This window comes from Antechinus flavipes, chromosome 4 (assembly GCF_016432865.1).
Source record: "Antechinus flavipes isolate AdamAnt ecotype Samford, QLD, Australia chromosome 4, AdamAnt_v2, whole genome shotgun sequence".
Taxonomy (NCBI): domain Eukaryota; kingdom Metazoa; phylum Chordata; class Mammalia; order Dasyuromorphia; family Dasyuridae; genus Antechinus; species Antechinus flavipes.
Window position 1 is genome coordinate 296350660 of NC_067401.1, and position 251413 is coordinate 296602072.

The 251413-nt window shown below is 34.1% G+C and overlaps 6 protein-coding genes across 12 annotated transcripts; 3 read left to right on the forward strand and 3 right to left on the reverse strand.

Annotated features, from left to right (window-relative positions):
* Window positions 1–13758: 13758 nt before the first annotated feature.
* On the reverse strand, window positions 13759–20008 carry LOC127562122 (transcription initiation factor TFIID subunit 7). 3 transcript variants are annotated; one of them, XM_051997585.1, is made up of 4 exons: window positions 19931–20008; window positions 17102–17157; window positions 16039–16135; window positions 13759–15697 (listed from the first exon to the last, which is right to left on the reverse strand). In XM_051997585.1, the coding sequence occupies exon 4, from the start codon at window positions 15654–15656 to the stop codon at window positions 14574–14576; it is 1083 nt and encodes a 360-aa protein (XP_051853545.1). In that variant the 5' UTR covers window positions 15657–15697; window positions 16039–16135; window positions 17102–17157; window positions 19931–20008; the 3' UTR covers window positions 13759–14573. The 3 variants fall into 3 exon arrangements, with proteins under 3 accessions (XP_051853545.1, XP_051853543.1, XP_051853544.1); XM_051997583.1 differs by lacking the exon at window positions 19931–20008 and adding an exon at window positions 18976–19091; XM_051997584.1 differs by lacking the exon at window positions 19931–20008 and adding an exon at window positions 18627–18912.
* On the forward strand, window positions 19255–39970 carry RWDD1 (RWD domain containing 1). 3 transcript variants are annotated; one of them, XM_051997590.1, is made up of 8 exons: window positions 19467–19652; window positions 20521–20580; window positions 29985–30050; window positions 32845–32975; window positions 36524–36667; window positions 37222–37354; window positions 38623–38685; window positions 39637–39970. In XM_051997590.1, the coding sequence occupies exons 1-8, from the start codon at window positions 19580–19582 to the stop codon at window positions 39747–39749; spliced, it is 783 nt and encodes a 260-aa protein (XP_051853550.1). In that variant the 5' UTR covers window positions 19467–19579; the 3' UTR covers window positions 39750–39970. The 3 variants fall into 3 exon arrangements, with proteins under 3 accessions (XP_051853552.1, XP_051853550.1, XP_051853551.1); XM_051997592.1 differs by lacking the exons at window positions 19467–19652; window positions 20521–20580 and adding an exon at window positions 19255–19459; XM_051997591.1 differs by lacking the exon at window positions 20521–20580 and having other exon boundaries at window positions 19469–19652.
* A 22781-nt stretch (window positions 39971–62751) lies between these two features.
* On the forward strand, window positions 62752–83752 carry RSPH4A (radial spoke head component 4A). Its single transcript, XM_051997599.1, has 6 exons — window positions 62752–63618; window positions 68823–69054; window positions 74553–75269; window positions 77284–77443; window positions 79205–79322; window positions 80234–83752. Exons 1-6 carry the CDS (start codon window positions 62918–62920, stop codon window positions 80496–80498), a joined length of 2193 nt encoding a protein of 730 aa, XP_051853559.1. The 5' UTR covers window positions 62752–62917; the 3' UTR covers window positions 80499–83752.
* Window positions 83753–85454: 1702 nt separating this feature from the next.
* Window positions 85455–115395, reverse strand: ZUP1 (zinc finger containing ubiquitin peptidase 1). Of its 2 annotated transcripts, XM_051997597.1 has the most exons (10): window positions 114813–115395; window positions 111634–112189; window positions 107894–108001; window positions 99121–99236; window positions 97831–97999; window positions 97014–97202; window positions 95033–95198; window positions 92106–92257; window positions 91530–91750; window positions 85455–85703 (listed from the first exon to the last, which is right to left on the reverse strand). In XM_051997597.1, the coding sequence occupies exons 2-10, from the start codon at window positions 112172–112174 to the stop codon at window positions 85656–85658; spliced, it is 1710 nt and encodes a 569-aa protein (XP_051853557.1). In that variant the 5' UTR covers window positions 112175–112189; window positions 114813–115395; the 3' UTR covers window positions 85455–85655. The 2 variants fall into 2 exon arrangements, with proteins under 2 accessions (XP_051853557.1, XP_051853558.1); XM_051997598.1 differs by lacking the exon at window positions 114813–115395 and having other exon boundaries at window positions 111634–113296.
* A 6007-nt stretch (window positions 115396–121402) lies between these two features.
* On the forward strand, window positions 121403–183183 carry KPNA5 (karyopherin subunit alpha 5). Of its 2 annotated transcripts, XM_051997601.1 has the most exons (14): window positions 121403–121627; window positions 126179–126312; window positions 136419–136520; window positions 136617–136716; window positions 139142–139236; window positions 140544–140675; window positions 154186–154274; window positions 156716–156815; window positions 158070–158233; window positions 168935–169013; window positions 170073–170198; window positions 172261–172388; window positions 177686–177864; window positions 179554–183183. In XM_051997601.1, exons 1-14 carry the CDS (start codon window positions 121624–121626, stop codon window positions 179739–179741), a joined length of 1620 nt encoding a protein of 539 aa, XP_051853561.1. In that variant the 5' UTR covers window positions 121403–121623; the 3' UTR covers window positions 179742–183183. The 2 variants fall into 2 exon arrangements, with proteins under 2 accessions (XP_051853561.1, XP_051853562.1); XM_051997602.1 differs by lacking the exons at window positions 121403–121627; window positions 126179–126312 and adding an exon at window positions 127775–127886.
* Window positions 183184–216958: 33775 nt separating this feature from the next.
* Window positions 216959–248595, reverse strand: GPRC6A (G protein-coupled receptor class C group 6 member A). The gene is made up of 5 exons (XM_051993343.1): window positions 248402–248595; window positions 244498–244801; window positions 237642–238469; window positions 220712–220835; window positions 216959–218261 (listed from the first exon to the last, which is right to left on the reverse strand). Exons 1-5 carry the CDS (start codon window positions 248593–248595, stop codon window positions 217135–217137), a joined length of 2577 nt encoding a protein of 858 aa, XP_051849303.1. The 3' UTR covers window positions 216959–217134.
* Window positions 248596–251413: the final 2818 nt, after the last annotated feature.

Below are 251413 nucleotides of genomic sequence, written 5' to 3' on the forward strand. Positions count from 1 at the left end.
AGACAAAGGTACAATAGCACTGTTTTGGAGCCAGAGCACTGGGTTCAAATCCTAAGTATGCACCCATAGCTATGACTTTAGATATTTCACTTAACTTCTATGGCTTTCGGTTTTCTCTTCTATAAAAGGAAGAATTGGAATAGGTGTTTTCTGAGCACCCATCCACTTGTAAATCTGTAATTCTAATTTAACAAAACAGCAAGGTTGACTATTAAATCATAGCTGATTTTCTTCAGAATATTTTATTTTAATGTAACAATCTAGATACAGAGAGAAAGAATTATCATATCTTTTGAATATTTATCTATTGGTGAATGATTCTTCTTTAAATACATTTATTTGGTTTTCTTATATTTTGGATATCAGACTTTTGTCAGAGAATCTGATTTTTCCCAGCTAACTAGATTCCTTCTCATTTTGTTTTAATTTTGTACATAAACTTTTCAATTTCATGTAATCAAAACTGTCCATTTTATCTTCTTTGATCCTATCATTTTGTCATGAATTTTTTCCCAGTCACTTTCATACTCAAATAGAGTTTGAGATTAAATTGAGAACAGAAAGAAAGAAGGAATAAGAATAGTAACCCTTTGCCTTTCTTTTCCCCTTATACCCGATATAGGATCCACCCCATTACCAAAATATACTTAATCTCTCCTATTCCTCCAAAAGTAAACATAAAAGAGGGGAAAAAAGAGGATGTTTGAAATAGATGTCATATATTCTTTCTGAGGGAAACCTGAGTTGCTCTCTCTTCTTGCACATTATTTCAAGTACTGAATAGAAATATATAAAATAACTGTATTTACTTCTGAGAAATAACTTTTAAGGCTGCATTACCTAAACTAAAATTTCACATCAGAAGTATACACAAAATGAAAAATGGAAAAGAAAAAAACTGGCAATTGAGACTTTAGTAAATAGTGACATAAGACTCTTTTTGAAAAAATTCTGCTTGGAAAACAGAAAACTATTTAAAATTGCCCATCAAGAGCATCAGAATGACATTATTTGAAATCTTGTACAATAGAACATGTCCCAGCATATGAAATAAACAAAATAAGAAGCAAAAAACAAAAATAACCCCAGAGCAAAACAAAAGCTAACTCAGCCCTATAATAATGCTTTATTGATTGTGTAATCACTTAAATCAAAAGTACTGAGCTCACCAGTTGTGTTTATTATATTTTATCTTTAGCTTCATGTCTATCCTATCCCTTTTGTTTAAAAATAGCTGACACTCAGAAGAATCTATCAGAAAACTAAAACTCTTTAATTTCCATGATCTCAGTAGTAAACAAAATTCATTAGAAATAGCTGAAAAGATTGAAAAGAAGAAAATTTTGATTAATTTCCTTCTTTTATAGATGATTTTACCCTCAGAGATAGTTTTAAACTTTAGTTACATTGCTCATAATGCAGACCAAATGATTAAAAGCAATAGAAAACAGAAACATTTCAAATAGAATAACAGAATCATTCTTAGAATATTCTACCATGATAAATGCTCCATTAAAAATTGCCTGTGTTATTAAGAACTTAATACTACAAATAAAAAAGTCGGCTTGCCTTGTAAGAATGCTGCTTAATAATACCCTAGACTCTCCTTTCGCTCAAGAAGTTTCCTTGCTTTCACCCAGAGGGAGATTACCAGTCAAGCTACAAAGAGCATTGACTCCTTTGCAGGTGTAGCAAATTAAAGAACTGGGGCAAACTTTGATTCTCAAGCTGGCAGCTGGACATTATGAGTAAATATATTTTTGTCTCTTCTCTAGTTCTTTGAAACTCTTAATATCTAGGGCTTTTCATTATTTTACAGTGAATCCAGAACACGAGATAAGAAGGATTGACCAAGAATGTTATTCTAATAATGCAGTGTAATAAAAAACAAAAACAAACAAAAACAAAAATTCCAAGGGCATGTAGGTGGCATGGAAGATAGAGTACTGAGCTTAATACCAGCTATATCTTCTTGAGTTCAAATCCAGCTTCAAATATTCACTAGTTATATGACCCAAGATAAATCAGTTAAACCTGTCTACCTCAGTTTCCTCATCTGTAAAATGACTTGAAGAAGGAAATGCCAAATCACTCCAGTTATCCCTGCCAAGAAAATCCCAAATGGGGTCACAAAGAATTGGATATGAATGAAAAACAATTTAACCAACACAATAAAAAGCAAAATATATACTGGACTAAAACTAAACTAAAATCCAATTAAACTAAAACCCACACTTTTCACTACTCTGCACTGCCAATGTCAGAATATCTAATGTACCTTCTCAGAAGTCAAATGACATTGAACTACTAAATAGAATGCCACAGGAAAAGAATATCTGAACATTATGATGTTTTTTTAGTTTTACAAATGATCTCTCTTACCACTTAGATTGAACATAATCATATTCTTTTTAGATCATGTCTACTTTTTCAAGGCATTTTTAGTCATGGAAACATAATGAGAAAAACCTTACTGACAATTAGTTAAAATAACAAAGTCCATATCAAATATATATAAAGTAGATCAAAGTTTTTTTGATAATTCCAGGCAAACAGCAAAGCTTTTTTAAAAGAGTTATAAATTAGATGATTGTTACAGCTCTTTTGAAATTAAATGCCTTTTTAAATGGATTGACTTGATCATTCAGTACAATATTACCTTTTGGAGAAGGTGCAGTAGGAAACCAGACTAGCTTGGATGTTTTTGTTAGCTTTTAAATTTTAAGCTCCTTTTTTTAAAAAAAATTATTTTTGTTCTGAATTTAGAGAAGTCAATTAAAGATTACAATATTGTATAAAGAATAGGGGGGTAGGAATTATATATGAAACTGAATGGCTTTTATTCAGTTACTTGGCTGAATATTCAGCTTTCTTTCTTTTTTTAGCTCTCTTTTCCTTTTAAATGTAATATCTGTGCTGTCCTTTTTTTCCATTCCTCAGGGAGAGTTTAGCCTCAGGTCCTGCTCGAGGGAATTGAGTTCAGCCCTTACCATCCCGGGTTCTAATGAATGGAATAGCTCAGAGTTCTTGAGCTCAAGTTTTAGGGTTTTGCTCAAGAGAGTCCTTCAAGACTCCTTAAGAGCTCAAGTAATAAAATGCTCATAAACTATGGAAAAGAACTTATTTATTAAAAGAAAATCAAATCTACAAAATACTATAGGCAGTCTTTAGCAAAATAGGGCATAATTGAGGTTTGGAAGGGGTTAATTTTTCTTAAACAGTGGGAGAAGAAAAAGAGAATTAGGCCCCTTTAAGTAAGGTGATTTGTAGTGAAATAATTTTCTACTAAAATCTGGATCTGTTTCTTACTACTGTTATGCCCAAGGAAAGAAGAAAATTATTCCAGAAGCAAGCAGTAGAGCATAAAAACGAAGGAACAATATGTTTCCTTCCTAAGTTTTATTTTTCATCAAAAATTGACAATCAATTATTGTTGACCTTCTAGTTGCTGTGTTGGCTTTCAATAGACAAAAATTTTCTTCTGAGTTTGCTTTCAATTATCTTTGTCAGTTCAATAAATATCTTTTTTATGGGTTTTCTGGGTGCTCTGATTTTCATTTTCCCAATTATTGGATATATTTCTAGTGGCTTCAATTTAGAGGTTGGTCATATGTCCATTAAGGTGTAAATAATGTGTATATATGTGTGAAAGGGAATAATCAAAACAAAGTTCTTCCATTTCAATCTGCAAGACCTTTATAATAGGCTCAATATTGTGGGAACATGTCCAATGCATGACCCTCCTCGTTATGAGAAAATATCTGTATTTCCATAGTTGAACAACATGACCCTGGTAGATCTTTTCTTCTCTGAAGGTTTGGCCCACTTTCAAGTGAACAAAACACTCTAAATAACCAGGATATGTTTGTCAAGTCATCAAGCACTTAACTTTAGAAAAAAATAGAACTCTTTTGAAACTATATAAAAATCAGGGCCCTCCCTTTTACCTCTCTGGAGTCTTACTAGTGGAATGGACACATTACCTGGAACTTTCCCAATGGGGAGTCCAAAGACTGAACCAGGACTTCTCACCTGTGTGATCCCAATATAGGTGTTTTGATTGGTGATTTATCTTCCTTCTTTCCTTCTTTCCTTCCTTCCTTCTCTTCCTCCTTCCTTCATTCCTTCCTTCTTTCCCTTTCTCCTTCCTTCCTTCCTATCTTCTTTCCTTCCTTCCTTCTCCTCCTCCTTCCTTCATTCCTTCCTTCTTTCCCTTTCTCCTTCCTTCCTTCCTATCTTCTTTCCTTCCTTCCTTCCTTCCTTGTTTCCTTCCTTCCTCCCTCCTTCCCTTCTTTCCTTCCTTCCTTCTTTTATTAAAAATAAAACTTGTTTCTTAATTAGCATGAGTGTCTTTATTCACTGCGATCAAAATAGAAACTATATTCCTTACTGCAACATATTGCTCTTCAGTAATACAATTTGAAAAGCTTTATGTATAAAGTTTTGTGCAATCATCCAGAAGGTTCTAGTAAGTTCTGTGACTTAGACAGCATTTTGCTATTCTGGATGGGACTTGCTCTGTTTGTACAGAGTCAATTTGTTTTGATGGATCAATACCAGACCTTGGATAGCCTCAGTATAGATTCCTCAAAGAGATCCTTTTTTCATTTCCTTGTGATAATTATCTTCCGACATGATGGAGATAAAAGACAAAGTAATTCTCCTCCTTCAAAAAGAGTCATGGTTAAGACATTAAAAAACAAACAAACAAACAAACAAAACAAAACACCTTTCTTTAAGGTTGTAAATGAGGTATTGGTGATCCAGTGGAAATAACACTAAACTTGGAGTCACAAGTAACATTGTTTAGTCATGCCTGCTTCTTCATGACCCCATTTGGTGATATTTTTGGCAGACACTAGAATGGTTTACCATTCCCATAACCAATCATTTTACAGATGAGGAAACTGAGACAAACAGGGTAAAGTGACTTATCTAGTGTCATGGCCAGATTAGAACTCAAAGAGTTTCTTTTACTTCAAGTTGTACCACCTAACTACCAGAAATCACAGGACCTGAGTTTGAATCCTGGGTCTGACATTTACTATGTGCTTGTGATCTTGGATAAGCCACTTAAATCTTTGGGAGTCAGTCATTATCTGTAAAATGTGAGCTGGACTAGAAAGTTAAAAGTTTCTCCTAACTCTATAATCCTAGAATATCTGTTCTCCTAAATTAATACTCACTGAACAATTTGGGATTGTGTTAATTGAAGGTAAGGATGGAGATTTATGGAAGAAAGAATTATACTAATTTAAAGGATGAAAACCACACCCAGTCTTAAAACTTAATTGCTATATAAACATTTCTGAAAGATAGATAGAGATCTGGCTTCAACCAGGAAAACCCATGTTCAAGTCTCTCCTGTCCCTTCTGTGGCCTACTAATTGTAGAATCTTGGTCAAATTGCTTAGATTTTCCATGTTCTAGGAAAGTTATTAATTTTAGACAAAGTTGCCAACCTGTACTGATAGATGGTATTTCCTCCTCTTCAAGTTCCTTATACCAATAAAATTACAAGTCTAGTCCTATCTCTCTATTTTTTCTAAAGAGGCAGCTAGGTGGTGCAAGTGAATACAGCTCAGGATCTGGAAGTTAGGAGAATTTATATCCAGCTTCAGACACTTACAAGTTGTGACTCTGGGCAAGCCATTTGACCCTGTTTTCCTCAGTTTCTTCTTTTGTAAGGAAATGGAGTTCCAATATCTTTGTAAAGAAAACCCCAAATAGAGTCACAAAGAATGAGATACGACTGAAGACCCACAGATAATTTTATATTTATAAAATATCTGATTATGCAGCATTGTTTTAAACATAAATTCTGTAATAACATCTCCTTTAATAACCTTAGCTAATTGGCTAGATTTTAATTGCTCTCAGAACCATCATTGTTTTCCTGGTTTTTTGTTTGGTGAATGTTTTCTCTACTCATCTTTCAGCAGTACACATACTGGCTCATTTATTTTAAAATAATTTCTTCTTAGAATAAACTCCAAGTAAACTTTCAAGCTTATAGATATGGATAATATATTTTTTAAAAATTTGTCAGAAGTTTGAAAGGTCCCAGTATGTGTGTTCCTACTCAGTTGGTAACTGTTTCAGGAGACTCCTAAAATGTTTCAAATTGTAGATAGTAGACCCTGTAAATGAGGTAATTCTCTACTATATCCTCCCTGAAAGGGCTGGTAAAGATAGTGAGAATTATATTTTCATTTTCACATTGGTATTATGAACTTATAAGATATCAGAAAATAAATCTAATATCAAAGAGGTGTGTGTATGCATGCTTGAACACATATAGAGTAGTGGTGGTTTTTTTTTTTCTTTATGCTCTGAGGTCAGCCCCTTCATTCCCCCCCCCCTTTTTTTGTTTGAGATGTATAGACTAGATTCCTCATAAATTATCCTCTAAAAGAGAAATGTACTCTTTTGTAGATTGTCATATAAGGATAATAAATCAAATTGCTTTCATGTTTGTTTTAAATTAGACTTGACTAGCTGTTTTAATTTAAATGTTTAAATTTAATGATTTAAATAAACTTTTCTCTACTGATCTGAAGTAGGAAAAAAAATACATTTGAGAAAGTTAGTATGAAATGAAAATGTTCAATTTTACAATGATTTTTTTCAAGTTAACATTTTATAAAATCTCTGTGAGTATGATGGAGTTCGTTAGTAATTTGAGATTAGCAGTAACAATGCTGGAAAATGTGTTTTATGAAGCAGAAAACGAAAACATCTTGCAAGAACTTGTCAGTGAAGTTACCTGTCAGTGAGGCAAAACAATACTTATTGTCAAAAGATCAGTTGTTGGCTCTCTCTCTTCCTCTGAATCACTTTTCACTTAGTATAAAGACTGAAATAAATCTTATTTCTGAAAGTTTGTACTCACCATCTCCAACTAGTAGATAAGCAAATTTTAAGTTATGTGGCCATTTAATTTATTGCCAGTGGAGTTTGGTGGCATAGGGAAAAAACTTGAAACTTTCCTCCAATGATGTGATGGCATATTTTCAATCTAAAGTGAGAAGAAAAAAAAGAATATTTTTGCTCCCTAAAGTAAGCCTAAAAATGCATTTGCAATAAGTGTATTTATGTTGGCTCAGAATGTGCTATATTTAAAAGAATATCTAATTTTATCATTTTCATTTTTTGTATTTAATGTCTGCTTCTTCATTTTTTCTGCTATTTTGGGAAATGATTATGTCAAATAGAATCTAAATGATAATATTGGCTATTATGAAAATTCTGTTCTGCCAACCAAAAAAAGTAATATGTTTATTTTTCTTTTGAAGATAGAGGAGACAAAGTATTTTAAGTGAGAAAAGTTACTTTTAAAAAATTCATTTTTCGTTAAAAATTTTTCCTATTAATTTTTGAATCTTAATAAAAAACTGTCTTCTATATGACTATGACCAAAAGAATCATACAATCTCCCAATACTGTACTTCCTTCTTCCCTCAATAATCCATGATGATGAATTATAATTATTTTCTGATCTGCAGTGATAGAGGAATATTCCCTACAGATGAAATCACAGATTTAAACTTAATTTCCTTCTAAAATATATAATATCTGTGAGTTGAAATTTTAATCATTCTAGGATCCTGTTTTTCAATATAATGCTTAAAATACTGTGCTTTTAAACTCAGTCTGATATCAGTTTCTTGGTCTATTTACATAGTTTCTATTTATCCTGAAAATTATCGATAATATCTATGGAAACAATCTGAAATCCTGTCTTTTTTACATGGTAGTGTTTTGCTAGTGACGATAACAAAATATTTCCTTGGTAGAATGAATATGGTTTAGACAAAAATCTATAATAATTCTCTTGCTTAGTCCAGAATAGAATATGAGTCACTATTATGAATAATGTTCTCTCTCTGTTCCCATTACTGTAGATCTTTTTTTTTTCCTTCCCTCCACCCCAGTAATATTTCAAGTACCTTGTAGCCTGAAAGACTTGGTGCCATTTTCATACACTTATATAGAAATGGTGGTAGAATTTAAGTCTAATCTGACTTTGAGGTCTGAATTGTTCAGAAAACTGCCTCAAATTTTGGCAAACAAATAATAAACAATCCACCCACTCCCAACTGCTGTACTTAGAAATCTGCTGACTGGCTCCCTGAGACAAATCTGCCCTGAAGTTCTGACTCTTAGTCTCTTCCTGGAATTTTTGCATCAAGAGTGACCCACTGCTCATTCTACTACCAGCTCACTCTCCAGACTATTCCATAAGCATACTTGTTGCCTGGCACCCTGGAGATGATAAATTCTGCTTGAATCTGGTAAATCAATTCCTCTCTACATTGCCCTCTTCTCTCCAGTCCCTTACCTAATCCCCTAATAGAATTTGCTCTGACAAGTATCAATCTTGGATTTACTCCCACTATTTACTGCTTTTGTTCCAAGTCACCTGGTGCTGAAGTACACTGGAGAAAATCATGAAATCAAACTAACTGGATCCACTATGAAGATGATAATCATAGTTTACATTTATATAGTTCTATCTGCCAAGCACTTTATAATTCTTATCACATTTGATCTTCATCCCTGACAACATCCCTAGGAGATAGGTGATATCACTGTTTTACAGATAAAAATACTGAGGCAGGCAGAGATTAAGTGACTTGCTTACCAGCTAGGGAATTCATTCTTCAATGGTTAACATATTCTGTTCCTCTGCCTTTCAACAATTCACTCCAGATCTTCTCACCCCTTCTCGGCTCTCTAGAATGGCTGCTTGAGAGGTAATAAACTTGCTTGGGATATTGGGAAGCTCCCGGCAGGGGTCTTCAAACTACGGCCTGGCCGCGGGCCAGATGCAGCAGCTGCAGACATTTATCCCCCTCACCCAGGGCTATGAAGTTTATTTAAAGGCCCACAAAACAATTTTGTTTTTACTATAGTCCGGCCCTCCAACAGTCTGAGGGACAGTAAACTGGCCCCCATTTAAAAAGTTTGAGGACCCCTGCTAGCCTTTCACACCTCTTCCCTTGTTTGCACTTTCAGATACATGGTTCTCTTCATACTGCACTCCTTACCCTCCAACCCCTAGCCTCACCCCAACCTCATTAGTAATGGTAGAATCAGAATACTCTTTGCCCTATTTTGCTACTGGTAGATTCTCCTTCTACCATCAGCCAATAATTTCTTCAATTGAGGATCATTCAGTCTATCACTCAAGATAGATTCTGGTAATTCTTATCTAGTGATGGCACTTTTCTTAATGTCCTTCCTTCCTGCTTCAAGGCATTTCAAGATACATATGCCTTAAATTCTCATTTCGTTTCCCTTAAACTTCTGCCATCATCCACAAGTGTTCCACTTTGTTCATTCTGAAATTCCTTTATCTGTTGCCATTCTAATTCTTTCTCTTGTCTTGAAATCCCTAACACTGCTTTTCATACTTACCATGACCACCAATGTCTCCACTTCTCTGGCCACCGTCCCTTAACTGGCTATGTTCTCCTATTACATCTTGAACTCTTGAACAAATTTAGTTCTACATTGTTTTCATCTCTCTAGTGCTTTGTTTCCTAATCTTATAACAAATGTTGCTCTGCCTCGATTTTAATTACTCCCACTGATTTTGTTCCTACTCACTTGCTACCAAAGGAATCTGGAGATAATCATAAAGCTGGGTTGATTGGGTCCATTTTAAATGTTATAAGCTAACATTTATATAGAACTTACTATGTCAGGTATTGTACTAAGCACTTGACAATTCATTTGATTCTCACAACCATCCTGGGAAGTGATATCTTTAACAGATGAGGAAACAATTAACTTGTTCATACTCACATAGCTAAGCAAGCATCAGAGGACACATTTGAACTCAGATCTTCCCGATTCCAGGCTTGGGACTCTCTCGTGCCACCTAGTTGTCTCAAATATGTAATTTCAACTGGGCCCTTAATGCATCAAAATGATTGTCATATACCCCTAATTTATGCACCCTTCCACTCATGTTTATCCAAATTCCTCCTCAAACCTTCCAAATCCCACAGCCTTCTCTGTACCCTCTAAACTGAGAATTTACTTCATTATTTCACTAAAAAAAAATTAAGGCTATTTGCTGAGAGCTTCCTCTTTTCCCATCCTCATCTCACATCACTAAGAAACCTGCCACATGAAGAGGTGGCTTTTTTCTTCACCAAAGTAAATCTCTTCTATATGCACAAGCAATCCCATTCTAATTCCATCTTTTCTAGTAAATTGTCCTCTCCACCATTCCCATTCTTTTAAAAGTTTTTATATATTGTCTTTATATGCCTCCCATATGACAGATGTATTTTTAATAGGAGGGGAAAAGCACAACTGTAAGGTAATGTTGTATCTCTTAGGTCAAGTCTCACTTGAGCTTTATAATTTTGTTATATCTATTTGATTTTTTGGTGTTTTGTTCTTTCCATTACTTTTGCTGTGGTAACTGTCTATTGTTTTCTTGGCTCTGCTTCACAACACACTACTGCATACAGATCTATGCTTCTCTGAATTCATCATATCATTTCTTACAAAGTGGTATTTCATTACATCCATATGTGTTTAGCTCTCCTGCAGCTGATAGGCATCTACTTTGTTTCTAATTCTTAGCTATCATGAAATTTTGAAGTATATGGGGACTTTTTTCTTAATTTTAATGCCTTTCTTGAGGCATAAGCTCAGCAATGAAGTCTGATTCATTTTTAGTCATCTTACTTAGCATAATTCCAAATTGCTTTCCAAAATGGTGTTGGTTTCCAAAATAGTACATCAACTTTGAATTTTTATTAGGGGACCTCATAATGGACAAGAGAGATGCAAAAAAGAACTATGTTTAAGAGCTCTAATGAAAGTAACTTAAGTGGAGGATACCTTTCTGAAAGCCTAAAGGTGTGGGAAAAGAGAAACCATCAGGAAAACTTTGTAAACTTAAATCTTAGGCATATTCTTTGCATCTTTAAGTTCAGATTTAGCTATTTCCATTCTAATTTCAATGTATCATTCTTTAATCTGATGCTGAAAACACTATACAACTTTCTGATCTACATGATACTAAGTAAGTTTTCTAAGTATTGTCATTTCCTTTAAAATATGAGGACATTCTCATCTTTGCTACTTAATAAGGTGCTAATAGTATCTTTCCTATTTAACGTTATTAATGCTGTTATGCTTTATTGATCATCAAATGAACAGATTAAGAGTGAAAATAGGGCTCCATCTATTGGGAGACCCTTTAAATAATACAGATCAAACAAACAAAAAAAAAAAAATGATGCAAGATGAAATCCATAGTTTCATCATATGGGCACATTGTCACATTGTGAAAAAGGTAGGGAGGGAACTCTGGTGATCCAATGAGAATATGGAGCTTTCAAAGCTATTAAGAATGTCAGAGGCATTTAGGCGGCACAGTGGATAGAGCACCAGCTCTGAAGTCAGTAGAAACTGAGTTCAAATCTAGTCTCAAACACCTAACACTTTCTAGCTGTGTGACCCTGTGCAAATCACTTAACTCCAATTACCTCAGGGGAAAAAATGCCAGCAAAAACTATGAGAATGACAAGGTATTAAAATTATACATACACATTTACAAAGTATGTATGGAGAGGACTGGCGAGACTTACATGAACTGAAGCATCAGTGAAATGAGCAGAACAAGGAGATCATTATATACCTCAACAACGATACTGTTTGAGGATGTATTCTGATGGAAGTATATCTCTTTGATAAAGAGAGCTAATTCAGTTTCAATTGATCAAGGATGGACAGAAGCAGCTACACTCAAAGAAAGAACACTGGGAAATGAATATAAACTGCTTGCATTTTTGTTTTTCTTCTCAGGTTATTTATACCTTCTGAATCCAATTCTCCTTGTGCAACAAGAGGACTGTTCGGTTCTGCACACATATTGTATCTAGGATATACTGTAACCTATTTAACATGTAATGGACTACTTGCCATCTGGGGGAGGGGGTGAAAGGAGGGAGGGGAAAAATCGGAACAGAAGTGAGTACAAGGGATAATGCTGTAAAAAATTACCCTGGCATGGGTTCTGTCAATAAAGTTTAAAAAAAAATGTATGTATATATGTACATTTAAAATGCTAGGGACTTCTAGATTTGCCTGTTTACCAATAGCATTGTTATTCTTTAACGTTAAATGATAGTCACCTATAAGTGACACTAAGTTGGGGTAGAAATGAAGATTCCATTAACAATGGTGGGAAATAATTAGTTGTATTAGAATTAATCTACAAATTACATAAACAATACTACAGGGGAAGCTAGTTGGTATAGTGGATAGAACACAAACCTTGAAGTCAGGAGAACCCGAGTTCAAATCTGACCTTAATACTTCCTAGCTGTGTGACCCTGGGCAAGTCACTTAACCTCAATTGCCTCAAGAAAAAAACAAAAAAAACAATACAAAACCCACCCTGCTTGGGGAGGGATTGGGGTGGAGACATATGATTTAATACTGACCAAGTTAATTTAAATTATGAACCAAAAAAATCTGAAATTTTAGGAAATTTTTTGGAACTTAAATGATAAGAGAGATGGGCTTGGAGTCAATTACATCTGAATTCCAATCCCATCTCTAGCATCCTGTTTTTAAAAATCAACAGGCATCTCAAATGAGTGTTGTCTTGTGAATTAGATTTGTAAGGCAAAATTACAAGAATCAAAAATCATCAGCCTCCCTCTCTTCCAATCATCCAAGTCCATTGATAAGACAAGTCAGGCTAGGCAACAACCCAGCAGGCAGTGGGTGATCTTGGTGTCTTCAATGTCTTAGTACTCTCTAAGCACTTGCTTCAGTTACCTTCATGGCTATAGGAATTGTTCTCATTCTCCCACTCTTGCCAGAAGAAATCTTCACATGCTTGGAGTAGGCATCCCCCCAACTCATCAAGTTGTTAGTTTTCGGCTGAACCTGGTTTAGCCCATCTGCCAAAACAGTTTACCAGGATGTGTCCTATTGTGCATGCTACAACTTTTTGGAGTTGAGATTTGAATGACACCTCTAGAAAGGGCTTGCCAAGCCCTCACATCAAAGGGGCTAGTTCTCTCTGAAAACCTATGACTATAACAAAGTCAAATGTATTCTCCCAACTTCAGTTTTCTCATTTGTAAAATCTGGATAACAGATTCAAATAAGGTATTTTGCACCACACGCCACCTACTATAAATTTCATTTCATCTATTATGATACATGATTTTATACTCATGAAGAACTTCTTCCAGCAAGGCAAATTGTCTATCTTCTCAACAACTCACAAGACTATGACATTAACTGGGACAGAAGGGTTTGAGTAACTCGGTACTCATAGTGTATTAGAATTGGAACTTGTACCAAGATCTGACTTCAAGGTTGACTATCTACTTTACTAGGGGCTGGTAAATAAGTCAAAAAAATAGGCTAAATCTGGCCTGATATCTATTTCTGTATGGTGTGTGAGTTAAAAATTGTTTTATACTTCATCAAAAAACTTGTATATAAGTTTTTGGTACAAAACCAGACTGAGCCAGTTTGCTGACTCCTGTGGTATATACTGCCTCATATCAAAAGTATATACATATTGGCATAACTGTATTATGAAAATTAATCTTTCTAGATGATGATAGTTGACTTGTTCTTCCAGATATTAAAACATGCAACTAGAAATTTGTATGCAATCTGCTAGATTATACAAAAGAAGTTTGCAAGAGAACAAAACAGATTCCAGGAGCTAAATAATAAAAAAATTCAAGACATGACAAATTAGAATAGGGAGTCAAATCATTCTTTAATATAGTTGGAAAAAATCAGATCATAACATGAAGAATGAACTTGGAACCCTATTATAATAAATTCCAAGTGGTCAAAGAGTTAAACAAAAACATACATAACACTAGAAAACCGAATAGCAGTTTTATCAATCACAAAGGGGAGGAAAAAAAATGTGGCCTTAAAAGTTGCCAAATAAGGCCTATCACTCTTTTGTAAAAATCAAAGATTCTAACATATCATAAAAATAACCTCATTATCCACTGAATATCAACATTAATGAAGTAAAAAAAAAAAAGGGAGATAAATGTTCAGTAGGTTGTTACAGACATGAATGACTGCCATTTTTATTTGCTATGGCAATTATCTAACACTATATATATAAGACTTGCATCTCCATAGGAGGAGTTATCTAAAACAGTTAAGAAACTAAAATATATCCCAAAGTAAGCTTTACAGCGTCTATCCTCAAAGATAACTTGGTTCTTACCACAAAGCAATAATAAATTTTCATACTGAGAAGCAAAGCCCTGGAATAAGTGTAGGAATTATACAAGTTAAACTAATTTAAGTCATTAATCCCAATACTCTTCTACAACTACTCTTCCCTTACTTAACACCTTTTCTTACTAGTGTAGAAGTTTGTAGCAAAAAACAGTTATAGAGAAAGAAATGGGATGAATTCAAACTAGGCAAAAGAAAAATGGTGAAATCAAATATCCGTATTAACAATCTATATTGGACTCAATCCAAAGGATGTAATGTAAGACAATTACCAATATGAGGACAACAGTGAATTTGCAAGCAGGGGACTCTTATTTCTCCAGGAGTGATTCTAGCTGTTCCTGCAAGGAACTGAGCTGTTGCTTCTCTCGTTCTTCCTGCTGTTTGAGTTCAACCAAAACAGCCTGAAGACGAGTCTTGAGTGCCAGATTTTCTACTTTGATGATGAGGTCTTCTTGTCGTTTTGCTCTCACTTGGGTCTCTTGAAGTTTACCTTTCATTATGTCAATCTGCTTCTGAATTCCCACGACCATCTGATTTGTTTCCTCATTTTCTTGGCGCTGCTCATCAGATTCATCAAGCTTGTCTTGTAGTTGCCTCTCTAGGTCTTCTTCAGTGTCAATGATGTTTATATCTTCATCATCATGAGGATCTCTCTCATCTTCTTCTTCACTACTGCTGCTAATATCATTAAATATCTCCCTGAGCTCATCATGTTCTGAGGAGCTATGGCCCTGCTTATGGCCACTCATTCCTGGAGAGGAAATATCTAGACCTGCTAAGGAAACCTGGTTGTCTGCTTCCTTTGTTTCATCTTCTGCAATTACCTCCCATCGGGCACTGACAGCTTCTGCATCTGTACTGAGAAGCCTCTTTACTTCTTTTTCCACATCTGGTGATTCAATGTACTTCTTCTTGGCTGTTTTACGGAACCTTCTCTTTCTGACATTCTTAAGCGGCAGAGTGATACCATGATTCCAGATGAATTTCCTCTCCCTGTCCTTATCTTTTTTCTTACTTGCTTTCGGATCAGTAGTGGCAACTGGTTCTTCTGGAGGAGGGTAAAGATCCCCATCCACACTGCACACTAGCATCTGGCAGATATCTGCTGTCTTGTAAAAGGTTTTTTTATCTATGGTTTTCAAGGATTCAGTAATGCAGGGCAGGTCAACCACCTTAGCTGCTAATGGAGCACGGTCTACTCGGACAATTCCATGACGTCCATCTGCATGTAATTCAATGGTTAATTTATCTTTCAGGTTGACACTTCCAGACTGTATTGCCCTTCTCACAGTAGAAGCATGTTCTGGAGGTAGACGTAATATGAATTGGCTTTCCAACTCATGGGGAGCATCTTCTTTGTTCTTGCTCATCTTTTGTTTTGTAATTGTCATTTCCTGTCACCCTGCTTCACAATGATTTTCTCATTCGAGATCTAAAAATAAAAGAAAAAAAAAATCATGTAAAACACAGCATATGTGAAAAAAAAAAAACACCAAAATACCATAGGTTGAACACATTAGCAAACCAATCCCTTAAAAAATACTTTTGCTATTAAAGTTCTGCCAGAATAATCCTAATTCACTATATCCTAGTAGAACTTCTAAAGTATTTTCTTCAGGTTTATTATACATTTTAATTTTTAGTAGGCAGAAGCAATGAAATTGAAATGCAAATAACTATGATCGCTTTTGGTAAAAGATGAAGTGATAATGAAGTTTTTTAATTTTTCTTAGAGTAAATGAATACAAGTTCCCTAACAGAGCAAAACTATACCTCTTTAAAGACTCCTATTTAGTTTCTGATTGTACATTAGGCTTTGGATTTAGGGCCAATCCACTCCTCTGGCATAGTTAGAAGATGACAAAAGAGACTGCAGAAGAAAAGCAAAAAACAATCAACAAAAAACAAACCTCAGTCACAAATCTTTTCTACTTAACACAATGAAGACTTAAACCTATGACAGAAATCTTTACCACTTATCACAATGACGACTAATACCTTTCTCAGCCCAATCTCTTCCCTTTCTCTAGCTCAGGTTTTATGGGAAGAGAGAGGGACTTGTACAGAATGAGACAGATTATGAAGGGTATATACCCTCACAAAGGAGATGAAAGATCCAATGAAGTCCTGAAACATGTGAAGGGAACATGGTAATAAATTATTAGACAACATATTTTAGTATATATATTCTATTTTTGCATAATGAAATGTAAAAAACTTGAAAAGGAAAACAATAGTATGGGAAAATTTCTGTAATAAATATTTAACAAATGCTAGTGATCTAAAATATACAAATAAAACATTTATACCAACACATAATAAACTTCAAATATATATATAACCTCATCAATGTGGATATCCTTTGTACTAATGTAGACTGTAAACCCTTTTTCATTTAGGGAATGGTCTTTGATAACTGATATAGTCAAAAACATAGGAGTAGCTTTCTGAAAATTAGGTTGGTCCCTGGACAATGTAGGACTGAAGTAGATGCCTGTCCAGCTTGATAACATTTTGCCAGAGCCTGTGTTACACTGACATAGCTTTGGCAATGAAGCATCACAATAAGACTTCACGTAAATATAATCTTATGAAAAATACAAATTTCTAAAGCAAGCACTGATTTAAAAACTGATTTGCCAACATACAGATTACATTTCATAGGTAAAGCTGCAATAGTAAATAAGGACATTTCAGCAAATCAAAATGCAACATTTACCTCACTCACAATTCAAGGAAAGCAAATTACCAATATATACTAGCTAGATAGCCTGATTTAACGGGATGTCTTGTAATCTGGATAGACCTAGATTCAAAGCATAAGTTCTAGACTTACCAGTTGGGTGGTGATTACGAGCAAGTCACAACCTGGCTAAGCTTCAATATCCTCACCTATAAAGAAATAACATGTTAGGCCCTTTGTATACTTAAAATGTTATGCAAATATCAGTTATGATTAGTATACTAAACCTGTAAAAAATAATAACCATGATAAAAACTTAGGGTAAGAGTGTGGAAAAATAGTTATCTATGTTCACCGCTGACCATAAACTTTTTTTTCCTGAAGAGCAATCAAATTTGTACATAATTGTGCATGTAAATATAAATTGAAGACTGTATTATCAAGGAAATATGACATGTAAAAATAATACTTACAAGATGCTCAGACCTGTGCTACTTATAGAACAGAACACTAGAAACAAACTGATTTTCCAACAGAATATGGATAAGCAACCTAATGAGAATACAGCATAGCTATCAGAAACAATGTGGGTAGATTAAGTTAATATATATAAAAATTTATATTAAAAAACAGAGAACCATTTCATTTTTGTCTTTCAAATTTCAGGATCCAGCAGTGTCTGACATATAGGAGATGCTGAATAATGAAAGATAAACTAGTATATAATTATTTCGATTGTATAAACATATATACACATGGTACAAATGATGTTTATCTCTTAGGCACATTACATTAAAAGTATGAGTCCTGGGTCTTGGGGCCAAGTGAAAAAAAAAAAAGACAACAAATGTTTTCTCTAGTGTTCTGTTTTCAACTCAGGCAAATTTTTTTTTTAACAGCAATAGACTGGGAAACCTTTACCTTCTGCAGCATCCACACCCTACCCTCCACATACCTGTGCAAGGGCACAGAACCCATCCTAACAGTGGATCTCAATCACCAACTGTAGTTGCAGCAAACGGGTCAGTTTTTAGTCATAAAAAAATTGTAACGTGTAATAGCCAAGTTGGGTCTTTTGTGCTCTTAACCACTACACAATACTATCCCCAACCTTCACTGGCTTCTTATTCCATGTCACTTAAAAATACTATCTGGTTGCCATCTTGTCTTTCTGGCTAATTTGATATTATTCCCCTCCAAATTACAATTAGATCAAAATGACTTACAGATTCAGCATTTTCTCTCTAGATTCTAAGTCTTTTCAAAGTCAGAAAAAAAATTCGATAAAATGCATCAAACTGTTTATGGTTTGGAAACGCCTTGTTTCTTTTTCTACTTCCAGTCTATAATACAGCCTCGAAAATAGGTTTGTTGATAGGCTCTTTTGAGTGTCATGCATCAAGTCTCACTAGTTTCTTCAAGGCTCAGCTTTAATATTTTATCTCCTTATCGTATCTCTTTTTATGGAGACAACATCTACTTAAAAAAAAAAAAAAAAAAAAAAAGACCGGGATTGAAATATCAGCTTTGCCAAATAGGCAGAGTTCCCTATGATAAATAAGACAATCTTTCCAATGCGGTTTCCTCAGAAAACAAGGGACAGTCTTTAACAAATCCTCAACAGGACCTTAACAAATCCTCAACACTTCTGGCGAAGGGAAAAAATACTTAACTCTACCTGTTTGAGATAGCTTCTCCCCCGCCCCCGGAGGGATCCAGCTAAGGTCGGCAGAGATTACAAGCGGGCGCATCCGCCAACCACAAGGCAGCTGCCTCAGCTATGCTCAGGATGGCGGCAAGATCGAGGCGCACCTCCAACAGCCCAAGCAGCGCGAGAGTTCTGCTGCGGTCACGTGGCATAGAGGTGCCCCTCGGGAAAGATCGAGGCTCACATCCCAACTCCGCCACAAACACTTCACAAGTCTAGTTCCACAGTTCCCTCCCTGGTCCCTGTTTCCACATCCGTAAAATAAGGGCCCTTTTTAAAAGATTAGGAAAATCTCTTCTAATTCCCTAAAATAACTAACCTCAACTGAGCAGAAGACGTATGCATCCAAGCAGACGTATGCATCCCAAACACTGCTCCTCACTCCTCGATCTGAGTGTCTGGGAATCGGAAGTTGGGAGGGAATGCGACTTGATGCTGGCCCCTCCCACTCACAGCCCCTTCCGCTGGCAACCTGGGCGCCCCGCCTCCCTAGCTCGATGTCAGCACGTGACGTGACGCCCTATCTTAAAGCATCTACCAACGATCAGCATTCTTAGCGGCCCTACGAACGCGAGACTTTCCTCACAGGCGGTGGGTAGCCACAAGGGAACGCCCGATCTCGCGATCCAAAGTGACTTCGCCCAGCAGAGGGGCGAGGCTAGTTTTCACAACCTGGCCAGACTCGAGCAGCCGATTGGAGAGCCATAGAGCCAGAAGGAAGTGAGGGGGTGGCGATCCCCTCTCCCCCCACCCTTTTCCCTCTCCCACTCCCTCATCAGGCTCCGGCCTGGCTGCGAACCCCGGTGAGTCCTAAGCCAGGGCATTCTGCGCCTGCGCCTGCGCCCGCCAACCCGGCGGGCCCCGGGTTCCAGGTTCGAGCTCTCCATGTCTGAGCGTTCCATGGGCCAGCGGCTCGGGCCACGATGACGGATTACAGCGAGGAGCAGCGAAACGAGCTAGAGGCTCTGGAGTCCATCTATCCGGACTCCTTCACAGGTGACTACGATCGGTGGGGGAGGGGGAGGACTGCAGCTTGTTGGTGCCCGGGGTTGGTCCCGGCGCAGCTCCCCGGCCAGCCTGGCACTGCCGAAGCGCCCCTCTCCCGTGCGCGCTGCAGGGCCCCGGGGTCCCAGCACGGGGACGCAGAATCTCGGCGCTGCCGCTGGGCGGAGAGCCTGCGCCAGAGTCCTCCCTCCCTCCCACCGGCCGGCCCTCCTCTTCCTCCGCAGTGGGGTCGTAGCGTCTCTTAAGTACGGACTGAAAATCGGTCTTACCTGGGCCTCGCTCCTTCTGCGGGCATGTCCTGGGCCGGGCTTCGTCGCTGGGCCTCCCTGCGTGTCTCCCTGGGCGGGCCGGGACCCTGCGCGGAGGCGTGGGAAGTGCGGGGCCTGTAACTAAGTTACTGGCAATTTAGTTTCCATGCTATAATGAGCAGGGCGTGCAAATTTTTTTAAAATAACATTTGGCAGTTCTGCTTTTTGTAGACAGTAGGAGTTAACCTAAGATTAGATGGAACAGGAGTTCTTTACTTGGGGCTTTTGAACTTTCTTACACTCACAATACATATGTGTTTATAATGTGTCTACATAGACGCTCATATTTGTATATATAAATACGAATATGTGCGTTTATGTAGAAATATCGGAGGAGGTATAAACATGTATTTGTGCATGTATGTGTTTACACATGCATATGTGTATAAAAATCACCCACAAACTCCAGATTAAGAACTCCTGTTCTTAAATATATATGTATTTTGTTGTTGTTGTTATTTAGATATTTTTCAGTCGTGTCTGACTATGTGACTCCTTTTGGGATTTTGTTGGCAGACATACTGGAGTGATTTTTCCATTTCCTTCTCCAGCTCATTTTACAGATGGGGAAGCTGAGGCAAACAGATTAAATCACTTGACCAGGCTCACAAGCTAAGTATCTGAATCGAACTTTCACTGGGGTCTCTGATTCCATCACTAGCACTCTATCCACTGTGTCACGTAGCTGCTCATACATACTCATACAGTGCTAATATACATATATAAAGTATGTATTACATATGTTATTCATCTGTAGATACATACAAGGTATCCCAGTTTTAAGCTTTAAACTACACTATTTGACTTTTGATACACTATATCCTATAACAAATTTGTAATCCTGTTTTTTATTTTGTTTTACATTTAGAACATTAATCCAAGAAGGGGTCCATATACTTAACTGTCAAAGATGTTCATGAAACACACAAAATAATTTATATTGATTTGTCAATCAATTATTTATGAAATAATTACTATATGTACCAAATGCTATTAATCACTCCAGGTTAAAAAAAAAAATCAGGAAAAAGGAGTACCTGAGAGGTTAGAATCAGATGGTGGCAGACATTAAGAAAAAAAATTTTACATTACAGAAAAACAGACACCAAAGTTGCACTTTCTATTAGTGAATGGAATTCAGAAATAAGTATCAGTAATTCTTTTCTCCAAAGAGATTTAGATGAGTTTTTAAAGGACTGTATTCTGAATATTTTGGAGCTCTGATCTGGAGGGAAGAGATTGTTCTGTGGTGTTTCAGTAACCACAGAGATGTGCATTCCTTAAGGCCTCCTGTGGTGATCATCTTCTTTTAAAATAAGTAGAATAGTTCTCTCTTTTTGTCCTGAAGAGTCAAGCTTTTCAGTCACAGTATATGCATTTATAAAATCAGATATATCTTCTCCTTCATTTTTTACCTTAATTAATGCCTCTTCTAATCTTGTCATATTCTGCTTCACAGGAGAAGCCGACTGTGTTTCTGCCTCTCTCCCTCCCCCTTCTTCCTTCACCCATGAAGGGTTAATTAAGGAGGGATGGTCATGAGATGTGGAATGACCTAATTCCTCCTGCTGTCAAGTATCACACTCAGAATTGTACTTAACTCCATTCTTATCTGATTCTTGCTCCTTTTCACCTAGTATAGTTGGCACCTCTCCCTCCTGCACTTTCTTTTTCTTCATTTTAACACTTAAATAATTTCTTATAGCCAATTGTATTAAATTGTATGTACAAAGTATATTTTTAGAAATTGAGTTTGGATGAGAATTGTAGAATTCACCTAGCTGTTCTCCCACTAACTTCCACTCATTTGGATCCAAGTTTTTTTCTGTAGAGAATCAAGAAGATGTGTGCTGTACAGTTTTTAAAAGCTCAACGACATGCTCCCAGGTTATAATTAAACCTTGATTTTTTATAAGTCTAGCAATGGTCTCTGAACATTTTCCTTGAATGCTCTCTAAACATTTTCCTTGAACAGAAAGAGAAGGCTGTTTTCTAAACATCTGTCCCATTTTAGCTGAAATTCTACTTTAACTCTTTTAACAAAATTTCCTTGTTGCACTCACCCTAATTTCTGGGTCAGGAAGATTTTTCCACTGGATCAGGATCAGAGGCTTTTCCACTGGAATCAGGATTTTGTCAATCCCACGTTCAGGGCGCCAAAATGTGATGTTCTTGTTCTTCTTTAAAATAGTAATATAGATGGTTCTCTCTGGGGGAGAGAGCACGTTTCTCAAGGAGAGGTTTTCTTAGAGGCAGCCTTAGTATCAGTTCAGATCAATAATTACCCCAAATGCAGCCAGCTGGTAAAAATACAAACGTTTATTTTCTCCTTCCAGAATAGCCTGGTTAGTTGAGGCCTATCTCTCTGCTTGGTTCCAAGAGCTCTTGCAGTTTTGTCCTTTGCTTCTGCCTCTGCTTTATTCAGCCTTCACTCCAGCTCCACTCTTCATGTAATTCTGGTGAAATCTGTCCAAGAGCCTTCTGTCTGTTTATTTTATACGAGAGAGAGGAATTGTGGGATGCGAGATAGAGGGATTATGGGTTTTCTCCCATAGTGCTCTCTGGCCCCAAGAACTTCAAGGGAGGTGTGAATTCACAAAGTTAACTTTGTGAACTCCCCTACTTGTGAACTCCAATGAGTAAAGGTGTGAACACAAGCATTGTATCAATTAGTTCTACTTAGTAACTAGTTTCAGGTTCTGGCCCAAAACATCTTCTTGTAAGATCAGATCAGTAATCTATGAACTCTATTGAGTTAGCAGTTTATAAAGATTCCAACAGCCTCCATGGTAACTTGTGATCTTCACTAGTCTCTAGTTAAATGGGAATGAAGAGTGATCCATTTTGCCCACCTCCCTATTTGACAAATAAGGAAACTTGAAGTTTAGAGGTTAAATGACTGGCACAAGGTTGAACTATGTATCAGATTTAGAGTTGGACCTTAAAGACCATCTATCTAATCCATCCCCTCCCTCAACTCCTTTTTTTCCCTAATACCTACCTCTCAGGATTATTGTGAAGAGCAGATCAGATAATTTTAATTAATGACCTGCCATTTACTAGCTGATTGACCTGTGACAAATCGATTGATTTCAGTTTTGTCAATTAGGAAGTGAAGGGGTTGTATTTATATGGCCTTCATGATCTTTTTCAGCTCCTAATCTATGATGCTATGAGATTGTGTAAATCTTTTAATCTCTGGGAGGTGATGTCTTTATTGTCTGGTTGAGAAGGTAGAGGGGAAGGGCCACGGACAAAAATGGTAGGTGGGATATACATTTAGTCACTTTAGCCTTCCTGAGCCTGTGCCTTACCTGAGTTCACACGGGAGAACTTGGGTGAAAGACTGGTGCAATTGACTATGGATCTGAAGAGTTCTAATACTACCTCTGCTGTTTACATCTGTGTGCCTGTGTGATTAATTATTTGCTCTCTGATTCTCAATTTCCTGGTTTTTAAAGTGAGTGGTTTGGACTAGCTGATCTAGAAGAGTCCCTTCTAGCTATAAATCCTATAATCCAGGTCTCCCTGCTCCCAGCCTTGTGCTTTTCCAAAACACTAATCTTTCTTAAGTAGAGAGCCTTCTTAAATTTGTACTTTGTAAAATAGCCCTTAATAACTGGGACTGAAAGTCTTGGAATCTTTAATAGAGAATGTCCTCTAGGACTTTCAGTTCTGAAGCCATGTAGCTTGAGCTGTGAAAATATTCAGAGATAGTAAAATTGGAAAGTGGATTTACCTTCTCGGCATATATCCTATGTTTGAACCACATTCCATTGTTTCTAGCTTATATTATCACTATGTTTGAATTTCCTTTTTTGAGGGGTGAAACAAAATCACAAACATGGACAGCTGTTGATTATGTTCTAAAACAAAGTGAGATGATATTGAGCACTTTGTAACTAAGTTATTAAGACGAGTTCCATATGTGAATCAGCATAAAGAAAACAGGATTTGCCATTCTTCTTTCTCTGAGAAAACAGTTTGTAACTAATTTGATAGTACCTTACAAATAGCTATAGGGACTGTATTTTAAGCACTTTGTGATCTGTTAGTAGGCACTGGTAGATTTGGAAAGATTCTGTTTTGTAAAAATCAGTTCAAATTAACCAGTTGTCATTGAATTTATAAAGGATAATTCACAAAACTGACATTTGCAAGTGTTGGGCAAAATCACCTTAGTCCATCTGTTTTTAGACACTATTAGCATTCATAAATTAATCATAATCCATGGTAATCATTAGTGTGTTGTATCAAAATTCCCTTTTAATGTCGTGACCCAGTTTCTCCAATTGTCCTATTTAATTATTCTGCCTCAGATTATAACCTTTCCCTCTTAATGTTTGATGAGATAAAGGTCTACCTCAGTTGCTCTGCCCCAAAACCCCAGACTATAATCATTCCCTCTTAAATGGTTGTTGAGAGGATATCTCAATATCTTTAGGTTATAGACATTCCTTCTTAATGTTTGACAGGATAAAGGTTTATCCATTTTAGATGTCATTAAAATATCAGTAACCTCCCTCCATTGTGTCATGCTAGGGGCCTCCCCCACCATTAGGTTATCCCCACCTAGGCCCCATTATGTCACTGTTCTTGTTATTCTATAAAAAAGCTTGCTGTCTCAATACTCAGGGCTGGATTCTTTGAGATGATAGTTTCGTCCAGCCCTGGGACCAAGATCCATCTGGTCCCAGTATCTCTCTCCATTTAATAAACTATTGAATTGGCATTACTTTAGTAGCTGTGGGGAATAAGTCAAATTGATTCCTTTTTAAAAAATAATTTATTTAAAGTTTTGGATTCCAGTTTCTAACCCTCTCCCCTCTCTGAGATGGTAAGCAATCAGATAGGGTTAGACATGTGCAATTATGTAAAATATTTCCATATTAGTCATTTTGTATAACAAGACTCATTTAAAAAATGAAAGAAAGTGAAAAATAGCATGTTTCAGTCTGTAGTCAATCAATACATCAGTTCTTTCTCTGGAGGTGGATAGTATAATTTCATCATTAGTCTTTTGGGACTATTTTAGACCATTGTATTGCTGAGAGTAACTAAGTCATTCACAATTCTTTTTTAAACAACATTGCTGGTACTGCCTACCATATTCTCCTGGTTCTGTTCACTTCATATGCATCAGCTCATGTAAGACTTTCCAGTTTTTCTGTAATGCTTATCATTTCTTATATCAAGAATATTCCATTATAATCATATATCACATTTTGTTTAGCCATTCCCAAAAAAGCTGCTATAAATATTTTCATACAAATAGGTCCTTCTCCCCTTTTTTACATGTCTCTGGGATATGGACTTAGCAATGGTATTGCTGGATTAAAGAATAGGGGCTTTTTTATAGCCCTTTGAGCATAGTTGCAAATAGAATAGTTGGATCAGTTCACAACTCCAGCAACAATGCATTAATTTCTGTTTTCCAACATCCAACATTTTCCTTTTTTGTCATATTAGCCCCTCTGATAGATGTGAGGTGGTACCTCAGATTTTCATTTCTCTAATCAGTAGTGACTAAAGTATTTTTTCATATCTTTGATTTCTTTATCTGAAAAAAGTCTGTTTACATCCTTTGACATTTTCTCCCTTGGGGAATAACTTGTATTTTTATAAATTTGACTCAGTTCTCTTTTCATTTGAAAAACAAGGCCTTTATCAAAGATACTTATTGCAAAATTTCCCCCCCCCCAATATTCTCCTTTCCTTTTAATTGCATTGGTTTTGTTTGTGCAAAAACTTTAATTTTGTGTAATCAAAATGATCTATTTTATATTTTGTAATGTTCTCTTTATCTTTGGTTCTAAGTTCTTCCCTTACCCATAAATCTGACAGATAAATTATTCCATGGTTTCTGACTGGCTTATGGTGTCACCCTTTATGTGTAAATCATTACCCATTTTGAATTTTTCTGGTTTACATTGTTCATTGTTGGATTTTGTTGTATATATACATATATACATTTTTTTTATGTATATCACATTTTTTTTTTTTGCTTTTTTATGCTTCTCCTTGGCCCCACAGGTGTTTACTTTTATTAGTCCCCACCTCCCTCTTCTACTTTCCCCAAACCCTTTTTACTTTATAAGGTAAGCGATTTCTATACCCAACTGAGTGTATATATTATATTCCCTCTTTGAAAGGAAATTTGATTAGAGTAAAGTATAAGCTTTTCCTGCCCTCTATCTTCTACTCCATTATAATAGCTCTTTCGTACCTCTTTTATATGGAATAATTTACTCCATTCAATCTCTCCCTCCCTTTTTCAGTGCAATTTTCTTTCTCACCCTTTTATTTTGTTTTTTGGGGTATCCCATTAAAATCAATTTGGTCCACACCTTCTGTCTACATATACTCCTTCTGATTGTTCTTATAGTCGTTGAGAATTAACAAATACTACTTTTCCATATATAAATATAAAGTTTAATTTATTGAATTTCTTGTTTTCTCTTTCCTGTGTCTTTTACCTTTTGTTTCTCTTCAGTCTTGTATGTGGAGGTCAATTTTTATTATTATTATTATTCAGCTCCATTCTTTTCATTAAAAATGCTTAAAAAGTCCTCTGCTTTGTTAAATGCCTTTCTCTCTTCTCCCCCTACCCCTCCCAAAATATTCAGTTTTGCTGGGTGGGTAACTGTTGGTTATAATCCTAACTCCTTTCCCTTCCAGAATATCACATTCCAAGCTCTCTGGTTCTTTAATGTGGAAGCTGTCAGATTCTGTGTAATTCTGTCTGTAGTTCCGCAATATTTGGACAGTTTCATTTCTGCTTCTTGCAATATTCTCCTTGATCTCTGAATTCTGGAATTTGGCTGTTTCTGAGACTTTTTATTTTGGGATCTTTTTTGGATGGTGATTAGTGGATTCTTTCAATTTCTATTTTACCCTTTGGTTCTAATATATCAGGGAAGTTTTCTTTGATAATTTCTTGAAAAATATTGTCCAGGATTTTTTTTGTTCAATTGTAGCTTTCAGGTAGTTGAATAATTCTTATATTATCTCTCCTGTATCTCTTTTCTAGGTCACTTGTTTTTCCGATAGGAAATTTTACGTTTTCTTCTAGATTTTTTTTTTTTCACTTTTTGGATTTGATTTTATCATATCTTGATCATAGTGTCATTATTTCTACTTGTTCAATTCTGATTTTTAAGGAATTATTTTTTCCAGTAAGCTTTTGTACTTCATTTTCTAGTTCTCTAATCCCATTTTTAGGGAGGTTTTTTTGGTTTGGGCTTTTTTTTTTTTTTTTTTTTTTTTAACTTAGTAAATTTTTTTTATATCTTTTCCCACACTCTTGGCCCTTCTCATGATTTTTTTCATTCTCATTTATTTTGCCAATTTTTCTTCTACTTCTCTAATTTGCTTTTTTTTTTAAAAAAAAAATTTAAGCTCTTTTAGGAATTTTGGGGGGAGGGTCTATGGCCAAATTACATTTTTCTTTGAGGTTTAACATGTAGTCATTTTGATATCTTCTGTTTATATCTTGATCCTCCCTATCAGATGTTATTTAGTTAGTTAATTCTTAGCCTCATTTTTAACTAGCCTTAATCACTGAATGGGTGTCAAGTCAAACTAAGACTTGTTAATGATCCTAGTCTAAAAAGTCCAATCTGATTGCATCCAGGGCCATCTCCAGTCAACCTGATTTCTATTTTGCCACCTTATTCAAATGGCTCTGGAAAGTAAGTGAGGCTGGTAACTTCGTACAGCCCTTCCTCACTTAAATTCACTTCATTTGCAAATTATGTCATCACTTCTCTGATATCATGGTCCTATTGTCTCTTGGGATAGCTTGACAGGAGCTATCTTAGAAGTCTTAGGTTACACTTCCAAAAAAAAAAATTTTTTTTAATACATGTTTAAAGGCTACAGCTACAGAAGGACAACAAGTTCCAGCAAGAGGTGTTCTATAGAGACATGTAGTGGACACAGATAAATTCAAAGCAAAATAAGTATGATGGGAAGGCAGAAAGATTACTTTTTTTTTTCCAAAATAAACTTTATTTTTTTTTATTATAGCTTTTTATTTACAAGTTATATGCATGGATAATTTTACAGCTTTGACAATTGCCAAAACTTTTGTTCCAATTTTTCCCCTCCTTCCCCCCATCCCCTCCCCCAGATGGCAGGTTGACCAATACATGTTAAATATGTTAAAGTATAAATTAAATACAAGTATACATGTCCAAGCAGTTATTTTGCTGTACAAAAAGAATCGGATTTTGAAATAGTGTACTATTAGCCTGTGAAGGAAATAAAAAATGCAGGCAAACAAAAATAGAGGGATTGGGAATTCTATGTAATGGTTCAGTCATCTCCCAGAGTTCTTTCCCTGGGTGTAGCTGGTTCAATTTATTACTGCCCTATTGGAACTGATTTGGCTCATCTCATTGCTGGAGATCATCATTGATCATCATCAATTGATCATCATATAGTTGATCATCATATAATATTGTTGTTCATGTGTATAATGATCTCCTGGTCCTGCTCATTTCACTCCACGTCAGTTCATGTAAGTCTCTCCAGGCCTTTCTGAAATCATCCTGCTGGTCATTTCTTACAGAGCAATAATATTCATATACCACAATTTATTCAGCCATTCTCCAACTGATGGGTATCCACTCAGTTTCCAGTTTCTGGCCACTACAAAGAGAGCCGCCACAAACATTCTTGCACATACGGGTCCCTTTCCCTTTAAGATTTCTTTGGGATATAAGCCCAGTAGAAACACTGCTGGATTTTGATATGGGTATGCACAGTTTGATAACTTTTTGAGCATAGTTCCAAATTGTTCTCCAGAATGGCTGGAGGTGTTCAGAATTCCACCAACAATGTATTTGTGTCCCTGTTTTCCCACATCCCCTCCAACATTCCACATTATCTTTCTTTGTCATTCTAGCCAATCTGACAGGTGTGTAGTAGTATCTCAGAGTTGTCTTAATTTGCATTTCTCTGATTAATAATGACTTGGAGCAAGAAAGATTACTTTCAACTGGGGAGAAATGAAATGGAAATCAGAGGAAAGCTTCATGGGAGAAAGTGGTATTTGAGCTGGTTTGAGATGGTTTAAAAAAAAAAAAAAGATTGTTTTTAAAGGTCACCATCAGGATAGAGGTTACTATAGATGGAGAAAATGACCTGTGCAAAAGTATGGAGGTGAGAGTGATAAGTGAGATTAAGGACTGATGCCAGCTACTCAATGTTTTGAACTTGAAGTCTTCTTGAGAAACAAAAACATTGAATACAAACTCCCTGGTCCTTTGTGGTGTTCTCAGGTACTGTGTAGCATCAATGTTGTTCCCCTCTTGATAGAAGGGGTTTGTTCAGCTTTTAGGTCATTAGCTCTAACTTTTGATCCCTTGAGAAACTCCCATAGTTTAGGATCTTTGACAACATCAGATAGAAATTCGAACATACACTGAGATTTGGTTTTCTCTTTTTGTGGATGTTTCATTCTTAAATTTAAAATTATTATTTTCATTTATTTACATTTTCATAATATATAATTATTTTACTCCAAATTTCCTGGGAGTTGCCGCCTCTTAGGTAGGCTGTGTACCAGCCACGTCAATCTTTGGCCACACTTGGAATAGTATACAATTATGTTGCAGTTGGTCGTAGAGTTTGCTACAGAGACATTTCCTACTAAAAACTCAAATGTTTTCCGTGGTAATGTTGGTAATAGGAATGGTAGGGGATACTATGGAAAAGGGTTTTGAGATTCATCTCAGTCTTTAGTAAATGTATCTTCCTCAGAAGGATTAACCCACCAGATGTAATATTTAATGTTTATGTTAATAGATCTCTAGGTTCTAAATCAAAACAGAAATTTCTTATTCATGAACAAGTGGTTTCTGATTAATAAGAATATATTTTGATCCATGTCAGTGATTTGTAGAGAAATGCAGGATTATAAACAATCACAAAAACTACATTATTGTAGGATATTCAAAAGAGGAAAATGTTCATCTTCTTTAATATGACTTTTGTTTATATTTTCTTACAGTATTATCAGAAAATCCAACCAGTTTCACTATTACTGTGACATCTGAAGCGGGAGAAAATGATGAAAGTAAGTATATAGTTCTTTTGATTTCCCCAAAATTCTTACTCAGGAATTTGAGGTGTTTTAAGGTGGGGTAATGATTGAAGGTTAAGTAATCACTTTTTACAGTAAGAATACTCATAGCAAATTATTAGACATTTATCATATCTTATCAGAGAATTAGAGAAGATAATCAGCAAGAGATATATTTTCCACATAAAACAGCCATTCATTGGATATGATTTAATAATTTAATAACAAGACTGGGAATTTTGGCACTACATGAAAGAAATGAGTATTGTTTCTGAATTTCTTGGTGTTGGGGTTGCTGTGCTAAGCAGTCTTCAGAAGGCTAAGGGTGTTATAACAATAGCATTTTTTCCCCTTGAAGTATTGTTTTGGTTTAAACACCGATATAATCAGGTAACATATATGTAGTGGATAGAGATGTAACCTTAAGGCCAGAAACATCCAGGTCCCAGTCCTGTCTTCCTGGGTAAATGAATTAATCTTTCAGTTGCTGAGGCAACATCCTATCATTTGGAGAGGAGGTGCTAATAATCTTTATTAGTAGAGGGACTTTCTTAGGGACTTTGTTCTATTATTGAAATCACAGATCTAGTTCCATTTAATAACAAAAAAAAAAAAAAAATGAAAGGATAGACTATAGCATTGAAAAAGAAAAGTTTGGGAAGAGATTTCCAAAAAATATGTCTTCAGCACTATTAAAGAAAGGAGGTACCTGGCCCACACCTGAGCCCCTTGTGAGGTTGGACATCTTGCCTGTCCTGTCCTACACTTTTCATGTTTGCCAAATTTTCTAGTCTTGATTGATTTGGCTTTCCACTTGAGAAGAGAGCTTTTTAAGTTATTAAATTGGCTTTCTGGTCTTAGTTACGTTCATGAATTTTCCCAATCTTATTATCCATGTTAATTGAGTTCCATATCAGTAGAGCTGAGCCTTGGAGAATAGGAAGATAAATGAAATCCTGAGGTAAACTAATTATTGGTAAATTAAATATTGAGGCCTTTTCTGATAATCAACCCCATTGTTCACAATAGTGGCTTTTAGTCTTTAAAGATGGAGACCCAAGGAAAAGAGGGAGATGTGGTAAGGAAGAAGGTGGAAATGGTGGCAAAATTTAGTTTTTTCATTTTACATGGAAAACAAAAGGGTCTCTTCCAGTTTTAAATTCTGATTCTATATTTAGAGTTGTCTAACTGTAAGAAAAATTTGAAATCAGGTTAGGAAAAACCTGGAAACTTGCTATCACTTCTTTTTTCTACCAAAAGTACATTGTTGCTGTTTGATCCTTTTTTATACATATCCTTCACAATTCAGACAGATCCTAAGATAATAGATTTAGAGGTACAAAGGAACTTTAAGGTTATCTAATTGAGGGCAGCTTCTTTTTTTCCTTTTTTAACATTTATTTTTGTAAGATTTTGAGTTCTAATTTTTTTTCTCCCTTGACTTCCTCCTTCCTGAGACAGCAAGCAATCTGATATAGGTTACATAAAATTTCCATATTTGTCATGTTCTGAAGGAAAAATCAAAATAAAAGGGAAAAATTACGAGAAAGAAAAAGCAAACCTCTCTCCCCCCCAAAAAAAAAAAAAAAAGTGAAACTAGTATGTTTCTATTTGCATTCAGTTCTTTTTTCTGGATGCCCGTAGCATTTTCCATCCCAACTTTGTTGGAATTGTCTTGGATCATTATGTTGCTGAGAATAACTAATTAAGTATGTCATGGTTGATTATCATGTAATCTTGCTATTAACTGTGTACATGTTCTCCTGGTTCTGCTACTTCACTCAGCATCAGTTCATTTAAGTCCAAACTTTTTGGAAATCAATCTGCTCATCATTTCTTATAGAACAATAATGTTCCATTGCATTGCAAACAAAGCAGATAATTTAAGTTACTTAATTTTTGTCCAGTTTTACTTTTTTTTGTTAATAAATATATTTGAATCTTTTATGTAATTTTAATGTGAAATGCTTATAGAACAAAAATTATAGATTTAACTATTAAAAAGATACATACAACTAGTATAAAATATTTTTAAATTTTCTTTTAGATCCACAATAATAACTTAAAATATTAATTTATGCAGCTTCTTGTTTGGTTACGGGGACTAACAAGAAAAAAGGCTTTTTAAGTTTTAGAACAATTTCTGAATTTATCAGGAGTTTCTGTAAATAATGAAAACAGCTTTCCAACATGTAGAAAAGGTACTGTTGTTAGTGATTCACTGATAGACTTTCTTTAAAAAAAAGCCTTATCAAGAATATACACTGGGGCCTGAAATATATAGTCACTATGAAGGAATGGTTATTGATTGCATAAAACAATCAGTTTTTTAAAATCACTTGTTTAAAATAATAATAATAATAATCTTATAGGTATTGGAAAGAAAATGAACCAGGAGTAATGCTTACTCTAGTCCCCCCCTTTTTTTTAAGTGCCAGGTTTGGATTTGGGTTTGGGTTTTCTTTTTTCTCTTAAAGGAAAAAATTCTAGTAAGTTTTTTCTATCTAGTTTCTTAGATATATGATAAACCCTAAGCCAAAAATAAATCTTTTATTTTTAAGGAGTGATTTATTGGTATGCTTCCAGTTTTGTTATTGTTACTTGCTGTTCCATAAACAAACATTATAATGTTACAGTAAAAGACAGCTTCTTCACCCAAAAAATAGCCTTGTTTTATTCAACATGAAAAGCTATTGTGGGTTGAACTGATGATTCAACAAATATGTTAGAAATAATGTGCTTTAAATTTTTAAGATAATTAACATGATGCTTTCCTTTTGTTTCTTAGCTGTCCAGACAACCCTTAAGTTTACTTATGGAGAAAAATATCCAGATGAAATGCCTCGTTATGAAATATTCTCCCAGGAAAATCTAGAAGATAATGATGTTTCAGATATATTAAAATTATTAGAATTACAAGTAAGGAAAAAGAGACATTTTTTTTGTTATTTTCTTGCCATCATTTCATTGGTTTGAAATGTTTAGCATTTCATTTGTATATGGATAAGCATTGGCCAAATCTCAAAGCTTTCTAACAACCCTAATTAAAACTTTGTGCACAGAGCTAGAAGCTAGAAAGAACATGTTTTAGTTCCAGTCCTGCCAATACCTCTCTCTCTCTCTTTCTCTCTCTCTCTCTCTCTCTCTCTCTTTCTCTCTCTCTGTCTCTATCTCTGTCTCTCTTCAGTTTGCAAATGACTCATATTTTAAGAAGCAAACCTACCTACTTCTGGATCTCCCAGTGCTGTGAAATCAATTGTGAAAGAACATGGAATCTTTTGAAATTCTTTAGATTAAAAAGTAGAAGAAAAGAGTGCAAAAAGCCAAGATTAATTTAGAAAGACTACTTAGGGCATTCTCCCTGTATCAAACTACTTGTCTCCCTCATATCCCCACCAATGTACACTTTGTTACATTTCTGAAATTTCACCAATTTCATTTAGATTGATAAACTGACTCTTAAAAATAATTCATGATGGTGTATTGGTCTACCTGCCATCTAGGGAAGGGGGTGGGGGGAAGGAGGGGAAAAGTTGGAACAGAAGGTTTTGCAAGGGTCAATGCTGAAAAATTATCCATGCATATATATCTGGTAAATAAAATGCTATAATAAAAATATATATGTATACATGATGGGAGAGCTAGGTGGCGCAATAGATAGAGTACTAGCTTTAAAGTCAGTAGGATCTGAGTTCAAATTTGGCCTCAGATACTTAACACTTCTTAGCTATGTGACCCTGGACAAGCCACTTAACCCCAATTGCTTCAGGGGAAAAAAAGATATATGATGTGGATTATGGTTCTCTTCATTCATTCTGCATTGTCATTTAATTTGGTCAGTTGCTCCAAAGGAATGGGAGTTTGGATAGGGTGAAAAAGAGGAGAAATGTAAATTTGGAATGTAGAGCATTTAGAGGAAGATAGGCCACAAATAGAGTTGAGGTTTCTGTAGTAAGAAAACATGAAAATATTAATAACCCAGAGAGAAATTTTCAGAAAGGAGTTGGAAAAAATGAGTTTAATCTATTTCAAAACCTCTCAGGGCCTGAGAAAATAGGGGTGGGAACATTCACTTTTTTTTTTCTTGGTAGTATGTTGCCTCTTGTCTAGGAAACTGCAATTCAGGGTAGTCCCAGTAAATTACGGATTAGCTACATTATAATTGTAAAAAAAAAAATTTGTGTCTTAGTCTGGAAATCTGACCACTTTTGTAGCATTGTTTCTATGAGAAAATTCATTCCAAGTTCTAAAACTAATTTAACATTTAATTTAATTTTGGAATGCAATTCATTTAAAAGTTGAAAGATTGCTTGGTTTTTTTTTGTGTGTGTCCAATTAGTGTATAAAGAAAGCCAAGGAAGAATTGAAACGAGAAACTTGACAAAGTCTCTTTTTTTCTTTTTGCAGAGGCAATTAGGATTAAGTGATTTGTCCAGGGTCACACAGTTAGGGAAGTGTTAAGTGTCTGATATCAAATTTGAACTCAGGTCCTACCTTCAGGTGCTCTATGTACTATGCCACCTAGCTGTCCCAATTGGTTTTCTTTTAAAAGTATTTTCTATAAATAAGTAATTCATAAAATCTTAATTAAAGTTTCAAGAAAAGAACAGCTATCTTCAATTGCAGCTTCTGCTTTCTTTCTTTCTTCCCATTCTCTAAATAACTCTCTACATTCTGTATTCTTACCTTGTTTTTGAACTAAAACTGTTCTCTCCAAAGTTGCCAATGATTTTTTAATTGTCACATTTAATAACCCTTTTTTCAGTCTTTATTCTTTTTTATCTTTCTACACCTTTTGGCACTGTCAGTCACCATCTTCTTCTTGATATCCTCTTCTCCAGAGTTTTGTTGGTTTTCTTCTGACCTTTCTCACTCTCCTTTGCTAAATCGTCATCCAAGTCACACCTACTAATCATTAGTTATCTATGCAGATGATTCTCAGATTACTTATTTAGCCTTGTGTGGAGTGGAGAGATGAGGAACTTACAGTAATGTGTGAATTCTTTTTATTTTCCTTATTCCTGTGTTTCCTTATGACCTGCATAAGTACAATATATGCAGGCTATATTTTTAGTTACAGGCATATTTACTTAACCTAAGTTGGTGACATTTATCAGTGTTTGACATTTATCACTATTTAATCTATTAGCTTGACCACTGTCAGCTCAATTATCTAAGCCCTAAACCAGAAACCTTCCATTCCAATCTCTCCAGATAACAACAACCAATTAGATGCCTCTCCCCCGTGCTCTCTTACTTGTGATATAATCTCTTGTAACAAAATCTATTAAAGCTGTATATATTCCCTCATTCTTTGGCCCTCCTGCTGTGAGTACTTTCACTTCCCTTATCTCATAGCTAGACTGCCTGCCTCTCATGAGAAGCTATAAAACAATCTTTGTGCTTTCTACTTTGAGTGATCTCTGAGTAGTCATTTTGGGTAGGGGGTCTCTCATGTTCCATACAGCCTTAATCTCTCTTTAATCTCCAATCTCACATTTCCAGTTGTCTGTCAGACATCTTGAACTAAATGTCTGCTAGATGTCTTCATCTTAACTTTTCTAAACTTGAATTCATTATCTTTACCCTCAATCCCTCCTTTTTCCCTAATTTTCCTATTACCGAAGGGCACCATTCTCCTCCCAGTCTTGTCAGCTTACAATTTAGATGCTGTCCTTAAATTTTCAATCTCTCATTTCTCACATCCCCAATATTAGTTGATAAGTCTTGTCAAATCTGCCTTTATAACATATCTCCTCTGATACTGTTAACACATTGGTGATATTATCACCTTGCACCGTAATGCAAGCCCTCACTACTTCATACTTGGACTTTTGCAATAGCTATCTGATTGGTTTCTCCACAAGTCTGTCCTCACTCCTGTCCATCTTTCACTCTGCTACCAAATTTATCTTCTTAAAGCATCACTCTTTCTTTTCAATAAACTTCAATAGGCTCACTATTGCCTCCAGAGTTGAGTATAAAATAGTGTTTTGCTTTTAAAGCCACTTATAACCTGGTTCTTTCTATCTTTCTAATCTTAGCTCTTATACTTTTCCCACATACTCTGTGATTCCATGAACCCTATTCTCCATACTGCTTTTTACACATAGTATTCCATCTCCTGACTTTGTATTTTCACTTGTTCATCCTTGTGTCTATATTATTCATCTTCTTCATAGCTCCATTCTGATTTCCTTTAATAAATGTTCATTGACTGATTGACACACTGATTATTGACCCTGGAGGAAGTACTTCAGCCTTGCCTTTAAATATTTTTGGCACTTTCTTAAAACTAGTTTTAGAGAAGTGCCAACTGATGAGACTTTTCACATGTGGAAGTTATTGTAGGTTCAGTCCCTGTCACTGTTGTATGTTTTTATGTAAACAGTTCATAATAATAACAGAATACTTGGATAAGTTTTCTTGAATACTTTTGAAAATGTTGCCTTTCCTTGGCCTTGTAGGCAGAAGAAAACCTTGGCATGGTAATGATCTTCACTTTAGTATCAGCTGTTCAAGAAAAACTAAATGAAATTGTAGATCAAATCAAAACTAGAAGAGAAGAAGAAAAGAAGCAGAAAGAAAAAGAAGCAGAAGAAGCAGAAAGGGTATGGAAAATACTTGGGGTTTATTTTATTTCCTAAATTGATATTTTTATTGCTTGGTGAATTATAATAAAAATGATGCCCCTTTTCTTTTGGTCATTGGAATAGCAGGGAGTTATAACTAGGATGGGATTAAAATTCAAGTATTGTGCCACAAAGTCTGAATGCTTACAAATACAAATGTTTAAATATGTTCAATATAAATAAAATGTTCCATAAAAATAAAATCTTTATAGAAGCTCCATAAACTGTTGGGTGAAGATTGAAAATAATTTTAGGATCTATAACAACATTTGTTTCTTAGCATTAGCTATTCATATAATAAGGGTTAAGTATTTTAAAAGATGAGAGTCATTTTTGGTTAGTGATTAGTTGATAGACAAGCAGAATTTTAAACATATTACTGGAATTGATTGAAATATGTTCATTTAGCCTCCCTGCCTAATTACTAGTTGATAACTTCAGTATCCAGAAATTTGGGGAAGTAAGGTTAATCTTTGCTTTAGAACTGTAGACTCACTTCTCTGGCCCTTCTATATCTGTTTTTGTTTTCTAAGCAATGTTTCCATGGCACTCCTGTAACAATTGAGAATTTCTTAAGTTGGAAGGCCAAGTTTGATGCAGAGCTCTTAGAAATTAAAAGGAAAAGAATGAAGGAAGAAGAACAAGCTGGAAAAAATAAATTAAGTGGTATGATTGTTTTCTTTCTCTTGGGACATCATGTTCATGTCCCAACAAGAAAAACATTTGGGGAAAAAGTTATTTTTAAGGGGGAAAAATACTTTGTATTATTACAAAAATGATAGTACCTTTTAAGTTATATAATAAAGTTATATTCTTGCTAATTTTATGATATTTTTGTGGGAAAGGAAGTTGGGAGATTGCAGGCAATATTTTACAGATGGGAAAATGTTTATTATAGTTGATATTTATAAGCCAGAATCAAAAACTGCATTATCCTTTTCTGTAAAGCTTATCACATTCCTTTTTTGTCATACCTTGTTATAATCTAAAGAACTCTAACTTAGAAAGAACCTGGATATAAATTCTGGGCTTGCCCCTTAATACCCATGGGATTTTGAATAATTCATTTCTGTGGCCCTCAGTTTTCACATAAGCAAAATGACAGAATTAGATCAGATTATCCCAGAGAAGGCTGCATTTCTTAAGATGACCTGGCTTTACTTATGAATTTGGATGCTCATCTTAGATCATAGATTTAGGACTGTCAGGGATCTTTAACACTCATTTTACAGATGAGGAATAGAGACCTAAGTAAATTAAGTGACTTGTCTAATAGAGTTGTACAAATAATAAATTGCAAAGCTGAAATTTGAACCCAGGTCCTGTGACTCCAAATCCTGAACACTTTAAATTGTATGCTACTGCTTTGTAAATCTAGGCATGTCAGTTCAATTCCCTGAACCTCAGTTTCTACTTCTGTAAAATGGGAATGGGTGTGTGTGTGATAGCACTCACCTCATAGGAGTGTTGTATATGTCAAATAAAATAATGACTATAAAGTGATAGGTAAATATACAAGAACTGCTACACAAATATCAGCTACAATGCTGTCATGTTAATGTGAGTAAACCTCGTGTATTCTTTAGCCATACTGGGTAAATTCCAAAATTCATTAAGATTGATTGGTAAAGTGGAAGGAATACTTGATTTGGAGTCAAAGGTGTTAGGTTCATATCCCAGCTCTGCCACTTACCTGCCTATATGACTTCAGCTCATCAGACCTGTTTCCTCATTTGTAAAAAATAAAATGAGGAACTATTTGCATCTGAAGTTTCTTCCAGCTCAGTGTATTTCTCCTTGTTTCATTATCATTCTAGAGGGAGTCTGGGCTTTTGAGTTTTGAGTTTTGTTTTTTTGATTTGGGAGGTTTGGGACCTTAGGAGCAAAATGAAGAAAACTATTCTCTCTAATGAAATTATACTAATTTCTCTCAGGAAAACAGCTATTTGAAACAGACCACAATCTTGACACATCTGATATCCAGTTTCTGGAAGAAGGTAAGTCAATTATGACTTTAGAATTGTAATATGTAAAACTTGGTAGCTTGTGTTTTCTTTTCCAATATATTTGAAAGTAAAGAATTTCATCCCCAGTATAAAAAGACATCAAGAATTTAGAAAAAGCATTCTTTACTGTTGAAAATATGTCAGCTTTATATACTTGAATAACAATTATATTGAAGTTTGTTATTAATTTTAAAAATTATTCTGTATGTGAACAAATTATGAGCAAGAATACTGTCAGTTTCTAAGTTAAGAAAAAACAAAGGTATTAAAAAATCCAGCAACAGTATCACTCTAGCCTTTTGCAAATTGTACCCAACACTATTTTTTTTCTCAATTGTTCTACATAAATCCATGTAATTTCCAAGTGCTCTGGTGGCCTTGGGAAAAATCCCCAAGTTATCCCCAACACTGACCTTTTTTTCTCTATCCAGAACTGTTCCCCCTTTTTACTACTCCTTGCGTTAATTTCCCTTTCTGAGTTAAATTGAGTCAAACAAGATGAAATGATTTGCACAGCATCTGAGACTGGATTTTAACTCGGGTCTTCCTAACTCCAGGCCTGCATCACCTAACTGGACTTAGGTACTGAAAAATGACAATTGCTTAAGGAGCTACAACTTTTGTTTGTTCCCTGGATAGACTAGTTAACTCAACTTTATTCTTTGAGTCTCAGGCTGCACCCTGAGCTGTAGCTAGCCAGCTCTCTAAAGCATCAAGTCAGAGGTGACTGACCAACAACAGTGACAGTGCTGTACCTATTTCTAATGCAAAAATTCATTCTTGCTATCATCTGAATCAAAAGTTATGGGTTTTGAATAATATTTAATCATTTACATTTCTAAGAAGAAATCTAGAGGTTCTTTTTATGAATTGCAAATGTCTGTGCCTTTTGTTCTTGAGGAAATTTAAAAAAAAAAAAATGGCCTTTTCTTTTCTTTATAGCTGGTAACAGTGTGGAAGTAGATGAATCTTTGTTCCAAGAAATGGATGACTTGGAGCTGGACGATGAAGAGGATGATCCTGATTTTAATCCAGTTGATTTAGAGAGTGACTAAAGATTAGACTGACAAATGAACTGATGGTGTCAGAAGTGTGCGAGTCCCCATCCTTATATCTCCGCTTGCAGAGAAGCTGGAATGCCACAGCATCTGTGGCTTTGCTGAGCGTGTGTTGGTTTCCTTTTCTTTTTTCTAAGAAAAAAATTTTAATTTTTCAGGAGAATATTCTTCTGATGACTTTCATCATTGTGCTTAATAAATTGACTTGAAAATTTCAACTGTAAAGTATCCTGTGCATTTTGATGGCATCAAACTAAGCAAAAAGGAAAGCCTGCCTGGGCTCAGTGTGACTTTGTGGATATCCTCAATATGAGGATTCCATACAGCATTCCTGAGGGGCGTCTCAGAGTTGTGTTTGATGTGTCTATATCCTATAGAATAGAGAGTACAAAAGTAGGGCATATGTAGTCAGGATCAGAATTTGAATTATGGCTTTTCTGCTTCATACTGCTAGCTGCTCTAGGCCTCGGTTTCCTTTTCTGAAGGGTGTGAATTAGGTGACCTTTAAGGTTCCTTTATTAGTAATATTCTAAGGGTCTGATAGTCAGAAAATGAGATGACTTTTATTCCTATACATTAGTTAACAATTTGTTCTACAAATATATCTCAAGCTGAATGGCTTTTTCACTGATTTGTTTTTAACATTGGTAATATCTACAGTTCAGTGAATAGAGCACTGGATTTGGAGTCAGGAAGACCTGAGTTCAAATTCATCTTCAGACACTCACTAGCTGTCTGAAATAACAACCACTGGGTTATCTGTGCCAAGAAAACATTTTGGACAGTGATCCATGAGGTCACAGAGAACTAGTTGGCAACATTGCAAATGGAATTCTTATTCTTTTGGGGGGAACCTTTAGACCTATTCTCACAACATTTTTAAAAGCATAAAATAAAATACATTGGATTACAGTAAAGCCAATCATTGAAATAATTATTAAAAAAAATCCACTGTACCAATTTGACTTGACGATGCAAGTCAGAGTTTTTTAAACAACTTCATGGATCTCATGTTAACAACTTTGTTATAAAGAGATTCAAGTTCTTTCCTCCACAGTCTCATTGCAACAGAAACCAAAAGATGATTTAACTCCTGTTCAGTGTTCTTTCTGTATTAAGGCCAGTACCTGACTGTTCTCTATTACTAATCTAACTGGGCCTTGAAAAGTAGGAATACAGCTACAGGGCTGGTATATACATTTAGTTCTGTTCTGGGCTAGACTTGACCATGTTGTTCCTAGTAGGGGAAAGGGAATAAGCATTTATATACCACCTGCTATGTGCCAAACACTGTCCTAAATAGTTTTTACAAGTATTGTCTCAATTCTCAAAACAACCCTAGAAGGCTGTTATGATCTCCATTTTACTGGTGAGAAAATAGGAAAGTGCTCAGGTTCACACAGTGTCTGAAACTGGATTTGAAATCAGAACTGACTCTAGACCCAGTGCTCTGTCCATTGCACCACATGGTGCCTCTTCCCTGACCAAAAAAAAAAAAATCCCAACTTTTGGACTTCCTAGGATCTACTACCTGAGGATAGAAACTTGGGGAAAAGTGGAGGAAGGTATTTCCTAAAGGTGCTTACTAATTGAAATTAGCTTCCTTGGTTTGCCTTATTTTGGATTGGTTTTATTAATTCCAGCTAGAGAAATCAGACTATATACCTTTTTTAGACTATCCTAATGTGAGACAGTTGTCAGTCTGCTCCCAAGACCCCACAATTAAAGGTAGATCTCTTGGTTAAAAACTAAAATTGACCCAACTGAAGCTAATGCATTTCTTGGGAATCGTTTGTTCTTTATGTCTTTCAAGAAATAAACTGATTACCCTGTTATTTACCAATATAAAGAAATGACAAGTTAACCATTACTTTGCAAAGTAAATACTTCTTTCAGTGCATAGTTCAGAAGGCTAAACTGAGTTGTCATTACAAGTTGGTAAACAGTGTGAAAGTAGTGAAGCTGTTTCAGGAAATGATCAACATAGCATAGCCCTTTGGAAGCTGATTACATAATTTGTATATGATTAAAGCTTGTGGGTAGCTAAATGGCATAGTGGATAGTGGGCCTTGCCAGGCTTGGAGTCAGGAAGACCAGGCTCAGACACTAGTTACATGACACTGGGCAAGCCACTTAACCCTGTTTGCCTCTATTCTTGTATCCTTATCAAGGAAACCCCAAATGGGATCACAGTCATTAGACACAAAACTTGGGGTATCACAAAGCATAGTAGAACTTACTGATTTTGAACATGATTCCATTACATAATTATTTTGTGGTGTTGGTCAAATTTGTTAACATCTCTAGGCCCTGTTGGCTTCATTTGTAAAAATAAAAAGGCAAAAGAATCTTTACTTGAGTTCCCTTCTGTCTAAATCCTGTAAACCGACAATTTCATCAAACCAATGATTTCATTAGACCATTGTAAATCAACTACTAACTCATGTCTTAATTGCCTGGGAGCACTGAGAAGTTAAGGACTTGCCTTGAATTACATTGTATCAGGCAGAACTTGAATTCAGCTCTCCCAAATTATGACACTGGCTTTCTACCATATCATGCTGCTTTTATTTATTTTTAAAAAATCAAAGTGATCTTCAACTAGTCGGTCAATAAGCATTTTTCAAACATTACGTATTAGATACTGTCCTAACTGCTGGCTTAAGCACCAAGGACTTAATGTGTATAATAGTTTTCTTGGAATAGTCTAAAATAGCATTTGCTCACTAGCTTCAAAGTTAACTGTGAGTGACTTGACTTGCTGTTTATACAAACCTAGTTTTAAACAATTTTTTGAAGGAGGGAAATAAATATCTTTAAGAGGATTTGTTTTTTAAAGGTCATAAAATTGATAGGAAGTGTAGATCCCAGTGACATTTTCAGACGGTTTGGGAAAGTAAAGGCAGAATTATGTCTTGGAAAGGTTCTAATTTTGGAGAGAAAATGGCTTAAGATGTAATTACCAGGTTTTTATTAAAGTTGGAATTTTATAGTTTTCTTCTGTGGAAAATAAAATGTTAAAACATCATTGTGGTCACAGCTATGGCTTATGACCAAAGAGAATTGTTTAGACCTGAATGCTCACAGTCACATCACTAGCATATGTCAGTCAGCAAGCACTTATTATGTGACTAATATGTATTAGGCATCTAAATGGTTCAGGATAGAGCACTAGGCTTAGAGTCAGAAAGACCTGAATTCAAATTATATATTATCTGTGTGACTTGTTCAAATCAATTAACCTCTGTTTACCTTAACCCACTGGAGAAGTAAATAGCTAGCCATTCCATTATCTTTGCCAAGAACACTCCATGGCATGATAATTGCCATGTAGTTGTACACAGCTGAAGAACAAACACATCAGTCACTGTGCAGAGAACTGGGGATACAAAGAAAGGCAGTAAGAGCCTTTTCTTGAGCTTACATCAGATTTGGACCTCAATCTTTCTACTTCTGAGTGACCCTTATGCAATATCCCATTCTTCCACTTACGGGGCTTTGTCACTTCAGAATGTGGACAGAAGCAGGACAGATACCTATTCTGCTCAATATACTTCTGCCACAAATATATTAATGATCTGGGTGAAAGAAATTTGAGTATTTGACCTTTCAAATGACACAAGGTAAATATTTCTAGAACACAGACCATTATGATAAAAACCCTTAAATCTGGCCAGTGGCCACATTTTTTTTTAAATTATTATTAAAGCTCTTTATTTACAAAACATGCATGGGTAATTTTTCCAACATTGACCCTTGCAAAACCTTTTGTTTCAAATTTTCTCCTTCTTCCCCTTATGCCTCCTACCTGGCAGGTAGCCCAAATACATATTAAATATGTTAAAATACATGTTAAATCTAATATATGTATACATATTTATACAGTTATCTTTCTTCACAAGAAAAATGAGAAAGAAAACAAAATACAAATAAACAACAACAGTGAGAATGCTATGTTGTGTTCCACACTCTGTTCCCATGATTCTCTCTCTGGGAGTAGATGGCCCTCTTCATCACTGAACAAGTGTAACTGGTTTGAGTCATTTCATTGTTGAAGAGTGTCACCTCCATCAGAATTGATCATTATATAGTCTTGTTGCTGTGTATAATCTCTTGGTTCTGATCATTTCACTTTGCATGTGAAGTTCATGTAAGTCTCTCCAGGCCTCTTTGAAATCATCCTGCTGGTCGTTTCTTACAGAACAATAATATTCTATAACATTCATATACTATAATTTATTCAGCCATTCTCCAATTGATGGGCATCCACTCAGTTTCCAGTTTCTTACCACTACAAAAAGGGTCCCTTTCCCTCCTTTTAAGATCTCTGGGATATAAGCCCAGTAGAAATACTGCTGGGTCAAAGAGTATGCAGTTTGATAACTTTTTGAGCATAGTTCCAAATTGCTCTCCAGAATGGTTGGATTTGTTCACAGTTCCACCAACAATGGATCAGTATCCCAGTTTTCCTATATCCCCTTCAACATTCATCATTATCTTTTCCTGTCATTTTAGCCAATCTGAGAGGTGTATAGTGGTATCTATCTCAGAATTGTCTTAATTTGCATTTCTCTGATCAATAGTGATTTGGAGCACCTTTTCATGTGACTACAAATAGTTTTAATTTCTTCATCTGAAAATTGTTCATATCTTTTGATCAATTATCCAATTGGAGAATGGCTTGAACTGTTATAAATTTGAGTCAATTCACTATATTAGAAATGAGGCTTTTATCCAAACCTTTGGATATAAAAATGTTTTCCCATTTTATTGCTTCCCTTCTAATCTTGTCTGCATTAGTTTTGTTTGTACAAAAACATTAATATAATTGAAATTATCTATTTTGTGATCAATCTCTAGTTCTTTGGTCACAAATTCCTTCTTCCTCCACAGATCTGAAAGGTAAACTATCCTATGTTCTTATAATTAGTTTATAATATCATTATGTGTAGATCATGAATCCATTTCGACCTTATCTTGGAATAAAGTGTTATGTGTGGGTCAATGCCTAATTTTTGCCATACTAGTTTCCAACTTTCCCAGCAATTCTTGTCAGATAGTGAATTCTTATCCCAAAAGCTGAGGTCTTTGGGTTTTTCAAACACTTGATTGCTATTGTCATTGACTCTTTTGTTCTGTGAGCCTAACCTATTCCACTGATCAACTTCTATTAGCCAGTACTAAATGGTTTTGATGACCACTGCTTTATAATATAGTTTCAGATCTGGTACAGCTAGGCCACTTCATTTGCTTTGCTCTTCATTAATTCCTTTGAAATTTTTGACGTTTTGTTCTTCCAGATGAATTTTGTTATTTTTTCTAGGTCAGCAAAATAGTTTCTTGGGAGTTTGATTGGTATAGCACTAAATAAATAGATTGGTTTAGGGAGTATTGTCATCTTTATTATATTCACTCGATCTATCCAAGAGCACTTGACATTTTAACGGTTGCTTAGATCTAACTTTATTTGTATGGAAAGTATTTTATAGTTTTGCTCATGTAGTTCCTGACTTTCCCTTGGCAGATAGATTCCCAAATATTTTATCCTTTCAACAGTTATTTTGAATGGAATTTCTTTTTGTCTCTTGCTATTGGATTTTGTTAGTGATGTATAAGAATGCTGATGATTTATGTGAATTTATTTTATATCCTGCAACTTTGCTAAAATTGTGGATTATTTCTAATAGTTTTTTAGTTGATTTTCTAGAGTTCTCTAACTATTATATCATATCATCTGCAAAGAGTGATAATTTGGTTTCCTCATTACTTACTCTAATTCCTTTAATCTCTTTTTCTTCTCTTATTGAGTGGCCACATTTTTAATGTGAAATTCCAATATAAGTGTATTACAGTTTTTTGAGGTGTGGTCTAATAAGAGTTGCCATTAAAAATGACAGAAATTAGTTTTATCTTAACTGTTTTCAGACTTCCTGATCCATTTCTAATGTCTTAATACCCCCAAGAAAATGAAAAAAAATAGCCTAAAGAGGAAAGGTTATTCTAATAAGGGAAAAAATAATATCATTTTACCTTTATGGTACTCAAGAGCAGCTATAATCTTTTAAAAGATTAAAAACTGGACAGTAATATCCTTGTGAGATGTGAAAGAATTAGAGGAGAGAGTAAATAGTCTGGACCCATAAGATTAAAAACTGGACAGTAATACCGTTGTGAGTGTGAAAGAATTAGAGGAGAGAGTAAATAGTTTGGACCCATAAATATCAGCATAAAGCATTTTCTTAATAATTATAATAATATTTATGTATCTCTTACTGTGTGTCTAGCACTTTGCAAAGTACTTCTTTTCAAATAGCTCATTGATCATCACAACCCTGAGAGATAGGTGACTTGCCCAGAGTTGTTGGTCATTGTGTGAGGTAGGATTTGAATTTAGGTCTGACTCTAGATCCACTGTTATGTCCACAAGACAACCTAATTGCCTTCAGAGTTTGAACCTTTTCATTAAAAATGATAATCACTTGTAATAATGAAAGTAAATTTTAATGTATTAAGCTTAAATTATATAGATTTTGGAACCAATGAGAAGCAAGTATTGTTTTTAAAAAGTCAAGTAGGAGCCAAAAAAATTCGGTGCTATTTTATTTCTTTTTTTTCTTTTTTTCTTTTTCTTTTTTTTTTTTTTTTTTTGGTGAGAGGAGAGAGATTTTCTTTAAGTGTTTAAAAAATTCACCATGATAATGTACCCATGTCAAAAGACAGAGTGAGCCCCAAAGAAAATTTTGCTGTCTTTTTCCTCTGCTTTTACTAACATCATGAAAATGCTGGAAATTTCATCAAAGAATATGACAACAATGAGAAGATATATCAGAACCTTCAGGATTCAGTTAAATTGAATATTTATTTAATGTCTTTAAGTCCTTTCTAACTGCCTAAAAAAACAATAAACACAACTTAGTTTCAAAATAAAAAAAGTTATAAAATTTAAAGATGAAATAAGGAAAATTATCAAGCTATTTTGCCTAATTACAAAGTTGATAAATGAGTGACTATTTACCAAAAAAATGAAATACCAAGATTAATAAAAGATAATTTAGTCCAATTTTATTTTTTAAAAAATCTAACAAGCTATAATGAACTCAAGTATAATGTGGGAGTGGAGATGGGAAGAAATTGTGGGAAATAATAGGACAAGATGTGTTCAAGTGAATTCTTTGTCACACGTTCAAAATTACATTACAGAAATACAAAAAGGAAGGGTTGCTAAATGGCACAATGGATAGAACATTGGAGTCAGGAGGAACTGAATTCAAATTCAGCTTCAGACACACAATAGTTATATGATCCTGGGCAAGTCACTTAACTCCAATTGCCTTGGGGGATGGGGGAAGGAACTAGGTATACTGATCTCTGATAAAAATAGTTTTGATACCTAAACTGAAGAAAGAAAACTATTTATCACTATACCTAGCATAGAGGCTATTACAATATAAAAAAGACACTATGACCAAGATAATTTATACCAAAATGAATCAATACAACTACAAATATGTAACATGTTAAAAATAATACAAATCTTATGCTATCAGTAAATAATGAAAAGGTTTGGATAAAAACCATCTATTTCTATTATTTTTTAAAAAAAAAACATTTCTTTTTAGTATAGAAAAAATGTGTACATTTCCTTATAAGTATTATTTATCTAAAATGTAGCACTAACATTATATATAATAAAAACTGGAAACCTTTCTTACAAGAATGCCCATTTTCACTGCTATTTCTTGACATGGTTTTGAAAACAAGCAATAACATTAAAATAGAGAAATTGGAGAAATTAGCATAAAGAGTAAAACGTTATTTTTTGCACATGATGGTTTACTTAGAGAATTTAGAAAGGCAACTAAACATTAAGTAGAACAATAATTTCAGTAATGTTTCAGTATACAAAATCCCACATAAATCATCAGGAATTCTGTATTTTGCCAATACTCAATAGAAAGATATTCAAGGTAATCGTAGAATATCCAAAATATCTGTAGTTCTATCTACAAAAACAGAAAACATAGAATATAACTATAAACACTTTATAAAAATATACTTAAATAACAGGAAAAAATATTCATTGCTTCTGCATAGGGTGTGCCAGTATAATTAATCACTTTTTGAATACTATACTAATCAAGCTACCAAAGGATTATTTCATTAGAACTAGAAGAAATAATAGAATTCTTCTGGAGGAACAAAACGTTCAGAACATCAAGGGGAAAAAGTGAAAAAAAAAAAAAATTAAGGGGCCCATTAGTAATATCTTTTAAATTACAAATCATCAAATCTATGTGGTATTCATTTAAAAAAACAATAGAAGAAAAGAACATGAAGTTGAATTTAGAGTTGTTTTAATTTACATTTCTCTAATTACTAGTGCTTTGGGCCACTGTTTTCATATGGTTGATTTCTTTGAGAATTTCCTGTTCATAGCTTTTTCCAATTTGTCTCTTGGTGAATGGCTTTTGTTCTTAGAGATTTGAATGTTCTTCTATTTTGTATGAGACCTTGAATGAGTAGAACTGTTGCCAGTGGAACAGATTAGATACACAACATATAGAAGCAAATGAACATTGTAGCAAAGTGTTTGCTAAACAGAGAACCCAACTAGTGAAACAAAAACTCTTTTTTGGAGGGGAGAGATGTTGGGGAACTGCTGAGAAAACTGGAATGCAGTATGGTAGACATTAGGCTTAGATATACCTCTCATGCCCTATACCAACATAAGCTCCAATTGGATACATTATTTGGATATAAAAGATCATATTATGAATAAATTAGAGGAATAAGAATAACTGTTTTAGAAATAAGAAAAGTTCATGATAAAACAAAGGACAGAGAGCATCACAAAAAAAAAAGTGGACAATTCTGATTTCATAAAACTGAAGATTTTGTACAGACAAAAATCATTGAAGAAAAAATTGCAAGAAAAGATTTTAGTAGCTTAACAAATTGTGGTATATGATTGTAATGGAATAGTATTGTGGCATAGGAAATGATAAACAATATGCTCTCAGAAGTACCTGAAAAACACTACATGAACTGATGCTGAGTGAAGTGAGCAGAATCAGAAGAACATTGTATACAGTAACAGCAATATTATAAAGTGGTCAGTTGTGAATGACTTAACTATTCTCAGCAATACAGTGATTCAAGACGATTCTAAAACACTCATAATAAAAATGCTATCCATTCCAAAGAAAGAATTATAAAGTTGAATGCAGATCAGAGCATGCTACTTTTCACCTTTTATGTACATGTATGTGTGTGTTGGGGGAGAGGGGTTCTGTGTTTTTTTTTTTTTTCACAACATGACTAATATGATTGCACATGTATATATTAAATGGTTTGGGCATGAGGAAAGGAAGGGAAGTAAAGAATTTGGAATTCTTTTTAATAATGTTAAAATGTTTTTACATGTAATTGGAAAAAAATTATTAAAATGAACTTGAGGGAGGAGAGAAGCATTTTTTTCATTCCTATAATAGAATGTGATACTTAAGCTTTACAAAATGCTTTACAAAAATTGTCATTTGGTCTTAACAATAACTTTATGAGATACATGGATGAATTATTACTCTTATTTTATAGAAGAGGAAACTGCAACTGAAAGAGATTTAGTAACTTGCCTGAGGTTGATTTGCAACCTATAATTGGTAGGACAAATTTTAGAATAAAAATCCAGTGTTTTTCTTTTTCCTAAAATCTTTTCTTTTTAATTATGAAATTAATGAACGCAAAAAAGAGGAAACATTTCTGTCTACAAATCAAAACAGAAAAACTGTATTACATATGAAACTGCATTATGTATTATATGCACCATGCTTTTGAACAAGACTAATAAATTTGGTGTGATTCTTTCAAAATTATCCTGCTCAACTGTTTCCTTTTGAACTTTTTTGTTATCTTTTGTACATTTTCTCCTCTTATTCCTCCTTTTACTTTTTTTCCTCTCCATCTTCCTCTTTCCCTTTTCTCATCTTCCTTTTTCTGCTCCTTTTCCCCTACTCCTATCCTTTCTCCTTTCCTTCCTTTTCTCTCCTTCCCTTTCCCCTCTTTTCTTTTTTTCTCTAACCCACCTCTTTGTCCTCTTCTTTCCTCCTCTTTCTCCCTTCTCCCTCCTTTTCAATTCCATTATTAAACTCAAAAAAAAAAAAAAAAGTTGAGGAAAAAAAGTGACACAGCAAGTGTCTTAAGGCAGGAATAAAAATAATCTCCTTAATTCTGTACTTTTTATAATTTAAGCTCAGCACAGTAAAATTCACTTTCTCTACTATTACAAGTGATTACCATTTTTTGTTTTTAATGAAGAAGTTCAAACTGTGAAAGAAATTAGGTGGTTCAATGGAGAAACACTAGGCCTGGAGTCAGAAAAACCTGTATTCAAATTCTACCTCAGGAAATTATTAACAAATCACTTAATTTCTGCCTGTTTTCCAGAGTTTCCATTGAGTTTCCTCAGTGGTAAAAGGGGGATAATAATAGCACCCTACCATCCAGGGTTGTGATAATCAAGCGAGATATTAAAAAAAAAAGTACTTTGTAAAGTGGTAGGCACAAGTGTTTTATAAAATATTACTAAGAATTATTAATATTATTAAGAAATTTCATGTGACATTTTACTGATGGGCCCAAATTATTCACTCTTTGCTTTAACTCCTTCACAAATAACAAGGATGTTACTGTCCAGTTTTTAACACTTTTTAGAGATGATAGTTGCTCTTGAGTATCACAAAGATATAACAAATTACCCTGGCATGGATTCTGTCAATAAAAAGTTATTATAAAATTAAAAAAAAAAAAGAAAAAAATTAAAAAAAAGAAAAAAAAACAATACTCTTGTATTAGAATTTCTCATTAAAAATGTCGCCATTGATTAGGGTTCAGGTGTTTTCACCATAATGGTTTCTGTTCTATAAATATCTGGTGTTACTTGAAAAGTCAAAGGCATTTCTTTACTCCAGATAATCAGTATACTTGTGGTTGTCAACCAGGCAAGGTAGGTATCTTGTTCTGTTTACATTCTGAAGTGACAAAACCCACTTGAGAGGCAATTGTTTATCCTTTGCTTTTGAAGAGAAGACTAACATGGCGGGGAAGGGAAGGATATGCCTTGATTTGCTCAGGAATTGAAGTGAGACAGACTTGCACAGTCATTAACCTCATTCTCTCCTCTGGATTCATTGAAGTCCCGTGGCAATACAAAAGTCTGACAGATTTGAGACCTATCTATTACCTTGAACTTGATTTAGTCCATCTATCAAGACTATTATGGTATGGACTACTCTGCATGCTACAGCTTCTTAGAGCCATAGCTGAGAGCCACTATGGGATGTTAAAGTGTCAGTCTTAAAGATAGAAAGATTAAGGTTTAAGTCCTTTGTGAGCTCAAGAACATGCTATTTTTTGGGGGGGGTCTTTTCTTGTATCCCCAACATTTTGCATATAGTAAGCACTTAATAAGTGCTTCTCGATTGATACTTAGTGGCTATAGGACTGTAAGCAAACCCCTAACTTCTCAGGTTTCAGGTCTAAGTAATTCTTTATGTCTATAAAAGCTATGATGTGATTCACTATGGTGTGTTAATATTTTATTCTCCATGAAAGAAATTTCAACTTTAATGAAAGCCTGGCAACTAAGTTTTAAATTGCTTTCTCCCCAAGATACAATTCTATCTTCGCTTTTCCTAAACTATTTTAAAGTGTCTATCATTGAGATCTATCATCCTATCAATTTTAGAGTTTCTCCCACCTTAAATTCTTTTAAAAGCATCTAGTTACCCCTCAAAAATTGTTTAAAACAAGGTTCCGGTAAATAATGAGTCTTTAGTCTTTCTGTAGTAAATTAAACTCCCACAGCTTATTTTGAAACTAGTGAGCAAATGCTAGAAAACTATAACTCTCAAGTCCTCTTTGCTTAAGCGAGCACTTAGAACAGTCCCAGGGATATATTGGTGTTTAATAATTGCTTTTTGACTGAGTAGTTGAAGATTACTAAGTAATTTTTAATCTTGATGAAATAAAGGCAGTAGGAGCTAGGGAGTGCTATAAAACAGAGTAATAGGCCTAGAATCAGACAAACTCAGAATTCCTAAATTCCAATCTGATTTCAGACACTAGCTGTGTGAACCTGGGCAAGTCACTCAGCCTTTATTTGCCTAGCTTCCTCATTTGTAAAATGAGTGGAGAATGAGTGGCAAATCATTCCAGTACCTTTGTTAACAAAACCTCAGGCTCACAAAGAGTCAGACATGACTGGAAACAACTGAACAACAATAAAAGCAACATGACAGAGGAGAGTCAGTGTTATAATTTGGGAGAACTGAGTTCATGTTCTGCTTCACATACTGGGATCAAAGGCAAGCCTTTTACTTCCCAGTGCTCCTCCAGACAACCAACCTACAATGGTCTAAGGAAATCCTTGGTTCGATAACGTCCTTTAAAACTTTCAAACATGATTTTAGCAGATTCTATACTTTTGCCAAGATAGCAAGAGGGAAGCAGTACCCCCTAGAGGCTGTAACTGATACTATAAGCAAAACTAAATTAGTTTCAAGAGTCCAGGAAAAAACTTAGTGGAATAAAATGGAAACCAAAAGGTGGTAAGAGTTAAATATAGGAACTGTGGGCACTTCTTTCCCCAAGTCATCTTCTCATGAATTCATTTCCTTGTTGTTAATTTATGACTATTTGCTGTTAGTCCTCTCTCTGATATACTGCTAGGTCTCAATCAGTGCAAATTGAATTCATACTGCATATTTCCACTGGTTTGAAACCAATTACCATGTTTTACATAATTATAATTTGGAGTAGTTGGAACTGTGGTATGAGAACTCCGATGCATATGAACTCAGGTAAATGTGGCTGCTTCACAGAATTTACTATCCTCATCAATCAATTGAGGATTACAATTCTCATCCTATCAATTGATAGGTCCCCCATCAATTGGGACCTAGTCATAATAGAGGGCAATTAGGTAGTATAGTGGGGGGCTGGTCAGGAAAACCAGAGTTCAAATTCTACTTGATATACTCACTAGCTATGTGATCCAGTTTAAGTTACTTTACCTCTGTCTGCCTTATTTTCCTCAATTGTAAAATGGGAATATCAAATGAGACATTTGTGAAATGCTTAAGTATAGTGTATGGCACATCATAAACTTAAATAAATGCTTGTTTGCTTCCCCCAGCCTATAATAATTTGTTAGGGTTGTATAATCTAAATATATAAAAGTCTAAAAAAGCTATGAAAATTGAGACATAGATTTCTCACTCATTCAATTTACACTATTTAATTCTGTAAGATGAAAATTTGTTTTTAGATAGACTGAATTTAAATCCCTGCTCTGAAGTATATATTTTCTGTGTGATATTTGACAAATTTCTTTTGGTTCCTGAGCCAATTTCCTTACTAGTAAAATAAGCACCATCCTTAAAGATCCACAGAGATCCCTTATTTTACATGCAAAGAAACTGAGACTCGGATAAGTTTAAAGCACATAAATTTAGGCAGAACATGGACAATAGAAATGAAGTACTGCCCTCATAATTCAGAGTACTTTCCCATAACTACTGGAATAGTGGAATACTAGACACACATATAGAATAGAGTAGTAGAGAGGAATACATTTAAGACCTATACAAATTAATATGAATATAAATATACAATATATAAACATTAATATACAAATATTAATGTGATCAAAAGATGAATACTTCTTTCTTCCATTTATCCTCTACAACTTAGCATTTTTTCTCCCTAAAATCTCTTCCTCATCTACATTATATTTACTTTTGCAAATATAATATTTGATTTATTGTATTTTTACACTGACTAGATTTTACCTTATATCCCTTTCACCTATCCTCCCAGAAAACTACCTTTCATAAAAAAAACTTTCTTGGGATTTTCTAAGTAAAGTCCATCATGGTATTACCAATATTAAAATGACCTTTTTGGTCAAAATTTTATTTTAAGATCTTGAGTTAATATTCAGGAATTATTCACTTCCCAACTTGATCATCATAATCCCTACCTTCCCCTTGATAAAAACCTGAACTCTAATTGAATGTATTGGAGCCTGTCCATACCAGTTTCATGTAAGCTAATTGTTAAATCAGAATTTACACTTCAGAAATCAGCAAATGCTATAAATCAGGATTTAATTTATTTTTTCATTGATTGTCCAGACTTAAGATGGTGAAAAATGTTAATAATGAAGATTAAACTTAAAAGTATGTCATATATACTTTTGGAGAGCTGGTTTTTAAACATTTACTGCATGACCTTCCTCAGGTCCTTCAACTCTGATAGGTAAATTTTTGCCTTATAATTCCTGGGGGAAAGTAAATAGAAATATAATCCAGTGCAATTGTATTATTCAATTGTATTTTCAAAATTCAAATTCAAAATTCAAAAAAAATTCAAAATTGAGTTTTATTATATTCTCTTGAAGAAATAGTAGAAAGAATCCCTACTCCACATAAAGAGGATTAGAAAAATAAGAGGTGAAGTGTAAGGCATTATTTATTATTAAGTACAGTTAGTGATCATTATGTCCTCTACTTAGGTTGTTAGGCAGAATTTCTGAGAAGATGATGGTAATTTGAAGCTAGATTCTTAGATAAGGTCTTGGCAGCTACTAGCTATTAGTTTCTATCTGTATTGGTATGGACTCTAAACCATAACTCACAAAGCCCCTACTACTGTCCTTTCCATTAACAATATTATAGTACAAAACAATTAACCTGAGAAATGTATTTACTTAGATTTAACTGACTGCCTAACAACCCTACACAGTAGAGACCCAACATTCAAGTTAGAAAATCTGAGTCTAAAAATAGGATACATATAACTTATACTCAACTCTTGGGAGGTGGGAATGGGGTTTTTTAAATAAATTTTACTATTAAACATGATAGGCAAAGAAAAGTAGCTATTAAAAAAACTTTTCTTCATAAAATTAATGTATATTCTCTCAACAATATACATGGTGTCCATGGGAAAAGTGGACACATACTTGGGAATACAGTGGTTATTAAGAATACCTATAGACAACAGATGTGCTCAAGGTAACTTACTCCTCCAGGACGATAGGACCTTGCTGTCCAGATTTTGCCTACAATTCCAATTCTTTTTCCCCACTTACTCTGGCATCTTTTCCCACAGAAAAACTTTGGAGCAATTGGGAAGAATTCAGTTTGCAAAACATGCTACACTAGATACTAAATTTGTATTTTGGCAACAGGAAAATAGTTGAGTAGTAGGGAAAAGTCTTTCATCCAAGGAACCAAAGGGCAAAGAAAAGTTATTACTGTGATAATAGCAATTTCTTTCACTGCGGTTGACTAAAGACTTAAGACTTAAACAAAGAGAACCTCATTTAGGGCATCCAGGATGGTCTAATAATATTACTGACAAAGTTTGTTATTTTCAAAGGAGAGAGAGAGAGAGATCAAAGTGAGAACTCCTCTTGAAAGGACTATATGACTATGGGAATTGAGAGTTACTGGAAGCCTTATAGAATATCATGAATTAGTGTGAGGAACCTTGGATTTGGGGTTCAGATGAGTCCTGCATTCAAATCCTTCTTCAGATATATGCCAATTATGTGTACATAGGTAAATGCCAACCTTTTTAAAGTCTCATTTTCATTTATATTATGAATTAATGTGTGTGGAATGCATTAAAATAATGTCAGCTATGTTGTATCATTTTCCTCTTGTAGTTATGTTTATGTTCTCTTGAGCTGTTTATGTCCCAGGTGAACTTGTGGGCTAGGCTACTTCCCAGCTAAAGTCTTGGACTCAAAGAACAGCAAAGAATTGGCAACTTGAAATCATAAGACCAATGATATTTTCTTCATCTGATGCAGATACATGGAAATGAGATTGCTTACCCAAGTTTGACTGCCTCCATATGCAGAGTTTGGAGTTGGGAAGCAGGTTAACATCTTTATCAAACTAAATTGTCAGATTAGAAATCTAGAACTTTCTCATAAAGCCAAGGCAGGGCTGGGTCTTGTTACCACAGTCTGAAGGTTAGTCACACACTGAGAACAGAAAGGCAGCAATTTCTACAAATGACTTTATTTAGAGTATCCTCTTCTTTGAACACTAAAGCTTGCCATGGGCAGCAAATGGCATATATATAAAAAGTCTAACCTTCTGGCTAGTATTCCTTAAACTGGCTTCCATATACTTTTAACTGGAGAAAATTGTGCAAATGATGTAGATGAGAAGGCTAAGTGCTTTTGGGGAGTCTAATTACTTTGATAGCTTTCTCAGTATGTCTATATTTGTATTCTCCTTTGTGTTTTAATGGGGGAAAGCTCAAGCACTAGATTGGGCTTTAAGTTCTTTGTGGTATTCTTAGCAGAACATCTCAAATTACTGGCAAATGGCAGCAGTGTCAAAATTTAGACCCAGCTATTTCCTTATCAAGACCCTCAGATTCTTCTTCTATCAGAAATCTTGGGATTGTTAATAGGTCCTGAACAAGATCAGGATAAATGGAAGTCAGCCAAAAAAGGGAAGAAAAACTAATAAGGGTAATTATTTGTATATTTTGATGGAAAACCAAGATTATTTGCTACAACTTCAGTAAACTTGTGATTTTCCCCTTTGTTTTGTAAAACTTTATTCTCTTGTATGAATATGTTGGAATGTTTGTTATTTGCTTCTTTGGTCATTCCTCTTTTTTGGTGAAGAGATATTAAAGATTGTAATGTCCTGGCTAGCTCTCTAGAGGGCCTCAGGATCAGTCGGAATCAGGATTAGTCAAAGTCCTTGGTCTTTAGAAGGAGAAGTGAAGGAGGCAGGCAAGCTACCACAGGACTGGTCAAAGATAGATCCTGGACTTTGGAGTCTGGAGCCTGAAGTCTTCCCTGCTGAATGAGCTGTGGGAGAGAGACTCTGACTCTCTCCCTCAGCCCTCCAATCCTTCCCTACAATTACCTCACCATAATACACTCAGCAGTTGCCAATCATGAGGAGAGCCATCATATCACAATATCATCTAAGTATATATTTATAGAACCATTATTTTACATTGAGTAGGTACTTAGCCTTAAGTACTCTGCTGTCTTGGATTCAAGTATACCTTTTCAGAGTTTCAGCCCTCTACTTAAGATGAAATAGACAAGATGGTAAAATTGTGAGTTTTAAAAATTCATACAAACACCAACAATTCAGAATCCATGCCAGATTTTACCATCAATTGAGCTCTCCTAAAGTACTGAAGATTCAAGGTGATAGCTGATCAGAAAAAAAAAAATCATAGAACTTTCTGTTCTCCAGAATTTAGTTCCATTGTGATATTCATCATAAAATATTAAGTTCATCACCTGCTGAATCCAGATTGTATCTACAAAAAAAAAAAAAAAAAGAAAAAGAAAGAAAAAAAGAAACTTCTCCCTTGGGTATTACAAGCAAACTTAACAGATATAAAAGTGCAAGAAGAAATGGGAAAAGGCAAAAGAGCAGCAGCAATCAAACTAATAATTAAAAAGCATATTGAAATTAGATTAATGTTAACACTTGTGCAGCTTGTCTCCATGGCATCAAATGCCATCTATCCCATGGAAAATATAACAACAAAAGTGATGAATTTATATCATCCTTTATTTCTGACTATCTGGGTATGCCTGGAGTCTGGGGGAAGAGAGAAAACCAGTGGAAAATGGGTTTTCATGAGCAATGCTTCCAAATAAAATCCCTCCCCCCAAAAGGGGAATGCTACAATAACAACTATACTTTCCTGAAAGGAATATAATTAAAGGGATTTGGACCCAGGCTGCAAAATAACTGTTGTTACTGCTATCTACATTTTCAACCAGAATACCTGGAAGATTTGACTAGCCAAAGTACAGTTCTGAAACCTCTTTATTGACATTGAGTAGTTCTCCACTAGCACGGAATCTACTTTAGCCAAAACACTAAACAATTCGTAAGATCTTTTTTGCTATTACTTCTCAACAAACTGCCATTCACAAAAAAGGTTTTAGTCTTTTCCCCTTTATTGCAGTTCTTTAGATCATCCTTTCTTATAACTCCCCTAATATCTTGCTATTGTTTCAGCTCTAGGACTCTTACCAAAACTTTTCTTTATAAGTGATTTTCAAAGTGGGAGTTTCACAAGAAGGTATATTTCAGTTTCCCCCCTAACCTATTATGTTTCCTAGGTAGATGGTCCAAAACCTTCTCAGAGGAAAAGGTGGTTTATTTTTCTTTTTGGAAAAGGCCCTGGCAAGCCCCAGGATGTTTTCTCTGCCTCAACTAATCTGTCAGATGTAATAAAAATCCCTAGGCTCTACCCACATCTTACCTTTCTGAAATCTTATTCACTTGGCCATGACAATAAGTAGTGAACTTTATAATTAGACCAGGAAAGCAAATGAAATAGAGTAAAAAAGATTTAAGAAGACTCTTTTTAAAGTGAGTTCTTGAAAAGATTGAATTCAAGATCACAGTCTCAAGGATATAGAGCTATAAAGGACGATAAAAATCTACCTTTTCATTTTATAAATGAGAATATGAGGCCCCAAAGGATTTTGATTTATTCAGAGTAACATATACTAAATACTAGAGCCAGAATTCACATTTAGGCCCTTTAGCTCCAAATTTAATATTCTTTATGCTGTAGTATGTCTCCAATGTTCTGATCTCTAATAGGAAGTGAAGTCCAGAGGAATAGCCACCAGAGCATAAAAACAAAAGCAAAAACTAAGGAAAAATTAATTTTAAAAAGATTACTAAAAAAAGGATCCTAGGAAGAAAAATATTTATTAAGTACCTATTCTATACCAAGAACTGTGCTAAGTACTTTTGCAAAATAAATGTTATATTCATTCAGTTAACTCATTACAACCACCTTGGCAAGTATGTACTATTATTATTTAGCACATAGTAGGTGCTTAATGTTTATTATCTTAATTTTATTTTTGAGTAACTGTGCAAAAGTTAAGTGACTTGCCTGGGATCACACAGCTAGTGTTTAAGATTGAATTTTAATTCAATCTTGAATTTGGCTCCAGGTCCAGAGTTCTTATTCATTGTTCTACCTAGATGACTACCCAGAAGACAATTTTGACCAGAAAATGAAAGGGGCTAAATTTGGGTCCATATAGGAGCAAATTTGTTACTATTTCACCAGGCAAAATAAAGTTAAAGGAAATATAGATCAGAACTTAGCATTGTGGTAGACTAATAAAAATAGATGGCAAAATGGAGAAAGTGTTAAACTTGGAGTTAAGAAATGAAACTAATTCCTTCCTGTGACCCTGTATAAGTCATAGATATTTCTTAAAATTCTATACATCAGGCACTCTGCTAGACAGTAGGGACATAAATATGAAGAATGAAACCATTTTTTCTCTCAATGTCACTTGTATACTGACTAGAGAATGAATTTTCTGGCCAAACCAATGCATTAAAAATTAAAAATACAAAATGATCCACTGATTCTGAAACCATAGTGGCAAAAAAGGCAAAGGAATAAAAATCATACCATTTTAAAATTATGCATAAATATTAAATTAGCTGGTGTTGCTTTGATGAGATACCATAACTAATGACTCTGAAACTGAAAAAAAAAACCTCAAAAAGGTACTGGAAATCCCAGCAGAAAGGAGCATTGGATCAACTTTGCTACAATCAATGAACAGGTTCTAAAATACCATTACATATTCCAAGACTACCTTATATCTCAACATTGTCCTTCCCCAGGATATAACTCCCACTTTATGAGTTGTTTATTTTACTGTGTTACTGGCTTCATTCATTACAATGTTTACAATTCTCTCTGATAAAAATTCTTTATACTTTATTCTTCTTGCTATTTTTCAGTTATTTCTGGCTTGTTCTACTCTTCATGACCCCATTTGGTGTTTTTTTGGTAAAGATACTGGAGTGGTTTGCTATTTGCTTCTTTAGCTTATTTTACAGATAAGGACCTTGAGGCAAACAGCGTAAGGTAACTTGTCCAAGGTCACATTACTGGTAAGTATCTGAAGCCAGATTTAAATTTTATCTATTCTTTCAATATCTGTTCTCATATTCAATAATTATTTCTCAAAAATATACAATGTTATGGGTAAAGAAAATCTAGGAGGAAACTAAAATTTTATTTTTAAGTTATCATTGTTGCATTGATGTATCTATGCCTTTATCATCCATGCTTTTTTTTTTTTTTGAAGAGATGATTTCTGACCTCTTCTGTCCTATATTGGACCCTGTAAAAGGCTTTTGGCAAAAGAGCCATTGGATAAGTAGGAGCTTTGTCCATTGCTTCACATGTCAGGGAATCCAATGATCCTTGTAAATTTGTGAAGTCTTACAAGAGTCTTGTCATGTCTCAGAGGATCCAATGATTCCTGAGGATTTTCAAGTCCAACAACAGTCTTATCATGTCTCAAAGAATCCAATGATTCCTGATATTTGACAAATAAAATGAAATAATTGACTGGCTGGATAAGAAGGAACTTTCTTCTCAGACTACTGAGAAGGAAGAATTTCAGCATCAGCAGAAAGAATTGGACATTTACATATCTGTTATTATTATTAAACTATATCAGAATGCAGGGGGCATGAATGTAGGTATGCCTGATGGGCTCATGAGAGTGGAGCAGCCCCATCTGGAGATGCTTTTTCTGGACCCACCATTGAAGAGGTCAACTAAATACATCAGCAGTAATAGCATTTCATAGAGCTTTCCAAAAACTGAAGGATTTAAATTTATAGCTAAGGCAGTAGCAGTTTAAAAGTAACATTTAAGCTATTGTTTTAAAATGTGGGCATTCTGAATACTTGAATGAGTACAGAAAAAGAAAGAAGTGAATATTGCTTCTTATCAGTACTATAAACAATAAGAAATTTAATTCTAGTCCTGGAGAATAAAATTAATTTAAAATTGATACCATAAAAAAGAAAGTTTGTAATGGAGGAAACAACATGCAAACAACTATGTATATACAAGATAAATACAGAATAAATTATAATTAGTAGAAAGAAAGTTTTGAAATTAAGGAGGATCAGAAAAGGCATTTGTAAAAGATGATATTTTATCTGGGACTTGAAGGAAGCCAAGAAGATCAGAAAATGGAGATGAGATAAGAGAATCCCAGACATGGGGGAAAACCAGCAAAAATATCTGAATGAGGAGATGGAATTAGTATAGGATGAACAAAAAGTTAATCATTGTGATTGTACAATCACAGGAGGTGATAGAAAGTGAAATAAGCTGTAAGAAGACTAGAAAGATAAGAAGAGGGCAGATTATGAAGAACTTTTGAACACCAGGAGATTTTATATCTGATCCTGAAAGTAGTAGAATACCACTAGAATTTATTGAAAGAACTGGGGGATACCATGATCAGATCTGCCATCTAGAAGGGATCAATTTGACAGCTGAATGGAGAATGGACTTGAGTGAAGAGAAATTTGAGGGAGGGAGACCAGTCAGAAACCTAGTGCAATAGTATAAGGATGAGGTAATGAAAGCCTATATTAGGGTAGAGACAGTGCAAGAGACAAGAAAGTGGTAATATATTAGAGACGTTTCAAATGTAAAAATTACAGGACTTGGCAAGAGATTGGATGGGGGTGGGAGGATATGAGTGAGAATTTGAAGGTGACCCCTTGGTTGTTAGTCTGGGTGATGGTGAGGAGAAGGATGACTTCAATTGTAATAGGAAAATTAGAAAGAGGAGAATGCTTGGGGGGAAAGATGAGTTTCATGTAGGATATGTTGAGTTTGAGATATCTAATAAACATTTGGAGATGTGAAAGAGGTTAGGATTGGATAAGTAGACTTGAGAGATGATAATCACATCATGGGAGTTTTTGAGACAACCAAGAAAAATGGTATGGACTAAAGAGAAGAAAAAATCCAGTACAAAGCCTTGGAAAACTTCTAGTTAATGAAGTGACTTGGATAAAGACCCAGTAAAGGAAACTGAAGAGGAACAGTCAGGAAAGTAGGAAAAGAACCAGGAAAGAGCAGTTTCATGAAAAACTAGAGGAACTAGAGTATCAAGGTATATGAGGCTGCTGGTATCAATAATGATGAAGACTAAGAAAAAGCTATTAGATTTAGCAAATACATCATCAGCAACACTGGAGAAAATAATTTCAGATGAATGATGTAGTGGAAGTCAGATTGCTAAGAATTAAGAAAGAGGAAAGAAAGCAGGAGCACCAATTTCAAATGGCCTTCTCAAGTTGTTGGAGTTCTCTACTAGAAGGGAGGAAATATAAAGGATGATAGGTAGTGTAGATGGGTGGATCGAGAGTTTTTTTGAAAATCGGGTCAACAAGTTTGTAAGCAGTAAGGAGAAGGAAATCTGATGAGGCTGAAAAGGGGTCGCTTGAACTTTTCATCTTCCTCTCTCTGCTTTTTCTCTTCCCCAATACAATGCTTTCTTCACATAATAGCTTAATAAGTGAATATTAAATAAATGAGGAATGGCAAAGCATGAAATAGCTTACTGAGATCTCAATTGTCAAATTAGGAAACTGCCCTCTAACCCTCACCCAGAAACCCAGAGATTTTGAGAGTTAAACTCTGGATAGATTAGGCTGCAATTAAATAGCTATAATTTATTTATCCTGTTGTTAATTTTTCCACACCCTTCCCCGCATCCCTTTTCCATCTACAACCAAGCAGCTGTGGTCTACACTGGCAGTAAAGAACTCTGAAGTCTGCTCAGTTTAGCCTAAGCAGGATGGTGATAGTACAGCGGAAGCTAGTTAACTCTCTACTTTCGTGTCTTTACAAGTGCAGGTATGTCCTCTACTAACTTAATCCATCTCTCCACGTAGTCGATATGGATGCATCAATAATGCCCCCCGAAGGACAAAGCCCAGTCATTTTCTGGGCGGGACCTATTCATTATTTAAGATATAGAATTAGTGGACTTAGTGAGATGGGCAGGACCAAGATCAAATCAACACTCCAGTTCCCCAAGTCCTTCCCCGCCCCGATCCGTTTTCCAGGCTGAGCCAAATTGCGTGGTGTTTACCCTTCTCCTAGGGGGTTGCTATGGAAACGGATTCGCAAGCCTCCAGAGTCCCTGGAGCCCGTCTACCGGCGCCTCTGGTATCCTGCCCCACGAGTACCACTCCATTCAAAGCCAGTACCCAATCTGTCATCTCTTGCAAAAAACCATGGAAGCCTCTGCCTTCCCCAAACTCGAGGAATCCCATGAAGAAAATAAACAGAAAAAAAAAGAGAAGGGATCCAGGGAAGGCGGAGAGCCTGAAGAACTTGCTCCATCTCGATCCCCGGACTCCGAACGCGAGGTAACTGACTCCCTTAAGGAAGAAAAAGGGCCGGCATCCGAGCCCCCGCCCAGGGATGATATCCGGCCTCAGAGCCCTGGGTCGGGAGAGAGAGACTCCGGAGCTACCCCAGCTGAACCAAACGCTGCACTTAGCCCTCCCCCTTCAAAACCAGGTACCGAAGGTCCTTCTCAGGTAAGGCTGGATCCACAGGGCCGTGCTCCACCTACCACGCCCGAAGAGAACTTTGATGAAATTTCCGAGGCTGGGGAACTTCAACCTAGACATTTAGAACAAGTTTCTTATGAAAGAGAAACAACAGCTCATTTAACTGGATCAGAGGAATCCTCCTATCTTTCCCAACAACCCCAGTATCTGCTGCAGGACCTGAATCAGGACATCAATCCACCAGAAAAACTAGCTTCAGACATTTTTCATCATGATGAATCCAACAGTAAATTTGATATCAATAAGCCAGAACTTGGACTGAATCAAAAAGGTGCATCTGCACCTAATACACTAGAGATTGCTGTCCAGAATGCTAAGGCATATCTACTGAAGAAAAGTAACAACTCAGGCCTAAATCTGTGAGTCTTAGATAAATAGAAACAAAATTAATTGAGGAAACAATATAACTAAGTAGTTGGGTGTGCCATGTATGGGGTATGTGTCTCCAGAAAAGACAAGGTAGTAAAGGGACTTGAAGATAAAGGACTATGGAAGTCCAGGATATTTTGAATGGTGATCTAGCTAGTAGCTTATTACATAATAATAACATTTCTTTCCAAAAATTAATCATTCTCAATTATTCCTATCAATCAACAAACAATTTGTTGAATGCCTGGTTGGTTTTTTATGTAGTGAGTTAAATTTGGTACTTAGATATCAAAGACAGTAGCAGTAAAATAGCTTATTTTGTTTATATTAAAAGAATTTTCTGTATTTTCATAACATTAAAAATTGTGTGAAATAGTTGAAATATCACTTCTACTAAATTATTGAAAAGTAACTCTCTGACTTAAACAAATTCTAGCTTTAAATAATCAATAGTTTTCCTTTTCCATAGATTTTGATAAGAAATTAAAAAAAAAAAACACAACTAGTTCTCCTAATCTAGTCTTCTAACACAACTTAGTCCTCCTAAAAAACTCCTGTCTATTCCAGGCAATAAGAAAAAGTCAGAATTGGAGACTGATCAATGATGTAGAAAGGGCATCATTCACATTAAAAGTGAATTTAAAAATATCCTCAAAATAAGTATCTTGATATAAATAAAAATCATGTCAATTTTTACATGCAAAATTAACCCCCCCAAAATGTGAATGCTACTTAATGCTAACAATGTGTATATAATATGGATATGTTTATGAAACATGAAAATCAATAGAATATAAACTCCTTGAGATTAGAATCAATTTCATTTTATCTTTGATTTCCAGTGCTTAATACAATGTCTAGCACTTAATAGGTACTCAAGTAATTATAGATTAACAAAAACTCACCTTACTATTGGTGTCCCTCTGTGTATGAGAATAATGTACTCTTTATTCTTGATACCTATTAATATCAATATTCCCAAGCATAAAACAATAGCAACCAGTATAAATAGGAAAATACTTCATTAATAAGCAATGTAGTCATTAAGACTTTGTGTAGAAATATACTAAGAGAGTAGATTTGTAAAAAATTTTTAAAAATCTCTGCCTTAGAAAATCTGATAGTTTATTTGAGAAGACTTCATATGCAAAATACACATGCAATATACATGTACATGCATATGTCTTATGAAATATATATATTTGGTCTCTCAATATGTATGCACATGTATATACATATATATGCATGTGTGTGTGTCAATCAGTCAGTAAATATTTATTAAGCACTTATTATATGACAGGCATTTTCTTAGCATTGAAGATTCAAAGAAAGGGCTAAGGCAGTCATTGCCGTTGAGGAAATCTACTGACCAAGACAAACTATAAAACTATACAGAGGATAAATTGGAAATAATTAGCAGAAGAAAGGCCATTAGTATTGAGGGATAGGGAAAGGCTTCCAGTAAAAGATGAGATTTTAGACTGAAAGGAAACTAGGGACATCAGGACGCAGAGAAGAGGGAGAGCCTTCCAGACGTGGGGAACAGTGAAAATGCCTGAAAATGAGAGATGGAGTATTTTGTTTGAGGGACATCCAGAAGACCAGTGTTACTAAATGGAAGTATAAAGTGAAAAAAAAGGGGAGGGGAAGGACCTATGTTATGAAGGGCTTTGAATGATAAAGAGAAGATATAGAATATGTAAATATTTGTAAATGCAAAGCATATTTTTAAAATATATAATTTCAGGAAGAAGCAATCAATAACAACTCAAGGCAACAACTCCAGGAAAACTCTCATGTAAGAATTGACTGAGCCTAAAAACAAGCTAGGGGTTTTGAGAGGCTAAGATGAAAAGCAAGAGGATGCCAGCAATGGGAGGGCCCAATGTACAAAAACATTAAGGAAAGAAATGAAGTATTACATACAAGGAACTGATAGGAGAGTAGTATGGTTATATAGAATGTGTGAGGGAGTAATAGGTAATAACAATGGAAAGGTAGATGGGAACCAGACTGTGCAAGGCTTTAAGTACAATTCATATTTTAAAGCAATTTTTGAGTCATTTTTGAGTAGAAGAGTAATAGGGTCAGAGCTATGTATTAAGAATATCACTTTAGTTACAATGTGGAAGATGGATCAGAGAAGAGGGACACTATAAATACGGAGACCATATAAGAGGCTACTGCTATAATCAAAGAATAGTTAATAAGAACCTGAACTATGGTACTGGCTGTGATTGGAAAAAAGGGGAGAAATAGCAAAGATATTATGGAGGTAGAAGAGATGAGATCAGACAAATGAATGAGCATAGAACATGAGAGGTATAAAAACATAAATAAGACTCAGGTTATAAATCTAAAAAAAATAAGAAAGTTTGGAGGAAATGTGGATTTTAGGAGAAAGATTAATTCAAATTGGAATGGTTTGAGATGATCATGGAATAATCAGATAAAGATGTCTAGCAGACAAGTTAATAATATGGGACTGGAGCTCTGGAGAGAAAGGAAGACCAGATATGTATATTTGGGAGTCATGTGATTATTAAATCTATGGGGATTAATGAGGTTACCAAGAAACAAAATTTAGAAAGAAAAGAGGCTCTAGGACAGAATCTTACCAATCACCTTTGGTTAAGGAACTGACCATGGATAAGCACCCAAGAAAGAAAATAAAGAAAATAAAGGAGTGGTTAAATAAGTAGGTGCTCTGTTCAGAAGGAAGAAGATGAAATTATATGAGAGATTTGAAGAAAGAAGAAAAAAAATTAGAACAGTTTCTGTGGAGAAATGCAATAGCCATTCAGAAAGGGATTAAAAGACTGATGTACAGCCATGAAGGCCAATTTGAGATTAAGTTACATAAAATTTTAGTGGACTTAGTATGGTTATATGACTTCTTTAGTGATCAATAGCAGCCAGGTAATAGGGAAGAGTAGAGGTAACCCAAGGTTGAAAGTTGTCAAGATGTGAACAATAGGACAAGTGAGCAAAAGATTCAAGATATTGGAAAATGTATACTCATCTGGTCCTTTATTGGTAGGACCAAGATATGTAAATCAGGGAAACACTCTGGAAAGAAATGAATCTTAAGTCCTGTCTTTGAAGGTAATATTATATAGGTGTTATTTGCATATAGCAATTGAAGATTTAAAGGTGCAGAACATCATCAAGTTAAATAGTAGTGACAGAGAATAGACTCTTTTGGCTAGAGCAAAAGTGCTTGGATTGTGTAGATAATAACAATGATTTGGTGTCAAACAGAAAACAGATAGTTCTGAACCTTATTGAATGACACCTTTTTCAGATAATCCCAAGTCTAAAGTTAAATTTTCATATCTGCAGGAAGAGGTAGTCAATTTTGTAAGTCAACTTTGAAGTAATCAGTCCTTGGGGAACTGATTTTTACTAATCAAACTCTCAAGAAATTGATTAATAGATGAAAATTATAATTACTGAGATATTAGGATATTTGTTTTAGCTAATAAATTGTCTTTAAAAGTATTCTTGAAAAAACAAATTCATATATTTGCTTGATGAACAGGGTATTAGAGTTGGATTATCTTACTTGGCTATTGTTCCTAAATTATAATAGCTCTAGGGGTTCCTTTCATTTTAGGAAGCCCTATTGAGGCAACTGAAATACTCATGTAGCCAAGTCAATCAATAAATATTTGTCAAGTGCCTGATATGGGCCAGGTTTTGTGTTAAATGCTGGGAATATAAAAGATGCAAAAGACAGTTCCTTACTCTAAGGAGCTTACAATGTAAGATGAGGGAAGAGGGGAAGAAAGACAATATACAAACAAATATATACAAGCTATATGTAAAATAAATAGGAAATAATTAACAGAGGGAAAGTACTAGAGTTCAGTAGATTGGATGAGGCTTCCAATAAAAGATGGTACTTTATTTGCAACTTTAGAAGAAGCCAGAGAAGTCATAGAAAGAATGGATGAGTGAGAATGTTCCAGGCATGGATGAGAGAGAAAATGTCTGAAGTTGAGAGAGGGTCTTGTTAGTGGAATCGAAAGGAGATCACTATCACTGGATTAGAGTATGTGGTAGGGAGTAAAGTATAAGAAGTTTGGAAAAGTAGGAGGGTGCTAAGTTATAAAGTGTTTTGAATGTCAAACAGTATTTTTAACGTTGATCCTAGAAGCAATACGGAGCCCATTGAAGTTTATTGAGTAGGGAAGTGATGTGGTCAGACCTACACTTTAGGAACATCACTTTGGTTGCTGAATAGAAGATAGATTGGAGTAGAGAGAGACTTGGGGTAGGGAGACAACAATAAACTATTGCAATAATCCAGATGTGATATGATAAGGACTTGAACTTGAGTGCTGGCAATATGAGGAGAGCAGAGGGCATGTGAGAAATGCTGTAAAGGTGAAATCAATAAACTCTGGCAACAGATTGAATTTGTGTAGGTGAGCAAAGATGACTTCTAAATTATAAGCCTGAGCAACTCAAAGGATGGTGTTGTCCTCTACAGCAGAAGTCAGGAATGTCTGACTTGTGGGCCATAGAAGACCTATGAAATTATTTGCTAAGGCAGTCGCAAGCAATGATGAGCTAAAAGCTAAGTACAACAGTCTTCCCCCTGCTAGTGTTATATAAATTGATAATTTTGTACAGCCAGTGGAGAGGTTCCTCATCCCTGCTCTACAGTAATAGGTAAGATAAGAGGGGTAGCGAGGAATTAAAGGGAAAGATAATGAATTAAGTTTTCAAGTTGTTGAGTTTAAGATGTTAGCTGGACATCCAGCTTGAGATGTATGGCAACTGGAGATGGGATATTAGAGGTCAGCAGACACATTGAGACAGGATAAATAGATTTGAGAATTATCAATAATGAGATGGTAGTTAAATTCATGGGAACTGAGAAAACTATTTGAAGTAGAAAAATATTTGAAAACTATAGAAGGAAAAGTGAAGAAGGTCCAGGACAAAATCCTGTAGCCTCTATGTCAAGGTGCCTTCTCCCTCTAAAAATGCTACAGACTTTCTGAGAAGACAGAAATAGAAATTGTCTTCACTGTATAGGTAATTAATGTCTCAATAAGTCTAAAAGTTTTTAAGCTTCTTGAGTGCCTGAATGTTTTCACCATCCTCAGTTGTAGCAAATAAAAAGTGTATTTGCTACACTTAGAAAGTCTAATGTTGTTTTCTGGGGTTTTCTCTTTTTGGGTAGATATGATCATCTTTCTAAAGTACTGACTAAAGTTTTAGATCAACGTCCTGAAAATGTTGTTGATATCATTGAAAATATTAGTCAAGATGTGAAGAAGTCTCATTTTAGTAAGAAATTGGATACACTCCAAGATGAACACGAAGTACCTTTGGCATATGAATTAGCAGAGAAGCAAAAGTCACTTTTTCTCCATGGCAATTTAGAAGGTGATCAAGAACAGGAAGATGAAATAGTAAGTCTTTTTTATTGATTTAAAATTCACACTTTTTTATTTCACAGTTTTCTACAACCATTTTTACCTTTTGTCTTTGGCAAGTATTCTTCAAGTAGTATTTTCCAATTTACCTCACTTAATTCCAATCATTCCTTTGCTTGTTTTTAACTATTTCAGTGTCCTTCAACCTTTTATGACCCCATTTAGAAGTTTCTTGGGAAAGATACTGGAATGCTTTGCCGTTTCTTTCTCTTCTTCATATTATAGATGAGGAAAATGAGGCATAAAGCATTAAATGGCTTGCCCATGTGTCTGAGGATGGATTTGAATTCAAATTAAGTAGCACTCTATTCACTACCTTACCTAGAAACATTGCCCTTTAGAAAGAGATAGAATAGTATTATGGAAGAAACCCAAATGTGATCGATTTGAGTCTAGGCTCTACTACTTGCTATCTGTATAATCTTATACAAGTCACTCAATAAGTCTTTTTTTTTTATAGCTTTTTATTTACAAGATATATGCATGGGTAATTTTTCAACATTGACCCTTGCAAAACCTTCTGTTCCAACTTTTCCCCTCCTTCTCCCTATCCTCTCCCCTAGAAGGCAGGTAGATCAATACATGTTAAATATGTTAAAGTATATGTTAAACACAATATATGTATACATATCCATACAGTTGTTTTGCTGCACAAGAAAAATCAGACTTAGAAATAAAATAAAAATAACCTGAGAAGGAAATCAAAAATGCAATCGGACAAAAGCAGAGGGAATGAAAATGCTATGTTGTGGTTCACACTCATTTCCATAGTTCCATTCCATAGTTCTTTCGCTGAGTGTAGCTGGTTCTCTTCTCATTCAATAAGTCTTACACATTTATTAAGCACTGTGCACATAATGCAGTCTCTGAAGCTGAGATGCAACAAAGTATGGATTCATTGTCTACTGCTTGTGCTAATTACGGCCTAACAATTAACACCAAAAAAACACAGGTACTCTATTAGCCAGCACTAAATCATCCAGGTGTGGAACCATCATCTACAACAAATGATGAATGCTGTGATAAGTTTACTTATCTTGACAGTACACTTTCCAGGAATGTCCATATGATAATGAGCTTGACACATGCATTGCCAGAGTTAGCTCAGTGTTTGGAAGGCTCTGAAAAAAAATCTGAGGGAGGAGAGATATTAGACTGACTACCAAACTGAAGGTCTACAGAGCTGTTACGCTGACCTTGTTATTATATACTTGTGAAACCTTGACAGTAAGTGTATCCCTACCGTGAATCGCTTCCATTTGCATTGTCTTAGGAAGATTCTGTAAGTCACCTAGCAGCATAAGATACCAGACACCGAGAACTTTTCTTGAACTAAACTAAACTCGAACCAAACAAGCATTCCAACTCATTATAGAGACCATAACTCTCTATGGGCTGACCACATTGTTTGAATGTCAGATATCTGCTTGCCAAAAAAAAATATATATATATGTATGTATATATATATATATATATATAATGGAGAATTCACAGAGGGCAAATGTTCATAAGGTGGTGAGAAAAAGTGATCCAAGGACACTCTCAAGGTTTCTCTTAAGAACTTTAGAATTCATTGCATGACATTGGAGACACTGGCAGAGAACCACCCAGTATAGTGTGCTCTCATCAGAGAAGGAACTGTGCTCTATGAGCAAAGCAGAGTTGAATTAGATCAGAAGAAATTTGAGATGCACAACGTTAGAGAATCTGCCCCAAATGTTCATAGGGACTATTAGTGTCTGATTTGTGGCAGAGCATTCCAAACTCATATTGATCTGATCAACCATAGTCCAATGCACTAACTTGATTTTCATATAGTGCTGTCATTGGTCCTCTTCGAGAGCAAAGGTTAACAATCAACCAACCATTAAGTACCTATTATGGTGATAAGTATAAACTCTAGGGATACAAAAAGGCAATAGATCTTAGTTTCCATTTTTGAAAACAAACATAATATTTATATTACCTACTTAAAGGTTATTAAAGAGATCAAATAAAGGAATGAGATATTGTGAAAGTTCTTCATAAACTGCAAAAATGTTATAAAAATGATGTTATTTTATTTATGCTTAATTAAGGTTTATTGTATGAACTATTGTTGAACAATTGAAAATCTATCTTTAAATGCCTGCCTTTACTTGGGCTATCCTTTGAATCCTTACTTAGACTTATTATTTATCAGGAATACAGTAAAAAGCTCAAGGAATGACATTAAGTATCTTATGTTAACTTTTTTTTTAAAAACACAAGTTGTTAAGAGATGAGAATGTAAGATGATTCAGGAAGGGCTGACAAGAAGTGGAAAAATGAGATCTTTGTTGTACATGCTATAAGAATCTGTGAACGATTTTTCCCATCAGAGTAAGTTAGTATCAGAGATAAGGATAGTGTACTGCAATTATTAAATACATATTTTAATAACTCAGAAATTTCTGATGTGTACATTTATAAATAGGATCCATTATACTGTTGCCTAGCTTCCTCTGTAGTATGAGTTTATTATTATTTCTCAGTTGCTTTAATAGTAACCTTCAATAACACTAATCTTAGATACCATCTTAAGCCTTTCTCTTTGTTTATACATTTGCTGGTTTAAGCAGACACTGTAGCACAAGAATAAACAGGTCATTTATGTTCCTGGTCCTGTGTCTAATTTGAATCTTTATTTAGATTAGGGATTTTTAATCAGGAGATAGGAAGTCTACACAATGCAAGATGCCTATGGATAGATTTCAGAAGTCCATAAATTTGAATGAGGAAAAAATATACATTTATTTTCTCTAAATTCTCATCACAATTTATAATTTTCTTCAGTTATTTAAAAACATGATTCTGAGAAGTAATTGGTTCATAGACTTCATCAGACTGACAAAAAAGTCCATCACCCACAAAAAAGTTAAAAATCCCTAAGTCAAATAATTCATCTCTTCCTATCCTTCTTTAATAACAATCTATAGTAGTAGGCTTAATTTCTGAATAAATACTTTGATAGTCTTATATGAAATGCCCACTCAGATTTTTTTTGAAGAACCATGTTTAAGTATTTGTAATTTTCTTTATTTCTGCTATAAAGTATCTTGAAGGGATCAATACAAAGACCTGTTTTATAAGTGAGACAGTATACTAATATATACAAGGTTCTTTTGGAGGTTTAAGATAAACTAATCTGATATATAATTTTCAATAGTGAAGTTTTAGTTAGCATATTTGCATATAATATATATTTTGGTGGGAAAAAAGAAGAGGAATTTGTGATTCCATTGGTACTGTAAACCCCTATTAACTCCTCTGTATCTTGTCTATGATTTATAGTTTGAGAAAACTGAGCAGTTAAACAATTTGCCCAGGATGACATAGGTAGTATTTGTCAGAGAAAGAGCTCAAATCCAAGTTTTCTTAATTGCAAGATTGGTCTCCTATTCATTATGCTATGCTGCCTCTCATATAACAATAATATTTTGTATTTATTTATATAGTAAATTACAAAGTACTTTCACATATTGTATCTTATTCAATTTTAATTGCAATAAATAGGCAATATTATTATCCTCATTATACAGATGGAATTAAATTAATATGACAACACCAGAAGTTGAATCAATCTATTGCTTTTTGCTCTAAGGCTTAGGAGAAGATTTTGGAGCTTTAACTTCTAATGTTCTTTCCATTCAACCATGCTATTGAGATTTATTTGTAGGCAGCCTTCAAATCTAAATAACTATTATTACTTCCTTTGTTTCCTCTCTATACCTGCTTGATACTGAAAAAATAATTTGAAATTTAGTTTGGACTGGACCAGCTGCTAATCTGTAAAAGGCCAAACAAAGCAGGCTGACTGGAGAGTCTCAAATCATATAGCCATTTTATTGATTTCAAAGTGAGAAAAATGGTTTGCCAACTGAAGCCCTCCCTCTGAATAGGAAGTCTTGACTTTCTGGGGCAGGGGTAAGGGTTATATTCTTAAAAACCACAAAGGGACTGGACTACAATGCAGACATCTTCCTTAGGTCTTAAGTAAACAGTTCCCATGGCAGACCCATAGGCGTAGGCATTTTTGAGACAATAGTGGTATTCTTGAGACTTGTAGGAATAGCCTTTAATTTATTAGAATCATTGCATAAGGGTCATTGAATCTTGTGATGGTTCAGCATGATACAGAACTGGAGTTAATGTGGTGGAAGGAATAAAAGTGTAATCTCTGATTTGATTCACTTAGAAATTACAGGGATTGTTAGCAATTTCATCCAATATTTTGGATATTCATTTCAATTACATATAGCCTATAAATCTGATGCCATTACCTAAGGCTATTCATCTAGGCTAGAAATGCAAGAGTCATAACTGCTGACCTAATCCAAATGCTGGTCACTATGGAAGTTTTAATGTATCATTTTTCCAATCTGAGCCAGTTTGCCTATTCTAACATCTTGGCACAGGATTTTTTCAGACACCTGATCAGCTTTAGCCCTATTGCAGCTCTGAACCCCCAATGTAAAGTGATTCACTACAGTCCAAATAAAATGGAAGGTGACAAATTAAGGTCTGTCATCTGAAGACCAATCTATAAATTTAGAAAAACTTATCAACTTGCTCACAAGTTGATGAATTTTTCTGCCACAGTCATTCACAAAGACTTATTTAAGTACAAAAAGTTTGTGATCTGTATCTCTGTAAGGAAATATAAGAAATGAAATCAGAGGTCCTTGAAATATTAAAGTATGAGATAAGAAAAAAGCTCCCTATGTAAGTAATAAAAGAGGATATAAGCTAGGAAAGTGATAAAGGTGTTATTGAGCCAGGGAATCATTCCCATGGAACCATATCAAGCTGGGTCTTAAAAGAAATGAGATGATAAACTAGCTAAGAGATTGGCTACAGCACTAGGGTTTAGCAACAACATGAACAAAGATATTGTGATTGAAATTAATATGCATCCAAGGAAATACAGATGAAGAAAGGAAAGCAAATAGTTTTCTTATATTCAAAGGCATGCTAATTCTATTGACTTGTGAGAAATGATTGTAAAATTTTCAATGTGAACATTAAACTTAGAAACTGACATTTGCTATAAATCAGGGCTTGATTTATAGTTTTGTTGAAAGTGTCTACAGATTAAATTGAAAAGTGTGTGGAGACTTTCCCTGCTCCTCCTCCCCACCCCCCTTTCCAGTGTTGTTGTTAAACATTTATCAACATACACTTTTATTGCTCTATTTCCTGGATTTATCAGGAATACAGTAAAAGGCTCAAGGAATGACATTATTACCAGACTGGAGAACTGGTGCCTATAGGCTAATAGAAATATTAATAATTGGTATTTACATAATACTTTGAGGTTTGTAAAATGCTTTACATTCCTTATACCATTTGAGCCTTGAAACATTCCTGTTTGTATCTGATATTCTAACTGTTTTGAGCCTTGAAACATTCCTGCTTGTATCTGATATTCTTAACTAATGTATTTCTCTCTTAAGGCAGAAACCCCTCTTCCAAATATAATGGAATCAGCTTTCTACTTTGAACAAGCCGGAGTTGGTTTCAGTACAGATGAAACCTATCGCATTTTTCTTGCCCTCAAACATCTCAGTGACACACAACCATTACATACATGCCGCTTCTGGGGGAAAATCTTGGGTATAGACAGGAATTACATTGTGGCTGAAGTGGAATTCCGTGAAGGAGAAGATGAAGAGGAGATAGAAGAGGAAGATAACATCGAAGAAAGTGAGGCTGATGAAGAGGAAACAGAATTGCCTAAGTCTTCTTACAAGGGCCCACAAGTGATACCAAAAGAAGAAAACAGAACAGGTGCCAACAAATATACCTACTTTGTGTGCAATGAGCCAGGAAGGCCTTGGGTCAGGTTACCATCAGTGACACCTGCACAAATTGTTATTGCAAGGAAAATCAAGAAATTTTTCACAGGGAGATTAGATGCTCCTATTATAAGTTATCCCCCTTTTCCAGGGAATGAGAGTAATTACTTGCGGGCACAAATTGCTCGAATTTCAGCAGGAACTCACATTAGCCCTCTAGGTTTCTATCATTTTGGAGAAGGTGAGGAGGAGGAGGAAGTAGAAGGTGGACGGGATAATTATGAGAAGAATCCTGATTTTGAAGGCATCCAAGTCATTGAGCTAGTAGAATCTCTGTCCAATTGGGTCCATCATGTGCAACATATTCTACCTCAGGTATGCTCCCTACAAATCTCAATCTACCATCAATCATTATTTAATTTCTATGGTGTGGAAGACAATAGTCCTTTTCCTTTTTTCTTTTCCCTTCCTTCGTTCCTTCATTCCTTCCTTCGTTCCTTCCTTCCTTCCTTCCTTCCTTCCTTTTCTCCTTCCTTCCTTCCTTCTTTCCTTCCTTCCTTTTTTTCTTTTCTGAATCTATTGGAATTAAGTGACTTGCCCAGAGTCACACAGCCAGAAAGTGAGACCAGATTTGAATTTAGATCTTCCTGACTTCAGGGCTCTATCCACTGTGCAACCTAGCTTCCCCCAATAGTCCTTTTACATAAGATGTTGTAGTTTAGCAAAAGAGATAAAGACACTTAAAAATAAAAATTAAAACTATAAGAATGCCAAATATATGATATCAATTAGAGACTTTCAATTGGGTCAGAAAGAGGGAAATAAGCATTTATTAATGATTACTGTGTTCTAGGCACTGTGCTAAGTGCTTTGTAAATATTATCTTATTTAATTTTCCCTTGCTGAGAGAGATACTATTATTATTCTCATTTTACAATTAAGGAAACTAAGGTAGACAGAAGTTATTTACTCTAGCTGTGTGAACTAGAAATCTGAGGCCAGATTTGAATTCAGTTCTTCTCAACTCCAGGGACCATCCATTGTGCTACCTAGCTGCCTCAAATGTATTGCTTGCTAGTAGTATTATATGACTTACTTCAAATAAAATAGGATTTAGGTGACTTTGTGAAATTACTTATTTTTTTATATTTTAAATTTATGTAAACATATTTTTTAGGATCGTGCTCCTTTTCTTCAAATCACACTCCTATTTCATGGTGGTAGTACAATGTGTTCAAAGACTGTGTTAGGGAACATATAATTATTGTCATATATTATTGTAATTATGTATTGTAAACATACTATAATAATTTTAGCATAACCCTCATAAGGAAAAACATGAAAAAGATAATGAATTACATAAAAGAGAAGTGAGAAACTACAACTTTCACTATAGCTATCTTTATCTCATCTTATCTTGTCCCATGACATCCCATTCCATTCCATCTCATTTCATCTTTTCTCACCTCTATTCATTTATTCTATTTTCTTTTTTTCTTCTCTCTCCTCCTATTTCCCTTTCTCTCTCATCTTTTTCATTTTGTCAAGGTAGAGAATTACACATGAAGAAATTACACTTATTAATAAAAATTAGTGCTTATTCTACAACACATTTTTTTTGTAGAGTTTGCTGGGTGCTAAGATTTTAAGCACTTTATTTAGTGTCACATAGCCAGAAAGTCCAGAATGTACTTAATGGCACATTACAAATATTATTGTCTTAATATTTATTAATTTATTCTTATATTATTTCTAATGATCTCTTTATGTGGTTCACTAATGATTGAATGGTTAAAATACATAGGATATCCCAAAAGTCACATATATATAAATATGTAACATGTATATAATACATACATATACACATAGAGAGCACTAATAACTTAAAACTGCACTAAGATATTTGGGATAACATATACATAGAAAGACACACATTCTTTGACTTTTTGAAAGTCATTGTAAAACAATAATAGAAAGTAGATATAACCTATTTTTGTTTGAGTTATCTGTATAATTGAATAAAATTCCTCTTTGAAGTATGTTTGTTTACTAGAATTATTATAATTTAATTAGGTCTGTTTTAACAGAAGCTAGTTTGTTGTGCAGGAGAAATATTAGGTTTCCTATTAATGAACCTGACTTTGAACTCTAGCTTTGGCTCCTACTAGTTATATGATAATCGGCTGGTTACAGCTCTTTGAGTCTCCAGTTCCCTTATTTGAAAAATGGGAATTAATAATTTTTGCACTATTTTCCTCACAGTTATTATTAGGCAACTATTTTATAAACTCCAGAATTTATCATGATAAATTATTGTGTATTATTTTTATCACAGAGCTGCTATTATATATTGAAGATTCTTATAAGCCTTCTAACCTTTATTACCTAGGGCCGGTGTAATTGGTTTAACCCTATACAAAAAAATGAGGTAGGGGAAGAAGAAGAGGAGGAAGATGAAGATGAAGAAGTAGAAGAAAAAAGAGAGGAACCAGATAACAGTGAACAAGAACTGGGGCCACCTCTTTTGACTCCAATATCTGAAGATTTAGGTATTTTATATACACATGAGTTCATAATTACAAAAAAAAACTATAAAATATTTAGAATACACATACATGAGGGATATTTTGAAAAGTGATGTACAAGGATTCTGGCCTCTTTTTTTCTTATAGCTGAGGTAGAATAGAGCACTGGATTTGGGGTTAGGTAAGAAAATTTATTAAGCTTCTTTGAGACTAAGTTTCTTCACTTGAAAAAATGGATAGTAACTGTACCACCTACTTCACAGGGTAGTTGCATAACTTAAACAGAATAGTGTAGGTAAAGTATTTTAAGGTAACTACAAAACACTATATGAAATTTTACTTATTTTTTTTTCTGAGGTACCTGAGCTGCATTGGGGGATGGGAATGCAGCAAAGCTTTGTTAATGACTCATTAGAAGCATGAAAAAATTTGAATAGATATGGTTCTTACAATTGTTTCATATAGATGAGAAATGGCTCATGTGGCACCTTTGGTATATGTGACATAGGTTGTCAACTCAATAAAGTACAGAATACAAATATATACATACATATGTATTTATATAAAGTAGTAATATATGTATATTACTATATTAGTTTAGACCCTTATAATCTCTCCTCCTAATTGGTTTTCCTGCCTCTAATCTTTTCCATATATATATATAGTCTATCATCTATATTATTGCCAATTTTCAGCTCAGTAAATTCCCCTCATCCCCTATTAACTCCAAGGTCAATTACAAACTTCTCTTGCTGCTATCTAAAACTCTTCATAACCAGGCTTCAAGCTACTTTTCAAGGATTGTTATATGCTATTCTTTTTTCATACTTGCTATGTAGTCCAGCCAAACTGGTCTTCTTGCTATTCCATTTGTACATTATCTCATTTTCTATCTCTGTACCTTTGTAATTCTGTCCTTCGTGCCTATAATTGCACTCCTTCATCTCTTCCTCTTAGAATTCAAACTTTTCCTCAAATAATAATTCAAATAACACCTCCTACATGAAACCTTTCCTGAATCCTTCTTGACTTAATATCACTACCCTTCTCAATCCTACTGTACTTCAATCCCACCTCCAAATCTTATATTTATATATACCTATATGTGTACATGTTTATCTCCCATGATATAATGAAAGCTATCAAAATAAAGGAACTATTTAATTATTGTGTTTACATCCTCAGAATTGTAGTACAGTACCTGGCACATAGTAGGCACTTAACAAATGTTAATTCATAATGCTGACTTTTAGATTTCTAACACCTTTCTCATCATTTTTATATTTCTTCTTCCTCTGTTTTTGGTTACTTACTACTTAATGTAGATATGAAGTCAGTGGCCCTTGCTTTTCAGAACTTGATTGCTTCTGACTCTTATTAAGCAATTGCTCTCCTGCTTCTTTCTTATCTTTTTGCCCTATGTACTTTAGCAGATTTACAGAAAATGAGATGTTTATATCTAATCATAATGCATATCCTACATGTCCCAAAGAGTCTAAAACATTATTTGGGGAGAACCAGGACTATGGATTTCTTATAGAGAATTATAAAGAAACTTCCTCCAACAATGGCATTAGCAAGTTGTCTGTGACTTATGGTCTTAGATGGATACCTGCACAACCCAAGAACACAAATAATTTGCTTATAATTCACATAGCAAATAGGTGTCAGAAACAGAACGTTAGCTAAAGATTTCCTGATTCTAAGGATTTTCTTCTCTCTTTACTACCCAGTTTTGGCTCTCAAAATGAAAAATTATCTGTCTTATCTGCCTTTGGTTTATAGAAATTCAAAACACACCTCCTTGGACAGCCCAGTTATCTTCAAGTTTGATTCCTCAATATGCTATTGCATTCCTTCGATCTAACCTTTGGCTTGGAGCTTATGCCTTTTCTGATGGCAAGTAAGTACTGACAGCTATGAAAGCATTATAGGTTATTACTTAATTACTTCCAAAGATGTCTGGACCCACAAGAAAAACCAAGCAGATTAATTTAGGAAATTATCATGATAATTCAATCATCTTTCTCTGTCAAATCATTATCTGAATATATTCTCTGCTTTGTCATTCTCTTTTTAAATGACTTGGTTATTCATTTAAATTTTCTAGTGAAAGAAAATGTAAACTACTTAAGTCAATTTACATCTAAAGGGTTTTATTTTTTCATGGGCATGAGATGAAAGATCTATAATGGGTAAGAGAAGGCTCTGTTAATGTATTTAAATTGCAGTTAAGATATAAATGGAGAGAATTATGGTCAAAAGGAGAGTAAATATGCTTTTCCCTACTTAGAACTTATACCTTTATTACTTTTTCCTAATGACTTTACTAGCACATAACCAAGACTTTGAGAAGACTAATGAACTCTTTCAATTCAGCTAAGAGAATATTTAGCTAAATAAGCTCTTTAGACAACATTTTAAAAGATATAAAAACATAAGGGGAAAATTGTATTTTGTGAATTCCCAGGAAAATTAGAACTAGATATTAAAGATACTGAAACAAATCTTTAATATCTAGTCCTAATTTTCCTGGAATTTTCTTGCCCTACAAAAAGTCCTTCTGTTCATTTCCCAGAGACAATTGTTTATAATAATATTGATAGCCATCAGCTTTAGTACTTAAAGTAAGTTTCTTCTGATAGGATAGATCCTGAGGGACATTTCATTGCTACTGTAAATTCTAATTGCAATTTTGCTTAGGACTAGAGAAGTGTACAATGTTGTACTCAAATGTTTGTTCATTGTAGTAACTCATTCAGATTTTATTTTTCTTCCTAAAAACTTATATGGTAATCATCCTTTTGTTTACAGAAAATTTGAGAATCTTTACATAGGTTGGGGTCATAAATACAATTCAGAAAATTATACTCCTCCACTTCCACCACTTGTTCAACCAGAGTACCCCAGTGGGATAGAAATCAAGGAGATGGATGACCCCACTGTGGCTGAGGAGGAGGCTTTCCGGATTGCACAAGAGAAATCTTTATTAGAATCTGGGAAAACTGAAGGTGATGGTGATGATGATGATGATGATGATGATGACGATGACGACGACGACGACGACGACGACAACTAATAAGAATGGGAAATCAAACGGGTGCTTTGGGGATACATGTGATTGATAATAACAACTAATCATGTTCAGAAATGTAATTCCTCAAAGATACAAAATTTGAGATTTCATATATGAAACTCTTAAATAGTTTCAGACAGGTATCTAACATAGGAGGGTTAATGTAATAGCACTGACACGCTATATCACTATAAATAATGCTAAAACTGGGGCAGCTAGATGGCACATGGATAGAGTGCTGGCCCTAAAATCAGAAGGATCTGAGTTCAAATCCTGCCTCAGACACTTAACACTTCTTAGCTGTGTGACCTTGGACAAGTCACTTAACCCCAATTGCCTCAGGGGGGAAAAAACAAAACTAAATACTAAAACTTAGTAAGGGTAGTATTAAATAGAAAACTAGGAAAATCTTAGCTCAAAGTTACTTAGCCCCTCTGTGCTTCCCCCACCCTCTGGTCCTCACTAATTCTAATTTTTTTTTTTATTCTAAGTTCAATCATGCTTTAGAAAGTAGTCAATTTAGTAGTATTGTCTTATTCCATATTTTATTTTGAGAAAAATGATTTTAAAATTCTAAGTTTTGATATTTTTATCTCAAACATACATAATACTATTACTAACCATGTGAAACAGACATGACCTTCAACGTCCCTTTACTATGGGAGGAACAAAGAATGAAAAAATATTTATGGAAAATTTTTTATATTCTTTGGGGAAAATCAATATAAAAATCATAGGTTCCCAACCTAGAGTCCACACACCTATATATTTCAGGAGCTTTCAAACTTGGATAAGGAAAAAATAATGTCATTATTTTTAAAAGGAAAAATTAATTTCATCATTTTTTATTAACCTTTAACTAAAATGCAGCATTTCTTTCAATTATTAAAAAAAAGCATTATTCTGAAAAGGCATCCCTAGGTACCTGACTGCCAAAAGGGTTTATGATACAAGAACAGTTAAGTCCTGATATAATCTGGATCATAAAGTGTTGCTATATAATTAAAAATCAAAACAAAATCTCATTCCATGAAAAAGCAAAATAGGTCAGGAAAAGCTAAGTTCAGATTCTGTCAATGACACATACTGGTTGGGCGACTATGGGCAGGTCACCTAAAAATTTCAGTATTCTACACAACTCAAGATTGTAAGTTGCATAATTGTTGACCTACTTTGGGAGAGGGGTTTCCTCATCTAGAATCTTCTATTCCAATGTAAACTATATGCCATCTCTACATTCTTATTGAACCTCTTTGCCCTCGTGCTCATGATCAACTTAAAAGAGGGGTATAAATCCCTAGGAGCATAATGCAGGCTTCAGATCTCCCAGTGTTACTGGGACTGATCTACTTTCCTTCTACCCTACTAGTCTAATAATGATGCATATGTTTCTTAGTAAAGTGTTGTTGTGGTTGTTTAGTTGTGTCCAACTCTGTGTGACCCCCATTTGGGGTTTTCTTGGCAGACATTGGAGTGGTTTGCCATTTCCTCCAGCTTTGTAAAGTAATCATACCTATATGACTATTGACAGTCATATAGATATACTAGTCTGTTTTTCAAACTCTGGAAAAGATTCCAGACATCTGAAGACAAACATACAGATTGACACCAAAGAAGCCTCTCTGATTTACAGAATTGTTGTGACAAGTTCTGCTTTTGAGAACTTTGGTGACAAGCAGATAATTTGGCCTCATCCAAAAATTTGACATGTTTCAGTTGTATCTATTAGAAGAATAAGGCTATTCTGACAAAATTAAATTTAAAAAATGCTCAATTACATTCTTCACAAGTTTTTGAAAATATAAAGCATTTACTGATCAGTGGTGCAGTAAACACATTTTTCAATCAATCAGTTAGCATTTATTAAGCACTTACAATGTGTCAGGCACTGTGCTAAATGCTGAGATACAAAGACAAATATAGTCCCTGTCCTCAAGGAGTTTATAGACTTAATGGAGAAAATTACATGTTAATAAATGGGTACAGACAGAGTATATGGAAAGTACCTTTGAAAAGGAAAGCAATTAACTTTTTTTTTATAAATTTACTAGCACTGAGATAGTCTTTCATTCACAGTCCTTTGCATTTTATAAAACATTTCTTCAAATATTAAATTGCATTTGTCATAGCAAGAAAGAACGGATATTAATCCTTTTTACATATGAGAAAATAAACTTAATGAAATTGTGGCTTGCCACACATCTTATATCTTGAATAAATAGTAATAAGAAAGAAATTGTTGAGATGTGGTTCAAACCTAGGTCTTGATTCTGAGTTCACTGCCCTTTTTCTACTCTGAGCTTTGGTTTATGATTCTTTAACCTATTGTAAATGTTCTGCCAAACATAAGAATTCTATTACCTAGCAATCATTTTGATTATAAAATATGTTCAGGTAAAGTGGAACCATAAGCATAAACCAGGTAAGATATTCTGACACTATTGTGATTAGTCAATTTAGTCAATTGAGGTTATGTGACTTGCTCAGGGCCACAACTAGTGGGTGTTAAGTATCTAAGACTGGACTTGGACTCAGGTCCTCCTGATTTCTGGGCTAGTGCTCTACCACTGCGCCATCTAGCTACCCCATAAAGAAGTCAATTTTGGACAAATTTTTGCAACTGTAAATGAAGAACCATGAAAATTTCATGAATCATAAACCAAATCCAATTTTTAAAAAAATGAACTAAATTATGTTTTGAAAAATGCCTGAATGAAACAGCTCCACTGGAAACTCTTAGTGTTCTAAAATTTTTGAAAAGGATATAAAAAAAATTATTCAAACTAAATCCAGAATTAATTGCTTGAATTCCTGGTGTGAAAAATAGTATATATGTCAACCTTCCAATTAATCCTCATTCCTTGAAAAATAATAAAATATAGAATCAATAAAATTGAATTAGTATGAAAAATCAAGAATATTTTTATAAACTTTTATTGTTGATGTTGAAGATGCAAACCATGTTAATTAGCAGAATTCTTAGGAAATACATTTTCAATGATAGCAATTTACATCTTACCTCAAAATAAAATTATTCTGTATTCTCTAAGCACTTTTGTACCAATCCCATTTTCTGAGTTATGTATTTTCATTATATTCCTTGTGTTTAATTATTTTTGTGCATATTTTTGATGTTCCCAATTAGATGTTACTTAAAGATAGAAAAATAGAAAGTTTTCATGTCTTTTGTGTATCTCCACTGCCACCTACTATAATGTTCTAAATTAAATATCTCAAATCTCTCCATCAATTACAAAGTCTCTTTTTATTTAACTACCTGATTTTTGATACATGGTTAGTCATAGTTCTTTGATCACCAATGTGAGTCACAAGATTTTGCTTACTATTCCTACAACCTTTTTAATATGTTATTAATGGTTATCATTATTTTGCAATGGCTTCTTTAACCTTAGCTTTGCCTTTGCCAAGGTCTCCCACTACATTCAGGGTCATTTCTAGTCATCCTGATCTATATTTTGCCACTAGACTCAGGTGGCTATGGAGGAGTGAGGCTGGTGATTCTGCACAGCATCTCACTTAAATCCAATCCACTTGCAAGTCAAGACATCATTTTCCTGACATCGTTGGTTCTCTTTGAGAATGAAGGACAAACACTACCACAACCACTAAGTCTGTATACCAGAAATAAATAATAAAAAATCTGTACAAAAATATTTAAAGCAACTCATTTTGTGGTGACAAAGAACTGGAAATTCAAAGGAGGCACATCAAGTGAGTAATGGCTAAACGATGGTATATTATAGTATGGAATGCTATTATGCTATAAGAAATTATAAGCAAGTCATTTTCAGAAAAACCTTCAGAGCTTCATGAACCATATAAAGTGAAATGAGCAGAACCAAGAGCACATTGTACACAGTAACAATATTGAATGATCATCAACTTTGAATGATCTATTCTCAGCAATAAAGGACTCATTATGAAAAATGCTATTTATGTCCAGAGAAAGAACTGGGAGTCAAAATGCAGATCCAAGCATACTATTTTTTACTTTTTTTTTTCATGCTTTTTGTCTTTCAAAACATGATTACTATGAAAATGGTTACATGATTGCACATCTGGAACCAATGTCAATTTGTTTACCATCTTGGGGGGAGCTGAAGAAGAAAATTTGGAATTCAAACTTTTACAGATTTGAATGTCAAAAATTGTCTTTACATGTAATTGGAAAAAATATTTTTAAAATGTGTCTTGAGGTAAAACTTTTCAATTTAATGTCATCAAAATTTTTGCATTAAACTTTTTTGCTTGCACTCTTTAAGAATTCATCTCATATCCATAAACATATAAAAGGAATGTGATGTGCTTCTATTTAGGTCATGCATTCATTTTTAACTTAATATGGAATACAGTGTAAGGTGCTGGTGGCTAATTTCTGCCACACTGCTTTCCAATTTTCCAAGTAGTTTTTATCAAAGTAGTTCTTTTCTAGATAATTTGATTTAGATTTCCTGAACATTGGCATTATTTTATTTTTTTTTCTAGTGTAACCTGTTGATCTACTTTTCTATTTTACTAGCACCAAATGGTTTTGATGAATGCTACATTATAATAGCTAGTCGGTATAGTGGATAGAATGCCAGGTCTGGAGTCAGGAAGACTCAATCTTCATGAATTCAAATCTGGCCCAAGACACCTGCTAACTGTATCAGCATGGGCAAGTCACTTAAACCTATTTGTCTGTTTCCTCATCTGTAAAAATGAGCTGGAGAAGGAAATGGCAAACCACTCCCCTATCTTTGCCAAGAAAACTCCAAATGGGGATTAGATCCAACTGAAAGAAAACAGTGGACAGAGAATTGGAGTCAGGGAGATAAGAGTTCAAAAACATCTTCAGATATTTATTGTTATATTTTAAAATAACTAATTTCTAATTTGTAGGTATAATTAAGCCATTCTTATAATTTTTTTTAATGTAAGGCAGGAAAACAAAACCTCTTTCAATGTAATAAAAACAATTTATTAAGTCAATTATTAAGTAATGAAGAACAAGTGACATCATAATTCAGACATTTTAGAAAATCTGTAAAAGTACTCCGAACAGCTGAATGCATAATAAATATACAGATTGGCAAGCTGCTTGTATGAGTTATTTCTTAATTCAGGAAATGGCACAGATCATCTAGGAATTGTAGTTCTTCAAGGAATCCTTTCAGCAGTAAAGATTTGAGAAGCTTTCATCCGAGCCTTGAGAGAGAATTAAACACATTAGTTAAAAGGAAGAAATTTATTAGAAACTATATAATTCAAAATAAAATGTGAGGCTACCTGGTTCATAAAGCTGCACTCCTAAAAGAAATAGCAAATCTTAAATTCTGAAGAGTAGCCACAAACTTCTCCTCAGCTATCTCTCCTTGTACATGTTCCCCAATACTGATAATTATGAACATGATAAAACTTGTAAATATAGAAATTAAAATAAGATAAAAAGTAATATTTGATCCTAGAAACAACAGAGAACCACTGGAATTTTCTGAGTAAGGGAATGATTTAGATGTACTTTAGGAAAATTACTTTAATATCTCTGCAGAGGATGGAGTGGAATTTAGAAAGACATGAGATTGTTATAATAGTGCAGATAAAGATCCTGGAATTGTGACGATCTAAGTGACTCAAACAATGGTGGTGCATTAGACAAATAAATAGGGAAGTATATAATAGGGAGGTAGAATGGAGTCAGAGGTGGAGCAGAGATCATTTAATGCTATCTGGGCATCTGTGATCCAGATCACAACTATCTTTTTTTTTTTTTTATCCTATGTGTTTCACTCTACCTAAAATGAATGGGGGAAGGCCGAGTTCTTCCTCACTGGTAATCCCATCAAGTTCAGAAGAGATTCTTCAAAGAATGCCTGACACAGCAAAAGTTAAAAGCAAGCACAAGAGACAGAGATAGAATTTTCCCAATGGCCTTTGAAGTACCTGCTATAAGTATTCATCAGTTTAAATTATAAATGCCCTGGAGGGCCCTTAGCAAGCTTAGAAATTTGCAGAACTAGATGGGGAAGGACTAGAGGATGAGTTGGCTGTGTTATCAGTCCTAAAACTGGTTCTTGCAAGGTATCTTCTATGAATGCTTGTATATACCTTTGAGGGTGATGCACTTATCCCTATTTTAGAAATGAAAGGACTATAGAATGCAGGAAACCAGACTGGGTGGGGGAGGAATTGAACAGAATGGAGGAAAAAAAAAGAGCAAAATTGTCATATAGAAAAAAATATATATTTTTAAATGATTTTTTGCTTATTTACTTTAAAATGAATACCACTGAGAAATTATTATAAGGATAACTTTAGAAAAACCTGGGGAAATTTCAATTTCATTTTTCATCATTTATTAAAATCTTCAAAAAGTCTATTTTTTAATACTGATGTTATAGTATAAATTGTTCTTCTGATTCTGCTCATTTTAAGATGATCAGGTCATCTTAGGTTTTTATGCAGTTTTTAAAATGATCTATTTACTCATTTCTTTCCTCACATTCATATACCATAACTTATTCAACTACTTATCAATTCAGAGACATCCTTTATTTTCAGATTTCCAGAAAAGCAATAAATAGAAGACTTTTTCTCATTTCTTTGATCTTCTAGAGGTATAAGCCTAGAGTGATATAGCTGGGCTTGCAATGTTTAGTTGCTTTTTGCATATAGTTAATCCTCAACATTTGCATATTTAACTTTAGTGACTTCAAGCATTCTTATGATTTTATTAGGTAATCTCATTTTAACTTTTGCATTGGAAACCTTGCAAATTTGTAACTATGTTCAATAGAGGGGGAAAAAAGAGATATGACACACACAAAGTTTTGGAGCAGTTGGTATCCAAACTAGGCACTTCATAGGTCTTGTTCACTTCACCTTATAGAGTCCCCTATGCATCTGTTGCATATTTTCATTGTTTGCTTTTAAAACTCAAGTTTTATGACACAATTATGCCCCCAAAGCACAAGGTGTACAAAATCAATGATGTGACTTGTTGAAATAAAGGTATTAGATAAATTTTGTGCTGGCATGTCTATAACCACTACTGGCTATGGGTTGGTGTTAATGAACTGACAATTCATCATGTCTGCAAAGTGGAGGAAAGTGTACTATACATTGCCCTCACACTGCCATATAACAGAGCAGAAGATAATATTTAGGTTAAAATTGTTTTAGTTTTAAGAATTTTATTTGCTGCACTTATGATACTGTAGATTTCACATGAAAAGTGAATATTGTCTGAAATAACTTTTTTTTTTTTTTTAATTGAGATGTTAGCACAAAAGATCACAGAATTCTAGGGAATTACTAGTAAGGAAAAATTGTTTTGCATACCAATTTTATTTTTTGCACTGAATTTTATGAATTATTTCATGATTACTATATTAGGTAAAATATATTTTATCAGAATTGATATGTATTTTCAGCAATTTCTAGTCAAAGACTATACTTTTCGATGGTTGTTAGAACCTAACTCCCTATTTCCCATAGGTACAATTATCAACATTTGAATTTTTGACTTTCAGGCCATTTTCTAGGAATGTTATCCTGTCAAATGCTGAGGAGTGACTACCATTCTGCAATGGTTGTATCCATTCACAGGTCCACCATAAGCATATCTTTCTGTCTGCTTTCTCACAGTCCTGCCAAGATTTATCATTTTCCTTTTTTGTTAACTTTGCCAATCTGATATGTGGGAGGTTAAGTTTAACAATAATTATAACTTGCATTTCTCTAATTTACAACTCTGCATATTTGTCACAAAAGTCTTTTTTCTTTTGAATTGGAGGAGGAAATAAATATTAATTAAAAAATAACATGGAAAAAATAATACTGAATGCCATTTAATAAGCAACAAATAATAAACTATTGAATTGTATTCTGTATTGTAATTAGTTCTGGGAGAGAGAAAGACAATCAACACAGTTTTGAAAAAAGGCATAGAACAAGCCAAGGATATGAATATACAAAGAAAGAAAAGTGACACTGAGACATATTCATAAGCACACAAACAAGCACAAAGAGACTATAACTGAGAACATTCCAAATCTTGTATCCTTTCAGGTCTTTGCCCCAAAGATTTTTAAAGTGTTTTTTTTATTTTGGGTATTTTTCTTTGGAAATAACTTTAGTCATAAATGATTATCTGACTTTTTGATATTCACTTTGGGAAATACATCAGATTAAGTTCAAGATTGGGTCTAAAGGTACCTAAATGATGGAAAAAGAAACCAGAAATATTATATCATACTAACAATACATGCTAATTGTCTTAAATTTACAGTAGGCTCCAATTACCTCTCTAGGTTCATTATACATTCATTACACTTTATCCACTCAAGAGGCCAGCCAAGCACTATAAATCTAAGCAAGCCCGCCAAGCACAACATTGTTTAAGATAATGTATGGAATGGGGATAACTGTTCTTGAGGAGATTACAATCAAATAAGGAAAAAAACCCACATATACAAGGCTGTGATCAGTCCAAAGAAAACAATGTTATAAAAATGAGTTCACTGTTAGACGATGTTTGGTGAAAATCCTGAGGAAGTGAAAAGGTCGCTTTTAGCTTAGGAGGGGTAGGGTAAAGGTGAAAAGTGGGAATAAAAAAAGTCTTAAAAGGCAGGAGTAGCACTTGATTAGGACTTTCAAAGAAAAGAGAGGTTTTATTAGACAGAGATGATAAGAATGGAGTGTATTCCAGATGTGGCACATAGTAGAAGTTGAAAAACATTGATAACATAACTAATTTCAAGTGCCCTATAGCAGAAAAGATATTTGGAAATATTAGCCTAAAATTATTCTAAAGTAGCTGCACTTATCAAATCAAAGGTTAAAATTATTCTAAAATAGCTGTACTTTATTGCCCATCCCTTATATTGAAGTAATCTCTGGAGAAACTAACACTGAGTACTTCAAAAAGGATTGGATTTGTAAAAGCTTTGATATGTTTTATAGATTTAGAAATACTTTAAGAGAAAATATATTCACTTTGAGAATTTGGGAAATCTATAGATCAATTAATCATTAAGTATTACCTATGTGTATAAGGTACAAGACAAGTGGTTTTGGAAAATACAAAGCATAGGGCATAGATGGATACATTTAAACACATCTCCAGTATATTTAATTTTATAAACAAACAAAATATTGCCTACTTTATACTGAAGAAGCTATTTAATGTCACATTTTCAGCTAATGATGAGTTTATGTAATACATGAAAGATAGCAAGCATGATGTAGTACATAGACAGCCGACTTCAATGCCATGAGGACGTGGGCTCAAGCTCACTTCTGACACTGATTAGCAATATGACCCTGAGTAAATCATGATTCAGTGCCCTATGTACCTCTTAAGAGTATAAGTGGCAGAGAAAGTGCTGAGCTGCAGGGATACAGAAAATTTTCTAACTCTGAAATTCCCTATATTAATGAAATTGAGTTCTTATCCCTGTGTAATATCACTATTTATGAGAAATGAAAAATTCACTTAGGTTTTTATTGATAGAGTCTCAGATAACCAGGGAAAAAATAAATATTTAATATTGTCACATTGGAAAATGGGCAACTTCAAGATTACAGGAATTCTGAGTTTGATATACAACATTTTTAATGAAAGATGTTTTATTTATGGTAGGAAGTATGGTGACTATGTATGTAAGAAATTAAGACATAGTGCAAGCAATTGACTCACCTATGGAAACAAAAGTCTAGAATATATTCCTATCCCTAATAACCAAAATACTTCCTTCGGTCATTAATAGTCTACTTTAATGTTCCTTAAGATATGTCTCATGGTTCAAAGTCAATATAATCTCTAGTTCAAAAAATACTGTCAGCAGCAAAAATAGAACCTGAGAAGCACCCATGTTTGCTTCCAAAACACTAGTTTCATATATGAGGAAATAACTCTAGAATTCCACTAGGACCATTGTGCAACTTACAAATTCCATGACTAGATTAATCTTTGATTTCATTTAGCTAAAATCAACAAAAGGGTTTGTCACTTATCATGTGCACAATTGAGAAAAATTCCTTAACTTATTATCAAGAACCACTAAATGTCTAAACATCATATATTAATTTCTGCTTTCTTTATATGGTGAAGAAGAGCCAAGATATCTAGCTACCATTCTCTTATTAAATTTGTCTATTTATCTATACTCATAATTGTCAGCATCAGTTCTTTTCCTATAAAATTCTAAGTATTAAAACTAATTAATTAAATCCCAAGTGTTAAATTCTGGCTAGGTAATGGAGAAAAATAGGAAGGCAGTAAAGCATGAATGTAAATTTAAACATGCCTTCAAAATATTTAAGAAACTCCTTTAAATTTCTACTTCCTTTCCAAACAAAGAACAAACATGAAACTATCATGTTTTATATCACAAATGTGTGTATGTATATTTTTATATTATGTCCCTAAAAAAAGATAGTTTTTCCTTAAAAATGGTCTTTGCTTTTTTCTCCTATGAAATGACATGCAGATGACATCTATTCATCTAAAATGGACAAAATCTCCATTTAGGATCACCCAATATGAAAACTATCACTTTAATAATTTATTATCTGAAGGGTATTTATACAACCCAGGAGTTAAATGTAGAAAGGTACTGGATATTGAGATACTTCTGACAGCTTCCATGTGAATGAATCCAGACATCAGAGATAACTTTCTGGGAAACATCAATGATGGATCATTTTGTTCTTTCTCATTATTAATTTAAACTTTCTTATATGTAAAATATTTGTAGTTACCAAATATTTGTTATGAGGTTAAAGTTAAAAATCTCAAGAAACTGAGGTCCTAAATGAGTGCCATGAAAATCAAAAATAAAAGTAAATGTTAGAAAGTATTTCTTTTCCAGCAACTGAATGAAAATACAAGCAAAAGTGCTCTGATTATTCAGTTAATATAAACAGCTTCATGTTGAGCTCTCTATTTTTTTTTTCCTCAGAAATTTTAAACTGCCAATAAGCTCAATTCTTCTTATGATAAACTTTTTTTTTTCCTTTAAAGATACTTACAATTTTCTCTTCTGGAGAAAGTACACCCTCTACAGTTACTATCTGGTACTGCTTATGTTTTAAATTTCCCACAAATCTCCAGAGTTGTTTGAGACTGGTTCCTTCAATGTCTTGTTTTAATAGTTTTTGCATTTCCCAAGAAGGACAGCCTGGATCAAATATTAGTAAACAGAGGGTTCTGTTCTTTCTCTCTTCGATTCCAATAATAGTTCGGCTGTGTCCTAACATGAAAATAAAGTAACTTAACAAAGTTATTGAATATTTTATGCACATGTTTTATAGTTTACATTACTTGCTCTAGAAAAATTAGACAAATAAACAATAGATATACAACTTACAAAGTAGCAATAAGCATTTTCTTTATAGGACAATGGGATTCTTTTACTACTAATATGCTTTTCCTTGTTTCTGTTAGTCAATTATCTTATATTTTCCACCTTGACAATGGAGGTCTAGAAGACCTACTAAAAAAGAGATGGAACTATGAACTAGTCCTGTCACCAAATATTTTGCACTGTAATGAAAATGATAGGTCATCCCAGAAATACCACATAAAAATGTGAACTCAGTGCTAACCTTGATGCTGTAAATAGATGGGAGGTTTGGAGGAACAGACTACCTTTGGACCTCCTTCTCTGCCTGAAGAATAGTAGTTCAATATCCATTCAAATAATCGAGGGTGTGTGCCCAAAGGACCAGTAGGCTTGTGAAAATCAATAATCCTACACCTATAAAAATTCAGTGAAAAAAAAATCTCAGAAAAGTATATATTAAAATTTTTATAGTCACAATTAGTAAATAGAAATAGAAAATCCATAAATTTACTTTTATCCACCTGTGTTTTTCCAAGAATAAAATGAGAATATTTTAATTTGTCAGAATAGAAGTTATTTATGTTGAACAAGTGGCTATTTGCTATCCATAACAATTCACATTTAAATACTTCTTTAAGGTTTCTAAAGACTCTGTTACTGATGGTGTGATTATTATTATTTTTATCCCCATTTTGCATATGAGAAAAGTGAGGTTCTAAAAGGATGACTTCATGGTCACATGTCTATTAAGTAGATAGGACAGGATTTGAACCTATGTTTCATAAAGAAATCTAGCACATTTACATTACTTCACCTTAGACTCAATTACACTCATTTAAAGAATAGTAATAGAAACAGCTAGGTGGCACAGTGAATAAAGCACTGATCTCTAATGACTTCAAATCTGACCTTAGACTCTTAATACTTCCTAGCTGTGTGACTGTGAGCAAGTCAATTAACTCCAATTGCCTAAGCCAAAAAAAAAAAAAAAAAATTAGTAATACATTCAATGAACTGTCAGATTTTCAGGATTTTGTCTCAAGCAAACTCAACAGAAAATTTAACATGTAAGGGCAAACATCAAGACTAATTTCAAGGAACTCAGTAAGGACAAACTGTTTGTGTTTTATATGTGAAAATGTAAATCACATATCTAAAATTGTCATTAGTAATTGGGTAGTCCAAAAGAAAGATTGGGGCACAACTGAATGTGATGTGACTCTAAAAAATAAAACTGTATCAAAAGGCAAAAACAGTACTTATGCTATATGAATGAAGGGTAAGAACAAGAACCAACCCAAGATATTACATGGAAAAGAAGGGCTGGTAGTTCTGAAATTCTATTCACCTTGGAAATGAGTTAAAAGGAAATAATACATAGATTTCAAAATTTCATAAAAGAAGGGGAGGAAATAGGAGAAGGCAGGGTATAGAAGGGTGTATCAATTAATAGGAGTGGGATAAAGAGGGAAGAAAAAGGAGTGTGGTTGGAGGCAGGAGTTGGAGGAGAGCATTAGGGAAAGATCTCGGGAGTGGGATGGGAGAAGATTAAGTAATAGCAAGGCAATTAACAAGAAAGAGTAAAGTAAAACAATTGGCAGAGATAGGAAATACAAGGTATACATAAAAGAATAATAATGATCAAGAGTAGAATTCATTAAGAAAAAAAAGTAGAGATAGTAATTATTGATCTCAAAGTTAAATTTAAAAAAATATTCAGTCAAGAGAAAAATCTCTATGTCAGTTATATTATTGTTTAAGATATATTTGTAAGTGTACATATATGTGTCTACATGTGTGTATATATCCATACTTATGTATAGTCTGCATGGGGGAAGTGGGATAGAAAAAGGGGGGGAAAGAATAAAGTAAAAAGTGCACAGAAGAGAACAAAAGAAAACCTACAAGGAAGCAAAGAAAAGATGGAAAGTTTTGAATGCAATATCTTCTATTATTATATATGCTTTCTTGAAATGGAAATTTGTTACATATTCTGAATTCTTTATATTCTTCTGTGAACAAGACAATGTTTTTTTCTTTTCTATGTTTTAAAGTAAAACATTTTTCAAAATAGTAATAAATTAAAATAATGCACATATAATCTGTAGGAAGAATATAAAAAATACATTTCATCTAAACCTACTCTACAAATAAAATATATAAAGTTTGAAATATGGCTTAACTTAACAAGTTCTTTGAGTGTGAGGGTCAAAAGGCAATGACAATTTTTATTCTCTCAATTTGGTCATTAATATCAAACAAAAATAATATTTGAATGACAAACTACTAAAAAAGGGATTCAAATAATAATTAAAGAGTTTGTGAAATTAAGTCATGTCTGAATTAATATTCTCTTTTCATAAAGAGGTCAAATTATCAAGTTTAAAATAAAACTTTATTCAGTGCCTACATGCAAACCCATCAATCACAAAATCGTTATCATAAATTTAAACAAAACATACATACCAAATCCTTAAAGAAAATAAAACCTAAAGACATTCCTAAAATCATTAATAGTGGGTAGGCATAAATAAATTTAATACTGACAATCTATTAACTGATTATCAAGTTACTATTAAATGGTTTTTTCAGTGAATGATCTTCTACACATTGTTTAAAAGTGAGAAAGTTAAAGCAAAGATTTTTTTCTTTTGGGTCTGGAAATTTAATTGCTGGGAAAATAGTTGTCATTTTAGACTAATTCAAATTTTTAGTATTGCTCAAAATAATATATTTCAAGAAGAGTTGCCATTTGAATGACTGAAAATAAACTTACATTCACAATCTCAAGTTGAAATAGAAGTACAAAACCAATGACAAACAGCACTAAAAGAGAAATTATCTAAAAAAAATTCAAATGAAAATATTCCTTTTTCCAAAATTATTTGTAAGTTTAGTTGTATGATCATAGTATATGTTTAATGTACAAATAGAGATCTAAAGAAAAAACTAACAAAAATAGAATCTGACAGTCATTTCTATTAGTTAGATTTTAAAAGTATGATCTAAATTATGAGCTACAAAAATATGCACCTTTTTCAATTTATAACTTAAGAATTATTTTCATATGTAATTTCAATGACAAAAATCATTTTAAAAATTCATTGACTAAAAAAGTAAAACATAAAAACAAAGAAATAGCAAAAGAAAAATAAGCAATTACAACAGTTCTTTTTAAAAGATACATACTTTAGCCTGAGAGAAGTTAGTAGTGAATATATTTCACATGCTCCAATCCAGGCTCTTGTTCCCTGTAATCTATTGTTGAGTTGAGAGGCTCCCTGAGGATCAAACCCTTCTTTCCATGCATCTTCAATCATGGACTGAATTTTTGGAATGCAAGGAATTGACATATCTGAAATTATGTCAATAATATACCACATATTATAAACACAGATATTATGAGTGGCTTAGTTATTAAAATATTATATTTTGTTGCTTTTAAATCACAAAACAAAATAGTTAACAATTTACTTAGGATGAACTAAATGGTAAGTATCTGGAGAATCACAGTTAAAATTTCAAAAGCATAATTGTTCTTTTGTACAATTATAAATCGGGGGCAGCTAGGTGGTGCAGTGGATAGAGCATCAGCCCTGAAGTTAGGAGGATCTGAGCTCAAATCTGGTCTTTACACTTAACACTTATGTATAGCACACTTAACACTTCCTTGCTGTATGACCCTAGGCAAGTCACTTAACCCCAATTGTCTCAGCCAAAAAAAAAAGATAAATACAATTATAAATGCAGAAACACAAAATCTATTCCAATTCAAACAGCTTCAAGTCACTTCTTTTCTATACATTAACATTTAAACTTTCTAGTAGAAGCATAGTCCAGTTATATATATTAGATATATTCTCCCCAATGCCTTTTTCTCCTTGGATGTGACAAAAACTTGGTGAAAAAATCACTGACATATATCACAGATGACTCTCATTCTGCATACAAATAGGAAGTTGGGAAGTTGTGTGCTTTTTCTCACAAACCAATTTAAAGATGTTAGCACTTACATGCTTCCTAGACTTATGGTCTTCCTAGAAAAAAATGCTTGGGTGTTTCTATTGGGCTTATACCCCAAAGAGATACTAAAAAAGGGAAAGGGACCTGTATGTGCCAAAATGTTTGTGGCAGCCCTGTTTGTAGTGGCTAGAAACTGGAAAATGAATGGATGCCCATCAATTGGAGAATGGCTGGGTAAATTGTGGTATATGAATGTTATGGAATATTATTGCTCTGTAAGGAATGACCAGCAGGATGAATACAGAGAGGCTTGGAGAGACCTACATAGACTGATGCTAAGTGAGATGAGCAGAACCAGGAGATCATTATACACTTCGACAACGATATTGTATGAGGATGTATTCTGATGGAAGTGGATTTCTCTGACAAAGAGACTTAACTGAGTTTCATTGGATAAATGATGGACAGAAACAGCTACACCCAAAGAAGGAATACTGGGAAATGAATGTGAACTATTTGATTTTTGATTTTCTTCCCGAGTTACTTTTACCTTCTGAATCCAATTCTCCCTGTGCAGCGGGAGAACTGTTCGGTTCTGCAAATATGTATTGTATCTAGGATATACTGCAACATATTTAACATATATAGGACTGCTTGCCATCTTGGGGGGGGGGGGAGGAGGGAGGGAGGAGAAAAAACGAAACATAAGTGATTGCAAGGGATAATGCTGTGTAAAAATTATCCTGGCATGGATTCTGTCAATACAAAGTTATTATTAAATAAAATTAAATAAAAAAAAAAAAAAGAAAAAAATGCTTGGAAGAAAACCTATTGTACCCATGTTTGTCTTCAGCTTTTTATCCTTTATCAGAGACCTTGGCTGACTACAAAAGTATCCGCCAACAAATCTAAGTAGGATATATCAAGTTTATGCATTGCCTATCTTTCATTTCTATTGTATGGTCTCTGACCACAAAAATCATTCATTTAGAAAATATTTACTGCTAAATGGAGAAGAAAGTGAACAGGAGTGCTTGATCACCTTTCCTTCCCTTCTTTATTCCACAATCTACCTAAAACCTCCAAAGAACAGTTATTATATTTGTGCAGATCTTTCTAGGCTACACCACTAACTGCCTCCTAAATAGCATATACTTCACATGTACCTAAAAAGACTATGAGTTCAGAAAGCAAATATTTTACATACCTTTCAAGCAGTCCTTATAAGAATCATTTTGCAATAGAGATGAAAGTAACATTTGGAAATTTCTGTAGCCACAACCCCAGCCTTTATCTCCCAAAGATGAATAAAAATGGTCTACTCCTGTGGAAAGCCACACTCGCCTCACCTCTCTTGCTTCATTCTGATAATGCCTATAGAGGGCTTCGATTATTCCTGAAATAAGAGAAAGAAAGAAGAAAAGACTAAAATAGTTTTCTAAAGCATAGTGATTTTTTTTAGAAATAAGAAATCAAACCAAGAACAGGTACTGGTTGAATGCCTATCAAGGCACAACACTAAGTGAGATACAAGTAAAAGACATTAACTCATATTTTAGAATACTACAAAAATGAATAAGGTTAGAGAAGTGACATACAGAGGAGATAAATTCGAATTCTGTTTCAAAATAAATAGCATTTTCAAGGTTCCAAATGTATAAGTGAAGAAATCTAAAATACTGGATAATCCAATTACTATTCACATAATTATTTTATTAAATAGTCTTTACTATAATATAAAAGCCATTTTCACAACAGCATAATAGGTTATTCTGCTTTGTGCTATACATAAGCAATACAAATGAATTATTTATATAAATGCCACCAGGATAATTTCAGAAAGCAAATATACTTTATACAATCTTATTACTTATACAATTGTCTAAGTATAAGTACTGATCTAAGCACACCTACCTACAATGTTTTAAAGTCAATCAAATGAGGATAATTATTAGTAACATTTTCATGGAAGTAAAAAATCAACCCCCCTAATTGATTCCTTGAAATAGAATCTAAATACCCACCAGAAGTCCTTGTTTTGCCATCATCTATGCCAAAAGCTAATGATTCCAGCAGATCAGCTTTTCTTTTATGAAACTCAATTGGCTGCATCCTTCCTCTGTGTACTTCAATTTCCATATTTCTCAGTTGCTGCTGTTTATAGCCTCCAGAATTGTCTAAACCATATTGTCTCTATTGGGAATAAAAATGTATGGTTTAATTATTTGATCCATCTAGTTCAACAGAGATGGAAAGTAGTTGGACCAGACATACCATTGAAAAATCATTTAGCCTCTCTGGACTATGGTGAGTAACCTTATAAAACTAGAGGGACAAACTAGATTATATCTAAGGTCCCTTCCAGCTCAAAATCTATGATCCCATGAATGATAATACAGTACTGCTTAATCTATTTGGAAATGTACTATTTACAAAATACAATAAATGGCAGGAATGGACCTCCTGAAGACTTGGGTTCAAGTCCTGACTTAGACTTATTTTCTTTGTGACTGTGGATCAGTCACTAATACCTCTCGGTGCCCTCTAGCAACTTTCTAAGACTAAGTTTCAGAGCAGCTGCCAACATGACTTTATAAAATAAGTTTCCTCACCAGGTATTCTCTAAAGTAATAAAATCATAGTTTGAAGGAAAAAGGGAAAAATAATAATACTAATAATGTAAATTTATATAACATTTGAAAATTTAAAGAATACTTTGCCAACAATACTGCTGTCAATTAGTTATTGCAAGTAGTATAATCAGAACTCTACTTCTACCATGTAAAAACTATATGACTTTGGCCAAGTCACTTAATTTTTTGGGGGGGCCTCAATTTGTAAAATTGGGCCTCAGATATAAAATGAGGAGACTAAACTGAATGAATGGACCTTTGGGTTCCTTTGAGCTCTAAATCTGTGATCCTATGATCCTATCTTACAGATGAGAAAACTAAAACTCAGGACAATTAAGGTTTCCCAGGGTCAAAAAGCTATTATGGAAGATGGGCTTAAAACCTGGGTTTTCTGACTTTAAGTTGAACTGATGGGCACTGTACTCAGTGCCAGGAATATATGGACAAAAATCTCCCAACAACTAAATATCAGAAAATCTGTGTTTTTGTATAGATTCTGTCACCAATTAAAATCTTGAGCAAGACATGCAATCTATTTGCATCTTTTTCTACAATTGTTCTACATCCAAAGTGACTGTGAACTTAAAGGAACACTACAGGTTAAAGTATTTTGAAGAAATTAAAATTATCCAAATTAAAAAAAAAAGACAAATTCAACTATTACATGCATTTTCTCCATACCTGCAATTTTTGGAATTCTTCTATTTCTTGTCTTGATCCCTCAGACATCCCCTGTCTGTCTTCTTCTTGCTGGAGCTGACGAGCCAATTCCAGGTCATTAGAGCCTTTATTTATCCCTATGGTTTCAAAAAGCTGAATAAATTTATTAGTATAACACATAACAAAAATTCATCTTTGACAGCTAATTATGAAATTTTGCTTTCTGAAATAGGATAGAGTTTTATTAAAATTTTATTTTAATAATTATTTCAATAATAATATATTAGATTATACAGCTTAACAATTGTTTGGAAGACAGATCCCTAAAACTTCCCTCCAAAATAATAAGGTTATCTTTCATTTATGGAAATACAATAAATAAGTTTTTCCTCGCAAAAGCTGATAACCCTTAAATTAAAATTGAAAGCTGTCTGGAAAACAGGCTAGCTAGATACAGATCAAGTCGTTTAAATCATTTTTCAGCAGTCTGGAAAAGGCTATGGAACTATTCTGAGAATAATGCTTTTTAAAATGCATAAAACAGAAAGGATTATAAAACTGACTGAAATGTATTTATCAAAAAAGAAATTATTTTTAAAAACAAGCTCATAGAACCCAGGTTAAGAACTGCTACTGATCTCAAAGTTTAAGTTCCGAATGGATACAAGTTAGATATAAAAGCCTCATAACTAAATTAGAGAAACAAGAAAAAAACCTACCTTTTGGATCTATAGATAGGAAAGAGTTCATGACCACATAAGGGATAGAGATTGTAGAAGACAAAATTAACAATTTTGATTAAATAAAATTAAGAATTTTAAAAACAAGAACAAAAATCAAAGTTTTAAACAAAAAAGTCAATAAATATTTTAGTGCCTTCTATGTGCAAGGCACTGTGCTTGGTGCTAGGAATATAAAGAAAGGCAAATGATAGTCCCTGCTCTCAAGGAGCTCACAGTCTAGAGAGACAACATGAAAACAGATCAATATAAAGAAGCTATATACAGAATAAATTGGAAATGATTGATAGAAGAAAGCTACTGAAATTAAGAAAGGCTTCTTGTAAAATGTAGAATTTTAGCTGAACTTTGAAAGAAGCCAGGAATTGGAAATGAGAAGGGAGAGCATTCCATGCAAGGGAGACTGTCAGTAAAAATGCTGGAATCAGGAGACAGAGAATCACATTTGCAGAAGAGCAAAGGTGACCAGTGTCAAGGTATCAAAGAACAGGGCTGGGACAGGAAAGTAGTGGAAAGAAGATAGGGGATAGATGATATAAAGTATATAAAGACTAGAAAGATGGGGGTGGTAGGGCTAAATTATGAAGAATTTTGAATGTCAATCAGGGTTTTTTTTTTTTTTAAGGAATTAAAACAGCTCACCCACTCTCATTGCTTCAACTACTATTTATAATTCACTTTATTTTCTAATCTATTACTCTAGTCTTCTTCTAAACTCCCAATATTTGGAAATTGTATGATGGCAATTTATTCCTTAATGATCTAGCAGCACCTCAAAGAAATACAGTTTTGGGAGGAATGACAGTCATTAGTCTTCTACTCACATGAGAAATCATTTTTTCAGCACATATTTCAAAGATGGGCCATACAATATTAACTTAAAAGATCTCAAAGTAGATTCCCTTTCATCATTCACCATTGGAAAATAGCTCTTGATTGAATATATCAATGTTAACGTCTATGTTTTGGACATCATCAGATCTTAATCAGAAATAGTTAATGTAAAGGGTTTAAAGTAACTTCAAGTTTCATGAACTTCTAAAATTCCATATAATCGAAAATTATATATTTTATCTTTTGTGATCTCCCTTGTCCCTCATCAATGAGTCTTGTTGGTAGCCATGCCTAGCTATGAAAGGCATCTAATATGATTTATTATTTAAGTAACATATCCATTTTGAGCTGCTTATATGGCATATGCAATACAATGTTTGTTTATACATAATTTTTTCTGCCAAATCACTTGCTAGTCCTCCTAATGGTTTTGTCAAATAGTTTGTTCTTTGCCCAAGTAATCTGTATAGATTTTTCAAATACCAGGCTTGGTTGTTTTTTTTTTTTTTTTTGTTTGTTTGTTTTGCTGAGGCAACTGGGATTAAGTGACTTACCCAAAGTCACACAGCTAGGAAGTGTTAAGTGTCTGAGTTCATATTTGAACTCATGTCTTCCTGACTTCAGGGCTGGTACTCTATCTACTCTGCCACATAACTGCCCACGTAGGTATGTTGATCTACTTGGCTATTTTTAAAACTAGTGCTTTTGATGATTACTTGATAATGTAATTTGATATCTACAAGCTCATTTCATTTCCTTCCTATTTTTTCATTATTTCCTTTAAGATTCTAGCTCTTTTGTTTCTCAAAATGAGCTGTATTATTTTGTCTTTATAAAGTATATTATATTAGATTGATATTATACCAAATCTTTAAATTAAATTAAGCGCTGTTTTTTTTTTACCAATATAACAAGTCTTCTAATTATTTAAATAACTTTTTATTTTTAGAGTGTTTAATAATTATGTGCTTTTTGCTATTCTGAATAGATTGTATGATTTCCTTTTGGTTTTTATTATTACTACATAAAATGCTGACAATTTTTGCTTATATTCCTATGCCTTTCTTTCTATCCCCAGGGCTTACTTAGAATAGTGGCTAGAGCATAACAAATGCTTATAAATTCTTTTTTGATTGGAACATTGGAATTTACTGAAAGCACCAACCATATTAGCTTTTTTTTTTCCTTCTGATTCTCTGGAGTTTTCTAAGTAAACTATTATCTATGCAAATAGGGATAGTATCTTCTCTGGATTTTCAAGTCTTTCATTTCTTTCTCTTGTTTTATTGCTGTTGCTAGCATTTCTAGAACTACTTCAAATCACAGCTGGGGAAAGAAATAGCTTTGTATTTATTGAGAAAGTTTCTAATGTTTCTTCATTGCAAAAAAAAAATGTTATCCTTTGGTTTTAGAAATATATTTTATCATATTCTAATAGTTTTTAAGGATTTTTCCATGTAAATGAGTGCTTTATTTTGTTAAGAACCTATTATACACCTATGTGTAGGGTTGTATACCTTTTATTGCTAAAATAAATATATTCTCTTCTTAACAACTTTTTTAACCTCTTTGTTGTCCTTGTTAAAAATTCTAGTGGGTCACAATAAATAATTTTGTAACTATATTGTTAATGGTTTTGCTAGAGTATTATTTAAATTTAAATTTAAAAATATTAAATATTTTAAATTAGAGACTAATTTGTGTAGTGATAGAATTCACTTGTAAATCTGTCTGAATGAAGAACTCAATTTAACTTCCTGAGATTGCTTTGTTTTCTATTTATTGCTCTCTTGGGATTTCATATTTTTATAGGCATTCCATGATACCAAGAAGTGCTTAAATGCTTAGGTACTTTAATTTCAGCATCTATCATAGTGACTAATACTCAGAGATAAAGATTGAATTTGCTATTTCATTGATATTGGGAACTACTAGGTAAGCAAACTCCCACTACCAATATAGGTTGACATCTCTTAGGAAACTTTACTAGTCTTGGTTGGCTGGAGTATTGGGAAATTAAATGAGTAGCTCCAGGTCAAAGAGCTAGTAAATATCAGAGACAGGACTTAAACCCAGGTTTTTCTGGCTCCAAGACTTGCTCACTATTCACTATGCCACATAACTTTTTCCTAATACTTAGTAGATATATGATTAATAGACTGATTCTTTTAAATGCTTGGTTTTGTGACTACATATATAAAAAGGTCTGATAATTGTTTTAAAATTTCTTCTCTGTGGTGTTTGCAAACTTTTTTGTTTCAATACTCTTACTTTCTCCTTTTACACCTATACTTACAGTTCTTTCAATTATCTTTTTGCTTCCCACTTAAGCAACTTCCTAAGACTTTTTATTGTGTTTATTTCACATTTGCTAATTTGTTGATTGTCTTTTTTAAAATTACATATTCACTTCATTATGCCCTTTGTATTTTGTTAATATTGGTGAAATATTTTTTCCTGAAGATTGCTTTATCTTTCTCCTACCTCAAATTTGACATCCTATCTTGCTCTTCTTCCACACAATGTTGCAATAATTTTTTCTTTGAAGTACTCTTGATTTATAATGTCATTTTTCAGTTTCCATGTAAACTGCTTTTATTATAATTTTTATTTTATTATTAATGCCCTTTTTATACTCAGTCATAATTTCATATGCTTTAGGACAGAGACCATTTTTGTAAAAGTACTATGAGATGATGACATATGATTTTTTCTTTTTGTAGGCAATCCTTGACAATAGAAAATACTTATTGTGTTAATGCTTTAAATATTTCAGTGTAACTTCAACAATTTTTTTTTCTCTTTTAGGTCTTACTAAAGTCTTCTATATTTGGTTATTTTAGTTTTGTATTTCAGTTAATTTTTCCTCTATGAATGTTGATGCTGTGGTAGAAACAATATTACCTTAATGCCTGATCCCATTCAGATTAGGTTAGTTTTTCCTTAAAAAGCATGGAGACATTCCTCAAGACTGAATTGGCTCAGGAAACTAAGGACTGAACTACTGACATGATAATTTCCTCATTATCTGAGTGCAAAGCAGCCACAAGAATTTGGGGAAGGGGTTTTAGGAGGTTTAGCTGGGGAATCACTATGAATAAAGGGAACTTTGGTCTGTTAAAGTTATACTCAATATGATCCTTTATTGTTCTGGCTAAACTCTTCTTTTATTAACTTCTGAATAGCTTACAAGTATTCCATTTTGTTGCAATGTTGATAATTGACTAATAGACTAGCTAAGTTCAGTGAAGAACAAATATTTTGCCATCTGATAAATAAATGTTTAGTATTGATGTTGCTTCACTGCACATAATTTCACTGTTTACTCTCTTTATATTGTGAATTTTTATTTTTGTCCTGTCTGACAGCATGATCCCACTTCCTATTTTTGGACCTGATACATAAGAAATGCTCTTCCTATCTTTCCTGCATTCTTCATATCTTACTGTGTATATGTATAAGTCTGTACCCACACACAGATTTAAATTTATTTGGAAGCAACTGGGGTTAAGTCATTTGCCCAGAGTCACACAGCTAATAAATGTCTGAGGCCAAATTTGAACTCAGGTCCTCCTGAATCCAAGGGTTGATTCTTTATCTACTGAGCCACCTATTTGTTCCCCTTAATGTATTTTTAGTAAGCAGCAAAATTAAATTTTGTTTTTCATCCATTCTACTATTCTTTTTCATTTTTTCTGACATAATCAAATGTAAGGTTCTTACTTATTTTTTTATCCTTTTCATCCTTTAATTCTGCTCTTTGTCTCTACCATGAGTTTTGCTTACATGACTCTGATGCTAGTGTATTTCAATAGGCTTCTTCACTTCTTTACCCCACAATAGCTTACCTTATCTGTATTTCCTTGAATTTACTCAGATTGTAGGATTTCTCTTTCCATTATTGTTTGATTTTTCCCTTTTCCAATCTAAATAAAAGTATTAGTCAAAAGAATTCTGTTTCCCAGTCTTATAGCTTAAACAAATTATTTTGAGATATCCTCTTTAATGAAGTTTCATTTCATAGGGCTACAGAGGTCAATAAGACCAAAGAAACTATGGCAAAGAATTATTAAATATCTGAATTAGCATTTGAATCCAGATTTAACTCCAAATCCAAGGCTCTTACTATCTTTTCCAAGTCACTGTCACAAGTCCTTTTCCTTCTGTTCCTATCCTTTTCCCACACGTTCCCCCCACATTGCTTATAGCACCTTTGCCATAAGACTCCAGGTAATCATGACTTCCAAAGGGAGTTAATTACAAAATCTATTATTTCAGTTTCCATTCTACTATATAAAACAAGAAATTTCACAAGGTTCATAGGAAATAAAAGGAATTTCAAGAAAATCTAAGTTTAACCCCTTTCTTTACAAATGAAGAAACAGATCCAGAGAGTTATCCAAGATAGAGAATACAGCAAAATTGAATGCAAAGCTCAAGACCAAAACTTGGTTTCTCATTACAGTAGAACTACTTTAAGGTCCAAGCTGAGTGAAGTTTTACAAAATAAAAACTAAATGACAAAAACACACCAAAGCACTAAGCAAACAAGATCCTTGGTAAAAATATCAGCTAAACTAGTAAAATGTTAGGTGACTGTCAATCCAAATCTAAACTCTTTCCAATATTTGCATATGAATGGCTACAATGTATACAACAGATACAGAACTCATCCATTGTTCTACCTTGTGGTTATTTGTGTACATTGCCAAACTAAATTGTAAACTCAAAAGCAGGAACAATTTCTTAATACTTCAGAAGTCCCACATCTTACCTACAGTGGGTGCTGAGAAAAAATAAGGAAGAAGATTTATTTAATTAAATTGAGATTATTTAATAGAACAACAATCTTAGACTTTGTTTTTAAAAGGAAGAACTCAAATAAAAGCTTTGAAAATTATTTTAAGGGGCAATAGATAAATATTTATCCATCTAGAAAACTATGGAAACACTTTCCTTGCATATTCTTCTTTATTGTAGTTCTAATAGGTAATATTAGAAGATAATATTCTTTCCAAGCCTAAACCAATATATATTTAACTGATAATATTTGTTACTATAAGACCAATAATTGTATCAAAAAGACAATAAAGATAGTATCAAAATACGTTTCCCCCAAGAACCTACTTTCTCTCTTTATCTGAAATAATTAAACCTTCAATTTTCAAGAAAGTTCAGTAAGGTCTCTGAATTAGTACTAGTATTGAAAAGAAAGAGCCAGTAGAGAAAGAATCAAAACCAGTCACTCCAACTCAGCAGTTTTAAAAAGTATGATTCATAGACCCTCTTTGAAAACCCTTTCAGGGGGTCTATGAGCTCAAAATCATTTTCATAACTATTAAACATTAGGATATTCTTTGCCTATTCAACTCTTCCTTTTTCCAATTAGCCTGTGTGAGGGTAGACTTTCTTCATCCAAAATAATATATCACAACAGCTTAAATGAAAAATTAGTCAAGATTCTAGTTTTTTAAGCAAGACATCAAAAAAAGATTTGCAAACACACACACCCACACACACATGCTACTCTCGTCTATTTTTTTTTTAAATTGTTCTTTTCAGAAAAATGTATTTATGTTAACATTAGTGGATTTTTATAAATGATTATCTTAAAAACTTTATCCATTTTTAATTTCTAACATATCAATAGATATAACCCGAAAAAAGAAAAGCTCTTTGGCAGTGCTTAATAATTATTGGGAGTATAAAAGGGCTCTGAGAACTCTTAACTGAACCATTTCTAACCAATATTTTAGATCCCTAGTTTCAGAAGAAGGAGTGGAAACTATATGTACAATCTATTAAAAAATCTCCAACATTTATTAATTGTTTACTGTGTGCAAGGCACTGGAGTAGCAAAGACAAACCAAAAAACTGTCTGCTTTCAAGAAGATAATATGGTTGTTCCTTAATATTCATGAGGATTAGAGGCACAGTACTCTGGAGAATGTGAAAAATGATGAATAGCTCAAATTTTTAATAATTCTGATTGAATTTACTTAATATGTAAACAATAACATACACACTGAAAAAAGCTTTAGTTTCTACACAAGGGATAAGTACCTTACACACTATGCAGTATTTTTGCAACTGCAACTGTAGTGACAGCAACTGTTTCACAAATATGGAGACAAAGAGGAGGCATTCCCAAAGATAAATGCATATCGTATAAGTGATAAAAGCTCACTGAAACTTTTAACAAAATCTAATTGTTTATAATAAATTTATTTATGTATATCCATGGTATTAAATGATAAAATAGCTTAATAATATATAGTATTTATGGTTTATTAAAATTTTTAATTTTTTTCTTTACATATACATGTCATTTCTGCAATGAGCTACAAATCTCCAAAAATTTCTGCAAAAAACCAAAACCTCAAATGTAAAATCTGCAAATGTTGAAGGATGGTTGTATTACCAAGGGGAACAAAACATATGAATAGGAATACACATAATAATTTGAGAAGAGAAAATATATTAATAGTCACAGACTTCAGGAAGGGATTCTGACATAATGCTGAAATTTGAATAAAACTAGGGATTTTGAGAAGGAGGATGAAGAAGAAATACATTTTAAGCATGGGAGATAACCTATACAAAAGAACAGAAATATGAGATAGAAAGAGTAGTGTCAAGTTTCTTTTCATTAATGGTGGCAACACGTGATTAGACTAAAGGGCACAGATTTAAGATGGAGTGTGGAAGTAAAATTGATAAAACTTTGTAAGTGATTGGAAAAGGGAAACTGAGGAAGAAAGAAACAGCAAGAATCTTTTCTATCTTTATTCTTATTGGCACAATTCATTATTAATTTTGGGTTATTTCTCTAAAATCGATTTTGTCTTACGAAATTCAAATCAAATAATGGATTTACCAGATTATAAGAGCATTTCCTATGAATATAAACTGTTTGCATTTTTGTTTTTCTTCCTGGGTTATTTCTACCTTCTGAATCCAGTTCTCCCTGTGCAACAAGAGAACTATTTGGTTCTGCACACATATATTGTATCTATACTGTGACATATTTAACATGTATAGGACTGCTTGCCATCTGGGGGAGGGGGTGGAGGGAGAGAGGGGAAAAATCAGAACAGAAGTGAGTGCAAGGGATAATGTTGTAAAAAAATTACCCTGGCATGGGTTCTGTCAATAAAAAGTTATTTAAAAAAAAAAGAGTATTTCCTAGCAATTATCAACACTTTCATTTTTCAACTCACCTTCAAAATGGCCTTCCTCTAAATGCAAATCGATATGTTCATGTAGGATCTGATAATTTGTGCAGATAAGACCACATATTGGGCATTCAAAGAATGGCTGATCTTGACCTGTATAAACATAAATCAAGTTAGCTCTATTTTGTTTTTTTCCCCACGACTACTTTTTAGATCTATTCCCTAGATTAGTTCATTGTCTGTGTTCTTCATATGAAAGTGATATTGCTATTTTCTCTCCTTAGGCACATGATGGTCTCTTTAAATAAGCATATTTCTACCTATTTACCAGGTATCTATGCAGATTATTCCATGGCCTAAAAATAACACAGGGAATACAGAATCAAAAATGCTTTGAGGAAATAAATAGAATTTGCCAGTCAGAGAAAAGTTATAGAAAATAAATGGCAATGGAAAACAAGTCCTAGTTTTTATCTCCATGACTATTGCCCCCAAAATTTAAAACCCAAACTTTTAATCTATGTCCACATAACTGAAAAATATATAAATACCAGTTATCATTTCCCCAAACATTAAAGAAGAATATGCAGCTGTAACCTTGGTCAAATATCTCAATAACCTTATTAAGTTCTTCAATTGTATAATTGATGCTAGTATAATCAACTACACATAAATAATTCCCTGACCTTGTAATTGTTAATAGTGCTTTAAAATAATGTTATCGAAACACATTTCTACTTCTTCACTACCTTCCCTTTCACTAGATCTTAAAACATAGGTTCTACCACCTTCTGCAATTCTATTAAAACTATTTCCTAAAAAGGTCAATGACTTCCCAATCGCCAAAATCAATGACTTTTTTTTTTTTTTTTAATTTTTGCTGAGGCAATTGGGGTTAAGTGATTTGCCCAGGATCACACAGTAGGAAATGTTTAGTGTCTGAGGCCAGATTTGAACTCACGTTCTCCTGACTTCAGGCTGGTGCTCTATCTACTGCACCACCTAGCTGCCCTCAATGACCTATTTTTCAATCTTCATCCTTCTTGACATTTGAGACATTTGATACTCCCTCCACTGTTAGATGTGCCCTAAAATTTCTTGGCTTCAGACACTAAGCTCACAAAATTTACCTTTTACCTCTCTTTTGCTAAATACTATATTCTTCCTGATTCCTTAAAATAATGGTAAATCTAAGAGTCCACCCTTGTCCCTCTTCTTGTGCTTTATTTAATAATAATGATGGAATAATAATTGTAATGGCTAAAATTTATATTACATTTACTATATGCCAAGCCCTGTGCCAAGTGCTTTACAACTATTATTTCTTTTTATTCTCACAATAACCTTGGCAGGCAGGGGCTATTATTATCATTCCCATTTTACAGATGAGGAAATTGAGATAGTGACCTGCCCAGGGTCACACTTCTAGTAAATGTCTGATGTCCAGACTTTGTACTCAGATCTTTGGACTCCTAACTCACGTGCTCTAGCTACTGTGCCTCCTAGTTTCCTATACATTTTCTCTTAGCAATCTCTTTCATTCCCAGGGCTTCAAATAACATGGCTCATAAATCTCTATTACTGGTCTTTATCTCTCTTCTAAGTCCCAGAACCATATCAGTACTTACCTCAAGAATACCTCTTTTTGGAATGTCTTATTAGTACTTCAAATTCAATATATCTGAAATAGCTTATTTTTTTCTCCTAAACTTGCTCCTTTTTGTGTGGCATTTTATCCACTGCTCTGGCACCTTGATCCCAAGTTACAAAATCCTGTCTATTCTACCCTTAAACAACACTATAATTCACATTGATCCCTCCTTCCAGTTCTTATTGCTATTATCCTAATTTTCATTACAGCCTGAATAGCAGGAATAGCCTTCTAATAGATCTTACAACCTGTTTGATACCTTTTCCAACTGATCTTGTTACCAAGATTATAATTATCTCTTACAGAGATCTGATAAATTAACTCCTTTGTTCAAAAATCATCAGGGACCCTACCAAGTGAAATTAAAACTCTTTCCTCTGTATTCAAGGCTCTTCACAATCTGGGTCCTCCCATAGCTTTCCAATCATTTCATGTTGTTTCCCTCTATGTATTAACTACATTTTGTACCTTTTCCAGCATCAAGCACAATATCTTAGATATAAGCAGGAATATCATGTTTGTGGAATATCATTAAAATAAAATAAGCTCAAATAGGTTTTTCTTAATTTTTTCCAAACATTTATTTAGATAAACTACATTTAGCAGTTATTCTTTCATGCAGGAATAACCTTTTTGTCATTCCTTTCCAATAAAATTAACAAAGGAAAAAGGAGGGGGAAAGGGAGTAAGAAAATTATCTCTTTTTGCTGCGTTATTATGAGAGGATTGCTGTTTTACTAAAGATTTAAGTAGATATTTTAAACTTATTATAAGTATTTTCCACGGGAATATTACAATGGCTATATTCCATTGTTTCTCATGATGTTTATACAACACTGGAAACTTATAAATATATTGTTTCCTAACACTTGATTTTTCATTGCTTTAAAAAATCCTGTTTAAGTTTTTCTAAGAATTTTTTTGGGCCCGAGACCAAATTATATTTTTCTTTGAGGCCTCACATGTAGTCATTTTGATATTATTGTGCTCTTCTAAGTTTATATCTTGATCCTCCCTAGCAGACAGATTTTATTTTTATTTTTTGGACTAGGTGAAAAAGGCCATTCTTTGCCTCATTTTTAACTAGCTTTAATCACTGAACAGGCACTGAATCAAATAAACAAACCTGGTTTAAAAAAGGCAAGATGTCCCACTGCATCTGGGGCCACCTCCAATTGTCCTGATTTATATTTTGCTACTGGAGCAGATAACTCCAAAGAATGAGGATGGGGACTTTGCATAGCCCTTCCTCACTTAAATCCAATTTACTTGCAATGTCACAATTCTCTTTGAGAATGAAGGACAAACAAAAGCCAAAAAAAAAAAAAAAAAAAATCAACATACTACACACTGTAGAATATTAGCATTAGACATTAATTTAGAGATTATATTATCCCATCATCTGAAAGATGGCCAAATATTGTACCAAAGGTGACTTGTCCAAGTTACTCTAGCTTGAACAGGCCTTTTTGAGCTTTTCCCCCAAGTTCCAAACAACATTTCACAATAGTGAAGAAAGTACTGAACATTTTTGAATGAAAAGATTTAGTAAAGTACTTTGGGGGAACAAGTACTTTTGTCGTTGTTTTATCAAAAAATTTAACCATAATGCCTAAAATATAGGAGATACTAAATAAATATTGATTTTAATTTAATTCTGTGTCCAGCTAAGCCACAATTTATCCCAAAGAAGTTTTTCATCTATAAAACGTGGATAATCACTATCCTACTTCCCTCATAGAGCTGTTCATAGGAAAGTATATATAAGCTAAAGTAATTAATATATAAGCAAAATCTTGAGTTATTTGTAAGCATATGTTATTGCGTAAGGTAGAGTAGCATAGTGGAAAATCAACCTTGGGACTAATAAATCTTGGGTTCAAATAATGCCTCTGATAAGATATGGGTGATGTGATCCCTAGCAAGTAAGCTTAACTCTCTGGACCCTAGAGGGCAAATATATCCCAAACTATCAATTGCAAAGTAAATCTCAAACTTCATTGGCAGAGGGAATTTCCCATGCTAGTGAAACAGCAGGCCAATTCCTATTCTAATGATCAAACCTTTTAAATACAACTAATTTTCGAGCAGGAAATACTTGTTCCTTTCTCTTACTACAGAATGTATACCGTACCTTCTGCTGGAGTGTCTAAAAGATTGGCATGCTTTTTTTTCACATGTGTTTCCAAATTTTCATTACATGCTTCTATTTTCCCACAGAATGGACATTCTGGGATACTGGACAGTGATTCATTTATTTCAGTTAAATCAGATTGATTCAGTCTATTTTCTTGTAACTCTCTCAGTTCAGTCAAATTCTCTGAATGAAAGGTTTTACACTTTAAAGAAACACCCTTAGAATGACTGTGATCACTTGATGCACAAGCAGAATAAACATCTTCATTAACTTCCATTCTACAATGATGAGAGTTTTCTTTTTCAGTTTTTCTATCAAGAGTTCTATGCTGTACTTGGTTAACCATCTTCAAGTCTTTTTCATTTTCATTTTGTTCAAAATGAGCTGTTTCAATGTGGAAACACATTTCATCATAATTTATACCAGATAATTTGCAAAATGGGCAGACCACTTCATTCTCCATATGAATCAAAAGAAGATGAGTCTTCATCTCTTGTTCAGAGGCTACTAGTTCTCCACAAATATCACAGGTAAACATAGTTATTACAAGGGCCTGGAAGTAAAAGCACACCAAAACCTCTAATTAGAAAATAGACTTTTAATTTTATAGATGCACTGATGGGAAATCCCAATGGTTCTAGAACTTTTAACAAATATAGAGAAAAAATGAACACTTAAAAATTATGAACAAATAATCATATGCCAAGCTTTGCTAAGTTTAGGTTTCTTTTTTTTTTTTTTTCTTGAAATCATTGTGGAGGAGGGGAGGAAGGCAAACTAGATGGCCCTGTATTCAAAGCACTGGCTCTGGAGTCAAGAGGACCGGAATTCAAATTCAGCCACAGACACTTAACACTTACTAGATCTATGATCCTGGGCAAGTCACTTAACCCTAACTGCCTTGTAAAAAACCAAAACAACAAAAAAAAAATCATTCTATCAGAAACAAATATTCATCTTTCTATTCTTGTTATTAATTCAAGATCATTTAAAATGTTTTTTCTATATTTAAGTATGTTTGACTTGCACTTCCTATTTTTATAAATAGGAGTTTCACTTTAAGGTTATTTTGCCTACAATTCTCTTACTGATTTTCTGTTTCTATTAAACATTGTTAACCTTTTAGAGATTTAGTCTCTACTACTGGTTGTTAGAATCTAATACATCTTGATTTCATGGAGCACTTTATTTATGTGTTTTTTTTGGGAGGGGGGCATCTTATGCATGTCTAAGTATTGATTCTTGCTTAATCAATAAAAATGATATTTAAGAGGATAAGATTTGAAAACTTTTTCTACCTCTGTAGCCTCTGATACTTTGATTTTTTTCAGATGTTCCAGTACTTTTGTTCACTTTTTTATTTTGTTTGTTTTTATTTTCACCTATTTTACATTTCTCTTCAATTTTTTTTTTGTTGTTTTATACCATTTCAGCTTCTTTCCAAATTAAAAGATGGTCATCTAGTGCTGCTATACCCAAAATATTTATCACCCTGTGGTCAACCCAGTAAAGGGAATCTCTAAATTTAGTAAGATGATCCTCAAGCATATCATATAAAAGAGATTGTATCCTTCAACACTTCTACACTATCATGTGATAATAGGAGTTTCAGCAGATATAGTCATGAACCTAAAAAGTTTGCTATTGACATGCTTTTAAAATAGCATGTGGATTTGGCAAAATTAAAGCTAAAATTAGTATGATTTGATATCAACAATTTATAAAACAACTTATTCCCAAATTTCTGTTGATCTGTGATTTTAGGTGAAGAAAAGCTTCTTCAGAGCACTAAATAAGGCAAAAAAAAAAATAAATAAATAAGGCACAATTCACACATCTAGAGGAGGCACTGTGTAATTGAACTCTATATCCAACATTAAATTGCTAGCAGGATCCTTAAGTATTAGGTTAGAAAGAGAAAATAAACATGCCCCCAAAATTTCCTGATTTTTCATGAGACTCAGGTACCTGTCTGTACATACCTATTTTTTTTTTTTTAAGAGAAAATTCTTCCATGACCAGAGTAACCATGTTCATTCTATTTCTCTCCATTTAAAGGCAAAGAAGACGGTTGGGATATTTATTCAAGCATTAAAGTTTGCAAACTCCTTTCATAAATTAACTTGAGTTCCATAGGGACCACGTGAGTAAATACATTCAACAATACAATATAGTAAACACTATATGCTAGACATTGAGATATAAAGGCAAAAAATAGATCGTCAAGCAACTAACACTCTATTAAGGGGGAAATCACAAAAATTTTAAAAAGACAAAATAATTGGGGGGTGAGACTGGAAGAGAGAGGACACAAGAAACCTGAGCACCAGGAATGAACCTGGAAAAACTGAGCTGGGGAAGGACTGTATCAGGATATCATAAGGCAAAATCTTGCTTGCAGAGGTTGAGGCTAGACCACGGTGTATAAGTGATACAATACCTGTTGTCAAATATTTACTACAGAAGGCACCTCCAGCTTTGGGTCTTTCATGATATCTCTTCCCCACCCCCACCCCCCCACTGTTACTTTTCTTCTTCGAATTATTATCCCGATATCTGGAAGCTGAGAGTCTAGGATCAAGTGCTGAATCTGCCACTTACATGTCTGACCTCTAGCAAAACACAAGTCTCTAAGCGTTGGTTTCTTTAATGCCAAACTGTGAATTTGGGGTCCGCTAGGCTCCAAAGTCTTTTTTCTGTTCAAAATCTCGGAACTTATTTTGTCTGCAGCACTCACTTTCTGTTTTTTGCATCTCCTGCACCTAGCACGGTATCTCGCGATGAAATATATACCCATTTACTAATCAGGTCATCCAGGCTCAGGAATTCGAGACGACTCGCTAGTTACACAGCTGGCTACTGAGATGAACCTGAGAGAAATTCCCAGTCCCCGGGGGGCTTTCTATTAGCAGACCATTTTTTATTCCCTCCCCTCCCATTCTTAGGAAAGGAGCCAGGCCTCCCTCACTCCAGGTTCGGGGCTAAATCGCAGGCTACACCCGGGCCTGTGTCAACTGCAGGAAAACGATACCTAAGCCGAGGCCAAGAAAGGAAGAGGGAAGCCTCAAAAGACATTACTTGAGCCCAGTACCCCGGTCCATCCTGCCCCTGCCCCCGCCCCCGGGGCCACCTGGCACGCCGGAAGTGCCCCACCCTCACCCCATGGAGACAAGTACCTAGGCCGTCACCAACTGCAGTAGCAACAGTAGCAGCAGCTGCAACTTCTTTCTTCTCACTGACTCCTCCCGCGGGGAGGGAACGGTACGCTGCGCAAGCGCGTTATCCTAAAGGGCTATCCAGCTTCAACCGCCCGACTTCCGTTCCTCCGAGGTCTTCGATTGCTGGGGTGGGGGAATCCAAATCCGCCTTGGGCCATCAGGAGCAGTAGGAGTGAATCAGCCGATAGCGTCGTACGACGCTTTTGGAAAGCCTTGGCTTCTCGATTTTTAAATCACCCTCCTTCCATTACTACGGAGACTAGATTCTCACTCATTTCCTGTTCCCTAACCATTTATCCCCTTCGCCGCATTGCATGCTGGGATTTGGAGTCTTCTCTGGGATTTGTTCTGAAATTAACTAAAGATGGGGATAACTGAAATTGGAAGGATTCCCAGCCAGAGCTGGATGAATTGGTTTTCTGCCTGTAAGGAGCGGGAGATAACCATCTGGGACTATGTGGTGGGTGACTCGGCGAGATATGCTCCAGGACAACTAAGCAACCACAAGGTTTTCACAACCACCTCTTCCTGTTAATAAAGTGTTTCCCGAGGTCTGTTAGCATATTTTTATTAACAGTAAATGAAGAAAAGTTATTTTTAGAATACAAAAACCTGTTGTTTATTTTTCGTTAAAATATCCAAAACCCTCCCCTATATTCCAGCTCACACAACAACTCAATCCAACATAGAGGTGTAATGTTTGCAAAGCACTTTTACATGTTATCTCACAAAGTAGGTGGTATTATTTCTCTAATAATAGTATCCAACCATGTAGCATTTATAGACATTACTTTTATTGATTACTACAACAACCCTAAAAAATGTTAACAGCTATAACTGGTATACATGGGATGCAGAATAAGTGCTGTACTTAGAGCCAGGTAAACCTGAATTCATATTCTATTTCTTAAATTTATTCTGAGGAAGTTGTTTAACTTCTCTGAGCGTCAGTTTCCTCATCCATAAAATGAACAAAATTGAATTAAATAGCTTCTATTGTAGTTTCCAACTCTAAAGCTATGAACCATTGTTTTTGTAGAGACTCGAAATAAGATACACTTCCTCCATGAGAATCTATCAAGTGACTTTTATTTTCCCTACTTTACAGATGAGGAAATTAACAAATTTTATAGATATATAGATACAGCTATATAAAATATTACATACCATAAACAGACATAATTTCTATCTCTATCTTGGGAGTAATGTCTGTCAATCAGCCAGCAATTGGTCTCTAGAACCAATTTGGCGTAGCACAAAGCATGGTAAAGGCAGAAGAGTTAGGACACAAACTGAAGTTTAATAAATTTCAGAGTGGAAACTGATGATGCCTACAAAATGGAAACTCCATCTCCTGAGGAGAGGTTATCTTTATGGAGGAAAGGAAGAATTTATAAACATAAAAACTCTTAGATCTTGAAAAGCATTTCCCAATCTGAGTTTCTGTGTGGACAATGACCTAGGTCCTGTGGGAAAGATCTCTAATTTGATTGTCTCACAATTGGGTACAGAACCATCATGAATAATAGTAACTGGTTCTATTCACTTGGCAGTTAACAAGGAACAGGAATTATGAGATTGCCAAGACATATGATAGATGATGACTCTCAGGTCCCTGGGAAATAGAGCTAAAAATCATAAACACCTGTTGCTGGTCAAAGCGATATACTTTGCCAGAGGGTGAGATCATCCAGAGGGCAGAGGATTGTTGTTATGCCAAGATCAGGGCACAGCGTGTTTTCTGAATCTTAGTTCTGGGAAACAGGGTATTTCCAAAATACTTTGTCATGTCTAAAGGGCGGAAATCAGAATTTATGTAGCATCTACCATGAGCCAGACATTGTGCTGAGTGCTTTACAAATGTTACCTCATTTGATTCTCACAATTTCCTTATCAGGTAGGTGCTATTATTAATATCCCCATTTTACAGTTGAGGAAACTGAAGCAAGTAGAGATCAAGTGATTTTCTCAGTCATACATCTAGTAAATTTCTGAGGCCCAGATCCTTTTACTTAGATCTTCCTGACTCCAGGACCAATACTCTATCCACTGGACTATCTACCTACATCATTAAGATAAAGGAGTATTGGAAAAGCTGGAACTTTAGCTGATACATCACAGAAGCCAAGGAAGGTTTGAGGCAGAGATGAACAAGGAGAGAATTCTAAGCAGGCCAGACATCAAATGAAAGTGTACATATTTAGAAGAAGATCTGTCTTATTATAGAAAGAGACTACTGTCACTGGAGGGGAGTAGTAAATAGTATATAAGTGTCAGAATGATAGAAAGAGGCCAGGTTTATTAAAGAAACAGATAATTTTTGCAACTGTTGTAGGAAGATTTTTTAAATTACCTGCCAGGACAAAATACCAGACACTGAGGATCTTTCTTGAACTAAACTGCCAAGCATTCAAACTCTATTGCAAAGAGCACAATTTAGTTGGGCTGGTCACATTGTTTGAATGTTAAATGTACACTTGCCCATTATTAATCAGACCACTACACACCTGTCAGATTGGCTAGAGTGACAGGAAAAGATAATGCGGAATGTTGGAGGGGATGTGGGAAAACTGGGACATTGATACATTGTTGGTGGAATTGTAAATACATCCAGCCATTCTGGAGAGCAATTTGGAACTAAGCTCAAAAAGTTATCAAACTGTGCATATCCTTTGATGCAGCAGTGTTACTACTGGGCTTATAGTCCAAAGATATTTTAAAGAAGGGAAAGGGACCTGTATGTGCAAGAATGTTTGTGGCAACCCTCTTTGTAGTGACCAGAAACTGGAAACTGAGTGGATGCCCATCAATTGGAGAATGGCTGAATAAATTGTGGTATATGAAAATTATGGAATATTATTATTTGGTAAGAAATGACCAACAGGATGATTTCAGAAAGGCCTGGAGAGACTTACATGAACTGATGCTGAGTGAAATGAGCAGGACCAGGAGATCATTATATATATTTCAGCAACAATACTATATGATGATCAATTCTGATGGACGTGGCCATCTTCAATAATGAGATGAACCAAATCAGTTCCAATAGATCAGTAATGAATTGAACTAGCTACACCCAGGGAAAGAACTCTGGGAGATGACTATGAACCACTATATAGAACTCCCAATCCCTTTATTTTTGTCTGCCTGCATTTTTGATTTCCTTCACAGGCTAATTGTACACTACTTCAAAGTCCGATTCTTTTTGTACAGCAAAATAACTGTTTGAACAAGTATACTAATATTGTATTTAATTTATACTTTAACATATTTAACATGTATTGGTAAACCTGTCATCTGGGGGAGGGGATGGGGGGAAGAAGGGGAAAAATTGGAACAAAATGTTTGGTAATTGTCAATACTGGAAAATTACCCATGCATATAACTTGTAAATAAAAAGCTATAATAAAAAAAAATGTACACTTGCCAAAAAGACTTTTTTATGAAGAACTCATATAGGGCAAATACTCACAAGATGGTTAGGAAAAGCAATACAAGGACACTCTCAAGGTTTCTCTGAAGAACTTTAGGATTTATTATATAACATGAGAGATACTGTACCCTCATTAAAGAAGGTACTATGCTCTATGAGCAAAGTAGAACTGGATTAGTTCAGAAGAAATGCTTGATGTGCAAAGTTAGAGAATCCACCCCAAGTGTTCATAGAGACTATTTGTATCCAACCTGTAGTAGAGAATTCTGAGCTTGTGTTAGCCACAGCTTGATACACTAACTTGATTCTAACATGTAATGTTCTGGTTGGTTTTCTGGAGGTCTTGGGACCAGCCTTCGTTTCAGAAGAGTACTCACCATTTTAATAGCTAGGTGTTAAAGTCCAAATCCTTTATTATCTCCTTCACCATCTAGTTTCCTTGCCTGGGACCCTGGCCAGCTTTCTTGGAGGCCTTCTGGAGTCTTGGTTTCAGTGGAGAAGCAAAGGAGGAGTGTAAGATGGAATGAATAAATCTGGCTGGGTTTGTACCAGCTTATATGCTCTATTATAATTACATTATCATAGGTATGAATTTTGTAGAATAGGTGTGAATCTTGTAGAACCTATATTAAATACTAAGAACATGTACTGAACTAGAGAACTATTAATCACCATGCTAAACTAGATAACCATTGTATTATTAGTTCATTGACTTAGCACCTTGTAAGAAACCTTGTTTCAAGTACAGAGTTCTGACCCATAACACTAATATAGTGGTGTCATTTGGTCTTCTTCAAGAACTACTCCTTAAAGAAGTTATCAGTCTCCCTCGGAAAGGTGGGCAGAGATGAGATATGAATCTATGATTGCTGACCTGATCACCAAGTGAGATCATAGGAAAAAGCCCAGGGATACTACTATTAGTGAAGATTGCATGAATGAAGAACCAGCACAGGGATCTGAAAAAAGAGCAATCTGATTGGTAGAAAAATGAGAAGAAAGCACTATCACAAAAATGAGAAGATCCAAGTGATCAATAGTGTGAAAGGCTTCTGAGAAATCAAAAAATGTAGTGATTGAAAAAAAAAGACCATTAGGTATGGCCATTAAAAATCAGTGATAATTTAGGATAGAGCTGAAACTAAATTATGGAAGATTTAAAACATATTACAAGGAGTGGAAATTGAAGTACTCATAGATAACTTTCTTAAGGAGTTTATAGGGCAATTACCAGATTAATGGGATTTTTTTTTTAAGCATGGGCTAGATATAGGCCTGTTTTTAGTGTCAACCTTGAGAACAAATGACCAAAATGTCACAGATGTTTTGCAGCTCATGTTAATTCAAACCACTCTCCTAAAACTCAACAACAACAACAACAATAACAAAAACCTAGAGGGTTTATACTGTTAACTCCAAAAACCAAACCAAACCAAACCAAAGAACTAACAGTGGTTATAAGCAAAAAAACTTTTTAAAAAACATTTTTCCTTTTTAAAAAAAAAATTAAATTTAGTGGTAGCTAGATGCCACAGTGTGTAGAACACTGGTGCTGGAGTCAAGAGGACCTGAATTCGAATCCAGCCTCAGACACTTAAAATTTATTAACTGTGTGACCCTGGGCAAGTCACTTGATCCCAGTTGCCTCTCTCCCTAATTTAAAACTTAAATAGAAATAGAAAAAAAAGACAGAAAAAGGGGCGGGGGGAAGCATTCTCATGTGCAAAGCAGAACATGAGAGGATTCAGAAGATATAACAATAAATTTCCACTTCAAGAAAACATACATAATAATAGAACACATTATATTCAAACTGTCTATATTCTCTTAGCTTCCTTGTAAGTTTTCTTTTCCTCTCTGCTATGTATTTTTTACTGTATTTTTCCCCCTTTCCTCTCATCCCCCATACAGACTACTGTTACACTTGAATATATTTTTCACATAAATAATAAAAAATATATATCTACAAATACATACTTATATACATACATACATAAATATACACACATATCTTTTATTTCCTATTCCTACTAACTCTATTTTACTTCTACCCATTAGCTTGCCTTGCTAATCTCCCAGAATCCCTCCCCTATTATCTCCCCATCTTTTTTTCCCTCCTTCTTTATTACTTTCCCTTTAGTCTACACAATTTATCCCACCCCTGTTAATTTACATACCCTTCTATACTCCACTTTATCCTTTTCCCTCCTCTCATTTCTTTATAGATTCTAGAGGGTGTTATACTAATTTGTGTATATATGTAGGTGAGTCTATTTCCCTCTTTAACCCATTTCCAAAGTGAATAGGATCTCAGAACCACCTTACCCTTGGAAAACAGGTTGTCTCCTAACAGTTAAAAGAGAGGAGTAAAAAAAGAGGGTGGTCTAGAGATGGGGATCCTGACAGTAGCCAGAAGTAAAGGAGCCAACTTAAAAGGAGAGACTGAAAAAAAGTGAATGGAAATAATAGTCGAAAAAATCCGCCTCGAGTGGATGAGTTCAACACTGAAATATAGAAGGGTTTCCCTCTGCGTGGAGAAGAGCCATCTTATTCTGTGAGAATTGAGTAAATAATACAAATGAGTCATCTTTGCTATCATCTTTCAGTGACTGAGGAATGAAAAAAAGGGGAGGTGTGTTGAATTTATAAAACAAGCAAGTTTAAAGGTCCAAAACAGACTACTTCCTCCAAAGTTAGCGTTTTTTGTATTAAGGCAATGTACTTGTAATTCTATGTAATGAATGTTTGTTGAACTGAAGGAAATGGGACTCTGTGATTCACAACAACCTAGATGGTTGTATCTAGTGCCAATCAAATCCCCCCCCCCCCCCCCCAACTCTGGGTTAATTGGCTTTTGGTAGGATGGCAAGAGGACAAGACTGAAGTATGAGGATATGGGTTCTGGATCCTGTACAACCTTGGGAAAGTGACATTGTAAATCTAAGTTACACAAGAAGATTCAAGGATTGGTAAGGAAAGGAAGGTAAGGGAAAGGAGAGCTGGAAGAGAGCATGCGCCAAAGCAGGTGTCGGCTTTTCCCAGCGTTCTTCCTGGGTGTGTCCTTCTTTAGACGTTGCCCAACTCTTTGGTCTGGGTGGGAGGAGCTGAGGGCTCGCGCCTCTCTCCTACCCACTTCTAGGATAGTAGCTCCTCGCCGGGTGCAAGGGCTGCTGGGAGCGAGCCTCTGGGGTCTCGGGGAGGGGGCGCCGGGCGGCCGCCATTTTGGATTGCGAACCCGTCAGTCGAGCTTTTTGCCTGGGGAACAAGGGCAGCTGCAGTCGGCTAGGGCGTCAGTAACGACATAACGAGTAGCCGAGCGTGGAACCTGGCCTTTCGATGGGTAAGGGACAGTGACTGGGCTACTAGTTTCAGGATTTGGGCCTTCTCCGGCCGTGGGAGCAGGGAATACTTCCCTGGAGTTTCGGAGGCGATTCGTACCAGCTCCGGGTTGACTCGAAAACCCTGCGGGTGTGTGTATCTGTGTAGGGGAGAATCCTCGGGTGTCCCCTTGTCCTTGGTCTTGAGAACGCTCGTTCTCCCCCCCCCCCCACTTCCCCTACGGGGTCGTGGCCTTCTGGCATTCTCCCTATCCCAAATCTGGAGTTAACCCGAGGTGGGCTTCCTTTTCTCTTCCTCCCCCTTTCCACGGGCTTTTCTCTGGTCTAGAGGAGGTGGGTGGGGGGCGGGGAAGGCCGTGGCCTTAAGAACCCTCAGAGGCGGGGCATTTGAGTTAACAAATCTCTATTTTTCTGCACCTAGTTTTCCATGTCACTGAAGACGCTCTGGTTTAAATCGATTTCTGATTTAATGTCAGTTGAGACCCTTAGAATTAGACTTTCCCCTCCGATTGCTTGCCAGCCCTGTCCCATGATAAGATTCTTACGTGGGCTGTGAGTAATTTAAAAGTCTTCTTAAGATGAGGGAAGGAACAAGCATTTATTAAGAGACTGCTATGTGCCAGTTACTATGTTAAGTACATCAAACAATGTACAGTTTACAAACGTGTAGTATGCTAAAAGAATAAATGACATAAGATTCTGTACTAGATTGAATTTGCTTATTATAACCTTAACAATTGATCTTCGAGTAGAGTCGTTAAAATTTCTCGTTGGTAAACAAGAAGTTCTAGCAATATAGAGGGAGGATACTTTTATGTCCAGGGTAGTCATTTTAAGTATTGCTTCATTAGCTAATGGTAGGTTTACCTTTTTTATTCACACATTTCTAGCTATCTTATATCTATTTATACTGATGAGGCTTATAGAAAGGGAAATTGTAATTTAATTGATATCATTAAATCAATAGCAGAATTAGGATTTTTAAAATCTGGTCTTTTCTAGGATCTAAATCCTTAGTTGTGTTTTAGGATTTTTTTTTTTCTAGTAAGAATGGAGTAAACAGAAACTAAGTACATGGTTGGGCAAGAAGGGAATAAATGTTATATAAAACAGATTTAAGGTACTTGATTATCATTGCTGGCATTTAAAAATGACTGTTTTATGAGTCATCAGGCTTTAAAGTACAACCTCTCTAAAAGTTATATTACTACAAATGAAATTGCATCATTGAAATGAGTCATCCTCAGAGAGCATACTATTTGGATTTAGAGAAGCTAAATGATGTTAGTTTTTTGATAAGACAGAGGATTGCAACATGGATCAGTTAGTCCCGAAAGAGGAAAATGAGCAAATCCTTGTTGAAATTTTCTTTTCTTTTCTTTTCTTTTTTAAAAATTAATATCTTTATGTAGAAAGATCTTACCACAACTTAAAAATTTATGTATAATTAGTGTTTTGAAAAAAGAATACAATGAAATCTTCATTTCTGAAAAATCATTTACTATTTATTGAACACATAACTATTAATTTATTTCACAATTATATGATTTTTACCCTCCATGCTCTTATGGTATTGTTGGAGATATAGGATCTGTATGTATGAAATAAATTGAGGATGACAATATTTCCACTAAGAGTTTATATTAAATGTGTTGTGAATGATAATGTGGGCCCATGCACTATTGCTAAAGTGAATTTATCAGTTATACTATTACAACATGATTAGTGGGGATAGCACTGAAGTTGAAGTCACAAGAAATTTGGCTTTGAATCACATCATGACAGTAGGGATGTTACTGTGGACAAATCAAATCACTTAACTTCAGTTGAATTTCTTCACCTGTAAAATGGAGACCATGGTGTCTCAAGTGACTTTGCCCAGTTGCTGTAATGCAATATCTAAATCCTTAACAAACTGAAAGGTGTTGTATATGCTCTTAGAGGAATTCAATATAATTTACATTATAAATGGGCATATTTAATTTAGGTAAGATTTCACATGCATAAAGTAGCATTTGAATATCAGCTGTAGTAATAATAATTACCACTTCAATTGAACTTTAAGGGTTGTCAAAGCACTTTAATTATGTTAACTCATTTTGATGCTCATGATCCTAAAAGGTAGATCCTGTAATTATTCCTTTTACAGATATGGAAACTCAAGAGAGGTTTAGGGATTTCCAGGGTCACATTACTATAAGTATCTAAGGTAGGATTTAAACTCATCTTCCTGATTCCAAATTCAGTACTCTATCCTGTTGCCTATCTTTCTCTATTCAGATTGTTAGTAATAAGGATGGCAGATCAAATGTCTTAAATATTTGATCTCTTATTCCCAAAATATTTGATTATGTTAATCTATTTTTGCACTGAGGGGGAAACCATTGTTCTTTTTTTTTTTTTTTTTTTAATTTTTATTTAATAATTACTTTATATTGACAGAATCCATGCCAGGGTAATTTTTTTTTTTTTTAACAGCATTATCCTTTGCACTCGTTTCTGTTCCAATTTTTTTCCCCTCCCTCCCTCCACCCCCTCCCCTAGATGGCAAGCAGTCCTTTATATGTTGGATATGTTGCAGTATATCCTAGATACAATATATGTTTGCAGAACCGAACAGTTCTCTTGTTGCATAGGGAGAATTGGATTCAGAAGGTATAAATAACCCGGAAGAAAAACAAAAATGCAGATAGTTCACATTCGTTTCCCAGTGTTCTTTCTTTGGGTGTAGCTGCTTTTGTCCGTCATTTATCAATTGAAACTCAGTTAGGTCTCTTTGTCAAAGAAATCCACTTCCATCAAAATATGTCCTCATACAATATCGTTGTCGAAGTGTATAATGATCTCCTGGTTCTGCTCATTTCACTTAGCATCAGTTCATGTAAGTCTCGCCAGTCCTCTCTGTATTCATCCTGCTGGTCATTTCTTACAGAACAATAATATTCCATAATATTCATATACCACAATTTACCCAGCCATTCTTCAATTGATGGGCATCCATTCATTTTCCAGTTTCTAGCCACTACAAATAGGGCTGCTACAAACATTTTGGCACATACAGGTTCCTTTCCCTTCTTTAGTATTTCTTTGGGATATAAGCCCAATAGAAACACTACTGGATCAAAGGGTATGCACAATTTGATAATTTTTTGGGCATAATTCCAGATTGCTCTCCAGAATGGTTGGATTCGTTCACAACTCCACCAACAATGCATTAGTGTCCCAATTTTCCCGCATCCCCTCCAACATTCATCATTATTTTTTCCTGTCATCTTAGCCAATCTGACAGGTGTGTAGTGGTATCTCAGAGTTGTCTTAATCTGCATTTCTCTGATCAATAATGATTTGGAACACTTTCATATGAGTGGTAATAGTTTCAATTTCATCCTCTGAAAATTGTCTGTTCATATCCTTTGACCATTTATCAATTGGAGAATGGCTTGATTTCTTATAAATTTGAGTCAATTCTCTATATATTTTGGAAATGAGGCCTTTATCAGAACCTTTAACTGTGAAGATGTTTTCCCAGTTTGTTGCTTCCCTTCTAATCTTGTTTGCATTAGTTTTGTTTGTACAAAGGCTTTTTAATTTGATGTAATCAAAATTTTCTATTTTGTGATCAGTAATGGTCTCTAGTTCATCTTTGGTCACAAATTTCTTTCTCCTCCACAAGTCTGAGAGATAAACTATTCTATGTTCCTCTAATTTATTTATAATCTCGTTCTTTATGCCTAGGTCATGGACCCATTTTGATCTTATCTTGGTATATGGTGTTAAGTGTGGGTCCATGCCTAATTTCTGCCATACTAATTTCCAATTATCCCAGCAGTTTTTATCAAATAATGAATTCTTTTCCCAGAAGTTAGTGGCTTTGGTTTGTCAAACACTAGATTGCTATAGTTGACTATTCTGTCTTGTGAACCTAACCTTTTCCACTGATCCACTAATCTATTTCTTAGCCAATACCAAATGGTTTTGGTGACTGTTGCTTTATAATATAATTTTAGATCAGGTACAGCTAGGCCACCTTCATTTGATTTTTTTTTCATTAATTCCCTTGAGATTCTCGACTTTTTATTGTTCCATATGAATTTTGTTGTTATTTTTTCTAGATCATTAAAATATTTTCTTGGAAGTCTGATTGGTATAGCACTAAATAAATAGATTAGTTTAGGGGCGAGGCTAGTGTTTCTAATACGATATTAAATAATAATGGTGATAGTGGGCAACCTTGCTTCACTCCAGATCTTACTGGGAAAGGTTCCAGTTTTTCCCCATTGCATATGATGCTTACTGATGGTTTTAAATATATACTCCTGACTATTTTAAGGAAAAGTCCATTTATTCCTATGCTCTCAAGTGTTTTTATTAGGAATGGATGTTGGATTTTATCAAATGCTTTTTCTGCACCTATTGAGATGATCATATGGTTTGAAACCATTGTTCTTGATGCAAACTTTTTATACAATAATTTTGTTGGACAGTTTAAACTTAAATATAACATCTCATTATCTGGAATATCATCTTTGTGTTTGAACTTTTTCTTCCACTAGATGCCATGGCAAGCCCAGGGAAAGATAACTATAGAATGAAAAGTTACAAGAATAAAGCATTAAATCCTCAAGAAATGCGTAGACGAAGAGAAGAAGAAGGAATTCAGCTTCGAAAACAAAAAAGGGAAGAACAGGTAGGTTTCTTTGATATTTGTGATTTACCATGTAAACATTATTGTGTGTTGTAGGGATTTTACTACTACTCATTTGAAGACAATTGATTTTGTATTAATTAAATGTAAGGATTATGTCTGCTTAACTTTATTACATTCTATACAATCTCTTGGCAAACTAAGAATATGTTTAGAGTCTTTGTCCTTAACAAAGGAAAGGAAAGGGATGTCAGGATTGTTTAACTAAATCTTACAAACTTTCAGACTAAATGCATCAGTAGAGAGAATTTCCACATCAGGAATTTCCTGTGTTCTTGAAATCATTTCTCCAGACTGCCATATCTTCTCTCCCTTTCCACAAAATGACTTGGCCAGTCTGAAATACAGAATATTTTAAAAGAAGTGAAGTTATAAATTTTTTTTTACCTCAACACTTTCTATAATTTTTTTTTTTTCACTTTCACTATCCTTTTATGTTTCAAAGAATACAGATAAAGTCCGTACTTTTAAGGAGTTTGCATTCATGTGGGGGAGAAAAGTACATCTGTGTGTGTTTGTAAAAAACAAATATATAAAAAGTAGTTTTGAGGCTAGCTTAAGAAGGACACTAGTAAGAAATCAGGAAAAGAGTTCATGTAGAAGCTAGGGTTTGAATTGTGTCTTGAAGGAAGAAGATTTGTAAATGAGAAATAAAGAGGGTATTCTAGACATGTATGACAGATAGTACCAAAACTTGAATAAGGAAATGAAATGTTTTGATGGAAAAACAGAGAGAAGATCAGTTTGGTTTGATCACAGAGTGCAAGAAGACAAAAAGTGTCAGACGGGCAAGATAAGTTAGGCAAAGTTGTTAAGATCTTTAAAGCTTAAATTTCATTCTAGAATCAGAAGAGAGCCACTAGAATTTATTGAATATAAAACTGAGCTAATCAGATCTGTCCTTAATTAAAATAACTTTGGCACCGCAATGGAGAATGAACTGGAATGGGGGAAAGACTTGTATCAAGGAGACCAATTCAGTGATTTAATAATCTAAGAAGTAGTGAGAATCAGAACTAAGATAGTGATCTGGTAAATAGAGAGGAAAGTTTAGGTAGAAACTGAAAAATTAAGCAGCTGATTGTATTTGTGAAGGGAGGAGGGAATTTGGGGGAGAGGGAAGAAAAGAGTGAGAAATCCAGGGTGATGCCAGCATTATAAATTTGAGAGATTGGACAAATGGTGGTGCCTTCAACAGAAATGATTTATTGGCTCTTCTTCATTCTTGAAGAGGACCAAATAACAACACTCTATTAAAGCCAAGTTGCAATATGTCTGACTAACTGATAGGAGACCAAGATGAACTCAGAATGCTCTAGTACTACAGGTTGGACACAAATAGTCCATGTGAACATTTGAGGTGGATTCTCTAAATTTGTACATTTTGCATTTCTTTTGAGCTACTTCAGTTCTGCTTTGCTCATAGAGCACATCTTCTATGATGCAAGCATGCCATACTGGGCAGTCCTTTGTCAGTGTTTCCCATGTCATGCAGTTGATTCCACAGTTCTTCAGAGAGACTTTGAGAATGTCCTTATGTCACTTCTGACCACCATGTGAGTACTTGATCAGATATAAGCTCCATAAAATAGTCTTAAGGAAGTGTACGTTTGGCATTTGAACAACAGAAATAAGAAATTTTAGGAGAGGGGTAGGTTTTGTAGAAAATAATGTGTGTTGCTTTGGACATGCTGAATTATGATGTCTATTGAGACATCTAGTTTGAAAGGACTTGTAGATGATTGGCGATGTCAAAGTGGAGCTCAGGGGACAGTCTAGGGCTAGATATTTCACATGGGCTATCATACTGACCTGTATTTACTTTGTCCAGAGGAAATGCAAATTTTCATTACTGAAATCTCATTAGATATCTTGGGGATTATCAGTTATATTTCTTCCTTAAGAGGTATACTTTAAGTAATTTGGCTTTTATTAATTGTCCAGTAATAGGTCCCAGACCAAGTCCCATTTGATTATTGCTTGGTTCAGAGTAAATGTAAATGGTTCAGACTAAATGTAAATAGTAGTTTATATTGGGGGGGGAGGGAGAAAGAGAGAGAGAGAGAGAGAGAGAGAGAGAGAGAGAGAGAGAGAGAGAGAGAGAGAATTGTAGATTAACTACTAAGACACATCGTCTTCTCAAATTAATAAATTAATTATATGTAGAATTATATGGCATCACCTCTTTGAGAATGAAAGACAAGGGCTGAATATAAAAATTTGGGAATTATTGGCAATAGAAGTTAGCATTAAATCTAAGTGAACTGATGAGGCTTAAGAGAATATATTGAGATAGAGTAGTAAGGGTCTAGGATATGATAATGGGAAAATATCCTCAATTAGGGGACATGAGTTGGATAATGGACTGGTAAAGGAACTTGAGAAAGAGCATTCATTCAGGTAGGAAAACCAGAGAGAATGTTGTAAAAGCCCAGAGAGAAGAAAATATCTTGAATGAAAGGATGGTCTGTACTGTCAGAATTCAATAGTATTGATAATATGTGAGTTATTAGTAATTGGAGGAAGAGCAATTTTAGCTCACCGATAAGATTGGGAGCCAGATTGCTAAGAGTGTAGGAGTGAGGGAGAAAAAAGAAAGTAGAAGCAATAAGTGTAGACAACTTTTTCTTAGTTGGCTGAGAAAGGAGAAAACTAGGAGGCTCATTTGAAGGGATGAGAATTGCCTGAGATATATGGAGTTTATTCAGAAACATTCTCTCTTAACCCCCTGCTCATTCCTTCTACACTGGTTTTGTTGCTCTTGACTTCTCATGACCCCATTTAGGGGAAACATTGGAGTGGTTTGCCATTTCCTTCACCAGTTCATTTTATAGATGCAGAAACTAAGGCAAACAAGATTAAGTGCTCTATTCACTTCACCACCTAGCTGCTCTATTTTTACAAGTAGTGGGTACATAAATAAATGTTGAATTGAGCCACTTGAATTGAGCCAATGTTTACCAAATTACATTAGTTCTTTTCCTTGGCTTCATTTAGCTGAGTTCTAAGCCTCAGTCAAAAGGAAAACTTAGCTCATTTATTCCTGTTCCCTTATACTTAGCAACACAATAGCTTGGGGGTCATTACTGATGCCATTTGCCTAGAGCTCCTTCCCCTTCCCTCTTCTTTATTTCACATTGACTAGATGCCTTTAGGTCTCTGTATGCTGATGAATAGCAAATTTACTTATCCAGGTCTAACTTCTCTGCTGGCTCTCACTTCTCTAACTACCCTTTAGACATCTTCCAACTGGATGCTCTCAAGACATCTTAAACTCACCATGTCCATAACTGAAATTGTCTTTTCCCCTAAATCTTCCCTCCTTCCAAACTTCCCTGTTATTATCTACTTTTCCCTATCTCCCAGGCTTGAAACTTGTAAGTTATTCTTGATTCCTCACTATGTTCTCCTCCTTCCCTTCCTCCCATATCTAATCTGTTGTCAAGACTTGTCAATTTTACCTTTGTGACATTTCTCAAATGTGCCCTCTTTCCCCTCTTCCTGCTACCATCCTCATGTAGGCCTTCTTCTCACTTGTGGAGTACTGCAATAATTTCCCCAGTTAGTTTGCTTGCCTCAAGCCTTTTCCCACTTCAGTCTATCCTCCACTTAGCTGCCAAAGTGATTTTCCTAAAGTGAAGGTCTGACATATAGTACTTCATTGTACATATCAATAAAGTGCAGTGGCTCTCTGTCCCCTCTAGGATTAAATATAAAATCTTCTGTTTTCATATTCAAAACTCTTCTTTAACTTAGTACTTTCTTCTTCTTCCCTTCACTATTGTTAAATTTTACATCATTCTTCCTTCCCCCACTTTATTCCAGTGACACTGACCTTGCTTGGACAAGATTGCAGAATCCTGACTGGCCATCCCTGAGTTCCTTCAAATTCCAACTAAAATCCGACCTTTTAAAAGAAGCCCTTCCTAATCCTTCTACTTCCTTCTCTCTGTTGATTATTTCCCGTTTATCTGTTTATGGTTTGTTTATACATAGTTCTCATGTTATCTTTCTCATTGGACTATGAATTCCTTAAGGGCAGAGACTGTCTTTTGCCTTTCTTTTGTATCCTCTGTACTTAGTCTAGCATCTGGCTCTTTGTAGGTATTAAATTAATTAATAGTACTATCAGCTTCCTTATCAATAGTACTTAGTTGGATGGGGATTACTTCAAGAAAGAAAAGATCCAAAATTATATACACATAATTAAGGATGTTTGACAGTGATTATCTGACACTTCATTCCTTTATTTTATAACATGATCTAGTATTGAAAAATCATAGGTAGGAAGTGATCAGAAATATGACTGTCCTGTCTCTAGCTTTTTTAGTCTCATAATATTAGATTAGGTTCTACAAGGTTCTACAAAGCCCATTTAATTCCAATATATATCTATCCTTTCTACATATAATTAATTTGAGAAGATGATGTGTCTTAGTAGTTCATCTACAATTTTGATTTTTCGAAGATTGTAGTGTGGCAATATTTGTAACTATACAGAATTGGTACAAGATTTAAGTTGAAATTTTTCCCCCATACTCCCCCCCCCCTTTTTTTTTTTTTTTGGCTTCAGATTATTAAAAATACTGTGCAGTTTACCAAATGTCATTCAGCCTATTTTTTTCCTCTTAATTGAATCTTACCCTGGCTCATTCTTCATCTTCAGCTCCAGTTCCAGATATATGAAATAAATAACTAAATATGGTTGCATGCATCTCATAATCAGAATAATAATCATTTTTCATCAATTCAGTTTTTTTCTCACCACACCTATTATAATTTTCTGATCTTTTCTATCTCATCTCTTCATCTTGTGCTGCTTATATTGTTGAAGAAAATTTAAAAAATTTAAATTTAAATTTTTTTTAGATGTATGTTGTTCTTTTCTAATTTTTAGTGAATTTAACAAATAAATTCTCTTTGAGAAACGACAACTTTGACATAAATTCGCTTTGACAAACAACAACTTCTATTAATAAATTATCAAGCTGCTTCCTGATGGCACAGCTTCTCTGGCTACTTTTTCCAGTATTGGTTGCACTTAAATTCATACATCTGGGACTCACTGAGGGTGTTGAGATATTCTTTGCTTCTCATTGTCACTTCCGGGATCTCCCTCTACCATTATCAATAATCTTTTATATATATATATTTTTTTAATATTCAATCTGTATTTATCACCTAGTCAAGATTCTGGTAGCTATTATTGACTGATCTCTAGGATATTTTCCTCCCAGGAAACATTAGGCCTAATGTTAGCTTGGCTCTTGTATCCATTATTGAGGTAAGGAATCATTGAAGATAGAGGCCCCTTCTTCCACATCAGTATAAGCAACAACTGTTGACCATCTGCCACCAACAGTCAGATAAGGCACAGGAACCCTGAGAGTCAAAGCACTCTCATAGCAATAGTCCTTCCAGCAGAACTATTATCTGGGGAAGAAACTCATGTGGAGAAGGGGCCAGTCATCCCCATCAGTTGTCAATCAGCTGCCTTGTACAGATCAGATAACTTGGATGAAGAAACAGTGCACACTGAGTCAGGTACAAGAAGCATTGTGGACCAGACAAGTCAGATTTCTGCCACCATCTTGACCATCATCTCTTCTTTGACCTTGATAGAGACAGTCCAGGACTTTGAATTCAGTAGCCTGAGGAGTAGCATTATTTGTCTTTGAGGAGACATTAATATGTATGACTTTTCCATCTTATTTGCAGCTTAAATCTTCCATCTATGTTGTCTAAGCTATTATAATAGGAGCTGCTTGACATTAGGGACTGTCTAGCTTTTCTGTGTCTATCCCTAGTTCTTAGCTTAGTATTTTGTACATATTTTGTGCTTAAAAGATGCTTCTTTCATTCATTCTTTACTCAAAAAGTTTAGTGCTTGACTCACTGTCTTTATCTTTTCCCAGTTCCTGCTCTTACATTAGATGATTTCATCATACATACTAATTTTCCCTCAAATATCCTAATCTTTTACTCAATTTATACTTTTCCCATGACCTCATCTCAACTGTATACATTTGCCATCACCAACAGTTGTTCCACTTAAAAGTTCATGAATTTTGAGATTCCTTATCTGATCATATTCTCCTATTGTTTTACCTCTTCCCCTGTCTTGCAACCACCAACCCTGTTCTTTATTTTCCAGTCCGTCTACCTCCATTTCTTTTACAGGCCATCATCCTGCCATTTTCTTTCCTTACTCTAGTCCTTGATGAACTACTTCAATTCTTTATTATCCTTTTCTCTTAAATATCTTGCTCTCTTATTACTGGCCAAATCATAGTCTTGTATTAATTCCATAGTCTTCTGCCTCATGATGAATGAAGCTAGAGAAAATCATGAAACTGCTGACTGGAGACAAATTTATGCTACATCTGGGTTCTCATTACTGGAAGGTAATCCTTTTAGAACCTCTGATATACTCATTATTCTACTTGCCCACAGGGCTTTTCTAAAATTTTTAAACTTTTCTTAGGTCTCCCATGGCTCTCACTCTACCAACTTTTTAATGTTAATGAAAAAAATTTAACTGATTGTCTAAAACCTTCTCTTCATTTCAATTCATATGTCTTCCACCACTACTTTCTCCTTCATTAATGTCTTATATAAAGAAGTGCCTTTCTCCTTGCCATTGGCAATATCTAGGAAAGGGAAGGGAAGTAATGGAAAAAAGGGGAAAGCTCAGTTCATGCACAGGTGATTCTATGCAATACTGATTTCTCCTATTGTTTTCACTCTTAATAATCTTCATTCTCTTCCTGTTCAATGGTTTTCCTCCTGTGTGGGTCAGAAACCATTAATAAAACAACTGGATAGCTCTCTAGAAGCAAAGCAAAGTTTATTTACATTCTCGACCCGCCCATCGAGCAGACAATCGAAGGGAGGAGGCACTGTAGGGGATAGGGTCGGCACTTTTATCCCTAAAGCAAATTTCCCTTCCCACCACTGACCCTCATCCTTATTGGCTGAGGATCTTACATTCTAAATGCAGGAACTGCCCAAGAAATTGAACTTGATCAACAAGTACATAGTTGCCCATATTTGGCTGAAATAGGGAGGATAACTAGAAGGGGACTTAAGTATGCCCTTAGGGGGATAACAAGGAGGAGACTTTAAGTATGTCCTTAAGATAGCTGGGAGGAGACACTAAGTATGCCCTTGACTTAAAGTCCTTCAGGCCTACTCAAACTTTGAAATAGATGAAGCCTTACTTGATTTTCACAACTGTCTTGAAAGATCTCATTTTATCTTGTTCATTCCCATATTTGAAGAACATTTATTGTCCTTTTACTGTTCTCCTTGAGAACATTATCTGTAGTAGACGTCTATTTCCTCTCACGCTTTTAATTCTGTAATTTGACTTCCAACCTCATCATTAGAATGAAAACGACTTTCCAAAGATGCCAATGATCTTATCTGGCCTTTTCTCAGTTCTCTTCATATCTGACCTCTCTGAAGCCTTTGATCCTATCAGTTGTCCTTCACCAAGGTTGTAATCACAAACTGTCGATGTCCCCCAGGATCTTTCTTGGATCCTCTTTTCTTCTCCCACCATGCTATTTCATTCGTGATCTCATTAACTCCCATGGATTCAGTTATCAGCTATGAAGGTGATTTCTGAATCTATTTACCCAAACTTAACTCCTTTCTTCACCTTTATTCTGGAATTTCCAACTGTCTATTGGACATTTTAAACTGAATGCCCTGCAGATTTCTTAAACTTACCACGTCCAAAATTATATTCATCTTTCCCCACCAAAGCTCCTTCCTCTTTTGAACTTTTGAACCAATAATCCTCTAAACTTGTAATCTCCAAGTGTCATTCTTGACTCCTCACTCTTACTGCTTCTCCTTTCCCAATCCTATTCTTGCCAAATCTTGTCCTTTTTATCTTTGCAATGTCTTGTAATATCTTTTGCATCTCTTTTTCTTCTAATACTACTATTACCATGGTGCAGGCCCTTATACACCCTCTCTCATATGCACCTCCTTTTCTCCTTTACAACTGCAGGCTTTCATCACTTCATTCCTGGACTATTGGAATAGCCTGCTGGTTCATCTCTCTGACTCAAGTTTCTATTCTCTCCAGTCCATCCTTCACTCATCTCTCAAATTGATCTTCCTGAAGCACAGGTCTGACTATGTCCTCATGGTATATAAACTCCAGTGTTTTCTTGTTACTCTTCTCCCCCCCCCCCCCCCCCCCCTCTCCCCTCCAACAAATATAAAATCCCTTGTCATTTAAAGATCTTTGTAACCTGACCTCTTCCTCTTGAGTTTTTGTATACATATACTTTGATTCAATGGCATTGGCCTCATTGCTGTCTCTTAGTCTGTAGGCTCAATTTCCCAACTCTGAGCACTTTCACTAGTTGTCTCCTTTGCTTAGAATTCTTTTCTTCTTCATACCAATCTCTTAAAGACTCAGCTAAAATCCCACCTTCAAAAAGTTTTCCCCAATCTCCCTTTTGCCTTCCTTCTTTGAGTATATCTAATTTATCTTTTCTCTAATACATTGGTACATGGTAGTTTGTTTATTTTCTCCATTTATTTAGACTGAAGTTCTGGAGAGGAGGAATTGTTTCTTGCCTTTCTTTGTATCCCTAGTGCTTAGCAAAGTGTCTGAACATAGTAGACATCTAATAAAGGCCAGCTGACATGATTTAACTATAAACATAATTTAGGATGTCAGTGTTACCTCTTTCGTGAAAATGATGCATGATGGAGGTGTATTGATATAGTGATTAGGAAGGAATGGCAAATTATGGAAAATATTTGGTAATTGAAGAATATCTAACAGAAGAATGACAATTGGTAGTGGTCATTTAAATGGAAGATTTAGTTATCAGTGTTGTTACCTGTTTTTGATTTGAGAGGAAGAGAATGCTTCTCTTCCCTAGTGCCCCATTATAGGGGTTCTTTTAGGTTTGTCCTCTGTTATTATCCTATATTTCCTATCTTGCCCATTGTATTCTTCTTACTTGAGTGCACAATAATCACAAATTATCTTTTATCTTTGGGTCTCAGTATATTCTATGTTAATTTGATAATCCACTTATTTTAATTGATTGCAAAATATTAGGTTTTCAACATTTTTATGGAGAATTTTAAGGCAACTAGATGGTATAGTGGATAGAGCACTGGGCCTAGATAGAGGAAGACCTGAGTTAAAATCTGGCCTTAGTCACTTAACTAACCGATCTTGGTCAAGTCATTTTTCTTCTGTTTGCCGTGGTTTCCTCATCTGTAAAAAAGATGATAATACATTTAAAAATTTTTGTGAGAATCATATGTGTTATTTGTAAAATCCTGGCATTTGTAGGTGCTATATAAATATTAGTTGTTATTAACTATTATTATTATTACTCTTAAGACCTTATTGCCAATCACTGAAGATAATTTCTAGTATATGAATTTTTGAGTCCCATAAAGTCATGTCATGTGGTTCCCCTGTCTACCTGTAGGATTGATTCCTTGATTGAAGGGAGTGGGGTTAAAAGTAACTTTAGTCTTTTCAGAGAAGGAGCCAGAGCCACAAAATAATTTTGACTTTCTTTAAAATATCAATTCTTTAAAAAAATATTGAGTACCTAACCTGGTACTCTGATAGTCCCTGCCCTGTACCTAGGGTTTTATTCTGGCACACTATTTGAGGATTAGTGTGATAGATCTATATTCTCGTTGACATATTGCAACTTTGCCTTTATCTTCTTATCTTGTGAACCTCTCCTTTTTTCACTCAGAAATCTTTGACAATTTGTGAACCCAATGTGCCGAGTGTCAGCCTCTAACTCTGGTGACATGTCATGTATACTAGTAGAACAGGGAAACATTATTGATTATCCGTTTCACTAACTATATGACTAGTCTGCTTCATTTTTCAGTTATGCTGCTTTCGCTCATCATATGAAAAGTAATAATTTTAAAATGTAAAAATTATGAAAGTGATAGCTGTTTATTTCATTCTTCTTAAATGTTTTAGTGTGGTAGAACACATTGTTAGTATCAAGAACTTTCATGTCCCAGGTGATGATGATGGTGATAGTTTTTGTGGTTTTTTTTTTTTTTTTTTTTGGCAGTTATTCAAACGTAGAAATGTCTCCCTTCCAGCAAATGATGACTCTATGCTTGAAAGTCCTATCCAAGATCCAGATATCAGCTCTACAGTACCAGTTCCTGAGGTAAATAACAAAAAATATATATTTTAAATCATTATTTACAGTATGTTGATGAAAAAAATATAAATGTTAAATATGGCATGTTTTGTGTATTTTTAGGAGGAAGTTATTACTGTTGATATGGTACAAATGATTTTCTCCGATGATGCTGACCAACAGCTTACAGCAACACAGAAGTTTCGAAAGCTGCTTTCTAAAGGCAAGTCTTTCTTTCCATAAAATATCCTATTCTATTCCAGATTTAAAGAGGTTTAAATTTAGGCTCTGTATATTTATTTTTATATTTCTATTTAGTATTTTTGTCTCATAAATAACATTTTAGTGTGACTTTAGTATTTTTGTATAATTCAATCATTAAAAATGAGCAATTTGTATCATAACCTGTTCAGTCATAGTTTAAACATATTTTATCCTCCTTATTGAAAAGAAATAAATGTGGTTTTTAATTATGACGTGTCAGCAGAATGATTGAGTTGTAAATTTATATGTTTGTGCTACAACTAATATATTCCTATCTCTCTTCTCTTTGAATTCTTTGACTTCATATCATCTCTCCCCAAACAGATGATTAGGAGTTTTATTTTGTTAAGAGGGGGGCATAGTTAACAAGGTCATAGTGAGAGTTAGAAAGGACCCTGATAGTCATTTAATCCAGCAACCTCCTTTTACAAATAGGAAAAATGGGCCCAAAGAGATAAAGTGACTTGGTCTAACTCTATAGGTATTACTTAATACAGCTTAATACCTATATATTTTCATATTGCTTTCTCCAATTAACCCTGTCTTTTGTTTAGCTCAGGAACTTACAGTTTGAAAAAATTGTAACTCTACATTTTTTTCCTCAATAGTATTTTATTTTTCTAAATACACATAAGGATAATTTTCAACATTCAATTGTGTAAAACTTTGTGTTCCTGATTTTTTTTCCCTCCCTCCTTCGTCTTCTCTCTCCCAAAACAGCAAACAATCTGATATAGGTTAAATATGCTATCTTTTGCAACATTTCCATATTTGTCTTGTTGTTCAAGAAAAATCAGGAAAAAAAAGAAAAAAAAAAACACATGAAAGAAAACAAACAGACAAGGTGAAAATACTATGTTTCTATCCATATTCAGTCTCCATAATTTTCTCTGGTTGTGATAGGCATTTTCCATCCCAAGTCTGTTGGATTTGCCTTAAATTACTACATCGTTGAAAAGAGCTGAGTCCATCACATTAATCTTGTTACTGTGTACAATGTTCTCCTGATTCTGCTCACTTCATGTAGGTCCTTCAGGCTTTTTCTGAAATAAGCCTGCTCATCATTTCTTATAAAACAATAATATTCCATCATCTTCAGTAAATTTTTTTTTTTTTTGCAATAAGTGGAAGGTAGAAGTAATATTCTTAATATGTGTTTATAATGTTTGTTCACAATAGGGGAAAAAACCTTCTTGTTCAAAAAAGTGAGATGTTTCATGATCACTTAATAGGTTTCTTGTTTTACTTTTGGGGAAATTTTTTTTTTTTTTTGTACTTTGAGGTTATTAAATATTGTTACAGTTTTTATCACAATGAAGAGATTTTTTTTAAAACAGCATTTTTTTAGTCATATTAAATTTTTACAACTATATATCATATATAACTATATAGGATCACAGATTTAGACCCAGAAGGACTTCATAAGCTGATTTCACAGGTGTGAACCAGATTAGAGAGACAATGAAAGACAGAAGGCTTAAGAAGGATTACCAGAATCAAAAGATTTCAATAAAGGAAAATGAAAAGATACTTGGTGCTTTAAGTAGCATCAGTATTTAATTCCAAGTTAAACAGTTTATTAAATACCTACTACATGCAACAATTGCTTATGGATATAAAATTGTTAATAGATGCCTAATTCATAGTGTATTGACAGGATGGGACAGGCATACAAATGAGTTTAAACCAAGTAGAATATAATAGGAAAAGGTCCCCCCCCCTTTTTTTTTTTACCCTGAGGCAATTGGAGTTAAGTGACTTGCCCAGGGTCACACAGCTAGGAAAGATTAAGTGTTCCAGTCCAGATTTGAGCTCAAGCCCTCCTGATTTCGGGGCTGGTGCTTTATCCACTGCATCAAGTAGCTGTCCCTATGACAGGGAAAGTTTCTAGAAGAGAATACTTTTAGTAATAATAATTGTAACTCATAATAAAAACATGAAGCTATAGTTTTACATGGATGGGTTCATTCTTGGGTGTTTTTCTTTAAGTAATTCTTTGCCTAGTACCCCCAACATAAGTTTTTTTTTCCCCCCGAGAACATCTGTGTGCTAAAGAAATGACTATTGATCTATCTAAATCTTTTGTTCTCAAAAACGTACATGTATTCTATTAGAAGATATTTTATAGTTGAAGGTTAATAGGAAAAAAATTGCTTTCAAATTAACTTTGATGATACTCACCTATTTTGCAAAGCAAGAGGAAATCTGATCATTTTTTTCTTTACTGAAACTTATGACCATAATTTTGAGGATTTTTAGGAGTTGGCCAATGAAGACTTTCCTTGCTTTTTAGTGAAAAAGGACCAGAAATGACTTTTAAGATAATCTAGTAATTACTTTATTAAAATTTAAAATTGTGAAATAAATCAATTATAAAATTTCAGAACCTAATCCACCTATTGATGAAGTTATACAAAAGCCAGGAGTTGTACAAAGATTTGTGAAGTTTCTTGAAAGAAATGAAAACTGTACTTTACAGGTAAGTTTTTCTGTTATTTTTCTTTTTATATTTTTTGAGATGACTGTAGACTTATATTAATATAATCTCAATAATAACATAATTATATAGTGCTTTAACATTTAAAAAGGGCTGTTTTCACAGCAGCCTTGTGAGGTAATAATAATAGTATTGTATAGTGCCTTAAAATTTTTGAAGTGCTAAGCAATTTTGTCTCATTTGATTTTTCACAATAATCTTTATTATTTTCTCCATTTTAAGGAGAAAATGAGGCACAGAGCAGTTAACTTACCTAGGGTCATACAGATGAGAAGTATTTGATGTAGTGTTTGAACTTGTCTTCCTAATTTGAAGTTCTGTACTTTTACCCACTCTGATCTCTAATTGCCTCTAAATAGTCCAAGTATTGTTATCTCTTCATTTTACATATTCAGAAACAAGTTTTGAGAAGGCAAATTTGGATTAAAAATCAACAGTAGATAATATTAGACCTTCTAACGTACTTAAATAAGATTACATTTTAGTTCTGTGAGAATACAGTAATACCTACTTCTAGGAAAATGTAAACTTGAAGACGCTGACTTTCATTTTTATCTTAATAGGCTTTATATCTTTCTTTATTGCATGGTATCTACTTTACCATACAGAGTGGCTTATCTTGATGAAAAGATTATTGAAATAAAGAGATTGATGGAAAAAAGTAGAAATAATCTTTAATAATAGATGATGGGAAAGCCCTGACTATTAAAAGAGTTTTTAGGGAAAATATTGTTTGGAAATTTTTCTCTTATGTTTATACATGTTTCTTTACCTTCTTAGTAGATTTTACTTTTTAAAAATTGACTGTCACACTATCTAAAATCGTTCCTCTCTCATAGTGACATTAAAGTTTCTTAGAAGAAAATGATAATTGCTCTCCCATAATAGCATCCTAAATAGGACCTATTTAGATCCTAAAGATCACATGATCTTTGAACTTTTGAATCTTATATAAAACACTTTCAGCTTACTGCTTCTTGGCAAATTAGTGTTTTATTTATTCTAACATTACCCTTTCCAATTTTAAAATTTCATCTTATTCTAAAACTCATGGACTTAAGTAAATAATTACATATTCACCCTATTAGAACTATTCATAATTTTATAAATTTTAGTCACATCCTTCCTCATTTTTTTGTTTTTCCAGATTTAACAATCTTTTTTTTTTTTTTTTTTTTTTGGCCTTTCATAAATGGAATGTGTTTGACACCATTGACCCTTTTAAGTTGAATTTTTTTGGTTTCCTTATTATGTCTAAAACCTTTATCTCAAATTTTATTTTTTCTTAGTTTGAAGCTGCATGGGCCTTAACTAATATAGCATCTGGAACCTTTCTTCACACCAAGGTGGTAATTGAAACTGGAGCTGTTCCAATTTTTATCAAACTCCTCAATTCGGAACATGAAGATGTTCAGGAACAGGTAATTTTTCTTAGATTATTTGTATTCATTATGTTCTGTAAATTTTCTTTGAAAAATTTAGTTTTCTATGATTGTATTCAGTTTTGGTTTTTAATCACAGCTGTTTCTATTATAAAATTAGAGGACCAAATCTTGACTATCTTAAGCCTCAAAATAGTCATGGATTAATGGTACAGTTTCATATAATGCTAAAGAATTTAATTAAACTTTTATGCCCACAAATAAATACCAAAGTCTATAATGCTCTTAAGTAAAATTAAATTGAGTTAATTTTCTATGTATGTAAATTTGTTTATTTTTGTAATTATTTAAATGAAGTAATTGGAATTAGAAAAATAGTAAAGTTTATAATTGTGAATATTTTCAAAGTTGATGATAATTGGAATAGATAATTTTACTTTTTTGTTAGGTGAACACTTGTTTTTCAATGATATCTTTTTTCTAAAATTTGTGCTAAATTTAATTAATAAACCCTTTGGTAAATGTTTTTTTCCTATTAAAATAAGAGCTATAAATTAAATTTTGCTCGAATTAAAAAAATCAGAATAAAAAAAGTTTTCTTCTGATAGCTAAATCAAGTTTTTAAATTCTATAATTTATGCTTGTAAAAGACAGAGCACAAGGAGATTGATGTTTAATGTGACCAGGAATATAATTATTCAGGAGGTATAATTTTGCCATTTTGCTTTATTTTTTTGAGTTTTTAATTAGCCATTTAGTCTATTAGTCTATTAATGTAAGCTGCCATATAACATTATTAATACTTTATCACTATTAAGTTTATTTCTTCTTTCAAAGAAGTTGAAGTATAAGATTTCCTTACCTACTGTTTCCATAACACTAAAACATTAAATTTGGGTACAGAAGAAAACTAAAGTAGTTTTAGAAAGTGTTTTTTCTTGTCTAATTTGGCAAAAGACATTTGATCTGTAATTTTGATATTTTCTCTTATATTTTCTGTTTATGGCAATTTCACATACTTTTTAAATTATTAAAACTATTTCAACTACATGTAACTTGATAGGTTTATACTGAAGCACAGATCTAACGTGTAGTTTTTATTATTAGAAATTCTAAAATGGTCAGTTCAGACTATGGTTGGGAATTGCAGTAAATATTGTCATATCACCCCCTTTTTTCTTATATTGCTGATTTCTTTTCGTCATTTTGACCAGTCTCTTTCTTTTCCCTACTTCATCACAAACAGTCCCTTTTATTTTCTCTCTGAATAGCAGTGCACAAATTCTTTTTCTCCTCCTTTCTTCCTTTGAGTATTCCAAGTAAATTGAACTGTGTAAGTATGTGTGAACAGTAGTGAGACTTGAACTGGATTGTATTGGCCATATCATATTCTGTACTGTGTTGCCAGCACACTTGTAAAGTTCTTTAGTATAGTTTCAAAATTAAAGTGGCCTTTGTTATGAAAAGTTGCTTCTTTCTTTGTTTCTTTGTTTGTTTTTGTTTGTTTTTCTTTCTTTCTCTTCTCCCTCTTTTTCTTTCCCTCCCTTCCTTCTTTCTTTCCTTCTTTCCTTCCTCCCTTCCTCCCTTCCTCTCTCCCTCCTTTCTCCTTCCTTCTTTCCTTCCCTCCCTCCCTCGGCCATCTGGAAGCTGATAGGGACCAAAGAGTTTAATAAGCAAGTAATAAACTTAAGAAGTTTGCAGTTGTATTAATAAGATTATAATATACAGATTAAAGTCATATTGTATTTATGTGCCTTGTGCTGGCTAGAATGAATCTAAAGTGTTATACCATTTTGAATCCATTGTTATCAGAACATTGACAATTCAGTTTGTGAATGGTAATAGAAGCACAAAATTCCAAAGTTTGAAGAAACTCCAGAAATCATTTAGTTCATTTGCTAATAGGAAGACTGCATCATCACTCTGAAAAGCCGTTATTAAGTGTATGCTTAAATCTCTCCACTGTTGAAGAATTCAGTACATCCTGAAGCACTCTATTCTGTTTTGAGGCACTTTTAAGCTTCTATTAATTTGAAATCTTTTGTTCCTATAGATTTCATGTATTTGTTTTAGTTTTGCATTCTAGAGCCAAGTTAAAATAAGTAATATTTCTTGTACATGACAGACCTTTAAATGCTTGAAGAAAGCAGCCAGATTTCTACTTAGTGGTCTTGCATCTGAGTGAAATTTGATACACATTTTCAAATTTGGAAGGGTTCTCAGAGGCCATCTAATTCACCTCTAAAAATCTATAAGAATCTTTTTGGTAGCATTTATGACACTTATTTATTCTGAGTCTCATGGGACATTTTAGAAATTCCTTTATCAGTTAAGGCACTTTGTGATGTATAGTATTTTTGTCATTGTTCTTTATGACATCTTTCCCAGAAATGAACATAATAAGCAGATGTGTTATGATGATGGTAGAATACACAAGAACTACCATTGCATTGGGTCTTGATATCATGGTTCTGTTAATATAGGCTAATATCACTTTTACTCTTTTTGGTCTTCTTTCTCTACAGTTGTATTAAGCTTATAGTCCAATAAAATCCATACATCTTTTTTATTGTCTAGCCTTATTATGTCTTTTCAATCCTTTAAGCAATTATTTTTTTAAATCAAATGTAGGAGTTTACATTCATTCCTGTGAAATAGCACCTCATTAAATTTGGCCTACTTAAAAAAAATTTTTTTTTAAATAATTAAAAAAAAAATTTGACCTATTTTGTCCAGCTTTGAGGAAGATTTTTATATCTCATTTTTGTCACCAATTGTATTAACTATCTCTTCTTGCTTTTTATTATCTTAAAATTTGATAACCACATTTCCTCCTGTTTACATCATTGATTAAAAACACTGAACTAGAAGGAACCCTGACTACTATACTATAGACTTCCCACCAGGTTTGCATCAGTCCATTAAGTAACAAATTTTGTGTCTTGTCCTTCAACTGGTTGTAAATCCTTCTTATTTTACTATTATATAATCTTTGATCCTTAATGAAAGGTTGTGAAGTATTTTGCTAAAATCCAGGTATACCATTTCTGTGACATGTTTTACCAATCTGATAATTTTGTTAAGCGTAAATAGGCTTAGGCTATCATGGCTTCCTCTTAATAAGTGTATGTTGATTTGTGTATACTGCTGTTTCCCTTTTTAAGTTTTGGACTCTTAATAATAGCATTCTAGAGTTTTGCCAGGAATTGAAGTTAAATGCACTCATAATTTTAGAAATCCTTCCTTTTGTTTGAAAATTTCTATGTTTGCCCAGTCTCTAAGCTGTTCTTTTTTATTCACCTTTATTTTTTATAGTTCAGCATTGCATTCACAAGCTTTCTGTACCCTGGGATTTATAATTTATCTTAACCAGATGACTCAAAGAATATAAGGAGCTCTTTTACTATATCTTATCATCAGTATTAACATGCACATCTTTTATTCTATTTTGATTTCAGGGTATTTTGATATATAGCAAATGGGGGGAAAGTTATTTTTTACCCTCTTTCTATCTCAAGCAGCAGATCTATTGTTTCTTTCTTTTTTTTTTTTTTTTTTTTTTGGTCCTCATGTAGATAAATAACTTAGCATTTGCTTCTGCTTAGACTTATATTCTGACAGAGCATTGCCATTCTTCAGAATTTTTCATTGATTGTATGTCCTTGTCATCATCTTTCTGAAGTCACAAAATCATATCAACCTATCTAGCTATTTTCCATTTATTTCCTATCAGACTTAATTTAAACTTTCCATATTAAGAAAACTTCTTTTCTTGTCCAAAACATTGTACTAAACTTTAAAAAATCTGTTCTAAATATAAGATTCTTGTCAGATTATACCCAGCATTTCCATTCTTTTGTTGTTGTTTAGTAATTTCAATTGTGTTCTACTATGACCCTATTTGTTTTTTTCTTGGTAAACATACTAGAATGGTTTTCCATTTTCTTTTCTGGTTCATTTCACAGATGAGGAAACTGGAGGCAAACAGCATCTTGCACAGGTCACACATATTAAGTGTTTGAGGCCAGAGGAGTCTTCTAGACTCCATGCCTAGTACTCTATCCATTGCATCACCTATCTACCTTTATCAATTAACAGACATTTATTAATTGTCTACGAATGTGTCAGGCACAGTACTATAGCACTGGTAATACAAAAACAAAAAAGAAAGTTATGATTAAGGAGCTCTAGACAACATAATTTCCACCTAAGAATGTATAGAATAAATATGTGGTAGTTAAGAATGTAGGGCATATCAAGGAAGTAAGGGTTCAGGGAAGTGATAATAGGGAATACATTCTAGGTATGAGAGACAGCCAATATAATGACATAGAGGTAGGAGATTGTGACCCATGTGTGACAGAGAGACAAGGTTATGTTGTTTGAACTTGAGTACAAAAAAGAGAGTAATATATAATGAAACTTGAAAGATAGGGTAGGGTCAGGTTATAAAGGACTTAAAGCAAAACAGAAGTTTATATTTTACCCTAACTGCATTAGAGAGCCTCTGAAGTTTAAGTAGGGAAATAATATGATCACATCTGTGCTTAAGGATAATCACTTTGATGGGGCTCAGTGGAGGATGGATTCAAGCTGGGTTTAGGAGAGACTGGAGAAAGGGCAAATAGACCCAATTAGGAGATCATTGCAATAGTTCAGGCAGCCTAAATTGAGGGTCTTAACTAAGGAGATTCCCATTGTGAATAGAGAAAAGGAGTCATGCAATAATTAGATTACATGTGAGGTGTAAGAAGAATGAGTAATGAGCGTAATGTTTAAGCCTAAGAGACTTGGGATAGATCATAAGGTTTTGGGAAAAATTATTGAACTCAGTTTTGGACATGTTGAGTTTGAGCTGTTTGAGGGACACTAAGTTTGAAATACTAAGGGGAGAAAATTGGGGCTGGAGATATCAATCTGCGTTGATGTCTGCACAGAGCTGACAATTAAATTAAGCCCATGTTAGTTGTTGAAGTTACTAAGAGAATGTATGTAGAAAGAATAATAGGGAACTTAGGACAAAGTCTTGGGATATACTCAGCATTTAGAGAGCATGATATTATTGATGAATTAATAGTCTGCAGTCAGACAGATATGGGAAGAACCCAGGATAGAGTAGTTGAATAAAAAACTAGAGGGAAAAGAATATCAGGAAAAGGTTGCCAGCAGTGTTAAAAGTTACAGAGAGGTCAGGAAGAAAGAAAACTGAGATAAGAGCATCATATTTGGCAGTTAAAAGATTTGTGAAAATTTTTGAGAGGGCAGTTTCAGTTAAGTGATACCATATTTCAAGGAGTTGAAGAAGGATTGAGAAAGAGGTATTTGAGAAAAGAAATGTAGATAGCTTTTCTAGAAATTTGAGAAAATGGGAAAAAATAGGGCTTAAATTAGATGGTAGTATCTAGTGTGTTAAGAAAGGAGATAGTTAAGTGATTTTTGAAGGCAGCAGGGAAGAAATTTCTTCCTGGGATGATAGGAAGAGATGAAAGAGAAATGAGGGCGCAAACAATCTCCTGGAGAAAATAGAAGGAATTGGTACAAGGGACATACTGCACAGATGACATGGGACAGTTTTTTCTAAATTTTTGTTATTTCTACTTCACTTACCTAACTCTTTTTTGTGGGGTAGAACTAGTCCCGAAGAGTAATTCAGTTTGTTGGTACTCTTGTCTTTTTCAGTGACCACATCATTTCCTAAAAGTTTAATTATCATCTCTATGTAGATGACTCTAGTTGTAAGGGTATATTCATTGTCTCTTCCCTTTACTTATACTTTCCCATTTTCCATTTCATGGTATAGCCAGAGAAGGGTGCCTTTTTCCACTTTCTTCCCTTTCCTCAGATCCCATCTGGGATGACTGAACAGGAAGGTTTGGATAACCCTGGGAGTTAGCAACTACAATTCTTCTGGAGAGGAAGATTTCAGGGCTTTACCTCTGTCCTGCTTCTGCTTCCTGAGTCTTCTGGGCCTTACTATCTGCTCTGCCTCTACACTCTGCAGATTCCCAGGCCTTGCCTTCTGGACCTACCTGTATACGCTGACTATTGAACTTTGCCATTCTAGGCCTTTCATTGACCCCTGCAGTTGAACTTTTATATATGTTGCTTCCCTCAATTAGAATGTGAGCTCTTTGAGAGTAGGGATTATTTTGCTTTTTCCCTTTGGATTTCTAGCATTTAGCATGGTGTTTGCTACATAGTAAATGCTTTTTCATTCATGCTTTTCCCAAGGGTTTTAAAAAGTATCACTCCTCTGTGTGATGATAAGCCCCAGGTGTAGAACTTTATGCCAGAAGAATACAAATTCAGATAGGTGGTTCTATTCATCCTGAAAAGTTGCAACTTAGAGACACAATGATAGACTTTGTTACTATTCAGGGATCAGAACAGAAGATTCTTACCAAAAATGTGGTCACTTGTTTGGTGAAAATTTTTTAGTCATAACAGTCCATGAAAAATGAATTAAAGAAACTTCTCTTTCCAGTGTTACTTCCTTTGGCTTATGCCCTGACCATTGCAGAAAAGTGTATAAAAAGTGTTAAAAACACCAACAAACATTCATGTAATTGTTAAGTGTTCTTAATTTGCAAACTTTGTCCAGTGAGCTGATGGATACTCTACCGGAGGAACTGAATCACATCCATATTGATGGCCTCTTTTATATATGAAACCAAGAGACACAAAGAAATTATAGTTAAATGCAAAGGAGTTTCTTAGATTATTGCAAGTAAAGGAATTTAATTTCATAAAGCAAGTATAGCAATAAGAAATGTTTCAATGGGATCATCTTGCTGTCTGTGATGAGCATAAGAAAACAGGGCATCATGAAGTAATTCCTGTTTACATAATATAGTGTAGAACATTGAATTTAGTATCAGAAGATAATAGATTTAAATCCTGGCTCTGCAACTTATTGCTCATTTAACCTCTCTGGGTCTTAGTTTCCTCATTCAAAAAAAGAGGGGGTTGAACTTGATTCCTAAGGTCCCTTCCAGCTCTAAATCTATGATATATGATCTGTTGCAGAGGTTGAAGAACTTGATAAGATCCTTCAAACTAAGTCAGCATCTACATTAATACTGAATAACTTGTTGAAGGTGGGCACAGGGGAGGACAGTGAAAAAACTATGTTGGAAAATACAGTTTGGGATCAAGAAATGAAAGAGACCGAAGGCTTGTCTTAAACCAGTACATCATGAATACTTTGTTCAAGAAGAAAGTCTGCAGGCCCTGGATATGGTGAGCAACAAAAACATATAGCAAAACATGAAACTGATTTTATCTTAAACAGACAGAATGATTAGTTGCTGATTTGAGTGTCATTTCAGATTTCTGTGTGCATACACTCAGATCATTAGCTGATTAGAACGAAAGAAAGGATAAGCATAAGAAGAAACTGCAGGCAGTAGTTCCTATAGTATAAACTATCTGTCAGTTCCAAAATATGGGAAATAAACAAAAGTAAAGACATTGACTCTCTCACCAGTTCTTAGTGAACTAGAAGTACTGCAAAATGGTCACCACAACAAGGAGATAGCATGAGCCCCAAAACTGCCTCAGGTAGCAGATATTTGCTCTTACTAAGTGGAGCAACAACATGGCAGCCAAGGTCAATACTGTTTTTAGAGCACAAACTAATTTGTAAAGCCTGGAGGAGGAGGATGGAATATTGCAAGTTGTATTACTTCACAAAAATCTAAACAGCTCTTCAGGGGAAAATGAGCTTGCAGAGAACTTGGTGTTAGAGCCGTCTAAGCCAGACCCTTTCAAGGATATTTATAGGTGAAACCAGGAATGAGGGCAACAAATGGATGTGAAATGGATTATATCCACTGATGTTCCTGTAAGAGTCTATTCTCATCACTGACAATAAGTTGATTTGCTGCATTTGGACTCTACAAACTGTAGTAAATATACTTTGTGAGGAAGTGGCAGTAGCATTTGGGAGCATGAAGTTGGGAAGAATGGCTGCACGTAATCGAAGAGGAAATCTCCTGAAGGTACTAGACTGATAGATTAAGTACTAGGGGAGACCTTATAGGTCATTTAGTCTTAACCTTCTTATTTTATGAAGACATTTGAGCCTCAGAGAAGTGAAGAGTGTTATTACCCAGGATCACACAAAGAGTCAGTGGCAGAACCAGCATTTGAACCCAGGAAATAATTGAGGACAGGACATTCTCTATTGTATATATCTTTGGTGGATTTATAGAAAGGATGACTTAAGATTAGGTGGTCTTAATTGGTACAATATGAACTGGTGGAGAAATTAGCAAGATCATTGAAATCTCTGATTTTATCAGTTTATTAATGTGTAATACAATTCTAACACCCATCTAGTTGAGCTTTTTTTTTTTTTTTTAACAAAATTACCTTTTTTTTTGGAGTCATGAACTCTTTGTATTTCCTTTTCCATTTGACCAATTCTATTTTTTTTTAAGGAACTATTTTACTTGGTAAATTTTTGTATATCTTCTCCCATGTTATTGTTTCTTCATATTTCTCTTGCATTACTTTCATTTCTTTTTCCAGTTTTTCTTCTACTTATCTAATTTGTTCCTTCTTGAGCTGTTCCAGGAAATTTTTGGGCCTCAGACTAAATTACATGTTTCTTTGAGGGTTTACATATAGCCATTTTTGACACTCTGGCCCTCTTATACCTTTATGCCTTGATCTTCCCTTTCAGATTGAGTAAATTGGTTTTTTTTTGACTAGGTAAAGGAGACCATTCTTTGTCTCATTTTTTTACATCATTACTATAGCTTTTTATTTACAAGGTATATGTGTAGGTAATTTTTCAGCACTGACAGTTGCAAATCCTTTTGTTCCAACTTTTTCCCTCCTTCCCCCACCCCTTCCTCCAGATGGCAGGTTGACCAATACATGTTAAATATGTTAAGGTATAAGTTAAATACAATATATGTATACATGTCTAAACAGTTATTTTGCTGTATAAAAAGAGTCGGACTTTGAAATAGTGTACAATTAGCCTGTGAAGGAAATAAAAAAATGCAGGCAGACAAAAATAGAGGGATTGGGAATTCTATGTAGTGGTTCATAGTCATTTCCTAGAGTTCTTTCGCTGGGTTTTAGCTGGTTCAGTTCATTACTGCTCTATTGGAACTGATTTGGTTCATCTCATTGCTGAAGATGGCCACATCCATCAGAATTGATCATCAAATAGTATTGTTGTTGAAGTGTATAATGATCTCTTGGTCCTGCTCATTTCACTCCACATCAGTTCATGTAAGTCTCTCCAGGCCTTTCTGAAACCATCCTGCTGGTCATTCCTTACAGAACAATAATATTCCATAATATTCATATACCACAATTTATTCAGCCATTCTCCAATTCATGGGCATCCACTCAGTTTCCAGTTTCTGGCCACTACAAAGAAGGCTGCCACAAACATTCTTGCACATATAGATCTCTTTACCTTCTTTAAAATCTCTTTGGGATATAAGCCAATAGTAACACTGCTGCATCAAAGGGTATGCACAGTTTGATAACTTTTTGGGTATAGTTCCAAATTGTTCTTCAGAATGGCTGGATGTGTTCACAATTTCACCAACAATGTATCAGTGTCCTACTTTTCCCACATCCCCTCCAACATTCCACATTATCTTTCCCTGTCATTCTAGCTAATCTGACAGATATATAGTGGTATCTCAGAGTTATCTTAATTTGCATTTCTCTGATTAATAATGTCTTTGTCTCATTTTTAACTAACTTTCATTACTGAAAGGGCAAATTGAGACATGGGAACCTTAGCCTTGGGGTCATTTCCAGTTATTCTGATCTATATCTTACTACTGCACCCAAATGGCTCTAAAGGAGTGATTAAGTCTGGTGACTTGCACAGTCCTTCTTATTTAAATCCATTTCATTTGAGTCATGACATTACCTCCCTAATGTTATGGTCCTCTTTGAGAATGAAGGACCAACAACAACAATCAAACCTATTTGATGTGTTTGAGGAAATACTAATGTGCTTTATCTGAAGAAGATGTAAGAGATCTTAATATCTATCATCAGTGATTTGAAGGGTCATCATAAAGAATGTGAAGTAGAAGGCAGAACTAGGATAGATTGATTTATAGAGAGAGATTTTAGTTTAAGAAACACCTCTTTCTTTTTTTAAGCTTTTTATTTTCAAAACATAAATATGGATAATTTTTTTGTGTTGTTGTTGTTGTTGAGGCAATTGGGGTTAAGTGACTTGCCCAGGGTCACAGCTAGGAAGTGTTAAGTGTCTGAGGTCAGATTTGAACTGAGGTCCTCCTGACTTCAGGGCTGGTGCTCTATCCACTGTACCACCTAGTTGCCCCTGCCCAGATAATTTTTCAACATTGACCTTTGCATAGCCTTTTGTTACTTATTTTCCCCTCCTTTCCCTATACCTTTCCTAGATGGCAAGCAATCCAATATATGTTATACATGTTAAAATATGTTAAATCCAATATCTGTAAACATATTCATATAATTCTCTTGTTGCACAAGAAAAATCAAATCAAAAAGGAAAGAAAATGAGTAAGAAAACAAAATGCAAGCGAACAACAACAAAAAGAGTGAGAATGTTATGTTGTAATCCACACTTAGTTCCCACAGTCCTCTCTGGGTATAGATGGCTCTCTTTATCATAAGATCATTGGAACTGGCATCAATCGTCTCATTGTTGGAAAGAGTCACAAAGAAACAACTTTTTATTTTGGGCCATCTATCTGTAGAATAGTCTGCTATTAAGATCATCAGTCTCATTGGAGGTATTTATGTAAAGGCTGTAAGGTCATCAGTGATGTTGTAGAAATGATTTTTGTACTGAATGAGTGGATGAACTAGATCTGTGAAGTCTCAAATCTTAAATTCTGTGATGTCCCAAATATAGTAAGTGGTTCTACATTTTTGAGATTCAAAAATTACATTGATTTTATATACTTGATTATCACTTTTCCCAGTAAATAATAGCATATTTCTTGAATTCTATATTTCTACTTGCTCTACTTTTCTCTTCCTTTCATAACTTCTTGTTTACTCTCCTACCATAATACTCAATTCACATCATTTGTCCTAGCATATTGCAGATTTCTCAGTTGTCACATTTAAAAGACTTCTAAATTTTGGGTACAGGGCTTGGGAAATAAAGCTGTTTATTTGAGAAGTAATTAAAAAAAATTGAAATTGTGATTTGTATCTAAAGGAATATAGCTTAATTTTAGGGCTAAATATTACTTGATTTTCATTAACTAGTGAAAAGAATCTGGAAATGGATTTTGCATTAGTACCAAAAATAAATTTAGAACATTTTCAAACATTATCTCATTTAATCTTTAATACTCTTGTAAGGAAAATATTGTTCTTGAATCTTGCCTTTCTCATAGTCTTTCATTATTGCAGAATAATTTGAAGGAAATCTAACATTTTAAGTATTTTAGCTCTGGTTGATAGCTATACAATAAAAGCCTCATATTACAAAGTTAAAATTCTTCCTTCTCCCAGAAATACATGACTTCCTATTCAGTAAGTCACATATCTTCTTTTAGCCCTTTGACTCGGGCTTTGTTCTTCCCTAAATGTCAATCAACCCTAGATATTCTTAATTATTGTTTATCTTCATTATGCACCTTTAACATTTATTAATATAATCCTGCCTTTGCTCTGAGAAAAATTTAACGTTATACTATGACTTTTTATCTAGAGTTCTAGATCTTATCTTTTGTCTCTTGGAAGTAGCTTTAATTCTTCTTCCTTGTCATCTTTTTTTTCCTCCTAATGTCTGTTCCGTTTCCTAGGTAATTAACCATAAATCCTAAAATGTATTTTAACAGGCAGGATTAGGAAGGAGAACAGAAGAATAACCTTCAAAGTTTCACTTAAGCTATCATGTGCATTTATCAGACCTTGAATTGGAAAAGTTTTTGCCCAGGTCGTGATCAACCCAGTCCTAGTCATTTAAATCCTTGCTTATATAATGTTTATAGAAGTTTTTCTGGACAAAGAAACTGAGAAACTTAAGGTTCATTTGCTGGGGAGGAAGTTTGGGAGGTGAGGATTCAGAGACAGACAGTTATTGGTAGAACCAGATTGAAACAGGTTTCCTCATTCTTTACTTTAGCCACCATACCTGGTAATTATTTACTTTAGTAACTACCTTATTATATTTGCTTTTCTGATATGTAAAATCACTTGGAGACAAAAAAACTGATTATAGGTAATTTTTTTTATTAAGTTTTCAATTTTTAATTTTTTAATCCATGCCAGGATAATTTTTTACAGCATTATCCCTTGCATTCACTTCTGTTCTGATTTTTCCCCTCCCTCCCTCCATTCCCTCCCTCAGATGTCAAGCAGTCCTTTGCATGTTAAATAGGTTACAGTATATCCTAGGTACAATATATGTGTGCAGAACCGAACAGTTCTCTTGTTGCGCAGGGAGAATTGGATTCAGAAGGTATAAATAACCCGGGAAGAAAAACAAAAATGCAAGCAGTTTACATTCATTCTTTGAATTGAATATTCATTCAAAGTGTTCTTTCTTTGGGTGTAATTGCTTCTTTCCATCCTTGATCAATTAAAACTGAATTAGCTCTCTTTATTGAAGAGATCCACTTCCATCAGAATACATCCTCAAACAGTATCGTTGTTGAGGTATATAATGATCTCCTGGTTCTGCTCATTTCACTTAGCATTAGTTCATGTAAGTCTTGCCAGTCCTCTCTGTATTCATCCTGCTGGTCATTTCTTACAGAACAATAATATTCCATAACGTTCATATACCACAATTTACTCAACCATTCTCCAATTGATGGACATCCTTCATTTTCCAGCTTCTAGCCACTACAAACAGGGCTGCCACAAACATTTTGGCACATACAGGTCCCTTTCCCTTCTTTAGTATCTCTTTGGGGTATAAGCCTAGTAGAAACACTGCTGGATCAAAGGGTATGCACAGTTTGATAACTTTTTGAGCATAGTTCCAAATAGGTAATTTTTAAGTTTAGGCTGTTCATGGAATTTTTAGTGCCAGAGTTAAAATTTTTTTATTTTCTTTCTTTTTCCTTTTGTCTTATCATCTGAAAAAGGCAATCATCTGCTGCTGACAGTCTAATCAGGCAATGCAAATTTAATCAATACCTTTTATTTCCTTTAAACATATATTTACTGTTTCCTAAGTGGGTATTAAATAATCTTGGTATCAATAATTGGAATATTGATTCTTGAGGTGATGATAATAGAATTTAACCTGTCTAACTCAAAACTGGGAAAAACTTATTAACTACAACAAAATGAAATTATTTGTTAAGTTATAAACAAGTAAAAGGTACCAATTCATTTTGGGAATAATTTTCTTTTAAAAGATGCCATTTATTGTAGCTCTATCAAAAGAATAAAGGTTAAAAAAACCTTAGGTTTGTATTTATTTTGTTTTAAAGTACTTTTCTTAAGAGAGTTTCTGCAAATAGTCATATGGTGATTTGGATTGTAATTGGTTGATAATACGTAGCTAGTATAGAAATATTGATCTAAATTAATTTTTTACTCTGTTTTTAAGGCAGTATGGGCACTTGGTAATATTGCTGGTGACAATGCAGAATGCAGAGACTTTGTTCTGAATTGTGGAATACTCCCCCCTCTCTTAGAGTAAGTATTTTTATTTAATTTTTTATTATAGGCAAACATAAATCATAAAGAAAATCTATGTTCCTTACTCTGGTAAATTTGTTTTTTTTGTGTGTGTTTTTATAAGCTGCTTTCAAAATTAAGTGTTTAGGTTCTCTTACAGTTTGAAATAGAGTAATGAAAGTTGTATATTGGTGATTGATTTTTAATGATTATTGTTTATAAAATAAAAAAATAAAACATTTATCTCTAAAAATCTTATGGTTCATCATTGTGGGTACTCCTTCAGCACATTTCCCTTACTTTTACTCCTCTCTTCTCCTCCCCCATCTTAGTGATGTTTTCTTCTGGCCAAAAAAAGAATTCAGTATTAAGTGTTTGAAATTTTTTTGCCTAAAAGTAACCTTGGAAAATCCCAGTGCCATGATGCTAGCCATCTTAATTTGATGTCAGGAAAAAGTGTGTTTTGCATTTGGAGTAACGACTTGGCTTCCAAACCTAGGCATGTGTTCTTTGTGTGACAGACAAATTGTTTCATTTCTGTGGGTTGTGTTGGCTCATCAGGAAAATGAAAAGATTGAATTAGATTATCTCTGTTCTTTCTAAATCTGTGATCCTTTTCCTTAGTGAAGGAATGGTGACTTTATGAAAATAAAAGTTCTAGATGAAAGACCATGTACAAAGGAAAGTGAAAGGGGGCTGGGGTGCAAAAAGAAGGTGATTGCTTCAAGGGCAAGATGGAGAAATTCAGAGGAGTGCAGCCAAGTGGGGAACAGTAGAGTTGGCTGTCCATATCTGTCATGTTGTGAAAGAAGAAAGAACAAAAGGGAAAAGCCATAAAAACAAACAAAAAATTACATGCTTTGATCTGCATTTATATGTCATAGTTTTTTCTTTGAATATGGGTAGCATCTTCGATCATAAATCTTTTTGAATTGTCTTAGATCATTGTCTTGCTGAGAAGAGCTAAGTCAATTATAGTTGATCATCATAGTATTACTGTTAACTGTGTACAATATAAACTCAACTTTTACAATTTATTCTTTAGTATATAATATTATCTCGTGTTCTTAAATAATAATTTTTTTCAGTCTAGTTGCTACTAGACTGCAAATTGGTCCATAATAAGTCCCTCAAAATTCATTCCATTTCATTGCACAGAGTAGGTAGTTAATAAATATGAGAATTTAAAAAACTGCTACCTGCTTTCAAAGAGTGTATATTATCGTTATTGAGTCAAGGAAAACAAGAAAAACTCAAATACTTAGAGATCAGTTAAGTACTAAGCTGCATAGTTGACCCTAATTGGAATTAGAATTCAGAAAAGGAGAAATTCTTGTAGATTTTCAAGAATTGGCTATTATAAACCTCCTAACAGAAACACCATGAAGAAATTATCATATAAACAAGATGTTTGGGTATATTAGAAGCAATGTAATAGATGCTTGTTAACATTTTTTACTTTAATGTAATTTCTCTGCCATATTCTTGTGCTTTTATTGATTTGGAATATAACATTAAATGCATTTTTATGTGTATTTGATGTGAATATGTCAAATGTTGAAAAAATATTGTGTTAATGATTTCTTGACAGTACTATGAATTTTTATTTGTTTTTAATTCTACTGCAAGAAAATCCTGTAACAAAATCACTTATAGAACAAAGACACCTTTTAATTGTAATCTTGAGTATGTTCATCATAAATTACTTAACAGAATACAGAAAGTAGAGAATCCTGGTAAAATGAAACAAGAACCACTTTAGATAAAGATCAGATGCTTTTCCCTCATATTCTGTTTAAAATATGAGGCATTTCCAGCTTTATTGGGGTTTTTTTAAAAGTCACTTTGTCCATAGAAATTCAATTTGGTCCTTAACTTCAGCAATGTGCATATTGCCAAACCCTGTTTCGTAGACCCTTTACCTTCTGTGTATCAGATTTAGAGAAGAAAAACAGGCATACTATATTTTCCATGTGTCAGGTTCAAATCAAACCAAATGAAAAGGACGTAGAACAGTATTTTACATTTTTGTTCCTAGTTTACTTTTTTCCCTACTCTAATTTATTTAAGGCTTTGACTATATCTGGATATTTGTTTTCATGACTAGAAGTAATGTAGCACTTTAAACATTGGTAATTCAGAAATAACTGGATTGATTTTAGTAATCAGAAGTTTAGTTTAAATGTACTTTATGCTTTTCATTATCAATCTTTCAGAATTAATGAAATAATTAAAACTAAAATAGCTTTATATTTCAGAAAGTCTTGTAGTTGCAAGTAGGGATTGTTTTGTTCTTTGTACTTATATCCTTAGTACTTAGGACTAAGAGTACCTGAAGGGCTCTTAATAAATGTTGATCAAGTGATAGAATCCCTTTCTCAGAAACAATCTAAATATCTTTCCCCAGATGTGTTCAAGAATTATTGTTAAAGGGGACAATTCCTTTTTTTCTTTGCCAGATTACTGACAAATTCAAACAGACTCACGACAACTCGAAATGCTGTATGGGCTCTTTCAAATTTATGTAGAGGCAAGAATCCACCTCCAGATTTCAGCAAGGTATGACTGATATAGACAGATTGATAAATGTGTCTTGGACTTTAAGGGAAAATGTAAGAGATTGAAAGTATGAACAGGAGTTCCATTCTTCTCATGGTAGAAATAAGGAAATTGAGGCTTAGAATGGGTCTGTGAATTCAAATTCATGGAGCTAATTCAACATTTTGAAAATAAGAGGTGTAGTCTATTGACTCTTACTCTCTGATACTTCATGTCTGTGCTATTGTGTAGTTTGCTATTCTCATTCTAATTTTTCTTTTTAAAGTGTTACCTATATCATACAGTAGAATAACATTGCTAAATATTTTGACATTCAACAAAAGGACAACCAGCCCCCATGAAGAAAAGTTATTTTTTTCCCCTACCTCTTCATATTTAGATTATTGGTGTCAGTGTTATATGATAGCTCAAAAGAAGGAAAAATTATATTCTGTGAGTTTGAAAGTGTTTAGGGGGTATATCTGCAAAGTTAAAAACCATATTTTTCCTTGTAGTAGACCTGTATGAAGGACTGTATATAGGGTACATTTCATGATTAAATGGCTTATTTGAGAATTCTTTTTAGAAAATTGCCAAGGCAATTTATATTGATATATTTTTTTAAAATTTAAATTGCATGTAATTGCGGGGAGTTATTAGTTCAATTGTATTTTGCCAAGGTTAGATCAATTCTAGAATATTGTGTTGAGTTCTAAGCACTGCATGTTACTAAGACAGTAATCTGAAGAGTACCCATGATCAATGTACTTAGGGTGGTGGAGGGTCTGAAATTAATGCTGTATGAGAATTGGATGAAGGAAGCAGAAATAGTTACTCTGGAAAAGAGATCGTGTAAGGGAGAATATGATACCTATTTTCAGTAATTTGAAATTACTTCACAAGAAAGAAAAATTAGACCTATGCTTGACTCGAGAGGCTCAAACTGGGAGCAATAATAGGAAGTTACAGAGGCAAACTTTGACTTGATTTGAGAAAAATCTTAGAAATAATGAGAGCTTTTAAAAAGTAGAATGGATTACCTCAGCAGGTCATGAGTTTTTCTATTTCCTCCCTCCTCCCTCACCCCTCTTCACCCCGCCTCTCTTTCCCCCCTGGTCTTTAAGCAAAAGTTGCAGGATTACTTATTAGTGATGCTTGTGGCAGGGATTCTTTTTCACGTATGGCTTGGATTAAATGGCTACTGAGAACCCTTCTATTTCTGAACTCCTGTAATAATAGAGGAATCATTAAACTTCTGGTTCTTTTTTTCTCCAGGTATCGCCTTGCTTAAATGTTCTATCAAGGTTACTATTTAGCAGTGACCCAGATGTATTAGCAGATGCTTGTTGGGCCCTTTCTTATCTTTCTGATGGACCCAATGACAAAATCCAAGCAGTCATTGACTCTGGAGTCTGTCGAAGACTGGTAGAACTTTTGATGTAAGTATAATTGTATGATTAAGAAAGATATATTGTACGTTAAATTTAGCCTTTGCTGTAGTGTAACAATAATAATTATACCTCAGATTTATATAACATTTTGAGATTTACAAAAAGCTTTACATATGCTTTACAAAGTTTATGTAGCATTTTGAGATTTACAAAAGATCTCTTTTAGAGAGTAACCCTGTAAAGTAGGTGCTACTTTTTATCCTTTGTAAAATAAGGAACTGAGCTGAGAGAAGTTGTGACTGACTTATGCAATTAATAAGTATATGAATTTAAGCTCAGATTTTCTTGATAAATTAATAATTCTGTCTTTGGCCTCTAAACAGGTTTGATCTTAGTTAAAAAAAATTTTTGAACATGAATAATATTATTATTGATAGTAATAATAGAGATCATTTAAATATATGTATGCTATTTCTATATTCTAAAACACAAAAATAAACATTAAAAGTTGAAATAAAAATGGAACATTAAATTTTCTTATTAATACAAAAACTTTCTCACTAAGATATTAATATTTTTACAGTAATATAATCGAGTGTGTTTCATCTTTTAAAAATCTTGGATTAAAACTTGGTAATAATAGTGATTTAAAGGACTGGTTCATTTTATTTTGATCCTGGGTTTTAATGACTATCTTAGCTGTAAGAGAACATTTCACCTTACATATATCCAAATGAAAGAAATGCATCTTTGGATATAATCAATAAAAAATTCATTTCTATTCACCACTTATGCAAATACTTTATTGTTGGTCTGTCTTTTCAGTTGTGTCCAACTCTTTGTGACCCATTTTGTGATTTTTCTTGGCAAAGATCCTGCAGTGGTTTGCCATTTCCTTTTCCAGCTTATTCTACAGATGAGGAAACTAATGCAAATGGGGTTAATTGACTTGCTCAGTCTTGTAAGTGTTTGAGGCTGAATTTAAACTCACAGAAATGAATCTTCCTGACTACAGGTCTAGCACTCTTATTTTAACAATTCTTCAGGTTATATGCTGCTATTATCCTCTTTTAATAATATCATTATTAGCAATAATACTAGATAACATTTATTTATATATTGTTTACAGTGAGCCAGGCCCTGACATTAAGTTGTTTACAATAATTATTTCATTTGGTCCTTATATAAACCTTATAAAAGTAGGTGGAATTGTTATTCCCATTTTATAAATGAGGAGACTGTAGCAAATTAGAGTGAGTCCTAGGCCAACACAGCCACTAAAGAGTCCGAGTTAGGTCTTCCTGACTCTAGACCCAGGACTCTTATCTTCTGTGTCATTAGCTGCTTCTACAAGAAATTGTGAATCTCCATTTCACCCAGCTTTTTAAAAAATGTATGATAAATTCTGCATATTTCAAAAAATATTGCCCTGTTTGTTTCCTTCTGGACTTCTGTGCAATCAAAAAAATCTTATAATGATCCTATTTTTAAACAATATCTCTTGCTATCTCATCTCATAATTGAAAAAAGAGAAAGAAAAGGGTGGAAACACTCTCTCACTTTCCTCATAATAAATAAACCAGCTCAATATATTGAACATGCCCAAGAAAGTATGACCAGTATGGTTTGTATGTTAAAATACTAGAAACTCATTGTCCTTGCTTTCATTTTCTTCTTTTTTTTTAATTGGTGAGGCAATTGAGGTTAAGTGAGTTGCCCAGGGTCACACAGCTAGGAAGTTTTAAGTGTCTAAGGATAATGTGAACTCAGGTCCTCCTGACTTCAGGGCTGGTGTTCTATCCACTGTACCATCTAGCTGTCCTGTTTTTGTTTTCAGAGTCCATTTAGGTGATATAGTGCATAGATTAGAGTCTGGAATCAGGAAAATCTGAGTTTAAATCCAGCTTCAGACATTAGCTTTGTGAGTCACTTAACCTCTAACATAGTTTCTTCATCTATAAAAATCACTCTACATCTGTTGCTCTAATTTCTACTTCACAAACCAGGATAAGTTTATCACTTCTACTCTCATCTCACTACTAATTTCCTCGATCAGTACCACCTCCCTTAGCCTCCTCTCCCATCTGATTGAAGGAGTGGATGGTGAAGTATTGAATTCCTTTCAATGCCTTCTTTTATAGAGAGCAGAAACTGAACTTTTTGGCCCACCCCACTTGAATCTGCAGCTCTATCTCATTTCAGCTTCACAGAATAAGATGTCTCTATAGTGGGTACCTCCTGGCTTAATCTGCTCTTGTTTTCCTGCCTCATTTTGTGTGTTGTCTCCCCACTGTTTTAAGCTCCTTAACTATCTTTTATTGTATCCCCATTGCTTAGTTCAGTGTTTGGATATAATAGGTGCTTAATAAATGTTTCTTGGATTAGATTGGATTGGATTAATAGAGTTGTTGTGAGGATCAAAAAACATAATTGGAAAATGTTTTGCAGATTTTAAAATTCTGTTTTTATGCTGGTAGTCGTCATCATCATATCCATCATTTCTTTGTGAGGAAGTAACATGATTCTTCATATGTTCTTTAGAGACTTGGTTTGCTTTGATTAGAATTCTTAGGTCTTTACTTTGTTTTTAAACCATATTGTTTTCCTTGTATAAATTATCCTCATTCTACCACCTTAACCCTTTGTCAACATAATTCCCATGAGTCTTTGAAATCTACTTTTTGTAATTTTTTTGCAATGAATCACTATTCCATTAAATGATATATACCTCAATTTGTTCATCTATTTCCAAGTTCGTTAAGAGGCAGTTTAAGACACTTTCTTAGATTTTAATTAATTTCTTTTTTTCCACTTGTTAATTCCCCCTTCAGGATTAGGGAAGTTTGTTCTGCTTTTTACTTACTGTTCTTTGTTTCCTACTTGTCTTTCTTTCCCTATTTTCCCTGTTGAATTTGGTGTATTTTTGCAACAGATTGAGTATACATGTATAACTTTCTGTACATTTTAGATAAAGAATGCCATTCATCTGATGCCCACTCTCCTACTCTTCCTTCATGGTTTTCTCACACATCCCAGTTCGCAGTGAAGAGGAGGTTCTATGATTAAAAAAAAAAAAAAAAAAAAAACAATTTTTTTCCTGCTTTCTACACTACTATGTTGTTTATAATACTACTTTTCCAGTCCCTTATCTCTTTCCCTACTTCAGATCTTCATAATAGAACCAACCTATTCTCAGGATTTCCTTTTTTTAAAAATTATTTGACTCCCTCATAGAAGATATTCAGGTTCTGAAGGGACATTTGTTTTTCTTCCTCTATTAGAACGAAGCATTACATCATTATATGGCTCATTCTTTTCTAGATTTCTCTGGATCCTTGTGTTTGTAATATTTTTCCATGAAAGTTCCATTTTTTTGTTTGATTTTTTTCTTGTAGTATTATACTTAGTCATATTTTTTCTTGGTGGTTGTAAGTCTTTATCTTTGAAATACTACAAATCCCATTAATTTTCTAGTAGAAACCTCCAGGTCATAATATTATATCTACTGAAGATCCTTAGTACTTGAACTGCTTCTTTCTAAATATTTGGGGTTTTCTTAATGGAGTCTGAATTTTTGTTAAGACATTCCTAGTAATTTTATTTTGGGGAATTTTTTTTAGGAGGTGATTGTTACATTCTGCTTTTATTTTGTACTTTGATTCTAAGTGATCTTGGCATTTTTCATTTATGATCTCATCATTTTTTTTTGTTCGTTTTTTAAATCATGGTTTTCATGGAGTCTAATGGTTTTTAAAGCTTTTTTTGATGTTTTCCAATTTTACTTTTTTTGTTTATATTGGGTATCTTACATTTTTTTCTTATTTATTTTTAAATTTTTTGATTTTGATCCAATATTTCTTGCCATGTTTTACAGTCATTGTTTTCTATTTAATCTAGTTTTCAGGAATTTCATTTCTTGATTTGTCACTTTTAAGCTATTACATCTCCCAATTCCTTTTTTTCCCCATTTTTTAAAAAAAATTAAAACTTTTTATTTACAAACCATATGAATGGGTAATTTTTCCAACATTGACCCTTGCAAAACCTCTTGTTCAAATTTTCTCCTTCTTCTCCACACTCCCTCCCCTCGCTGGCAGGTAGTTCAATATATGTTAAATATGTTGAAATACATGTTAGATCCAATATATGTATATATATTTATACAGTTATCTTTCTTCACAAGAAAAATCAGATCAAGAAGGAAGAAAAAGAAAAATTGAGAACGAAAACAAAATGCAAGCAAGTAACAGGAGTGAGAATGCTATGTTGTGGTCCATACATAATTCCCAGAGTCCTCTCTCTGAGTGTAGATGGCTGTCTTTGTCACTGAACAAGTGGAACTGGTTTGAATCATCTCATTGTTGAAGAGAGTCATGTCCATCAGAATTGATTATTGTATAGTCTTCTGGTTGCTGTGTTGCTGCTTATTGTTATGTATGATCTCCTGGTTCTGCTCATTTCACTTAGCATCAGTTCATGTAAGTCTCTCCAGGCCTCTCTGAAATCATCCTGCTGGTCATTTCTTAGAGAACTATAGTATTCCATAGCATTCATATACCATAATTTATACAGTCATTCTCCAATTGATGGGCCTCCACTTAGTTTCTAATTTCTAGCCACTACGAAAAGGGCTGCCACAAACATTTTTGCACATACAGGTCCCTTTCCCTCTAATATTTCTTTGGGATATAATCACAGTAGAAATACTGCAAAGGGTATGCACAGTTTGATAGCTTTTTTAACATAGTTCCAAATTGCTCTCCAGAATGGTTGGATCTATTCACAGTTCCACCAACAATGTATCAGTGTTCCAGTTTTCCAACAGTTTTCCCAACATCCCCTCCAACATTGGTCATTATCTTTTCCTGTCATTTTAGCCAATCTGAGAGGTACATAGTGGTATGTCAGAGTTGTCTTAATTTGCATTTCTCTGGTCAATAGTGATTTAGAGCACCTTTTCATGTGGCTACAAATAATTTCAATTTCTTCATCTGAAAATTTTCTGTTAATATCCTTTGACCATTTATCAATTGGAGAATGGCTTGAACTGTTACAAATTTGAGTCAATTCTCTATATATTTTAGAAATGATCCCTTTATCAGCTTTGGATGGTAAAAATGTTTTCCCAGTTTATTGCTTCCCTTCTAATCTTGTCTGCATTAGCTTTGTACAAAAAATTTTTAACTTAATATAATCAAAATTATCTGTTTTGTGATCAATCTCTAATTCTTCTTTGGTCACAAATTTCTTCCTCTTCCACAGATGTGAGAGGTAAACTATCCTATGTAATAAATTTCAAGAACATTCTTTTTGTTTAGATCATGAATCTATTTCAATCGTATCTTGAAATAAGGTGTTTGGTGTGGGTCTATGCCTAGTTTCTGCCATCCTAGTTTCCAGTTTTCCCAGCAGTTTTTGTCAAATAGCGAATTCTTATCCCAAAAGCTGGGATCTTTGGGTTTGTCAAATACTAGATTACTATAGTCATTGACTATTTTGTTCTGTGAACCTAACCTATTTCTTAGCCAGTACCAAATGATTTTGATGACTGCTACTTTATAACATATAGTTTTAGATCTGGTACAGCTAGGCCAATTTCATTTGATTTTTTTTTTTTTTTAAATTAGTTCTCTTGCAATTCCTGACCTTTTGTTCTTCCAGATGAATTTTGTTATTTTTTCTAGTTCAGTAAAATAGTTTTTGGGAATTTGATTGGTATAGTACTAAATAAATAGACTAGTTTAGGGAGTATTGTCATCTTTATTATATTCGCTCGACCTATCCACAAGCACTTGATATTTTTCTGATTGCTTAGATCTGACTTTATTTGTATGGAAAGCATTTTGTAGTTTTGCTCATGTAGTTCCTGACTTTCCCTTGGCAGATAGATTCCCAAATATTTTATCCTTTCAACAGTTATTTTGAATGGAATTTCTCTTTGTAACTCTTGCTATTGGATTTTGTTAGTGATGTATAAGAATGCTGATGATTTATGTGGATTTACTTTGTATCCTGTAACTTTGCTAAAATTGTGCTTTATTTCCAATAGTTTTTTAGTTGACTTTCTAGGGTTCTCCAAGTATAACATCATATCATCAGCAAAGAGTGATAATTTGGTTTCTCCATTACCTCTAGTTCCTTTAATCTCTTTTTCTTCTCTTATTGCCAAAGCTAGCGTTTCTAATACAATATTGAATAGTAATGGTGATAGTGGGCAACATTGTTTCACTCCTGATCTTATAGGGAATGGTTCTAGTTTATCCCCATTACATATGATGCTTGCTGATGGTTTTAAATACATGCTACTGACTGTTTTAAGGAAAAGTCCATGTATTTCTATACTGTCTAGTGTTTTTATTAGGAATGGGTGTTGGATTTTATCAGATGCTTTTTCTGCATCTATTGAGATAATCATATGGTTTTTGTTAATTTGGTTATTGATATAGTCAGTTATGCTAGTAGTTTTCCTAATATTGAACCAGTCCTGTATTTCTGTTATAAATCCTACTTGGTTATGTTGTATTATCCTCGAGATGATTTTCTGTAATCTCTTTGCTAATATTTAAGATTTTTTGCATCAATTTCCATTAGAGAGATTGGTCTATAATTTTCTTTCTCTGTTTTCATCCTACCTGGTTTAGGTATCAAAGTACCATGTCTGTGTCATAAAAAGAATTTGGTAGGAATCCTTCAGTCCCTATTTTTTCAAATAGTTTATATAGCATGGGGGTTAATTGTTCTTTAAATGTTTGGTAGAATTCACATGCAAATCCATCTGATCCTGGGGATTTTTTCTTAGGGAGTTGATTAATAGTTTGTTCTATTTTTTTTTTTTCGAAAATGGGACTATTTAAGCAATTCACTTCCTCTTAATGTGGGCACCCTATATTTTTGAAGGTATTTCACTTAGGTTATCAGATTTATTGGCATAAATTTGAGCAAAATAACTCCTAATTATTCCTCTAATTTCCTCTTCATTGGTGGAAAGTTCTCCCTTTTCACATTTTTAAGACTAACAATTTGATTTTCCTCTTTACTTTTTCAAATCAGATTAACTAAAAGTTTATCTATTTTGTTGGTTTTTTCATAAAGCCAATTCTTAGTTTTATTTATTAATTCAATTTTTTGTTTCAGTTTTATTGATCTCTCCTTTTATTTTTAGAATTTCAAGTTTGGTATTTGGAGGTTTTAAATTTGTTTCTTTTCTAGTTTTTTTAGTTGCAAGCCCCAATTTATTGATCTTCTCTTTATCTATTTTATGCAACTAAGCATCTAGAGATATAAAATTTCCCCTTATTACTGCTTTGGCTGCATTCCCCAAATTTTGGTATATGATGTGTCAGTATCCCAATTCTTTTCTGAAGTTTTTTATTTCATTTTTTAATGTTGTTTCATTTCTTCTAAGTATTTACTCTGAAAAATCTGTTTTTTTCCTTTAAATACGTGTTGCTATTTTAGAGTTATATTTTTAGTAATGTTTTAGTAATGATAGTTCTTTGTATTTTTTTCAAAATATCTGCAGTATTGATTTCTATTTTGGCACTTTTTGCCAGAACCAGGCACCCATGATGGGCTTATAAGTATGCTGAACTGTTCTGCTAGGCCTTGCCTTGAGTTCTATTACTGAATTCCAACATCTTTGATTTTTAGGGTGCTAGATCTTTTGGGCCTTTAAGGATTTCAGAGCACCCTCAGAGCCCCTAGGGCTTGGCTCATCTGTTCTGAGTATTGTACTGCTTGACATCGTGACCACCTGTCCATTTTGTCAGCTTATGTTCAGATTACATAGTGTATAATTAGTAAAAATCCTTAATCTGGCATGTGGAAATCAGGCACAGTATTTCATATCTTAAAGGCTTTTACATAGTGCTCTATATAGATCAACTCATTTGATACTCATAAACCTGTAAGGTAAGTGCTATAGTACACTCTACAAAGGAGGAAATAGTCACAGTGATGTTGTCACTTGCTTAAGTTCACACAGCTAAAAAAAAAAAAGATTCCAACTTGCCTATTCCTTACTCCTGAGGTCTAGCCACTGTTCCACCTCAATAACTGAAGTAATGCCATATGATGGAGAGCTTAAAATGTGAGGCAGAAGTGTTTGAACTTTTATTTAATAAGACTAACTCTTGAAGATTGAATTACTAAACCTGGGCAAAAATTCTCTAAAGTTGTTGAAATACATTCAAAGATTAATTGAAGATTAATTAAAAGAAGATGAAAAAGTGTTTTTGTTAATTGTGAATGGAAACAGTAGCTTTTGTATCCACCACCACTCTGCTCCCCTCCCCCACCTCCCTCTTCCCTAAAAAAATTGTCCCTGATATCTGATACTTAACAGTGCCCTTACTTTTGTGAGGGATGTAGAAGACCCTTACCCAAAATGACTACTCAGAGATCACTCAGTAGAAGGCAGAAAAGTTGTTTATTGAAAACCTCCGGAGGATGAGCCGTCCCATCGCAAGATAAGAAAGAGAAAACTCACGGTAGGAGGGCTAAAGAAGTAGTAAAGATACATAGCTTTTATACAAGAAATTACATCACAAGTAAGAGAGCATTGAGAAGGGGAGGGGGAGGCATCTAATTGGTTGTTGCTATTTGGGGAGATTGGAATGGAACGTTTCTGTTTCCCTGAAATCTCCTGATTTCTAGGAAACAGAAAGTCAGACCTTCAGGCTTAATCAAGCAGACAGTGGTCCAGCTAATAGACTAAATATTGATAAATGTCAAATACCAATAAATGTCATCAGTTCAGGTTAAGTAAATATGTTTCTAGCTGGCCAAGGCTCAAATAGATATGAACCTGCACATATACAGGTCATAGGGGAGACACAGAAATAATAAAATACAGAAAAAGAATTCATACATTCCTGTAAGTTCTTCACCTTATTTTTCCCCACACTTTGATTCTTCTCATTAAGCTCCCTTCCACCAGGGAACCCAATCTAGGTCAGAATACCAAATCAGAGCTGGAGCCCTCACAGAGTTCATTTTTTTTCCGACAGTATTGATCTAATTTAGTTAAGACTACTTTACAATTTTCCCAGCATTTTTTTCAGATAAGGAATATTTTCTTGGCCCAGTAATTTTTGTCTTTGAATTTATTTAATAATGTTTAATAACATCATTACTGTGTTCTGTTGCTTCTGCATCTTGTGTACCTTATCTACTCCATTGATAGTGTGTGTGTGTGTGTGTGTGTGTGTGTGTGTGTGTGTGTGTGTATTTTTTTTTTTTTTACCAGTATTGAGTACTTTATTACTGCTTTGTAGTGTAGTTTTAAGACTTAGTACTGCTAACTAAACTTGCTCTTGCTCAGTATGACCTCTGGTCACTTCATATCTTCTGTCATCATCTTTCATTTAATAATTATAGTCTTTAACTACTGGTTTCTTTGCAGAGTTAGATGTTGGATCGCCACCTCCTCAATACTCTCTTCTTCCTAGGCTTTTGTGACATTTTTCTTTTCTGGTTGTCGTAATTGATTGGAGTCTCTTGACTCTGCTTTACTGGATTATCATATATAATTATCGGGCCCACCTCATGTAGAGAGACCCTCTGGATCAGGCCTGGTTCTTTTCTCTTTATGCACTCTTGGAGGACTTCATTTCCCATAAATTCCGTTATATCTGTGATCCTCTGATTCCCATATAGGCATATCTATCTCTCATCTCTGTCTTCAGCTCCAATTCCATATAACCACCTGCCTGTTTAAGGCATCTTAAACTCAGCATCTCTAAAACAACTCATTTTCTTTCTCCTCCTGTCTCAGGCATCTCCAGTGTTCCATTCACACAGGTTTTACCCTGTAAGTCATCACATTGTCCCTACTCTCTACTTCTCACACGTATCTAATTGATTCCTGAATTTTGTAAACTTTACCTACATAACACCTCTCATATTTGCCTCTCTGAATTACTTTAAGAGTCTCCAGATTGATCCCCTTGTTTTTGTTTTTTCCTTTTAATCCATCAGCCTGAAAGTGCCAAGCTGATGGTCCTCACCGATTAAGTCTGACTATCCTTTCTGTTCAAAAAGATTCAGTGGCTCATTTCTTTCAAGATTAATTAAAAAGTCCCTTGTTTGACATTTAGAGCGCTCTAGTCTTTCCAGACTTTATGTTATTCTCCATCGCAGATTTATAGATTCCTATCAAACTAGCCTACATTTCCATACGCAGTGCCTTTCTTCATAATCTCCCCCTGTTACAATCCTGAAATCCCTTTTAAGCTCAAAATACTACCTTGTATAGGGCTTATTCCACTAGTTACTAATACTTCTCCCTTCCTCCAAATTATTATATTCAGTTAGTATATAATTTCTATTTACTTATCCATTTACATGTTATCTGCCCCCAGTAGACTGAAAACTTTTAAGAATATCATCTGTTTTTATTTGTCTTTCTATCCCTAACTCCTAACACAGTGAATGATGGGTGTTAGTACTTGTGCTTAGACAGAAGTTGGGACTTGAGGCAGGAGTGGAATATTTGTACATGATCTTTAAAGAATTTTCATCCTAATTAAAGGATCATTATTATTATGAATCCATTAAAACATGGATTTCCATGTAATAGAAATAATTTAGAATTAATGGATTACATTTGTCAATTTTAGTTAGTATTTGCTTTTTAAGAGAGAAGCAATTCTTGTTTAGAGACAATAATACAATATTATGTAGTTTTATTTCAGAAATATATAACTGGTCTAGCTTTTTATATGTGAATTAATTTTTTGTTGTCTTTAGGCACAATGATTACAAAGTGGTATCACCTGCATTAAGAGCAGTTGGTAATATTGTGACAGGTGATGACATTCAAACACAGGTGAGTTCAGACTTCAATAAAATAACTATTTAAATGGCATTGAGTGTACAATACAAATTACAAAGTTATTTGTTTCATACTGATGATTCTTTCACATATATCCAATAACTAATCTTTCCATGTGCAAATCAATGTAGTCTTAGTGACATGATTAAATATTTGTTGGGCATTTTACTCTTTTAGTCACTGTTTTTTGTTTTCGAGATAATAGATAAAGGACACAGTCCACTGAGGACTGGGACAAGTTCTTAAGAGAAGGAACATTTAAATATTATGGGAAGCATATGCACATATAAAATATTAGCAATATAAAATACAAATATGCATCAAATTTGTGTTGCATATGGCCAATTAAATCTATAGCAGTTCGGCAAAGGAAAAAGATGGTGGAGCTAGAAGAGATTGGGGAACAACTAATACTAGAACTAGAACTTCATTTAGACTTTATAGGAAAAGTGTCTCATCTAAGATTGTAATAGGTAGTAAGCAGCAAAATAAGTAAGCATTTGAATCTAGGTTCTGTAACTCCAAAGTTAGTGCAACTACTTCACTTCTTATATGCTATCTGAGGGGTTCTAAATCAAGTCTTAGAGGAACAGTAGCAAAGAAATGACAATATAGATTGTTAGTTCCATCGTTTAAATGTTGGTGTGGATGCCTCTGCTTTTAATTTCCAAGTAGAGTATTCTCAGTTTGTTAAAGCAAGAGAGATTAAGAGGCTTATGACAGGTGCTATCTAAGCTTTTCCAAATCTGATACCTCCTTAGATCCTTAACAATCCGATTTTTTTTTCCCCCAAGAGGAAATTGATAATTGGCATTTTTGGCAGCATGTTATGTATACTGTTGTCTTGTACTGCTTCCTTTGTCCCCTTTAAACATTTCCTTAAAAACTTAAAAATTCATATTAATTCCTGATATTTCTATCCAAATAACAATTGCTACCATGATTTTCAAGTGGAAAAATATCTTCATCAGTTTTATCTTAAGATTCCTCCCCCAAATTTACTTGTTAATATGTGTATTTAAAAGATTCTTTCAACCTCTTAACTTTTTATAGGTAATTCTGAATTGCTCTGCATTACCTTGCCTTTTACACTTACTGAGTAGTCCAAAAGAATCAATTAGAAAAGAGGCTTGTTGGACTGTTTCTAACATCACTGCAGGAAATAGAGCACAGATTCAGGTAAGGATCTTTCTATTTAGATATCTTTTCCCTTTTTTTCCATTGCCTTTAAGATGCTTATGTTATAGGTCAAAACTATATAAGCATCTCTTTATAGTATAAATAGTACTAAAAAGCCTAGAAGACAACTGAGTTTTTAGAACAATAGTAGATAAATAAAATTTAAAGACATGAGAAGATTTTGGTAAATTTCTTGTAGTCTAACATAATAATTATTTTATATCTCTTGTATTTCATTGAAATATATTCATTATCTAAATGTTAGCTGTAGTTTTTTACTTTTAAGATGATTGGTTGTTTCCTCTCTTTTAAAATAATATTCTATTAAGTATGCAAATGTTTTCATTGGTTTTATTGTTTTGAAATGGGCAATTATGGTCCTAGGTTACCACTGCACATAATATTGATTAATATTACCTTTAAAAAATATCCCCTCAGTATTTTTGGGTTTTTTTATATCTTTCCAATAACCTTCCTCTATAAAAAAAGCCTCTTGTATCCAAGAAAAGTATTAGACTGAGGTATTAGTCATGTGTTAGAACACACACAGCAATCCACACTTTCATTAATGAAAGGAAGAAAATATTTGTTTGCTAGTGCTATGGACTTGATCAATTAAATTCTCTTGTTTTTTTTTTTGTTTTTTTTTTGTTTGTTTGTTTGTTTGTTTTTTTTTTAGTGTATGCTTTAAAATATATTATCGTAGTCGTGTTTGCACTAATAATCTTTTTCTTGATCTGCATCATTTCATGCAAATCTTCCTCAACTTTATCTGAATCTCATAATAATGTTTCATTATAATTCTTCCTCAAATTTATCTGAATCTCTTAATAATATTCCATAATATTTATGTTACATGGTTTCTTCAGCTGATTCCCAATCTCTGAACACCCTCTTTTTTTTTTTTTTTTTTTTTAAATCACAAAAAGCACATTGCCAACTAATTGTCCTTTTCATGGCTTTTCTGGCAAATGTCTTAAACAGCACATCCAAAACAGAATTCATAATATTTTCCCCCAAATCTTTGCTTTTTCTGGCTTCCCTATTGTTATTAAGGGGACCACCATCGACCCAGTTACCTGGGCTTCCAACCATGTTGTCATCCTTGATTCCTCACTCTTACCTTATTCAATCCATTGTTAAATCTTATTGTTTCTACCTTTATAATATCATTTATGTATATCATCTTCTCTCTACTCACAGTCACTGTCCTAATTTATCACATTACGTACATATACATTTGTAACATGTATCTTTGAGAACAATGAACAGTTCTAGTTCTTCTTTGAATATGAGCAAGAAGATTACCTTATTAGGGATTAGGATAAAAAAAGTTAAATCATTGTTAGTATTTGTAATTGAATGGATTTAATGAAATAATTTTTGTAAACTAGGTTACATTTTTATCAGTTTTAGATGCTACAGGCATTAATTTTCTAGAAAAGAAAAAAGCACTAGATAAATTCTTATAGTCTTTTTCAGCTCTATTTTTTCATAAATTATCATTTGTGAGTATCTTTAAATTTTTATTTTATTGTTTGTGAATATTTTCCTTGTGTTTTCATGGTAATATTTCACAATTATTTGCATTTTTAATATTTCAAAAGATCCATAATTTCATTACTATTGGTTCTTATAGTGAAGCAGATTGCATTTGTGCTACATCTTTTGTACACAGTTCTCATGAATTACCACTGTCAGATCTATTGGCTGGTCTTCTGGTGTTGACTGTTTCCCAACTGGTTCTTGGATAATGGATACCATTTCTTTAAATGGTTCTTATAAGCAAAGTTTTTTAAAAATAAAATTTTAAAGCTGTATGTTCTATGATAAATATTATATTCCTTTAATGAATTATTGAAATAAAACTGATCTTTTAGGAAGTATGTATTTAGTGTATAGTTTGTAGAGATGAAGATCTTTCAGAAATTCTAAGAATAAGTATCATGGTAGCATTTCAAAATAAAATAAAAATGATGGAATTTAATTATTACTATACTTGGTAATATTTCTTACAGAGTACTATATTGACAGTAATGTGTTTGCTTTTCATTTCCTTCAGGCTGTCATAGATGCAAATATATTTCCTGTTTTGATTGAAATTCTTCAGAAAGCTGAATTTCGTACCAGAAAAGAGGCAGCATGGGCTATAACCAATGCAACATCTGGAGGTACTCCAGAACAGATACGGTATGATGCTGATAATGAAGAATAATGAATCATGACTTTATATAACAATCGACTTTACTACTTTTAAAATTAGAAAGCATTAGGACATATTTATTTTATAATGGATTTTTTTTTTGCTTGAATAACTTTAAAAAAATATCTTTCTTCCTTGTTGCTATGGAATAATGAAAGCAATAATTATAGTTGTAGCATTTTGAGATTACAGCTATCTTTTAGTTTAGGTACGAAACACTTCAAATTCTCAAATCAAAATGGATATGCTAAGCATTATGAAATACCAGGTCCACTTGATAGGTTCTAAACCACACAATTGTTTTCTTACAAATCATGTATTTAAATTTTTACTCAAATTGCTTTTGACAAAAATTCATTAAATTAGTTTTTACATTGTAAACTTAAGAGAAAATTTTTTTTAAACAGACTTATATCATACTTGTAGGCACTGAAATTTTTTTTTAACTTAAGATGTGTAAACATATTTCATCTTACAGAAATTATAAGGCTTTAGTAGTCATATGCATCATGGAATAATTATAGTTATTTTAACTTGAAGTGAGGCAGGTTAACATGTGTAAACCATGGCCTGTACTAATGTTATAGTAGTTAGTTTTTTTTTTTTTTTTCTGTTTCATGATAGTTGATTACTATGGTACTTTTCTGATAATTTCTATATCATAACCCACAACTTGGATCATTATGCTGACTTTAATATTCATTTTTTCTTTTTTTTCTATATTAACAGATAATTCTTTTTTTTCACATAAACACTCTTATTTCTATAGAATCGTTTAGTTTTAGAATCCTTATATGCGTCGGGAATGTGTACAACTTTCTTTGTGCTTCTTTTCTAAGAAATTGTATTGAAAGATAATATGATAAAATTTACGCTTTAAAAAACAAGAAGTGAAGATTGAATTCTCTACATGAATCGCGCTGTGAGGATTTTGATTCTTTTGATCACATCACTGTTTATTTTTTATTTTTTAATTTACTGTTTTTTTAAAAACTAGCTTTAGTTTCTAGGATTGTCTTTCACTTTTGTCTCAGGAAAGGTCTATGGTTTTTAATATCTTTGTTTTTCCAGTGTCTTTTGCTCTTGTTTCATCTTTTTGAGCCTTCATTACTTTCTCCCCACATCATTATTTAAAAAAACCCAAAAAACTGGATTTTTTATTGGCATTTGACATATGCAGTCATTAATAATATAGGATCTTTGATTTCATTTTTTATTTTTTTAGTATGTTTGTTCATTTTAAGCTGAAATTTATTTTTGTAGAAAGCTATCTTTATATAATTGATTATTAGTGTAAGTTTTTTTCATAAATATGTCCACTATCAAAGGGAACACTTGTACTCATCAGTCAACTTTTAATAATTTCATTATCAATGTAAATGTAGAAAGAACATTTCTTGAGACTATGCAACTTGTAATTTGATCTGGACAAAGTTTTTCTTTTTTTCTTATTAATTAAAAAAAGTATTTAATATTTTCCCCCAGTTACATTCAAAACAAATCTTTTTTTTACATTTGTTTTTAAAATTTTTGAGTTCTAGGTTCTCTCCCTTATCCCCATCACAATCCCCATCACAATAACTTGTAAAGTTATAGAAATTCCATAAAAGTCAAGTTGTGGGGGGAAAAACATCATAGGTCTCCCATCCTAATGAAAATAAAAACCCTCAAGAAAAATTAAATTTAAGAGAGAGAGAGAATGCTTCAATCTATTTGCATACAACTAGTGAATTCTTCTCTGGATAGGCTTTTTCATCATAAAATTCCTTCCAAGTAGTCATGTATGATTGTACTACTGAGAATAGCAAAGTCATCCCAGAAAATTTGCTTTTACTTTGTATACGGTACAGTTTCACTTTGCTTGAGCTCATGGAGGACTTTCCAGGTTTGTTTGTTTGTTTTTTTCCTCAGAGCCTGCTCATCATTTTCCATAAGAGTAATAATATTCCTTATTAAACACACACCGTAGTTTTTTGAGGCCTTCCCCAATTCATGGGCATCTCCACAATTTCCAGGTTTTTTTTTTTTTTTGCTTTGAGAAGAGAGTTGCTATGATTATTTTTGTACGTATAGATCATTATACTTCCCTCTCCATACTCCCCGAATCTCTTTTGATATTCATGCAAGTAGTGGTGTTATTAGGTCAAAGGATTACACATGAACTTGTAATCCTTTGGGCACAAATTATATCTTTTGATTATTAATTGGGGCATGGTTCTTATTATAAATTTGACTCATGAACAAATTTTATTGAGAAAAGAAGGATCATCTATACCCAGAGAGAAGACCATGGGAACTGAGTGTAGACCACAACATAGCATTCTCAACTCTCTCTTGTTGTTTGCTTGTATTTTGTTTTCTTTCTCAGTTTTTTTTTCTTCCTTCTTGATCTGATTTTTGAGCAAGATAACTATATAAATATATATATACATATATTGGATTTAACATATATTTTAACATATTTAACATGTATTGAACTACCTGCTGGCTAGGGGCAGAGTGAAAAAAGGAGAGGAAAATTTGGAACAAAAGGTTTTTGCAAGGGTCATTGTTAAAAATTACCCATGCATGTGTTTTGTAAATAAAAAGCTTTAATAATAAAAGAGAGAGAGAGAGAGAAGCATTTTCAGTTGTCTACTCTTCACATCATAGTAAATTTTCTTTAAAAATATTTTAATCATTATATTTCAGTATAATTTTTTTTTTGTAATAATATTATGTACTCATTTAAAAACATTATTCTGAGAAAGGTTTAATAGGGTTTACCTTGCTGCCAAAGGGGTTCCAGAACACAAAAAATTGTTAAGAACTTTTGTTTTAGTCAATGGGGCATAATTTTTTTAGCCCAAAAGTCTTGTGTCTCAAGAAGCAGTACTTTTCCTGAATTTCCTAATTCTAGTTATGAGTCTCTTCTGCCGTATTCATCCCAGAGAATATAATTCAAGTATGCTGTCTGTTACTTTTTGGTTAGATATTTCTAACTTCTTATACTTCAAATATAAGTAGAGATGTGTCTTGTGCCAAAATCTGAACTTTTCTATCCCTGTGTATTCTAATGAAATTAGACCACTGTTAATTATTCCTTTTAACATTCTTTTTACCTAAGTTAAGGTCTAGTGTACCCAGTTCAGACTTGCTTTCTGACCAGATGGCTTTTTAAAAAAAATATTTTGGGGCAGCTAGGTGGTGCAGTAGATAGACTATCAGTCCTGAAGTCATGAGGACCTGAGTTCAAATTTGGTCTTAGATACTTAACACTTCCTAATTCTGTGAGCCTGGGCAAGTCACTTAACCCCAATTGCCTCAAAAAAAAAAAAAAAAAGATTTTTATTTTCAAAATACATGTAAAGATAATTTTCAGCATTTATCTTGTAAAATCTATTGTTCCAAATTTTTCACCCTCCTTTTCCCTCACCCCCCCTCCCCTAGATAGGAAGTAATCTAATATAAGTTAACAATGTGCAATTCTTCTATACATGTTTCCACATTCATCATGCTGCACACAAAAACAGACCCCCCCCCAAAAAAAAACCAAAAAAACAAAAAGCAAGCAAATAATAAAAAAGGTGAAAATATGATGTGATTCACATTCAGTCCCCATAGGTCTCTTTCTGGATGCAGATGGCTCTTTCTCTATCACAAGTCTATTGGAATTACCTTGAATCACATCATTGTGGAAAAGAACCACATCCCATCCGACAGAATTTATCATCACATAATATTGTTGCTTGTGCAATGTTTTTTTGATTTTACTCACTTCAGTTAGCATTAATTCATGTAAGTTTTTTCAGGCCTTTCTGAAATCATCCTGCGGATTGTTTTTTATAGAACAATAATAATCCTTTGCACTCATACATTCTAACTTATTCACCTATTCCCCAGCTGATGGGCATCCACTCAGTTTCCAGTTCCTTGCCACTACAAAAAGTCATTCCATTTTTGCACATGTGGGTCCTTTTCCCTTTTTTATTAGTTCTTTGCGATATAGGCCCAGTAAAGACATTGCTGGATTGAAGGGTATGCACAGTTTGATAGTCCTTTGGGCACAGTTCCAAATTACTCTCCAGAATGTTGGATCAGTTCATAACTTCCCCAATAACATATTAGTGTCCCAATTTTCCCACATCCCCTCCAACATTTGTCATTCTCTTTTGAATTATTTCTTGTCTCTTATAAGAACATTGCAAAATAGTTGTCAGGTTATTACAGTAGCCTTCTAATGTGCCTTCCTGTCCTACCAATCTATCCCTCATAAAATTGACAAAATGTTATTCCCAAAAAGCAGGTCTTTCCATGTCACTCTTTGGTTTAAAAGGTTCTAGTGGCTTGTTTTTTGCATCTAAAATTAAAATAGAAGCTCTTTTATTTGACATATGAAATCTTTCACTATCTGACTCTGACCTACCTTCGAGGGTTCCATATGGCTCTTCTTTACAAATACAAGATTTTAGCCAAACTGAACTACTTACTGTTCCTTGTATATGACAGTCTTTCTCCTTAGTCTATATACCATTTACTTCTTCCTCATCTCTATAAATACCTTGCTTTCTTCAAAACATAAATGTTACTTCTTAATAAGGCCTTTCCTGATTATATTAATAAGCACATCCAGATTATACTACCTATTCATCTTCTATTGCCTTCCCCTTAATTTAAATACAAAACAAAACGTACTATATGAACCTTTGATTTTTGTCAGACGTCAGACTAACAAATAAGTACTTAAGATTAAAGTAAAATAGATGAAAATTAGGAGACTTTAAGGAAATAAATATCTGTAGTTCCTATTTTCTTAGTTTTTAAAATAGAAATATATTGATGAGTTTGTTGTACTATTACAATGTTGGCTTTTGGTTTGTTGTACTATTACAATGTTGGCTTTTGTATTTTATATATATATATGTTATATATATTATATATATATATACATATACATATATATGTATATATGTATATATCTCTTTAAGTGTGTGTATATGTGTGTTTTCCTATAGAGTGATGATTAATTTAAAGATACTCATACTCTTGACTTAGGAAAAGATACATTATTTATAAGATAGCCTGTTGGAGTTGTAAATATAATCTGAGGCTGTGGAAATGAGCAGTGTAATTGAGCCTGCTAAGCATTTTTGCCACTTTAAATTAGTTTACATTCTACAAATGTTTTATTTATTTTAGTTATATTTAGAATGTTTTTATGGGTAGTAGTTTTATGAATCAGTGCCATAAACTGATAAAATACATTAAATTCTTCCTTTCCCTTGTCTCCTTAATTATTTTAAAGGTATCTGGTAGCATTAGGTTGTATTAAACCTCTTTGTGACCTTTTGACTGTGATGGATTCCAAAATAGTCCAGGTGGCTTTAAATGGTCTTGAAAATATTTTACGCCTTGGGGAGCAAGAAGCTAGACAAAATGGAATGGGCATCAATCCATACTGTGCTCTCATTGAAGAAGCATATGGTAAGCACTTATAAATTTATAATCCTATTCAGTCCTTAATTCTTCATCTAAAGATGTTTTTCTTCCCTTCCTCTCTCCTTCATTCCCTCCCTTACCTACCCCTCTTTTCTCCTTCCCTCTTTCTTCCCTTCATTCCCCAGGCAATTTCAGTTAGGTGACTTGCTCAGGATTATACACTGGTAATTATTAAGTGTCTGAGGTTGCATTTGAACTCAAGTCCTCCTGACTACAGGGTTGGTACTCTATCCACTGTGCCATCTTGCTGCACCTTTATAAAGATTTTAACTATCAATGGCTTTTTTCTGGAATCTAGCACATTTTGAGTCACTTATTCCTGTTATATAAATCTGCATTAGGAACTAAAAACAACTTTATAAACTAAGTGAAATATATGTCCTTTATATTCTTCTTCAGTCTCCCTGACACATCCCCAAACCAAATATATCCATTTGCTTATTCAGTATATGTATGTGTATAAAATTATTTAACAGCAAAATGTCAATAATTTTTTTGATAATTGAATCCATTGTTGAGTTGTTTGAGGTTAAGAATGGGAGTAAAAGTGACTCCCAGCCTCTCAGTTTGTATTTAGTCTTTTGTAAAGTAGTGTAATATATTTACACTGTATCTTATATACTTTAATGTTGTATAAATTGGGGTTGTTATTGTTAGCAAGTTGCATAGGTTTTCATTGCCTATTTTAAAATTAAATAGTGTAATATTTTGGTAAGTTAACATTTTTGTTCAAATATGGTAGATTATTTAGTTTTATATTGATCCTAACTAAACTTTTGTATTAGGATACTCTGATACATTTTGAAATAGTCTTATAGGATAGTTAATCCTAGAGAGACTTAAATACTAAATCAGAAGTGTTAGCTGTCAAAGACACTGCCAGAATAAAGTATCTAATTTTCAGAGTTTTTTTTTTTCTTCTAAGTGTTTTCTTTCTTTTTTTCCCCCTTCTTTGTGTCCTAATTCATTTTGTTTATAAGGATTACTTTGCACTTCCTAAAATAATTTTAAGGTGTTAAGCCTTTAGTTTACTCAATTTTAGTGATTAAGACAATATATTGTCGACTTTATTCGTTAAGGAAGGAACACTACTTACTGTACTAAAGTAAATGGATATAATCCCTGTGAATTAAAGCCAGCTGTATGTTTAGATGTGATTGAGTCTTTTTTCTTTTCTCTGTCTATGCCCAATACATAGGCCTTTTGATAGATAATTCATTTCAGGGCTTTATTAAACACCATACAACCTTCCAAAATTAACTCCTAAAATTGAGAATAAAAAAAATATAGAAACCAACACTTACACCTCAAAATGACCATTAGTCTTCTCTCGTCCATGGTAGCCACTGTTAATGGGGAGTGGAATTATAGATGTGCAAATAGTACCTTAAACTTCTTTAGTTCTAATATGTACATGCAGAGTCTTCCCTTGAACATTGTGTATATTTTGTAATTGAGCTGTTATAGTAGAAATTTGTAATATACATTATTATACTCTTTTTTTAAAAAATTATGTCACCTGCTATTTTAAAGATTGCAAAAATTTGGATGTCAGAGGATCTCATTAGCCACAGTATGAATGACTTTATGTTGATTTATTATTTTGTGGCAGATATATTTTGAGTTTTGATATTGAGTTATCTGATTTTTAAGCCTGTGCTTTTAAAAATTTAGGTCTGGATAAAATTGAGTTTCTTCAAAGCCACGAAAATCAAGAGATCTACCAAAAAGCTTTTGATCTTATTGAACACTACTTTGGTGTGGAAGATGAGGATGCCAACATTGTCCCGCAGGTGGATGAAAACCAGCAGCAATTTGTTTTTCAACAGCAGGAAGCACCAATGGAAGGATTTCAGTTATAAATAACTAAGTGAAAAGAAATATGTTATTAAATGTTAGCTTCGCATAGCTCCTCTTTTTGGCCAGTCAGAAAGTTTGATGTGGTTTTGGAGAGGGCAAAAAAAAGAAGCAGCTGATGCACTTTTTAAAAAAAAACAAAAAGAATTCTGTTTAGATGTACCTCTCTTCATTTATAGCTTTTGTCTTTTGTATTTATATATTTTATTGTTAGATTTTTTTTTTTGTAACTGACTTGTGAGTTAAGTGTTCATTAAACATATAATTTAATAACTTGAGCTTGAAAGGGAGAACCTTAGTAAAGTATTAATTAAATAGTGGTTCTGAATTTTTCAGGCATTCTTTGAAACTGCTTATCAGCAGTAACAGCTGTTGATGATTGCATTTTGACAGTAAGTCTGACATGCCCAGTTTCTTAAATCTACCTCTGTTCTGAAGCAAAAAGTGTCATTGCTTCAGAGCAAAAGCATAAAATAAAAGACAAACTAGTCAAAGCTGAATTAGAATGTGAAAATATTTATTACTTTAAATTGTTAAACACTGTGTTGTACATTATACTTTGCAGGAAAAAAACCGTGAACTCTATTTATGAAAAAAATTTAAAAAATATCATGTGCTGAAAAACAGACTTGTCTTTAAAAGATGGCAGTTTAGGAAAAGAAGAGCTATTCTGGTTTATGTTGAGCATACACTACAATGTTTGCTTTTCTTGAATTATTTACTTATTTCTTTTGGAATATATACAATGTTCACAGAATCTCAGATTCTATTAGTGTGACTGACCAAATATGCTGCCATTTTTTTGCTGCTTTTTCCCCTTACTTAATTTTAGACTGTAGTACATCATGACAGATGTTTAGTTATGAATGTAAAGTACAGCTGCATAGCAAAAACAGTACAATAATTATTTCTCTGATTTTTGTCAGAACAGTAATAGAAAAGTTGTGCTTTTCTTTGTAATAATTAAACTACTTGAATGCCAAAATTATTTTAAAGAAGTCAAATTATTCTATATTAACTTTGAAAAATGTGTTTAATGTTATTTGGGCACTAAATGACCAATATCAATGAGAAATGCTAAGGATTCTTGACTGTGTTTGAAATCTATATTAGATTTTATGGTATAATACTCAAATGATCAACACTGCTGCTTGATGTATATGTTAGATAACTTAATGATTCAGTGTTTCAAATTACTTATCATTTTAAGCCATGTTTCAAGTCAGATTTCATGTATTGAAGTTAAAAGAAAAAACCTTCGAAATATAAAACAAATAAAATCATGCATTATTTACTTTGTGAAAAGTGTTCTTCCCTTGGTACTGTGCTTGATAGAAATTTAAAGCAGATGTAGTACAATTGAATTCATTTTTTATTTATAAGTACTTTATAGTAGTCAGCTGTTTGCATTTCCAATTAATATCTACCTATAATGTTTTTAAATGTACTTTACAGCTGTTTTAAGATGGTATTTGATGCAATTTTGATAAGATTCTTAGTCATTTCAGAGTACTATACAGAAAGATTTGATTTGATATGTAGCAACATTTACAGTTTGATTCTGCTGAAAATCAGGCATGTTACAGGACAAAAATGTTTCATGGGAGTGCTATTAATACTTTGTAAATTACAAATAATGAAACTGAGCTTTTTAGCAGGACATTTAAAACTTAATACACAAAATATATGTGGGGGGAATAGGAGATGGAAGGGTGATGACATGTCCATAAAATTATAATACATCTGCCAAACTTTTTTAATAATGTTATTTAGAGAATTGTATTTGTGTCCTTTTTTGTTATGGTGGAAATCTGAGGTTTAGTACAAAAAGTATCTCTTTTGCATTATATATATTATATATATATTCAAAAGAACAGGGTGATGACATTAAAGAGTACCAAATTAATGATGAATTCATCAGATAAAAACATTCTTTTGTTATTAAAGCAGTTCTGAATATCAGGTAACAGGGTATTCCACTGTTTCTAACTTATTTTGATAATGTTGCATGCAGCATAATACATAAGTAAAATAACCAGCTGTGCCTGCTTTTATTTTGAGGACCCTGTAGACACTGTAATACACCTCTCTAAGCCAAATCTTTCAAGCAGAATAATCCTTATTGAAGGAAAAAAAAATGTGTAATGAATTTCTTGAGGGGGTTTTTACTTTCTGCAGGTAAATACAGAAAAGTTTCTGAGCAGTGAAGTGACTGAACTTTACACATTTCAATACAAACCCTTTAGTCCTTGGATCTCTTGTTTGAGTAGCATAGCTAATTTGTTTGGATTTGGATTCATTGTGTTAATTTGAATAAAAGGGGCACTATCTAGTAGTTTGGGACCAAAGTTTGAACTATATTAAAAAGTATTAATAATGAGCTCTATAGGTTAAGGACACAAGCATCTTAAATATACCACTATGTCATAGAAATTTTGAAAAGGTGGCCTCTTTCACAAGTTTACATTTTAAAATGCCTAGATCAATGGCGTCATTCATCTTCAGTGATCTTTGTGGGGGGAAAAATTGTACCAGTCTTATTTTCCTCAAGTTTATGAGAGATGAAAAAGGTGAAATGCTTTGCCAAATGAATTTTTAGAGAGTATTGAAATTATTTTAAGTCTTTTTAAAGGGCATGCATACTTGGAAAATGAAACAAACCAAAAATCAGGCAAAAGTACTTGAAAGTGCCCCTTTTTATTCATTTGATCAAGTATACTGTTCTGTCTGAATTTGAATTTTGACTAGTTAATCTATGCAATTATGCAAATTGGCTTCTGTTTCCTTATATACTTGACTCACTGATCATAACTAGTTTTCTACTAAAGTTTTTCATTATTACATTTGTTTCCTTTTAAGAATTAATATTACTATTTAATTTTGTAGTACCATATTTTATTTTATACACTGTTGCTGATAGCAACCAGAAAGCAAAAAAAAAAAATTGTATTAAAAATGTTGGCACAAAACGTAACTCATCTTTAACTGTAAAACATTAGCAGTTGGAAAATGATCTGTTTGGTTAGATGAGGGACTAAAAGAAGCACTACTCCTTTTCCTTCATGCTATTTCTTTTCTCATTTAAGAATAAACACTTAGGGTAAAAAATGACAGATTTAGTGTGATTTAAAACAAATTCAACAAATCTTTAAAATACTGCTTACTTGTGAAACTGTGAAATTGAAATAAACATCGGTACTGTTAGCAAAATAACCTTTCCTTGTTTTAGTTCATTGCATTCTTGTTTTATGTAATATGTGAAGATAAAAAGCCTGTATTATAGGGCTTTAAGGGGATAGTGCATCTTTAAATCCTGATTTGGGAGTGGGATGGGGGTGGGAAGAGGTAAGGGTAGTACATGTAACTAAACCAACACATGAGCAGTATGCAATATTATGGAATGTTACAACACATTACTTATTAAAATAATAAAAATATTATTTTATACTTTTGTGTTTATTGCATCTATCAGGCTAATTTGTAGCTTCAGTTATATACAAAGGAGACCTTAAAGGACTAAGATATCACCTGATTTTATTTTGTTCTGTGCTATTTGCAATTACATATGAATGTTTGACATTTTTGCAATCTGCACATGAAAATTGAGTTTAAAATATGTAATGTACATTTTTGTTGTGTCTTGAGAACCCAAATAGAAATATGATGAATTACTTCATTCAGCTTCCTGTCACCAGAAGGGCCAGCTAGGTGGCACAGTGAATGAACACCAGCTCTGAAGTCAGGAGGACCTGAGTTCAAATCTGCTGATCTCAGATCCATAGTACTTTCTAGCTGTGTGATCCTAGGCAAATCACTTAACCCCAATTGCCTCTCCCTCCTCCTCCCCCCAAAATAATTATCACCAGAAGTTTGACCATGTGTGAATGAATGTTTTTGGTTACAGAACTCAGGCTTAGATGGTTTAACCATATTACTGAACTCACTTGTTTTTGAAGTATTTAAGTTAAATATATTCAGGTTGCCACAGAATTTTCAATGTACAATAGCCAGATGCTGACTTTGTATTTTAGTTGTCAGTATGTCAAAACTATTTGAATCAGCTTTTTGTTTTTTGTTTCCTGAACTGTTCAAATTAATTTTTATGTAACATGAAAAGTCAATTGAAATTAATCCATCTCCCTTTCAATTTTGTTAAGGACTTTTAATGACTGTTTTCATATTTGCTATTGTAGTTGTGTCTTCCTGTCTTAAAGCATTTTTTTTTTGAGTTCTTTAATACAAATATAGTGGTTTATTTTATACCTGTAGAGTAATGCATTTTAAACCACAAATTCATTTAAAATGGTTAATGTTTGTATAAAATCTTTTCTGAAATGATGGAGAGTTTTATCTGGATGAAACTAACCAGAAGTCACAGAGTTTATCTAATCATTAGGTACTGTAGGAAAATTAACAGTTTTCCAATAAATATTTCCAACCTTTTGAATTATAAGATAGAGCTAAATATGATAAAGGAACTTTTCTGAGATTAAAAATTTATTTCATTTAAAAATGCATAGTACTTACCACTACTAAAAGAAAAACTGATACTGCCCATTAAATTTTTTTTTTTTAGAGATTGAAATATTTTCCTTTTTTTTTTTTTAATATTTTATTTTATTTTATAATAACTTTATATTGACAGAATCCATGCCAGGGTAATTTTTTTTACAACATTATCACTTGCACTCGCTTCTGTTCCGTTTTTTCCCCTCCCTCCCTCCAACCCCTCCCCTAGATGGCAAGCAGTCCTATATATGTTAGATATGTTGCAGTATATCCTAGATACAATATATGTTTGCAGAACCGAGCAGTTCTCTTGTTGCACAGGGAGAATTGGATTCAGAAGGTAAAAACAACTCGGAAAGAAAAACAAAAATGCAAATAGTTCACATTCGTTTCCCAGTGTTCTTTCTTTGGGTGTAGCTGCTTCTGTCCATCATTTATCGATTGAAACTGAGTCTTTGTCAAAGAATCCACTTCCATCAGAATACATCTTCATATAATATCGTTGTCAAAGTGTATAATGATCTCCTGGTTCTGCTCATTTCACTTAGCATCAGTTCATGTAAGTCTCTCCAAGCCTTTCTGTATTCATCCTGCTGGTCATTTCTTACAGAACAATAATATTCCATAACATTCATATACCACAATTTACCCAGCCATTCTCCAATTGATGGGCATCCATTCAATTTCCAGTTTCTAGCCACTACAAACAGGGCTGCCACAAACATTTTGGCACATACAGGTCCCTTTCCCTTTAGTATTTCTTTGGGATATAAGTCCAATAGAAACACTGCTGGATCAAAGGGTATGCACAATTTGATAACTTTTTGCTGCCCATTAAATTTTATATTTTGGCTTACATTAGAATTGGTGTCATTGGGTAGTGGTGAATAGATGAATATTTCTTCCAACAAAATTATGTCTTGAGCAGTTTTTCCAGCCACTTTACCACAGCTCTCTGTGCTCAGTTTTGATTTGTTAGGCACTTAAGTTTTTCAACAGCTTGCAAAAGAATAGCACAAAACTTTTTGCCTAACTGACTCTTTAAAATGGTTTGTAGTTTTAAAAGCATATTAGATATATTTTAAAATATTTAGGGAAAATTAAAGCTAGTGTCAAATGCAGACCCAACAAATATGTGAGAAAATGTGTGATATAAAAAGATAGACTCGTATGACCCTACAAGGAGTCTGATCATGTAATGAGAAAGAGGAGCAGGAGTCTTGATACTTCAGGATATTAGAGCATTATGAGAAAACATCATCTAGAATCACTTTAAAATATGTATGCCAACATAAGAAGAACCAGGGGTCTTTATATCTACACAAAGTGGTTTTAGTAACAGTACTTGGGAAGATAGTACACTAAGTAATTTATTAGCACTTAACATTTCATTGAAGTTATGTTACTGGCATGTTCTGCTGTTTTCCCACATATTTATATTAATTGGTTCAATTGAAGAAAATATTCAGTAATCAAAACTGTTACTGTGGCAATTAGTAGAAACGTAAAGAGATGAGCTCTTATAGCACAGGTTTGTTATATTAAAGTGAGGTTTACTTCCAATTCCAATGTAATCCAGGGGTCCTCAAACTAAGGCCCAAAGACCAGATACAGCAGCAAAGGACATTTATCCCCCTCACTCAGGGCTATGAAGTTTTTTTTATTTAAAGGCCCACAAAACAAAAGTTTTTGTTTTTTCTATAGTCCGGCCCTCTAACAGTCTGAGGGACAGTGAACTGGTTCCCTATTTAAGAAGTTTGAGAACCCCTATTAGACCATGACTATTATGCAGAGTATATTTTGAATTGATTGCCAGATAAGTAGTATTAAATTCAAAATTGGAATGGAACCTTAACTTGTACATAAGAATCCTTGCAAGCTTTATATTGATTTAGTTTTGAAATCTAATTTTATCTTTATCTTAAGGCTTTTTTATTTTGTTGCTTATTTCCTTAATTATATTTTGGTCCGGTTCAAGCAGCATTTGGGAGTATTTTGAGTATAGTATTTGATACCTCTGTGCTAAACGACTAAAGTATAAAAGATATTTTCATGTGGCAACCGTTTATGGGTTTGGCTTTTATTTTATTTTTTTTAAGTTTGGATAAACATCAGTTTGATTATCCTTGTTTGAATTTTAATCTTCAACCTAAATAAATACTTGAATATTGCAAAGATCATCCAAAATCATTTCCTCCTTATGAAGTAGTCCTAGTAAGTAGCTGTGGAAGGAAAAAAATCACCAATTACTGATTCTGTCAAGCATTGCCCCAGGTACATAACCCAGTGAACAAGGCAACATGTAAGTAGGTTCACAAACAATATTTTCATAGTAGTTCAAAGCTAGTCTGAAAGAGAAGGTCAATAGATAGATGGAACTGGAAAAGGCCTCCTGCAGGAGTTGAGATTTTAGTTTAGTCTTGTAGTAATCTAAGGAAACTGATGGATATGAAGTGGTAGAGCAGGTTTAGGGACAGAGTGTACAAAAAAATTTAGTTGGAGTGTGTTGTGGAACTTCAAGGAGGAGACCAGTAGACCTGGATGGTAAAATACATGAACTGGAATAAGATATCACAAGACTATTTATTATAAAGAACTTAAAATGTCAGAATGCTAGAAGTAGTAGGGAAGCATTAGAAAATTGGGGGTCAGATCTACATAGAAAAATCACCTTGATAGCTGTGTTGAAGATGGAATGGAGTAGAAATAAAAGGCAGAAATTGATATTAATATTCAATCTAAATGAGACCTAGGAATGTGGTTGTATGAAATGAGACATGGATTAGATATGTGGGATGAATGTAAGTGAGCAGTCAAGGATTTACATATAAGATTGAAAGCCTGGTTAACTGGGAAGATAGTGCTCTTTAAAGAATAGAAAATTTAATAAAGAGCATTTGGGGAAAAAACTAGCTTTGTGTATGTTAGGTTATTATGTCTACATCTTGTAGACATCCATGAACTATGTGATGTCCAAGAAGCAGTTGAAGATATACGGCTGTAGTTCAGCAGAGAGACTAGAGTTGGATATAAAGATTTGGAAATTATCTGTATGAGGAAATAATTTAACCATAACCCATGAAATGATTAGTGATTAGATCACTGAGTGGAAGTATAGAGGGAAAAAGATCCTACTTAGAGCCTTGGCAGGAAACGGGGTTATCCATGGCAATGGGCAAGACATGGATGAAGAACAAGCAAAAAAAAAAACAAAAAACAAAAAAAACTTGAGAGGCTAGACATGAGAATCAGAAAAGAATTATGTTATAAAACCTTAGGAGAGTATACAGAAGGAAAAGTTCTGACAATACAGAGAAATCAGGGAGATTCAGAATTAAGAAAACAGCTATTCAATTCAAGTAACATGAGAATCCGAAGAGAATTATATTATAAAACCTTAGGAGAGTATACAGAAGGAAAAGTTCTGACAATACAGAAAAATCAGGGAGATTCAGAATTAAGAAAACAGCTATTCAATTTTGCAATTAAAAGATCTTTGGTAATTTTGGGGAGGATATTTTCAGTTGAAGAATGAGAGGATTGAAAAGACATTGTGAGGGAGAATTCAATGATTGCAAATTACTCAAGGAGTTTAGCTATGAAAGTAACAAGAAAAATAGTGCATAGATAATGGGTACAATTGAATCAAGTGAGGATTTTTAGAAGATGGTCATATATGTAGGCAACAGGGGAAGGACCCAATAGATTGAAGATAATAGTGGAATAGATTCCACCAGGGCCTTTGTTAGTTTCTGCTTGGGCAATTGACGACAGGAAACAAAAAGCAGATTGCAGTTGCCCATCTATCCAGGTGCAGGGGGCTTGGAAGGTGGTACCAAATTTGGGACTGCAGCAGAAAGTGTTGGTGAGTCTTCAACCAATAGTTGAAGAGTAACCTGCTGTGAAAGGAGATAACTATTTTCTTATAAATATTCTTTTCAAGCAACCACCTCTGACCAACCAGTTCCCTGATGCTATTTGGTTCTGTCTGCTTTTATACAACAAAGCCCCTTTCTTTGAGAAATTGCTCTTGGTAGTTCTTAGTGATTGCATCTGCAATCTCACTGCAGTAGGATGTGATAATCCTTTGGTGACAGACCTCGGAATTTAACTAGCTTGTCCTAAAATATACCATCTGTTTTTGGGCCCAGCAATCAACCATTTCAGTTCTAGGTACCAAAAACCAAAGGCATGTTACAAATAGGCCAAAGCCACCCCAAAACCAGAGGGAAAGAGTCTGGAGGTACAGAGGGCCTCAAGCCCCAGCCAGTATGTCTCTGCCTTTTCTCCTTGAATCCCATCCCACATTGGAGCAGAGTGGAATGCAACTGAATCAGTAACCCAGTAGGCTTTTCACATGGAATTAAAATCCTGGACTCAGTTCAGGCCTCTCCTCCAATGTCCTCTGCTCTTTTTCCATAACCTCTTCAGTCCGCCAGTACATTTTGTCCTCCAATCTACGCCCTGACCTTTAATTCCTTTTGGACTTCTCTAGTTTTCCACTCCAAACCATTCTAACTGTACTTGGTAAGTTCATCTTTGCTCAAGCATCTTATTTTATTTCTGGAGAATGTTGAGTTGAGAGACATTTTGGGATATCAAAGCAGGTTACATAGTGAGGAAAAGCTATAGAATGGAGCTTGATCCTAGAGATAGGATTCAAATTGTCCCTTGAATTTTAGCCTACTTGTTTATCTCTGCACATTTCATGATACTGATCTTCTGAAAACAAAGGACTACCACTACCGATGAGTCTTAACCTCTGTTGTCATCAGGAAAATGTAGATACTGTTATTTCATACCTAATGCATAAAAAGTGCTTTTTAAACTTTAAAGTATCTTATAAATACAAATTATAACTTTTGGAGAAGCTGGAGAAAGACTACAGCTGGTTAAGTATTTAATATCCCATATAGCTAGGACTATTGGTTTTTCAAGTGTTTCTATGTTCAGCTTGCTTCTCTAATTCTCCCAGCTAGTCCCCATTTTACATTTACTCTTTTTATATGTGAACATTTGCATATGTATATACATATAAATACACACACGTGTATACATGCTGTTTTTTTAATTAGAAAGTAAGCTCCTTAAATTCAGAGACTTACACATTTTTGTCTGTTTACTGTCTACTTCTACCCTAAAATTTCTTGCTCTTACCCCAAGAAATTATCATGTATTGGTAGAGAGGGTTCCATCATCTGAGTGTTCTCCATACTAATGAAATCACAGATCTACTACCTAGACTTAGTCTTATCCCTATGTTTTATGTAGCACATAATAGCATCTCAATAAATTCTTGTTTATCAATCTAATTTATATGCTATTCTTTTATTTTACTATCCTTTTTCTTCATCTCTGAACCAACTTCTGTTTCTCCCATATCACTTCTATTTGTCTTTTCTGTTCACTCCTCTCCTTATGTACATTTAGATAGAAATCTAACAGACTGTGTCATTTGTTGTCTTTGGTTGCTCTATCTGTTTACCTGTCTTGTATATCTGTTGTCTAGGTGTTTGAAAAGCAAATAAGTTTCTTCAAGTCTGGTTTTCATTCTAGAAGTGCTTTGAACACTTCATTCTTCATTGAATGTAATTTTTCATTAATAATTAAGCTTAGGTTTGCAGGGTATGTCACTTCATTTTGCATTTTCTTTTCTGAATACAATTCCTTTTCTCTTGATATTTCAGCAGAGTGTAAAATTGTCTTGTGTGATTTGAGTTTTTTTTTTCTTTGTTTGAAGATTTTTTCGTGGTCATTTATTACTTGTCCTTAAAACTTGTTAAATTTAACCACTACTTATTTTGGATTTTGCCTGATAGGTCTCCCCTAGCCCTACCTCCAAGACAATCTGTGGGTTGCCTTTGATTGGCATTTTGTTTTTGTGTTTGGAAGTTCCGGGCAGTTTTCTTGTATTTTTGCATTATGGATATTTAAACTTTTTTGACTTATATACTTCTGGGAAATCTATAATCCTTAAATTGTCTTTATGCATCCTGTATCCAAGAACACTATGTCATTTGCATGAAGATCTTTTTATGTTACTACTTATTTGTGTCTTCTTCCATATTGTCCTTGACTTCTATATATTTGTATTCCCAATCAATTATTCTTTCTTTTGTTTCTTTGGTGAGACTTAGCACCATGGATTCAGGTTTTGTTTTGTTTTGTTTCTTTCCTAAATTCTGCCAATTATTTCTGCTACGTAGGCCATAAATTTGGCTTTTATAATTCTTATTTTTCTTTTGAACTAGTGAGGAAAACCTGCCATGATTCCATTCTATCCTAAAAGTCCACAGGTTCCCTTGCTTCATCAACTATTAATTTGTTTTGCCTTATCATAGGTGTATGAACTCTTTTACATAATTTGGAGAACATAGTTCCTTTTGTTATTAATATCTTCCTATTGTTTTATTTGTTTAAGTCTAAAATCTTTAGTTGACTTTTCTTCTTCTTGAGAGCTTTGGTAATTTTAGTCTTAAGATAAAATTCCCCTGTTACTCATTTTCTGACTTTCTCCCATTTGATGACAGTTTCTTTGGGCACTGAATCTACAAACACTGTCAGCTTTCTCCCATACTGGACAATTCACTTTTCACTGTCTTCAGTTTCTACCTGAAGTGACTTCAAGGGGGAATAGAACTGACCCTTTTAGATCTGGGCTTTCTCCTTCAGGCTTAGTGGAGTGGCAAACAGATACCCACACACATTCTGCTCCAGTTCCCTGTACTTCAGCTTTCATTAAGCTTCCCTTTTTGACTTTCTGCCACTAGACTTGGGGATGGGGGATTTGGAGGAGGATGGTATGTAGACCATGTTGAGTTTTGTTGCACACCTGGGGGGAAGTTTGTGCAGCCTTGCTACTTGCTAGAGTGTGTGTGTGCAGTAAGGGAGGAGGTGCTAAGGGAGCATATAGGATTTAGGAAGTTTCCCTCTTTACTATTATTTCATTGAGCTGTTACCACATTAGAGCTTGGTGTCCTAGACTATTGAAATAATTGAAATTATTTTATCTCTTGTGCATAATGCTTATTTTGAAGATATTGGAGAGGATTCCTAGAAAATATCTAGACTATCTTGTTAGGGTCATGTGAATTGGAAACCTTCTAAACTTCTTTAATAGTTCTGAGGTGGTATGTCACTACACTGTACTGTGAACAGGGTTGTCACTCCTTTGTTCTCTTTCTCCAGAGGGAAGGTATAGATTAAGATGCCTGGAGACATAATTTGGAGGACATAGTTCCTTTTGTTATTAATATCTTCCTATTGTTTTATTTGTTTAAGTCTAAAATCTTTAGTTGACTTTTCTTCTTCCTGAGAGCTTTGGTAATTTTAGTCTTAAGATAAAATTCCCCTGTCACTCATTTTCTGACTTTCTCCCATTTGATGACAGTTTCTTTGGGCTCTGAAATCTCCCAAATGTGTGAACTAATGTGTGAGCTAATATGTGAACTCTCAAAAGTGTTAACTTAAGGATTGTTTCTATTAATATTAGTGTCTTAATACCTTGTAAGGATTTGCTCTAATGTGTGAACTAATAAGCATTGTATCAATTCCATTGAGTTAACACTAGGATTCTAACACATGCTGGGTGGTTCTTTGCCAGGTCTCCCATGTTGGGGAGACATTGTCCTTTTAAAGTTTAAGGTCTTAACAATTCTCAATTTGACTGAGGCCATACCTATTTAGTGATTAAAGCTAGGTAGCAATTGAGGCAAAGAATCTCCTCTTTCACTTAGTCTCAACCTCTCCCCCCAAAATCTAAATAAGTCTGGAAGGGGAGGACACTCAAGGTTTCTGGCCAAAGCAGAAATGATTGCTATTTACATTCAATATGAGTCAAACCAGATTCAAACAATGACCAAATGGGACTTGACCTGGAACCCATTGGTGACCAATGATAATCAGATTGGTTTTGATTTAAGGCATGATTCTCAAGAAAGAAATCTGGCCAGTAAATCTCAAGATATCTTGCCACTGGACCCAGATGGCTCTGGAGGGGAAAATGAGGCAGATGAACTTGCACAGCTCTTCCTCACTTAAATCCAATCCACTTGCATGTCATGGCATCCCCTCCCTGATGTCATGGTCCATTTTTCGAGAGCAAAGGACAAACAACAACAGCTCTGTCTCCACTGTCAGTCATGAGAGATTATGGAAAATTATGTCAAAATTTAGTTAACTGGAGAAGTTCATCAGTATCACATATTAATTTGATGATGGCATGCTTGCCTATGGCATTTTATCAGATACCAGTGGAATGAAACAAGGCTCCCACACCTTTTTGCATGTTGTTTTCAGCAATGTTATTAGATGCCTTCAATGAGGATGAACATGGCATCAAGGTCAGATTCCACACTGATGGCAAATTATTTAAGTTGCAAGGAAGAGTTAGTGCATGATTTTTTGTTTGCAGATGATTGTGCACTTAGTGCAAGTTCTGAAGCTGAGATGCAAGAAAGGTACTTGTACTTCTCTGCTGTTTGTACTGAATGGCCCAATAATAAACATCAAGAAAATTGAATTTCTCCTCTAAACAGTATCATATCATCCATAGAGTTACAGTAAATGTAGAAAATTTGAATGCTGTAGATAAATTTGTTAACTTTGGCAGTAATTTTTCCCAGGGATATATACATAGATCAGTGATGAGGTAGACATACTCATTGACAAAGCTGGCTCAGTGTTTAGGAGGCTTTGAAGGAAAGGGTGGGAGAGAAGAAGTATTTGGCTGCCCACCAAACTAAAGATCTCACAAAATTTATGCTAACCTCATTGTTGTATGCTTGTGAAAACTGCATAGTCTTATCAGTGCCATTGCCAGGAAACTGAATTGTTTCCATTTGAATTATTTTGAGAAAATTATGAAGATCACCTGGCAAGATAAAGGACTGAGCTAAATTACAAGCATTCAAATTCTATTGCAGAGTGCAACTGTGGTGGGCTGACCATGCTGTTTAAATGCCAAGTATGTGTTTGTGTAAAAGACTTATTTTACAGAGAACTCCTGCAAGGAAGGCAGATCAAAGGAGATACAAGGACACTCTTAAGGTCTCTCTGAAGAACTCTGGTTGCATGACATGGGAGACCTGGCAAAGAACCATCCAGCATGTGTTAGAATCCTAGTGTTAACTCAATGGAATTGATACAGTGCTTATTAGTTCACACATTAGAGCAAATCCTTACAAGGTGTTAAGACACTAATATTGATAGAAACAATCCTTAAGTTAACACTTTTGAGAGTTCACACATTAGCTCACACATTAGTTCACACATTTGGGAGATTTCAGAGTTCAATATGAGATATCCAAATTCACACCTCCTATAATCCCACTCTCAGAGGAGGAGTCAACCTTTGAGTTTACACCTCTAAATGAGCATAAAAACAGCTGAGCTCAGTTAGGAGACTTGAGTTGAAAAGATTGAGAGGGGAGCGTCAGTTGGAGATTGAGAAGCCACAAATTGGAGTTGAGCTAGAGGCAGAAGCTGGAAGAGCTAAAAGACAAGTTGCAAGAGCTCTTGGAACCAAGGAGGGAGATAGGCCTTTAAGAAATCTAACCAGGCTATTTTGGAGGAAGCAATAAAAGATTCTGAATTTTTAACACCTGGCTGCATTTGGAGTGATTATTACTTTGAACTGAAACTAAGGCTGCCTCCAGAAACCTCCCCAAGAAACCTGTTCCCAGAGAGAATGATCATATTATACAAAAAAAGAAGAGAACACCACAAGCATGGTGTACCCTACATCAAAGATCCTATGCTCTGTGAGCACAGTAGCTCAAAAGAAATCTGAGATGCACAAATTTTCAGACATCTTCAGTCCAAATGTTCACATGGACTACTTATGCCTAATCTGTGCTTTTTAAGGGCATTACTGCTGAAATTTTCTGACTTAATGGAGCTCTTTCCCCCTCCCCCCCATAACTCAACCCTTAACCCAACCCTAGTGTCTCATTAGGAATCTCGAATAAGAATCTTCTGATTTTCTCATGGTATTCAAAATTGCTGACATTTATATAGCTGATTTCATGTTTGCAAAAGGCTTTATATATATATATAATCTTATTTGAACCTCACAGCAACACTGTGAAGTTCTTATTTCTTATCACAAATAAGGAAGCAGGTTTGGAGAGTTTAAATGGCAGTCACTCAGCTAGTAAATCTCAGAGGTCTAGAATTGCAATATCTGATTAATTGATATTCCTATATCATCCTTCACATATTTACAATCCATCATCCATACAACTGCCAAGAATATTATTAAAGCATAGCTTTGACTGTGTCAAAAAACATGGGTTAAAAAGATGAAAGACACTACTCATCTTTTACAGGCTTTATGATAAATTATTGTTGGCATTTCTAACTCTACTCTGAGAGGTGCTCATCATGCTAAAAGAAGGGTATTTATGTTGCTGACAGGATGGGCTATATTGATTGAGTGTTAAAGATTCTGGTTATATTATACAATAAAGATTAAATGAAGATGGAGATTTGTGTGCTCAGCCCTTAAACAATCATTTATTTCTATTACAACTACTAAGCTTTAAGTGTTTCCTAACTTCCTCTGAAATTGGTATAAGAGCTAAAAGGCTAGTTCACAGACTCTCCCAGAAGATTGTTAAAAGTGTTGAAGCTTTTGTTAGCTGCATTAAAGTATTTTATAGCAAAATAGAATTCTGAGGTCATGATATATATGCAGAAGTGAGTTGTTGTTTAACAAATAGGCTTTATAAACTATTTGCGTCAGTGAGATGCTTTCAGTCACCATAAAACTGGATAACATTCCAGTCTTTGCTTTGAGAATGATCTCAGTGGCTATCTGACTTATTTAAACAAGAATCTCTTTTATGTTGTATTTAAAAAGTGGAAATCTAGTCTTTATTGAAAATGTCTAGTAAAAGTCAACCTATTACTTTTTGATGCAGCTGATTATACTTTTCAAACTTTTAATTATTAGGAAGATTTTCCCTATATTCAGTCCAAACATATTTATTCCTCAATCATTGAGCCTTCTTCCCTAATCTGCCCTCTGGGACCATGTTGAAGAAATCTACTATCTCTTCCATGTGACAATTCTTCAAATATTTAAAAGTGCCTATTGTGCTCTTAAATCTTTTCTTCTTCAGGTCCAGAGTTCTTGTTCTTCAAAGGACTGTCATGTGGCATGAATTCCAATCCTTTAACCATCTTGGTGGTTCTATAATAGGTCAATGGTTTTCCTAAAATGTGGTGCCCAGAACTGAGCACATCTTGACTGACCAGTGGAATTGTTGTCTCTCCTGTCATGGACAATGCTACACTTAAAACAGAGATGTAGAGATGGACACACTTCAGAAGCCAGCTAGCTCAATCCCCTCATTTACCAAGGAGAAAACAGGTAGAGGGAAGGTAAGGGATTAACTTCAGATAGTTGGGATTTGAATCCATTTCCCCTGATTCAAGGGTCAATGTTATTTACATTTGTTCACACTCCCTACCTAGTTAACACTTCACTTTTTTTTTTTTAACCATTTCATACTATTCTTCTCCAAGTACTTTTTCATCCAATAATACTAAACTTCTTGTTCCATAAACAAGACATTGCATCTCCACTCTCGGCATTTTTTCCATATATCTCTCATGTCTAGTTCTCATCTTTGTAATCTTGGCCTTCTAGCTTCCTTGACTTTCTTCAAGTCTAAACTAAAATCCTACCTTGTAAAGACTTTCTCAAACTCTCTTAATTCTAGTGCCTTATGTTAATTATTTCCTATTTATTCTACATGTAGTTTGTTCATATTTGTTTATTGTCTCTTTCATTAGATTGTGAATTCCTTGAAGACAGGAACTAACTTTTGACTCTTTTTAAATCGATAGTACAGTTAATACATATTGATTGATATAGCACTTATGTCTAATACTTTTCACCTACTTTAGAGTAGATGATTATTGAATAAAGATATTGAATGAATAGATACTTATAAAGTTGTACTAGAATTCTAAGGACAGAGAGCTCACTCTTGATTGGTAGTGGTGGTAATAAGGAAGTGGAATGGTGAAATTTGATGTTAGGAAGAATCCTCATGAGAAGTAGTATTTGAGTTATATCATGAAGGCTGAATTACATTTCAGCAAAAGGATAAGGGAGGTGAGAAGGGTGGAAGGGAATTCTAATTGTAGAGAATGATGTGAGCAAAATCTAAAAGAAGACCACAAGGTATGGGAAAGGAAGAACTTTAAAGTAAAACTAGAAAGATAGGTTGAATTCCAATTAAGGACTTTTGATTTTATTCAGTAAGCAATGAGAATCACTGAACATTTTTGAAAAGAAGAATGATATAATTATAGCTATATATTGGGAAGCTTAAATTGGCAGTGATGGTTAGTTTAGACTAAAGGAGAAAGATAGGACTTAGGGAGACCTTCTAGTAGACGAAAGATGATCCAATAAAAGGAATAAAGCATAAATTCCAATTAATTTCTAAAAAACTTTCCTAAAATTTAATTACTGAAAAACAGATAGGAATATGAGGAAATGATATATATTAATATGACACTTTAATTTTCTGTATTTATGAAACATTTTTAGCTTTGCAAAATACTTTGCATATGTTAACTCACTTGATCCTCACAACCTAGGATGTTGGTGCTTTTTTACAACCTTTTTTTTTTTTTTTTTTTTTTTACAGATTAGGATTTTACAGATTTTTTTTTTTTTTAACAGATTTTACAGATAAGGAAATTGAAGCTTCTATAAGTTAAATGACCTTTTCAGGGTCACAAAGTTAGGATGTTTTTCTTCTTGCAGGATTCAAATCCCGATTTTCCTGACTTTAAGTATTATGTTTTATTCACTAAACTACCTAGCTGGTAGTTTGATATATTTTTATTAGTTGACTGAGAAAATGAAGTATTGGGAATTGTAACTTCTTAGATTCCCTGTTATTCCTTCCCCCTTAAAAATCTTTCATGATTTGAATATTTACAGTTGTAGATTAGAAAGACTGATTTCTGACTGGTTTATAGCTGATACCAAAGCATACATCAAGTCAGATGATATGATATGGCCAGTCGAAAAATTAGTTTTATTAAAGAAGCTTGAGAACTGTCCATTGATATTTATTGGGCATATAATTTAATAACTCACTATTCTCTTATTTCTGTTATGATTTATGAATTTACTTTTGCAAATTAATACCCTTTCTTAAAACATGATATTTAAGATTTGGAAGAGAAAAATAGGGTTGGAGACTCCAAAGGACAAGGGTATCCTGATGGCAATAGGGACTGGAATTGGGTCTTGAATTCTGGGTTCCATTTCAACAAAAAGAGAAGGAAAAGGAGGATGGCAGGGAATTCCAGTTGTAAAAAATGATGTGAGCAAAAATGTAGAGGGCTGAAACTCTTGAGTTCATGCACTGAGGTCCAGACATCCAAGCACTTAAGGCTAATTATGATTGGACAATAATCTATAAGTATATACTTGGAAAATGGCCCTTCCTACTATCCTGTGCTGGCTCGATAATTGGTGTATACAGAGAATTGTAGCAGGGACTAGGGAGTGGAGTAAGACTAGCGAGGGTCATTCTGGGCAGGAGATGAAGAAGGAAGGTCACGGAGATTCTGCTTCCATTCAATTCAATCCTACCTCTAAAGATCAAGAATAAAGATTAAGGACTTTTGCTTATCCTGACTCCAGCTGATTCTAAGGTATCCAGGGTGCTAACACGGTCATCACATTTGGTGCCCAATGTGGAACTAAGGGCCCTAATTTCACTGAAGAACTCTCTGGTGACCAGGAAATAGGGTATTTTAATAGACAAACAGGGAACTTACTTTGTTAAAGGCTATACTAGTAACCTTTTCTAGCTGAAATGGGGCAGATATTGGGAAAAGATTCTCCCCCAGCCCCAGCTCCATGCCCCCCCCCCCCCCCCCCCCGAGGGGGTGCTATAGAAAGCATGCTTAAGTTGATCAAGGGATAAGGCTTAATTGTAACTTGGTTGCAGATCACTAGACTCTTGGGTACATTAGAATGCAAGTCCCCTTGGTTCTTAAAGGAAGAAGAAATAGAGCTAGGTAGTTGGAAGCTGATAGATCATCAACTATATGAATACTACAATGATGAAGGTCCTTATTCAATTTCCAAGGAAATATTATATATATACACAACATAATACAATTGGCTTTAAAGAATCTTGCAAGTTATAGAAAAAAGAAAAAATTTCCAGAACAGCCAGATGAGGAAGTATGAGGAAAATGAGGAGGACAAAGAACAGACTAATGGCTATATCACTGGAGGGCATGGGGAGTTAAGTGAGGATGAAGGGTGTGGTGATTCCCTCTCACAAGGCAGCTTCAACCCCACCTAAATGGGAACTAGTTCTTGACATGCCCCCATCAACTTCACCTTCCAGGATGGAGGGGGAAGGAGGAGTAATGGGAGAGGTAGTGACACCATCAGCCCCTGCCCCCCAGCAATCACCCCCTCCTATGACTAAATTGCAAAAGGCAGTACTTAAAGCCACAGAAGAAGGGCAGAATTTAGGTGATTTGAAACTGGAAATGTATCCTGTGATTCAACAGTTTGATTCTTCAGGTCAAGAAAGTAGAAGATACACTCCTTTTGATATAGAAATCCTCGAAGACCTGAAAAAGGCTTTCATTCTTTATGGGGCTACATCAACTTATGTTAAGATGTTATTACAGAATTTGGCTTATGAAGTCTTAACCCCTAGGGTCTGGAAATCTATAGCAAGGACATGCTTAGAACCTGGACAAAACTTGTTGTGGCTTTCTGAATATAGTGTATCTGTAGGCTACAAGCCCAACAAAATAGTCATAGTGGAGTTAATCCTCCAATCACTTATGACCAATTAACAGAAGTAGGTTCTTATGCAGAAATTTCAGTACAGCCATATGAGCAAATTGCTGCTGCTACTATCAAAGCTTGGGCTTTTCTCCCCAATAAAAATGACAAGGGTAAAGCCTTCACAAAAAATAACACAAGGGCTAACCTTGCTAATTTTGTGGGATGTTTGCAGACGTCACACAAACTAATGGTGAAAATGCAGTAACAGACATTTTGATAAGGCAACTTGCTAAGGAAAATTCTAATGAGGTTTGCAGAAGAATTATACTAGGACTGCACAAGGATGCTCCTTTAGAGGAGCTCATAAGACGCTGTGCCACAGTGGGCTCAAATACCTTTTATAATCAGGCTATGATGCAGACTCCCCAAGATCTGAACATGGGAAGACAAAGTCCCTTGTGGCAAGACTTGTCAATGCTTTCAATATGGTAAAGTAGGGCATCTGAAAGCTTAGTGTTGGCATGGAGACAAAGTGAGAAAACAGGGTGGGAGAACAAGACCCAAAATCCCATGTCTAAAATGCAACAGAGGCTTCCATTGGGCATTAGAATGTAGACTGATTCAGGGAAATGGGATGAGGGGCCCAGCTCCAGGACCCAAGACAAAAAATACTTGGGGCATGATGGCAGCCAATGGTGTACCCAGAGAGACTTTAGAAGTTCAATACCCAGACATGACCAATCAGCCAGGAAGCCATATGATGGGAGAAAGGGATTACACAGTCAACCAGCCAGGAAGCAACCTGATGGGAGAAAGGGATTACAATTGGGGAGAATAGAGCTGTATGCAGCTGGGACAACTGAGATACCCCCTGGAGAGGTGAAATCTGTTCCTCTCTAGTCTATGGATGCCTTACCTCCAGGCACAGTAGGCTTGACCATTTCATCTCCTTTTTGTACGTACAAAACAGTGTCCATCCACACACTGATGTGGGAAACTGGGGAATGTGTAGATAATATCCCAGTCACTAATACAGGTAGACAATGTGTGACTTATCACCCAGGAGACGTAGTAGCATCAGGTTTACTCATACAGACTCCTAATAAGCAGCCTGGTGATAGACGCCCAGGTTCTGACTCAAAGCAACAAAATTCAGGAATATCCTGGACAGCAGCTGTAACAGCTGACTGACCCATGCTCACTATCTATATAAATGGCCTACCATTGGAAGGATTGGTAGACACTAGTGCAGATCGTACAGTCATTAGAGGTGCCAACTGGCCCAGTCACTGGCCAAAGATTAAAGCAGACACCCACATGTTTGGCGTAGGAGGAGCAATAGCAGCTGAAGTTAGTGCTACCCTTTTGAAATGGATATTTGAGGGTGAAATAGGAATTTTTACTCCTTTTATAGTTGAAAAAATCACCATCAATTTGTCGGGAAGAGACATTTTACAACACTTAGGATTAAAAATGAGTACTTCAGTTTTTTAGGCAGGGCTGCTGTTGAAGGCCTGCCAATACTTTCACCTGTTCTTATCCAGTGGAAAACTGATACACCAGTGGAGATAGAACAGTGACCCTTAGGTAGCGATAAAATTCAGGCCTTGTTAGATATAGTAGAGGAGCAACTTGACCAAGGACATTTACAACCTTCTCTAAGTCCTTGAAATTACCCAGTATTTGTTGTAAGAAAGAAATCTGGAAAATGGAGGATGTTGACTGATTTAAGAAAGATAAATGAACAGCTATTTGGAAATCACGGGAACTCTTCAGCCAGGACTTTCATCTCCTACTCAATTGCCTAGAGAATGGCTTCTTTGGGTTATAGACATTAAGGATTGTTTCTAGTGGATCTCTTCGATAAAGAGAGCTAATTCAGTTTCAATTGATCAAGGATGGACAGAAGCAGCTACACCCAAAGAAAGAACACTGGGAAATGAATATAAGCTGCTTGAATTTCTGTTTTTCTTCTCAGGTTATTTGTACCTTCTGAATCCAACTCTCCCTGTGCAACAAAAGAACTGTTTGGTTCTGCACACAAATATTGTATCTAGGATATACTGTAACCTATTTAACATATAAAGGACTGCTTGCCATTTGGGGGAGGGAGTAGAGAGAGGAAGGGGAAAAATCGGAACAGAAGTGAGTGCAAGGGATAATGCTGTAAAAAATTATCCTGGCATGGGTTCTGTCAATAAAAAGTTTTAAAAAAAAAGAATTGTTTCTATTCTATCCCTCTAGATAAGGAGGATACAAAAAGATTTGCCTTTTCAGTGCCCAGCATTAACTTAGCTGAGCCTTATAAAAGATATGAATGGACAGTTTTGCCACAGGGAATGAAAAACAGCCCTACTATGTTTCCTTTTTTTTTTTTTAATTTTATTTAATAATTACTTTATATTTATAAATATAAATACCCCCCTCCCTCCCTTAGATGGCAAGCAGTTTTATATATGTTAGATATGTTGCAGTATATCCTAGATACAATATATGTTTGCAGAACCGAACAGTTCTCTTGTTGCACAGGGAGAATTGGATTCAGAAGGTATAAATAACCCGGGAAGAAAAACAAAAATGCAGATAGTTCACATTCGTTTCCCAGTGTTCTTTCTTTGGGTGTAGCTGCTTCTGTCCATCATTTATCAATTGAAACTCAGTTCTCTTTGTCAAAGAAATCCACTTCCATCAAAATATGTCCTCATACAATATCGTTGTTGAAGTGTATAATGATCTCCTGGTTCTGCTCATTTCACTTAGCATCAGTTCATGTAAGTCTCGCCAGTCCTCTTTGTATTCATCCTGCTGGTCATTTCTTACAGAACAATAATATTCCATAACATTCATATACCACAATTTACCCAGTCATTCTCCAATTGATGGGCATCCATTCATTTTCCAGTTTCTAGCCACTACAAACAGGGCTGCTATAAACATTTTGGCACATACAGGTCCCTTTCCCTTCTTTAGTATTTCTTTGGGATATAAGCCCAATAGAAACACTGCTGGATCAAGGGGTATGCACAATTTGATAACTTTTTGGGCATAATTCCAGATTGCTCTCCAGAATGGTTGGATTCGTTCACAACTCCACCAACAATGCATTAGTGTCCCAGTTTTCCCGCATCCCCTCCAACATTCATCATTATTTTTTCCTGTCATCTTAGCCAATCTGACAGGTGTACTACTATGTTTCAAATGTATGTTGCTGCTGCTCTTACTCCAGTAAGAAAAGCATCTCCAAAAGTTATGTTATTACATTGATGATATATTGGGATGTGCATCTGAAGACCAAATGTTAGAAGCATGTCTACAAAAGACCATGGAAACACTAAGGTACTATAAATTTCACATAGCTCCAGAAAAAATTCAAAGACATGGTCCTTTTCAATATTTAGGATATGAAGTATGCCCTAAAGTGCTCACAGTACAAAAACTTTCCTTAAGAACAGAGAAGATAAACACCTTAAATGACTTTCAGAAATTGATAGGAGATATCCAATGGATGCGTCCAGTGTTAGGCTTCACTACCTATCACTTGAAACCATTATATGACATTTTAAGGGAAGACAGTGCTTTAAATTCACCAAGTCAGCTTACAAAAGAAGCTCAAGAGGCTTTGAGAGAAATTGAACTGTCTTTATCCAGTGTGGTTGAAAGTCACTCAAAAACCCTTGGAAACATCAATTTTTGCTACACAAGAGGTACCCACAGCAGTCTTCATCAAGGAGACAGTATGATAGAGTGGGTGAACCTCCCGGCACAACCAGAACAAAGTCATACTCCTTACCCAGTGTTTGTGGCTAAAAGTTTATTAAAGGCCATTAAGCAAGCAGTACAATTATCTGGGATAAGACCTGACAAGATATATACCTTTTATACTAATACACAAATCAATGCGTGCTGTGAAACCATCCCAGAGTGGCAAATTTTATTAGCCATGGCTCCCAATTTTACACATGGATCTCCATTAAAGATAACCAGACTTACATAATTGGTGATGGATTCTTGAAGAAAATGTTTCTAAAGTTCCTCTTAAAGGACCAACTATCTTTACGGATACATCCAAACATAATATTTACACTGTATACTCTCATAACTTAACTATAAAGAGAGTAGTCAGAACTCCTTTTCAGTCCACTCAGCAGAATTAATTGTATGCAATCATTCTAGCTCTTACTTATTATCCAGGAGATATAAATGTAATATCTGATTTGGCCTATTCAGTAGGTGTGGTACAAATAATTGCCACAGCCCAAATAAAATTTGTAGCCTCTAATATATATCAGCTCTTTAAGAAACTTCAAGAGCAAGTGAGAAAGCATCCAGGTAAGATTTATATCTTGCATGTCCATTCTCATAGTGGACTTCCAGGTCCTAATTTTGATGGTAATTCAAAGGCAGATAGCCTTCTAACTATGTAACTATGTTTACTCCTTTATTTCAAGAAGCCCAAGAATCTCATTTTAAATATCATCAGGCTGCTCGAGCTTTACATTTACAATTTGGAATAACAAGAGAGGAAGCAAGGAGCATTGTAAAAGCCTGTACGGCTTGCCTTCCTTTCCATGCTCCTACACTGCCTCCAGGGAAGAACCCTCATTGTATTAGACCCAAACAAATTTGGCAAATAGTTGTGACCCATTATACATCTTTTGGTCATTTGTCTTTTATCCATGTTGTGGTAGACACTTTTTCAGGATTCACTTACTAGCAGCAAAAGAGACAGCCCAAGTGGTCACTGAATTCCTTATACAAGCATTTGCATTTATGGGTGTGCCATAAGCAATAAAAACAGACAATGGTCCTGCATATACCTCCAAACATTTTGCACACTTTTGTACATAGTATAAGATTTTACACACCACTGGCATACCCTTTAATTCTCAAGGACAGGCAGTAGTAGAGAGGAGAAACAGAGACATTAATATGCTCCTCCAAAAACAAAAGAAGAAGGGAGCCACAGGTAACCCTAGAGAACTTCTAAATCTAGCTCTTTATACTATTCATTTCTTGATTTTTGACAAAGATGCACTGGCTCCGGCAGACAGGTTTTATAACTCACCGGAAGGGCAGTGTCCAGTGCGAGCAGCTCCACTATCTTTAAATAATTGCCAGGTGATGTGGAGAGACCCAGAAAGTGGTAAATGGAAGGGACCAGATAGGCTAACTGCTTGGGGAAGAGGGTTTGCTTATATCTCTACAGGTGGAGAAGGAATCAGATGGGTACCAAAGAGCCACATTCGCCTTATCCATCGAAGAGAGACATAACAGACCCTTGAAATGAAGGAGAAGACCAAAGAAACATTGGGTGATTCCGTTGCTGACTTTGCCCACCACTGAAAGAGCAGGGCAGTTATGGTGTTTGACTCATGGACATTGAAAATTGTTGGACTTCAAAACCCTCAGGAATCATTGGATTCTCTGAGATATGATAAGACTGTTGTAGGGCTTGAAAACCCTCAGGAATCATTGGATTCTCTGAGATATGATAAGACTGTTGTAGGACTTGAAAACCCTCAGGAATCATTGGATTTTCTGAGAAATGATAAGACTGTTATAGGACTTCAAAATCTGCAGGAATCATTGGATTCCCTAACATATAAAAAGACTGTTGCAGGACTTCAAAAACTTGTGGGGATCATTGGATTCCCTGACACATGAAGCAATGGACAGTAGATTGGTTTTGGACTATCTCTTGGCTGCTGAAGGAGGTGTATGTGTGACTGTTGTTTACATACCCTCCTTCTAGGACTTCTGGCAATCTTTTACAATACCATGTTGATTCATATTGTTATATCACCACTTGCATGTACAATTCATGTTTGTTGCACCACATTGAGCCTGAACTGACTGTGGGGAGAGTCATCACTAATAGCCTGTGCTTTATTGCTATGTGCTTTTATAATATCTCCCATGCTGATGGGTTTGTACATACCTGTTTCTAATAAGACCCTTCAGCCCAGAAATCCGCTAGCAATCCACACTTCCCTTTGGTGCTTTTCATTTCCCTTCCTGAGAAGTCAGGGAGGGTGTGATCACTTCCTTTTTGGGAACTCTCACCTCCCTGAGAAGTCAGGGACCATCTGTGTTCTAAAACAAAAGAAAGCGGGAGATGTAGAGGCTGGAATTCTTGAGTTCATGCACTGAGGTCCAGACAAACAAGCACTTGGACAATACTCTATAAGCATATATTTGGAAAATGGCCCTTCCCACTATCCTGTACTGGCGCGATAATTGGTGTATACAGAGAATTATAGGAGGGACTAGGGGGTGGAGTAAGATGAGCCAGGGTCACTCTGAGTGGGAGATATGTCATGGAGATTCTGCTTCCATCCAATTCAATCCTACCTCTAAAGACCAAAAATAAAGGCTAAGGACTTTTGTTTATCCTGAATCTGGCTGATTCTAAGGTATCCACGGTGCTAATGTGGTCATCACACAAAAGGAGAAGGATCCAAGAGCAACTATGGGATTATAACCCATTTTACTTGGTTCATCAAAAAAGCTTCAGTCCAGGTCATGAGGAAGATTTACCTGGGGCCCAGATCAGACCACAGAGTCTCTGAGCCAACCAATTATGGCAAAAGTGACTTTGTGGGTTTTGCTTAATCGGAATATCTATAATTACAAAGCAAGTGCAAGACTTATGAGATTTTGCTCAAGGTCAAACAAAAGTAATTGATGGAGCTGGCATTGAAGCATAAATCCAATGATCTTGTCACTATATATAATTTTGTAATAATTTTTAGGTGATTTGTCTTGAAGTTTCTAATTTGTCAGGAAACTTCATGAGGTTTGAGATTTTCATCATAAAGATATATTAACCAGTTGATTTCATATAGAAATGAATATTAAGATTGATATCCTTATATATGACCGTGGTCCCAGGTGAGACCTTATTTGTTTATATGGCTGAAGTTTTTGTTGCTTTTCTTAAATTTACTGTGGAGGGGTCAAGGTCAGTTATCTCTCCAGGTATATTACTTAGCTGATTGCATTATCTGAATTGTCCACTAGGTGTCGGTGCTCTACTAGGCACCTATTCGGATTTTGTTAGATTCTCTTCCATACACAATAGGAGAATAGCTCTTTCTTCAGGGTCTGCAAAATATTCCTGATGGCCACCAGAGCTCTCAGTCTGCAAATGCCCAGGTTGCTATTCCTTGGGTACTTAAGCCTAAAAAGAGGCAAAGGTCCTAGAACAATTTTTATTAACGCTTCCCTTGTTGGCAGAGTTCCAGTTTAACTTGGGAGGTGCTCAAAATATGAAAATGTGAATATATAGCTAGATCAGAGATCTCATTCCATTGTACGCACCCTTTGGAATTTTCATGGATATTTTTATTCTGTATTCACGAACTCTAATCATTGATTTTAGTCTTTGCAAAATGATATAATTACCAGTAGATGGCAGTGGAATCCTCAGAATGTTCCTAAAGATAGTTAAAATGGCCATTTATTGTGAGTCAGAAGCAGGATGGTCTCAGTATGTCAAAAGCAGTATGAGCATAATCCTCGAGGCTCCAAGTGTATTCTGACCCTTCACCTCTTCTTTTGAAATACCAGTAATTCCCTCAGTGACTTGAAAAAGCCAGAGCCGATATTTTCCCTATGCAGAAACTCATTGCACAATGGGTTTTTATGACAATCTGTCACATACCTTTATGTAATTAGAGTAACAGAACTCCAGGAGCTAATTGAAGGCCAGTTTGTCATTATCAGAGAGTCTTTGATATCCTTTCTAGTAAAATTTTATGAAAAAAAATTCTAGTAAAAAGTATCAAGAAGAAGATATTTCATTTTTTCTTCCTATAAGGAGAGATGAGGCAAGTACATAAATTAGCTGTATTATAGAATAGAACACAATAGGAGATTGATCAGAAATGATTAAGCACCTGTTTTGCATCAGGAACAAAGGGTATTGGAAATAGAGAGACAAAAATGAGATATTCCTTGGTCTGGTAGTATTAATATTATAGGCAAGAAAACAACATTACATTCTTTTTTTTTTTTTTTAAATAACTTTTTATTGACAGAGCCCATGCCAGGGTAATTTTTTACATTATCCCTCGCACTCACTTCTGTCCCGACTTTTCCCCTCTCTCCCTTCACCCCCTCCTCCAGATGGCAAGCAGTCCTATACATGTTAAATATATCACAGTGTATCCTAGATATAATATATGTGTGCAGAACCGAACAGTTCTCTTGTTGCACAGGAAGAATTGGATTCAGAAGGTAAAAATAACCCAGAAAGAAAGACAAAAATGCAAGCAGTTTACATTCATTTCCCAGTGTTCTTTCTTTGGGTGTAGCTGCTTCTGTCCATCATTGATCAATTGAAACTGACTTAGATCTCTTTGTCAAAGAGATCCACTTCCATCAGAATACATCTTCATACAGTATCATTGTTGAGGTATATAATGATCTCCTGGTTTTGCTCATTTCACTTAGCAATGTTACATTCTTAAATGACATATTTATTTGGATATATATACATACAATATAAAATACAAACATGCATACATATCTACATCTGCACATACGAGCAGATACAATGTAATTTTGAAAGGAAGATATTAACCATTAGTAGAGAGTCAGGAAAGGCTTCATGGAGATGACATTTGAGCTAGACCTTGATAGAAAGTAGTTAACTCTAATAAGCAGCAGTGAAAAAGGAATGCTTTTCAGGCATGGGGGAAAATCAGTACAGAGGCATGGAACTTGGAGATAGAATGGTGTGTAAAGAACAGTAAGAAGGCTAATTTGTCTAAATTACAATGTATGTGAAGGGAAGTAGGGTATAACACTAATGGATAATATAAGGCTGGAAAGATAGGATGGGAACAGATTATGAAGGAATTAAAGTGCCAGACGTGACAATCTATCTTTACATGTAATTGGGAAAACTACTATTAAGTGCAATAAAATAATTCAGTAGAGAAAAGGACAGAGTCAGAGATGAGCTTTAGAAAAATTACTTTGGCAGCTATGTGGATGGGAGTGGGGAGAGACTAGATGCAAGTAGGAGATTATTCTGATAGACTAGTGATACAATAGACTAGGTGATGAAAGCCTCAATTAGGGTGATGATTAAGTGAGAAGAGAAAAGGGAACAAATGAAAGAAATATTTGGGGGATAGAAATGACTAGATTTGACAACTGATTAAATATGTGGGAAGAGTTTTAAGAGTGAGGAGTTGATGATGACAGGTTTCACTAGCATCTGAAATGTCTTTCAGTTCTAAGATTAAGCTTACAAGGAAGGCTATTTTCAATACAGTTTTTGGAATATAAAGGAAGACAATAAGAGATCTGATTAGTGAATTTGAAGCTTTCCCGACAGAAGAGTTTAGAGATATTTGAATATGCAGCTAATCTTTAATAAAAATAGTTAACATTTAAATAGTACCTACTATGTGTCAATTACTGTGATAAGCACTTTATAATAATAATCTCATTTGATTCTCAACTCTGAAAAGTAGCTATTATTTTTATGGATTTTATAGATGAGGAATCTGGTGCAGAGACAGGTTAAATGACATGTCCAAAGTCATCTTGTAAGTATCTGAGGACTTCCTGACTTCAAGCCCAGCACTCTATCCACTATCCCACCTAGTTGCTCAGATCACTTTTCAAATTCACATTTATAGTGACTTGCATTTTAGGAATTAAGCCAATACTTCACTCTTCTAGTGTTCAAAGAAATTATGGTATCTATAAAAAAAAAATTATACCACTAGGCAGCCTGATCTATTAAAAAAAACTGGAGAAAATATTGGGAAGGGGATATGGCAACATGTTAGGACCTCGAGGAACCCAGAGGATTGCCCACAAACATCCCAGCAAAACTCTGAAAATATCCTTGAAGGAAAGATATTAAAAAAAACCCCAGAGAATAATTTTAAATTCCTTCATTCTATCCAGGACTACACAAAAAGACTTTCAGAATCTTGTAGAAAGAAGCATTGTATCTTTCCAGTTTTGTAATTTTATTACTTTCTGTTACATATGTTATAATTTAGCCACACTATCTTTCTTACTGTTCCTTTTATGCAACATTCTATCTCCAATCTCCTTGTCTTTGTACCAGCTGTTCTCTCATGCCTAGGAAGCATTCCCTCTTCATCTCTGCTTATTAGAATAACTATTTTCTTTCAGGATCTAGCTCAAATTCTCCATGAGGTCTTTCCCAATTCTCAATCTCTTTAATAGAAATAGTAAAAATGACCTGACATAGGTGTAAGGGGAAATACAAAACAGCTTGGTCTCACAGCAGGTGAAAGAACCAAACTAGTAGCTAAAATGCATCACCCCAGTTGGTCCATTCCTATTCTTGGCAAGAGACATAGCCAGAGCAGCATCTTATTTAGCTTTGTCTATGGCACTTGAAGACTTTGAGACTCTGAGAGGACAATTGTTTGTTCCTTCCTTAGTATCGGGTAAATAAAAATTATTACATAATCTCTTTCAATTGATCAAATAAATATGTATACCTTTCTATGCTCCTCTAGTCCTCTGCATTTCCATTTCAAAGACTTTTTTCATTCTGGCTTTTTCATCAGGAAAACTTGAAAATTATCAAATGAAATAATAATTGTAAAGAGCTTAGTCCAGTGCCTGGCACATAGTAAGTACTATATAATGGTTATCTTCGAGAATGAAAGACAAACATTAACAACAACATTTGTTCCCTATAAGGTTATTTGCAATTTTGCCAGATGGATTATATTTGGTAATACATTTATCTTTTGTCTTTTGGAATATTTTTCTCTGATCTTAAGGGAGGTAAGCATTTTTTTCATGTATAATTTCTTGAAATATGACACACAGGCTTTTTTGTTGGTAATTATTTCTAAGTGGTTCAATAATTCTTAGATTATTCTTGGTCTCACTAGTTGCTTTTGATAACATATAGCTTAAATTCTCTTCCTTTTTTAATGTTAAGACTTTAAGTTTAATACTGCATGCTGTCTTATGAAGTGATTTTCTGTTTGGCCTGGTTTAATTTTAGGAAAGTTCAATTCCAAATTAAAATTTCTATTATATAACTTAAATGATAAAATATGGGATTTATTTTACCTCTAATTGTGAAAACTAAATATTAAATTATAAAACAAACTACAAAATAATTATGAATGTTTTACATGGGACATCCTGTAAGAATTAAAAGAAGAAATCCAGCAAGAACTCATATGCTTACTATTATCTCCAATACTTCATGTTAACTTTTTTACTTGACAAGTTTTATTGAATATAAATGACATTTTTGATGACATAAATCACAACTTGGAAGATGTTTAACATAATATGGTACTCACATATAAATTTAATTTCAATATTGGACTTTTTCACTTGAGCAAAGGCTTTAAATATTTGGTTCAACACCGAATACAGTCTTAAATCTAATTTAGCATCAGGTTTATTTTTGTATTTTGATTTAAAAGAAGAATAAAGCAAAAGTACTTGCTTACATCAATGTGTAAATGGTAGGAGAAATGTACAAACTTTCTTGATAAGAGATGGGAATTCATTAAATTTTTTTAAATCTATGACTAAATGATAAAAATGAATAGCTAGTTATGCTCTAAAGTATTTTTTTTGGGCTGATTAATGGCAAGTGTTTTGTTAAATGATCAATGTACATGAAGCAAAATTTCATATCTTCATTTCTTACAGTGTTTATAATTAAACTAACCTCTGTTTAGGAAAGAATTTTTTCAGACATGACTTCATTCTCTTTTGCCACCACCATCTTGGTTATACTGTCACAGATATTGTATTGAACAATTGCCAATCAATTCGTTTGAAAATTTGCCAGATGGGAGAATGGTAATATCAACAGAGGATAAATTTAAATTAGAAAACAGCATTGAAACTGTAATGAGAGGCAATATCCTATTTGTTTCTGCAGAATATTTGTAGTGGTCCATGATGATTTTTAGATGATTTACAACAAACATGCCCAACAATCATGGTTTTCAGACATCCTGACATTTGCACTACAAGATCATGTAGTTACAAGCTGATGATGTATGATTACAGAATAACAGAGAAGAATGAGGGAACTGCTCTGAAGCAGTGTGCAAAATACAAATGGGTGCATGTGCATGCAAGTGACTATTTGTTGAGAATTAATTTGAATGTCATACTTTTGTCACAGTTTGGAAACCATCTGATGACAGATTAAGAAACTATATGCTTAGTCAGAAGCAGTCAGAATTTGACCTAATCATTGCATAAACATGAAAAATGTTATACACATAGTAATAACGTTGATGGAGCACTGCGTCTGGAGTCAGGAAGACCTAAGACACTTAACCTGTTTGCCTTAGTTTTCTCATCTGCAAAATGGACATAATAATAGCACCTACCTTCCAAGGCTGATCTGGGGATCAAATGAGATAATAATTGTAAAGAGCTTACCTCAGTGCTTGGCACATAGTAAGTACTATATGAATATTAGCTAGTATAATGGTGGTTTTAAATCACTACAGAAAAAGAAACCTATAATGTTTCAAACATGTTTATGCTTGTTGTCATGGAAGAAAGCTATATTTGTAACATAATTGGTAAATTACTGACTGCTAAAAGTGCCATTAAATGATCTCCTTGGACCATCATCTTGAACTTCCTGGGGGACTGTACCCTTAAATAGGAATTACTACTGCTTTACTATGGTACCTTAGAATTGATATTTTAGTTCTGATAAAGGCCTCATTTCCAAAAGAGAATTGACTCAAATTTATAAGAAATCAAGCCATTCTCCAATTGATAAATGGTCAAAGACAATTTTCAGAGGAAGAAATTGAAACTATTTCTAGTCATGTGATATAATGCTGGAGAAACTGAAGCAAGATAGAGATTAGAGAGTTTTTAATATGTTATTTGGATTTCTGAGAGGGAGAGATTATGTTGGGGGCATGTTGCCCTCAGGACTGATGTCCAAAGCATCCAGCGGCGAATGTGAGTTCTCAGTGACATATTTATAGCTCTTAGCTCAGGTAGCTAAACAAAGGCAGGAGGTGGAGTCCAAACTCTGGTGAGGGGAATCTCCAGGAAGACACCATCAATCCGGTTCTGACAGATTGGGGGTAGGACCATAAATCCTAACAAATTGGGAGTTAAGGAGGTATCCAACTAGAGCCAGGGAGTCTGGACTTAGAGGGTACAGACAATGTCAATTAGATATCTGAGATAGGACATCTGGAATCTTATCTTCTGGAATGTCAGATCTCTATAGCCCTAATTATCTCAGTTCTAGCAGAAAAAGGGGGTTGCAACCAGAGAAATTGGAGCAGAACAATTTGGGGAAACTGAGGCAGGACAATAAAAAGGAACTGAGGCACAACAATGAAAAGGTGCTCTAAATCACTATTGATCAGAGAAATGCAAATTAAGACAACTCTGAAATACCACTATACACCTCTCAGATTGGCTAAGATGACAGGAAAAGATAATGACAAATGTTGGAGGGGATATGGGAAAATGGGGACACTGATACATTGTTGGTGAGCATTCTGGAGAGCAGTTTGGAACTATGCTCAAAAAATTATCAAACTGCATACTCTTTGATCCAGCAGTGTTACTACTGGGCTTATATCCCAAAGAGATCTTAAAAGAGGGAAAGGGACCCACACATGCAAGAAGGTTTGTGGCAGCCCTCTTTGTAGTGACTAAAAACTGGAAACTGAATGGATGCCCATCAGTTGGAGAATGGCTGAATAAATTGTGGTATATGAATGTTATGCGATATTATTGTTCTGTAAGAAATGACTAGCAGGATGATTTTGGAGAGACTTACATGAACTGATGCTAAGTTAAACCAGGAGCAGAACCAGATCGTTGTATACGGCAACAACAAGATTATACGATGCTCAATTCTGATGGATGTGGCTCTCTTCAACAATGAGATGATTCAAACCAGTTCCAATTGTTCAGTAATGAAGAGAGTCATCTACACTCAGAGAGAGAACTATGGGGACCACAACATAGCATTTTCACTCTTTCTGTTATTGTTTGCTTGCATTTTTGTTTTCCTTATCAGGTTTTTTTTCCTTTCTAGATCCGATTTTTCTTGTTGAGCAAGATAACTATATAAATATGTATACATATATTGGATTTAAGATATAATTGAACATATTTAACATGTATTGGACTACTTGTCATCTAGAGGAAGGGGTGGAGGGAAGGAGGAAAAAATTTGAAACAGAAAGTTTCGCAAGGGTCAATGTTGAAAAAATTGCCCATGCATATGTTTTGTAAATAAAAAGATAATAAAAATTAAAAATTAAAAAAGGAATTGATATTTTAAAATTACAGATCAAAGGAAAAAGTCTTGCTTGCGACAGTGGTTGCAAACTATTTAACCAGCATAATATTGTCCTTGTGGTTGTAATGAAAATACTTGTATTTGGGGAAGCTATGATAGAGTCATTGTTATGTGTTTGGCTTTGAATGTGAAGGCTATTCAGGATGACCTTTAGGGATTTCTGATATTATTAATCAACTTTCTGGTAAGAAAATCAAAGAATGGCACAGTCACTACAAGTAAGGGCAGGTTCGTATCTCTGAAAAATGGATTTGCTTTGTCTAACCTAAGAGTGTCCCTGTCAGAAAGGACAACTCAAGAAAGAATGAACAATTTCTTCTCGAAAATAGTAATTTTTAAAAAATACAGGTTGTTATAGTAATCTCTTTTCAATATATATATATATTTTAAAACTTATTAGTTTTTTTTAATGTAGAACTTTCTTTCAATCATTATGATTTTGGCTATGTCTATACAATACTCAAACAGTAGTATATGAAAAACTCTGCAATTCCAACTTCTTGGTTCCCATGATGCTAAGCAGTCGGTTTGGTTGATTATCAGTTAATCAATAGACCAATCAATCAAAAGGCTTTATTAGGAGGCTATTTTGTGCCTACACCAAAAATACAAGTCCAAAGAATAAAATAATTACTACTATACTCACCTTGCAGGATTGCTGTAAGGATCAAATGATATTATAGATTTTATAAAGCACTTAGCACAGTACTTGGTACATAACAGGTGCTATATAAATGTATAGTGCCCCTTCCTCCAAAGTAGCTTGCATTCTAATTTCTTTTGAATTGAATGAATTATCCTGTTGGGCATTATATAAATTAAGTACTTCTTAGAAATGTGATTTATGAAAGTTAAATAAATGTGATTTCATTTCTCAGAGTGAGCAAATTATTCCACTTTGAATTGGATGTGGAAAGATGTGCACTGATAGTGTTAAAGTACCAAGCTTTTCCTGGCTCAGGCTGGACCTGTGCCTTCCAAAGAAGAGGTGTTCAACAAATATTTGTCAAATGACATTGATGGTACAATATTTGCTTTATTATTTTGTTGACATAACAGTGCTGCTTGTTGATATTTTATATGACCACATCCAAGGGGCCTGGAAACTTTCCCACAATTTTACCTCTTGTCAGTAATAGAAACTGTTTTAATATCAACGCAAATATAAGTCACAGGGAAACCAAAAACAGGATAGTAACATAAACAACTTTTTATTCACTCAAGGTTGATAAATTACATAGTTGTAAAGTATCAAGTTTAAAAACAAAAAGGATACATATTCATTAAATTGAATATATTCCATTAAAAGTTATATATTTCAAATGTTTACAGCTAAAGCACATACTTTTGTCTAATATGTATAGTACAATATTTACATTTACTTAGGAAATATGTGTGTGGATTGATAGTGATCCTGGCAAATTTGGGGAGGGAAGATAGAAAGAAGAATACATGTATAAAATGGAGAAAATAGTAGTAACTACCCCACCCCCCATCCCTGCCCCAAAAGCCGATTAGAGAAAATACTTCTTTTTTTTTTTTTTTTTTTCCTGAGGTAATTGGGGTTAAGTGACTTGTCCGATGTCACACAGCTAAGGAATTATTAAGTGTCTGAGGCTGCATTTGAACTCAGGTCTGACTTCAGAGCCTGTGCTTTATCCACTGCACCATCTAGCTGCCCTGAGATAATATTTCTAAAGTGTTTAGCATAATGTCTGGTACTGAATTGGTGTGTAATAACTGCTTATTTCTTCCTTCTATCCTCTCTTTTTCCTTCCTCTCCCTTACCTCCTTCCCTCCCTTACTCCCTTTGTATTAACACCGAACTGAACCTTACTGAAAGCTCAGGATAGTAAGAGGTAGAGTAAGGAAGAGACAGAGTCACAAGGAAAAATTGATGTGAGAACTGATTCATTTGGACCCTTACTCTATTCCAATCAATCTGATATTTTATACAAATAATATAGGGATAATTAGACAAGATAAATTCTTATAATAGCCTCAGACTTTAATCCACCATTCACTACTTGTTTACTAGTAATGAAGCTCACTTGTACAAGTACAAAAATATTGACGAAGATCTTCATCCTGTTTTGCTCAAATTCCATGTCCAAACTTAGCATGGTTAGGATGCCTTGATTCTTTGGAAAATCCTCCAACTTATTTTTACACCTTGCCCAAAATGAGGAGGTGACCATCTTATGATTACTTAGTCACTGGAGACGTCCACTACTTTGCTCAACCCATGACTCCCCTATTAATACATCATTTTTTTGATTCTTAATAGGTCTAACAACCAATATGATTATGTATTCTACCATGCCTGTTTTACATATTTGGGTACCAAACCCTAAAAATATCAGGCCCTGGGAAAGGAGGCATCTCAGATCACGAGGGAGATCTGAGGTCCACTTTATCAGAAGGGGCCATGGACTCTATCTCAGTGGCTTTTCTTGGAGATTGGACAATTTTGGACCTCACACTGCATGGGGCTGAGGATGGAAAATAGAAGGAGAAATTCAGGAATCATCAAATGAGTTGAACCAATTTTGTTTTGTTACAAGAAAAGCCTCTTATGGAGCAGAAATGTTAGTGATGCAAAAATATCATCAATAAAATATTTTTAAAAATCTTTTTTAACTGCACAGAAGACAAAAAAGTACCAAAACCACAAAAAGAATTTTATTAATACCTTACTAAATTTTCTTTTAAATATGTATATGTGCAATATTTTTTTTAAATAAAAAGTAACCTGCATACAATAGTTCAGTTTGTTATATCTTTTTTCTTACCCATCTTTATCTATTGAAATGGTTGCATTTGCTGATAATTAAAACATTCACAAGGAGAAAAAGAAAATAAATAAGATTAAAAAAAAGAAACAGAAAATGGCCAGTTTGCCTGTACCCATTCTTTACAAGTTCTGTGACCATTAAAATCTACAACCTATAGAGTGCTTAAATAGTGTACCTTTTGGTCTTCATCACAGAATTGTTATAAAAAAACCCCAGAATATAGAAAATCACAACCATAAATACACAACAAGCTAAATTTTTTTATAGAAGTTGTTCTCTGCCAGATGGGGTGGGATACCAAGATAATCCCTGTTATAGGGGAGACCCATTCTGGTGGATCATGAGTTCTGGAATTCTGAGCTACAAGGCAAAGCTGATCAGGTATCCATGCTAAATCTGTCACTATTATGATAAACTTCGAGAAACAGAGAGCCACCAGATGGTCCAAGGATGGGAAACAGAGAAGGTCAAGGCCTCTGTGAAGGATGAGATTGGGACCATGAGTGGCCACTGCAGTTCTAGACTGGATGACAAAGGAAGACTCAATCTCAAAACAAACAAACTAAACTAAAATAAAAAGTAATTTTTTACATTTCATGGGAAGAGATGAAAATTATATGTTACTTAAAGCAAGCATTAATAATTTAAACTTTTTTTCTCTTTTAGCTACTTTGTTTGTGGAGTGGATGATTCTATTATCAAACCATCTCAAAGAGAGCTACAGTAAAGATTCTGGGAGGGACCATCCTGGAGTTCCACTGAGGAGTGGGCCAAACCTCTAAAGGAGAGTAGGAAAGTATTGGATCAATACAATGATTCGGTGTTATAAATAGAGTAGGAGTTTATTTATGATAGTGATTTTGACTTGGAAATGCCCAAGGAAAGAATTTTTAGGAGATTATGTCTCCTAACCACAAGTGGTCCTGTTCTTTCTTCCTGAAAGCAATCCATTCATACTCTGGGAAGTTCTTCATTCATATGCTCGACATTCTTTTTCTTGAGAGTGTTCCAGTTGTATTTTTAGCAGTTCTTTTCCTTGCAGATTGTATGTGTCCAGCCATCTGTGATTGGCTGGACTTGCGTTGCTCAAGTGTGACTGAAGACTTGAGACAGAAGTTGTGGTTCGGAAGAGGGACTTCACTGGGCCTGGAATCCAGTGAAATATGACTCACATTAAGGCTGCTTGCACTTTGGGAGGAGTACATATACAATGTCTTAAGAAAGGCAGATTTTGTATTGGTTTCTTGCTTATAGAGAATGATATAACATTTAGGAAAAAATGTGCAACACAGAATTCCATAATTAGATATTAAAATGACAATGATTTCCACAGCTGGTAAGTATTTGCCAAAAGTTGTGGCATAAATGGGGATAAATATTATCCATGCAATGAAGTAAATGAGCATGCCAAATGTTATGAACTTAGCCTCATTATAATTTGCCGGCAATTTTCTACCTTTAAAAGCAGATATGAAACAAATAAATGCCAGAATAGCTATGTAGCCTAGCATGGTACCAAAAGCCACAATAGAGCCCTCATCACACTCCAAGATAATAACTCGGGGTATGGAGAAATTCTCCTCCACAAAAGGCTCTGCAAATATGAGCCACATTGTACAAATGATTATTTGAACCCCTGTGCAAATCACTATGATGGGTACAGGCTTGTAAAGACGCTTCAGACATTTTTGTAATCTGGGGTCAAAGCTGAAGGCTAGCAGAATTTTTAGGGACTTTGTCAGGATGCAGGAGATGCACAGGGCAAAGCTCACACCGAAGAGGGTCTGCCTGGCTTTACATTTGAAGTCTTGTGGTTCTCCCACAAAAAAGCTAGTGCTGACAAAGCTGAAGAAGTGGCAAAGGAGGATCACATGGCAGATAATCAAGCCCCCGGATGATTTGACCACAGGGGTATTTAGGTTTCTAGTAAATATTATTCCAACTGCAAAAGTGCAGACAATCCCTAGTGCTGAGAGGGTTAGGAGCAGAATGGCGAACCAGTCATTCCAACTGAGGAATTCAACTTGCTTCTCAAAGCACATGGTACTATTCACTGGGGCCCAGTGGGTCTTATTGTTGCATAAAAGGCAGTGATCCATATCTACAATAGAGAAGGAGACATTGAAATTAGGAGAATCCAAGTGGGCATTAGTAGGACAGACCAAGTTACTATAAAAAATCTTTTGGGAGTGCTGATTCTAAAGTCACCTCTCAGACATAGTAGTCAAGAGTCAAATATTAAAGTATACAATGGTATTACAAAAAGGCAAAAGAATCATCTGTAAAATGAGAAGAAAAATAGTATCTACTGCACAGGGTTATAACAACATGTAAGGAGATAACATACCATGCACTTTGTAAAACTTAATGCATTATGTAAAGGCTAGCTAGTAAATTGTTATTTTATTGTGTAGTTTTGAAACTAGAGTAATTATGTCAGGCTACTTCAAAAGTACTTGTGGCCTTTCCCTGTCAGAACAATGGTTGTCACTAGGTCATCATCCGATCTATAGGGGACTAGATTTATGATTTTATTATAGAGGGAACTCCCGTTTTCTTTTCTGCTATGTTGCAATGTCTCATATCTCCTTCTACAGCAGTTAGATATAGAAATGGGGTTCATTCTGAAAACTTCAGGATGCACTTATTGGATTTCATACATCAGGATATGCAATATAAATTATTTCTATTCCCATCCCTGCCAAACTAGAAAATCAATTTCATTAACAAAGAAAAGGAAAATGTCTTCTTCTTTCCTCCTTGTTCTTACTTCACCTTCTTAATGCCTCTTGAATCTATAATTTTGTCAGGGTGGGTACTCCTTCAGCAATGGAAACTGTAACCCCTTTACAACATAGTTGACAGTCTTCTTGGGATTACTGTAGATGGAAAATTCTTAGTGTCCACCTGGTGATGATGTCTTTGAATTTAGCTGAGCAACTCTGACAGTACCTGCAAAATCAAGTACAGATCCTATCTGTACTTTCTAGTACTTTCTGAAGCCTTGGAGAGTCCAGGGTCACCTCCATACTACAAGGAGACTTCCAAGTGGAACTTTACATATAGTTCCCTTGTACCTTACTAGACACTGAAAACTGCTATAGAGCAATTCTGTAATGCAAACTTGAAAAGAAGCAGGGTCCACAAACTTGTATGTAAGGATCCCTGCAGGTGTGTATTGACTTAATTTTAAAGATCCATATGTATATACATATGTGTGCACACAGACATACAGACACACACACACACACATATATACTACATAAAATTGTATTTTTATTTATTTTGTTAAATATTTCCCCAATTAAGTTTTAATATGATTTAGGCTCCACTAGGGATATTATGGGTCCAAGAGTTAGGCTTCATATTTGAGACCTCTGCTATAAAGGATTGGTTTCTAGGCCTGGAATTTTTTTTCTGATTAGACATTGGGCAGATACTTCACATCTCGCACTTGGTAGTAGCACTTAAGTGCTTATTAAAGTTATTTAGAGTGAATTAAAGTGGTGGAATGTAAGAGCTGTTGGTACTTCCTACTGTAGAAAAAGGGAAGAGATCATAAAGCAATTGTAATATGTTATTTAAACTGGTATGATAAGAAAAAATAATAGCATTTTTATAGGGCTTTAAGGTTTGCAAACTATTTACAAATATTATTTCATCTGATACTTAACAACAGCCTTAGGAGGGAGGTGCTATGATGTCTTATAGTGCTTCAGGTTTAAAAAAAAAAAAAAGAAATGATTTTGATGTCCCCCTTGCCTGGACCACATTATCTCTCCATGTCTAGTCCAAGTCTCAGTTCTGGGGCTTAGTTGCCATTATAAACAAGACACAATGGGCAACAGGATAATGCAGAGCTCCTCTCCTAGGTTCAGCTTCTGGGATCGTGAATTGTTGTCCGTTTAGAGCTCTGATGGCCACTGACTTTACTCTAATCCTTTAATTTGCATTCTGGTCTGATCACCAAGATATTATTAAAGATAGGAATGACAAACAATAAGTTACTAGCAACTCTCTGCTATCAGGAGTCAGCCTCCTTGTCCCTGTTGAAAGTTCCTTCTTTCAAGTCTTAATTTTTTACCCTTGGTTGGTGAGAATGATAAGATCTCCCACGTACACCTGCCTGTTCATCCAGGTGCCTCTTGGCTGCTCTCTTGCTCAGCCCTGTCATTCAGGGGTTGCCAGAGAGACAGTGGGATCTAAGGAATAATAATAATGATTATAAAAATAATAACAGCTGGCTTTAACATAACACTTTAAGGTTCTCAAGGCACTTTACAAATATTATTTCATTATCTTCGTGGCAATTCCAAGTAGACTGTGATGTAAGTACTGTTATTATATCACTTTAACATCTTGACTTGGCAGTTATATTTCTTTCTACCCTTAACTGGATATGTCTCTACCTTATTCTAAAAGAGAGCTATGACTAAAGGAAAATACATTTAACTGGGGTTTTAGGAGAGCTAGAAGAAAGTGTTAGAAATTTCAGACTTGAAAGGAGTATCAGAAGTTGAAGTCTTTGGAAAATTGACATGTTTTTCTTACCTGTCTGATTGCTGTAATGATTTTCAGGGCAGCTCACACATTCATAGCAGCATGTATGCCGGCTTTGGGTGGTTTTCTTCATTTGACCAGGACTACATTCCTTAGAGCATTTAGATTGAATTTGCTAGGGGAAAAATAGAAGGAAAAAATACTTTCAATGCTTTAACTTAGGATATAGGTATGATTACTGGAGATTTAGACATGTTTTTACATCATTTTCAAGACAATTGGAAGACTGAAAACAAAGTTTAAAAGCTAAAACAAAATATTTGCTGAGGAAGATTTTTTTTTAAAGGAGGAATCTAGTTTCTCAAATATTTTAAACTTTGTGTGCATAATTATTAACTTCTTTAAAAAGCCTTACAAATGCAGAGAAATAAGGGCAGATAAAATGGTGCAGTGGATATAGTGCCAAATCTGGAGTGGGAAGATTTGAATTCAAATTTGATCTCAGACACTTACTAGCTGTATGACCCTACATAAGTCACTTAATCCTTTTGCCTCAATTTCCTCATCTGTAAAATGAACTGGAGAAGGAAATGGTAAATCACTCCAATATCTTTACTAAGAAAACCCCCAAATGGGGTACAGAATCAGACATGACTGAAAAATGACTAAAACATGGAGAAAAAAATAAAAGTGATAATGGAGATCAAATATATTTATACCTGAGCCTCTCTCTTCCTACTCACAGTGTGGTGCAATGGAAGGAATGCCAGGTGTGGATTCTCTCCTTTGGTGCAAATTATCTCTGTGATCTTTGGCAAGTTAGTTAACCTACCTTGCCTTTGGTTGCAGTATTTGTAAAATGAAGCAGTTGGACTAGATAGCCTCTGAGACCCTTTTAGTCACTACAAGTTATTTTCTAATATAAGGCCCTCTGATATAGTTTGCATCTGTATAATGATTTTAAACCCATTTCCAAATTAGTCCCTTGTGAAACAAAAATCCAAACTAAAATCAAAAAACACAAGAAAGAGGAAAACAACAGCAATCACAAAGATGAAAATACTAGGCTTCAATTCACATTCAGTCTCCATAGTTCTTTCTCTGGATGTAGATGGCATTTTTCATTCAAAGTCTATCGGAATTGTCTTGAATAACTGTATGCCCACAAAAGCTAAATCTATCACAGTTGATCATCACCCATAGATCAGGAATTCTTAACCCTAAAGATTTGTGAATAGATTTCAGAGGGTACATGAACTTGGATGGGGAAAAATAATACTTTATTTTCATTAATTTCTAATTAAAATTTAGTATTTTATTTAATTATGTAAAAACTATTCTGAGAAAGGGTCCATGGCATACACAAAAAGCTAGAACTCTCTGTGATATAAACTTTTTTTTTCTGGGATAAAGGGAGGAAGGAAGGTTCTGAAGATAGAATATGCACAAATCTGGTGAATCTTTGAACACGGTCAAGATTAAAGTGGTGAAAGTATCCCACTCTAGGTACAAGTTGGAGTTACTTTCAAAATTCTGTTCCCAACCCTGAAGATAATAACTACATAGCTATAACTATAACAATAACTATAACTATACCACACACACACACACACACACACACACACACACACACACACCTTGGGCATTGTGGTTTTGGAGTTGGAAGATGTGCATTCATGTCCCAGGTCAGACACAGGCTCAGCTCACAAAGTTCCAAGATATTTAATCTCTTTGGGTCTCAGTTTCCTCATTTGTAAAATGGAGCTAAAAATACTTTTACAACTTCACTTCTAGGGTAGTGGGGAGGGGAACACTTTGTAAATTTAAAGTTATTATTGCTAGAATATTAAGGATTATAATAGCTAACATTTTTGTAGCATTTTTTTTTTTGTGCCAGGCACTGAGCTAAGGACTTATTTCATTTGTTCCTTACAACTACCCTGAGAAGTAAGGTGCTATTTATCATCTTCATTTTACACTTCAAGAAACTGAGGCACACAAAGTGACCTGCCTAAGGCCACAATGTTGGAGGAGGCTAGATTCAAACTTTTTGATTCTAGTCCTGGTGTTCCATCCATTGTGCTACCTAGCCAATCCTAATTTTTTTCCTGAGGCAATTGGAGTTAAGTGACTTGCAAATGCTATTTTTTTTCTGGCTGAGGCAATTGGGGTTTAAGTGACTTCCTCAGGGTCACACAGCTAGGAAGTATTAAGTGTCCAAAATCAGATTTGAACTCAGATCCCCCGGACTTCAGGGCTGGTGCTCTATCCTCTATGCTACCTAGCTGTCCCTAGCCAATCCTATTATAAAATGAATTAGAAGTAGAGCTTTTTAGACATATTTTTCTTTTTATGATATTATCTTAGGCACTAAGAGGTAGAATGATCTAGAGGATAAAGGTCTAACTTTGGATTCATGAAAGCATGGCTTTAAATAGTTTTTAAAAACATATTTCCATATTTGGCATGTTGTGAAAAAAATAATCAGATCAAAAGGGAAAAAAATCATGAAAAAGAAAAATCAAACAAAGATGAAAATACTATGCTTCGATCCACATTCAGTCTCAATATTTCTCTCTCTGGATGCAGATGGAATTTTCCATATGGGTTTAAATTTTGCCTCTGATTCAGACCATGGATAAGTTACTCAATCACACAATCTCAGGAAACTGAAAAAAGACTATAAGTTAGGGTAGCTAGGTATGCAGTAGATAGAACACCAGCCCTAGAATCAGGAGGACCTGAGTTCAAATCCAGTGTGACACATAATACTTCTTAGTTATGTGCCTTGCAAAAAAAAAAAAAAAAAAAAAGAACGAAAACTAGAACAAGACTATAAGTTACAGTTGAGGTCTGTGTACCTGATCAGTAAGGAAGTCATAAATCCAGGAAGGAGGAAGAGAAGGAGAGAAAGAGTAGAAGGAAGAGGAGGAGAAAGAAAAATTTCTGAATTTGGATATTACTGTAATTTATTATACATTATTATTATACATTAACTTCATTGGATGCCACATCATGTTGCTGACTCATTTTGAGTTTTACTTCACTTAAACTTCCAAATATTTTTCAGGAAAATTAGTATTTAACTTTATATCCCCTATATAAGAATTTATGTCTATTGAATTTAATAAAATTATATTTAATTCAATGCTTTGATACTCTGTTGGTATTCTTTAACTTTTGCAATTATGCCACATTTTATTCCTAGAGTCTTTTTATCATTTAAAGTCATCTTCCATAAGCTAATCTACAAATCTTCATGTTACTTGCTACAGGATAAATCAATCTCAACATATTAATTTTAACTTGAAAATAGTGTCTAGAGGTTAAATACAACTTTTTCAAAGTGATCTAGAGATTCTTGTTGTTGAAACCACAATTGTACTAGAATAAATTTAAGTCTGAATCCACTTCACTGATCACTCACCTGTTTTTATGTGGAGAAGAATGTGACCCGACTGTAGAAAAAATATGTTTAGATTTTAGATGATTTCTTATTTCAGTGACTTCATACTGACTGATAATTTCTTTTGCCATTTTAACACAGTTATGGTAAACTTTAGATTATCTGTGTTAGGAAATCTAATTTCAAGATTACTCATGACATATTACTCCTGACTAAAATATCATCCAAGTGTTACATGCTTAGGAAACAGAAAATAATTTTTCAACTAAGTAGAGCAAAAAATTATTGAGGAAATAAGTTTGATCATCTTTCTATTCTTATTCTTATGTTTAGTTTATTCAGCATATATTGGTGGCCAAATTGACAGAAATTTTGACTTCCCAACTAGTTGATGAAGATTGACAGTTGATCCTGAAAAGGGTCTGTTCTAATGCCTTATTGTAGTTTGGAGGTGATCCTAGATTCTTGAAGACTATTCCAACAGAGGCTAAACTCTGGCAGATTCTATTATGTTGGAGAGGCTTTGAGTATGTCCCCAGCAACAAACAATGTTTGTTTTCCAAGGGCCAGCCTAGCTAAGTATAGAGAGACTTATTACCTTTAAGTTGACTACTTGGTGTTAAATTCTTTCATTGTGACAACCCATGGAACAAAAATTCATAGATACTGCCTTGTCCCTGTTCATACTTTCAAGATATGTTTAGAAGATATGTTATTCAAGAATAGTTGAAGATGTATAGAATAGGGAGAGAAGATACTACCATATTCCTTTTTCAAGTAATTTCCATCACTAACTAGCTGCCCAAGGCACATTCCCTGCACCCCAGAATAATCCCTGATTTATATTTCACCTCTACCTCTCACTCATCCAGTAAATTTAAAATTTCAGGAGAATTAAAGATAGATTATTTCCTAGAAATTATTTTCTGGAAAATCCTAATTAAAACAGTAAGAAGAGGGGTCAAAGGAGGCTTACAAAGATAAGATTAGTTTACCTGGTGGGATTTTAGTTACTTAAATATCAATTGCTGTGTACTTGACTATTATTATCAGAAAACCATAATAAAGATAAATCTTTCGGAAGCACATAGACTATTTACAGAATTTTAGAACTTCTGAATTGGAAGGGACCTCAGACCAGCTAGTCCTACATCATATATTAAAAGTAAAAGTTAATATTAAAATAGTGTCATGAAGTTGGGAAAGTGCTTTATATTATCTCAGAGTTTGAAAGGTTAAATGATTTACTCAGGGTCACATAGGAAAGTCTCTGAAACTGGATTTGAACTCAAGATTTTGTGATTACAGATCTAGAACTCTGTCCTCTATCTAGGTAGGAATCCACCATAGAACACACCTGACAGGTAGTCATTTGTTCTTTCCTCGAAGACTCCCAGGAGTAGCCTTTTTTATTAGTAATAATAAACAGTTAAGATTTTTCCTCCTTTTGGATCAAATCTAAATATCCCTCTGCAATTTGAGCTAAATACAAAAAATTTTTGGTGAATGAATGAAACAAATATTTTTTCCAGTGGTAGCTCTTGACCCTCTTCTTAAATGCAAGTTTGGAAAAGAAAAATATAACATCAATATTATGGTTCATTTGTTTTGTCTGTTTTTTTTAAACATTTGGAATTAGGAAGACCAGGGTTTAAATCTATCTGTGGGCAAATAATTTTATCTCTCAGTACTTTAGTTTTCACACATGTAAAATGGGGATAATGATACCTATAGAACCTATATCATAGAATTGCTATTAGGGCATGAGATGAGGGATGATTTGTGAGTGTATCATAATAGCCAACCACCTTTAGTTAGCCAAAGCCATGAATCACTTCAGGCAACTTCTTTTCATTTGCCTTACTGCATTGGGAGTATATCTCTCACTCCATCCTCTTTGCTTTCCAGCTCTGGAATTGTAATCAAAATCAATACTACCATTGTTACTAGGAAGGGATGCTAATCAATTCTCTTATGGTTTTCCTCATTATCCAGATAACTTCCCAAACCAAAAAATTCCCTTCCTTATAAATCTCTTCTTCTCCCTCCCCAACAATATGTTTTATTTCCCTCTATTAGAATGAAAACTTCTTGAGAGAAGGGGTTACCTTTTGTATTTGCACCCCCAAAACTTGGCATGCATTTGCCACATAAGACAGTTTTAAAAAATGTTTTTCTTTTATTCATTTATGGTGTAAGGTACTTTGTAAACTTCAAAGAGTAATATCGGCATCAGTTATTATTATAAGCATTGTTACTAATATTCCTTAAAGAAAATAACATCTTTTTCAGTTGTATTTTCATAATGGAAATGAACATTAAATAAGGAATATTGTTTAAACTCTAATGTTGTTTAAAATAGTCTATTAGGCATAATTCAATCTAATGGGTGCTATGGTATAGAGTAGCATTAAAATACCTTTAGATTCCTGAATTCCTTTTCAGTTTCACTGTCTTTAAAAATGAAAACGTCTTTTTCTGAATCATATTCTGCCATATTGATAATGGTCATGTGTCCATTGACTTCCTTCCAAAGCAGAACATCATATCCAGTGTTAATGTCCCCTTGTGAATCAAATTGAAATTCACTATCTCCATCAGTAAATTTCACATTTTGAAGTGCTTCAAGTAACTATGTAAAAAAACCCAAAATGGATAGCATTTTAATACCTATATTATCTCAATGCAATACCAGACATTTTTAATAAGTATAGTATGATATAATAAAAAGTGTTTAGATTCTGAAGATGAAGAAAATTATTCCCAGAGAGATGAAGAAACTTTCCTAGGGTCACATGTAATTAGTAGTAGAGCTAGAAATAGAATCTATGACTTCTGTTTAACTCTCATATTGTGCCCTTGTTATTAGATATACTACTTATGCCTTGACTTTGTCTTGCCACTGGACTTTGATAACTCTAGAAGAGAGAGTGAGATTGATGACTTTGTGCAGCTCTCTCTCACTTAAATCCAATTCACTTGAAAGGCAAGACATCACCCTTGTGATGTCACAGGGGCTTTTTGAAAATGAAGAATGAACAACAACATCACAGGTCATAAAGGAAGCAATTTGCTAACTTTAAAGCATTGTATAGTGGTGAATTATCATTATATTTCTATATTGTAAGAGAGAATAAATTCTAGTTTCATTGTCAGTAACTAACATATATTTTTAAAAGGTCTTTAATCCTATATAAAGATCTCAAAATTATGTTCTTCTGAAATGAAACATATGATGGAATAAAAGAAATATGAGCAATATAATTAAATGTGACTATTTTGAGTAAAACCCTATCTGTGGTATTATTGATTATAATATAACTTTACCTTCAAGTATTTTACTACATAGCCACTTCCAAGTCCATCTTCTGGATTTCATTTGTTTTAATATGACAGCAAACTACTGAGCAGCTGAGACAAGTGCTCATGAATAGATATATAGACTGGACACTCTTGCCAATGATCTCTTAAGAGCTTGGGCAAGTTGGGGGCCCTTGCTCTGTCAATTCTGAGTTGTTTCCTCACTGGGTAATTAGTACCAATCTAGAGGAACAATAGACCAGATCTGAGATCCAGAGCCATAACTACCTAACAGAAGGACCCCTGAGTCTCAAGGTTAGAGAGTACTGACAGCACTTGTATTCCTTCAGCAGAGTAGAAACAATGGCACTTAGTATCTAGTTCGAAAGGAAAAATAAACTAGGAAATTATCAGATGGAAAGTTTGGAGTGAGAGCTTCCTCCATCCCATTTTACTCATCTTTTTACCCTCTCCTATGGAAGGCATAGTTTGTGGTACTTGCCCTAACATAAAAAAAATTTCTATTTGAAGTTCTGGTGGGCCCTCAGAAATAGCAGACAAAATATTTTTCAAAGAAATAAAAAAGAGGAAAAGAATAATTTACATTCTGCCTGCAATACTTGCTAAAATCTGGGCATAAATTTTCTTCCTTTTTCATTCTAAAATAATAAATACACACAAGGTCCATTGACTTAGTTGTTTACTAATTATATCCGTTTCCACTCTTGTGTTTGAATTGTAATTGTTACTTATTTTTCCAGAATTTAATTAGGTTTCAAGGAGGTAAAGATTTGATTATTGTGTGTTCTATAAATAGTGATAACATTTATGTAATATAAATAAGCTAGAGTAAATATGTTGCTTGTTTGATTCCATGGGAAAAAATATCTAGGTGAACAAAACATATTACTTCTCAGCTATAAAAAGCATTACTTATGGTAAATCCTGATTATTATTGTTCTATATATTACAGGTAGTTATTTTCTCTTACATTTATGTTGCCAAATTTCAACACTTAAACTATGTATTTCAAAACCATAAGACATATACTGATATAAATTATATCACTGTATGATTTACTGGGGTATATTAACCCCTTTTCCCCACAAATTGCTTTTCTCTGAGAAGACAGATATAACACCATTAAGTGGTTTAGTTCATGGTATTTTTTCTTACCAACATTCAATATTATTTTCTAAAACAAACAGGTATTTTATTTCAGGGATTGATTAAGTCACCAGATCCAAACAGTTATGATAATGAATCAATGTTGTCATGGAGGGGAGGTCTTCGGTAAAATGCCTTGGGCATTTTGTCTTGAATTTGTGCAGTTCGTGTTTCTCAGTGCCTTAGATAAAGGAATGTGTTGCACCCAAGTGGGTGGCCCATTTATGGTTTAGCACCTCATACCTTTTACCTAGATGTAGAGATAATAACTTATTCTTTGGGTTGGCTTACTGTATTCCAACTTGCTGTCACAATGGCAGGTTTGTGCTCCCAGAGGATTATTACCTTGTGGTTAGATTCAAATTTTTTTAGATCAGAATATTTCTTTTTAGGGGGAAATCTCGACATATCATTTTAGCCCTACTGATGCATTTCTACTACCACATACTTGCAATGAAGACACTTTTAGGTTTAAACATAACTTACATATCAATAAGGCAGAAGAAATAATTAAAACATCACAGAAACCTATATTTGAATGGCACTCATATGTCAATGGCATGAGCAATAAAATACATTACAATATATGCATATACCTGGACCATATTCTCCCATCTGAGTACATCAGGGAAACAAATGAGAGGAAAACATGTGCTCACACCTCAGACTTCAGACTTTGATGTCATCAGTTTATTCAGGAACAGTTTCATCACTTGGAGCTACTTTTCTGGTAGTTGCTTGTCTGGATCTCCATCACTTTCTCTCTTCTATATTTGAATTTGATACAGCATTTATAAACTCTTTCAACTTGTAATTATCTTTAAGAAAGTATTACCTCTTAATTTTGATAGCAGTTGCCCTTTAGTCAAAGAACTACTCATCTGATTGGTTATTGGTGGACTAAACAAACCAGTTCAGTGAGAATTCTTAGTTGTCTAATTTCAACAGAAGTCTTAGAAAAGAGCTCAAAATGATTTTTTGAATAAGATAGAGAAGTCTAACCACCTTTCCATTCACCACTTATATTGTCAACATCAACAAAGTGACTGAAAAACCTTTCACTTCTATGCCTTTTATTTCCAAACCAAATGGGGGCAGCAAATAGCAACAAGTTTAAGAGGTTTTATCTCCCTTAAACTTTAAGTGATAGAGAAATGCGCTATCTGAAACTGAAGCTCTTGTACAATGAGATTGTGCTTCTCATCACCACTAGAGAATCATAGAGTCTTCTGCTGACTTTCTGATGCAGCTCCTTAATGAAAATCTTCAAGCTGCTTTTGATCACTTGCTGGTCTTCAATATTTATAATAATTTTGTAATTCTTCCCTCTTCAGTTTCAGTTTCCTATCTCTGATCTTTTCAGAGTCCCCTGGTCCTCAGTGACTCACCTTTTGCTAAATGTTAAAAACTCACAAAATTCTTCCTAAGAAATCAGCAGTCTGTTAAAGATCACAATTCAGACATTATATGTCTCTCTCTCTCTCTCTCTCTCTCTCTCTCTCTCTCTCTCTCTCTCTCTCTCTCTCCCTCTCCTTTTCCCTTTCTCTGTCCCTCTGTTTCTGTCTCTGTCTCTCTTTCTCTCTCTCTCCTTTGATGTTATTAAAGATTTATGTAAATATTCTGAATGACCATGATGCCCTGAAACTCTTAAGTTCTCAACATGACTCTCCATTTCATTTTGTATTCTTGAAACTGTGTTTCTTTGTACTCATGTATATAGTTTATAATAAATAAAAGTTCTTTTTCTTCCCTTTTAAACCATCAAACTGTTCACATATAAAGAAGGCATCACCCTACAACTTTTATAAAGCGATTGAGTCATATTTATGCCACAATTTATTTTCTGTTTCAAACTACTCAAATCCCATCTGAAAACTATTTCTTCCTACACATGTTTTAGAAGTTTTTGGTAAACCAAAATTCTTTTTCTACTCCTTTCAGACATCAAAATGTTCATCTGTGACAGAGACAATATTACCTTATATTCTTTACTGGTTGGTTTAATTTTTTCTTTTCACCAAACACTTTTTTGGTACTCCTTTAATCCAAAATATTGCATATAAAAAAGAAAATTTCTTAAAGAAGTGATAGTATCCTACAAATATCATGCTTAAAACTTTGTGGATGACCCAAAGTTGTATGGAGTACTATTATATTGGATGACTGAATTAGTATTCAAAAAGACTGTAATAAGACAAGAATGATTGGGTAAATCTAACAAAATGACATTTAATGAAGATAAATGTAAAGTTTTACATTTGGATATTAGAAACTAACTCTATATGTATTGGATTGGGAAGGCCTGACTAGATAATAGTTTCCAAGGGAAAAAAAGCAAGTGATTTTAATGGACTATAAATTCTTCACATTCTTAGAAATTTCATGGCAACTCAGAACTTACATGGACCTGGTTGCCATTTCTAGGGGCATAACTGCCAAATTTCCATATTCAGTTGTTATCTGATTCCTGACCTCTAACTCCACATCTTCAACTGCTGTATATTTTTTATCTAGACATCTACTAGGTATTTCAAACTCAACACATGCAAAATACAGCTCATTTTTCTTTTTCTCTAAACTATCTCTCTTTGTGACCTAGGCAGCCATACTGATCATGGAGTTTCTTAGGCAAAGATATTGGAGTGGTTTGCCATTTCCTTCTCTAGTGGATTAAGGCAAACAGAGATTAAGTGATTTACCCAGAGTCACATAAAGCTAGTGTGAGAGGCTGGATTTGAACTCAGATCTTCCTGACTCCAGACCCGCACTCTTTATCCATTGAGCCATCCAACTGCCTTTATTCTTCTCTTCCACTTTTTCTGTTTATTGTACCACCATATATCCAGGCACTTGGGTTGGTAACTTAAAGGCCATACTCAACTCTTAATTCTCAATTAACTCCTTTTAGTTGTCAAGTATCATAGATTCTACTTTCTCAATGTCTCTCAGTTCCTCTCCTCTCATTAAAGCCACCATCATTTCTCTCCTGAATTATTGCAATAGATAGACCAATGATAATTGGTCTATAATAGTAGAACAATAATAACTAGTCTTCCTGTTTACAGTCTCATTTTTATAAACTATATTCTACATAGCTCTCAAATTAATATTCTTAAAGCATAAGGCTGATTATTGTACTCATCTGCTCAAGAAACTTAAATGGTTCCCCATTGCTTATACAATGAAGTGCAAACTTCTTAGTTTGAAATTTAAAGTCCTACATAATCTGACTCCCTTCTATCTTTTCAGGTTGCTTAAACATTTCTCTCCCTTATGATCTGTGCACCATGTTACCTGGACAATTTGCTGTTCCCTTTACACGACATTTAATTTCTTTCCTCCATGCCTTTCCATAGGGTTCCCTTCATGCTTAAAATACTCTTCTTCCATACCTCCATACCTTTTAAAATCTCTAGCTCAATTCAAGGCTCAGTTCATGTATATTCTTTCCTGCTTTCTCTAGTTATCACTCCACCCTTCACAGCCTTACATTTACTTATCTGAGAACATGTTGCATTTTCTAGTGGAATGTAGGTTCCTTAAGGACAGGGACTATCTCACTTTTATTTTTGTATTATCAGCACTCTTAGCATAGTGCCTGGAAGATAGAAAGTGCTTAAGGAATACTTGTTGATTGATTAATTATCTAGTCTATACATTATTATGGCCTCTTGTCTCACCTTCCTGCAATTGTTAGAGAACATCAATATTTATTAGCACTTTTTACTAAAGAGGAAGAGAATCTCTAATCATATCCTTATTGTAACTTATCATACATTTTGTTTCCAGCAACATTTTATCAGAAATTCTAGTTGCTTCAGGACCTTTAATTATAACCTAAATGTTCTCATAAAATGGTTGCCTTCATCAGTGGCAGAAGAAGGAACTCAATGTGGAGAAATGGAAGGAGCCAGAGACTAGATAATTGTAGGCTTTGGAATCTAGGCTCAGTTCTAATACTTGCTAATAGCTATCACTTTGCTTAACTTCTGGGCCTCTGTTTGCTAATCATATAGGGAATGAAATGATCTGATCCAATTGTGATACAGAATTGTTAGGAGGATATATAAAATTGCTGTGATGAGAAAATAGATAATTGTGCTGTGCAAATGGAAGCTATACTATGCTAGATATTTGTTAGAGCTTTCATATTCACAGATGATTCTTCTCAACTCCAGGTGCCTTGTTATCATTATGCACATTGGAGAATTCCAGAATCACAGTGTAGTAAGAGAAGTTGTTTGTTCCCCCCCTTATGTGCATGCTAGGCTAGTTTTTCCTTAAAAGGTAAATTTCTTGATACTTGGTTGGCTCAGTAGACCAGTGAGTCAGTTTATTGACACTTTCTTATCCTTAGTATGAAGCAGCCATGAGGAATATCTGGAGGGATTCTTAGATTCTTGACTGGTGGATGTGATAAGAGCTTTGCTTGGCTAAATCAACTCATGGAATTCCAATACCTATCTTATTGAATGTCCTCTGGTTATGGCTAAGTGAATCTCCTTTCATTAACTGTTTAATGATCCAAATGTTTCTCATTTCCCCTCCCAATATTGGATATAAATCACCAGGGAATTGACCTGGTTCAGAATGGTAAAAAATATCTACAATTCTCTTGACAGTTTAGGGCTATCGTGAGATCTCAGTAAGAAAGTCTCTTAGAATTGAGAGCCTCCATATAATGTCATCAGAGTTCTAGTATCATTATAGCTAAGTTTCAGTTAGTTCAAATAATGAATTTCTTAAAATAGATGAATCATTCAAATTCTCACTATCTATTTACATTGGACTGGAACCAGTGATTATATTTTATTTATGTAATTCAAATTTGAATATATGCAACTACTTCAGGGGAAGTCATTAATTGTACTAATCACAGGATTACTGTATTTAGACCATCATTAAGATAATAATTTATATTTATGATCACTTAGGAAATGACATGGTTTTGTATCCCATATTCTTCACTGTCACCCTCCTCCTGATATTCATAGGTTTGTCTATATACCTTTTAGAACATGGTACTTACAGTTTTAATGTATTGCTAAAGATAGTAGCTAATATGCAAATAATATTATTAAGAGTATTATCTAGCCTAATGGCAGATTATATTTCTTCATTCTTCCTATAATCCCATCAAACTAACCTATTGTTGTTCCTCATACATGGAGTTTCATTTCTTATTTCCAAGTCTTTCACTAGCTATCCTCCAGGAATGGAATATACTTCTCCTCACCTCTGTCTCTTAGAAACTCTAGTTTCCTTCATGACTCAGTTTAAATCCTGTCTTCTCCATGAGATCTTTTTTTATTCTCTCACTTGTTACTTCCCTCCTCTTGGGGAAAAAATCACCTTGTATCAGTTTGATATATAGTTTTACATATCTGTAGATATACATGTTGTCTCTTCTGATATAGTAAGCTCTTTGTTGAGAAGGATTGCTTTGTTTTTGTCTTTGTAACCCCATCACTTGGCATGATGAATGGAACATAGTAAGTGCTTATTAAATATTGCTTATTGAACTGATTTATCTATTTTCTTGTTTTAATAAAGCATTTCCATCAATGAAAACTAAGGCTGCATTAAATCCTTTTGATTTCTATTACATTACATTCATTCATGTTGAGATTTAGACCACCAAAATTCCATGATCTTTTTTCACATAAATTTCTATTTGGTCTTTTACTCCCATGAATTCTTTCACTAAAAGGTAGAGTTTTCCATTTATCCTTAGTATTTCATTTTATTAGATTTGGTATATTATTTCAGTCTCAAGATTTTTTTGGATCATGATTTTGTCATCCAGAATATTAACTATTTTTCCTTTGTATCATCTCCACATTTGGCAAAGTTTTATTCAATTCACTGACAAACTATTAAAAAGAATAAGGTCAAGGACCAGGTTCCATAGTATGTTACTGGATATCATTCCTTTAATCCATTAATCAACCTTCTTTGGGTCTATTTGTCCAAATGATTTAAAATTTACTTCACTGTACCATTATTTGGATCATATCCTTCTATTTTGTCCATCAGTATATTATGAGTTCACATATCTATTGTGGACTTCATTCTCAAATGCTTTAAGTGCTCTTCCCATACTTCTTAATTTTTTTTTTTCACTCCCAGATCACTTTGTTATGCTGCCAGGAATCTTGTCGATTAGAGATTCATTTGAGTTAATGAATCATTAGCAGACTGACTCATTCAACAAATATTTATTAAAGATTCACCATGTTAGGTTTAGAGGCAATAAAAAGGTAAATAAGCCTTTCCCTGTCCTCAAGGGATTTATAATTTAATGGGCAAGATATAGTTTTAATATAATTTAGAATATGACAAAGATATAAATACAAACAAAATGCAATATCGCTGATTAAAGATTAAAAGATCTATTTGTCATTGATACTTTAGTGTTACTATTTGTGTTACTTTCCTTTTCAGTTTTGTGTGTTGTTCACAAATCACACATTGATTTAACACAATTCTATTGAACGAGGCAAATCCAGTTCTAAATTTTTATTAAAATTGGGGGATTGTGAATTGCTGTGATCAAATCAACACCATTCTCTTCAAAAATTAAATACCTCCAAATGCACTGCTTTGAAGCATTCATATTTTACATACTCATATACATACCTACATACAATCATGGACACATATATACATATGAACTTAAATACATACCTTGATGATACCGTCAGAGAGAAAAACTGGATCTATCTGAAAGCAAAGCATGGTAATAATAGATAGCATCTATACCATGCTTTACATATATTAACTTATTTGATACTTATGATCACCCTGTAAAGTAGGTGCTATTTTATAGATAAGGAAACTGAGGCTGAAAGAGGGTAAGTGACTCATATAGGTTTACACAACGAGTCTCTGAGATGACATTTAAGCTCAGGTCTTTCTAATTCTATATCTGTCACACTATGCTACCTAGCTACATCTGTTGTTTGCTTTAATCTGAATTCTACCCACATTGCAAGTATCAAGGAATAAATGAAGGAAAAAGTAAGAGTAAAGGTCAAAACCATTTTGGGCTCTATAAGAAGTTGTTTCTCAAGTTATTTTCCCACCCCATGATAGACCCAATTCCCCGAGAATATTGGCAATATAATACTTCAAATAAATATCCTCTATTTGTAATTTTATATATACAATTGCATATCACAGCATATTAGCATGCCCTGAATTTCTTCAGTTGTTCCATCCAACTCTTTTCCCACACCATAATTCCCAATTGCTACTCCACTTTCCATTTGCTTCCTACACGTCTTTAATTCACAATGGCAAATCAGTATGTAAATTTGCCTCTTTTGCTGGAAATCTTGGGGAAATAAATGCAGAAGATGACTCTCAAGGCTTTAGTAATAAAGGCCAGACTTCTGGGAATTCTACTTTGTTAAAAACTTAAATGTTTAGTGTATCTAGTTGCATCATGGCAAGGAGTGTGATGCCATTAGGAAAAATGAAACAAAACAAAAGTTGGTTGAGAATTGAGAATTGCTAGGATGCAATCAAAAAATGATCTGCACTTCTAGCCTTAGTAATTCCTTCTTAATTTTAATTTCATTCTCTGAAAAGCCTTATATTTGTAAGGTGAGAACAAGGAATTCAAGCTAGTTAATTCAAGTAAGTATTATAATTTTAATATTTTCCTTTGACTTTTCCATGTCCTGATTTATGTAAGCTGCTGCTCTAGGATGTTCAATCTGGGATTTTGAAAAATGAGTTTAAATGCTAAAGTAAAAAGTGGATAGAAAGAAAATGGGTAAGATTGGACTCTTCAGGTTGAGGTCAAAAGAGTTAAAATATCTTATTTTCATTTTTAAAGTTTTTTTTTATTGCTTAGTACTTTTTTTTCTTTCCAAAAGGGAACATGAGTTGAATCTTGAAGAAAGCCAGAGGATTATTTTGTGAGAGGGAAGCAAGGAGGAGCAGTATTTTTGATACAGAGGACAGCCAGTATTCATAGAAGATAGTATAATTCTGCAGAGAAAGGAGATGGAATATATATGGTGTAAGGAACAGCAAATAGGCCAGTACAATTGAATTGTTACATGGTGGGGAGTAATCTACAAGGATAAAAAGTTAGGAAGAGCTATGTGTATGAAGAGTTTTAAATGTCAAACTGAGAAGTTTGTATTAGATCCCCGAGCTAATATACATTGACATTTATAGAATGTGTTGTCATATTTTTTGGGGGGGTCAGTAAAAAGGAGGGGAAGATGTTTTTGTTGAGAGTAGAATGGAATAGAATGTGCAAAGTCCTTTGCAAATGCTAAATCACCCTATAAATGGAAGCTATTTTTATTCCAAATGTTGGTTACTCTACATAGTGCTTGCTGACTTGACTTACCAAGCTAGAAAGGTTTCAAAAATGGACTGATGATAGACTAAGTGTGGAAGGGCTTATCATCAAAAAGTTGGACAACAATGAATTAATTTGGCCACAGCAATTCATGAAGATTGTCTACTACAGCTTAGAGGGCATGTAATCTGTTCTGGTAGGAAAAAAAAGTATCGTCACTGTTGTATTTTGGATCTTTTAAGGTATTCAAGTAAGTTCTATCCCAAGACATACAAGCTGAATCCAAACACATAGCTAGAAATATTAGAGAAAATTGCTGTCATTTTCCAAAGACATAAGTTACATTATCATTCACATTCATGTATTTTTTAAAAAAAATCACAGTTTCATGATTCAAATTAGATTTTAATTTTAATTCCTCCCAGTTAGACGTTTTCAGAAAGGAAAGTAAAGACAAATGTATATTTCTTCCATGGCTTATTTACTCTTTTGAAATATCATAGTAGATAGAGCATTGAATTTGAGAAAACTTGTGTTTCAACCTTGTCTTGACACTAAGTTTCTAATACCAATGGAATTACAAGTTCAGTCCCTGTCCCTATTCATGTGTCTCTATTAATGCTAAGACAAAAAAAAAATTATGGGAGATGATTCAACCATGCAAAATATATTTTCTTTCTATGAAGGGCAAAATACCAGACAAACCTAGACCATAATAAAATAAAGGAAAAAAAAACAGAAGCAAGAATAATTGTGAAATAATTGAATTGGATATACAGTTACAGTACCTCCCAAGGTTGAAATGCAGCTGGATTCTGGCAATTTCGGTCTCTACATTGATCCTGAATAGCATAAGCAAGAGCAGATACAGCAAGCTGAACACTATGGACATGGCCTGGCTCAGCATTATCCAATAGGAAACTGTTTCTCAGGGAGAAGTTGCTTTCTACCATCTTGTAGTTCCAGTTCTCCCGAGAATAGTTGGCAATACAATAATTCAAATCATTGTCCTTGACATGTGAACAGGATGACAAGAGCATGATATATTCACTTAAAAGTTTGTTGTTTTCATTAGGCATTAAGTGTAGATTTTGGATGAAGTCATAAAAAGAAGACATGTTTCCACCTTTAAATGCAAACCCTACTACTTTGCCAACGCGTTTGACATTTGGAATGGCGCTGATCTTGACAGCTGCTGACCAGGTATCACTGGCAATCCAGACCTTATTTATATTCCTCTCAATGGCCTTATTAAAAAGGTTGAATACATGGAACTGCCTTAGGAAGACCACGATGACATTGACATGCCTTTCCTCCATGATTTTTTCAAGTGTCTGATTGATCCTGACCTCAATGGTACTATCAGAGAGGAAAGCTGGGAGGATCTCTCTGAATGCAATGCACAGGTTGTTTGCTGAGGCTTGTGTTCCAAATGTGCCAAGTGCTAAGCGTCCATAGTCATCATCAGTGGTGATGATGCCGATCCAGTTCCACCCAGATTTCTGGATCAAATGTGCCATGGCCTTGGTTTGATAGAAGTCACTGGGCACAGTTCGAAAAGAAGAAGGAAAGCGCACCTTATCACTTAGGATTTCTGCTGTGGAAGCATAGCTTACCTAAAAGTGGACCAAACAATTCAGTTACAGTGAATAGATGGTGAATCCCAAGTGGCTGTTAGATGCTCTGAAGTCACATTAACTCTTCTTCACCTTAATTTTCTCATCTCCTCCATCAAGGTCTTTTACCCCAATGAAACTCAATCTTTACTGAACTCTTCCTCCAAATTTTTACTATAGCCAGAGACTACAAACCATTTAGCACCTGAATATCAAATGTAATTTCTTAAAAAAAAAAAAAACTTATTTTCTCTGTTTGACAAAATTATATGTGCTAAAACATTATCCCTCATTAGGTTTTAAATTCCTTGAGAGAAGTGACATTATCATTTACTTTTTCAAAATATCCTTTATAGCAAAGTTCCTAAATTGTGGGTCATGTTGTATAACTAAATGTGGGGGTCATCAAAAATTTGGCAACAGTAAAAGATATAAAATATTCCCCCAAGATTTAATTAATTAATTATTATTAATTTTTGCTGAGGTGATTGGGGGTTAAGTGACTTGCCCAAGGTCACACAGCCAGGACATATTAAGTGTCTGAGGACACATTTGAACTCAAGTCCTTCTGACTTCAGAACTGGTTCTCTAACCACTACACCACCTAGCTGCCCCCCAAGATTTAATTCTTAGACAAGCATATCCCTCATTAGCATGCAAATTTGCTTTCATCTTTAATAAATAGTAAAATTATATGTATACCAAACAATTGTTTAAAAAATAAATTCCTTTATGATTTATTATCAGTAAATGTTTTACTTATACATCTATTTTATATACCTATATACCAGGGATTGCATAAAAATTTCCTTGCATGAGAAGGAATTGTGAGTGGGAAAAAGTTTAAAAAACCCTACCTATAGTATCTACCAGTGTGTTGAGCAGAGAGTATGTAGATAGTAAATCCTTGTTTATGTTCTGATTCTTTCCATCTATACTGTCAAATAGATTTGTTTTTATACTCATAATGTATACAAAATACTAGCCTTGCTTTAAAATTCTGATTATTACATTTTATGAAGATTTTAAAACTGTAGTTATACTCATGTACATGCGTACATGTGTGTGTGTGTATGTATGTATATATGTATGTTTTTAGGGAATTTTATTTGATGAGATCTTGCAAGTCAATACATATTTGTTGGTGCCTGACTTTTTTTTTTAATATAAGTGATTCCTGAGTGGAAATACAGAGAAAGCTTTCTCTTGGTGGTTCCATAAAAACAAAAAGTTAAATAGAGAATAAAGTGCCCATCAATACTTCTTTGCCAAGGAAAATGTCATGGGAATGTCAAATGCATAATAAAATGTTATCATTCCAGATTTAGTGCATAGCATGAAGCTCTGAGTTTTTATCCAATAAGAAAATAATGTGTTTCCAAAAAGCTGTTTACGGAAAAAGTATTTTAGGGAAAATAATTTGTTATTCTTAAAATGTTTTTATGAAATATTTAAAAGTTTCCCTCATATTTTACTTAGAATATATTTGAAATTATATCTCTCTCTATATAAATATATATCTATTTATATATAAATTATATCTTGGTCTATATTAATAGTACAAGTGAATACCATAGCATTTAAGTAGGTGCTTTCATAGGGACATTGTCTTGCCTTAACCATCATATGTCCCTTGAAGTAACAAAAACCAGAACATGCTAAGCAAGCTGAGATTGAAATGTTCACATCTTGGACTATTTAGTCTATCTAGACCCTTTCCTTAACACTGTCCTACTTATTAACAAAGGATTACTGAAGGATCTAGGGAAGAGATGGGTTTTATTTTACCCAGACATTCATTTCTGGTGACTTGTAAGTATGTGGGCATAGAATATAATCATTACAATGGAATCAGCCCTCAGCAGACCATGAAAACCTGCTAACTTGGAATAGAGGTTTAGCAACTTTCCTAAAGAAGCATATTAACCTTAAGGGATATGAGCAGGCAGTTCAGAGACAGAAAAATCAAAGTTATCTATAGTCATATAAAATGCCCCATTGATCAGAAAAAATGTGAATTAACACAATTCTGAGGTTACATCTCATGCTTATTGGAGTGGCTAATATGTCAAAAAAAGGAACATGTTGGATGTTGGAGGAGATGTGTGAAAATTGGGACAGTAATGCACTGTTGTTGATAGAATTGTGAAATGTCCCAACCATTATGGAGAGCCATTTGGAACTGTCCAAAGAGCTATAAAATTATAAAAATCAAGACATCCAAAAAGGGAAAAGATCCTATTTGTACAAAAATATTTCTAGCAGCTTTTTTTTTTTGGTAGTAGATATGAATTGGACATCAAAGAGTTGACTATCATTTGGGGAATAGCTAAACAAGCTGAAGTATATGATTATAATGGAATATTATTGTGCTATAAGAACTGACAAGTTGGAAGATTTCAGAATAATCTGGAAGGATTTACATGAACTGATGCAAAGTGAAGTGAACAGAACCAGGAGAATATTATAACCAGTAACAGCAATATTGTTTGATGAAGAATTGTTAATGACTTAGCTATTCTCAGCACTACAATGATCTAAGACAATCCCAAATGACTATGAGGCATCTGCCTCTAGAAAAAGAACTATTATTTTGACTACAGATCTGAGCATGCTATTTTTTGCTTTCTTTCATTTTTCCTTTTATTCGAGTGTTTTTGTACAGTTGGACTAATATAGAAATGTTTTACTTTATTGCACATGAATAATCTACATCTGATTGCTTACCATCTCTGGTGAGTGGGGAGAAGAATGAATGAGTGAGGAATAGAATTTGGAACCTGAAACTTTAAATAAAAATGTAAAAAAATTGAAAAAAAAGCACAATGTCCCCTAACTTTAATTCATAGTATATTTTATTTTAAGGCTAAGTAAGCCTTAAACAAGTATGGCTAGGCCTAGGTATTTGTTGACTAGAAAACCAAAGGAAAGATTGTAGAAAAAAAAGCTTGAATTTTCCAGCTTAAAGGCTGGAAGTAGCCAGAAAGTAGAATATTTAAAAGTGAAGAACTTAGATTTAAAAATAAATTTTCTGTTTTAATTCATGATGAATTTTTAAAGAAAATCAGCAGCCATAGGAAAACATAACCAAGCATAACCTGGTTTATCATTCCCCAAATGCCCTGGCACACAAGGATTTCTACTTTCTTCAGTGGCCAAGTTATTCCCTAGTTATTAAAGTGCTGTACCATTTTGAACTATTTTCTTCTTCATATAATTAAGTTTGGTACTTTGCCTTATTTTAACCCCATATGACTTCCTTATTTATGTACATATTATCCAGAGACTCCAAGCTTTCATAAGAATTGGATTTGAAGTCAGAAGATCTGGATTCAAATCTCTCTGTGTGACCTTAAGTAAGTCCTGAAATGTATTTAGGTCTCAATTTCTTTAGCTGTGGAATAGGAGGTGAGGTGGACCAGATGCATTAAGAGTTCTTTTCTAGCTCTAAACATTAGGATGCTAGATATTTCTGTCTATGCCATATGTCTATGGATTCTGATATATAATCTGGTATAAATTTTCATGCCTTCTTATAATCTTTAGCTTCTAGTCTTTGTAATTTTTCTAGTCTTTTCACAGAAATTGATAATCACAAAAGCCCATATTCAAAAAGCCTTCCACATACATGCTTAAACAGAAAATAGCTATATTTTAATGTAACTTTTTCTTTATAATAGTCACTTAATATGTTATATTAATTAAAATGAATATAAACTCATTTTAATTCCATATTCCAACTACTATCAACCTATAATCCTTGGATCATAGATTTAGAGTTAAAAAGGACATTATAATGCTCTAATTTTACAAATGTGAAAGCTGTGCCTAAGGAGGTTAAGTGATTTTCCTGAGATTTCATAAGTAGTGTGTGACTGGGTTGGTATTAGAACCCAGAATCTTCACTTCCAATCCCTTTTTGCTTCCATTGTACCAGTTCTGTTGTACCACACTGCTTCCCATGATATGTCAATTGTCAGATCATATTATCACTTTCACTTCCATTCAGTTATAGACTCAGTCCATTGTCTATGATGTCTTTCCAAATTGTATGTATTGATGGACCAACCAGCTTAACAGTTCCTATATCTATCTGGACTTCATTGTTTGGACAATAGTTATCCCCTATTTATTTGTTTTTGTTTTTTTTTTCTGTGAGGATTATTAAACTGAACTCTTGAGAGTTTGTGTCTTTCATTTAGTAGGCTCTGTAATATTCTAGAGCTTCAAGCAATTAACAGAGTAAATTCATGATCTTTAGATGGTGAACCATACATTTAGCCTTTATGTTAAACATACTTCATGATAATGAGTGATGATGAATATCTTTGATGAGAATATCTCTATTTTGTATCTCACTTGATATGTATTTTTAAATAATAGCTTTTTATTTTCAAAATATATGCAAAGATAGTTTTCAACATCCACCCTTGCTAAACCTTGTGTTTCAGATTTTTTCACATCCTTTCCTCCATCGTCTCCTAAACAGTAAATAATTCAATATAAGTTAAACATGTGCAATTCTTCTATACATAGTTCCACATTTATTATGCTGCACAAGAAAAATCAGATCAAAAAAGGAAAAAAAAAGAAGGAAAACAAAAAGCAAGCAAAGAACAAGAGAAAGATTAAAAATACTATATTGTGATCCACACTCAGTCTCTACAATCCTCTCTCTGAATGCAGATGGTTCTCCATCACAAGTCTATTAGAATTGGCCTGAATTACCTCATTGTTGAAAAGAGCCACATCCATCAGAATTGATCATTGCATAATTTTATTGTTACTGTGTAAAATGTTCTCTTGCTTCTATTCAAATTCACTTAGTATCAGTTCATGATTGTTTGTTATAGAACAAAAATACTCCATAACATTTATATACCATAACTTATCCAGCCATTCCCCAGCTGATGGGCATCCACTCAGTTTCCAGTTCCTTGCACTACAAAAAAGGCTGCTACAAACATTTTTGTAGGTGTGGGTCCTTTCCCCTTTTTTATGATCTCTTTGGGATATTAGAGACACCATTAGAGACACTGCTGGATCAAAAGGTATCCACAGTTTGATAATTCTTTGGGCATAGTTCTAAATTGCTCTCCAGGATTTCACTTGATATTATTAATCAGAGAACCGCTGAACAAAAAAAATTCCTTGTTATATGTATCAAATAATTTTGTATTATCATAAAACAAGAGTGGGAGAAATCTTGCTGGAAGTTAAGGTTTGCAGCTGTAGCAAATGTTTGATCTTTTTCAAGAAAAGAGACATGAAAAACAAGGGCAAAAACTTGTTAAAAACTTTACTGAGGAGGATAGTGGAAAAGTATGTGCAAATATTTTCTTATAAGGTTAGAGGGAAAAAAACCCAGTGAAGAAGGAAACAAGTTTATAGAAAACTTGGCATGATACCTAATTATGTCAGGTAACTATGGCCAATTAAGGCCAGGACTGTTTAAAGATGAATTTGCAAAAACAGATGAACAATGGAACAAATCTGTCAGCATCTTCCATGTATAATGTATTTTAAATTCATAGATTTAAGTTTCAAAATCCTATGATCTTCATGCTTCATGCTACTTGGCCCTCTTGGGAGTTAGAGAAAGCCTTTGCTATATGAAGTTTCCATGAAGTAGAAGAAAAATTTTACATTAGAAGAGAACCCTATCTATCCCCAGCCTTTGGTAAATGAGGAATTTCATATCCCCAAACTATAAAATGACTTAAGATCACATATCTGGTAAGAGACCAAGCCAGACCTTGGAAACAAGGTCTTCCAATTTTTTACCACAGTCTGCAAAGGCCACACAAATCCCTTCCTAAACTGATGAGGAATCAGAATTTTATCACCTCAAAAATTGTGTATTGGCTAGGTCCTCTTGCCTAGGAAAGATGTAGATTAGCATGTTCAAAGGTAAACTATAAATGAATAAAAAAGTACTTATTAAGTGCTTACTGTGTGCAAAATGTTGTTATGCTAATCATTGCAGATGCAAATAGAAAAGCAAGATAGGTTTCAAGACAAGACATACCTGCGGAATAAGTTGCAAATTCAACATCCTGGAAACAGCCATGGTTATTTCTGAGTAGCTGGCTCCTATGACAGCTTTAACTCTTGGTGTGTAGTTGGAATAGTTACACTGAAATTCCACGATGTTTTGGGAGCAGTTGAATTTAGAGAGGAACCTCAGCGTGGCTGCAATTGCTACTGTTACTTCAGTGCACGTGTCATAGATCTCATACCCTAGTTTAACTCCAGGTAGCAGTGAGGAATTGTTGATCATTTCAATGCTGTGTATCATGGCAAGAGTTTGAAGAAACATTGAAATTTCAAAGCTGCCAGAAAATAAGTATTTTAAAATGGGACATTATACTTTGATAAATTCTAGCAATGCTTCCAGGAATGAAATATTCTATAAGTAAAACAAGTAAATTGTCTAGATAACTGCTCTATTTAAAAAAAAAAAAACTTTGTCCATTTGAGACATTTTTTTTGGGTGGGGGTGATGGTGGAAATATTTCTCTGGTGCATACTCTGACTTTTGAAGCAGAGAATAAGTTTGCCTTGACAACTTTGGTTTGTTGTTGATAGTCTGCTTTTTTAATGTTTCTGTCTCTTCTTTATAATCACACTCTTATGTTTTAAGGGAATATGACATATTAGGCTTCAGATCTAATAGCAGTCACTCTGCTTGCCCCTCAATCCCTACTCCCATTCTGATTTACTACTTCCAAACTCCCTTCAGCTGGCAAAGTAGTTAATCAAGCTCATTTGGAATTGTTATCAATTATATGCTATCAGGAGATACACCTGTGCTCTAAGGAAATTTGACTTATTAGACTTCAGAATAAAAACTAGAGGGATTAATAAGGAATAATACTGCATGATAAAAAATTCCCAAAGTTTACATCTTATTTAGTATTTTTTTTTGCTGAAGAGAGAAAAAATATGGGAGAGTCAGATTGGTAAAATCTTAGGGTTTGTCTAATTCAACTTTCATTTAAGAAATGACAATATTTCCAGCAGATACAAGTGTCATGTTGTGACAGATATGTCATCTAGCTATAGCTTGAGTATCTCTAAATCATAGGGCAATTGCTATAATTTTCCATTCAATTTTAAAATAACTCTAATAGTTGAAAAAGTTCTTTCATATATTGAGTCAAAATTGAATTGTTTCCCTGAAACTTTTGTCTAACAGTCTTGACCTGCCTTCCCTTCACCCAAAGAAGACCACAAAAGCCTTTTTTTTCCATAGAAGAGCTTTCCAAGGATTTGAAGACAGCTACTTATTTGTTTATTTTTTATTAAAGTTTTTTATTTTCAAAACATATGCATGGATAATTTTCAACATTCACCCTTGTAAAATCATGTGTTTCAATTTTTTCCCTCCCTTTCCCTTCTCCCCTCCCCTAGAAGCAAGTAATCCAATATGTTAAATGTGTAATTTGAAGACAGTTCTTCAGTGATTCTTCAGGTCCTTTCTCATTGTAAGATCCTAATCTTCCTCTGAGTCTTTTTCTTTCCTGGATAAACATCATAAGTTTGTCAATGTTCTTTAAGTATAGAAGTCAGATCTGAACATGATAGACTTGATATAGTTGGACAACAGTAAAATTATCATCTCTAGACACTATGCTAGGCACTATTTAGATATGGTTAGATTTTTAATCTACATTATAATCCTAAAACATGTTAACTTTTCAAGCCTCTAAAATGAATATCTTTTTTCTAGCAAAAATTTGTGTTTGATTTTCCATAAATATGAGTTTAGTTGAGTAAGACTTTATCTTTGTTCTCATTACATGTCATCTTATTAGAATCAACCCAGGATTCAGGATGTTGCCAGTTCTGCTACCCAATTATTTAGTGAACATGCTTTTTATGTCTTTACCCAGTCCACTGATTGAAAAAAAAAACTTTTTAAAAAAAGTTTAGCAGAGTAGGACCAAGGACAGAGCTTTGCTACTAAAGATCTCTTTTCAGGTCAGTGAATTCATTTTAGTTTTTATTTAGGATTTAATATATATGCAAAATCCTGTCCCAGACTTTGGGGATATAAAAACAAAACAGCTTCTACAAAACAGCTCAAGGACCTTATATTCTATTCCTTAGAATAAGGAATATTCCTTATATTCCCCTTGGCATGGGAATGGAATACATACATACATACATATATATATATATATATATATGTATATATACATATATATATGTATGTATGATAGATAGATAGATTATAGATAGATAGATGATAGATAGATATGGACAGATACTACAAGATTTATGCAAGGTAAATGTAATGTAACTTGGCAGCTAACTAAAGGGTACAGGAAAGGAAAACTATGACACAAAAAGCTATGATACTCTTGAAGGAAGCTGAGATGACAAGGGGTAGAAGTGAGAAACAGAAACAGTCTAGATTGATGAACAGAGTGTTTAAAGATATAAAGATGGGGGAATGTTTGTATGTTTGCCATGTTTGCAAAACAACATGTGATCTAACTTAATAAAATCAAGGGTACATGATGACAAATCACATGAAATCAATTTGGAGAAATAAGTTGAAGTCAGATTATTATGAAGTCACTGAACTTTATGAACATGATAATGATTATGATCATACCTGCACATTTAGGAAGATTATTTTGACAGTCATATGGAGGGTGAATTAGAGAGTGGAGAAACGGGAAACTAGCAGTTCAATTATGAGGCTGTTGTCCAGATAACAAGTGACTATTACCCAAATTAGGATAATGGCTAAGTAAGTAGAAAAAAGGGAAAGATGAGAGAAATGTTGTGAAAAAGAAATAAGTAGAACTTGGCATCTGCTTGGATGTGGGGCTATGGCAGAGAAAGAGAAGACTCAAGGATGATTTCAAATTTTTTTTCAATTGCTTTCATTGATGTATTGTTCTTTTATCGTTCTTATCCCCTTTCCCTTTTCTCTTTGGATATACATTCATCCTAGATGATCTCATTTAGTCTCATAGCTTTAACCATTACAACTATGTAAAAGATTCCAGCCTTCAAAATTTCTTCTGAGACAGGACCCACAAACACCAACCACCTATGAGACTTCTCCAGCTGTACCTCAGCTTCATTATGCCCCAAACTGAGCTTCCTTCTTAACCTATAGTTTCCCCTTCTGATTTCACTCCTTAAGTGAATGGCATAATCATTCAATCAGATTCTCATGTTTGAAATCTTGATATTATGTTTAATTTTTTAATATCTCTCACCTCTCCTGTTCAAGTAGTCACCAGTTCCCTGTAGCACCTCTTGCATGAATTCTTTTCTTTCCATTCTCAGTGCTTTTTCTGTATTGAGATCCTACTTACCGTGTCTCTACTGCTGCAGTAATTTCTTTTCAGGTCTTCCCATTCTCATTCCTTATTATCTTCATTTATATATACATACTACTTCCAGACTAATTACCATTATTCATATTCATAGTCACCTTTGGTGACTTACTATTGCCTACAAGATAAAGTCTGAAATCTTCTTTTGAGAAATGATTAAAAAATATGCACTGCTCAATAATCTGTGCTAGCACAATAACAGATTAGGAATCATTAAGACACCCAAATTTACTTTATGTTTTTGTACTGTGGCATGGGCTGTTTTATCTTCTCATTCATCTTCGTAGTCTTTCAAAACATTTGCTCAATAAAATCCAAAAAATTATTCAAAAGTACAGATTGTTCCTAAGTTTGGAGGATTCATTGAACTTCATAGCAATGAATGTTTTTCACAGATTTACTGACTATATACAGCTAACCAAGCATATGTAACATTAAAATCAAGGCCTTCATAGATTACAATTTTATGAGAGCTATTTAGATGGTAATAAGATTAAAACAGAACAATTTACATGACTGGTTCCCATGGTCAAATCTTGATATCTAATATGTGATATTTGTAGCATTACTTACCCCTCACAAGTTTGAATTTCTGGTCTTCTGCGATATTTTTCTGAATGAATCATTTTATTATGAACTGCAAATAAACCTCCAATCACGATATGTCCTGGAGAACTGGCAGCCACAAAGTCATCAGGAATCTGGCAGGGCTGGGAGGAATTTAAAATGGTCAAAAAGCAGAGAAATAATATTCTTAATAACACCATGTTTCCATTCCACTTGCTTGCTTTATGTGAAGCCCGGGGAGTCAATTAAGCTCACTGGAGGGTCAACTACCTGGGTCTTATTTCATCTGTAAACACAAGTGAAAGTATAGGGAAAAATCAGAAGGTGGAATACTCAATATCCATGTGCCTGCTGATAGTAGAAACTGAACTTGTTTTTTTTTTCACCTAGAGTGTCTCAAATACCAAAATGAGAAGAAAAATGTGGATAATTTGCAGATGGTCTTTGGATATATCTTACTTTGACAAAAATATTTTTATTAGATTAAGGAAAAAGGCAAATGTTTTGAGAAAAATGTGAGTTCTTTCTCAAGCTGCATAAAGAAATTTCTCTCAAAGTTCAATGTAATTTCTTTCTTTCTGACTGACTAAAATGAAATGCAATAATTATTTAAGCACTGTGCTTGTCAATTTTTCCTTTTGCAATATATCATATGAGATTTCTTCCCTTTAGAAAAATACTGAAATATAGAAATACATTTACAAAACACTAAAACATTCCATAGAGAAATGAAATGACAACTAATTGAAGGGATATCTATTTTTCACAGTTGGGTTGCACTAACATAATAAAAATTACAGCATTACATACATTAACTTACAGATTTGCAATTCAAATCATCAAGGAAGTAGTTATGTTATTATAATTTAGAGAACATATTATTTAATATGTAATATTAAATTTATTTTAGAGGAATCTCACAGGAAATAATGGGAGCAAAATAATAATGAAATGGAAATAACACTTCTAAATTTTATTTTTATAAGAAAAGGCTGAAATTATTTGGCACTGATTTAAAAAATGGAAAGGTAGAACAATGGAAGACATTAGGCAAGGAAGAACAACCAATCAAACTAAAAACCTCCCTGTTATATAAGACCAAGGAAATAAATTGCTTGGATAAATTCTCTATTTTACAAGAACTTTTGGGAAAACTACAAAGGTAGGAGGAGCTACAATATGAAGGGTTGCAAATACCAAACAAGTTTTGTATTTGATTCTGGACATAATAGAGAGATAATGGGAATTTATTGAGTAGGGGTTAGGTGGTGATGGTGGTAACTTGATGGACTTTTTTATGATTCAAAGAGCTGGAATGAAAATAATTGCCCTTCAGTTTGAGAATGGCTAAACTGTATAATATGAATATGATAAAATATAATGTATCATAGGAAATATTAGATTTAAAGAGTTCTGAGAAGTATGGATATGCATAAAGAGTGAAGGAATCAAGAAAAGAAAATAATATATACAATGGCTATTTAAAAGTTCACAGAATCAACATAAACATAAATACTGGATAAATATAATGATCCAATATGATCACAGAGAAGAGCTAAAAAATGAACTTCTTTTCATTTAAGGTTTGAGCATGCAGAGACTATGGGTATGAGATACAGTTAGACTCAGATGATATGTTGCTTATTCTTTTCTCTTCCCTTTTGCAATTTTTTAATAAGAGTTGACTTACTGGGTAAGGGAAAGGGTAAAATATCTATATATGTGAATGTATACATATATATCATATATAAAATAAAGGTGGTATAAAAGCATAATATACTAATGAAATTTTAAAAATTAAACATTCAATTCCTTTAATAAAGCTTCTTTAAAGCAAACTTCTTAGAAATAATATTATTTCTTTGAATTTTTGAAAAGTGATATTTATAAGATATTTATTAATGTCCTGTTCTAGCATCTTACTGCAGTGTGAGATGAACCTGTGTTCTTGAAGGCTATGTTTTTGGGGCATAAGTCCCTGGTGTCTTTACTAAGTTAGGAAAGCTTTGATTTTTGGAGTGGAGATCCCTGAGAAGTAATTTACTTAGCTAAGTATAGCAAGACTTATTATGAGAGAGTTGACTATTGGGAAAATTTGAAAATAATGATAATTGCTAGCATTTTCTTAGTACTTTAACGTTTAGAAAGCCTTTGACATGTCATTCTATTCTCACTACAATCCTGTGAGGTAGTAAATTTTATTATCCCAAATCATAGATTTGGAAAGAAAATCTGAGAAGGATTGAGTGACTTGATGGCTGAGGCAGGATTTGTATTCTGCTTTTCTTAACTCCCAAGTCTTATACTCTAGCCACCATATTACCTGTTTCCTTAACCACAGACATTCATGAAGACAGCCAGTCCATAAAGACTTCATGGAGACCAGCCCTGAAGTCAGAAGGACCTAAGTTCAAATTTGATCTCAGACACTTAACACTTCCTAGCTAAGTGACCCTGGGCAAGTCACTTAACCCCAATTGCCTCAAGGGAAAAAAAAGACTGGAGAAAGCTAAGATTTCCTCTTCTAAGGGAAGTCAAACACTGATAGAATTATTCATTTTTTAAAAAAGTATAAGTAGATGTATTTGCATGCCAAAACACATTCAAGGCCAAATGAGTATCAGATTTGCCACGTGGTTCATTAAAAATCAGTATGTGCTCACTGTACATACACAAAACCACAAAAGCCCAAGTCAAAAGCATGAAGGAACTTACCTAGAATAGATTTTTTATAACAGAAACAAAAGCTAGGTTACACTCTCCAAAAGTTTCTTTTAAGGTTTATCTTTTTAAATTTTTATAAACTAATTTCCATTCTTGAATTGCATAGAAATCTGGGTTAACTAAAGGTTGGTATTTTTTAAAATTGTCATTTGAAAGGAAATGAATAAGGTGTTCGTGTTCATTCATATACAGTTTTAGCTTTTGCTCACAATTGTTACTGAATAGAAACCTGAGAGGGCCAAATTTTCATGGTCTTGGTTAAAGATGCCAATGTAGAACTCCTTTGTATGCCAT

Coding starts and splice junctions, on each gene's coding strand:
- LOC127562122 (XM_051997585.1), bottom strand. CDS start 15,656: ATGACAATTACAAAACAAAAGATGAGCAAGAACAAAGAAGATGCTCCC.
- RWDD1 (XM_051997590.1), top strand. CDS start 19,580: ATGACGGATTACAGCGAGGAGCAGCGAAACGAGCTAGAGGCTCTGGAG. Junction 19,653..20,520: donor CTATCCGGACTCCTTCACAG/GTGACTACGATC, acceptor TTCCTTCTCCAG/CTCATTTTACAGATGGGGAA. Junction 38,686..39,636: donor TATCCAGTTTCTGGAAGAAG/GTAAGTCAATTA, acceptor TTTTCTTTATAG/CTGGTAACAGTGTGGAAGTA.
- RSPH4A (XM_051997599.1), top strand. CDS start 62,918: ATGGAAGCCTCTGCCTTCCCCAAACTCGAGGAATCCCATGAAGAAAAT. Junction 69,055..74,552: donor AAGAACAGGAAGATGAAATA/GTAAGTCTTTTT, acceptor TTCTCTCTTAAG/GCAGAAACCCCTCTTCCAAA. Junction 77,444..79,204: donor TCCAATATCTGAAGATTTAG/GTATTTTATATA, acceptor TTTGGTTTATAG/AAATTCAAAACACACCTCCT.
- ZUP1 (XM_051997597.1), bottom strand. CDS start 112,174: ATGTTTACCTGTGATATTTGTGGAGAACTAGTAGCCTCTGAACAAGAG. Junction 99,237..107,893: donor AGAGGAAGGCCATTTTGAAG/GTGAGTTGAAAA, acceptor TTGAAACCATAG/GGATAAATAAAGGCTCTAAT. Junction 97,203..97,830: donor TGGCAAAACAAGGACTTCTG/GTGGGTATTTAG, acceptor CTCTTATTTCAG/GAATAATCGAAGCCCTCTAT.
- KPNA5 (XM_051997601.1), top strand. Junction 136,521..136,616: donor CTACAGTACCAGTTCCTGAG/GTAAATAACAAA, acceptor GTGTATTTTTAG/GAGGAAGTTATTACTGTTGA. Junction 170,199..172,260: donor GAAATAGAGCACAGATTCAG/GTAAGGATCTTT, acceptor CATTTCCTTCAG/GCTGTCATAGATGCAAATAT.
- GPRC6A (XM_051993343.1), bottom strand. CDS start 248,595: ATGGTGTTATTAAGAATATTATTTCTCTGCTTTTTGACCATTTTAAAT. Junction 244,802..248,401: donor GAAATTCAAACTTGTGAGGG/GTAAGTAATGCT, acceptor ATTTTCTGGCAG/CTTTGAAATTTCAATGTTTC. Junction 238,470..244,497: donor ATTTGCAACTTATTCCGCAG/GTATGTCTTGTC, acceptor GTCCACTTTTAG/GTAAGCTATGCTTCCACAGC.